At 41.1% G+C, this 243793-nt stretch overlaps 7 protein-coding genes and 1 long non-coding RNA gene across 15 annotated transcripts; 5 read left to right on the forward strand and 3 right to left on the reverse strand.

The window, feature by feature from the left end:
• Positions 1 to 38680: 38680 nt before the first annotated feature.
• LOC105275890 lies at positions 38681 to 46178 on the forward strand. Its single transcript, XM_026969264.1, has 11 exons — positions 38681 to 38789; positions 38904 to 39461; positions 39556 to 39924; positions 40222 to 40406; positions 40576 to 40864; positions 41137 to 41304; positions 43648 to 44208; positions 44310 to 44678; positions 44754 to 44938; positions 45079 to 45367; positions 45873 to 46178. The coding sequence occupies exons 2-11, from the start codon at positions 38948 to 38950 to the stop codon at positions 46052 to 46054; spliced, it is 3111 nt and encodes a 1036-aa protein (XP_026825065.1). The 5' UTR covers positions 38681 to 38789; positions 38904 to 38947; the 3' UTR covers positions 46055 to 46178.
• Positions 46179 to 46282: 104 nt separating this feature from the next.
• LOC109610755 (cytochrome P450 6k1-like) lies at positions 46283 to 49910 on the forward strand. Its single transcript, XM_020030485.2, is given in 4 exon segments — positions 46283 to 47849; positions 48019 to 48121; positions 48124 to 48284; positions 48520 to 49910. Coding segments are annotated over 4 exon segments (369 nt in total). The 5' UTR covers positions 46283 to 47765; the 3' UTR covers positions 48541 to 49910.
• On the reverse strand, positions 49237 to 177162 carry LOC105275903. The gene is made up of 11 exons (XM_011333108.3): positions 175842 to 177162; positions 144734 to 144932; positions 92342 to 92599; positions 89709 to 89942; positions 74468 to 74592; positions 73398 to 73605; positions 71035 to 71149; positions 58336 to 58573; positions 57323 to 57709; positions 56515 to 56766; positions 49237 to 56356 (listed from the first exon to the last, which is right to left on the reverse strand). Exons 4-11 carry the CDS (start codon positions 89839 to 89841, stop codon positions 54542 to 54544), a joined length of 3273 nt encoding a protein of 1090 aa, XP_011331410.2. The 5' UTR covers positions 89842 to 89942; positions 92342 to 92599; positions 144734 to 144932; positions 175842 to 177162; the 3' UTR covers positions 49237 to 54541.
• Positions 177163 to 177304: 142 nt separating this feature from the next.
• On the forward strand, positions 177305 to 181782 carry LOC105287486. The gene is made up of 2 exons (XR_895464.3): positions 177305 to 178905; positions 179007 to 181782. It is a non-coding gene; the product is annotated as an uncharacterized LOC105287486 (long non-coding RNA).
• On the reverse strand, positions 181712 to 185171 carry LOC105287470 (DNA-directed RNA polymerase II subunit Rpb4). 6 transcript variants are annotated; one of them, XM_026968991.1, is made up of 4 exons: positions 184989 to 185157; positions 184801 to 184879; positions 182177 to 182357; positions 181712 to 182002 (listed from the first exon to the last, which is right to left on the reverse strand). In XM_026968991.1, the coding sequence occupies exons 2-4, from the start codon at positions 184856 to 184858 to the stop codon at positions 181828 to 181830; spliced, it is 414 nt and encodes a 137-aa protein (XP_026824792.1). In that variant the 5' UTR covers positions 184859 to 184879; positions 184989 to 185157; the 3' UTR covers positions 181712 to 181827. The 6 variants fall into 6 exon arrangements, with proteins under 6 accessions (XP_026824792.1, XP_026824791.1, XP_026824788.1 ...); XM_026968990.1 differs by having other exon boundaries at positions 184986 to 185157; XM_026968987.1 differs by lacking the exons at positions 181712 to 182002; positions 182177 to 182357 and adding an exon at positions 182404 to 184223 and having other exon boundaries at positions 184989 to 185171.
• Positions 185172 to 188293: 3122 nt separating this feature from the next.
• On the forward strand, positions 188294 to 218378 carry LOC105284357 (neprilysin-2). Of its 3 annotated transcripts, none has more exons than XM_011347766.3 (10): positions 188294 to 188579; positions 208061 to 208206; positions 211561 to 211695; positions 212162 to 212407; positions 212758 to 212969; positions 213155 to 213331; positions 213600 to 214094; positions 214375 to 214666; positions 214980 to 215230; positions 216165 to 218376. In XM_011347766.3, exons 1-10 carry the CDS (start codon positions 188434 to 188436, stop codon positions 216501 to 216503), a joined length of 2439 nt encoding a protein of 812 aa, XP_011346068.1. In that variant the 5' UTR covers positions 188294 to 188433; the 3' UTR covers positions 216504 to 218376. The 3 variants fall into 3 exon arrangements, with proteins under 3 accessions (XP_011346068.1, XP_011346069.1, XP_011346070.1); XM_011347767.3 differs by having other exon boundaries at positions 211594 to 211695; XM_011347768.3 differs by lacking the exon at positions 188294 to 188579 and adding an exon at positions 198319 to 198686 and having other exon boundaries at positions 216165 to 218378.
• Positions 218379 to 220645: 2267 nt separating this feature from the next.
• On the forward strand, positions 220646 to 224549 carry LOC105284355 (phospholipase A-2-activating protein). The gene is made up of 6 exons (XM_011347764.3): positions 220646 to 220779; positions 221231 to 222100; positions 222266 to 222596; positions 222765 to 223011; positions 223096 to 223514; positions 223736 to 224549. Exons 1-6 carry the CDS (start codon positions 220646 to 220648, stop codon positions 224060 to 224062), a joined length of 2328 nt encoding a protein of 775 aa, XP_011346066.2. The 3' UTR covers positions 224063 to 224549.
• Positions 224550 to 225162: 613 nt separating this feature from the next.
• LOC105284356 (dual specificity protein phosphatase Mpk3) lies at positions 225163 to 233566 on the reverse strand. The gene is made up of 4 exons (XM_011347765.3): positions 231619 to 233566; positions 230529 to 230714; positions 230131 to 230373; positions 225163 to 228835 (listed from the first exon to the last, which is right to left on the reverse strand). The coding sequence occupies exons 1-4, from the start codon at positions 232010 to 232012 to the stop codon at positions 228450 to 228452; spliced, it is 1209 nt and encodes a 402-aa protein (XP_011346067.1). The 5' UTR covers positions 232013 to 233566; the 3' UTR covers positions 225163 to 228449.
• Positions 233567 to 243793: the final 10227 nt, after the last annotated feature.

Here is a 243793-nt window from a genome sequence, read left to right on the forward strand (position 1 = left end):
CATTACCACCTTAAACTATCGATCAATGCCAGGTGTAAGCGTGAATGCACGTTTATGCTCGTTCGTGAATGTGTGCATGTAAGTGTAGTTTGTTTGCACGTAGTAGAGCATAGCTCGCTCACATATTGTATACACGCACACACACGCGTGTAACGTTCTAGTAAGTGTGCACGCGGTTACACGCGAGCTTTAATCTTCGCGTCACGGAATATCCGCCCTGGTGTCCGTCCCAGGGTCGGATTTCGACGGTCTCTCTTTATCTCTCCCTCTCGCAGCTCTCTCTTTTTCTTTCTCACTCGCTCTCTTTCTTACAAGTCTTTCTCTCTCTCTCTCTTTCTCTCTCGTTCTCATCTCTCTCGCTCTTTGTTTCTCCTGCATCGATCGGCGATTCGTCGAAATTTCTCGGTGACGCCATATACCAGGTTCCCCCTTCTTTCGTTGCCCTCCTCCACCATCGTAAGCTCGCTCGTCCAATTTTGTGTAGTTTGCAGAATCGCGCGATTTCCCGGATTAACGAATTTTCGCAAGGCACCACTGCCCCATCGTTTTAACTCGAGCGGGTCCGTTGTGTTTATGCGGCACTAGGATTCTGCACGGCGCGATAGAGATACCTGGCTGGGTACTATCGTACACGTCAACAGAATTTAGCAAATGGACGGACATTGGTTGCGCACTATGGAATATAATATAAGAAATTTTATATTTTTTTATATAATATTTTGTTTCCCCTTAAAATACAATAAAATAATTTGGTGTATCTAAAAATGAGAATAACATTTTTAAAGTTATTTTTATATTTGAAAGAGATTCTTATGTTGCGAAGAGATAGATAGATAGATAGATAGAGAGAGAGAGAGAGAGAGAGAGAGAGAGAGAGAGAGAAAGAGGTTTTAAGTATTATCTATCACTAATTTCAAGCCCACCTGGGTTCAGAATGAGGTTCGAAATGCTTTCAAACTAACTTGGATTATGTACAGACTAACGGATGTACTGATATGCGTTACTGTGCAATTATTTTAAAAATATATATTTATTCATCAAACAATAATAGACCGCAGATATACTTTGATTCCCATCGCACGAAACGAGATGAGACGAAATGAAATCGCGCTCTTCCGGAATTTATTGCCCGTTTGATTGTTACCCCTCGCGAGCGCAATGGTCGAATAAGAAGGTCGGATACGTGAAGCGACACATAGAGTCCCGCTCGATTGGGGAGGCAACGATGGGATGGGGGGATGGGGTTGGTTCGCGCGCGTTTATCTTGAGATTGAGCATTAGGATTCAGTATATAGCGCCGGCCTTGCCGCGGGAAGATAAGGGGGTAATTTCTGCCCGCCGAGGGGGTCAGAACTGCCCGTAGCTCATCTCCACAACGTATATACGTGCCACCCCCGTGGCCACTTGGCCGACGAGCCCCCGTGGCCGAAAGTCGTTTCCACGATCTTAGGGCGAGGGCTCGGCTTAAGCCCCATGCAAATTAGATACGGGATCTTATGGGTGTAGATATGCCCTGGCGTGGCATGACAAGGGGGTACAGACGGGAGGAGTGGCGGTCAAAGCGCCGTTAATAATTACTGTCGCAAGTAGAGCGCGGTTTAGCTAAATGATTCATCGTGGCCGAGGTTCATAGAATTTTGTTAATGCTAATAGCATCCATTATTACCGAAGCCGCAATATCACAGTTGACCTGAAGATGATTTTCTGTAGCTCTGTGTAGTCTACGTCTAAAACGCGTATTTATATTCTAAACTATTAGACGCTAAATAAATACCATAATAAATAATAAATATCATAATTGACGTCCAATTGACCAAAGAGTGACTGCAAAATCAGTGGTTTTTTCGCCTATTTTTGGTCCCGCGATATTGGAATTGAATTGTGTGCCAAATGGTACCTTATGATAAGACATCAATCACCAAAAAGTTTTAAGTTGAGGTGAGAATTAGTTTCAGAGATATGGAGGGTCAAAGTAGTCAAAATTCATTAACGCGTCAGCTCATAACGCTTTAAAACACGAATTTTTATGTCAATCTAATCATTTAAAACTTCGTATCCAGAGGTTTTGCTGATTATTGACAACGAATTGCAAGTCAGATTTTAAAAATTCAAAATGGCTGATTAAATATGGCGAACCATATATTTAAAAAAATGTTTTAATTTTTTTTTAATTTTTTAATTTTTGTAAAAGATATCTAGGGGTTTCTTGGATTGCTGATTACAAATCTGAAATTATATTTTCAGAAACAAAATTATGGTAACAACAATACCATAATGAAACAAGAGTAATTATAAAATTAATATAATAAATTAATATAATTGAAAATAATTATAATTAATTAATATAATAATAAATTAATATAATTAATATAAAATAATAATTTATAAAAATTCGTTAGGATTCGAAAATCGATTTTGTAACTTTGAGTGATGAATTTTTTAAATATATTATTCGCCATATTTTTAATCAGCCGTTTTGAATTTTTAAAATCTGACTTGAAATTCGTTGTCAACAATCAGCAAAACTTCTGGATACGAAGTTTTAAATTATTAGATTGACATAAAAATTCGTATTGTAAAGCGTTATGAGCTGACGCGTTAATGAATTTTGACTACTTTGACCCTCCATATCTCTGAAACTAATTCTCACCTCAACTTAAAACTTTTTGGTGATTGATGTCTTATCATAAAGTACCATTTGGCACATAATTCAATTCCAATATCGCGGGACCAAAAATAGGCGATTTTTGCGGTCACTCTTTCGAGGAGCCGCGCTTATGTACGCAGTAAATTACGCTTATATTCATTTTCTAAATTTTACATGTTACCACACTGTGTCATCTTCCTCTTAAATTACCTATTCGATAAAAGAGAAAGAGGAATGCAACAAAATCTATAAAATAATATAAAAGTAAGTCTCACTAAATATTTGAATCTTGCGCTAATTTCTTCGAAATGATTGACGGGCCAAATATGTGATACGTATGTGTATGCGTGTATGTGTATACATGTGTGGTTTCTTTGGCAATACCGACCCCGACGACACGCAGGGTTCCGCGAACTCGATGCGTGCACCGAGAAAACGGATCGTAGTGTTGCGTGACATTCCGAATATCTGGGCGAAAGAGCGGTATTTTTGCCATAATGATGAGACGCAGCGAGATCAGAACGGTCCCGACTGCCAAGCATTGTCTGTCACGCCCGTTTTCTACACGCCGCGCCGTACAAATTACTCCGCGACGCATAACGTAACATCGTCACGATTCTAATTGAAGTTGCGTGCCATTCGAGAGACCTTGCGACGCATCATCGAGAAAACGAGAATCGAGGAATGAGTTTTAACGCTCGCCACATTCAACTGTTGATTTCCTTCTGTCCTTGTGCGTCTGTTCTCTGTGCCACAGAGAAACCGGTAGAAACCGGTAATGAATAATATATAATAATAATTGAAATAAACAGTGAAATAAACATTTAAGAAGCGATAATTGCACCTTGTAAAAAGTGTGTTTGTACCATTTTTATATCGATTCTGTATTATGTGAGAGAGTCGTTCAAAATGCGAGTAACTTGCACGATTACTGATATAACAAACGACAAAGAGGTGTATATAAAAAATATATATATCAGTTTTTAGATTATTCAGTATTAAATTTTATATTATTTTACATTGACGCACGCTAAAATCATACGAGAAGAAATGGAATTTCGTATTCGAAAAGTAATGCTGTTTATCCTTTCTATTTCTCTATTTTTTATATTTTTTACCGTACATACACGTATCTTCCCCTAAGTAAACTGTCCATTTAAGAGTTTGACGTCCCAGAATCTACCCTTTAAATTCTCTCGAGATCGAATTATTTTCATCGCGCCTCGCCATTGCGAAAATCGATTTTTCAGGACAGTGAAGAGTTTCTTAGGGTGGCTGAGGTCGCCTTCCTGATTATTTACGAAGTCCTTCCGATGCGGGTGTCCGTTCGACGTTTTTCCGGAGCTACTGTGCTGTAGAATTTTTGCCCCTGAGCCCAGCCTCGCCAACCCCTTCCTATTCCACGTACACCCTCGAGGCTGTTTCTCGGACCAATGGTGCGAGACAAAGACAGGCCATATCCATGTGCTGTATATGTACAATGTAAGATTAATCTCCATTATAACATTAATGTTATCACACGTGATATGAGATACGCGCGATTAAAACATTCATCTTCTTCAACAGAATAAATGCATTTTATTCAGCGAAAGACTAGGTCAAAGAACATCGTTAGACAATTCTGCTTTTACGCGAAATAAAGATTATTTTCGACATTTGTTTCAGAAATAATGCAAATAAGTCATTTTTAACATTTTTATTGAATTTATCACTTTAATATAATTTCTTTTAAAGAATGTTTTTTGTGAATATTGTTTGCAACGTTTGTGCTAATCGTGACAGCAATTCTTTTTGGAGAAATCTATCAAAAAACTTCATAGATATGTATATTTACATTCATAATTCTGCATGTGTTTGTTAAATGGAACTTATGCTTCTACATTTAAACGCCCGTCGTTCTCGTCAGTGTGATAAAAAGCATACAGCATATATATCCGAGACGTTTTACACGGCGTACACATCAGCGCGTGTCCACGCAACGAGTTTGCGTTTTCGCCTACGTAGGAGCCAGTGGTAGCCTTCCCAGCATGTCCAGGGGTGGTTCAAGAGAAATGGGGAACGAGAAGGATCGAGGAAGCAAGACGAAGAGAGAGAGGCAACGGACGACTAGTAGATCTGAACAGAGAGGCATGTAAGGACGGTGCCAAGGAGAGGGTTGCCGGCGGGGGTTGGAGGGGGAAGGAGCGTAGCACCCTATCTCTCGTGCACTCCTAACTAACATGTATTTTGCATAAAGCTTACATTACTTGAATTACAATGCTCCAGTGCCGTCTCGGGCCACCCCATCGCCCCACCCCCGTCGCCGTTCACCACGACTCGACCAACCCCCGTCCACGAGCCGCTCAGAAGAGAGAGGGAGAGAGAGAGAGGGATGCTGGGATGTAAATTGCTTCCAGAGCCGTGCCAAGTTGGCGCGCGAGTGCTCGACGTGCGCGACATTCGCGCGCACAAGCGCACGCGTGTATATGCGCGTGCCGTAGGGGGTGGTCCGGGCAAACAGGGGGAAGGGAAGGTAGATGAGCGTGCGAGGATGTTCCTGGACAGCGCAGAGAGCTCGACGCTATTACGTGAGCGAACCAGAGGACCAGAGGACGAGCGGTGAGGGGGGAAAATTCATTATCTCAGTCATTCCGGAGCGAGAGCGTTATCGGGCGCGATATAATTGATCGTTAAGCGGCCGCTCCGAGAGCGTCGACGTTTTAGATCGCGCGAACCGATAACGGCGCGAGTTATCGCGGCGATTATGGAATTTAGCGTCGCTCACCGAAAATCGCACGCTTTTCGAGAAAAGTTAACGCGCGGCTATCGTTCAGCACTCCCGCTCGTGGACTGACTTTGCGTTCGTTTCGACGCAAAATAAATCAGCGTTCAGATGATAACGCGAAAATTAGAGAGACTACGTGCGACATTAAAATTATTTGACAATAAATGAGACAATTAATAGATAACAATTTTTTTATCTCAATGATTTATTTAACCGTTTCTCATCATAGATGAGGATTTAAGAATCACGCTCTCGTATTCCACCTTTAAGTGGTCCGCGTCGTTCTTTCGGTAAAGATTTACCAACTCAACAGACAGTGCTCGACGCGCTTGTCATACTTTTCTTCCTTATTCAGAGAAACTCACCGGGCGCCGCGACATGTACGAGGGAGAGGCGCGAGAGCAGACCTTGCGTAAGGAGAGTAACTCCGACACCCGGGGGAGTATCTGCGCGTAGGGTTTTTCCGCGCCGGACACAGCCCTTATTGGCTTTTTCCACGCGTCCCTTTTTTTCTGCTCCCCAGTCTCCGTTCCTTACATTATTCACGCTTACGTGCCGGCATGAGCGTAACGAGGAGCATCGGTGCCCCGGGATAATGGAACAACGATGGAGGCGAGAGGTACGCGAGTACACGCGCGAGCGTTAGGGGATAATTACGGTTCCGCGTCCTTGATGCGTACCCCGCCGTCCTCTCATCCTGTCAGGTTCTCGCGCGATCGCACGTACACGCGTGCACTCCAGGAGCAGATCGTGGGTGGTTCTCCGTTATACAATGGCAGGGGATACCGGGTAACCCGATGACAAGGTGTAAATCATCGGGACCGGATTCCGTATCGCTTTCGAACGCGCGACGCAACGATAAGTCGGACATTACCGGCGTGTATACCGCCGTGACAAACGGACCTCGCTTGAGTAACGGATGATGCATCGGCTTCTGCGATTTCGAAAATGATGCATTGGACTCGCCGCGTGATTTGGGGGAGAGAAAGGGCTTGATTTATCGCAAACGCGCTTTGAAATTGCCCTAAGAGACGTACCCCTTCGAAATTTCTGACGGTCTTTAGTAAAATCGCAAGTGTCGCATCTTTGACAGGTACCGAGGAAACATAATTCCTACCTGTAAAAATCAATTGTACGCGTAAAATAATTAGCAAAGAAAAAGATTGTATTTCTCTCTAAGAATGATATTTATATTACATATCCATCTTGCAAGTAGTGCTTTCAGTCTCATTTGAATAACCAGGATACTGAACTTGAAGATAATTGACAATGCTAACTTGCCGAGTTGTCGAGCAGTTTTGCGGGAATTTCACCCGACTCAGCCGGCCGCAATAAATTACAGCGATGCAACTCGCCGGGAAATTTAACCTGCCCTAAGGAAAGCGGCCAGAGCGGGACGCATTACGCATTTATCAGGCTTTCCAGAAAAAAGATGAGCCGAACTCAATCAATAGCACGCACAGCGAGCGTCCTAATCCACGTAAAGTCCCGCTAGTGAGACCCGCGGGCCTCGTATCATCCAAAAACTATGACGCAGGTACATTTGGGGGTGGCGCTCCCCGCAGGATAACTTATTTAAGGCGGACAATGTACAAGACTCTTTCTCTCTCTCTTTCTCTTCTCCCGCATATACGGCTGGCAGGCTGACGAGAGAGAGAGAAAGAGAGAGAGAGAGAGAACGGTGGGCTACTTTGTATGTACGCACGCTGACATCTTACCCACCCTACCCGCCCTCCTTTTACCGTGGTCGAGGGGAGATTCCTGGGGGGAGAGGTGGACCAGATCAATACCAGCGCCCCATGGACCAGAGCCGCCACCAGTCGCCCTTCCTTCCGCCTTCTCCGTCCCTCACCCCCTAGAGCGGACTCACGTGTGTGAGCGCTGGACCTCTTAGAATCACCAACCCCCAAAACCCACCCGCACCCGGCCTCACGGCCACTACCGCCGTGGCAACCACCCTCGGGGCCATCCACTCTCACCCTTCGCAGCTTTAAAGCGATGTATTAGGGCGTGGAGCGAAAGGACCACCGCGAGCTTGCGAGCTCTCGAACAACCCCCGAGAATGTTAATGCAAGGCAGCCCGGTTAACGCGAGATACGTCGGGAATAATTCCTTAGAAATTAATTCATGAATATTTCGCTGCGCTAAAGCAACGATTTCGCTTGAGTCCTTCCATTTCCCGGAGACCTGTTTTATTTAATACGTGATGCTGTGGCTGATGTCTCGCGTCGGCAGTATTCTTCTCTCGGGGCAACTCTCCGGAGATGAATAAATATGCGCGTCCACCTTCCCCTATTGGAAATCCTTCCTCAAATCCGTTACTTGCAACGGTCGGATTGACCATTGCTTCGCGAGCTTGAAAACGCGCGTCGGGACGGTCCCTTGTTTAATCACGCTGATAACTTATGCCGCGCGTTCTCTCCGCTCTCCACGCGCGTCGCCGACCGAACAAAAAGACTGGGACGAAGACCCCGGAACGCGGCCCGTTGAAGACGGACACTCCTATCACTCCGTTAGCCACCGTGAGTTTTTGCATCACAATTAATCCACGAACGTAATGGCCCCCGATCCCGGCCACCTGGTGCCCGGCGTATTGCAGGACAACGGCTCCTCTTCTTGATCTCCTCTCGCGCGCGCGCGCGCGCTCACGTCCTTCGGCCTCTTTCGGCTTTCATTAGGGGGAACGGCGTGAGAGATGATGACCTGCATCTCGCACGCCGCAGCAGCATCTCCCGCCGTCGGCGGCGACCATAATCCCTCGTGTGTCTTGCCGGTGTGCTTTTTCTGCGCCGCGAGTAATGCCCGCGACGCGTTCTTGCACGCCTCGTATACGTTACAGTCGTGTCCGACTGCATCGCGTCGCTATAATGGATATTAGTAATATGTTACGTCTCTCTAAGACTGGCTAAGACGTACCGCCGGTCAAACCGCTCGGAAGAACACTTGGACAAGTTGTAGCTTCGGAGCTTATAGCTTCGCTGGACGTTGCATCTCGTTTCTTACCTTTTTTCACGTTTTCATGAAATTTTTAAAGGAGATATTGTAAATTAGTAAAGTATATAATTACTGTGATGTTATACGGCAAAATGAAACATTTTATATAACGCATCACACGTTTATTTTTAAGGTTTTCAAGTTCTTTTGTATAATTTCTGTATAACTTTTAACAATGTAGATTTTATTGATCTCTATTGGGGTTCTTGACGTGGATTAAATTACAGTTTTATCGCATTGAGCGCTATCCTCGGAGTCGAATATGTACCGCTTACGTTGGAAAATCTTCTATGGTTGATTGCAGCCAATACTTCCTGCAGGAGGTCTTTCCTCAATGCAGTTATAGCGCGGCTAGCTCAGAATTCAATTCCACCTTGGTCGTCGTCGGCGGATATGGATTCACATTTTTCCGCTCGCTGGTCTCCGATGAAAAATCTTCGATACTTTCATATTAAATTGTTGATCTTCTCGAAATTACACAGGTAACGTACGGAACATAAATTTTTACTTCACAATCTGTTCCTTGAACTCTGATGCGATAGTTTGCGAAATACTTTTCGAGTGCTCGAGATGGAGGAGTTGTTTTAAGATTAAAAATTTTATATCCTCCTGACTTGAAGCCTATATCAAGTTTCAAAGTGCAACAGAAGATAGGACACGTTTTCGATACCAAGTAAAATATTCCAAGTCCAGATAAACATCATGTTAATTATTTTGTATCACGATTGGAAAAATTGCAAGACTGTTAGCCGTGTGTTGGTGATGTTTAACGCGACGGTTAATCGACCGATACCTTCAAAATTCACGATATTCCGTCGTTTGTTGTTTATTCTCCTAGTGGCATGACATGCATAATCTCATAATCGACTTTTTACTTCAGCGAAGTAGCGTGTCGCAGCAGTGTTACCCCACTTACACGGTACACGGTTCACGATAGAGAGCACTCGGTCGGTCATTCCCGTTTCATCGCGCTATCCGTCTTTATCCGGGGGAACGATACCCCACGATATGTCCAGCGTGTTCCCAAACGTCCAAATCGAGACATGACGCAGGACGACCACGAGCCGAGCAACCGCCGCCAACATTTCTCAAGTGCAACCGTTCCCCCTGTGTCTCTCCCTATCCGCAACCCGCTCGGTTTCGTACTTGAAGGAAAGAAGATACACACGAGGATCCGCGATTAATCAGGATTAGCCGAAGATCTGACCCTTAACCCGGCACTGTCCACTGGTCGTGCGATGACCATCAGTCATCGTGGATCCATGGCGACCCTCCTCCTCCCCCTCTTCAGGCTGTCCCTTTCGGGGGAACGGTCGCGAGCACCTATAAACCGGACGATCATTACGGTGTCATTAACTTTGACGAGCGTGTAATTCGTGGTGGGCAAGAGGTCAAGGGGGCGAGGGACGTTACCTCCACCGCTAAGTCGAAGGTCACGTTGCTAAGGTCGCGGCAAAACTTGGATTGGGCGATCGGAGTCCTATGAAATTAATCGACCTCGCCGAAGAAGAGATTGAACTGCGAAGAACAGCCTGTCACAGTCCAGCAGAGAGGATTAGCCAACTGATGATGACGCGACGCGATCATTGCGCGAAATTATTTGCGATTAGTGGAGCCCTTCTCGATCGTTCACGCAAACTGTCAGAGATTTCTCCAAACGCAAGTAGCTGCGATTTGGACCAACTATCAATCCAGTCCAGTTGAATTTGACTTATGCAAAATGACCATTTCTCTTGTGTCAAGCATCGGAAAAAAGAACTTGAAATAAATTGTAGCAAATGTAATTTTCGCTTTTAGTACCTTATAAATAATTCTTGTGAATTCTTATAAAACAATTGGAGACTAATTTGTTATCTCTCGCGTTTAGGAAAATGTGCTTATCTGCTACGAGATCGTGGAGGATTTTAAAGCGACGTTTCTGCGGTCGGTGGTAATTCTTAGGACGATGCTGGGTATCTGCAAGGAGAATTCGCGTCCGGCGTCGACGTCGTCTAGGGTGGAATTGAATTCCTGACTACCCCTTCCACGAACACCGGTCAGGAAGGTGTTGCCGGCAGGACCAGCGCAGGTCACGATCAAGGGGCGTTGGCCAATCCTATCCGATTTCAGTCGACGGCAAGTCGACGGCGACCGTCCGGGATTTCCTCTATTGTTTGCCGGACAGACCGTAACGCGCACGTTGCGTGTACAGCCCGATCACGGGCGTGCGTGCATGCGTGCGTGAGTTTCAGAGGCTGTCGTGGTCAAACGGGCGCTCCGTTGGCAACCTTTTGACGAGCATGTAGCGAATCGCGGCTGGTCAATGTACCGAGCCTGATGTCTGATGACCGTAAAAAGAAAGTGGAGAACGGCTGCGGATCCTCCGGAAGGACCGTGCCGCGAAGATAAAGGCGGGCAACTGCCGTAACGGATAATATGCTAATTTGCGGCTGTCTCAGCCGCGGTCGATGACCAACGAACTCTTTCCCGTCGTCGTTGAAACGCTCAAGCTTCAATGGTCCTTTCCCGAAAGGATACCTTAGCGGTTGCAGCTCGTAGGTAGATTTCTCGTTCAATGGAAATTGATCGAGTAAATAATACCTTAATAACAATGAATTATTTTTACGAGCGGCAATTACTTTCATCAGTCAGGGCGATCTCATGTCGCGTTAAAGATGACTCTCTGTTTCTTTCTTTCTCGAATCCCTCCGCTCCTGATTTCTCTAAATCAACCACCGCTTATAAAAGCGCGTTATTCACGATCCTCCCTTTTGGAACGATCGCTCTGGACCGCGTTGTGTTAGCGCGTGCTGCCGCACGTCCTGGCAGGTGGCAACCGGTTCTCTTTCCTTTTTGCGTTCCCTCCTGCGACAATGACCAATGGTCACTCGAGTTGCCGCAGCAGCAGCATTGAGAAGATCTAGCACGTGCCACGTCAGCTCGTCTTAATCCAAAGATCCACGACGGAGAAACGGCGATCCTGCGGACCGACATCCTCTTTTTACTCGTGTTCCTTACGCTCGGCCAGTGCAACGCTCCCGATCATATATCCTGGTGCGGGACAATATTTGGCGAGGGATAATTTCTGCTTCATCTTGCTGCTGGTGGCTATTCCTGAAGTGCTGAGAGAGCAGACATATTTGCAAGGGAAACACCGGTGATTCGCTTACGTAGTAGTTGCTTGTTTAATGACGAATAATAATCATCCGGATGGACGTTGCAGTTACATCAGCCTGTCAGTAACAATATCCCATGATATGCGGTAATAAAATTCCGGAAGTCTTGTCCATTGATGAGAGTATCAAAAGAATATTGTTCCTTAATAAATTAATGCTATATTATCTTGAAATCTTACTACTGCTAATAATTTCACATATAAAACAATTAAGTATATAATATGGATCAAGTATACAAAATTATATACATGTCTGTTTTAACGTAAAATTTATTATGAAAAAAATTTTGAAATAGCTAGTTACCACGTGTATGGTATGCGAGCAACAATATCAGGGATAATAGAGTGACAGTCTATCATCGGTCGCATCGGGACGCACAATTGCGTCGTAAATGCAAATCACTCGTCGACGAGCCCTCGGCGCAAGTATGCTGACCGATGTGTTGTTTCTCTTCTTGTCAGTATTCCATCAAGCTTCCACGAGAGCGCTCCCCGACTACTCGTTACTTTGATGGGCGGTCAAGAGTTGCACTTCCACACCTTGTAAAATAAATCGCGCGTCCGCACCGCAACGTCGTACGTCATGTCTATTCTGCGTTTGTTGCCCCCGACCAACGTGCTCGGCTGATGCCGGCTGGTCCGTCATGTAAATCATTAATCACGGAGCTGCATTCGAACGACATCCCAACCCTTTCAGGCCGCGTCTTTTGGGGTACACAGAAAAATGAGTCTGTTGCTGTTTATTAGGACGATTCAAGTGGCAAGAGGTCTTGCGCGAATTGCTAACTGCTCGTTGAATTCCGTTGGATATCTTGTGCATTCGCGTATATTTAATTAAAATGCAAAGTGGAAAACTTGGAAAAATAACTTCATAATTTTATTTATAAATAAAATATAAAATATGTATAAAATATTATCTAATTGTGATAATATTTTGCATGGACTTAATGAAGTAGATAACATATTTCAATTTATTTTAAACAAATTTTACTTTAATAGAAGTATACATCAATATCTGAATTATCAAGAGATTTATTTAAAGCCTCATAAAAATTCTGGCGGCGATAGAGAACTCGGATTAAGTCTTCGTTAATGAAAAGTATACTTCATATAAGCTCGAAGCGTATAATTACTAACGGATAAGCATAAAAGTGATCTCCAAATTTTCGCTTCGCATTTTCGCATATTCAGGTACGCGCGTATTCAGGTAGAAGGAGGAAAAGCTTGATATTTACATGGCGTGTTGTAATCGGATAATACTTTCAACCGTCGGAATCGCGACATTCCATCGATACGAATCGATACGATCCTTTCTTCGGTGGAGCAGAAGGACTTCCGTTGCGCGTTGCATCCAAATAGGAGTGCATTGTGTCGCGGGACAATTGCGAGACGTTCCGCCGCGAGGATACATGTATGCAAAGTCCCTGCGAATAATTCCGACACTTTAATCCAATTTCCGTCGTGGCTGTTAATGTATGCCGGCCGATCTTGCACGCACACTCGGATCTTTCTCATTCTTTCTCTCTGTCCCTCCCATTTCTCGTATGATCGATAGATTTTCGGGTACTCGATAATCCCAACGAGCGCGTCGAGCGATCGTTTTCAACGGTTTCGTTATTGATTCCGCGCTGAGGGGATGCATATGCTTAGAAATTGTCGCGGCGGATTCCAACAAGGCAATCGGCGTGAGAGCGAAACGTTGTACGCACGACGGGTTTAGGATCAATAAAATTTTCATGTCTGGGAATACTTTCGTATTGGACGAAAAAGTTTCAAACGTGCATAAATGAGGCGACAGTATCCTAAAATTTTTTGAGATCTATGGAAATTTGAAGATTGATAGTCAGTTTGTCAGGTTTAAAAGTGTTCTAAGATTGATCTATTTCCTATGATTCCTTGTATATTTTATGATTTTATTACATATAAAAGTTATGTAGTGTCAGAAATTAAAGAATTTATTAAAGAAAGTCGACTAATATTTCAGATGAATTTAGACTTTTTCTTCATCTTCATACGTACATCTTCTTCATACATATATCTTTCCAGGACGATGGAGGAGTGATTTGTGAATTATAACATTATGTAATCAAGACACTTTTCCTTCTTAGCCATAATTTTGAGGACAGAAACAGTCTGTTTGTGTCCAAAAACTCGACAAACTGATGCAAAACTGCACTTTCGAGCCGCGCTCGATCGCCTCCAACGGTTTTCGCATTGATTCCAGGTCGGTGGCATAACATTTTCTTAGAATTCGCCCGCTAACCCATAAATCGGTACGTTACACCGCCACCGAAGGGGTAGAGAAAAAAATCAGCAGAGAAGCAGAGGCGGCATAGAGAAGGGAAAGAAAGAGAGCAAGACGACAGGGCACCGCCGTGTGCACACAGAAAGGGAACATTATAATGTTAAAGGGATGCTACCTAACTGTGGCAGAGAGAGAACGAGACAGAAGACGCTTCGGAAAGCCGGCGCAAAAGGGGAGAAATTAAAATGTAAAAGGGATGATGTGCGTGGAAAACCGTAGCCCGCTCCTCTCTTCGCTCCTCGCCTCTCCATCTTCCTGCCCTCCCCCCGTCCATCTCTCGATATTTTTCTCTTTCCGTCACTTTCGTTCTCTCTTTGGCGATCCTTTCCTCCTTGTTTCACCCGCGTCGGCCCCGTTTCCCGCCCGTAATCGACTAGCCCGCTCGCTCCACTTACAAAAGCAGGGGATTTCGCTAGGAAATTAAAATTAAAAGGGGTGGTCCCCGTCGTTGGCCGAAGGGTTGCGCGTGTTCCTTGGTGCGCGAGAAAAGATACGGGCCAGATTCCAGGTTCGCCAGATACACGCTCTCGCTTCGCGTCACGAAGCTAACCGTGCAAAATCCACGCGAACTCGCGTCACGCCGGCCGATTAATTCAGCTCTCGCGAGCGAACGTCAAATATTTGGAGAACAGATTGCAAGTATTATCCACCGTCTCTCTTCGACAGCGAAAGAGGCTTCAGAGTCCGTTTGCGCAAACGCTAGAAATTTAGGAAACGAACGCATGGCGCGAAAGGCCGGTGCAAGGATTCGCCGCTTTAATCTTCTCTTTGCGACAAGTCTGTATTCTTATCGCAGATTTGGTACCAAACATGGAGCTATAGGTATTATAATTCTAGTTTTTGATTGTACCAACAGTAATATTTAGTTAATTTTAAACAAATGTGTTTCCATTTCTTAAATATACATGGATACAATTCCGTGAGCAATCTTCAATGATCAGAATCAGCTCTGATGAAAGATGGAAATCATAAGATAAACATCTCCACGTCTCTATCATCTCCGTTGTGACGTGCAAAAAATTTCCTCTGGTTCTCCTCAATTTTCCTGCAGCTCGTCGAGAGTAACATCGCCGAGAATCGAGCGTTCCGGAGGAAGTGCTCCGCTCGAAAAACACGTCCCAGTCGCGCTCGCCCTCGAGCGAGTTCTCGACCATCCTCGATGCCCGATTATCTCGAACTGTAGATGACACCGATCGCTGGGGGTAAGTATATTCCTCCGCCGAGAGAGGGGTGCCGTGCACAATGGACGTTACAGGTGATCTTCTCTCCGTCTGTGAGAACATTCCCACAGCATCACTGCGACTACTCGTCACCCTTTCCTCTCTTCGGCTCTCCGGCTGTCCCGGGATAGTAAACCTCGTTCTTTTTGTCGATGACTCTTCTGCCCCCCGCTTCCTCCCTGTCTTTTTAAGCTGTAGTCGTGAAGCATCACCGAACGGAAGGTGCTATAGTGCCTGGTCGCACCCCTTTCCGGGATCGACGCCGCGCGGCTCAAATAAGTTTGCCCCTCGGATCAGCGTGCGGGGATCGCATAATGGGAGACGGTTAGGGGCATATATTCTCTTCCGGGTTACTCCGCGAGTAACATCGCTCGAGTGCGTGCACATGCTCGCATATGAGCGAGTTGGAAAGCGGGGAGATATTGGGCGGTATAATACGCGCTCGCGGCAGGACGCCATTGTACCGCAGACAGGACGAGCGGCAACAGGAGCCCGGTGCTTGTCTTCGTCCTCATCCTGGAGAATCGGAAGTGAGGACGTTGCCAGTTCGCGCCGTCCTAATGAGAGAATTAACGATTTTTTGCGCCCGCGCGAATCCAATCCGGAATAAATTATTGGTCGCCCAATCAAGGCAAAGAAAAGAATTACTAAAGTCAGCTGAGTTGTCTGTTGTGTCCAGTTTAATTGAATAAATATCGATATTGAATAGATATTGATATTGTTTGATATTGTTAGAGCAACAAGGTTTTTTTAATGCTATTATTCATAGATATTCAAAGCATGTATCTGTCATTAATATAAATATTCTTTTTATTGCAAAAATATTAATAAATTGAAGATATAAAATATTCAATATTTGCTTTTGTCTATTACAACAAACAGGATAATCTAACGTCTTTTTGTCTTTTTTGGGTTTCGTACGCAATGTGTTTGTCAAAGACAGTGTTAGATATACAACGAAATAAATGCAAATTTTTACAAGCACGATGCCAAGACTTTTGATCTCTCCTCTGAATTTATTCGAGGACCTGTTTTCGTATAAATAAATGCAGGAACATTTATAAAAGACACACAGGTGGTGCCAGATTTTCCCTTTCATTGGTCAGGGAGAATTGATCCCTTCAGCGGGGTACAAAGGTCGATCACCGCGAAGAATTGACTCGTTTCGAAACCAGAACTCGAACTGACGACCATTGACTCATACTCTGACCCTTGGCGTCCGACTTCCGGTTTCTCATCTGGACCTCTGACCATCGAACAGGTCCCTGTCAAAGTCCCATTAGGGTATCGTTTCATAGACGACAACCCTACGAAGAAGCAAAGAAAACTGACGTGAACGTACCCCGTTCTTAGAAAGCATAGCGTCACGTTTCCAGTTTGGATGGTTTTTAATTATTATGATAACGTGCATCGGTCTCTGCATATTATTTTCCAATAATTTCCACATTCGCAAAACTTGATCGGATATTATAAAAGTAAAAGTACACTATAAAAAATATGTCGCTAGTATGGGGCTGATCACAATGAAGGAGGTTGGAACTTCGCATATGAACGGATGCAGAATGCGAGGGGATTCTATCAGAGGATTTCGTCCATATGTCACGGTTTTAAAGATATATCTTAATTCAAACTGGTATTCGACCAGTCGATCGAATATGTCACATTAAAACTTTTCCGCCTCAAGTTTCTCAGCATTCATTACTTCTAAAAAAGATGGTATCAAAAGAAACCAGAATGCCCATGCAAATAGTGATATACATCTATAGGACATGCAAATAGTGATATACATCTATAGGAAGATTTAAATAATGTCAGATATGAAAATGGTAAACACAGAGACTCAACATTGATTGACACTAGCTATATCGACTGACATAACTTGAAAGGCTAAAGTAGAAATATAAAAACTTTGGGAAAGACTAAAGTAAATCTAACTTAAAAAATAAAATTTCCAGAAAATATCTAAGATAAACGATCGAAGTAGGCAACTTACTCCGCTGCAGTTTTTTTATCTGTACGGATTAATACGAAACGGACAAATTTCAGACGAGGGTACGAGTGTCGGCAAATATAGTCGCTTGCTTGTCTTTGCAAGCAGCGTCTGTTTCTCGTGATCCAATCTTATCGTCGCAGCCTATCGCCGAACGCTCGCCGTCCCACAAAGCTGCACTCGTTCACGTCGCGGACAAACCCGCGCATCGCCGCGCCATCGGAGAAGCCGCGTCGTTCGTGCTCGCAATCCCCATAAATACCAAAGGGGGCAACCTAGCAATAACCGGACTAATTACTCGCCGAATCCGATCTCTCGATCGTGAGCGGCGATCCGCGTCCCGGAGAGATGCGCCTTTCGATAGGGGCGGTTACTATGAGTTAAAAGCGCAGCCGGTGATAATCGGAGAGGTCACCCCGTGGGACCTACGAGGGTCATCGCAGCCGAGGGATGGGGCTGATCGGCCGGGCCCGTGAAAGGGAAAGAGAGAGGTCCCGTCCGCGGGCACGTCCCCGGACCGGAAACGAGTTAGCGCGCTCCATTTCGCGAGCGGGCAATCGGTGTCCAGCACGCGTGCCGCAGGTTGAATCCTCGCGACGGGCAAATTCCGCATCTGGGTCGTGCGAGTCGTTCGTCAACTAGACTCCGACTGGATGTCGCCGTCAAGGTGGAGACCTCGTCGTCAACGGTCGTTCCAGGATCGGCATCGGCGATCAGGTCAACGGTGAGCGCGTGGACGGTTCGTGGACGTGAAAGGTTTCTTTCGAAATCTGGTCAGGGTGGATAAACAGGATCGACACGTACCAGTGACCTCCTCATTGCGAGCTAGTTACGCGCTGGACAGCTCTTTCGTCGCGTCGGGTCATGTGTCAGCGCACCGGCGGATGAAAAGTGTTGCCGATAATCGAGGGAGCGGCAGCCGGATCGTACAGAGAAATGGTAAATTTGACGAATCGCGGATCATGTAAATTATTCTCATCGTTCATATCTGCTTATTATTTGCTATTCTTGCAATATTGCTCCTTTTGTGAGAGAATTTTGCTAAGGTGATAGACATAGACATCTTTCATAAATTGAGGTGTTCCCAATTAATATAATTAGACTTCAATATAAAAGATATAATAATAATTATTGTCGTATGATGTAAAATACTGGATTAATTAGGTTTTCTTAGCACTTATATAAATTCTTTCATCTCCATAAAAGCAGTTTCTGTATCATATGTGATAATACTTTATCATGTACATGTCTCATTTATAACTTCATAACAAGCTATCTATTTGTAAGCACTATCCGATGCATTGAAAAAAAACGACGGGTAAAAACGATGATTACATCAAGATCGCGCGATTCGTCAATGACACAAGATATCAGAGTTCAACGTGACTGAAAACGGTTTCATTTATAGGGTGAGATCGTTGACCAGACAGGATTGGCACGTTCCTCGCTTGGTGTCCGGCGATCTGGTCTTCCGGGTGGAGACGGGTGGTCCTTCCGGGTGTCTTTCCGGTCAGTCAGGGTCATGTGTCGACGGATTATGAGGTGGCGAGCGTTGCTAATGGCCGTACGATGATCTTGACCCGTGAGACACGAGCGTGTAATCCGCCACGCCGGCCAGGGTTGTAGGTCACCGCGATAGGGTCTCTCGTTCTCCAAACAAGTAATAAAAGCGGATATGCGACTGCAAATTAACGACATAAATATGCGACATAAATTAACTGCAGTACGTTGGCGAGCAAACTCAAAATTTACGCGCCTAATAGCAGCCACAACATATTTCTGTTGAAAAATCAAACATTAATTGCAAGTATTTTCATTACACGGAAGATACAATTTCCGTTCAATAAAACCAAATAAAAACTCTTTTAAATAAAAATGAAATTAATGTAATGTTAACATTGGAACATTGATAAGAAAAGCTCGAATTTTCGTGATGCAGCAGACGGAAGATCTCAACGAGGTAACAGAGTCATCGTTTCTTCGGCGATACGCTCGATTACAGGTAAAGCAGCTGTCTCATACGACGAACAAGGTGGTGCCGTCAGCTGACGAAGGGTGGGAAAATGGATACGCGCGGCGGAATCGCCCTTAGTCGTTTACTCCGAATAGGATGCTGCAAGGGAGTGATCTTTCGCGTTCAGTGACGTCATCCGACGTGGCAGCTGTTGCCTTCTGACCGTGCCTACCCCAAGATTGATTGCAAGATTAGTCTAAGTATCTTCACTAACGAAGGGTGTTCTCGTTCTTGGTGTCTGCACCGGCGAACTGGAATTCATCTCGCGATCAAAGAGCCACTTCCGCAGGCGTGAGGAATAATCCCGTTATTCATTTTGTGCATATTATTTTTTATCCTGCTGCTTCAAATCGTGCCGAAAAATTTTAGCACTGATCAAAGAAATCGTAGAATCAGAGATGTATAATAAAAGGAAAAATAATTGGATTGAGCGGTAAGTTTGTCATTACGACGTGATAAATTGAGAGATACAAAAGTAATCTCCAACCTGGTCTCGTGATTGTAACATCAACGCGAGAAAATATTGACAATAGCGCGCTCTTGATTTAAACGCAAATTAATGCTACATTTGCAGATGATAAATGACAACGCAGATTTGCCATGAAGATTAAAATCGGACTCGGAAACTTTTAGCTGCATTCCCGGCAAGCGCTTCGTCTAAAACCGCCGGCATCGGAGAGACGGCGTTGTCGCTCGTTAACAAAACGGGGCCCGAAGCCCGCGCACGGCGCACGATTTCGTAAGATTTTTCAGGTGTCCGGCTGACAAACGGCCATCGTACGTGCGGACGCATCTCCCCGTGGATTTTCGCGAGCGCCGGGCCTTTTGGAGAAATGAACCTGTTGCGGAACTTTATGAGCGGCATTAACATAACTCTGTTGTGTTGCCACGTTTCGCGCGCGGACTGCGGCCGCCGCGAGCCTAGGTGTATCACGGATGGCGAAAATATTTCATTAGCACAAAGAACGAAAAAGGAGAAGAGGTGGAAAAGAACGTCCATTGCTGCTTCACGGAATTGCTCCTCCGAAGACGCAAAAGCGATATGCATCAACATGGAAAATTGGCGGAAAATAATATTTATAATAATAATAATAAAATGAAAGAATTTATTTAAACACGATTATATTTCCAATTGTCAATCAAGTCATCTAGGTGGTAGCAATGAAGAATATTGCAACCATCTTTTTGACCGAAAGTATTTCACGTCAAGTAGATCCATCAGACTGTCACAAAGATATATTGTTTAAAGAAATAAAACTTTACAACTACATATTTCTCGTATCTATGTATATTCTCTCTGTATATATTTTATAAATTTATAATATATATTTATAATTTTCCAGATTCTCTCATTGAAGAAATGGCAATAAAATCTCGGCAACATTTTTTCAAATTCTTCGAGAGCATAAAAGTAAATACCGGCGCAACCTTCCTCATTATCTCGGCATTTTTCCAGTGTCCAACGCGACAGTATTTCAAACTTAATTAGTACCCCGAGTTTCAGAAGCAGGATCTGTCATCTGTCGCACAAAATTTTCTGTGGACCTTCGCGTTAAGCCTCACGATAACACCATCGTCACGTATTCAGCTGCAGATGGCGAAGGTTACGCCGAGCACTGGCTTTCGGCGCATCGTTCACGCGCGCGATCGGTCGAGCGAGCGAGCGAGCATTGTTTGCACGAGAATTTCAAGCTGTGAAAATAATTGCACCTAGCGCAAAAGACAGAGAAACGGGACAGAGAACGGAGCACAGCAGACAAGAAGATGCTAAAGGAGGAGGAAGGGGGAAGAAAACGGTTCCCAGGATTCGAATGGCTTCGTATATCTCCTATAAAGGGAAGATTGTTCTGGCTCCATTCTGCTCGTGGAGGGATAGATGAGGCGAAGGGTCTTCTCGTCGCGGCTTCGCGAGGGGTGACTGAGAGGGATGCCGCCGCTGCTGCTACTGCTGCTGCATCTGCCCCTTTAGTGTAATGATATCTGAAAAAAGAACTACCGCATTCAGCGAGACTCTGGGCCATCAATTTGCCTCGTAAATGGAATTCGATGGAACGTGTCTGCCTCTCCCTCTCTCTCTCCTTCGATTAATATTGGCCTTTGGCTTTCGTGATTTTTGCGGTAAAATATTAAAGTCCTGCAAATTTTTCTTCTCTCTTTTGCTTCTCTTTTGAGAATCACGGCACCATCTTGTCGCGTTCCATCAGCGTTTATTTCGAGGCCGAAGATTGCTTCTGGAAATATCAAAATCAATGTTAGGAGAGATGCATGGTTTTTCTTATACATATATATGCTTCATGTATTTTCGTGTATCATAATTTATCAATAATGTTGTCGTAAAGAATATTTTCTTAGTCTGCATTTAGTTTGGAAGACAATCTGTGAATGCTGATAATCGTACTCCAGCTTGATTATTTAAGCGGTCTTTTAAAAGCATGCATGTACATACAGAACATACAGTAAAATTTCTATTATCTGAAGAATTTTTTTCTTTAAGATAATGACAGCTTTTCTTTTTTAAAACTGCTAAGCTATAGAGACATATTTCGTCGGAGCGGATGACAAATCCCTAAGACGAAGGATTACCGATTTCCGTGCTTTTGGTCTAAAGGATAGTTTCGTTCATAAAACAGTCGAAGAGCTATGAATCAGCCAAAAAAATTTAAAGAACAAACACAAACAATTCATTCCGAGATTCATTCAAGGAAGAAATGTTTCGCAGAAAAAGATTTTTCAAGTTCTCAGTCACAACCAGAAACGGCCGTGCAGAGAAAAAATGTCCCTTTGTTGCATTATTAATTATTTACAAATAACAATAAAAAGTAAATTGCTAAATAAACTTGTGTGCAATATTTATTTTCTGTTTTTGCTTCCTTTCAAATGCGTTTCTCTTTTTGAAAATTTTCCATACAATGCTTGTTATTCTAAGTTTCGAGGAACTATGTAAAGTAATTCAAGCTTTGATGTATTAAAAAGGCAGAATATATAGACGTTGCTCTTTTCGCGAGAAAATAGAGCTCGCAGCTTACTGTATCAATAAAATTCGATCAGAATTCTATAAAGGCAGGCACAATCCTCGATACTGCGATCTCGATCGGAGATCATGTCCCGAAAAAGCGCAGCAGAACGAATGGTCATTTCATTCCGCGTTACGCGTGAAAAGAGCAAAAATGTGCGTCCACTATAGTGAAACGCAGGGGGTAAGAGAGCGCGTACGCTCGCGAGAAAGAGAAGAAAAAGGGGGGTTGCGCGCTGCAGCCCGACACCCTATATTTTGATCTCATTTTACTAAAAGCCGATCGTATTTCACGATTCCACTCGTCGCGAGGACAATGCGTCTGCGTGCCGTTTTCCATTCCTCTCTCCCCCCGCCTTTTCCTTTTTCCTCTCTTTCGCCCTCTCGCTCCTCTGATTCGTTTTCACGAGATGCGCGTAATCTGACTTGGGGAACGACAATCTTTTTCTCCGCGCTCCCGTTTTTTTCCTTTTTTTCTTTTTCTCCTTCTTTCGATCCCCGAAAAACCGCGTATTGAGATACAGTCATTTGTCCGCAATTTGACCATAAATGGAGCCTCAACAGGGGGATGTTTACTCGTCACATCGAATTTCTCCCTCGGACTTCTCTCTCCCTTTCGTCTGATTCTTATATATTTTTCCCTATTCTTTTTTTAGCGTTTTGCTGCTCTTTTCGGTGCACCTTTTCAGTACTCTCTTCGTTTCGCAAGAACACGATATATCGCGGCGGGATCAAACGACACGCACCGTGGAAATGTCGGAAAGCCGGGAGATTCGCAACGGGCCACGACCCCGCGAAAAAATGTCGCTCATCGCATCCTACGAAGTTTGAGAAGTGCAAATACGTTGGATTTTGTGCTATAGTTCTCTCGGACATAGAGGGAAAAACTGTAATAGAAAATAGAAAACACAATTTGCAACACAATTTTTCTTAATGTGTCATTGTAGGTATACGAGTTGATGAAAAAAAGATTGTCTCTCTGAAAATTGTACATTTATACGACCAAAACTTTTGTTGTTTTGTTTTGTTTTATAAAATGTGGCTGCATTTTATTCAAAATCTTGATCTCGAATTTTATTTCAGAAATGTCTCTCTTTGGACATTATAAATTTGTAATCATGATTACCGAATTAACTTATTCCAAGACTCAGAACTTCCGCGTGTTCAATATTCCATTAAGCCATTCTACAACTTTTTGCTTAACTTTTCGTCTTCCCCTAAATTCTGTTTATTATTTAAACAAACTTTTAAAAATTCGTTCAGATAAAAATCCATGGCTCGGCAGGCCGGCATGCTAGTTTTACGTCATTACGCCACCAATCGACGCACGTCTCTTCGAGGCGGGCCGTGAAACTTTCTCATGGGATCTAGAATTACATCGATCGCAGCAACGAGATAATCGCATGGCCACGAACGCAATAATTGGATCGCTCGCCGTCATCGCTAGTGCACGTCGACCAATGAGGGGCGGTGCTACGTTAAAAAAAAAGAAACGAAAGAATGAAAGACAGAAAGAGAAATGGAACTCTACAATGATCCTGCGAAAGGACCTCGTCCAGTGGATCGCAAGGGGGAAGTCGCGGACGGGAAGAAGGACGAAGGGGAGGGCATCAAATCAGACGAATCGTAGGACGAGCCGGACGATGGACGAGGACACTTGAGGATGCACGAGGACACTGACAATGGTGTCCGTCCGTTAGGAGGATCCTCGGCCGAGGCGAGCGCGCGCGCGGGACCGTTCGTACAGATTTGAATATTAATTTAGGGTCGCCGACGGGGCGACGTAGGATATTGCCCCGGGGGTCAGCGGCAGGTCCGATGGAAGAAGGATCCCCGGTATCCTCGTTATCCGTTGCTGTAGCCTGTTAATAAAGCGCGAGCCACCCCTGTCTCCCTCGCGCCGGCCGGAATAGTGATACCATGTAACGGACAGAGCCGCGCGTACGGGGCCGTATTGTCGTTATTTGTACGTGCCCCCGTACGTGGAAGAAATTGCGTAACGGACGGCACGCTTCCTCGTGGCCGGGATCGGACCGCCAGGTAAAATTATGTAACGGACGGTAAACGTGGTCGTTACTTTGTCAGAAGCGTCTTGGCGTCTCGGCTGAAGACGACGGGTGATGGCCGACGAGCTGCTGAAAGGGCTGCCCGGGAATTTAAGGCCCACTCATTTTAAGAGTCCCGTATTTTAAAGCATAGCGCGCTGCACCGGCATTTTCGCGAGTAATAACGAACGGCGCACCGCGTTTACGTCCCGGCATTAGACAGTAACTGAAATATTCCGATGAGATGTACGGTTGAACGCTGCAGAGTTACGTTCGCGAGTATAGTTGCATCGTATTATGAAAATGTATCTTCAATTTTACAGAGCTCCAAAGAACAAGACACGTATGTCGTTTTTAACAAAATAAAATAACAAACAAAATTTTTGCCTGAAATATCTGTCGAAGAAAGATGTAATTCCTTTCGGATATTCTTCGCATCATCTCTTTAAGGTGCCTTTCGGACATTTTATTGTCCGGATATCTCATCGCGACGTGAAATTAATAGTTTTTAATGTCACACGTGTGATGAGAGGTAATATACGACGAGAGGTAATATATAACTATTGAGAATTTTCAGAAGAATTACCTTCTTTTAATATTATTCTATTTCGATTACGATATATTTCTTATCTGGACGTTAATGACCAGTCTTAGAACACATAAATTTACGTGGTAGGGATCTAATTCCATCAGAAATGTTTTATACGCAATATACGGCGTTTCATGAACAAACATGACCGATGGAGAAGGAAGAAAGATAGTGTAATATACTCGACGTGAGGGGGAAGTTGGGTTCTAAAGGTTGCGATGTAACGGACTATTTTATGACCTGGATATTATCTGGTCATCGTTCCTGCGAGATTTATACGAGTGAAATCGACTAGAAACCACGGTTCCTTCGGGATAGATAGAATAATACGTATGATTAGTATCTACTTTCTAGTAGAAGCTCCCTCCAACCTGTTATAACGTTCTGGCGAGAATATACATTATAGCCCTTTTGTGATATTAATAATTCACACGGCGTTCCGCATACATTCTCCCAAAATTCGAAAGACGAGGCCGGACATCAAGATCCGGCAATCGCGTAACAACCGCACGATAATCGACCAGTCGAAAATTGCCAGTCGGTCAATTATTTACAATGAGCCATTTAGGCAACTCGAATTCCAAATGAAACGATCTGCAACGTTCGCCTTCATCCCATCGTTCGAACATCGTTGTTTCGCCAAGCACGCGACAGAATTCGCGAATTAAGGAGTGCGTAATGATCCCACCGAGTTTACAGAATCTGGCGAGAGTCGCGCACATTACGTTCGTACAGCCATTAATTACTCCCGAACTTTTTGACCACCATGGTAGCTACCATGGTCGCGCCGGTGAATCTGATATACTGATGATCAATGATCCGTCGTGCGCGCGCCTATAAATAGTAACGTGGTATTAACGTGGTCGGCGGGCCTTTCGTCGATCTCAAGGCGACTGGGAGACGGCAGATCTGATTGCCCGGTTCTCGGAAAGGCGAATTAAGGATTCCGCTTTCGAGCATACCACCGCGGTATCGGATCGGCGATCGGCGATTGGCGGCGATCGGCGCGCGGTTGTATCGTACAGTGTCGTAATAACAATGTCTGCGACTACTAGGCGACAGCGGGAAATTAACGTTTCCGAAATTGATTGAGTCTATGCTCTCGCCCGTCTTCTTCGCCCCCGGTACTCTGCCTTTTCTTCTTGTCGCGGCTTTTACAAAAGGACCGACACGGCAGCGGCGCGGCTAAATCGAATAAAATCGAATTATCATATTAATACCGACGCGTCATCGTCTCATTACTCATTTATGTTGTGCTAATATCTCATAAATGTCCGGCGCGTGGCCGTAAATCTGTGATTTCGCGGAGCGATCGTTCGCGCGATTTCTCGATACTGAGAGGCCACACCGAGTTCTCGAGCATGGGCGATACGCCGTTTATGGAAATCGATGACATTTAAACTTTATGTTCACGATTCTGTCGAGAGCACTCGTGGAATAATATTGCGGAAGCATTTAATTTTCAAAATTATTTACCGCTTGAAGAATAAGAAGAAACATTTTTCTCAGTACCATCTCGCTCAGCTACGCCTCTTTCAAAGGCAAATCGTTCAGATAGTCGCAAAGTATTTATGTCTAGAAATAGATTGAGCCTTTAATTTTTATTTTTATAAATAAATTATTATAAATATTTTTTGCACAAACTGCAAATACTTTTCCGAAAATATTTAAGTTGCACTTCGCTGGCATAATACTTTGGGAAATGGAAAAATTGGTAAAGTAAGTTTACATAAGCGCACGCTCGAAATGCTTGAACACTCAAAGGAGAGCAATTGAGGGATCCACGAAGGATCACCTCAATTTAGGCGAGTTCGATCTTCGGATTTGAGCTCACCTCCGGCGCGAGATCGAGCCGAGTCTCACGCACTCGAAATTATTTCCCGGAAATTCACGCCGGCGAGAGATCATTCCCGCGAGCGAGGGCCGGACAAAGGAGAACATGAGCGGGGGAGGGAGGGGGGAGCAAGAGGAGGCGCAAAGAGGAGGGACCTTACTCTTTTTCCCCTTTTTTTTTCCTTTTTCGTATAAGGCTAACACCGCGCGCCGTGATTCGAGCAATAATTCAATTAGCCCGGAGGATTTAGTGGCGTTGCCGCCATAATTCAAGGCGCAGCGCGCGAAGAGAAGTAGAAATAGAAAGAGGAAGGGCGCGAAAGGTCGGAGGGTGAGAAGGGAGCAGTGTGGCGCTGCTAGAGCGCCGGCTAGAGGACCCACCTTGGCATAAATTAGAAGAACAATGCACAGGACCAAGGTGGACGAGCGTAATGGCGTCGGACAGGGGTACCGCGGAGGACACTAATAATATAAGCCGCCGGTGGCGCTGGCCGGAAGAAACGGACATGCCCGAAATTCATGTGCGCGTTACATATCACGTGTGTCCACCGTGTGCACGTGGTAATTGGTGTCGGCGTTGCTTTCTTCCTGCCGAGCGCATTCTGCGATTCTGCACAGTCTACGTGTGTGCGCGCCGTATCCTTTCAAGTTTACTTTGATGAGCATAGAATCGAGACAATTAAATAATTCAAATATCAAAGAAAAAGATCGGTACCATAGACAAAATCATAATTCACTGTTTACTAGCGTTTCCTTAAGTAAGTTTGATATTTCGCACGTGAAAAATAAAACTTGAAGAGAGCTTAAAAAAGAGACAATTATATAAATTAAATTTATAATTATATGTTTTGTATTATATTATCAAAGATGAAAAATTCGCGAGTCATCAGTACGACAGAAGCGCAATTGTGCAATAGGATGTAAGGGGATGCAGCGAAAGATGCTAACCATATAAATCGGCGGACCACGGGCCCACGAGAATGGACGTCGAGATTTATGTGTAATGCATGCGACACGCGTATATGCAATGTGCTGGTACCGTCGCCGTCATTGCCCTCCCGAACAATTAGAAAGGGTCCGTCGTCGCCGTGAGCGAGAAGGAGCTGGCGAACGCTCGGGACGTCCAGGAGGACAACAGGGACTACGATTCCATTTCACCGGGAACCGTTATATTGCAACGTCTTCCGAAATTAAAACGCTTGGGCTCTTTCCAACGCGCGCGTTGGACGGACGGTCGGCCTCGGTCGTCCCTTTTCTCATGAGGCGCCGGGACCGATGGTCGACGATCGTCCCATATGCTCGCGCTTCATGAACAGTGGGACGAATGCCATTCTCAGCGCGAAAAATATGGTTCTGTACTTTATCGAGGGTGAAATTGTCAAATTGCTAATATTCTCAGTAATATAAAGGTGTAGAAGGTAGTCGAAGCAATGTTAAAAGACAACAATTAAATAATTGTTTATTAAATATCATTCTGCAATGCTTAGATATCATTCTAATATCTTTGGAATTACTTATTTTTATGTTATTTCGAGTATTACGCTAAATCTCGATTGAGTTTTATAATACAAGCATCAGGCGTAAGAATTTCTAGAGCTTAGAAAGTAAATTTTCATTAAATTCGCTACATTAAATCGAAAAACGTGAAGAAAGTTCGGAAGCTCAAAAGCTACACGAGGAAATCGGACACGTTGATTCCGGGTCCCACCCCGCGGGCGATCGAGGAAGCGGAGCCCTTCCGTGACCGGCCACAGGGATACGTGGGCCGAAAGGGCCGCGCGGTAAAACCGGTAGGGCCCGTGCCCTAGATTCCGCTCGATCGACTCGGTAGTTTCCGAGTGAAGTGTCCGAGAGCCCCCGTAAGAAAAAAATAAAAAAGATTACAAGCCCGAGGTGGACGATGACCCGATGGCGGGCCCGGGGTCAGCCGGAAGGGTCAGTGATGTCCGACCGATGACCCGGGGCCCGCCCTTACACTCCCGTGTACAATTATAAATGCATTAAATCCATCCCTCTTACAAGATAATATTTAAATCGCGCCGGGTTAAAGGACGTCCCGTGCGCGCACGTACGCACGCACGCTCTTTTTCATGAAGGGGTGGCCTTCATATGCTGCGAATGCGCTGTCCGGCCGACTTTTATTGCGTGCGTATTGGTGTCACGATGCCGCGGGGTACATGCGATTTTATTGCGTGTATTTTCTGTTATAAATTCACCGACCGCTTGGCGGGCAGCCCTCGTCCCGAAAAGGGCGCCCGGGAAAACGGACGCAGTGGGTATATACGGTCAGAGTATTTATTTATGCACTCCGTCAATTATTTATTGCAAACTGCAAAGTATGAGAATGCGTGAGATCATTCTGGCGGGGATGCGAAATTAGTTGTGTGAATCTAAATCAGGCATTAAACTATCAAACCACTAAAATGTCGTGGCAACTTGAACAAGATCTTAAACTTAATTGAGTCAAATTTGATCTTAGTTTATGGAGACTAAAAAGTATCTTTTATGTAATATGCGTATTTTAATAACTTTCATGTTTTATGAACTGTTAATTATTTTCTGCATTGTTATCTCTCATTTTCTTGATCAACTCAGCTTTTTCGGATGTTCTCGATAACTTATTACTCTTTTTTATCTACTTATATTTCTTATATATTTCTTATATTCTTATTTCTTTTTACTTCCACTACTACCTATTTTACATTTTGGATATTAGGATTATCGCGCAATCATTTACTTTATGTCTAATTATAATTTTGTTACTTAATATTACTCAACAGGTATGTGTTATTGTATTGTATCCCTTGAAAGGGCTAAAGTCCCAGGATACACAAGTTCTGCATCAATATATGCGTATGTCTACCTGCTGGCGAACGGTCAGTCGCAGCAGTAACAATAAGAACTTGTCAGGAGCGAAACTAAAGAATCGTTAACGGCGTTTACTATTTTATTGCATGTGTTTTCCCTTATAAATCCTGCGCGCGCAAACCCTTCCGCGTGAAAGGGCCACCCGAAGGGCTGGGTAGATCTCGTATTACAATAAGACCGAGAAAATAGATATACTGCATCGGACGAAACTTCTTTGCACGCACCGTTACGCGAAGGAACGAGAAAGAAGATCAGGTCGAAATCAGACAATGAGATATCGCGTCCACGTTGCATTTCGGTCAAGCTTTCGAGTGCTTAACGTGGCTCGTTGCAAACACGTTGTGGCACGTCATTTGCATTCGCCGGAGAATTAATTTTCCCCCGGAGAAATTTTATAGCCATGACAACTCTCTCATAAGGAGAGCACCAGCAATAAAATTAACGAATTCCGAATCCTTAATTTTTCTTTGCATCCGCTTCTTAAATTCTCGTCGATCGCATCATTCTGCAGAGACCTTCTTGCGACAGTCGCTCCGAGGGAAGAATGCCTTCCCGTTTCCTTAAGCCCGTATCAGACTACGCATTGAAGACTGAGATTGCGATTTGGAGATTGGAATTTGATCGAAATGTAACAGCTGACGTTTTGAATGGTCAAATCCAATTTCCAGTTCGCAGACTGAATCCCTAACATAGTCTGATGACACAGTATACCGCTACAATATTTTTACAGTCAATTACAGTCTATCTTTGCACCTCTAAATATTGACTGAGTTTACACCGTGTTTTGTTCGCCACCTGACCTGTACTCTGACCTAAAGTAAGCTTCCAAGTAAACGTTTACATCGTTTAGACCTATAATATTTTATAAGTGAAAAAGAAACCTCACCCAGCCCAGATTAAGTCGCTTCCCAATTTTAGGTCAAATGTAGGGTATAGGTAGCGGCCTAAAATGCACGGTGTAAATGAGGCCATTAGCAAATTAAGCAAAGAACTAAATAAAACAAGTTAAAAGTAAGTCTCTCGATAATTAAGCCAAGAAGATCCGTTATCGAGACAAGTGCTTTCGCTGAGCGTTCAGTTTGGTATTCTGTTCATCTAACGCCGAAATGAGGCAATATCAGATGGTGATGAATTCGGCGTTAAGTAGGTACGCGACGAGGGAGGGTACAGCTTTTCCCTTCCCGCATACTTTGCGCGGTGCCTCGAAGACGCCGTTGAGCGCGGCCGATTAAACGAATCGGTCGTTTCTATTCGAGGCAACGGCGCACTCCTTTCGGGTCCAGGTAGCAGATAAGCGAACATCTTCGAGGGGCACCGTCGCGTATCGATCCGAATCCCGATTCAATTTTCCGGCGTCTCCCTCCTCGGCGTAGCGCAACGGCGAAACGGCATGCATTAAACATCGTGCATCACGCATGCCGGCGCACTGATCCATCGACGCGACGTCGGGCATAAATGCGTCAGTCAAGACGCGACATTAGGGATATCTGTGATACTTTGAATATCATCGGAGCAGCCGTTGATACCTTCCCTCTTCCCTTCGTTCTTATCATGGAGCTGCGCCGCCGCTACTACTCACTTGATATTAACGACGAGCGATCAATACTTAAGGAATTAATGAAAATGAAACAGGAAGCACAAACAAAATATAGAAGCAGAGAAAAGGAACCCTATGCATCCCCTCGTGCATCGGACTACAATGAGAATCAATTTCTCGAGAATTTTAAATAAAAGATTATTACTTCGGTCCCTCAGTGATCGTGTTGTCCTTGCAGATTATGCGGATTAAATTTACCAGCCTCTTGATCGTTCCTGTAATCAGTTGGCGTCATATATGCCGGACGCACGTTTGCGGTCGCGCGTACACGCACACACGCACGCGCGCACGATCGTTCTCTGTCCGAGAGGCGCGGCGATCTGCTCTATTATTACACGAAATTGCCTGGGAAAACTTTCATTAACTTGTCCGATGCCTAATTCATGAGAGAGACGGACCGACGCGATACCGTATAATCCGCGCCTCGGGCTCCGCGCGCGGCGTCGATGAAGGAGTATGAGAAGAAGAGGTGGGGGCTTGTAAGGGTGGCGGGCGCGGAGGAGAATCGGCGAAATGATTTCGGCGGTACGAAATGAAATAAAGATGATCTCGGCGCCCGGCCGCCGCCGCCGCGATGCGATGCGAAAGCACGAGCGGAATTGAAAACCGATTGACGCGTAAAAACGCACGCTTTCATCCCGATATCCCGCGTATCATCGCGTCGATGATGTATCCCCCGGTTTCACATTTATTATGCGAATTATCATTGCCCGGAGGTTCCTCCAAGCAGCGCGTTCTTTGCGTGTTCGCTGCGTGTGAGGTCGAATGTCCGTTCGAATCAAAGCCAGCCATTAGTCACATTTCGAGAGTCCGTTTCAAATAACCCGTCGGTGTCTTCGGGCGCACGCCAGGGAGATACCACAGTCGTTGGATTTATGAGTTTTAGATTAGAAGAATCCTTCACGCTGCTGAAGAACCGCGATTAATGTCCCTGCATATTTACATCTTCAACAATTGGACTCGCTCCAACTCCCCCCTGGCATTTCGGCAAGCTTCTTAAATAAAAAACAATTTCTTCGCGTGCTCATCAAGCATGTACGCTAGCGTCTGAACGCTTTAGGCAGTTTTCGGCGAGCGACTTTAATTTTATGTATCCTCTCGCAGGTGTCGAGCGGTTTATGGCGCGAGAATGATAAGAGGATCCCGAAGAGGCTCATCATTTTCCAAGTTTCTTTTATTACAGTCTTTACTTCTGTTTATCGTTTTCAGTTTCAAGTTGTTTGATTCTATTGATTATAAAGCAGTCCGCTCCAACACACCGATTTAAATTAAATAATTTATTTAAATGGTAGTTTCGGTTCTAACAGCGACTTAAATCACCTCTTTCCCGCCACCTAACCAGGATGGCTCCAACTACGAGCTTTGGCGTGGCCGACGAAATAGGGGACCGAGGTGCACGTACCTGCTGCGAATCTTTACCGACGTCGGATACCGGCCACCTCGGGCAGGACGCCGAATAAAATCCGTCGGATTTCGACGAGCGGCGTCGAAAAATCACGCTCGAGATCACGCGCGGGAGCAGAGCGTGATCTTATCGGCTCCCTCGTTACATCTGGATGCACCTCGGCCGCGGGCCAACGGTTTAAGCATCGATTCGCGGTCATTATCGCGAAATAATGGTCGTTAGCGAATTACTTAAGCCGCCATCACGCGCCGCTCCACCCCATTCCTCGTTCCTTTCCTTCGTGGCCACCCTTGCAATTGTCTTTTTCTGTGTCTCTCGCTTTCACGGGGAAGGCAATTGGCCTGCAATTCTCGTTCTCCCTCATCCGCGAAATACCTGCGTGCACCATCGGGTACACAATGTATGGGCCTCATTGGCTTACGCGAAGGGGTGGGAGAGGGCCCGCCGGGCATGCATGATTGTTCGCGTGCGCACGAGTTTGCACGAGAGATTCCTCCGTTCGCGCTCTCCCCCTTCCATCCCCTTTCCTCCGTCGCGACTCTCATCCCTCTTCTCTGGTGTTTCGAGATGTCCGTAAAATGTGGGGCCCGGCGGAGGGTACTGAGAGGGGGAGAGCGTACATTTAGCACGCTACTTTGTCGATCGCGATGTATCGCCGGGAACACGTATGGGCCCGCAGGATCGCGGCTGCGGAGGGGGCTGCAGGGACCGCACGGGGAATTAGGGCCCTGCGTGCCGCATAACGCGATCGCGTGCGCAGAAACAGTAGCCGGACTCCCCCCGTGACCTCACGTGACTCGCCGTGGATACAAAGTGGCTTCACGGTGGCGGATTGTAATTGCCCTCTCCCCCTCTCTTCGGACATAAAACTATATTGCTGTACGTGATATTTCGGATCGGGATGACGATTGCACCTCGATTGGAGAGCGGGAAAATGATTCTTTGTGGCGCTGCCTCTATTGATTCCAGCGCCATTTTGAAGATGATGAACGCGGTATGGAAACTTTTCTTAACAGTTTTCTGAATTGGGTTTTGAGGTCCAGCTGAGGAAAAATCGAGGAAAACTTATTAGAGGAAAAGATATGCTTGTTACATCAATCGATGCATTTGTGTAAATTAGAAGAAAATGGCGGCGTACGTCATCGGCGGTGGGTCCCATTTTCGACGTGGTGCGTTTAACGTAAAGTACAACCCTCGAGGATAGCGGTCACGTGACGACGTACGATTACGTTTGACGAGAATCACACAGGGAATTACCTCCCGAGCCTGTGGCTTGCGTGGATAAGTAACGAGTGGTAAAAAGGCGCGAAACTTGTTACATTCTCGGAAGATGATCTTGAAGAACATCGACAAATTGATATTTGCGCACCAAAAAATTGTAGGTTTTCAGCAAAATACTTATTCTCTTTAGTTGAAGAGAACAAGAGAGCAACGGAAGATCAATAAAGTTACCGTTCGCATGCACATTTCCGAAGTATATAATATAAGTAATGCTGAACTTAGCAGAAATAAAAAACCGGTACAAATTTATGTATTATAATAATAAACTTAAAGAAATGTAGTATCACAAGTACATAAATAAAATAATTAGATAATAAAATTATAATATAAAATTATAAAATGTTTAAGAATTATTTTTATTTTAATTTTACCGTAATTTCTTTGATACACTCTGTGTACAAAAGAAAAACGTTATGAAAGGATTAAAAAAGCTGTGTAAGTGCATTTTTATAAATTTGTAGGATTCCACGAAAAAAAGGAACCAGATAGGCTTACTCATCATTCAGACTGCAGCGAGTAGATAAGTCTCTGATTTTTCTGCGGATTTTATATTCTCCAATCGCGTTCTATCAAAATTTTTCGTAAGTGTCGTGTAAGACTATCGTGCTTTCGGAACTACATTGAATGTTAACTGCTCGACGTGAATTTCTTGCTGGTTTGCTATCAGATTCCTGCGCGCATCGCAACGTATTATCAATCAGCTCGTAAATCCGCAAAATATAGTACTGTTCACGAACGGTGGCACTTTCCGTCAATCTTCGTGCATCGTCTATCGATGTATCGATTATCGTTTTACTATGTTGCAGTCGGCATCACTTCCCACGTCATTAATTCACCTTCTGCCCTGAAATTAACGAGATGCGTGTCTAACTTTTTTCAAGCATCAGCACGGCACGTTACGTGCTGTATAATGGGTATACTTCGCCTGGTAACAGAAATTACAAATGCCCGGCTAGTTACATCCCTAATATGTGTATCCGAGTTTGTCCTCCCGCGGCTACGCGTACGTTTGCATGTACAGGGTGTCTCGAAAGTATCCTTCACGAGAGTTCCTTCGGTTGATCCTTGCGCTGATAATTCGCGACTTTCGAATCGCAAGTTTCAGGCCTTCTGTAGCCCTCCGATTCATTCCTTATATCTCTTAAAAAATTATGGATAACTGTGAAATTCTCGATGACGCACTAAATCGAATAATTTGCTCATCACTTGAAAGCATTATTTCAGTAATAGCAAAGATAATCGATATATTTTACGAATAACTATAATTTGTCGTAAGATTTAAATATTCGGTATCAATTAAAAATCAAAAACTAAATCAAACGTTTCATCGAAGTGGAATTAGGCAAATTCCACTTCGGTGAAACGAGAGAAGAAAGAGAGCTTCATGTACGTACATTTTATGAGATTGTCATTGCTTCTAATATAGATTCTGATATCCGATTGAAACATACTTCGAAACACCCAGTATGTACTGATTCTTACTTGCAGGTAGGCCTGGAAAATGCGAACTCTCACGAATGGCAATTTAGTCAGTCACGTCAACATCTAAGCCGATGTGCTTTAGAGCTGTCGTGAATTGAAACTTACCTTATTGCTGGAAAGACGCAGGAAGAGCAACATACGGCAACCGAAACACGTTGCTCTACGGCACGAAACAGTTCTCTGAACGCGTTACAGTAGCTCATCATCTTCTTGATATTCTTGATGAAGCGAGAATATTGATTTATGACATTTATCGTATTAATTTTTTGTATGTGTAGGATTTCCAAATAATTAAGGTTTTGGTGCAGCAACACACACACACACACACACACACACACACACACAACTGTGCATTTATTGTTTTAATAAAAATATAACAAAAGCAAGAGTAATTAAAAAATAGACCTAAGGTAAATGTCCCAATGATTAAACTAATAAGAAAGCACGATCAAATTTACATTTTATTAATAAATAATTAATGGAAGTACCAAGAAGACTAACGTTTATATGAAACTTTAGTTTTCCAGATATCGGAAAATAATAAGAAATAAAATAATTAATAAATGTAGATTATAATTTTAATGAAATATTAAATAATGTCATTTGTACTAATAATTGAACTGAGAAACAAGTTATGCCCTAATTACCGAATAAGACAGACCCAATAATTGAATGCATAATAATATTAAAAATTGCATGTATATGTGTAATTTTCAAAAATACCTCATAACTGTAGACACTATATCGTATTCAAGATGGTAAGAAATTAAATAAAAATATGACTGTCCTTCTAATATTCAAAATGAATAATTTTTTTCGGAGATTTATAGTCAAATTATATCTTTTTATAATTTACTTTCATCAAAAGAAATGTCAGATATTCTTTTAAATATACAGGGTGTCCCATAACTCTTCATTAATATTTCAGAGAGTGAAAGAGGATTGAATATTGAACAAGAGTTATGGGACACCCTGTATAATTTTGTCTCATTTATTAATAAGCATCTTAATAAACACAAATATATTATTAATTATTTAATCATTGGTACATGTTCAATTACTAGGACGTTTATCTTATACGGATTATCATTTGCGGAATCGTTCACAGCACGTTTCGTCGCGTCGCGCGTCGTTCAAATTGGCGTCGCCAATGTTCGCTTATCTTGTTCGGTCTGCTTCATGCAACGGTCAGTTCGTGAAGTTCTTTTCATATATTTGTTATAAAATGTCTAGCTGTCATTTCTCTTATTGCATCGGAATCAACATACAGACAACAAGGCATACATATATACATACGTAAACACATTCGCAAGATTCAGAACATCCTACATATGTAAATTATACTAATGTAATCAGTGAAAAGGAAATAATGCGTTAATGACAAACACGAGACACATACATTTACATTAATCATGTCATGATACTTTGCCATGACGTCAATTATTATTAAGTAAGTAGATAAGTATAGACGCGTAGAGTAAAGGTAATAAATCAACGTCATTTTATGCGATACTACTCATTCCTTAGTTTATACTACTCATTCTGTTCCGTGCAATTATGCAGTGCCCGTGACCGTGGAATCGACTGCATCGTTGTTTGTCGACATTTCTGACAAATAGATTATATTATAGCTAGCGATTGTATAGGCGTGTCAATAAATGATAAATAAGCGATAATTAACGGAGATAATATAGTTAGAATATATTGACGTCGCGTTCCAAGCGACATTTCCGTGTAACAATTTGTAAGTTTTGCATGCAACGAAGAACATTGTACTATTAGCACAGATATGAAAACTAGATGCACTTATTCGTACACGATTATATAACAAGCTACAGAAATTGCGACAGCAGTAAATTATACGTATGTGATAGATTACGCTACTTTATGAGCGAAGAATTAAAGAATCCTGATTGTGTTGCGTAATTTTGTAATATTGTAGTAAAATATGTTAACGTGGCATGACTAAGAACAAAATTTGCGATTAGCAAAATCCGGATATTCATAAGAAAAAGTTGATTAAACATACGTACAAAAACTTTATATTGGAATATGAAATTCTATAAGTTATAAGTTTTTTTTCGTTGCATTACTAAGAAAGATAGACTTATATGTATATACAGGGTGTCTGACATAAGGCAAAAAACTTCTCGCCCACAGGTAGATCTCGTCAAACTGAATTAAAAAGTCCTGTACCATTTTGCAAACAACCACGTAAAATTTCGAGTAATTAAGTAAAGAACGTTCGCTAATTCAGCGAATATATATATATATACACTCACTCCCAAAAAAAGCGGTACACTAAAATTTAGGGAAAAATTTACCAACCTTCAAATGATCATAACTTGGTAAATAATGAAGATAAAAATATGTTCAAAAATGCAAAATGAAGCTTCAAGTATCCACTTTAAGAATATTTTAATGGCAATTATGGTCGGCCATTTGATTCAAAATGGCGGATGACAAAATGAGAGGATGCGAAATTGATAAATGAAGATTCGAGTTTGCGATGACACATGGTGTAAAGTAGGTATTGCAGCCCAATGGGACTAAATGCATATAAAAGTATAGAGTTTTATCTTTAAAACGCTTTTTTACAAAGCTCGATGCGATCATTTTTTGTTGAGATACTCCAAATTTACTTAACAGAGTGTTTTCTTTTTTAAAGTTGCACAACTCAGCGAAAAATGATCGCATCGAGCTCGGTAAAGAGCATTTTAAAGATAACACTCTATATTTTCATTTGCATTTGGTCCCATTAGGTTGCGATATCTAATTCACGCCATGCACCGTCACAAACTCGGACTTTCGGTTATCACTTTTGCATCCTCTCATTTTGTCATCCGCCATTTTGAATCAAATGGCCGACCATAATTGCCATTAAAATATTCTTAAAGTGGATACTTGAAGCTTCATTTTGCATTTTTGAACATATTTTTATCTTCATTATTTACCAAGTTATGATCATTTGAAGGTTGGTAAATTTTTCCCTAAATTTTAGTGTACCGCTTTTTTTGGGAGTGAGTGTATATATATATATATATACACATTTAGTTATTATTAACGATGATTGTAATAACCGCGAGAAAATAATCAATCACGTAATACTAGACATTGTATTCTATAATTCTTAGTAACATTGCATAATCATCTGCATAAATACCAATTGTACGATAAATGGCATAGCTTGTAAAGAATAATAAAAGATAAAATTTTTTAAGTGCATTAACAGTAATAACTGCGAAAGTTGTTTATTCTTCTTGTTAGATGAGTTGATTGAGCGAGAGAATGCTCTGACCTACTTACAAAATATCGTTACAGTTACAATAATGATAAAGATTTATGATACATTGACGAAAAACGTGATATTAGACGTACAAGTAACGATACAGACTGCACATTAAATATTGCGTGCGTTTAATTTCAGCATTGCATTTGCTTCCGGTGGGGGAAAAAGGAGTGGAGGTCGAAAGATGACAGAAAGCATAAAAGCAATCATATATCTCTTCAGCAGTTCATTTTATCTTTGGCTCGTTGCATTGCCTCTCGTATAATTTCCTGCTTTATCATTCCGTGCGTTATCTGACGGTGAGTGATCATTAATTGTTCGATGAATCAATTGACTAAGAAGAAATGCGCAATTAATCGTTTCGCACATTTTTTTATACACGTATTTTTTTTTAAAGAAACATTCTTTTCCAGGTAAATGCGAACTAAGAGAGACACTTCTGCCAATCAGTTACAAAATGGCACTCATCACGGCGTACTGGGGCCTAGACGGCCTGATAGTTCTAACGACCCTCATGGTAGCCGCGTACCTTTATATGACACGCAAGTTCAACTACTGGAAGAAGAAGGGCGTAATGGAAGTAAAGCCAATTCCGTTTCTGGGAAATTTCGCGGATTTCCTTAAAAAAGCACCCGGATACTTTATAAAGGACCTCTATGATCAAGCGAAAGGGGCGCCTTACATAGGCTTCTATATTCTGGACAAGCCGTTTCTGCTGATACGCGACCGAGAGCTCGTTAAGAATATTCTGGTAAAGGATTTCAATTACTTCTCCGATCGATACGCTTCGCCAGGTACGCAAGACCGTCTCGGTTACTCCAGTCTGTTCTTCATCAAAAATCCAGCTTGGAAGGCCTTGAGAACGAAGCTGACGCCAATCTTCACTTCCGGCAAGCTGAAGAAAATGTACGAATTGATGGAAATATGCGGCGAAAATTTGGATACGTATCTCGATTCGCTGAAGCTAGAAGGTAGGCTGGTGATCCGTTTATATGAAACAATTTTTGAACCATTATGTAGAAAAATAGCGTGTAAGTATATTAAATCTGCATATATTGCGAGCAGGTAAAGGAAAGGAGATAGAAGTGAAAGACCTGGCTGCAAAATTCACCACCGATATAATCGGCTGCACCGCTTACGGACTCAACGTGAACTCGCTGAACAATCCGGACGCTGAGTTCCGCAAGTACGGCAAGATGATCTTTGATTACGATAACGTTCGCGGCTACGAGTTGTTCGCGGTATTCTTCCTTCCGGATTTAGCTCGTATGATCGGTATAAAAACTTTCGGCAAGGATTCCTCCGCCTTCTTGCGTAAGGTATTCTGGGAGACGATCAACCATCGCATGGAAAGCGGCGAGAAGAGAAACGACCTCATTGATATCCTGATCGACCTTAAAAAGACTTATGGCAGTCAAGACATTGACGGATTCAGTAAGCAAGATTATATAATAATAATAATAATAATTCTTGAAAGATATTCTTTTGTGATGTTTAATTAGTATTATAATAATTAGTAATATTTATATAATTTAAATATTTATATAATTAGTAATATTTGAATATTAAAAATTAAATGGAAAATAATGTAGTGATTATCGGTGATTAAACTGGAATACTTGATGCGTTTAAAAAACGGCTCCAAGGGCTTAATTAATTATTGCAATTAATTGTAACAAGCAAAGTGAGAACTTTGAATCAAGAATTCAGAATGCGTGAATTGAACTTTAGAATTCGACGGGGATGATCTAGTAGCGCAAGCAGCCGTTTTCTTCACGGGAGGCTTCGAGACCGCTTCAACGACAATAGCTTTCACGTTGTACGAACTGACAGTGCACGCAGATATTCAGAGCAAACTTAGGAAAGAAATCTATGACGCGCTCGAAAAGACCAATGGCAAAATCACATATGACATGGTAAATAAATGCTATTACTATCGAAGAATATTTAGAACAAAAAAAAACGCAAATGCAGCGAACATTATAATAAAAAAAATATTTTTGAAAATATATGTAAATATATGTAAATTCACTAATGTGTAATTCGTTTATATATATATATATATATATATATATGTTTATCTAGATTGTATCGCTATCATATCTCGACATGGTGATCTCTGAAACCTTGAGGATGTACCCGACACTACCATTTTTGGATCGCATAGCCGTTGACACCTATAAAATACCAAACTCCGATCTAGTACTCGAGAAGGGTATGCCGGTCTACATCTCGATGCTAGGCATGCACTTTGATCCGGAATACTTCCCCGATCCGGAAAAATTCGATCCGGAGCGATTCAGCGAGGAGAACAAGCGAAACAGACCGCCATGCGTCTACTTCCCATTCGGAGAGGGCCCGCGCATCTGCATAGGTGAGGAAACCGATTTTAATTAAAAATAAAAAAACATCATTACACTTTTATTGCGTCGATCGTATTCCAAGTGGTTTTCTTGTAATTATAGAACTTGCTATATTTTGATTTATGATATCTCAATTATTATAATATAAAACATTATTATAAAAATATTATAATAATAAAAAGTCTTAAACAAGGAAAGCAGCTTGAGACTGATACGCAAATGAAGTTTTATTGAGAAACAATGATGTATTTTGAGATATTTTATACTATTGTGCATCTTGCAGGCGCCCGCTTGGGACTTTTGCAAACGAAATTGGGACTCATTAAAATCTTGAGCAAATACGAGCTCTCACCGAGCGAGAGGACTCTAATACCGATGGTACTCAATCCAAAAGCCCCGCTGACGTCGCCGTTAGGTGGCGGCATATACCTCAATATTCGAAAAATTCATTAATATTAATTAAAATTTGATAGAATAAGAATAATTTGTATTACAAATAACGCGCGTCAGTCATACTCATCGTATATATTTTCTAGATAATAATTTTCTTCTTTAGATTTAGTGACTGTGCTCTCTATTTTTCTAAGTCCTACAATTAGTTTATACATAATTATCTGAAGATACGAAAGATCATTAATGTTAAGAAAGAATTAATCTCTTAAATAGTAGTAGTTTTGTAAATAGTATTCTTCAATAATTAATTAATATATAACTACAAAAGAAATGTAAATGCAAATAAGACACGTGAAGTAATAAAATGAAGTATAAGAACATCTTTGTAGTTTTTATCACGAGAATCCAGACAACATGTTGTGCATAACAATTACATTGCCAGAGTAAGAGAAAGATGAAGCAAAACAACATATTTTCCTGCCATAACTTTTCATACAACATGCAGTTATTTGCTTATAATGCATATATTACAAACGACACGACACACGTTTCGAAGCGTACGTTGTACCAGTTCAATTTAATTATTGCAATTGTGAAACTAATCTATGCTCTGTCTCTGCATGCATGAAATTACACCAGTAGTTTCAAACGGAAAATTATTATATTACGCAATATCTGTGCAAACGATGCGTGCAATTTGCAATTCAGATAAGAAGGAATGACCATGGATATACGTAGATTATCTCTACAAGGCGTGCCTGTGAAGCTATAACGAAGCACAACAGCTTGATTGACGTCCTGTTTTGCTTAAAACATGACGACATGACTAGAAAAAAATAGTTAAAGAGAAGTCGAAAGACTGCGTTCGATTTGCACGCTTTCCCGCTGTTAATCTATTTTTATACTACATTTAATGAACAATAAAGATAGAATGACGCTGATGACGTAAGTTTGCAAACCGAACGCGGTTAAAGTAACGATAAATAAGATAATTACTAATCTGAAAATGAATAAATTTTATTCGTACACAAGATAAAGTTCAGTATCGTCCTCCTAATTAGTATGTCAAATCATAAGATATATTGCGTTTCTAATAAAAGTACGTCAAATCTCATGATTATGACTTTCATCAAATACTTTTTATCTTCTTAAATTGTAGTCGAAACTTAACAACGTAAACTATGCCAAGAACTCTCACATAACAGATAAGATAAAACTTGATCCACTTTGCCGGACATCTATTATATAATCAAAGTACATGTTTTGAAGAGAGATAGAAAAATCAACAAGTTGAAGCTCAAGAGAAAATCTGTCGCATTAATAATAATTGCAAATCAAGTTTTTCAGTCTTAAGAAAAACTCTGTCACGTTTATAATAACAGATAATCAAGTTTTTGCCGTTTATTCTAATTATACTAGCACAACTGATATTGAGATCCTACACGTTACTTGTTACTTTTGAATAAATTGCCACCGGATATGCAGATCTAACATCGACACACTAACGTCATCCGTGCCGAGTGATTAGTGTATTATAGACACCGAAACAAATTATTTCTCCCTCCACAATGAAAAAAGCAAGAGACTCGTTAAATAATCACTATGTATCTGCGATCTCAACAGTCTGATGGTATCTGCCATCAAATAATGTCTTCTCTTACATAAAAAATCGAGAATCGAAATATTGAAGCGTGCAAGTAAAATTGCATACGTGTATGTGTTTCTGTTCGTCGCAGCAACTCATAACAGCCTTCGGTTTTGCCTTCGCATGCTTATTTCACCATCCTATGTGCTATTATATTTGATACAATAGGAACTAATTATCAAATAATCTTTTAACCACTATTTGTGCATTCGTGACATTGTTCATCAATCACGTGTGTTGGTGAGTGCCTTGAGTTGAAAGCAGATAGAAATTAATGCTCAAGACAAGAATTTCATTGACTCCGGCAACCAAGTTTTATTGTTTATTGTTGTTTGTTTATCGTTTTATTGTTTATTGTCCACTTCCATCAAATGGGATTGCTCGAAAATGTATTTATGCCTGCTTTCATATCCAAAGTACTTATTGTTTTATTAAATCGGTGCATAAATTCTTGCCGATGAAACTCTTGCCTTGAGTTGATGAATGGATCAAAAGACGACTCCTTCTTACGTAGTATTCACGTGTCGGAAAGATCGGGAAAAAGTCGTAGGAAACGATGGAAAATACTTTGATTGATTTATGCTGTATCGATTGTTTCATTTCAAAAAATTGCAAAATTGGCAAGAACTTGTGCACCCACCTATAATCATACTTATATACTAATGCATACTTTTTTCACATGCTCTTACATAACTTTACGCCGTGAGTCATCGCCAATATTTTCCCCGTTTCACGCTAGTTTTATTTGCTTTTTAGGTAGACGCGTAGATGAAGATAGGCATTTCTTCATAAACAGAATGGCGCTTATAACCGATTGTTGGGGCCAGGATGTAGTGATAGTTGTCGCGATTCTGATAATAATAGCATACCTTTACATGACTCGCAATTTCAAGTACTGGCAGAAACGAGGCATTCTGGAACTATCACCGACACCTTTCTTCGGCAATTTCGCACAGTGTTTATTCCTAAGAAGAGCCCCGGCGGATTTCTTAAAGGATCTGTACGATCGAGCCAAGGGCCTACCATACGTCGGCTTCTACGTACTTGACAAACCATTCTTGCTGTTGTGTGATCGGGAACTCGTCAAGAACATCATGATAAAAGACTTTAATCAGTTCTCTGACCGATACAGCGGGGCGAGTCCAACCGATCGTATTGGTTACGCCACTCTTTTCTTCCTCCAGAACCCAGCTTGGAAGATAGTGAGGAACAAGTTGTCGCCGTTCTTCACGTCCGGGAAGCTGAAGAACATGTTTAACTTGATGCTGGAATGCGGAGACAATCTGGAAAAGTATCTCGAATCGTTAGGATTGGAAGGTAAATGCTAAATGGTTCATCAATCATAAATTTATCAAAAAAGCAAAAATTTGTTAGTAGTCACTTTAACGAATATTATTAAAATTATGTTCTCTTGGCAGGTGACGGAAAGACGATCGAAGTAATCGAGCTAATTGGCAAATTTACCACGGACATAGTCGGCAGTACCGCTTATGGACTCAATTGTAACTCGTTTAAGTATCCCAATACTGAGTTTCGCAAATATGCCAGAATGATATTTACATACACCTTAAAACGCGCCTACGAGTTACTTTCGGTGTTTTTCTTGCCGCATATAGTCCGCATGTTGAATATGCAGGTTTTCGGTAAGGAGACGACGAACTTTATGCGCAAAGTTTTCTGGGAGACGTTTACTGCGCGCATGGAGTCCAACATGAAGAGAAATGATCTGATCGATATCTTGGTCGAGCTCAAGAAGACTCAGGGTAATAAGGATATTGAAGGATTCAGTAAGCAAAATAACTCTAATGATAACCTGCCTCTGAAATGAAAAAAGGCAAGTTTGCATGTAAACTAAATTTTAGAATTCGATGGGGACGATCTTCTGGCGCAACCAGCCAGCTTCTTCTCAGCTGGTTCCGAAACCACCGCAGTTTCAGTGGCTTTTCTACTGCACCAACTCGCGGTGTACCCTGACATCCAAACCAAGCTGAGAAGCAAAATCCTTGATGCGCTCAGCAAGACCAACGGAGAAATCACGTATGATATGGTATGCAAATATTGTATACTATTCTGTTGCGAGAAGATTCCTACATACATCGATACTACTAGAGCGACTCAACCAATTTTGAAAAATTAGCTTAACTTTTGAGCAAACATAGCTTAAACATTGTATATTTTGATTGCCAGACTATGTCGCTGCCATACCTCGAGATGGTAGTCAGCGAAAGTTTGAGAATGTATCCACCATTAGGATATCTGAACCGCATAGCAAACAATACTTACAAAATGCCGAATTCAGACCTGGTGGTTGAGAAGGGTACGCCGATTTTCATTTCGATGCTCGGCATGCACTTTGATCCGGAATACTTTCCAAATCCCAATAAATTCGATCCGGAGAGGTTCACGGAGGAGAACAAGCAGAATCGGCCGTCATGTGTTTATTTTCCATTCGGAGACGGTCCACATATGTGCATAGGTAAGGAAATTAAATTTAAATTAATCTTAATATAAGAAATTAATAATTCTATATATTAAAGAATTATTATTAATACTATTAATCACACACTTAAAGAAGAGTGAGTCAAGTGAAGTTGGAAATTATGTAATTGTGTGAATCTACATTTTCTACCATCTTCTTAAGTTGTAGACTTACTAATTTAAAAAAATGACGTATAAAATATAATATCAGTTTTATTCCATGCTACAAGATGAAACTAGAACGTGAAGAATTTGCGCAACAAATAAATCTGAAACGACTAGATCAGCACAAAAAAGCATGATAACAAAAATTGTTTAATCATTAAAGTCTTATGGAATGAATATTACATTGCACACTTTATGATATAAATGCGCAGCTGTAAACTTTACGACTTCAAAAAGATATGCCGGATAATGAAACAATATTGAAAATAAATTTTATTAAGTCAATATTCTTTTCTCGCACTTTAAGCATTAATATAATATTCATGTATTCTTTGCAGGAACTCGCTTTGCGTATTTGCAAATGAAACTGTCTATTATCAAAATCCTAGCCAAATTTGAGATAGTCCCATGTGAAAAAACTTTGATACCGATGGTAATTGATCAGAGGGCAGCCATGACATCGCCCTTGAATGGTGTAATACACCTCAATATTCGAAGAGTTAATACTAATAGAAAATAATGGGACTTCACACAGCCTGTGTAACTTTTATTAATCCTTTCGCTCCTAATACCGATTATATTCCTCATCTATGCAATGGCTTGTAGACTAAATATATAAGGTTAAATAAATATTGTTCTTATATCAATTCCATTTTTTATTTTTATGCTTCGATGGGTATATTTTTAATATAATATAATGAATTAAAACAATGAAATAAGTGTTTCTAGTACTTAAATAACAGTAGTTATCTACATTGTCATAGTCCATAAATACTATTTAAGAGATGATGCTGCAGGATTAAGAATAATTAATAAAATATAATAATAATTATATAACGTTATATATAATATAACGTTTTAATGATCATGTTTTATCATTTGTAGAATAATATTTTTACAACTATTATATTACCTTTTACAACCTATCTAACTTGTTTTGGAAAACAAAAAAAATTGTTAAACTTTCTTATAATTTATATTTTATTCTCTTAATAGACGATTTTTGTACATTAATTTGTGTGTTGCAAGCTGCAAGTAATGTAGAAATAAGAAAAATTTATACAATTTATATTTTCTTTTTCCAAGAAGTATGTCGCCAACTGTGACAATATAATATATGATAGTACAGTAAAAAAGAAAAAAAAACAAGTCACAATAAATGAACGGAATGCGTTATGCAAGATGGGCAGTCGACAAGAGATGAAATTATCACCTTCAATACAGAGGAAATAAAGTGTAATTTTAAGAGAGAGAGGGAGAGAAAGATAGAGAGAGAAAGAGAATTATAAAAACTTTTAATAGGCTAAGACGACACAGATTACACTTGATTGCACTTCAGATTGTAGAAGATCAAGTATAATCGAGAAAACATGTCAGTATGAGTATAATCGCATCATTTATTCGATTCTCATCTTGCTTTTCTTTTTATTTTTCTATATAAAATTAAGGAACATAACAAAGCTTTTTAAGGAGTGGCTAAAAGCGCAATGAAAAACTTATATAAATTTATAATTTAAAGTTAAACGTGTGTGTGTGTGTGTGTGTGTGTGTGTGTGTGTGTGTGTGTGTGTGTGTGTGTGTGTGTGTGTGTGTGTGTGTGTTGCAATCATATTGCATCACATGTTTCGAGATTGTCTTTCTTAAATTAATTGTTTACGATCTTTTTGATCTTCTTTCTTATTCCTGATTTCCAATAACTGGTCTGCGTCTGAAAGAATAGTTTGACTATACTTGTTTGGAATGTTTGAATTAATCGACCATGATAACAGCTGATCCGGTAATCTGGCATTATCGTCACGACTTTTGTAGAACATCTATTATATAAGAAAATTTCGCGACCTCGGGGTCAGTTGCTATCAGTTGCTCTCAGTCGTTCTTGATCACCTTCAAATTATGTAACATCAAGTTGCTCTGTTTAGAGTTGCTTGCTCTAAGATCTAAGTATTCGCGTTCGTGCTTTGGAATTTAAGTGCACTTCAGTGAAACTGTTACTTGTAGTCCGCAGTATATATTTACTGATCGCGAACAAACCTAATAACAGTTTCAACACAAAAGCTGGATCAGCTTGTGTATATAACAGCACTAAAGGCAGATCAGAAAATTACATGTAAAATGAAGTAAATTCCTCTAGAATTCGACGGAGATGACCTTACAGCTTGCACAGGCAAGCTTTTCCTCAGCTGGTTTCGATACTTCCGCGATTCCGATAGCTTTCACGCTGCAAACTCGCAATGCATCCTGAAATTCAAACCAGACTAAAGAATGAGATTCTTGAAGCGCTGAATGAATCCAACGGAAATATCACATACGACATGGTAAGTTGTACATGGTCGCTAATGCATAATTGCCGTCAAATAATATGCATAGCAAACATTATTCAAATATCGTTAATCAAGTTCTTTCTTGTAGACTATTGCTTTTAATCGTTGAGAAAATTTTAAAATTAAAATACACCAACTTAAGGATTTTATTTATTCGTGTTAGGTTGTATCAAATATGTCGTACCTTGAGATGATGCTATTTGAAGTTCTGAGGCTGTATCCACCATTGGGATTCTTGAATCGTTCCACAATGAACAATTACAAAATACTGGCGTAGTAATCGAGAAAGGTACGTCGATTTACATCCCAATCCATTACGATCCGCAATACTTCCCTGATCCCTATAAATTTGATTCGGAGCGATTCAGCGAGGAGAACAAGCGCAACATACCTTCATGTGTTTACTACCCGTTTGAAGAAGGTCCGCATGTATGTATAAGTGAGCAAATTTATTCTGGCTTTCGTATTTAAATAATTCGCAAATATAAAGCGGACCGATTGAAACTGTACATTCATCTGTGCAGTGCCAATTGTAATATAATTGTAATATAATTCCAAAATAATTAATTAGAATAACGAAGAATTTGTACTGTGACGATATGCACTCTGTTTTTTCTTCTTTGTTAAAACGACATGATAAATTGTGTTTTTGTATATTTTGCAGGTACGCGTTTTGCATTCTTGATGATGAAACTGATGCTTGTAACATTTTTGAGTAAGTATGAAGTGACATCGTGTACAAAAACCAATGATAATCGATCCGAAAATATCGATAATCTTGCTGTTAAACGGCATAATACACCTCAATGTTCGTAAAGTTGTATGACTGTAAAATTGTAAGAAATCCGTAGTAACTAAATTTTAACGGAATAATTATTATTTATCAATCCGTAAAATGTTTATAAATTATTTAACGTTACAAATGCACTTGCAATTTAATAATGAACCTGTAGGAATAAAACGTACAAATTATTACGAATTATTATAAAATATGCACCTTTCAATAACGAATCTTTGTCAAAATGATATACCTGCTGTGTAGATCTATTATAAAAATAAAAATATGTTTCCTCTGTATTATTTATAATACGGAGAAAGTTTCCGGTTAGTTTTCACGTGCTCGAGAGAAGTAATGGAGATACAAGAGTTCAACTTTTTGAACTCACTCATCCTTAATCCTTAATGCTGTTATTTACGTTAAATTTACGTGTATCTTGATCGACTATCGCTAATCATGAAAGATAATAAAGGAAGGATTTTCTCACATACATTTTCTTGTCGCCACCGGGAATGGAATCGTTTTTCCTTTATTTGTCGTTATTGTAAATAATATGTACGTGTAGGAGGCACAGATTAGCAGCCAGTGATGCACACGTTGATGCAATGTATATACATATACACATATACACAGGTATATGTATATATATTTATTTTCATTCGCTTACTCTCTCATTTACAAAAAGACTCACGGTCGATTGACGAGCGGGCGATTCGCTCGCCGGACGATCGATCACGTGAATCACTTAAAATTATGCTTCTATAATGTATAACTACAACACACCTTGGAATCAAATGGAATGATAAATACCATATATCGATAGTATATCCCATATATACTGTTTCACGCGTACTTCGTGTTCAGTGACGGCGGGCTTTGCATTATGATCGCGATTATTTTAATTCGTAGAGTCGCAAAAACAAACTTTGCGCTTGTACATCGTTGATGATTGTATACGAACAATTTTAATGACTTATTCTTGAAATTTAGATACTTTAATATTTTATTTCCCATACAGCACAGCAACTTTACAACAACGTTCCGGCAAGCTTTTATGTTATATGAGTTCCTAGGAGAGAATTTTATTATATATATGGTCCACATTTTGTCGTTTTCAAGAATATATGTATGTTTGCAATCAGAATGATATGCATCGAATTAATATTGAGTTAGCCAAAAAGTTCGGTTCGATTTTTAATATCAAAACGCCGTAATACACATAATATAAGCAATAATGTTGGTAATGTCTATATCATAGACAATAATATCTAATCATAGACAACGATGATGAATATTGATATTGATTGATGAATATTTATGAATTTATTTCTACCAAATGCAATAAAGTAAAATTTGACGCAAAAATCGAATCGAATTTTTTGACCGACTCACTATATTGCAATAATACAGATATCAATTATCAAAGTTTTAATATCTCCTTCGCCGCTTTTTCCAAATATTCGAACAATATCGGTTATCTTTTATAAAATAATATAGCGTGAAAATAAAATCAAATCGCGTTACTCTGACCGCAATGTAAATATTTTTTTCAGTCTGATTAGATTCGAAATGTTTTTCTCTCGGAATATTTCACGCAGTAATTACGAAAGAAATATAATCAGTGCTAAATGCGATCACTAGAAGGATAAATATGCCGCCATCACTGAACAGCAACAAATCAATACATCTCCCGCAATGCGTGTAGGATTTCCATGGATACTTTACACACATAACTATACACACTTCGTCCACACAATGTCGTAATATTGTTATAATAATATTATAATATCGCGTTAGTATAACTCGCCCGCGAGCATTAACTGTACCTTTTGTTCTTGTTCTTATAGCATCTTGAATATCAGGTATATATATATATTTATTTATTTATTTATATAATTACTTTTTTCTGTGTTCATTTATATGTATATGTATGTATGTATGTATATACAAGAGGTTCTCGCGTGAACAGTCAAATTACGCGTACGCAGAAATTTCAATTAATTAATATTCACCTAACGATGATCAGTGCAACGATCTGATATCCTTTTCTTTCCTCTTAGCGATCAGCGACTCTTACTTTAACGATTTTGTGAGAAAGGGACGGCGAGAGACGGAGAGCGAAATTTTTATAAACACGGAATTTGTTCATATGGTTTGATTTGTGTGAGCTCACGGAGAACGCACATTGAAAGATTATTACGCATTATAATTCAAAACTGTCTGCTACAATATAGAGATAATCCATTTAAAAAATGGCATTAATCGTATTAATGTTATATTTCAGTAATTTGTAACTCGTACTGAAAAGTATACATTAAAATTTACCTTAATTGCCACATTCATGAACAATTCATATGCCATTATCGCAATAGCATTTTGCGAGAATATCTGTTTAATAATTAACTAACGCTCAGCGTTGTTCAACCAAAAAGATTACGGAAAAACTCAAGACGCTATTAGTATGGATTATTCTTGAATTATATTCTAGCACCATTATATTATATATACGTCCACATCTAGCATATGTTTAATCAAGATTTATCAAATGAAATCATTTATTTTTTTGTTCAATAATCTAACGTGAAAGTATATTTAATAATAAAGTAACAAACCAGATTTAATTCAATCAAATATTTCTTTGGAAGCAAAGCAGGTTTACTTTTCTCGCAAATACTGATTCCGAAAATAAATTTTAATTATCTGGTAACTTCAGTTGAGTATAATTCTCGTATACGTAGTAATTGTTTCGGTAAAAGAGACAATAAATAAAACCAAGCAAACGATACACAATTTTTTTTCCCCGATGCTGACTTGATAATAGAGGCAATGAATTACGTGAACGGGTCTGAATGTGTTTTATCAATTTTATAATTGACGCGGACAGTAATTAGAGTATGAGAAAAATCCTAGCAGGATTAAAGATTCAATTGACGAATAAACGACGCCGTACGCTACGGCTCGATTGGCCCATTGTGTTCCTTTTCGTTTGAACATCAGTGACAATCAGGCACAAAGAGTGAGCGATACCAAGGGAAAAAGTGCATTTGATTTTCTCTAGAGAGTAAAATAAAAACGTGAGAATATCTTTGGTCGTATCGCGCGAGAGTCCTTTGATAAACGCTCAATTTTGATTTCGTTTGCATTTAGCCCGTGCAATTAAGCTTGACCTCTCAGTTTTTCGTTAAAACAATATTATCGGACGCGGCTCGCAGTGCATATCTGGTATTCCTTATAAGACGTGTGTCGAGAAAGTGTGGAAAACCCCAATAATGATATGAAACGGATAGTGTGTTATCCATTTCGTGATTCCCGCGAATCTACATGCGGAGATACATTGTACAAAGTCTTATTAAGATTAGAATCCCCAGATATCAGAGCGAAACCCAGCTCGCTCTCGTGATTATTCGGTACTCCCGATTCGATGATCAAAATCAAATGCCCTCTTTCATCTCACATCGCGGAGGATTTGATAATATATCATTAATGTATGCCGCTACATAGACCGGCACTACGCCTTCCCGAACACACACTTTCCTGCTCGTTTCTTATTCGTTTTATTCTTTTTTTTTCTTTCGTTCTCCTTAATAATCCTTAATATATATTCCTTTTGTCTCCTGACAACACCCTATTCCCCATCTAGGAAAACTCTTGGCTTTTTTTAAAAGGAAAAATTGCAAAAGGGTTTTAGCGTTTGACGTAATTGTCCACCTTCCGGTTTTCTCGCGTTCTAGTAGCAAGACTTGGTACCGAATAAAAAGCTGAGCTTTAAATTAAATTCGCAATCTTTATTCTTTATATATATATATATTTGTTAAAATTATCTGTTTTGTGATTTCACGCACGTAAACTTGACTTTTCATTCGAATCATTATACATTTAGTTTCATTTGGTTTAATCGACGAATCTTGATTCTATAAGGGAAAAGATAAAGAGAGAAGAAAGAGAGAGAGAGAGAGTGTGAGAAAGAGAGAGAGAAAAGATAGATAAAAATAATCGTTGGTCAAATAATCAGTCAAATAATTGACACAGAATCGTTCGTTCGTTCGCTCGTTCGCTCGCTCACTCGCGCGCACATCGAGGTTTCTTTTCCTTATGAATACGCGCCACAAAGAAAGGAATTCGCCCGAAACCTACTTTTGGGTCCGAAGACGATAACATAAGACTAGAGTTCAACAATACATGCGGTTTTTAATCGCCATACAAACGCATCTAATGGAGTATAAAAATATAAACACCTAAAAGTGAAAAGCGGGACGTCGCGTCGTAAGGAAGTGATCGCGTTTGCGCGTGTGTTGTGCAAGTATACCGAGAATTTGGAATGACACATCTGAATTTTTCCTGTGATATATATTCGCAGATAAGATAGTTATAATCCAGTTGAGAAGCGAATTATCAGGTTACATTTCGTTATTGTTTTTCCACATTATTATTCCTTCTCGCGACATTCGGAGGAACGCTGGGAACGTTTAGAAAACATTTCGCTGATTGCTTTAAAAAATTCCGAAAAAATTTTGCTTTACTCTTTTGTATTTTCTAAGTAATTCAAAAAGTATTATACAATGTGACTCCTCAAGCAAAATTGCATTAAATTGCCTTTAGCAGCGGGACTAGGTAACGGATCCCAGCGTTGTCCGAGCCATCGATGGACCAATGAAACTTTCTACCGCGTATTTGCCTCGACGAACGGTGCAGCAATGAAGCACAACTATTCCGACAGATCTCCCGTTTCTGCTTTCGTCGCGGCGGATTCTAGTTCTATATAACGAGAAATAGTATCCGGAAACGAAAATAATCTGAGACTATTCCGCGATTCTCAGGATTATTTCAGAATTATCGCGTATTTTCCGGGAGTTGTGGTACTTCTAGAAAATTCTGAGAAAATATTATCTCCAAAAACAGGATTATTCTCAGAAGATTCTAAAAATAGTCTGAGATAATGTTTTCTTACCTCGTCCTCGCATCCTTAACGGTTACACGGTTCTTGAAACTGAATCGTACATCGATACGACAGAGTCACGCTTATAAATCTATTCGTTTGTCTTCTGCTTCATCCTCCTCTTCTATCTTTAACTATCCACTCGCTCGTGTATACACTATAGATTTTCTCTCTATATATATATCGATGGAGATGCATGTACATCCTTACATTTTTTGTGTACATCTGCACTTGCGTGTATATATATATATAATATGTATAATAACGAACAACATTAATGATTTTATATATATATATATATATATGCTCATTAGGCTACTCTTTAATTGGACAATAAATAAAATAGTCTATGTATATAGCGTACATTCTCGTTTTCCACAGGCCGTAGGTGTCCCTCACAGATAATCGTATCCCGATTCTTACGATTTCGGTCGTCATAATGTAAAACACTTAAAAGTAGACGAATAGGAAATCATGGTCGTATGAGGATCCTCCCGCAAGAAAATTCAATCAAGAAGAACTCAGTTCAATTGGAAATCGTATCTAATACCTCCTGAATAATTGGCTTGTTCGAGCTGGCGTGCTCGTTCGAATTGACTACTTTTAATTACACGCAGGAACAGATCTCGTTTACGAAAATGTCGTGCGATCTACGATCATCCTCACGTCTTGCTTCGCGAAACGTACTTTTTAGATCGGATGCATCCTCGACTCACGTTATTAAACGACGCCGATTAATTAATGCTTCTGCGTTAGAAAATTGGAGACCTCTTCTCGGAAAAATCGTGTTATTAGTTTCCCGCGTTGCGATACGATAGCGATTTCACGGATACTTCTGAGTTAATCGGTTCTTTAGTAGAAATTGTAAATTCTTTCGCTCGAGTCTTAGCTGTTGCAGCAGAACAAGTTCTCGGGCCACCAGCCACGGAGGCCAAGCTTCTTTTCGGAGGGATCCTCGACCACCAGAACGTATCACTTGATTTCCTCCCTGCTGGGCGACCTTGGCGGATGCGGCGACAACGGCGTCTCGTTCGGGTGCCTCTTCGGTCGGAAGCTGGCCGTCAACGAAGATATCCAACCGCTTTGTGAGCCCTGGTCGTGCAGGGAGTCGCTGTTACTGTTGCTGCGAGTGCTGTCGATACTCATACCGGACTTGAAACGCGAAAACAGACCGGGCGACGATTTTTTCGACGTAGCGGGTGAAGAGTACACGGTCGGGTGCTTCTTTCGTGACTTGCACACCTCCTTGCACAGCATTGAGTCCAGACTACCGGTGTGCGGGCGCTCCTCCCCCTTGCTGGCATCCAGCGAGCCTAGTACAGCGGCAGCCTCCGCCTGCTTCGCCATCTTGGAAATATCTTCCATGCTGGCCGAGCTTCTCCTAATCTCCACCTTGCCGAGGTCCTCCTCATCGTCGCAGACGCTGTCGTCGGGATTAACGATGATCTCGGGCTGCTGTTGCTTCTTCGGGCGCACGTTGAGCTCCCGGAATTCGATATCCAGCGCGTGTCGGCTCTTCCCCTCCTTCATACTTTGCGATTTGCCTTCGGGATTCGACAGGTTTCTGCGGTGTTTGGACGTAGAGCCGTCAGCAGCCGCCGGCAGTGCTTCCAGAGAAGTAGATGATCTCTTCTCCTTGGCGAAAACCGTCCTCCAGCTCTTGTTCTTACAGTGGTCGGTGGATTTGCGAACCTTCGGCAGGGTCATTGCTCGTTTGTCCACTGATGACAGCTCCACTACAGTCGCAATCGCTTTACCGCCGTCCTTAAGGGGCTTGACGAGATTGCAACGCTTGCAGATGAACAAAGAGTTGTTGTGCCTCGACGTGGTAGTCGTGGCCGAACCGCTGCTCACCGAGTTACTCTTGCTGAGCATCTTCGATGCGTGCTTCGGTTTCGGGCTATGCGAGTCCTTCGAATCGAAGCTGATGCTCAGGCGGTCGGTGATATTCCTCAACCGCGAGAACAGGGACTTGTGATTGTTCGGCCCGGTCTTGTCTTCGCAGCAGCATCGCACACCGATCGACTCTCGACTGCTGTGCGTGTCCCTGCGGCTCGGTCTGCTCTCCTGATCGTTCTCGATCACGCAACTGGTCTTCCTGAGGTTGTTCTTCGGCTGCTGCGGACGGGTCTCCACCGCGACAACGTTGCCATTTCCTTCGGGTAGCCTGGTCTCGATCTTGATGTCTAAAAAAGGCGCCTCGTCCCTCTTCATCTCCTCAAGGATCCGCATGCCCTCGGCGGACCTCGCGCTCACCGGCGAACTCAGGTCGCTGCCAAGGTTCTCGCCTTTGCTGCGTCTCCTCTCGCGCTCGTGATCCCGCACGGCCTTGGCCAGGTCATGATTGTGATAATCCAACGAGGACTTTTCTCGGCTGCCCTTCCGGCTGCCGGGGTAACTCTTCCGGCCAGAGGTCGGCCCGGCCAGCGTGCCTTCCGTAGAGATCTTAAACTTGAGTGTCTTCTCGCTGATTTCCACCTCCGTAGCGGTTTCCGGATCGGAACTCTCAATGTTGTCCGCCTCCTCCATCGTCAGGTTTTCCGTGATGTCGTCATCAGTGGAGCGCGAGCGTGAGTGGATCGTCCCGGCAGATCTCTTCGAACGCATGCTATGTGACGACGTGGACTTAATGAACACGGACGTGCCGGTGCCGCCGATCGGCGCGTTAGCCGGAGCCGACTCTCCAACATCCACTACACTCTTCCGATGGTGACGCTCGTCCTTGGCTGCCTCGTTCAGCCGACGATAGTACTCCAGAGCTTCCTTGACCGGTTGAACTATTAGATCCTGAAAAGTCGAATTTTCGCATGTTTGATTAGTCTCGCAAGACTTATACGAAAGGAAAAGATTGACAGTTTTCTCTACAAGGAAACTTTTAGCTATTGCTGTTCAATTCAAATGCACGGATAGATTAGTCCATGTTGAAATGAAAAGAGCTGAAGTACCTGCAGTTCGGGTAAAAGTTCGCCGAGAGCCTCGAAAAGGGGAAGGAGAACTAGGCCGATAAAGCTAACTTGGGACGACGGTTTGGTTACTTTGTCGCGATCCATGAAGGGCGTGACCGGAAGACCCTCGAGTTTTTCCGCGTCGCTTTGCTTGAAGAACTCCTGCAGCAACCTGTCCAGCCACGGTTCCGCGACTTCCATCGGGCGTGCCTCGTTGCTTATGTCAGCCACTTTGATCAGGATCATGGACAGCTGCAAAAACACAATCGGATAATTTTGCTATCGCAGTATCTGCTTAAGAATATATGCAACGGAACGAAACTGTGAGACCTGCGCGCCAACCAGTTGCTTCTCTGGCGAATTAATCTTTCGGTGGTCGCATATGGTTAGAGAGAGAGAGAGAGAGAGAGAGAGAGAGAGAGAGATTGGGTGACTAACTTCATTTATAATGCACCATCGCTTAATGGAAGCGTTGCACCGTGCTATGTTGCAAATTATCCTTCACTTATCCGGTTAGCAGAATGCAACATTTTTATTTAAGATTAAATATTGAACATTAAAAATATTATACAATTAAAAATAAATGCTAAAGTTCCGCAAGCATGTGACAAAAGAGATGAAGATTATTTTATCTGCTTCTAATCTTAAAAAAAATTCATATTTATAAATTGCGTGATATATTTATAAATTAAACGTTTATTTGAATCCCTGATCTCTCAGTATAGCACGTTCAGCATCATGTACCCGATATATTGATGCGATCAAGGCTAAGCCTGCCATTAAGATGTTATCCATTAGTCGGCATTACCAAATTTATGTGCGCCTTGCTGGTGTAATCGAATTCGGGAGTGATGTCGGTGAACTGGCCGAGGATCTCGTTGTGCCGGGCCATGTCGGTGGCCAGGATGCATCTTATGATACCCTCGCGCACTATTCTATACGTGGGATTGTCCAGGGACGCGAGGATGTTGCACTCGGGCGCTTCCAGGACCCGGAACGCCACGGAACAGTGGTGGTTCTCCAAGGGCGAGATGTCATTGTAGCGCAGCGCCAGTTCAGTTCGCGCGTTTATCTGATAGATATTGTTGTAGCCCGGATGATCGAGATCGTGGCAGATGCAGGAGACGATCAGTACGAGGACCTCGAGGTCGCCGATCTTCGACGGCAAGTCCACTGCCCAGGCTATCGCGTACATCTAAATGCAAAAGTACCGAAATCGATTAATGAAACGAAACTGAACGAAACTCTGACTCGGCTTGATTTGTATATGTTATATAAAGTACCTCACTACGCACGCGTTTCTGGCAGAGATTTGATTACAGTTGGCATATACATAGATATACGGTAAGGATGATAATGAAACTGCATTAATAATGCTCATTGTAATTGTAATTACATATTATTAATATTCATTGTATTTAATGTATTTGAGCATTCATTGCATAGATGAATGAGAATTTCTAGAATATAGAAATTCATTGAGACATTATTATGCATAAATGCATTTAATTTTGCCAGATTGTAATATAATTATTATGAAAGTAGAATCTATGTTGCCGTACGTTCTACTAAAAACGATTCTGGAATCTATCTTTACTAGATAGATACTATACTACTTTAAAATCCATACTTTATTAGAAAATACTAGTAAATATTCGTACTTCCTCCTGCGATGTTATCTAGCCACTTTGATCGTCATTCAAACCGATCGTCATTAATATCCAGCCAACTGTCGATTTGTCTTTTACCGAGACTTTTTCCGTTTGTCTTTTAGTGAGGAATCATTCGAATTAGAATAATACAAAGAGACGAGATATTCACCATCTGCGCCACGCAGAAGCAATGCCTGAAATTGTGAAATGGCACCTCGTTGTAGTTGTTGTAGACCTCGTAGAGGAAGTTCCTCAGGATCGGCAAGGGAATGTTGAACTTTTGAGGTAGATCGAGCTCGACGAACATTGTCTGCAGCATCAGCAGCAGCTCCTCGTCTTCCCACTGTCGTGCGTCGAAGGCCGGCGAGCGCAGCCACTCGCGGACGCTCGACGAGACCGTCACGTCACTGAGGATGGTACAAAGTGATGTTTACAACCCTTGACCAGAGCGGCAGATATCGAGAGAAATTTTTCAGAAATGCATTATTTTAATAACAAATTAATTCTACGACATAGAATCGATTGTGGCACAGCAGTCAGTTAATTTTTCTGATATCCGACGAATCACAAAGGGGTAATTATTTTTTAAATAACTCCGTGAAATGACATTATTTGGAAAAGCGACAAACGCAACCAAAACTTAGTCGATATATAACTGTTAATTATTAAATAATATACTCTCGAGGTACTGTTTCTTACATAGCGTTTTGTATTTTTATTTAAAATTTTTCTTTGTGTAAATTTAACAAATTGTCGTTGCGTTAATAGCTTTATAAGTTAAATTTATTATCAACTAATCCAAATGTTACAATGAAATATTTTATATGTAAGAATTTCACTCTACAATAATCACTGTATGTTACATCAATCTTTTTCAAATATTAACGTGACGATGACACGCAGTGCGACATTATGCGAACAACATTTTCTTTAAGTAAAATTTAATATTATAAATTTAATATTATAATATTATTCAGTTTACATGAGACTTGCTTCTAAGCATTATAATTTTCCTACCAATTTTTTGTTAAATTATCTACATATTGATGTCATTGTCTAATACATTAAATACGTTAAATTAGCAATTTGAAATTTGAGTAGACCATTTGGAATACGTAAAATATGTTACATTTAACGCAAATTTGTATGATTTTGCCGCGGTCCTCTATTTTATCGATGGAAAATCCGTCGCATCGTTAACGGGACGATTTAACGTGCCACTTGATCGCGTACTCGAAGAGTACGTTTAAAAGTAAATTTAATCAAATTGGTATCGTTAAACATGCAAGTGTGCAACTGCACCAAAATTGATCGATTTGACGCGAACGCAACTGCTTGAGTGTTAATTATTGCGAGCAAAAGTTCACCGGTGATTGGTCATCTCGGGGTTAATCGGATTATCGCGTCACTTTGATGGAGTGCTTTGGTCAGCTACTCTTCGCTACTTTGATAATGAGTTATCTACTTGTTCGGCTAAATCAACACGAACCTGGCCTATGTCAAGGCAATTGGTATTATATCAGACACGGCATCGATTCATTGGGTATCGCGCAGTATCATTCTTGGTATCGCGAAGTAGCGTATATGGTAATTTTATTCTAGCTGTACACACGTACACACATATCTTTATTAAGTCATTATAAACTCATTAAATTTACACGATTAAATCGTTCGTAATTTAAATATCGCAATGTCGATATGAGCGTATAATTATTCGCGTGTTTTCGAGGATAACATATAATGATATTTAAATGATTACATATTTATGCTTTTCACCACAGGTAAGAGGGAGAGAGAAAGAGACAGGAAGATAGAGTGGCATTGAGTTATCATATCAATACCTGTGAATTGAAATTATCGGTGAAATAATTTTAACGAACGTAATGTAGAACAATTTCAAACAATACAAAATTTCGATGTAAATAGGATATAATAACGAAACAACAATGCACGTTAAATAAATTATTAAACATTCTCTTTATAAACCTAATTAATCAAATATACCTTTATATTTTATTTATTGATTTTTATCAAGTTGGTGAAAATCATAAAAGTGTTTTTGTAATTTTCCGAGCCCTTCCCAATCATCAGTTTCCCTAATTAATTCGGAGTTTCGATGGTTTTCCCGATGGATTTCCGTCGGATCATCGCATCGCGGACATGAGATCGCGCGATTAGTAGAACTCCTATAGAACATAAACGATCGCACGACACGTAACAGTGTAATTAGAGCCCGAATGATTCTTTTATCGCATTTCATTTCGGAAAACAAGTAGCTACATGAGTAATGATCAGACCGATGACAATACATGTTTTTTTCAATCTTGTCAGTCTTTTCTTCAATCACGGGGAACGAGGGGAGGCAACCAGGATCACGAAAAGTTCGCTCCTACGAGCAATACCTTCACGGACGCTTATTTACTGACGACCGCTAACCGGCAATTCGCATTTAGCCGGTACGTAATGTGAATTGCAGTAATGCGCGCTTTGTGACGCGTTCACCATTATGCGTCCTCATGGTGGGCCTTATTATCTAGATAACGGTAGCTTAATAGCATTTCGCGGTAACGCGACGGAGGTCAGGCAGTCGCTTTCGCAGGCTACGTTGCGGTGAACGGAAGCGTGCGGGATTCGTGAGGGAACGAAAGTGTATATGCACATTGTCTCTCTCTCTCTCTCTCTCTCTCTCTCTCTCTCTCTCTCTCTCTCTTTCTCTGTTTGTCTGTCTGTTTCTCGCTTTCTTTTCCTCTCGGATGTTTTCTTAACCCGACAGAGTAAATCGGTCATCCGGCTGCGCTTCCTCTTATTTGCACCTTTCTCATTTGCGCCTTTCAATTTCTCGGCGTTTTCCCGCGTTCCGCCCCCTGCCGCGAATGTACTCAATTCTCATTTAACGCAATAGAAGATTATGTATGCACGTGTTTATTCCTGCTTGTGTGAAATATCGTGTTTGTAACTCACAGCGTACGATTTGCAACTTGTCCAAGTCGAGACGCACGTTTTCGTCGAGATGTATTAAACATTCTCTCTAAATATCTAATTAATCAAATATATCTTTACATTTCATTTATTGACTTTCATCAAGCTAGTGAAAATCTATTTTTGCTTCGAGAGAAAGATACTCTTGGTTAATCAAGAACCTGTAAAAGCAATTTTTCCCCATGCAAGACCGCGTTCTCTAAAGAGCAGGACAATAAAACTCGAAAGAAGACAACTTCACTCTTGCTGTGGCTCGCGCGATCGATTCTCTCCGAGAATTTTGCTCAAGAACAAAAGGAAACCCGTGACGTAAGAGGGTCAAACGGGGACAAGTCGGAAGAGAAGAAGCGATTACGTAGGGTACATAGAGCTCACAGTCTCGCCTCGACACGGAAGTCTCCCCCGGAAGCGCACCGACTTCTCCGACGGTCGTGGCCGTAATCGTTCGCGGAGAATCGCCGGTGAATTACGGTAAACGGGAGCTGGTGGTTAATGCACCGTACCGAATCACCGCGAGTATAACGCTTCGCGGGCGCGGAAACGCGTCTTCACCGCGAATGCCGCTTAAACGGCGCGATTTGCATGCCGATGCGACGACCGTCTCCGCGCGCGTGACTGCCACCGGCAGTGGAAACAATCAAACGGAAAATGTTTCTAACGCCACTCGCGTTGACGATCTCTCTTTTCCCTAAGATCTTGTTTTCTTGATCTGCTCGGCTCGGTGGCTCAGTCACGGGAATTTAGGGCCACTTCGACCAAACTCCGGTTAATTTAATCGTTGATTAAATTACAAGGCGACCAACATAAAACTTATATTATTTATATATATATAATTCTCGTATATAAATAATACGTTTTAATAATATTATTAGAGAGTTTTATTTTAATCGCCTTGCAAGTTAATCGATGATTAAATTAATCGGAGTTTGGTCAAAGTGGTCCTTAATCACCGAGATTTCCAACGCATTCGCGCTCGCGTTCAGCCGCACGTTGCGCCGATTTTCAAATAAAAATTGCTGACACGTGAAATATATACCGTAATGGGACATTCGGGGATTGCTGCCGCGTTATTGTCATGCATTTCGATATTGGTTCCGTTGGACCACCGATGAACGGATCACACGCTACGTATGCAAATTAATCTCGCAATCGTGTAACTGCTCTTCGGCGGGATGTTTTAAAGCCCCGAGCCAAATGAACCGCAAGTTTATCGCTTCACTTGCATCATGTTATCTACGTTCTATGAATATAAAGGGGAAAATTATGTTGCGAACACGACAAAAGACATATACGTATGCGATGCATATGCAGAAGGCGTTCTGGCCGCTCACGCCGCATAATTGTTCTGCTTGACAATTTCTTTCCCTTCTTTTTCGTTTTTTTCCGATCGCTTCCGCTCGGGACTAACAAACCGATAGCTCGCGCACAATCGATAATCATCGATTTACGAACGAACGACGCATAGAAAATGCTCGGACGAACAAATAGCGAAAGAAAAGAAAAACTTCTCCAGCGTTGCGCTCGAGATGTGTAAATAAAAAAAATCAATGAATCATATTTTCATCATTTGCGTAATATTTATCTTACCGTAAAGACACGGCAGAAATCCCTCTCGAAAGCGCCCAGGCTTTAGATTCGTCACGAACAAACACACGAACGGGCAAATGAAAAAGGTGCTTCACGCCACAAGTTTTATTTATCTTTTCCTTTTTTTCTCGTGTGGGAGTCTTTGATCGAGGAACACGCGACGATGCGCCGAGGGTGTTTCAAAGATCAGTAGGACTCTCGCCGAGCTGCGCTGGATACACGCCTCGGCGTACCGTTCCACAAAGCTATACGCAAACCGCCCTAGCACGGAGATCGTTCTCGGGGATGGAAGGTTAAAGTTCTTCGGGGTCTCTCTATTTCTCTTTACAGCAGCCAACTTGCCTCGTATTAATGCGCACGTGGAACCACGTGCGCACGTTAATACGCTTTAAAAACACAGACACAGTCGCATCCACCGCGTTGGCTTGCAACAGAATATTCTTGGGTTACCCCATAGAGGATCCGGATTTCACGTAATTGAATAACTGATTTCACCGGTTCTGTGTACGTGCCCGTATGTATCTTGTGTATGTGTGTGTGTGTGTGTGTGTGTGTGTGTGTGTGGTGTGTGTGTGTGTGTGTGTGCGCGCGCGCTTTCGCAAGAGTAGTTTTTCTTTTTCTTTTATCAAGAGACTAAGGTGTCAGCTATTTCGTTAGAATAAATTATTTAGCTGTAAAAATGTGGGAACTCAAAACCGCACGCGTTAAAACTTTATCACGGCTGAATGTTGACCGTGATCTGGCGGAAGACTCATTTCCTCTCGCAATCTCGTTCTCCCTTCTTTTCCCGTCTTCTCTTTAAGTACACCTATCGAAGCGAATCCGACAAATTTAAGAAACCTTCCAGTTACATATTTATTTCCTGAGCAATCATGCAAAAATCGTCGACGTGAAAAAGATGTTCAAACTCGATGAACCTGATGTTCATGCTACAAGATCAAGAACTACACGTTCTCAAGGTTGCAATGCATTCTTGAAAGTGGAAGAACAAGAAAGAGAACTGCCGCCAGATTCGCAAAACAACACCGGATATTTTCCAAGGGATCGTACGATCTACGATCCTGCACGATCTCGGAGCGGCGCGGCGCGCAAACACCAAGTCTAAGTCGCGGCGGTTACTCGCCACGCAAACACGCTCGCGTTTAATTGCGCGTTTGCATCTGCAAACGCACCCTCGGGCGAGCCGGCTTGGCGAGACATTTTGATGGACGGACGAGCGATGCAAAGGACAGCTCGCCCATGTACGGTGTTGCTTCTTACCTCGCGTATGTAAGAAGGAAGCCTGACGCCGCGACGATAAAGGTCGTAATACCATCTTTGATCTTTGCTTCGGCTGGCGAACGGACCTCTCTGCTTCTCAGATGGAATTCTGGATGGAAGGTTTCGATTTACGAACCACCGACGAGTTCTTTTCGCGGCCACCTATCGCGAAAAGTCGGATTGGCAAATATTTGCGCTCGGTAACGCATAATTCGCGCGGGTTTGTTAATTGCACCGGCATTCCTTCGGTTCCGCACGAATGCGAGTCATTAATGTGCACAATGTGGATCAATTCCGCGCGATTGTTATTACAGCAAATTGTTGCTATAATGTCGCGGTCACGATTACAACAGCCCGATTATTCACGTGACACGGTCACAATATCTGCAATTCAATACGTCGCTGCAGCAAGCTTCATTTGGCGTAACTGCCAAATTTCAAGATACCTGACGAGAAACGGTTAAGTGATACGACAATTACGAATTTTGTATTAAAATTTAGCTGCAGTAACATTCGATCGAGCTTCATAAAAAGTTGAGAAAAAATTCGTTGATAGGTCAATAGAGACACGCAAAATTGTCCTCTCAGCTACATCTCTCTGATAACTATATCTATATCTATATCTGATAACATGGGTATTAAATCGAATTTAATATACTGTAATATATAAGAGATAAGCGGTTTATAGAAACGTGTAATGAACCTTCGTTATTCGACGATTCACTCGCGTGTCAGCGATTGTGTTGCAATCAAATGAAATTGGTAATTAATTGTCTGCGCGCTTGTATAGATTTAGCCCCTTCCAGTGGATTGACGTTCGTTTAATTAAAACGCCGCAGAGACCTGCAGGAAAGCACTTAAAGCCGAGTTCGTAAGTCAGCGCGAAAAGTCCGCTCACCGGAGCTGATTTTTGCACGTCGCCGTCATCAAGATGAAAAAAACCATGTTTGCGAAATACCATTCATCGTTTGCACAATTTCAAATTGCGGGATTTAGCCGGAATATCAGTCGGAATACCGAGATACCAGTCGTCGAAAAGGAAAAGGATACGAGTGCGACGCGAGTCACGTCGAAATCGACGAATCCTCGCGTTTGTCTTGGCAAATACTTGATTGCAAGCCGCACGACGAACGCGGAAAATCAAATGTCAAATGGCGAACCGGAGGGTAAAACTCTTGGTACGGAAAACCCAACGAAAGGAATTATATGGCCGAGCCAATAACGATAGCTCTGCTAACAGCGAGATGCGAGTAAACGGATGAAATCGCTCGCTTGCTGACTGTCGTCGGATTAAAATTGCTGCGACCCGGATCCTCGCGCGTGTCGTTGTCGTCGTTTCGAATTCGACATGTTATTTCTGCTGCGCGACGAGCAGCAAGCGTGCTTGCGGAGACCGGGAGTCTCGATCGAACGCGAAAGCGTGAATTACATCGAAATTTCGACACGCGCGCGAAACCGCTGCATTAATATTCCCGCTCGCGTGTGGAGGTTTATCGAGATTTTCCCGCGCGTTACCTCATAACGCAGCATTAGTATCATAAATTATTAGTCGGCGCAAATTAATAATCTATTATCCGGAATGACGCCAAACGCGAACGTATGTGGGGACTAACTCCGATGAGAAGTACCGAAAGGAAGAATAGAAGAATCATATTCCGAAAGAAGATCGTTGCTGCAAAAATCAAGAAACGAAGTATCTCCCCAGTCATTATTCGCACATGACGCAGGTTTCACAGTGACGACGAGAATCATCGAGCGATCCGCGTGAATCGCCGTCATTTATCTCGCGCGGTCGTTTTATTCGTTCCCTTCACGAGGAATCACGCCGCACCGCTGCACGCACGCACGCACGCAGGCAGGCAGGCAGGCAGGCAGGCAGGCAGGCAGGCAGGCAGGCGATGCGTTTTGATATTCGATACGCGGCGCAGCCGGGATTGCATATTTCGCTGCACGCGGAATAAATCGGCGCGCGCGAACCAGACGAAGAGGATGCAAAAGGCGTGGTTGCGAGCTACGCGCGCGGCTACGTGTTACAACCGCATTCCGAGGCATCCCGGCGACGATACGCGCGGGATATACGCGTGTACGTTTCCTATTTTAAGACACTCGAAGCTGTCCCTCGCTATCTCGTTCTCTCTCTTTCCCGCCCTGCACCTCGTCGCTTTTCCACGATCGCGAATTCCGCTCGATGATCCGCGGAAATTATGACAGGGAGCTTCCTGCTTGCATAATCACGCCGCGATCTCTTGCGGCTCTCTTTGTTTTCGTTCGCGTGAAATATCAGACGCAGACGAGGAGCATGTCCACGTAATTCCGATCAAGATCAGTTACTTGGGGTAAGTTCCATTTCGCATCGATGCGAGTATCATTCTATCTCCGTTCAATATTCAAGCAACAACAACAGAATGACGCTTACATCGACGCGATCGCCAAATGGAAATTACTCTTGGTATCATAACTGATGCAAGATCACACGTGACGCAGTGATCGATAATTGAAACGGCTTTCATCAAATTTACAGAACGGCGTGGAGGTAATCGGTGCGGTGTTTGCAAATGTTTGCTTCTTGTTATAACTATTTGTTGGAGTAAATAAATGAAGATTCTTGTAGACAAATGTGAATAAATAGTGGACAAACGAATATGAATTTTATAAAAATTTGCGGGGTATCATTTTTCACGGATCTTGAGATTGTACTGTCGTATGAGTATGCGATAATTTAGATCTTGTCTCCTTCGCGAGCGCGCAATTCATTTTGAGGACAAGAAAGTGAATTGCGACACGACCGTTAATCCCATTTATTTTCCACTTGGGAAATTTAATAATGAAATGTCAAACCTTACCGCATTATGCGCATCCAATTATGCATTCGCTGAATTGTGAAAGCAATTTATCGCGGTAAGCACATTGTGCACTCACTCTAATTCTTCTTGTTCCGATAAGACTTTCAAAGCAATGTGTTGCATATATACTTCTCTCTCTTTTCACATTAATTTCTATGTTATACAGTATCGGATTTTTCCGTATTTTATTTTCTACAAGAAGAAAATTCCGACTATCGGAAAATATAATATTTTTACGTTTGGTAGAAAAATTATGTTATTTAGTTAAAGTATATCTTTACACAAAAATAAAATCCGTATTTCTCAATTAAATTGTGAATTAAACTTTGATACAAATCGCGACAAATGAACAAGCCGAGTGTATTGAAATAAAATGTAAAGCTAAATGGAAAAATTCAGCTTCATAAAAAAGGTATAATAATAACTATAATTAAATCAACTATAATTAAATCAATAACACTCGCGTAAACATACATCGAGGAATGCATTATCTCGCAATTAATTCGTAATTAGAGATGTAAAATTCTCTCATAGGGATTATTTATGAATCCATACGCCCGCCGCGCCGTGGTGATTCGATTGTTTCTGGTACGGTTCTCGCGAAATATGATATCGGCTTTCTCTCCGGGATTTATGAACGCATTGCAAATTTTATTTTATTTGTGTTTATCAAACAGCTTTCGAAATGATAAAATGTCACGATTCACACGTCCATGGCTTTTGCTTCGTTAATCCGCGTCCACTGTCCACTGTCGGAGAGTCACGTGTAACGCTGTAAAATTCAGCATTAACGTAATACGTGACTTTGCTTTATGGTCAACCCAGTTCGGGAAGATGCAACGTGACGACAGAAACTCCGCATCGTGTACTGAGTGTTACCTGCACACAAGACAGATTCCCGCCACGACGTTTACACCGAAACGCTTTCTTCGTGTTAGTTAAATAAAATTTGGTACTCACCAGACAGCCACGTGCGACGGTAATGCATACGTCAACGTCAACGTGCAACATAAGCGCGATTTAATGTCCAAGCAATCTCAATAATCGATAAAACGGCTTTAATAATAGAAGTGACCCCGCATCGACGTCTGCTCGGTAACCGATTTTACTACTGAACTAAAATGTCTCCTGTATTATCATTGTTCGATATAGTTGGATATGTTACTATAATGACTATCATTCATAGTCAATCAATCACGGATTTAGCCCTATCTTAGATCCTATCATCTAATTTACGATTTTTGCTTTAAAATAATATCGTTTTTGTATGATATATCTTTTTCTACAAAACGAGGATATATAATACATTTCCTTAACATAATATAATCTTTCAAAAATTTTGGTTTTTGGCAATATTCTTCCATTTCACGATAGTCAAAGGTTACAACAAAAACGCAGAAAAATTATAGCGAGAGTTATGCAATAATAATTTTAAGTAGAATAAATTTTATCAAATTTTCAACAAAACATGTCAATATTATTTCTTCAGTTTTTCCACATGTGTCATATTTTTTCCGCAGCAACTCCATGTACCGTTAATTGCTCGTTGATGATCGGATATAACTTAACGGATCGTTTCGAACGACAAAAAATCGATATATCAGTCTTATCTAGAATTTATTGGTCGCAGCATCGTTGATGACCCACTGATAGTGGTCTTGCAAGAGCTGACTGCGCCCTTCTTCGGAGTGGTTCATCAGTCCGCCCTCGAATCTCCACAGATCAATCAACTTTTACAATCCATCCGTCTTTCAGCCCTTACTTACGAAATACGCGCGGGTTCTCGATCATTCCCGATCGTCTCGCAGAATCGAGCATCAACGTTCGCGAGTGCACTTTGCGCTCGAAAGACATCAAGGAAATTTGAGATGCGGAAACTTCGATCCTTAATCCAGATTCAATCCGCTGGTTTTTATTTAAGCTCGCGAGATTAAAAGCGCTTACACCGCCTCCGCTACATCTCGAAATAAAATATCCGATGCTGCTACCTAATGTATCGTTCCGACATTTTTTATTATTTCGTCGAATGTACTTCATAAAATCGTAACGCATAATTCTAATTTTTTAATTAAAAAAAGACTGTTTAAAAAAAGATACTTTGTTGAACGAGCAAATATTCACGTCGCCGGGAGAACAGAAACGAACGCGCCGTATATGTTTGCGCGATGAGACTTTGCATGGTGTCAGCCGAGCTGATTGTTTACTCTTATGTCACTATAAAGGGCAGATAATCGATACTTTATTCCTCCAAGCAATCTGCCGGCAATATTTCGGTCGACACGGCCGCTAATCGATATTATATTTCCGTCGAATTGCTCATCCCTAATTCTCCGATATGTTATCCCGTGTGTAAACCTTCCGCGTTACTTTCTACATCGTCACATAATTAATTTCCGCGCCACATCCTTTGATCTTCAACGTTTAACATGGCGGATTACGCCGCTAGTGGACGCTTTATTGACCGCGAACTTCAACACGGGACATTTCAATAGTGATTGCGATACGGCTTTGTCGTTATCACGGCCCATTTGACCCCTCTATTCCTCGTTCGTTTGCCGATAAATGAATTACAACGATTATATTACTTAAAGTAAATAAGAGTTATTGTTACCGGTTTATTTAGAAACAAACGCTCCGAGCGAGCGATCGCGTTTACAGAGCGCAGTACACACTATTAATTTAATTGTCACAATATCTCTGTGCTTTGAAGCTCGTCGGCCAATTAAAAAAATGAATAATAATCGACAACAAACGGTCTGTGTTAATCAAATTGGTAATAACATTTCAAACGTTTTGCATTTCTTTTTTCGGAATCAATCAACAGAGAGAGCTTCCATCCAACGCATCACGGATCTCTCTTAAAATGTTTTTAAGATATCAAGATTTTCATAATACTATAGAGTATCTTTGACATTATGCCATAATAACATAAAATATTTCATCCACTCGATTGATCGAAAAGAAGATCGATTGCAGATCGATCAAAGGATCCGTGTGTAAAGAGAACGGCAGGACATCCTGTGTGCATACAACAGTGCATACACAACGGCGCAGAACCCCCAACACGCCGCGCTCGTACTCGTTGAATAACTTCACCCTCACCCCCGGCTAATCAATCTTCGAAGTCGGATCGCGTTTTTGCTATCTGCGCGCGCGATCGACGATCAATACGAGCGGTGCATCGACGCTTAATCACAATGACGTGGAACGGGGAGGGAGGAGGGCTCGCATTACCCTCCCCCAGCAGTACGTACGTAGTAGCGCCGTTCGATCGACCGCCATTCAACGACAATGTAGCTGGAAACAGCGGCATATTGCTGCTTAATAGATAGGATTATCGCTGCCGCTTAATCGTCAGCCGCGGTTCGCAACCGCTGATGGCCTGTCCGGTACAACGGCCTATTGGCATTTCGATCGGACAGAAAACCCCTACCTCGCGGAAACGCCCCTCATTGATGATCATGCTCGCGTAATATCGATATTAGGGCGCGATGGATCTGTGTCGGTCGAATCGAACGCTCGTGGTTTCTCGACGGCGTCGGTTCACGAAAGAAGCGCAATAAAAATTCAACTTGAATAAAAATTCTGCACAAGATATGTACCCTTGCACGAGGAGAAATTAACGCGAGGTTTGTATAAATATGAAATATAATAATGACTGAAAATGACTTATTTTTAGTCTTTGACTATTCACTGAAAATGATGCGAAACAGGATTTCAGAAATAGATGTTCGACCAATATATATGTATATTTGATTACTTTAAATTGAATGATTGAGATATACGTACCAAACCATCAATTTTAATTAAGCATTAGATCAAGTAAAAAGTTCTCTGGATTGGCTTCTTTGCGTTCAAAGAGCGAGCTTTTTATTGTCGTAGCATTCAACTTCTACCAAGAAGATGGCAGAAAGTTATAGATAATGATGGCAATTATCTGGATTAATTTTTTTCATTATAACTATTTGATTTGATATATATTTTTGATAAAAAATCCAGGAAACTTCCTACTTAATCTTATAGAATAGAATAGAACCTTTAATTAGTAATAAAAATGACGTGTTATATTATATTATATTTCGTTTACTTCATTCATGAAAGAACGTCTTGCTGTTTGAATAAGGGAGTAAAAACTGATAATGCATACGAATCGGCTTGCTTATAATTTTAATCACACAAAGCGATATTCATTGACTTACCAGATATTGAGGAACTTCTCCCGAACTTTCCGCTTCATGCTGTCGCTCTTTCGACGGTACTGCAATCTGCGGCAGGAGTCCATATAGATCGGCTCCGCAAGCTGCTTATAGAAACCTGCAGAAGACAGCGATTTCCGGATTAAGCTCCCGGGAATTCTCGCGGTAAGAGAGTTGCGCGACGATGCAATGGTCGTAAAGGAATATCGGAGGCGTAATGGCGCGAGAAGCCAGAGGAATGTTAACCGCTTTTCCGCGTCGCTTTACGTCGCAATTTTACAAGATAGTTTTTCACCTTGATGTATCAAGAGTCGTTGGCAACGTCAGATTCTTTAGAAAATTCGATTTCCTCTTGGTCCGAAAAAACAATTGTGCGAATAATCGAATAATCACGTGAATGCGCACCAGCACGGATTGCGGGACTTTCCGTGTGGATTAAACAATCGCCAATATAAATAAGTCCCGATTGGTCTCGCAAGACAGTCGTAAGAGATAATTAACGTAATAGCCGACCTTCTCTGCGGCTTTCTTCGCCTACGTGGACCGTCCTCTATATTAGTTCGACTAGAAGCTGAAGATAGGAATAGCTGGAGCGGTTCCTTGCATGGACAAATATTTATTCAGCGGCCGCGATCCGAGCATGCCGCTGTTTATCTGCTCGTATATCCGTCATTCGCCTCAGCTTGGCCGGCCTCGTAAAATTTTTTGCGAAACTTTTATATTTGGCCGAGATGACCAATTTGTCCCATCGCGGATCGGTTGAAGTTCGGCTCGGAATCACAATCAGCGTGAAGAATAAAGTCTCGGAAAAAAAAGATTTTTATAATTCGCTAAAATAGATAAGGGATGAAACGTCGATATTTTTAATTTCGAAATTAATCCTCAGCTAAATATATAATAGACCAAAATCAATGGACTGATGTGTTAAAATATATTAAAAAGTATGGATTCACTTTAGCTTGATGCTGCTTCTTGATTTTTTCGCGTTACATTACGTGTTATTCGCTATCCGTATTTATTTATTTTTGCCTTCTTCTTTATTTAATTTATTTCGATATGTTATTCGCGCATTGTCGATAAATCATGAAAGCTATCGAAATCACTTTTGTATTTATTAATATGCAATAAAGTAGTCCCCATATTAATTTAAACGTATTTAATTATAATGAATCCGGGATGAATTCGGCAGACTGCTTGTGTACTTAATTGAATCACGATAACTTTTTTGATCCACTGATAGGATTGCCGCTTTGTGTGAGACAATTCAATTTTCAAGCGAATTTTCGAACGCTGTCGGAAACGAAGGAGAGAGAGATTTGTAGGTTTCAGATTTGATTGATTTGATTGATTTAGATCTCAGCGGGTGTGTTAAATGAAGATGCCAGAATACCTATGATTCCACATTGAGAAATATAAAGTATGATTAATTATTATGGGGAATTTAATATCCGGGACATCACTCTATTTTTTGAGTATTAAAAATTTGTATGCTGCATAGAAGCAGTTTAAGATTAATGCAAACGGGTCAACAATACATTTTTGGAATTACTCCAAGAGTTCGCTCCACAAGCTTTACTTCTAGTACTCTCAGGAGCCACTTGATATTTCATGTTAAATATACGAAATGAATTTAAATATGCATCCGATAGATTAAACGTGACAAGAAAATAGCGAGAAAGAAGTAGATTGATAGGAAACGCCCGTGGCATTTCGCGCTGCTCATATTCATGTTTATCTTCGATTTCATTTCGACTTGATGCGCGTATGTAGTATGTGTGCGCTCGTGCGCGTGTTGTTTCACGGTGCAATATCACCAAAATTTCTTGTGTGTCGCGCAGGACGGAAATAATCGTGCTATTTTCCATATCAGTACGCCAACCCCAAGCCACTGATCGATCTCCATCGTCGAATTTAACGCAAAAGAGCACCGCGACAATAAATTAATTTTAACAGTCGCGTGCACTCCACTGCATTACGATAATGAACCCGAGAGCCCATTATCATATGTATAATCATCGACGGATAATAACGGCCAACCACATGAGACCGGAATCCATTTCACTAATGTTCGCTATTCATGTCCAAGTAAAATTGATATGATCCCGAAATTCCGTTCCGCTTAATTATACCATTTGCGTCGCTGCTGCCATGCTCGCCGTTGGCAAAGCTCCGAATTTGGAACGCGGCGCAGTCTGAAGCGCAAAATTTCTCCGACAAGCAGAAGTTAACGTAAATTCGCGAGCAGGATACGTACGATCACTGATTACGCGACTTTTCTTTCATTTTTAGAACCGACAGAATGCGCTCCGGGCCCACTAATTAATCTACGGCCCAGTAATACGGAAATGACGCATGCGATTACTCACTAAGCCAGCTCAGCTGATCGTTGTTTTCCAATTTATTCTTGAAACTGTCTACTTGGCGTTTCAGTTCCCGCAGGGCGAGGGAGGGTGTGGCGTATAAAGCCTCCTGATGCTCCCGCAGTTGCCGCTCTAAAGCTGCCACGCGTCTCTCCAGAGCCCAGAGCACCTCCGCCTCGATCACCCCTGAGGAAGCGGGGTGCGCGCCGACGATCTTAAACAAGCACGACCAGATACCGTGAATTCGCGAAATGCATGGCCGCGATATATTATATATCGCATATGCGCGTACGTGTGTATGCATTCGTGTGTGTGGTGATACATGTACCACATGCATGTACTGCACGCGAATTGGTGATCAGCTTGTAACTGTATCATATACCTTGTTAATTTATTATCAAAGAGAAGACGGTACAGAAAGAATTGATAGAAAGTATTGAGATAAAAATGGATAATTAATTAATCTTTAATTAATAAATTTCATAAATTAGATGCGACGCATTAGGTTCAATTTTATTTGTATTGCAGTAACCTAAAATTTTAGAATTTTCGTCACACGATTTTTATGTTATTTAGAAAAAGATTGAGAAACTATTTCATGTTTCTTGGTTTCTTTATTGACTATATTAAATATACAAAATTGTGAAGCATTTGTTTGTAACTGCTCATGCGTTTTATCAATCCGATGAGCACAGAGATCGACGTTCTTGTAAATATGTAAAGGACCATTAGACAAATGAGGCAATTACTTACAAGAAAGATAATCGAAGCATTTAACTTTACCCAAGTTCCGGTAACTTATAATGAACTTTATCGCGAATATCGATTCATTACACACGATGAGGCTGATTATGATAATGGTACAAGATTATTCAATACGCAGATTGAACTCATTATTTTGGGGTAGAATACATTATGCATTTGAACTACGTAATTCTTATCATAATTGCTCAGTGAAAACTTTCACTGAGTTACAAGAATCAGCATTCACGTTTAACGATAATTAATAAGAGGAGATATTAAGTCCCGTCAGTGTAATTAATCGTGCAAACTACTGGAGAACTTAGTTAATGTACCTGCAGAACATAGGGCGTGTCGGGCGTGTTCGCCGGCAGATGCGTCGAAATGTTAAGGAGCTTGTCTCCCTTACGAAGCTTCACGATGTCCAGGGGGCCAGCTTCCGCCGCGGTTCTGAAGAGCTCTGCAACAGAAAATGCAAAATCCTCTTTCATTTACGACTGTCAACTCGATTTACTCGCAAAGATCCCTGAACTCTCGGGTGGAGAACTGTCTCCTCTTTCCATCATCAGCTTCATAAAGAAACTTATCATCATCCTCAGGAATCACCGCACGGAAACCAAATATACGGCACGCGCGGCAACGGTAACGACTTCCAGTATTTTTTACTGCGATATTTATCGATACAGGTTCTAATCCCCGCCATTAACCGTTTACTACCGTGAGGTGGTATTAACTTTATTAAACGCGCTCCACGCCTGACGCACGGATCGGCGACGTCGAGTCGAGCTATTTCCCAATTACACCGGCTTCCCGACAATGCAGGCGGTAAACAGCACGGCGCGTAAAAGTCGCTCCTCGCACACTCGCTCGTGAGCACGACAGGTATTCGCTCGCTCGAGTAACTCGCGAGCGTGTACAATGTACTCTTTCCGGTATATCGAGCGGAACGCGCGAGGAGAGACAGGAACGATAACGATAGGCGTTTCCTAACTTTTGCATGTTTTATTCATAATCAAATCAGTAGCCACCCCACGACCGTAACCCGCGGGGTGTTACGGCCGGTTATATTGGCGTGTCGCGGCAATTACGATCGCGGCGACGCGATTCCGCCGGAATGACAGCCGTAAATGCGCCGTCCTCTCTTTATAGGCTTGAACGGGCCGCTTCGTGACTGGATTGTCGGGGATTTTCCGGATAATCCTCAAATGGACTCGGTTACGGACATCCGCGAGCGTGACGTCCTCGCGCGGTCCATTTATTGGCGAACCGTCAACGGGGAATTATATAACGAGCCGCACGCGTGTGCCATCGGCTTAGCTTTCTTCGCTCCTGTGAACTATTCCTATGAGTCTCGTTGTGAAATCGTTGTGAAACGATGTCGGTCTGTGGATCTCCGTTTGCCGGAATAACCAGCACGTACACCGTACGCGTAATACGTAGCACAAGTTCGTAGCACCGAGGAACAATACGCGAAAGCTGCGAAAAAGTTCGCTGAATAAGTGATACAATCCGCCGTTTCTGCTCGTCTTATTTTAACGAGGCTGCACGCGCGGCGATGCCTGAAATATTAAAGAGCGCAACGTACAAAAAGTATAAAATAAAAAACGTGCGCGAGTTTCTCGGCAACTCAAATGCAACAGCAGTGTACGGCAAACAGCTTTCGCTGTTGGTGGAGGAACTTCACATTCTCCATTCAACCGCAAAAGTTAGACGCATAACCGGCTGATCTCGCGGATACTACGCGATGCATTACGTTCCTACAAATAAAAGAGGAAAAATCTAGAAATATCTACGAAAGGGGGAAACAGTATCCGTAACATCATTCAAATCGAAAACATAGATCGATTCTGAATAGTTGCATCGGCGTAAAACCGGAGCGAGTCGAGTGACGGTCTCGAAGCGGAACGCGCACTTCCCGTCTCGCGTGAAAAACCGAATTGCAGCGAAACTCTGCTGCGACCATTTATAAAGGATCCGGATCGTCCTTTTCAGCTCACCTGTGACTGACATGTATCGCGGAATGAACTAAAAATATCCGAACGGGGAAAAATATTCGTCGTCACTCGAGCAAGAAAACGGAAGCGCGATGGGAAACGCGGGACGTAACGCAAACTGTAATGAAACACGAGGAATCATCGTGTTACGCGATTCATTTGGGTGCGGGGTTGAAATAAAACACCTGGTAGAACGACTGTCACGATTCCGTTTCGCTGCGTTTTAAACGCGAGCTTTACGAGGGCGCGCGCGCTCGTTTCATCAGCCCGAATTATACTGCTGCAGCTGAGAGCAGAGAAACCGATTATTCGCGATGAAAAACAAATGGTATTATGATCGATTATGATCGTTGAGCGATCCGTCGAGCATTTCCGCTTTTAGCGGCGCAAAGTAGCTCTTACCGTACAATCAGGCTTTTCATAAAACTGCCTATGTTATATCCGTCGATCTCAAAATTTAAATAAATACTTTTCCGTGAATTATCAAGGTACAAAATTAAGTGAGAGATGTTTTTTAAAATTGTTCTTCAATCTCCGATTCAGGCAATACGGATTATTTCATCGTTTCATAATCATAGTTCATTTGTATTACTAACACTCAGACTGCTACATCACTCGTAGGTAATTGTTTTAATAACTTGAGTAAGAATTAATTTATTAACTTATAGATATATTGAACGAAAATAAAATTAATTGCCACTTGTGTATAATACCTACATATATTAATATAAAACACAAAATTAACATTATTACAGAATCAAGCTCGAAGTTGGACAGTCCAAGTGCATTAATGAATGCATCATACCCGCTTTAAACAATCTGCCTTCGTCTATTATAAATTTCTTTAATATATTTACCAATACTCTCGTTACCTCGTGACATCATTAATTTTGATTGATACCCTGATTATTGATAATTGTGTAGTTGTCCGGCACTGTTGGCCGCGACATGCGTACGATTCACCATGGATTTATAGCTGCAGAGCACGAGGAATGTCGACGCACATAGTGCAAATGCAATGCGTGTTCACTTACACATCCACGCATGAATTTGAGACGCTAATTGTACCTGGAATCGTTTACACGAGCGGTTGCGTAGGGGCGACGGTGCGAGCAATATTCACAGTCTCAATAGAATAACAAGATTGTAAATGTTCTGCATGCACCATTGCCCGCAAGGAAAATTCGTTTTTTTAAATTGCGCATGGCGTGTGTCGATGGAATTTTGCAAGTGCGCTTTAATTAAAAAAGCCGGAAATAAAACAATAAACCGGAAAATTCCAGCATCGCAAACTCTGCAAGACTCCTTTCAACTCACTACAGCCATTCGGCATGGCTGTACTTCCGGAAGCTGTATTTTCCGTATTGCATCGTGAATGCTTGACGCTGCGTTTCCGGTGGATGCAAACTGCGAATCGTCACGCGGGTATTTTCAGAGCAGAAAAGCATGTAAAACGTCAGGGGTCGTGAAAAATGTAACAAAATAGATAAATCTTTCCTTTGAAATTTGCAATCAGTATTTTCGTAAATACGCCGCTTGTAAATGAGATTTGCAAACTATTCCGTTTAACTAGCAAAACAATTTCGCGAAAAAAATGATCACTGCTTTTTAGTCATGCGTCTCATAATACGCAGCGATATCGCAATAAATAATAATGAAACTCCAATCAACGTCATGTCGTATATCTCAATAATCAGCGTAATGATATTTATACGATCCATGTATTTTCACGACACAAGCATTTATTTAGTCGCCATTGGACATAATTACGCAGCAATAAATATATATAATCAGACTTTTACCGTCCGACAAAGCATAATGCGAACTCAAACGCATTCCGCATCAATTTTGCACATTATTCGCAAATGGGAAAAATCGATTTGTTCCGTTGCGTAGGTAGGTCAGCGTAATATTTCCGATTAACGCAAAATGCGGTTCCACCCTTTCAGCATTTGGCTTTTCCATTTCCAGCGTCGATATTAATCGCGACAAATGACATACGCGACAAAAAGAAGAGTCGATTAAATTTAACCGATGCAGCCGATTCGTGATGTCGCGTTGTCCGCTCGACTGCCTCCCCCACCCGTAATGTCGACGTCAGCCCTTACACTCCCGTCTCTTCGCTCTCGATGACGATGTCCCGACATAAATAACCCGCACGCGCGATTACAACAATCGCGTGCACACGCGTCCGCTTTTTTTATGGTACTTAAACCTTTACTATCATTGAATTTTCGTCCGCCTCGAGTGCCTCGTGGCGCCGACCCGGCCGCTTCAACCCCTTTCTCCCTCCGACTTTATCCCTGACGCTTACGATTTACATGATAATGTACTTTGCATCCGGAGCGGAGTCTCTCCCACGCGCGAGGTGGATGGAGAGCCCGCTAGATATTTCAAGTTATAATACTCTAACATGTCAAATACATTCGACGAGTACGAAGCTACCGACACGAAAAACATCTCGAGTTTTTCAATGTCTGATTTGATGTTGCGTTATTACGATTCATGATGTATAAAATTCTGCGACACGCGTTTCCTTATCGATGATAGCAATTTAGTTAACATGGGTTTCCATTGAAAATTTTACTCGCTTCGTACAGACTCAAAATTGTTATACGTAAATCATTTTGTTTGTTATGCACACAGCAAGCTAGAAAATAATTCAGAATTTAGAATTCAAACAGTGATATTCGCGAGTCATTCCAATACACGTCAACTATCTGTCTGATTTAAATTCAAATTCAAATGTTCGAATGGTCGAATTTGAAATCGAATTGCAGTGACGAGACAAATCTATTGCTATTCAAATTTATTAAAAATACTTGCTTCGTGCGACTAAAAATTCGCGTAAAACTGAACTGATCAATTGTATCATTGATTCATATTCAATTGGTTCGGAATGATTGCAAATGGACGGAATTCTGATCATTACTCTGGCTGAATCGATCAAGTAAACATCGAGGACAAAAAAAATGTTCGCTGGAAAAGTCAAAATTCTGCCTTTCCTTTTTTTCGTCCCATTTGGCGGGAATATATCGTATATGCGATGTGTCACGAGATCTCTCGTGTATAATGTCAAAAATCGTGCGTGAAGGGACACGGAGAGTGACGTTCGGCAATAAATGCCCAACGAGATAGAGAGGGTGAAAATAACGATAAACCTTGTCGTGGATATACTTCTGCGGCGAAAGGAAAAAAGATGGGCGGTCGAAATCGGGCAAACACGGGATGAAACTGAATATTTTGCGCCGACATGTTTCTAGTACTCTTTTTTTCGAACAAGGCTAATATTTCGGAACGAAACGGAATATTGATCCGCGTGTACAAGTGTTTATTGGCTACTACTGGTTTATTGCTTGTATCGTTTTAATCTTGTTATCGCACGATATTTTTTCGCTGGCACCGCAGGTATTCTTCTATTAAAGAAAAATCAATATGGGGTGCTCTCGTAAAAGTAAAAAAGCGTGTCCTTGTTTTGATGGCACGGAAAAATATCCCGGTTGAAAGAGGACTATTTCGGTACAAAGCCATTAAAACCAATTTCATGATTCAGACGAATCGAAATTTTCAATAATTGTCAAGAAGGAAATTATTAATTTTTAATTACAATCTCGAAAAGCATTCGTAAGAAGATTAGAGATTGCACTACTTTGACAGCTTTTAGTAACTAGCAAACATGTGCGCATTCTGTTTGAAGGGATGCAAACGTCCAGTTACCACGTCACGAAATAATTTTCATGTACGTCGCAGAATATTATAAAATAATAACCGCCGGTAAAATCGTCCACGGTGGAACGAGCGAGGAGTTCAAGTAAGCATCGCATGACGCAACTCACATAATACAAAGAGCCGGGATTAGCAGCAACCCCTTCATCACGGATTCCGGAATTCGTTGAGTACTTTACCTTCGTGACGGGTCAGGGGAAGGAGGGGAGAGGGAGAGGGCTGAGCCGAGATATCCCTAGTAAGTCCTTTACGCCCGCGAAATATCCACCCCGATGAGAGCCCGTAAACGTGTCCAGATTACGTGAATAAGTGAAACGGTGAGAGTTCCGTCGCGGGAACTTATCGCGGGAGTGTCCGCTCGTTTTTGCTGGCACCGTAAAATCCGCCGGCACTGAATTCGTGCTTCATGACCGTGGCGACCAAAATGGATCCAGTCCGCTGTTTAAATACGAGGAATGATAACAACGGCATTATGTTATTTGCATTAAAAAATTCAAGTACGTACATGCGTGCGTCGGTTGGTCATTTTTAGTTTTTTTCGGTCACAAACGCACTGCATAAAGCACTTTCTTCTCGAGAAGGCGCCGCATACGCGAGGATTCTGCGCGTACACGCGCATAAATATACCTGGATCCTTTCACGAAAACGAAATGCGGAGAATGCGAATATTTTCGTAAAAGATCAGAAATGAAATCCCAGAAAGTGAATTTCGCTTTAAACTTTACCGAGAGAAACCAATAGGTAAAAGGTTAATCCTTTCGGCGCGCGGGCGACAAGTATCGATATTTCTTAAGCGATAATAGGCGTCTCTCACGAGCCCTCGCAGTATCTATCTGTGGCGTGTATCACTCTCCGTCCGTTAGAGAGTTGGAGAAATTCAAGGCACTTAAGCGCGCGAGCACCTCGAGCACCTCGAAAGGTTGAGCGGATGAGTCTTAAATTAGAATCGCCGAGCGCGGTGTAAAGGTCGCGGGAGAGATCGCCGGGGGTTGGTTGGTTGACGAGCCAGAAGAATTTGCGAGCGGATACTTTCATCGAGTGCGCGGCATAGGCAACCGTTTACCGAGCGAATCCAACGCTTGGCAAATGCGACTGTAAGGAGTGGTCCGCGTGGCCGACGCAAACGGTAGAAGAGGTGCTTTAAGCACCCTTTGTAATTCAGGGCGATGACGATTTGCCGCCCCCGAATCACAAACAGCGCCACAATTAGACCTAATCGTACGTGTGCAGTGTTAGTAGGTCAGAACTGAAGAGGGCTTTTCTGTAAAAGAAGTTGAGAGCATCCGCATATGTATATATGTGCGTATATGTGTGCAGAATAAAAATATAAAAGTCAGAGTTATATGTGTAATATATGTATAATAGAAAACGAGATATAAAATAAAGTGGGACAATCTGGAAAATTTGTGAAATTTTCATGAAATACTTTCGTCGGTTGTACAATTTATTATTGTATCTTTTAATAATTTATCACGTGTATTTCAGATCCAACTTAAAAGGGAGCCCGTATTTTTGTAAATCCGTGCATTTTGGATGAAAATGTCCTGACGCTTAAAATTTTCCTCATTTTCCACATCAGATGGATTTTCATAAAACTTTTGTGAGACGCACGAGGAATTCCGGCAGCGCTGTAATTCATCTAATTAACGTACATGTCATAAACATTAAGCAAACGTAGCGCGTGGATACTTGAGTAAGATTAATACAATTCAAAGCGCATCAATAATTCTGACATCCGGGAGAATTCACGTATTATTTCAATATCTCGGTATCTTTTTCTACGGTAGACGAAACGTGGTTTTTAATTAACATACAAATTAAATATACGTTCGTCAAAGGTTCTGCTGCAATCAAGTTTCATCTGTGTAATGAAACATTAGTCTCAAATAAAAGCATCAGCATCATTTTTGCTTGCGTACGTCGAAAATTTCATGTTATAAATAATACCTCATAGAATCCCTATCATAGGGATGGAAAAGTGCATCACGAAAATTTCGAGGAATAAATACGGGCTACGCTTGCTTAATGAGACTTTTGTTGCTGCTTTGTGTGCGCCCGTTAAATTAATGAGAGAGTTTCCTCTCGTGAATAATAATTAAAAACCTCGTCTTCCATCGTCGATGTCGCGCCCGGATTTATGGAATTCGGTCTATAGCAGAGCACGGGCGAGCGCACGAATCTCGTTACAGGGCACAAAGGGTTCAATCGTCGGGCTTTATAGCCGGTTTACACGCAACGAAATGCTAGCAGATTCGCACGGTACGGAGCGAAATCAAGTGTACGCGGCGGCGCGGATATATACGCGAAGGAAGAAGGGTGACGGCGGGATCAGCGGCGGGAGAGCTATCTTCTGGACGTCTATTGGCAGTAATAGAATAATGAATCGTGAATCATGGACGTACGGCGGACGATTATATTTTTTATTGTGACCCACGCTCAATTTATTCATTATTTTGTTGAGGCCAATATTATTGGGGCGAGGTGTAGGACGCGTTATCGCCGTCGGAAGGCGTTCGTTCGAGACGTCAGTGGCATCGCACGGATAACGCTGTTGTGTGTAAAGAAATAACAACGGCTTCCGTGGAAAGAGAGAGAGAGAGAGATCGTCTGAAATTTTATACCTCATCAATTTCTTTAGAAACTGTAATATCGACTTTTTCTTTGATTTTTTTATTTCATTAAACGCGACGGTGAAAAGGATACGTGTTTGTCAATTACAATTGCTTAACGTTGGCAGTAAAATGGCGCATTTATATAAATTTCACATTAAACTTCAAGTCTTAATTGAGATCGAGAAAAATAAACTCTCGGAAAAATAAAATCTGCGATTGCGAAGAAAGAGTTACAAGAAATTGCGGTTTTTAGTAATAAATTAAACAAATATGTTGCATGCATGCTGTTTCATTAGAATCAACGATTCAGTTACGCGTGTATCGGGAAATTATGAAAACTCGACGATTTACATCGACATGAACGCGCGTTCCGTTGTCAGCTGTGATAAAATCCAATCTTTGTGAATAACGCAAATAAATGAGGCGATAAATAAATAAATAAATTAATTCCTCGACAAACGACGCAACACAGTTTCTGGTCACAATCGACGCGCGACTTTTATTCGCGAAATAAACTCCCAACAGCGAGAAATTGTGTTTCTGACGTGCGCGAATTCGGAGGCGATTCCTGCAAATGTGTCGTGCCGCGCGACGAATCCGCGTCCCATCTCGTGCATTCCGGAAGCGAATCCCGGAAGCGGTTCCGCCGCCGATAATTCCACAGCACTTGATTTCCGGGACCTCGTTCGAACTTCGTTCCGGCAGTCGAGTCCCCAACAGCGGAAAATCCTCCGGCGATTCCCACGAATAAAACACGACGGCGACTTTCCGCATGTTTCAGAGCAAAAAGTCGTCGAATTCACGAATAGCGAACGACGCATAGTGAAAAATAAAGTTTTCCTCGCGGACAAATATGCGATTTTTCATTCGCATATCACAAATGGACATTGTATTTGAATAAAAGCTGGATTTAAATAAAATTGCTTTTTTCATTATTTTTATGATTTTCATTGTTTCAGTTTGCTCGAATATGAATTCCTCATAATACCCATAACTTTTCATTCTACTTTTCGTCATAATTAAACGCGTAATTTCATTTAAGCGCCGCGGCCAGCCGTCCACGATAACAAGTTGAGACAAGTTACGACGGCGTTGCGACATTTCTTTCACTTGCAAAGAGAGAGAAGGAAAGGAAAAAGGAAGAAGAACATCCGCTTCCAAAAACAGAACGTCGAGAAGAAAATTTTCAAGATCTCGACAATACCACGACAAAGAGTCCGAGTGCATTTACTCATGAAACAATCTTTGCAGCACGATGGTATTGTTACATTTCAGCGGACAACTAAAATTTTAGTACCGTTCTGACATCATGTAAATTAGCTGGAAACGGAGGAAAATCTCGAAAACCTAAATATCTTTTGCGCGGTCTGTCCGGGGATATCAGCAGAGCGTGTAAGGGATGTTCGAGGCATGGCTTGATTGGATGGCAGGTGGAGTCGCAGGCACGTTAGTGCCACAGCGCACCAATCGATATTTATGTCTATATGAAGGCCACGTACTGCATTAGGTAAATGCGTAAATGCACCTCGCTACACGTCGTTCTGCTTTAAACCTTTACGAGGTACGCGAGGCGAGCGAGACACGAGAATTGAACATTTTTCGAAAAAGCTTTCGAATGAACGGGTGTTTCGCGATTCCACGCTTGAGAAGCGTAATTCTCAAATGAAACGGACAGAGATTCACGTCTCTGCGTCTCATCAGAAACCGTTTTCCTGGTTCATCTCGACTCATCCGTTCGTGTTACGAGGGAAAATGAAAGTAAATTGAACTTTCGACTGGCGAGAGTCAGCATGCGGCGCGCAATTTTGGGATTGTTCATGATCACGTCACCATATGACGCGATGCTGACTTCGTGCACGTGGCGCAGCAGCAATCACACTGCAATGAGAGAGAATAATAACGACATCCGATATTAATTTCTCGTCTGGGGTAATGAGACATCGCGATAACAAACGCCCACTCGTGTCGCAGCAAAGCGAGATTTGCAGTCGTTGGCGAAAGCATCAAAAGGAGTGACGTAAGGCAAATTGGGAAATAACGAGAAGACGAGTGCGTCGCGAAGTTTTAAGGGCCAATAAAGCCTGCAATTCTCACGTAAAAATGCCGTTTCTCGATGTAACTGAGGTCGACGCGGCGGTTACAGGGAATCTTTATAGAAGTACTAAAAACGAGAAAATGAGATCGACACGGGAAAAAATCCACCGCGCTGGTTTGTGTAATAAAGGTACCGACGGTTAAATAAATGAATAGGTGTGTTGCCCTCATTAAACTCCTGACAAAAACGTAAACCATTCTTTACGCGTCACACAGTAGCGTGCTCTTTACACATATTATTTTCAGTTTCTTGCTGTACGCGCGTAAGTAATTAAGAGAGCCCTGTTCGTTTCTCTGTATAATAGAAGGAAAATATTGTGCAAGATACAACTTCCACCGGGATGAAAAATAAAGAGATTACTTTCGTTCAAACCGCAATTTAACCGTACTGATTGATTAAAGCTGAAGGAAAACATAAAGAGTAGAATGAAATATCGCTTAATGGTAAAAAAATACGAAGCGATTCTCTCCTTTCAATTATTTGGACGTTTCCAATTCACCGCTTTGCACAGCACTCTTGCCTCCGCACCCACTTACGTTTCTTCCCCTCGAGCAGCACCCCAGAAATAGGCCCGAGGGGGCGTGCAATTCTCGCATATGATCAATAAAACGGCCGAATGCGGTCGTTCACGTGTCAGGCAACGTGGCCGGCCGCCGCCTAAAACGTCTGCGAGACGTTCGGGGCTGCACCCAGCCCCAGCAGTTCGATTTTCTCCGTGCGGTCCGTTTCGCTCCAACAATCCTTTGGGAAATTGCAAGAACTCCTATAAAAACCTCGACATATTTTCGCGTTCCCGAGGACAAAAAGCCCAACTGAAGAGAAAACTTTTCCTCGCTTGCGCGTATTTTCGCAACGTCGCGTGCCTTCTTTTTCTTGTCCCGCGGAACCATCTATACATCTGCCGACATAGCTCGATGAATAATTATCGGAAAAACCTCGTTTTTTCTCTCCCCTGTCACAAGGAAAGCTCCTCGTGTTTTTCTATACTTCGCGACGCGTCGGGAAACAGTCGCGAAGGAGAACGGTCGCCTGCTTCGATTCAACCCTCGCGACGAGATATCGACCGGTTGCGTGGCATCCTCCGTGCTTTGCGCGGCGCATTTTTCGCGGAGTCGACCTCGTTAAAAGGCTTTTTAGTTAAATGGATGCGCGACGGGGGAAACGAGGACGGCCAGTGGTGCATTCCATGAACATCAAATCGGGCTGGAAGGACAGGCCATAGGGAGGCCTCGTACTGTCCTGGGAGGATACGACCGTCATTATAACACGGTCGTAACATCAATGGCTTGTAATAGTCACGGAAGTATAATAGTACAGCAGATAACTAAGGCGGTGCTATCTACATCCCTCGGCGTCAGGATGTCCATCGATAAGAATCGGTAAGAATCTCTGCGTCTAGGGCATTACCATAGAAATTCGATGCAAGTGATGTAAGAGATCATAAAGTGGAATATCACCTCGCCGAGGCTATTATATTAACGCGCCGAAATTGATGGCAATCATAATAATCGGTTCACTTCCCGGGTACGATTTCTTTTAGTAATCCGCGTAATTCGTAGTTCGGAGAAAGTTCACCGTTTCTGGAGACACACGACCTGCATTTATATTACGTCATTCCGAAGTTATGAGTCCAAGTTTTAAGTGAAAAGTCGCGGGGATTGAGTCCGACGTGCAATCTTCTGGAGCGTGAAACACGGAAGTTAAAGGACGACCTCGGGAGCTTTAGAAAGGGTGACACGAACGGATCGGAGATCACACCGCAGGATTAGGGCTCCGCCGATCACGAGACTTGTCCACGTTGTAGTGTGACTTTGTCAGCTTCTCGTGTAACCTGCTGGTAACATCACTCCTGACAAAGCTGCTTCCCTTAACTGGGCATACAAGGTTGCACACACGTTGTAATTGCACGAGAATTTTAATTACGTAATACGGTCCAACACACAAGTAATACGTCGTTAAATTCATGTAATCCCGCTATTGACGGTAATCACATGATTTTGCACTGTGGCAATTACTAGCCAACATTAGGATTAGACACGCGCGTATAATTACTGATCAGTATTTCGTAAATTGGACTATGCCACACTCGACAGTTAATTTTCAACGGAAACGGTAATTGGTTCGTTTACGTTTAGAGGAATTATCAAATAATCCCTCTCTCACTCTCTCTGTTCTAATTATCAATTATCGAGCACAAAATTTTCCGCGTATAAGCAGACAGAAGGATAAATTTCCTTGAATCAAGGATATTAAGCGATTAAATTAGATTGTTATCTATTTATTTTTCGCGATTGAGAAAATTTCGATAATGTGAAAAACAAACGTTGGGGAACAGTTAAAATTAATTTCTCAATAATGAGTTAATTAATGTTTAACGAAATGGATCATGAAAAATATTGTAGAAATTTTTAATTCAGAATCTGTATTATCGCGTATTGCGATACGCGAACGAATATTAAACTGAAAAAGGACATTGAAATATAAAATATTACTCCAAATTGTTAAACCGCCAGAAAAATTTTTCTTAAAAAGGCAATAACTATATCTCGACCAATACTGGCTATACTTATTTATTAGCACAACGTTTCGGTTTAGATTCAAGCCCTCTTCAAGTGCAATTCAATAAATACAGGTCATTTTCTACAAAAAACAATTTACATTTAAGAAAATAACATCATAAATTGAAATAATATAAACTATGAAATATATAACTTACTGACAGAAAATAAAATATTACGCATAAAGCAAATTGTACAAAAGTTAATCAAATAGTGCTTGAAGTTACACGAAAGGTATACGCGAAATCCATTACGATGCTATATAAATAAGGCTTCAATATGCACTGCAGTAATAATAACAGAATATATAACGAAACTCTGGGATCGATGGCAATGTATAACGAAAGAGGAAACTTACGAGCGGGGCTAAACTAAAACAGGAAAAGCAGAGAGGAGAAGTGTGGAAAGGGAAACGTGAAAATCAGAGCAGATATCGCAATACCAACGAGAGAGAATAAAACTTTCCAATCTGGTTGTTCCTACGAGCTCTCGAGATCGTCGTGAGCCCCATCGAATTCGAGATGGCTGTTTCGATCGCGAAGGGATTGAAAGAATCAGCGAGCCGGGCGGAGGCGCATACGCCGCCCTCCAGATGGGGGTTGCAAGGGATTGCGTCGGCCGGTCAAGGCACTCGTGCCCGTCGAGAGGTCCGGTCGATAGGTCACGGTACGAAGGTGAAGTGTGTGCAAACATAATTTCGGTAGTGCTCTCTCCGAAGAGAAGCTTTTATATCGATGGGCGATGGGTGAAGGCGTAAAAGCGAATGTCTCGGCCACAGGATTGGCTGGCTCACAGCATGTCGCGTCACGATCGATAATTGGTTAAATCCCGCGAACGTCAAATGTTCGTTCGCCCGCCTCCCCTTCGTCAATGCCATTGAGGGTAGGAAGCTGCTTTCGTGGCCATTTTCATCCCGTCGAGTGAGCAACACCCTAGTGCGAACGGTAAAGCTCAAGTGACGAGACCTAGGGAAGAAGGGGGATCGAGAGAGGCGATACATAACGCCGCGAAGATGGCGAACATTTGGCCTGAATAAAGTATCCCTCCCCCTCGCAGAAAGATTAATGATCGACTTTGTGGAAACGCTTGCTTCCTTGCAAGCCAGTCGGGATTGCTGATAAATTTCTCCTCTGGATTGTCAATCTTACTTGATTTGCTCGTCGAGATTTGATTCAAAAGTGATGTGATTCTCATGTGTACGAAACGTCTCAAAATATGTAAATCTAGACATAAGGATCGAAAGCCCGCATGTCTTCAACATATACTTCCATGCTTCAACTAGAAGCGGAAAGGATTGAAACGATGTGTCTGGTTTTATGGGATCTTCTTTGCCTTATTCTTGTTCTTCAACATCAGTTTTTCCATCGATTTGTTACTTTTCTTAGGAGATTGATGTCAAATCTCTCTTCCTATCGTTTAGGTGGTCTCTCTGGTGGTCTAATCGTTCGTTTTTACGTTTTGAGCCATCCTTACATCGCTCATGCTTTCATGGTCTCTCTGTCGCCTTCTTTCTCGAATCCATCGCACATCCTGGACTCTGCATTATTTTCTTATGAACGAGTCTGTTATGCGATTTCATAATCTAATGCGTAATATTGAACGCAACGACGTCCTCATGACGTTGAACTGAGCATTGATTTTGTTCTTGTTATCCCCACTCTCGTTGCAACCGCATATGTTGCTGTGGATCGAACGCACGCTTTATAAGCACGTATCTTACTCTTAGTTTTCTATTCTTAGTTCCATGTATCTATTCTTCTATATCACGCCCCGCAGGCAACCAGCTACCGCTACTGTCTTATATGTTTCTTCTCGGATTTCTTGCATTATATTTCTATTGCTGCTTATCATGACTCCCAAGTAGCAGAATGCACTTGTTCGATTTTTTCTTTTTCTTTTTTTTTGTTAAAATGACTCCTTAGAACTTAGCTAAGCCTGGCACTGTCCATAAGTCCAAACTCATTCGATTGATTTGTCATATATTGCTCGTTCGAATTTGACGCCTTTCTGCATTGTGGCAGCGTTGAGGCCAGACGAAAGACAATTGAAAATAGAGCGTTTAGATATAGAAAAGAATGAGAGTTAAAAAAATCAACGAGTTTGTAACGACACACGCTAATAAAGAAGAACATTTTACTGAAACACAAAATCTGCACCTTGTAGGTACTCGGGCTAAAGCCATGACTTTTGTTTTTCAATGGAGATTGTCAGGATTGTACTTGATGGCATTTAATTGAAATGCATAGAGCATCTGTTGCAAGTCGTTCTGCCATGGTTTCACGGGATCATTTTATTTAAAACAGAAATTTCACTTTACACTCATTAACATCATTTACTGTTCGCGGAAACTGCAACGATTTTACGGAAGCAACATGTAATCTACTTACAAATACGATTTAATTACTTGATGAAAACAGTATTTAATCATTTTCGCAGAATGCATATTCCCTTAGCATGCAGCCCGAGGGAAAAATGTACTTGGAGAATACGCGCGGCGTTAAATAGATAAAAGAGTTCGCGATGAATACGGGGAGGCAGCCGATGAAAGTTTCCGCCAGTTACGCGCCGGTATAATAAAAGTTCCCGCTCACCCTTGAGTTCCATGTCCGTGACCTGGTTCGCCTTGTAAGTGGCTGTCTCCCTGCGGTCGCCGACGATGAAGTAAATATTGGTGTACTCCTCGTTGTTGTCGCTGCCGGTTCCGTTCCTCGCCTCGTGGTCCATGGCCACGCGGATAGTTTCGGCCTTAAACCGCCTGCCGCTCCTCGTCGCTCGACCTCGCTGCTGCACTTTCTGGGACTACCCGGCCGTGCTACTGCGCGGGGCTGTTGAAACACAAAGTCAAAGACTTAGACAGACATTCGAAAGCTACCACTGTTACAATGGTCCTTTATCCTTGATATTGTTCTCCGGAAACCCATCAACAAGATACATAAATAGGGCATGTATCGTCAATGTAGACAAAAGGAGACTCGAGATTAGGGTTAGAAAGAAGAAGCTCATTCTCATTCATACAAATAAGTAATTAAACTTTCGAAAATTATATTAATCTTCAATTTTCATCTGACTAAAAATTATTTAGTTAAGAGTATGTCCATCAGTTTTTCTTCAAAATATAGGGTGAGGCACCTAAAACAGGCCACCTGAATATCTCGGCTGTTATTGGTGATAGAACAAAATGTGTCAGACCAAACTTGCATGGTTTCGAGGGACACATAATTTGTTCTAAATAGTTTTTTATTAGGTGGACGCGTAGAGGTCATATGAAGGTCAACTTGGTTTTTTTAAATGGTATGATATGTGTTTTTACGTACCATCTAGTAGAGTGTTTGAAGATGCGCACATTGATCTACGGATCAAAATCATTCAAGGTCACTGAAGGCCAACTGCAAGGGAAAATAATTTATTTTATATTGCCTAGAGTTCTCTGCTATTAAAAATACTGTAAACTCAGAAATGAAAAAGTTCTAGCCCTTAGAAATTGTTTCTTTTTCCGCGAAGTTCTGAGTTGTTGTTATCATTATTTTTTATATTGCCTAGAGTTCTCTGCTATTGAAAATACCGTAAATTCAGAAATGAAAAAGTTCTAGCCGTTAGAAATTTTTTCTTGTCCGAGAAGTTCTGAGTTGATGATATCATTATTTTTTATATTGCCTAGAGTTCTCTGCTATTGAAAATATCGTAAATTCAGAAATGAAAAAGTTCTAGCCGTTAGAAATGTTTTTTTTTCCGAGAAGTTCTGAGTTGATAATATCATTATTTTTTATATTGCCTAGAGTTCTCTGCTATTGAAAATACCGTAAATTCAGAAATGAAAAAGTTCTAGCCGTTAGAAATTTGTTCTTTTCCGAGAAGTTCTGAGTTGTTGATATCTATATTTTTTATATTGCCTAGAGTTCTCTACTATTGAAAATACCGTAAACTCAGAAATGAAAAAGTTCTAGCACTTAGAAATTTTAGCCTTCAGTGACCTTGAATGATTTTGATCCGTAGATCAATGTGCGCATCTTCAAACGCTCTACTAGATGGTACGTAAAAAACATATTATACCATTTAAAAAAACGAAGTTGACCTTCATATGATCTCTACGCGTCCACCTAATAAAAAACTATTTAGAACAAATTATGTGTCCCTCGAAACCATGCAAGTTTGGTCTGACACATTTTGTTCTATCACCAATAACAGCCGAGATATTCAGGTGGCCTGTTTTAGGTGCCTCACCCTGTATAAACAAAATAATGCAAATGGATAGAAATTATTTAATGTAATCATCATCAACATATTTATGAACCATCAATTGAACATTACTAGCTAATCTATACGATCCTTAACAAAGCTGAATATATCCGAAGAACGCAAAAATTAGTTGTAGTGCCTATATTTCACTTTAGCGGAAATATCAGTTATTTGTAAAAAATTCCGTTCACTATTTTTACGTCCATGCAAAAATTTTGCTGCGCAATGCTTGCTTGCTCGCACACCGCCATACTCCAGGATATAAAGTACTGAGGAACTGTGGTAGAACAAGATGATGAAATACTTGAATTAATTGTTTCACGGATCAAAGAGTTAGTTCAGATACATTTAAATGCCGTGTTAAAAGTACCGGCAACTTGAAATTAATTAGAGAACTTATCCAGAAGTAAATTACAGATAGAGGGTGTCTTATAATTTTCTTCACAACTCAAATTCCTTTCATTTTCGTTTAATGAAAGAGTAATTGCACCATCAATATAAATTACTAAAATATTACTTAAAAATCTATGTATTTGTTTCTTAACATTTTCAGCATTGTATAACAGTTTCATAACAGCAGTTTTATATATATAACAGTAAATTTGCGCTAGCAATTTCGCGATGCCCAGCAGTGTACATTTTGCTGTTTCTCCTGCGTAAAAATCAAAGAGGTAACTGAATCGAACGAGATATAACACATCAAACAGTATCTCCAGTTCTATCCAGTTCTAAAGCTTGAGCAGCGCAATTTGTTCCATCTTGTATAAAAATCTATCCATCATAAATCATCACTTTTTAAAACAAAGAAACTTTATCGAAATCCACTAATGGAAAGAAGAAAAGAAACACGCAATAATTCAGCGATCAATGGCAACAGCCTCAAATAGATCAATCAGTATCAACAATTGCAGAATTTTATTTCTATAGAGAGAAATGCGCGAGAGAGAAAGCGAATATTCGGCATAGAAATTTCCGAGGACTGTCTCACCTTTGGTCGGGTGTGGAGGGGTAGCAGCACCCTCGGCGAGCTCATCGTCGCATCGCCGGCCCGGCGGCGGCAACGACCGGGCCACCCCCGATTATCGCACCTGTCGAGCTCGTATCTGCTGCCACGCGCGACACCTGCCGCTGGCTTCGGGGTTGGACGTACCGGGAACGCGTCGACAACGACGAGCGACGATGGGGTGTAAGCGCGACCGACCGCTCGTCTGCTACCAGCCGGCACCGCGTTTCCTCATGGTCCATTCTGCAACAGAAGAATCGGCCGTTACAAGATGTTCCAAAGTCATGAAAATATCACCGCGCTGCGTGTAATCTTTCACATTTTGAATCGTTCATTCTCGAAATCAAAGACGATTCTCTTTGAGCGATTAGCACGCGAGGCATTTTAAAGTCTCTACATAATAACAGAAATATTATTTCGTAATTCCACATTAAAATCCTGCTAATACGTGATAAATCTTAGTTATAAATAAAAAAAGACGCGCTCTTGCGAATCAGGAATTGAAGTGCGCGAAGATTTTCTCAATAATTTCGTCGACGGAGTAAAAAGTCCATCGGGGATAAAAGTAATGATATCTTGATAAAATCGGCAGATAAATATATGCATATATAATATATTATCAAAGCGAAACGCACAGCTGCGCCGAGGTGCGAGAGTATTTATCGCTCCTGACTCGACGCGTGGAGCGAAAGTGATTTGATTATAGGGTATGACGCGGACTTTCCCCAGCGACGGAGCGCAAAATATGGGTTGCGTGGAAATTGAATCTCGGAAATTCGTGAAGCAAGTCACCCGTTTCATCGTGGGAAATAACGATGGAGCTTATCCGGAGACGAAAAGGATCCGCTGGAGAACGATGCAACGCAGAAAAATGGGAGAGCTCTCCACGTTTTTCGAGAAGAAATCCATCCGTTTCTTCTGGTCGAGCTTGCCACACCCAGGTAAGGTGCGTGGGCATGAGAAATTTACGATTTCTTTGCCCAAAGTCGCCGGCAGAAATTAGAAGCAGCCAGTACAACCCACCCTCGCGCTTGCCACCCTGCGAGGAACGACGTCAGGCATCGAAAGTGAAGACGTACGGCGCACGTGAATTTATAACATCTTCGTGAATTTGCCCGGCGTGCATCGTTCTTCATTGCAACCGTATTGTGCGCAAGACAAGATATTAAAGCTGAGTAACGTCAGGAGCAGGTATATCGACTTTTCCATTAAGTATGCAAGCCAACTCGCCTAGAAGATTAGTGATCGTTCCGAGAACGCGTTTTCTAATGTGAATTTAGAACTCGTACTTTTTCACGACGACTATCTAATGCCAATTTTAATCCTGGAAATAATTAAGACGCTTTATATATACGATGGACGTAATTCAACTTGAGCTTGAAATAAGTAACGAGACTCTAATTGAGAGACAAATTTGAGATCATTGCATTTCATTCTTCAAATTTTCAAATAAGATTGTAGCTACGAATAAAAATTCGCGTAAATAATAAGTGAAGTTTTATACCTCAATGAAAGTGAAGGAAGCATCAAATAGAATATTGACATAGTTATTGTAAATTTCTAATATAATAATTTATAACTTATTTCTCAGTCACCGACGCTTAACGTTCGCGCAATACGCAATAAAATATCTAATTAGATACTAGAAGTAGAAACAGCAAGTGCTCATCTTCTCGACGAAGAATTCAGTGGTCGCGTAAAAACACATTTCCACGAGCTTAACGGCGAATTACCGGTTGAGTAAGTTTACAACCAGCTTTTCCACCCTCGAATGCTCGAAGACACACGACAGCAAAAAGACGAGAGATGGTCAAAAGAGGGTAATCATTCCTCCGCGAAGTAGTTAACTATGAGGCGTAATATCCGCGCGACTTTCGACCTCGGCTTTCAGAGAATTTTTGCTCCTCAAGCTGAGTCAGCTCGAGAAGATCGCAATGTCTAGTTGCATCGACATCGAGCGTTTTTTTTTTCTTTCAGGAAAACGGAAAAAACCAGACTTTTAATAGCGGCGACTATGACGCTGTCACTAATTTTCATACTGCGTCTTACTCGTCATAGTCGTGATAATAACATACCTGATAATAATGTGTCGCTCATTAGAATCAGACATTGTTAATTAAACAAGCAACACAGTAAACAAGCAAGAAAAATGACGTAAGAGAGGTACGGATTATTCCATAAACAAGTCGCTTCGCACACAGCGCGTGTACTTTTAACTTCCAAGTGCTTCTCCCTCCTTCCTGGGAATACAGAAAAATATGACGCAAATAAATGTAGGATGTGTGAATCTCGGAATATATAATTTACATTTTTACAGATTCATCAGTTGAGGGATTTAGCCTGTAATCGTACATAATTTTTTCCCGCCTAAGCAAAGCCGCAAGAATGAAGCGGATTTACAGCGATTTGCTTGAATACAAGATTACATTACAGCGAATACAGCGATTACCCCGAACACCGACTCGCATCTGAACTCTCCGTCATAGAATATCACCTCTCCTCCTTTATACAGTAATCCTTTTTAGCCGGTTGAATCCAGTTCGAATAAAAGCTCTCGGCGCGACGGCGACGCTCGTAGAAAAGCTGAATAAAATCCGTCCCGTGCGGGTGGGTGTGGGATCGCGATCGTGACGCCATGGCCATCACGACGATAATTGGATTGCGATATAGTCAGTTTCATACCTGATAACGCGGCAAGACGTGCACGGGGACCATAATCGAATGAGGCGCACCGGATGTGCATTGATGGTGAGGTCGAGGTCGGTCAGGAACGACGCGGATGTGGAGAAAAGCCGTAAACCAATCAGTGTCCGCGGTACGAGTTCGCTTCTCGGCCGACCAGAACTGCGGACGACAAGCCCGAAATCGCGAGGAGGGATTCGTTCTCGACTCGCAAGAATGCACAGGGACAGCAAAGGGACTTCCTTCTTTCCAGTGATTTACCGTCTCGGGAGAATCTTAAAAATGTGCCCTCGCTGCGACTCCAATTGACTCGACTCGGCAGGAAGATAGAGAGGAAAAGAGAGAGAGAGAGAGAGAGGAAGAAGGAAGAATTTCATTACAAGCGCCGCTCGTCCTCGCTCCTGAGGTCCACACCTAACGAGGGATTGTCGCGCGATGAATGCTTCGTAGATTTGCATTCGAAAAGTGCGCTCGTGACCACCTATTCGTTTATTCTACGCAGAATTATGAAGCGCGATAATTAAAACGCCACGTATTCGCTTGTTTATTCAGCGCGAAATGCTGTAGACTACCGCCGCGTATCGTCGCGCGCCTTGGCATCGGTGCTTTAATTGCTGCTATTGAATTATTTCTATTGAATTTATATTTTTTGTCGTATTCTATTGAATTTATACTTCTTTTTTGCCATTTTCGTGTTCACGTCATTTCATGTTTTTTCATTTGTTTTTTTGGACATATACATATGAATCGATATGTTATCTTTTTGCTTTTTTTTTGGAATACGCGACAGATACAGCTATCCATCGATTTACGTTGCAAATTTTTGGTAGAATAGATTACCAAATTTTGCGAGGCACAAAGCCAGATTTGAAAAGTAACAAGGTTCCCCTTCCCCTTAAAAAAACGGAATCCGTCGCGTGAGCTCTCACATTTACGGATATTTAGTTAAATGATTTCTGAGGGACTTTTTCAGTACGTCAGCGTGAAACCTATCATTATAGAAGTACCGCGTAACTCGAGAGAAAAGTGGATACTTGCAAAATACACACGTTCTAGTTATGAAAAGAAAAACGCGTTATCCCCGGACTAATTCTCTGCCCTTTTTTATTCTTGCAGCGTGCAAATTTTTCGACAATTAAAAAATTTTTTTAAATAGAGATTTATAGACATTTTTTTATTGAATGATCGATCAAACGATATCACAAAATGTTCGAGATTACGAATGTAGCACGGGTTAAAAATCAGTGGACACGCGTTTCTCTTGCTTTGATCCCATGTTCAACTTTAACAGCATCGAAATGACAAAACAGAGAGTGTCATGTTTCGCAAAAGGGCAGGATGAGCTACAAATCGGTTACCAGGTGACATCAGGTGGCCGGATTTGCGTAATGTTGCACGACCAATCGGCTTCGAGGGTGGTACGCAAGCACGGCGATTAATCCCGCAAATGGGAGATTTACTGATGCAACGGGATTAAATCGCTATTCATTCGCCCGTTAATTACTATTTTCTCGGCGGCAAAGGATTACTTGGGATAATCCCATCGTTAAAACATATATATCAAAGAAAAAGTCATCGAAGCTATACCTTAACGTGCGTAATAACACGAAGTACAACTTTGCAAAAATTTTATTTTACATTGTCGCATTCCGGTAATAGCAGAATTTTTATGTGGGAGTACGATGCACAACGTGTTCGTCGATTGAAGGTACAATAGATCGTTAGGTGAAACACGATCGATCATTCTCCTTGCCAAGTTCCAAATTTGCAGTTCTGTTGTTCAATAATTCATTTTGAGCACATGTTTATCGCACACCCACGGTACAGACCTTCAATCTCTCTTTCATTTACTAATTTCCACGAACGCGGCGCCGGTGTTTTACATGGCACGATTGTTGCCAGTCTGTCACGCCTGCGCCGTATTTGCGGCAAGTTAGAATCGATAGCCGTATGTCGCGGCCGAGTTTATCGAGGGATCAACGCGGTGTACGTCGTTAAAGGTGATCGACTTTTCACCTGCAAGTGTACGCAAGAGTTTCGCCCTTGCCAGCGAATCGCCGACGTTTCGCTACAACGAATTCATTAACTGAACTGCATACAGATCGGAGAAAGATGATCTCTTTTTGTTCGAAAAAAGCTGGCTCTGTTTTATTAATCTTCTCCTTTAGGAAAATTGAATCGACATGATAAATGATTAAACTATTCTCTCCGCTGGATAAATCATAGTTTTGTAGAAAAAGCCGGAATAGCCGAAGAATTTCTTTTATTTCGTCGAAAGTTTCGTCGACTTTCTCCGTGCGACAGATAGAACGTGTAAAACGCATTTTGGCGAGTCTTGGCATACCAGAGGCTACGGGAGAATAACTAATTGCGCACAGAATGCAATGTATATCTGGCGCAATTCCAAGCGGCAATAGTCCTGCGACAGTTTCGTGCGAGAAAATGTTGCCAGCTGAATAGAGACCGCGTGACAAAAATAGCGAGAAAGACCCGGCAATTTCGCTGTGCAACGCAGCGCGATACAAGCTATTTGCACAATGTTTAACAAAGAACAGAGGAACTTCGTTTTATCGCGCAAATTATAGTATAATACTTTCGGCTCGTATCAAGAAAACGATCGAATTACCCCTCGTGAACAAACAGAAGAAAGCCAGATACGGGAGATTAAAATGATTTAAAAAAGCGTAAGCACGTTCACTGGAGAACGCGTGCATTTCTCGAGCGGCGATAACACCAGGCTTTATTGAATTCATTTCTTCCTTTTCTTTCGTTTTTGCGCGATAGAAAAATATTGTATTGGACTAACTGGAGCGTTTTTGCGCGACTTAATCTGCCTATCGGTAGAATATATTCTAAAATGTCGGCTAATTGTTGCCAATTGCGCTCTCGTGCATTCGCAACAACGTTAATGATATATATTCGCGGAACTGTATCTAATTTAAAAGAAGAAAAAAGATAACATTGGAGAATAATGAAGGATCGCGCAGTGGGATTTATTGTATCGCCCATCGCAGAACGGAGCGAACGGAAAAATCGAGTAACGAGAACTCTGATATTTTTCTCGATATACGATTCCCCTGGCGCGCGCAACAGGATTCGTGATGCATTTGGATCTCGCAGGTGAAAGCCCACGATTTGCAATTACGAAGGGCTTTCGCAATCAAAATCACATTACATATCCCATAGATTGTAGATACGTGATTTGCGTAGAAATGATTTTCGTTCAACCATAATCACCACGATGTTCAATGACGAGAACATCCAGGAGCCTAGATGTTCGTAACGGCTCCGTAGTTCAGAGGCTGTAACCGACGTCAGATAGAAGCGCGGACGCTAATTAGCACGACTAACCAATCATTGGAAGGTATGGGTCGGACGATATACTCCCATCCCTCTATCAAGCGCGTCGTCAAATTAGCGAGCCTCACCCTTCGGAGAAATTCTCGTGGGGCAAACGCGTTCCATTATAAAAGCCGCAAATGTCGGCGAGCACGTGTCGGCTCGTACGCTTTGCGACACAGCCCGCCACGATCGCCGGTGACAGTTCTGTAACGAAGGAAAGTCTCGTTCCATATTATTAGATTTTTTAACAGCACTTTACCGTAACTCGTCGCGCCTCAAAAGACCGAGAAAAAATTCACTGAAAAATCTCGCAGACGTGCAGTCGCAGAACCCTATCTCGTCCCTCATGCGCGTTTCTCGACGTGGGTTGCAACGGCGCGACCCAGTTTTCGAGATCTAATTAGCGGTGAAGCGAGCTGGCAGTCTCGTTTGTTCTGTTCCGACCGAGTTGCGCGAGTCAATTCGCTCGTCGAGCCTTCCCCGCGTGTTGCTCGCGTTGTTTAAGGTCCGCGTTTGTGTGGCATGCACAAATATAACGTACGGCTGGCAAGCGTCACGTACAAGCTTGGCCCGGGCATATCGCTTTGCGGTGCTCGTATAAGCCGATTGTAAGCACATTACGCGTTAAACTCGCATGCTTATGCAAATTTGTGTGCCGGGAAATTAACCGGCGCTGTCCATAATACGAGACTGGACACTCGGACAACATCGTCGCCGCTTATAACAATATTGAGGATCTGCCTTGCCAAAACATACCCTGTCCGAAACGAGCGCAGAGTTCGTTAATACGCAATATTAATTAACGCGACTATTTTGTCGTTGTATTTCTGACACTTGGAAATTCGCATATGCGGACACGTGTTATTACGAGAGTATAATAAAACATTAAGAATGAAATGCAAAATATATCTGGGAAAAATTTTAAATATTAAAATAAATAATTTAAAATAAATTGCATACGGACTAAATTTGAGATTGTGTGATACCAAGTTAACACGAAATTCTGCGCGAAAAAGGCACTTTGTGAATGCATCGTTATTGTAAATATGTAATATCTCGATTCGTGCCTCCTTTTTATTTCTTGGCATCGTAGAAATAAAATCGTTAACAATGTTGCCCGATCATTACTCACGCCCGTCGAAAACCACTTATCTCTCGGTCGTGTTTCCTCGACAGACGTGATATCGCATTAACGTGACGTAAAGACGGGGCCAATATTATGGGAAGTGTCGACTTAACTCGCGTTTCCGGTACGAGACCCGGCGCAAGAGAGAGAGAGGCTCCTCTCTCGCACGAGGCTTTATCTCGTTGTGATTTATGGCGCCGGTTGGGACGCGACGATGTTAAATAGTGCCGAGAATCGAGCCACTTACACCCACGCGCACGTACATACCGCAAGAAGTGACATTGTCTGTTCGGAGAAAATCGACGGACCACGGAATTCCGATCGACGGTAAGCCGATTAATCAGTTAGTTAATTAATACCACGCGCCGGTCACTGGCGCTATTCGGTCCGATCGGATCAGCGGTGAAGGACCCGGAAATTCCAACACTTTGATGAAGTAATTAAAACCGAAATCCGATTTCGATGAGTTCAGTCTCCGATACTCCGATCCGAGCAGATCCTCCGTTAATGACGTGCGCCTGATGGCAGGAAGTGAAAAGAACTCGGTGATGATAAGCCAACCGTATAATGAATCTGCAGGAAACGCTTTTTTTCGTTGATACCCGCGCGTCTCTGGAAACGTTTCAACTGATCCGTTACGGCGATCCGCGCGCGCGGATGGTCCTCCGGTTCCTCGGCGCGCGCGGTGGCCAGCATCGGCGATATGAGTCAGGGAAAAAGGAAACGTGCTAACGAGCCCCGGTCAGCATTAATTGTGACATCCTCCCGACGGCGGTCGAGCCACTTCCGTCGACTCTGGAGCGGAGGAAGCTGCCAAGACGACCTCCACGCCTACGCGAGCCGACAAAAGGGCCCTTCCTCCGGCCTGAAGAAGCTGTCGTCGCTGATATAACGCGACGGGCGTTAGCCGAGTTAGGTAGATGACTGAAATCTCTTCTTGCTTCATCCGGAAGACAACTTCAATGTTATAAAAGTGGAACGTTATATGGCAAATATAATTGCCTGTATTGCATCAAAGATTCTCTGCTTCTTCAGATATCCTTGTTGTTCTTTTCTATGAATCAATAGCTTTTTTAAAATCAAGATAGGATGCATAGAATTACAATTAATTGTCAGAAATCTACTCAGTGATCTTTTATTCGCAATTTAAACCTGTTTTATTCGCAATTTATAATAGTTACTGTAGAGGTAACAATGATATCGTTCTGGAAACTAATTTATAACGGACTATCCATTATAGAACCGATCTATATTAAGTCGCGACACAGGACCCGCAATAGAATTCGCAGACTGTCGCATCAGCGACACTGCAATCGCGATTGTCGCACCTGGGGTGTTGATGACGCGAATCGCATCATCTTCGCGATACATCGGCTGGGACCAACGTGTAATACCGCGTTAACATAATCGCAGCTGATGCCCGGAACGTGGTTTCACATGAGATCCGATGAATTCAGGGATTTCCCGACGGGAATCGCTTTATGCCGATACGCGCGGCTCTCTAAACGCGTTACATCGCATTTTGCCAACTCGGTGCTCGTTCTCGATATCTACGGATATCGCTGTACGCGCTCTACAATCATTAAATGCGAGACGAGTCGGGCTCATACCGCATGCGGGTACCGAAACGGTTGTGAACCACATTGTGCATCAGCTTAAGTGGTGCGTACGAGAGAGATGCCTCTTGCTCGTCTCTCTCTTTTTCTCTAGCTCTCTCTCGTGTCGTTGCACGATTTACCAGCCTGATGCACTCGAAGAACCTGCAATTGAACCAAATCGCGCCAAGAACATGCAATTGCTTCATGTATTGAAATTCAAAGAAAGCAGATCAACCTCGTATAATAATTTCGTACGACGTTATAGAATGCGTAACGATGATACTCGTTGAAATAGTATTTTCCGCGATACTGCAAGCAGAAAAACAAACTGCAATGTCATAATCGATCTAATCTAATTATCTGTATTCCTATTTTTATTTATTCGATTTATTCGATTCGTAATTAACACTGCTTGTGAGATGAAAAGGATTTTCGACATGAAGTTAAAGAAGAAATAATTATCGGCAGGGGAACTGATAGCTCGCAGGCAAGGATGTGGCGAATATTGAATTTCCCAGGACGATAAGATTCGATTTATTATCGCTATCGATTTAATTTAGGCAACCGAATCCCACGATCCTCGCACGGCAGGCCCATTAGGGACGTGTATGAAGTTCTTACCGGGGAGGAGAGGGTCACGATCATACAGAGGGGAGTGCGGTATCTCAGAACGAAATCTCGTAACGAGATTTCCTCCGAGGAGATGGCCCTCCTGAGATTTCTCTCGGTGGCGGTTCGCGTCCGCTCGGGAATAAGACGGGGAGAAATTGTGGCAATTACCATTCTCCGCGCCTCGGGAAACACTCGCGTACCATGAAGTCGAAACGGATCAAACGGACACGGGAGGCGACCTACGTGAAGTTTAAACCTCGTTCCGTAACGAGACCGCCGTCTCGTAACGAGTTTATCGATCCTAAACTTAGCGGCGAAGAAAGAGCTCTGACGGACGTCGACCAAATTTTTATTCCATTATATTGCTTCATTCATTTTATTAGTATGCGATTCCAGGTTTCATCGTCAAAGCAGTCGCGGATCCCTGCAATAGAGCTTCCGTTTCGCCGCACCTGTGATAACAACTTCTATAATAACTACGTCAATGCGAGAGATAAAAAAGCGGGGAATTCTAGCATGAAAATATAAAACGGTATACGTGATAGAGAAAAAAGTAATAAAGGGCATGGAAACCGAAAAATCCCGCGCAGTTACAAAACCGCACGCTGAAATATGGATAAATATAGGAATAAAAAGGAGATGGTTAATAATACTGAAATGAAAATAACCACGATATTCTCAGCGTCGAGCTGCATTTCGCTCTACAATTTTCTTAATGCACCTTTCTTTTCTTAAATGCACCCTCTCGCCGGTTTTATCGCAAAAGCGTGGGATCTAAGCCGCTGCGATGCTAAGAAACCGAGAAATCGATTCAGAACCGAGCTTCTCCCCGAGATAATCAATTCGCGCTTAATACACACGATATATTTGGACTTCAGCGAGTTACTATCTAATCGAGGCGCATTCTCCGATTGATTCTGTTCCAACCGGCATACCGCAGGACATAATTCTTCTGAAAAAACGCGGCGGCGTCACCCGCCAATAACACACTTGATCAAAGGGCAACAAATTTTCGTTTGATCCTCGGTAACGACGCCTCTTTTTTGCGCTCGCTGATAAGAAGCGACGAGTGCTCAAAGAATAAGCAATTGGCGCGAGAAATCGCGGCAAACGGATAGAAAGAAGGAGAGAAAAGGACAGAAAGATCGAGAGAGAAAAAGAGAGTAAACCTCAATTCTTGCCGTGGTTTTTCATCCCCATCACGTGGCGCAGACCGCATTAAAGAGATTTCAGAGGGATAAAACGAGAGCAAAAAGGTAAGAAGACAGGGTGAAAGATGTGAGGAAAAAGCAGGAGATCCGTAAACAACATGTATCGATGCCTTGATTGGCGCGAGAGACCGAGAGATTATCGTCACAGTTCTTGGTTCGTTTCCGTCTTCCTTTCTTTTCTCTCTCTGCCTTCTCTTTCTTTCTCTCTCTCTCTTCTTTCCCTTTCTTGTTAGCCTGAAACTCGAGATAAGTAAACTAGAAACGCGTGGGCGAGCGGGAGTTCTCTTCTTGCTCTCTGTCAAAAGGAACGGAAGTCGAAGTTGCAACGCGTTAAAAGGGCCTGGATGTCGGGCACGACGATGATGGACGAGGCGCACCGTCCGCTGCTCCTAATTCTCGCGCTGATTGTTTTTCCCCCGAATAACCAAGTCGGGAGGGAGGAGGGAGAACGGGTTAACAGAATCGGAGCATCGTGCAGCATAATCTGCGCGGGAAGCATTATGAGAGCGAATATTCTTAGACGGATATGAAGAAAAATCGTTTACGGCGGATTGCTGGGTACGTGCATTAGAAAATGAAAAGAAAAAATACGAGCTACAGATTAAAGTGCATTAATTTCTTTTTCTTTTCTTTTTTCTTTGTTAAAATAGCCCCTTAGACACTCAGCCTGGTACTGCCCACATACATAAACCCAATCTCCAGAATTTATAAGCATATCTAAATTCGAGATCCTATAAATTTAGTAAAATTGTACAACAAACAATTTCAAATTGTTTGAAAAGATGTGTTAATCTCTCGAGATGAGATCCAGTGGAGGCTTTACAATGTCGAAGAGACAAACACAATATCGTGTACTCGAGATCGTGTGCTATTACAAAGAAACGTGAAGAACGTCAACATGGAAGAAAGTTGTTTGCGATCGAGAGAGAAGATCTTGGCGCTTCAGAATGAACTCGACGAGAGGCAGCAGCGCAAAATAATATTCCCAATAGCGGAACGGAGAGAGATTAAAGAAAAAATTTTCTTGCCGACAGTTGCGTCATTCCTACACAGAAACTTCGCGTTTGTTCGCCTCTGCAAAGAAACGAGCGCTTTGGCGTCACGTTAATAGCACGACGTGCGTCAGCGAGCAAGGAAGAAAAAGTCGAAAGTTTTTCGAGCGATGCACGAGTCGACGATGACGATCGGCGATCATCATAAGTGCAGCACTTGTGCTCGGCACTTTATGCTTTCGATTAATATCGAAGTTTTATAGGTTCCCCTTCGGCGTCTCGTCGGCTAGACGCCATGGGAAGAATCGATATCGGTCCCGCACGAGCGTCACCATGGAAAAGAACACGGCGTGCTCGACCTGTCTCGATAAATCACACGTCGCCGCAACGGATGGCGTATAAATACGCTATAATTGAGGCGTCATAACCGGCGATTCAGACTCACCCCTTTGACCCCCTTTGTCGCGCTGTTGCAATAATGCCCTCGCGGGCGGAGTGTGGAGGAGGTTCCCGTGCAACGTCCGCGTATCGCTCGACAATCAGAAATTTGCGTTACACATCCGTTTCTGCGTTACAAGATCTTTAATCAGCCACGAAAAAGAATGATAAACGCCAAACTTTCGCGAAAGAAATTACACACGACGCACTGCGTCAATTTATTACCGAGTCTATTATTACTGCATTATTACCGAGTCGAAGAGGCTCGAAATGATATCGAACAACTTTCTCCATTACGCTTTACACGCTCGATAATACGTAGAGACGCGAGCAGCGCAGCCGGAAACGTAACTCGCGCTTCGACATTTTTATCGAGGAAGAAAAACGACCGCGAACAAGTTGAGGGGTCTCAATACGAATCACCGTCGCCAATAACCGTTTATGTCGCCGTGCAATGGAAGACATTGATAGAGCCGTATCGCAAGAGCTTTCGCGCTGTAACTCGTGCCGGACTCCACGCGAACATTATATTACGCATTTCGCGAGCGGCGGCGAGGAAGAGGAGGCCACTTGTCAGGAACTTAATGGAATTCATATTTCCACATCTGTTGCGAAGTTACGCGACGCGCGGGCAAACTTTCGCGAACTGTTCGCGCGAGTGTTTGCTTTGCAAACTCTTCAGAGCGCCGGCCGCCTGTCGCGGCCGATCGTAAAGCTGTCGGGACGACGTTTCCATCCAGTAGGAGCCGCAGGTGCAACCCTCCCGTCGCACACGGCCGGGGTGGTGGTGCCCGGAACGTTTCACCCCCGGATTTATGCCGCCGCTCGTTACGGCATCGCATTGTTTTGGGAGGTCGCTGGGCGCTGGCGCGGCGCCATGGCGCCATTTTTCTCTCTCCCCGGTTTACCCGCAATTAAACGCGCGGGGATTCCAGAGGGGCATCCGGTCCCCCGCATTCGATATTTCACGGCGGCCCCAGCGCGACGTCAATATTTATTATGCCATCTCGTTTCTCGTGGTAATGCACTTTCGCCAACTGCTACGGAACGGTATTTATGCTGATGGTAGTAACGGTAGTTTACGTACACACCGAGATTCCCATAAGTGCATCTCTCTCCTTAATAACGTTGCGTCATCATTCAATGTAACGCTTCATGATGAATATTTCATCATGAATAAGACCACTGCTACGATCTGTACGGTTGTTCGTTTCGCAAAGAGTTTTTGTAAATTTCTTGCACGGCTTTATACATTTATTCTTTACTGTTGTTTTTAAATCGCTCTGTACATGATACTTCAAGATGTAATCAAATTATATAATATAGTATAAGTGTAATAAATAATACATGCGGAAAAGTAATAATATTATTTCTCGCTGCAATTCTAATTAATTTTATAATTAATATAATAATTATAGAATTAATATTAATAATAATTTTATAAATAATATAATATATATATATTAAACATATGTAAAAATATTTTAAATATTTTTTTATAAATTGATTACTTCCAACGATTATTCATGTGCAATTAAGAAAAGAAAGATTGCCGTTTTGCAGACAGCCGATGCAAGTCGGCAGCTCCGACAACAGCACCTTTCGTTTTTATCTATTAACTGATATAAAGCCGAAGAAAATGTCACTCATCAATTTAATACGCCGTCAAAGTGATGGGCATCGCGTTTAATTAAGACGTTTGTTTAACCTCCTCCTTACCGTCAACGCGTCACGTCGCTCGACATGGTTGTTCGGCGAACATCGAGGGCAACTCTTGACAGTATGACTCCCATGTACGCGGACTCGACTTGACTGGAGAACGCGAATCGAGGATGTCCTCTTGACGGAATGGATGGATATCCTCTCCACGAGAGAACGTTATTCGCCGGCGACAAAACTATCGTCGAGCGTCAGCGGAGAATGGGGGAAAGAGGAGGAGGGACAGATGTGCCGTATCCAGGAACAAATTTATTTTTCTGCTCGCATGAACTAACGCGAACGGAATCGAGGCCGGCCAGGTGTACGGTGAATTTATATCGTCATCTATTTACCGTGTCAACCGTGGCGGCTGGACAATTGTTTACAGTCGCTATATGAACAAATGGATTTCTCCCTCCCTCCTCGTACCCCGGTACCATCTCGCGTTCTCTTTGCTGGCGAACAACAAAAATCACGTAGCGTTGCAACCTGTGGCGAACACGTTTACATCGGGCGTGAATTGATTGGGGTCGCAATCTCGCGTTCGCAATCGGCGCGTGCCGACGCGGAATGTTCCATTTCGGAATTCCGGAATTTCGGCGATAAAATTGAGTGGCGCGACGGAGCGGCAGGTGATAGGCAAATCCGTGGCTCCGATGACCGTCGCTCGCCCGTAAATCAAATCGGCCGAATCAGATGGAGGGAGAGGGCGACCAGAGAGGAACGAGAAAAAGGGGCAAAAGTCACGCGTGGAACCCGATGCTACCATCTGGCTAGTCGGGCGTGAAAATGGACGACTGTCAGCTCGATGACGATTCGCACTAGTCGCGCGGCGGTATCTCGCTAATCGCGCTGACGGAAAGGATTATTAACACGTGTCTGTATCGCGCTGATCTAATGAACATGGTTACGCGAAATTGATGAATTTGCGAGCATGCACAATCGCAAGCTCGTAGTATTATATGTAACTGTCCGGCCGCGATCGGAGTATCTAATTTTCGCGACGCGGCCGAATCGAATCGAATTAGACTCCTCTTTTCATTCGCCTCGTTCATCGTTTCTGCACGATGATCGGCGTGGCATCGATTCGCCGACCTCCGACGCCACTTCGTTACATTATTTGGATCATCATCGCACGCTGTAATGACGCACAAAGTCCCAATAACGCAGCGTGGAACACTGGAACGGAATCGTCCGCGCGCGAGATAATTATTCGCGGTTTACGTATGAAATTTTTGTGATGCATATTGGATAAAATTACGCGTGCATGCGTGCAAACGAATGACATCTCGCCGAGTTTCCAGCGGCGGGCTGTAACGCGCGCGCACGCTCCGCATAATTCACATTGACAAACTTATACCTCGCAAATTCACGGTAAACGTCAGTCAACGTCGCCGCGATTAATTTAAAACCCCGTGACACAACTCAATTACGATCTGACCATATATTGCGTTTAATGAAATGAAGAAATGACTGGGTAAAATGAGAAAGGCGAACGATCAGCGGATAATGAGCGTTCACGTGCACACGCGTGAGCGGAAAGCGCAGCACGCGCGCTTATTATTCGAGCGCTTTACGACGCTGTACGATACAGCATACGTATGTACATCTGAAACTTCTCCTCGTGTCAGCGTGCGAAAACTCGCTCCATTGTGAGCTTTTACGTCCCGAGCTCGGAGATAATCGCGAAAGTCGGTGCTCTTGAGAGCGAGCGGCTTTTACGCTCCTCGCCGACGCGGACGCGGACGCCCGGAGCCGCTTGTCTACCGCTTTATTACGCGAAACTTATGCATTATTCAAGTGCACCGCCGTCGTACGTATGACGACCGCCCCGCGTGTGTTCGTATCGTATCTAGCGTGCGTGCGTGCGTGCATATCACACCTCGTCTTTCCCTTTTATCGGTGAGACGGGATCGGTTACGGTTACGAGGTCTCATCGTCGAGGTCTCGTTGTCGTCGTCGTCGTCGTCGTCATCGTCGCGCGCACGATCGTCGACCGATACAACGCGCGGGATTACATGCGCGGCGTATATTGTGCGCCCACGCTCGCGACTCGCATGACAAATTCTGCAAATAATAACGCTCACAAGTAAGAAAGAGAAAGACAGAGAGAAATGCGATTAGCATTGTCAGCATGAGATACGAGCGCAGACGACGAATGGAACGTCGAAACCGCCGTCCGTTCGTGCTGTTCTCGCGGGATTCCGACCTTTATCGCGCGAACGAAATATGATTATACGTTATACATTATAATAATAACAAAGATATCGTTAATTTAGCAGAGCGGCGTAAGGGAACACAGCAGCAGGGGAACGGTAGATAATAGTGAGATAAGGGGTAGCCTCTTGATGTAACGTGACATCAAATATCGCGAGAGATCACGTGCGCATAATACAAAGATCCTTTTAATGAAGCTCCCCGAACTATTAAATTTCAATATCAGTTCTGCATGCTTCCCCCTCTGTCATGTTTTATTAAATATTATAAATTATAATAATAATTGTATTGAATTAATAATTTGATTTGAATAAACTTCAGCTTGTGCTTCTTACGTCGATTAAACCTCTATTTCTTTTCACATTTCTTTATAAATAGCAAAAATTATACAGTCTACGTGCGTCAATAGTTAATTAAACCTCCATTTCTTTTCACATTTCTTTATAAATAATAAAACTTGTACTGTCTACGTGCGTCAACGGTTCAGAAGTAAGGTAATTGCAGTTCGCAAAAATTGTAAGCAAATCTTAACGCCTTTTAACACGTATGCACTTAACATAAAGATAACTCTTGTTTTGTACGGTATTCCTTATCTCCCGATAAGAGAGCAGGAGAAGGTCAGAAATTGCAAACTTTTCTCTCGCGAGTCTCATTCTGAAAAAGCAACGAACGCAAAGTACATCTGAGAGGATCATCGACTATAATCTCATCTATGCGCTATACCCGAGAGAACGCAAAATCCTTCTCTCTGTTAGCCGTATCAAAGGTGCTCTAAAACGTACAAGGATACTGACTGGAACAGAAATTTATTTTCGAACCCTTCCTCGTGTTACACGTGAAGGCTACAGAGAGATCTGGGTCGCCTTTCGCGACGCCGCGAAATATCTCTAGTGTATCTCAATAAGCATTCGCTTTGATAAATCCCGAGATTTATTCCAAACGAGATAACAATCGGCAATTACATCACGAGCTCGTAAAAAGTGAATCGGTCGTGCAAACAAAAACCTTGCCAAATAAAAGAGAAATAACTCCACTCTGATAGAGTTCGTTGTCACCACATACAGAGTCACCAAAGTGATAGCCAAATTGAAAAGATTTCACTTAAAAAAAGAGATATAGCAGTTATTGGTTTTTACGTTTGCGATGAGATTCGGTTGACGAAGCATTATTTCAAGGCTGCAAAAAGAAATGACAGTGACGAAAAGAGCTTTCCACACTCTTTCATATAATACCGAGTTTTACGAAAAAAGGATATTGACTTTCGAAAAAAAGAATTTTTTACCGAGATATCTAGCTGGCGAATTGGCAATTGAATCAAATAAAAAATGTAATAGATGTTGGTGGGTGTCGTTGTCAATATAAAGTAAAGCCTTAAAATGCAAGTTACTCAAACTTGCTGGAATAAATGATGTATAAACAAAAAACCAAAACCTGGGACACAGGGGAAAGCCAGCGGTCGCAATAGCGTAAGACATAAAACACAAAAACGTTCTTTCCAAGTCGATACAAGACTCTGCACTCGCGATCATTTTTATGACTCTCTACCAAAAGCTTTCTACAAAAAAGACTTCCAAAAGGCTCTCTTCGAAAAGGTTTCTACAAAACGACTATTTGTATTTCTACAAAACTTTTTGGAAACGATCGTTCCCAAAAAAACTCTAAATTCTTCTAACAACTCTCTTAAAAGATTCTACATAAAAGCCCTCTATCTTTTTCGCGACTCGCGCATACCGCGGTATCTTCTCGCGGTTTTCCTTCAAGAAATGCCGTTGTCAGCGTTTAACTATTTAACTAGTTTAGGTGTGCGTTCGCTTTGGACGCTCACATACTTTCAGCGTTAGCCTATCTTCATTGTACATTAAATATAGAATAAAGATAGACTGTTACTAAAGACGCATTCAAAATGAACGCACTTCTAGGAATATCGCTTCATTGTTTGTCTCGTATAAAACATCTCGCACATATCACGAACTTCAAACTTTCTGACTTGATTTGTTATAATGTATATATCATTACATTTTGCCTATAGAAGGCAATAACGTCAATCAGCGATTTCAGCGATTTCAGCGATTCTCCGCAGATCAAGAATGTGTCTGATTCAAGTATGTGTTCCGTGGAAAGTTAACAAGTGGTGAAAAAGAACGCGAATACAGTGCTTTTGATTTATTATCGGCCTCCGAAGACCGCGAACCTTGAGAAAGTTAGCCCGTAAACTCCCCACGCGGACTGCAAATACGATAATAATATTCATAATCCCACTGGAGACATTTTCAACTTACGCATGTCATAAATTTCTCATTAGGAAAAAATTTGTAAATTGTATTAAAGTAGCGAGATAAATCTTGATAAATTTTCAAGCAGTAAAATATATCAAAAAAAGACAAAAATTCTATAAAACATCAAGACTATTTATTAAGACTGGAGCAAAAATTTTATTTTCGTTTAATAAATAATTTATTAATCTATCTATCAATTATTATTTTACTAAATAGCCCCAATAATGAGATCCACCTCCTCTAATAATAAATTAATAGTTGATAAATAATAATTTATCAAATCTAACAAATCTTTGCACATATATACGATACGTCCAATGGATTCGTGCAGATCTGGAAGTCTTGTAAATTGCTGTCTTTCAATCCATTAAACGAGCCAAAGGTGGTCCATTGTCCACTCGAACGCAATGAGGAGGGCAATCGGCTCAAGTCGGAAACACGTACAAAACTCTCCGAATTACGGCTCTATTTGCTCGATCACGGATAGCTGAGCGGGTCCATTTTGCAGGTGATTTGGTCGCGTAGCGCGATACGTAAGAGTGCTCCTACCGGCGATCGAATCGATACAGGCCGGCCACAGGCGGCGAGACCGCCATTGAATGGCCGGCACATAAACGTCTTTTTCTCCTTTTGCGCTCGCATCATATTCCTACTGGGATCTTGGAGACTGTTACGGTTCATTTCGTGCCTTCGAGAAAATCAAGGACCCTCGTATGCCCGGCGGAAGCAATCGATGGCGTTCGTTCGGATAACCGGATAAGTCACCCGTGTTTGCGGCCGCGTTTGCGGGAGTAACGGAACTGCCGCAGAATGTCGTACCTTCCATTCGGAGCCCCGGATTCTGCCGAATCGATTCCCGCTGGCGAACTATTATGTCGCGCAATCTGTTGTCAAAATTGCATTTGGACATCCCGTTACATAGACATTGAGATCCTTAGAAATCCTCCTCGGGAATGTCGCTTTCTTTTTAATCTCGCCGCACTGATCAATCTTGGGTTTTCTATAAATCGCGAGGTGAACTCATTTCTCTGATTTTCTTTCGATATTGTCACGCGACTATTGCTTTAATCGCGATCGTGATCGCACGTAGAAATTTCAGAATCAGATAGAATCGGAAATTATTTTCTCCGCGCTCTTAGCAACGACATTAATCGAAAATCGACAAATATCATACGAGCCTTCAACATTACTGAAACCCTCCGACTTTCGCAGTAAAAGAAAATTTCCCACGTCCATTCGACTTTGCAGTAGAGTGAGACTGTCGTTTTCAATTTCGAATTTCAAATCCTCAGGATTAGTTCTCGTTGGACTTATCTCTATGAATTCCGTATTTAGACAGATACGAACATTTTGATCTCGATAATGATGATAGACTGATTTCGAATAATATTATTGAGCTCGCAATAATTAGGACGCAGCGCATGCGAGTTCGCTACTAGTCATTCGCAACGGTCGAGCGATAGAACAGCCAGCCAATTCACCGCAAACGCATAAAATCCGACGGATTACTCTCGTGTTGTAAGTACTGCAGCCTGAGTCGCGATACGGGTGATAGGCGCTTCATAAACTTGTCGCATTGAATTAATTTAAACCTCGGCGTTCCATCGCCGAGTGGCTACACGAGCGCGTAGTTCGCTATATGGAAAATGCCATTTGATGGCGGTTCATTTGCATGTTACACGCGCGACATAGTTACGTCGGCGACCTACAAGGTGCGAAGGTAAAAACGATAGGCCGCAAGTTCGTTAAACGTACATGAGCAGCTTCCGCGGATAAAAAACGAAAGAAACAGCGACAATCAGCGAGTGCGTCTCGCGTACAAGTCGCCAACGACGGGATAATTCATTCGTGGTTAAACGTATGCAGTTCTCTCGTCTCGTCTCGCACTAAAAAAGGAAAAAGGAGAGTGCCATTAGACTTTTACGCGATGAATGAAAATTGAGCAACCAACGAACAACAAGGTACTTGTCGTCAGTAAAACAATTCGCGTAATATGCACCGCGGAGAGATATTGAAATTTCCTTCGAAAAGACAAACAGTCGCGTCGACTTTTAAAAAATCATCATCATGTAGAAAAAATTATAATAATTAATTACGTTCTGTTTAATATTGTACAGTATTAATTACGTTCTGTTTAATATCGAAATGTACGATACGTTCTCCTTATTTATTCGCGACGGCAGCGTGGTACAATTCCAAAAAGATTAATGCTACGCGAAGGATACGCGTGTAATCCATGCAATGGATTCATGTAATGCATTAGAAATCACAAAGGCAACAAGGAGATTCTCATTTCGCATTGACATAGCGCGGAGTCGGAATCCGCCACGTTATTTCCGCGCGTGCAAAGTTTCCCTCTGCGACTCGACGCAAAAGGAAATCTCCTAATAAGCATGCTTAAAGGGTTCCATTAGTGCATCCATAGTGGATCAAATAGTTCGGCAAATTTCATCACGCTGTTCTCAACAACGTCGTTAAGTTGGGATTCGGGCCAACCGTAAAAACCGCGAGGCATCGCTGCGAGACATCATTTTGCAAGCGATTCGCAGAGCGGTTTTCATGCACAATGTAGATTTGTAATCGTAATGTTGCCGCATTACTAAAATTCACTTGCAGCGCTTATTTCAGCGCTCCGTCGTGCTCGATTTTCTGCAGCAATAAATCCTGAGAGTTTTCTCTTATCGCGTGCATTAACTTTTAACCCGTTAGGCGTTTCTGATATTTTTCACGTTGCGGAAATATCGCTGAAAAATCTAATCTCATGCTGTTCACGTAAGTTGCACTTGTAAACTTTCCTAAGATAGCTGCATCACATCAGTTTTCGCTTATCTGAATTGCATTCGCCGCGTCCCAAAAATCGTTTTCAAATCAGAGGAAGAGAGAGAGAGAGAGAAAGAGAGAGAGAAACAGCGAGAAGAAAGCTATCTTTTAAGAACTCCCTGGCGAAGAAAAGATTTCTTGCTATCTTTTAAGAGTTCATCTTTCCGATAAGTGACAAAAACGCAAATAACAAAAAACTAGTTGCGAAATCTAAAAGATAATTGAACATTGCTTTCTTAACACTGTTCAATTACCGTTCTTGACCCACCGTTGACAGACTGGCCGCGATCAGTCGGGCACACCCGGTGTGTACGCGCGCTTATCTCGCAACAAGCGTACGCTGTCGGCTTCATGCATCGACGCCCTCGATCATTTCAACGTGGCGACTCACAGCCACATTGTATAGTAATGTTACACGGGCGAATGCGCCGCGGTCGCACTCTCCGCTTCGCGGAAGAAAGTAACCCGAGAAGGGCCGCGCGCGAGATGCATCGCGGCGGGATCTCCGATCTCGTAGGCGCGAGATCGAGGTAACGCACGCACAATATGCGGTGACTTGTAATTCCTGTAATCCCGCGGCGGAGACCTTTGGCACGGCTGAGAGATGGTGGACCGCTATACATCAAAGCCGCATAGGTAGTCACCGTCGGTATCGATTTGAGGAGGAAGTATCGCGACGCCACGCTCACTATGGGGAGGAAAGTGCCGATACCGTTACGTAAGATGCTCCGTTATTGATAATACCACCGGGAAAGGATGATTTTACATGAAAAGGAAGAGATAAATCTGAAACGTACAATAACAGTTTTCTTTCGTGCCTCGTTCCACAGAATATTGATTCTGAAGATGGAAGAAATGATCGTATATCCCGCTTAAGCTTTCGGATTTCTTTTCCAGTTTTTAATTTTTATTTTATTTCTTAAGCGTGTTAAGACTCAAGATTTTATTTTCTCGGGCGAGATTTATCTCTTTTCTAATTAGCTACTGCCGATAATTACTCCGTGTATCGATAACCACCCTCGGCCTCAAACAAGTCTTCGCGGAATCTGTCAGAAGTTTTAACCCCAATTAATTATTGTAATTATCCCTCTGGCAGCTCGTTTTTTTTGCTACGTTGCTCAAGTTCCTGTAACCTTCCCCGCAAATTCACGCCAAAGTCCATACCGCAGACCGCGATGAATATCTGATCGTACCTCATTTCCCCTATCGATGATTAAGTATTTGATTAACTATCTGGTGCTCCGCTCTGACAATAACATGATATTATTTAATTCGATTTCCTCAATCGTCGCAGCAGTTCTTTCAGTAGCACGACAGCAGCGACCGGTCAGAACGATCCGAGATTTCATCTCTGATTAAGACAAATTACTTTGTCCCTCGAGGATGGATGATCGCTACATGGAATACCCCGGAGATCATGGCATTTCTTACGGATCGGTGGATACAAACAAGTAGATACGGATGAGTAGACACAGACAGGCTAGGAGCAATATCGATCGCCCGACGTGTCGTACGAATAAAAATAAAGCGAGTACATTATTACTTCGCAGAGCAAGCGAGGATATTTATTTAAAAAGTGTTTAAACGTACGAGCACGTAGCAAACGCGCGTCAATTACATTGAAACTCTCTTTAAAATTTGTACTTAAACTTTTGAACTACCATGCGCCAGATCGAAATCATTTCCGCAGTTACCCGTTATTTTCGTAGGGAACTCGTAAAGGAACTCGAATATCACGAGCAGCGGTGGAATAATTAAATTCAAGCGACTTGACGAAAGATATACATCATTTGCCACGTTAATTGCCGAGGTGTTTAACGACGGAGATAAGGAAGGGAAATTAATCGACCCGACGAATTTTCGCCAGGAACAATGAACTTCGGAAGTCCGCCGAAAAATCCGCCCTCTAAATAAAGCACGCGGCTTCTGCTACATCTTATGCGACATCGTGGATTATCGAAGTTGCTCTGCGCGCGAGCGATGCAACAGGCGGCTCATCCATAGAGCCATTCTACTGCGTTACCTGTGGCGTGGCTCTATAATCACTTAACCGTTTCTTTTGATGTCAAGTATTAAATTAGGAAGGAACTCAACGATTCATTATGCACGCGTATGTACGCATATGTGATTATCGTTTCGTATCGTACAACTTCAGAAACTAACGATTGAACGCGTAGGTATACGCATTGTGCTCGGTTAAGGCGGGGTTTGGATCGTTCCGTTTGAATCGAGATTAATTAAAACTAATTCTATTTTTCGTAAATTCGTGTTCAGTAAAGTTTTATTAGAACGCAAGTTGCAACGAAATAGAATTTTTATATTATTATTTGATTTGTATTTCTATGTATTTGATTTTTGGATTATGATACAAACTCGTCTCAGATTATTACTCGAATCCGCATTTATCGTAAAATTATCGGCAATTTAATGGTTGTCGCAAAATTACGATAGCAAGAAAATATTAACTTTTAGCCGTTGATGGTTAATTAATTTTACATTTTGTATGTACAAGTTACACATAACAATATGAATTATATTTTTAAAAATATGTATGAAAAATCGCTTGCTGCACTACATTTATGTAAGAAATAGAATAGAATCACTAGGGAACGCGAGTGAATTTGCGTATCTACATTGAAAATGTCCTGTTCTATTATTATAATCGATTGCGATTTTTTTTATGAGCCGGGGTATAGTCTTAGACGCGCGGTAACTGCAACGGGCGCCATCGTGTCGATGATTATTGATTGAGCACTCGAAGACCGACCAGCATACGAGAGTCTTCTCGGTGTTCCGAGTGTAGAAAAGCTCCGGGCGAGAAAAGGGAACGGAACAGCTCGCTGATGAAGCAGTGGCAGCACTCTGCGAGATGAAACCGCGTTCTGAGAACTATACCGCGTCCTTTCAAGCCATCAGTTCCACCACATTCCTAAGAGAACTCTTGAATCGCGCGAGAGAGACCTGATAAAGAAACAAACAACCCAGCTGCAAGGGATGATGAAAAGGTATATGGAAAAAAGAGCAAAGTCTAGAAGGACTATCATCGTTAAAGTGATTTTCTGAGTGAAGAATAAATCCGAAAGACGTGCTTAAGAAGACTCTCATGCTCAATTGCGCACTTCATCATCAAAGTCGAGTGAAATATTATACATCTTAATAATCACGAAGTCATTAAACGTTAGATTCTTTTTTTTAAACTGCAACTCCCTCGAAAATACATTGAGAAAAATATCATGGCCTATTTAATCGGATAATCCAATTAAATAGTAACAAACGGATATATCCAATTAAATTTAAAGACAAAGAAAATGATCGGACATATCTGATGAAGGTAATCGAACATATCCATCATTTAATCGGAAAACAAGAGTAACAATCGAATATACTATTTAATCAGTTTATCCGATGGAAATTTTTCTCAGTGTACATTTCGCTTATTAATTTTATCACGATTTTATGAAATATTATTTGTGCCATTTTAAGCGACACGTACATATATGTACAATAACATATAGTTTTCAAGCTAGTCTTAACACTATTTTTCATAGTATTTTTATATATATTACCCGAAAAACTTTGTTGAAGAAATATGCAGCCATTTTTCGCAACATATAGCATATCGTCTTTACGAGATGCTCGAATTGTCGCGGAACCCAATAACGAGAGTATAAAACGTTGAAATTTATTATGGAAATAAATCTGCAGGGTGGCAGGAAGGAGGAGGATTAACGTAAAAACGCGAAAATCGGTGGTGGCGCAGCAGCGGGCAGCCATCAGCTGCAAAGAAAGCACTGGTCCGACTCGGACTGGATTGGACTGGACTGGACTGGACTGGACGGAAGAAAACAAACGCTTGTTAACGAGGTGCATCAGGGCAGATTGAAGAGATTTCCTGCCGCGGTTTAGCCGAGCGACTCTCTTCTCCGGCCTATATAGAGACCCCGACGTCGACCGGGACCAGAGGTTAATTTATCGAATTAAACGTCGCACAATTACGTTATAAGTCCGAGTCGCCGGGTGTTTTGCCGCGGCCGTGAGCGCGTGCGTGTGCGTGGCTCTGTGTATATGTGCGTGTATGTGTGCGATACGCCTGGATACAGTAGGATTCCTCTCGAAACGAGAAGAAAAACGATGTCACCGTGAATGGTCGTGAAACTGCCCTGAGATCGGCCGTTGATCTGTTTTCAGAGAAGAAAACAGATTCCGGTAGACACGATAGATCTTCGAACTTGATGAGATCGATCCCAGGGGCGATAAGCTGACGACGTGGTCGTTTAATCCCGAGAAAACATGATTTAATCGAATATCTTTCTGAGTACGCAGCCGGTCGTGAGATCGTGCGATGCCTGCGAAATACAAACCCGACGCAGGATTGTGTACTTTCGTCGGCAAACAACGGATACCTTCTTAGGCAACAATAATAGACGTGAATATTCATGTCGTACGCCTCTGTGTGTCGATGTCGCGCGGATAACAACACTTGAAATAGCTCGCATTTTACATACGTGCCCCGAAAAAGAAAAAATTGTATGTTTGCACGCCGTCGAACACAAGACTCATGCTCAAGAGTAAAGAACAATGCTAGTTTAGGGCCAAAATTTGCCTGTAAGGGAAACGTACGAAATTGGTCAATCTGTATGTTTATGGATCTGCTGAACTCAAATATGAAAGTTAAAATTCTCCAAACCCCGGGGAAAGTTGTAAAAAAATAGGTTTTTGACAGAAAAACTTCGTCTTGCACCAAATAATTTCTAATGAATATATAATAATTATGAACAATATAATTGATTTTATATTGTTTTTTAATAGTATTTTGAAGAGAGAGAAAGAGAGAAAGGGAGAAAGGAAAGGAAAGGCATTGCGACCGCTCATTTTCACCGGAATTCCACATTTTTATGGTTCTATGGTTTGCAAGTTTCTTACTCTTTTCATTATTCTCTAACATTTCGTATACACATTTTCTTTTCTTATTGTAAAGATATAATAGGGCGGTAAAATATATATATATATATATATACAATATATATGAATATGAATATAAGTATATTTAACAAAATCTAATATTACATGCGGAATAAGGATACAATGACATATGCAGTCTTAGGGTACGTTTATGTTGGAGCAGAGATAAACAATAAGAGCGGTGATACTAGCATAGTACCGCGTTGCATATCGCAACGTGTCTACTCAGTCACTAGTTACAAAAAATAGAGCTAAGAACGACATTCTCGTCAGTCCGCGAAGCTATCGCACGACGTCTGTTACTCAGTATTGCGTTCATCGCTCCTTACGTATCTTCGTATACTTTCCTTAAATCATATTAGTTCTATTTTTTATTTGCATATTACTTTTAAGGTTTATTTCATTTTCCCTGTTATTCTTGAACTAAGTTCGAATTAACTGTCATTATGGTTAATAAATGTGTCAATATATTCATTAGAAATTATTTGGTGCAAGACGAAGTTTTTCTGTCAAAAACCTATTTTTTTACAACTTTCCCCGGGGTTTGGAGAATTTTAACTTTCATATTTGAGTTCAGCAGATCCATAAACATACAGATTGACCAATTTCGTACGTTTCCCTTACAGGCAAATTTTGGCCCTAAACTAGCATTGTTCTTTCGTCGCCTTATTTGTCCACCCTTATCCTATAAGCATGGCAAAATAAGGATGCGTCTTGTGACAAGACTCTTGTCCTGTATCAATCTTTTGGAAATCTCGTTAAAAAGAGAGTATTATGTACATACATACATAGTACATACATAGTATGTTCCGAAGCGAGATAACAGATAACTCGATATAATATTGTACATCTTCGATTTTTTTCTATATAAAAAAAATTCTCCAGTTTCCTTCGAAATGCCATTCTGAAAGTTTGCAAAATCTCGCAGATTTAATTAAATTTGTATATTAAAGTGTCTTACATTACATTTTAAAATTACAGCAAATGACAGTGATTATACCCTTCTAAAAAAATTAATCAATATTTATGGGCGGAAACTATAACATGAAATGATATAAAATTAATAATAGTAGTACATACACGGGAGACATTCGCGTTTACTTCATTAGTCTAAAATTGATTAAAGAGTATGTTCTTTGGATTCTACTATTCTATCATTTTGCATCTCCACACACGTAACAGCACACTCTATACTACATTACAAAACGTCTGTAATTGGAAGTGAGATTTCCATGCTGACTTCGCCTCGTTCAACCGCATCTAATTTCCCTTTGAAATCGGTCAACAAAGGATCAACGTCTCTAATTACAAGGTTTCGAGAGATTGTCGATTAATTTAAAAGTCTCGAGATTATATCGACGCGACGCATTTCTCGTATCTGACGCGTTAAGGGTTTTTAAAACCTCGCTAAGAAGCTATCAATTCGAAGCGTGTTATTGAAAGCTCCGATTTTTAAAAATTCGTGACGATAACAGCGGCCGCATTAATTCTCCGCTGACAAAGAATCGATTCCAAATTCGTCCGACGATATGTCCGTACCATTGATTGCCTGTCCTGTATATTGTAACACAAAGCATCCCGCGCATGAATGCAAAATGTCCATGATTGGAAACGGGGAAGCAATCGATTCCCTCTCGCACATTCGTCCTATTCTCTTCGGAGCTGAATAACAAACACTCGGCACACGTTAAATACGGGTTCTTCTTTATTAATCAAGCTAATTTAAACTTTCATCACATTAAATCTAACATTAAATCGAGCATCGAATCGCATTAAGCGAATTCATCAATATTTCGTTAATAAGGATCCAGCTTTATTTATGTACATACATGTGCGACTGCATTATGGATTATCTCAAAATGTATATCTTCTCTTTTACGTTTCGTTGCGAAAGCTGTATAATCGGAGGCGGATTTGCGGAACTGATTCCTGAAGCTATTCGCTTGGAGACTCGATGACGGAGAATTGGCGCCAGATCTCAGAAACAACCTGTTGGTTGAACCTTCCGTTCAAGTTGTCGGTCGATTTATCGACTTAACGCCGCATGACTGATATCAGGATCCGCTCGCGGGATAATTATCGGACTGATACAATTAGCGGAGCGTCGCCAAGTCGTCGCGAATGCACCATGGACGGCTCGGAGGGATCCAGTTGACGGAATTATACGTGTCCTGGCGTATAATTTCGTAAACGGCCCTCGTCCGGCCGGAGCCATGCGAGAAATTAGCAGGAGAGTCGAGGGTTTAATTAGCGAAATTACGTCGGAGCGGATCAAGTACTAATTTGTTTCCCTCGGCTGGGCCAAGCGAATTGCGGCTCCGTAAACGCTCGCGTGGACGCATCGACGATGATCGCGCGCGTACGCGCGTATATGTATGTACATGATACATCAACAGGATAAAGGATTCATCATTGATTATCCGATCGACGATAACGCGATTGCCGCATAATTGTCAAGTGGTCATTGACAGTTTTTGCCGACATTTTTATTGCTCTGTGACCGCACGTTTTTATTATTTGCAGGATGAATAAGCGAAAAGCATTCTTATTAACAATATTGAATTACTTGCTTTTTTTACCGAGATGATATCAGTTTCGCCAAACTATCTCGCGTCAAATATGTAAATAACTGGTAGTTAATCTTTCTTTCTTTAAGTAATGCTAATTAGCGGTATTACGTCGTGTTGCAAAAAGCGATATCTACGATCCGATTTATGTAAGAAGCAATTTACGTGTACAATTGATATTGAAGCAATTTACGTGTGTATGTGTGCGCGGAGTGGATTACGTGGATCTAACGAGCCGTTCGTGACGGCGATAAGAAAAGTTGCAAGGACAAGTCGCCGAATTTATGATCGTGCAGTAATATGAATTTAATTTCGACTTTTCATTCTTCCCAGCTCCCCGATACTTATCAGGAATCAGAACAAACCCTGTCAGCTCGCGTCGCATCCATCACGTGTGACATTTGCATTTAGGCGGAAAATGGAGTCGAGCTTCGGAAGAGGATACTCGCCGAGAGTAAATATGCGCCTATCGCGACTACCGAAGGAGGCAAAGCTTCTTCACGAATCATGGCAATAACCGCGCGACCATCCGCGCCGTATCGGAAAAGCAAAAAGGGAGAAGCAGAAAGGAAGCGCGGAAGAAAACGTAAAAATAAAAGACGACAGATAATTAGTTTATCGTGGAAAGTCAGCGCACCAGCAAGTGGCGGGGCAATTTGCCCTCTCTCGTGTCTAGTAAGCGAATATTCTTCACTTGGCTTGCTCTCCGCTCTCCGAAGGTCGTTAGACGCATGATATAAAACCGATAGAATGCGGCGCCAGTGCGGATCGCCGTCCCGCTCGCAAAATGCATTATCAGGAGAGTGCGAGAGAGCGAGTACGCGGATTGTTCTCTCGCGCGGTAACAGTATTTGCGGAACACTTAAATGGAATCCCATCCCCAAGAGAACTTCACCGGGTGTGTGTCCGGTATGTCCACGCTATACCGTGCACACGCACACACAATTGTAAAGTACGAGCCATTATCATGTCCGCGATAGCGGGTGTATAGACACTTTACACGAGAGAACGTAAGAACAAGGGAAACGGAGGAGTGACAAGAGCGAGAGACGGCGAGAGAGAAGATAAAAAGAGGAAGGGAGCGGAGTCCACACATCCGGTGGAAAAAAAGGGTGCGGTAGAATCATTTTAGTTTAGCCCTCAGTAAAAATATTTGTTCCTCGACGGGAGCAACCCCACGGGAAATTTGCTTTGGGAGACAGGTGGAAGGGAGAGCGATTCCTTGGTTGCGACAAGATGCAAATAATTAGATTGGAAATTGTACAGCAGTCTCAATATTTGGTCATAAAATAACGACGCTTCCGGGCAAAGGGCTACAATAATACACAGTGAAGTTAATAGGGTAGTAAGTAAAGCTCGTAGCGATTTTCCAGCGCAGCTCGCGGGATTGCGTGAGATAAACTTTCCCTGAAAGATCGGCGACTGCGAAGGATCGCTCAGCGCGCGAATGGAACGAGTCGACCGAGAGATTACCGGTTATCACTCGAATTGGACTTAATGCACTAATTAAATAATAGGTCATTTAAGTAATATCCGCTATATCCAGCTAATATAGCTCGTACACACCGAGATTTCCCAGTGGCTTACTCTCCTTCGAGTCGCACATTACTGCACGATAATCTTATCACGAACGTCGTGAAGGAAAGAGCGAGAAACTACACTCGCATTCTCGTCCGGAGAATCTTTGAAAGAACGAAGAGATATTGCAATCGAGAGCACTCCTCTATTAACTAATACTCTCGCCTTTCGTTCTCTCCCGCTTTTATTATCTAATACGTTCCTCGGGAGAAGTAAAATGATTGCACAGAGTCGTACGCTGCTGAGTATAGCGTGCACCCCACGATAATTACGCGGGGCGCAGTCGCTGCATAAAACCGAGCGCATTGTAACAGCCTCGTGGCCGATGCATTACCGGCGTATCGCTCGTCTGACAGTTTATTACTGCGGGCAATAATCTTCCCGTTTCCGCTCGCCTCGGCGTCTTCCTCTCGTTAAACATTTCTTCTGCCATGTCCACGGCCCCGTGAGCAGCCACTCCTATATGCGTGCCACGGACGCGCATTACGCCGTCCAACGTGAAATTGGAACATCGACGAGAAAACTCGAATTCGCACATCGACGCCACCCGAGGACTAAGTTCCCCTGAGAAATTTCCTCGTTGGAAATTCTGATATCTATCAAAATTCCCCAAGTTCGGGATTTCTTCGGGAAATTTCCCCGGAAATAAAACAAATACTTACGCGTTAGTAACCGATAAACTCATTGAAGAATCTCTCTCACATTTACTAAAGTAATTTTTTAAAGAAAATTTTTAACAACGCGTAAAATATTTCATGGAATGTATAGGATCATAAAGAAAAGCAGAACGCACCACTTGATCTATAGGTAAATACTATATTTCTAAAGATATAGAAGATTCTAAAGATGTGTGAAAAGGGTTACATTTTCTGTATCCCTTCAGCCTGCAATTTCAGTTGTTCCACATTGAATGCTATCACACAATAACACGTCTCGATGCAATCGCGCATTGTCTCCAGCATATGCTCGTCCAGCTTATGCTCGGTGCTGACCCGAGACGAATCATCCCTTAGGTTTGCCAGTACTATCATATTCAAATAGCTGAACGTTCAGATTCAGCAAATATCGGAAGCCGCGCGGTACCGTTCGCCTCAAATTTACCCCGTCAAATTTATTCAACCCGAGGAGCCCTTCTAAATATAATCGCTGCTATGAATTTCAAAAGAGTTCAATATTTACGATACAACCGATCCGCGTGCTCGTTGCGGAAGACTGTACGATTACAGGGTTCACATTGTGCGAGCGTATCAATGTAACGCCACGCGGCGCTGGCGCGTGTCAGCTTCCCGACAACATATTATTTATTATCTCTCCCACGTGAGAGCGGTGCAACGGCGACCGCCTCCGCACGCTTTCACATGCTCGCGATTGTCATCAGCGACGCCGTTTTGACACGTTCCGAAGGCAACGTGAAAATCGTGGGAAATACCGAAGAAAATAGGAATCCGACGAGTCGCCAATTGACGTAAATCACTATCTAATGTTTTCATCTAACGCCAAGTTCGCCGGCGCTGACTGATCAGCGAATCGTCCTCATAAAGCGCTGACCTAGCGTCGCCGAGCTTCTAAGTTATCAAAATTTGATCGAGAGATTGCTCATCACTGGCGTTTTCCGAGATGCGCGCGTTTTTTGCGCGGAGACATACCACGCATGGTGATTACGTTTAATAAATATTTATTAAGATGAGATTCATATGTATGTCCTTGAAGACTTAAATCACGATGCGATGCGGACAACGTGGCACAGACTCGTTCTAGTTATCGTATTACGCCGAGGAAAGGATCCACTGGTATTTCCATCGCAGCTTACGCCCGCGCATTTCATATTCATTCACGGGACGATGTTTTACACGAAAGAGAAAAAGTTTCAATATTCATATTTATGGCGACAGACATTTGTAAATCATGTAAACGATTGATACCGCGGACGCGGGCGACTGATATATGATATAATTATCTAGGTCAAGGTAAAAAGTGACCAAGTGGCTGAACACGACGGTTAATTAATAAAAAGCGGTAGCTAGATTAATGCACAGTTTGATCGCTATTTATAACGTTGCGCTATGTGAGAAAATTAATTTCGCCGTGCGCGCTGACATTCTCGGAAGACGGAACAGGTATCTTGTTTAGCCAGCAGGTAATTATAAAGCGCACCTTGGCCATAGAACCGATACTAAAAAACACGACGTATCAGACTCTCGTGACAACATATTATTCGTGTACCATTTGCCCCGAACGCAGCGCCATGATTATCATTTAAATTGCAATAAAGTGGCAATGCGCTATGCGCACGTACGTATAGCGTGTACTCGCTCCTCTGATACGTTAGTCCGGGAGTCCGCAATTATTTCGCCATTCCAGTTCCGTCTCGATAAATATCTCGCGTTTTTGCGATAGGTCGTAAATCGACGCGGCATCACGGCGGATTCTCTTGCACGATTAAGAAAACTCTTTCCTTACGTGTAAACCGCGTAACGTAACTGCGGCTTCCCACCGCGTGGTATCTCGTAGGATTTCATTTGGTAAATTCCACTCTTCCAAGAGGTACGATAAAAGGTGGAATCGAATCTTCTTAATTTATTGTTCTTAGATCGACCGTTCGTGGAACAGCGCCGCTTAATCGCTTTTCCAATCGAAAATAAATTTTATTCAGCGTGATGGGAAATCTCGGAAGTGCGCGAAGATGAACTTCGAACGAAACGCTCTTCGCACGTGATAATAATTTCTTCGTAATCTCAATGATGCGATATCGGAAGCGTTGTCGGTATATTCTTGGAATTCGAGGCATCTGAAAAATTTATCAATAGTTTAGCGTCGATAAAGCATGCGAAAACAACATGTTTCCAGTGCACCAGATGAATCCGGAATCCCTTGAAAGGTACGCTTCGTTCGAATATTCGATTGGATTCCTCCTTTCTTACGGCATCAGTTTCATCCCTCGAAGTCTTTCACGACGGAGTTATTACAGAAATGCCTCCGTCAGAGATATCTCAGCCTCCCTTTTTCCTTTTCTCTCTTACGTCATATTTTTCTGCTCAATATCCTCCTAAGTACATTTCAATGCTCTAACTTTTTAGCGAGGCATCTGGAGAACTCTCACCGCAGAGTCTTGAAAGAAGATGCAAAGTCTTACAATATTAATAATCTTATGTTTTACTTGATCCCTCATTTCACCAGCAATCTTCATTCTTTGATTGCTCAAATACAGCTTTTCTATATTCGATAGAAATATTTTTAACAATTTTATTTTATGTAGTATTATGTCTGTCTCTCTGCTCTTATCTCTCCGGCATAATTTTTCTGTAACGAAATACGCAAGCTTTGACTTGTAAATATGGAATTAGATAACATGTAAGAAAAGTGAAAGATACATTAGTTACGTCGAGATACGAGTTCGTTGTTGCACCGAGTTCGTTAATGGATCGACTTTCGATAAACACTAACGAATACCAGTGATAAACTGTCCACATATTTTTATCTCATTTTATGTTTGCATTAAACAAGTGCATTTTCTCGGCGGTAATCTGATTCGCAAAACATAAAGTTTCCGTTGAATTGAAATTCTCTCGTAACTTTCTGATCTCGTTGAGCTATAGCAGCTTTTGCCTTCCTTATTTTGCGTCATTCTGTCCGCTCATATTTTCCTTCGCAATTTTATCATTCACGGTATAATAACGCGCGGGCGATCGTGTCCAGCTCCATGACGGATTGTCCGGTAATCTACATAATGGCGGACAATGTTGCCAAGTAGGTGGGACATCCAAGAATTAACGTGGCCGTCGTACGTCCGGCTGAAATTTATAGTTGCCATTTTGCCGGCTGTTAATGCCTGGGATAAGTATGCGCGCACTCGCCATAAACCATCAAAAGCTGCAGGGAAACGGGACACCATCGCCCAAGAACGGACACAATATAACGCGCAGCGTATAAGTCTCTCGTTTACGTCACGCGACAATGATTATATCATGAGAAAGACGTTTTGCGGCGACGCCAATTATCGCGTGTTACAAGTCATCTCAACTAATGAAATATAAATGACGGAGGATCTAAATAATAGATTCTGAACCTAGATTGTTCGGTTTAGAAGAGTCAATGTGCGTATGAAAAATTCAAACCACTCGCATGTACACACTTTCGTGGCATCTCAGAAAGAAGTCAAGTTCTCCGAAATGTGTGTGCAATAAATAACAAATGAATCTTCCTGTCGAATTCATTTCTTTGTTGCATTTTTAAAACCTCGAATTAGATTCGGAATTTCCTTTAAGTTACACATAGCAGTATCTCTCAATCTGCATTAAATTTCATTGATTACTTCGTCAGTTATCGGTACTCGTGCATAGTTTCATCAATTTTCCAGACAACTACGAAACATCGTTATTAAAGATAAATTCCCCGCGTTTCCAATATTTGACGTTATACGGGCTACATTAAATAACATCCAATTGTTACAACGGGGCGCCGTCCGCCTCAATTCCGAAATCCTCGTTGGAGCGCTAGCAGATGCCCGAAAATTAAAGCAAATCCCAAATGAGCGAGTGTGCCTGGGGCTTCGCTCCGAGAGAGGAATCGAGTCGATAAATTTGCCGGTCATCAGGTGCCCGGTTGCCGGCTGGCGTTCGCATTACTTTGCAGGTCACGATCGACCGAGCGAGCAAGCGAGCAAGTGCTGACCTGCCTGGTCTCTCGGTGACGACCCGTCGAGCGTCTTCGCGCGTCCTTTCGGCCTCGTCGCGTGAGTTTCGTGCCAAGCACGTCGGCGCGGTCGGCCGAGGGCACGTCTAGCTAGACAATTTGTTACTTCCTTATCACTCGACCGACTCTTGCTCCCTCTCTTTCTCCGCACCACACACGTGCTACCAATCGTACGTATGTATGAACGTACGTACGTACGTACACGCGAGCGTGCCGCGCTGCGACGGACGGACCCCTCCGGTCGTTCGTTCCCCCTCGAGATGAAAGGTACCGAGCGAGGAAGAGAGAGAGAGAGACGGGGAGATTTATTAGATGCGCGCCGACAAGGGAAACAACGCGTTGCAAACGTCGAGGTCGAGATGCAAGACGAGATCAAATGCGTCCGACACGATGTGTGAGAAAATCTCGACGCGCGGTAGCACAAGCGACAGATATCGTCTCATGCAATGTTCTCCAACGTTCGCGATAACTTGAGGAATGATGATCGTAATTGTTGAGCTGCCTATTAACTCTTTTGCCACGGCAGCGTCGGTGAACAGCGATTATAAACTACAGCAATACATAATAAATAATAGATAATTATCATAGCATTTAAGTAGAACTATGTTCTCTACTTACTCCACTATTTTAATTCATTAAAGACATAATGTTCCAAGCATAAAGCGAAATGGAATTTGCATAAAAATAATATTCATTTAAACTTACATTTTAATTTATACGGTCTACGGACCATTTCGTAAATGTCGATTATAGTCGGCGTTAGTACCCAGAGATCGTTTCACGGATGACGGCTATAGTCGACGCTGCTGGGAGCGAAAGAGCTGATCGCGTAACGACAATCCGTACGTCAAACGCGAGACTGAACAGAAGAGCTTTCAGTGTAACTTTTAACGATTAGCGTGATTTATTATCGCCCGCTTATCGGAACGGCTATCGTAACGTCTGTTTTAAATGCTTCACGTATTCGTTGTTTACAGCGTGATTCCGATCCTAACTCGCGCTGCCGCTGAATCTTCTGCAGCATTATCGGGAGCACGACGACGTCAATGCTCGGCAGCATCCCACGATCATGTGCTATCAGCGGCGGGACAGTAAGAGCACGGTGTTTCTCTCTCTCCTTCCGGTTACAAGGCGCGTTATCGGCGAAATACATTCGAGGCCACCTTCGTTAGACTTCTACGATTTACTGGCGTTCACTTGCGCGGCACGCTCGTTCGCGTTATCGAACCACGAATGGAGATTGCTGTTGTGATGGGCCGTAGTCGATTCGTTGAAAATGTGCGAAGAAGTGTTTCACAAAGTCTAAGTACATCTTCGGAGAAAGTGATCGGTTCTTTTTTTATCTATACATCGATCTCAAGTCTGTAAGTTATCATGCAATAAGATGATTTCTGTGCACCAGTGTGTGACACGAAACATTGAAAATATTTATTGATGAGCGTGAATTTATTTCCTGTCGATTTACGTAACAATTGCTTTCGCAGTCTGAGAATACGAAATAAAGCTGACTTTATTCCGCCCCATATTCCTTCCCTCTGTCATCCGGAGTATCGTTCCTGCGATTTAACGTAAGAATCGTTTTCCGGAGTGCCGGGAGTATGTCCGTTCAGGCGTGCCACGAGTTACGTAATCGGCTCGCCCGGCTGGCGAATGCACTGCGAGAGAGATTACGGCTGATAAACGGCGTTGCATTCGCGAGGTCGGTTGACCGCTCTCATGAATGGATATTTATATTGCCGATCGGCCATTCGCCGCCGAGCAAAACGCCCAGCGACACGCTAGGCGTAACGAAGTAGACGTCCGCGATGCGATCATTGATCGTCGCGGAACGGAAGCGCGATCGGGCCGAGAGTGTCGCCGTAAAAGTGTGCCAAAGAACGGAAATGCTTGGAATGTCGATCACCCGCCAAATAACTTCTACTACTTCGAAAACCTGACCTGTGTGCAATGTATTTTACGTGTACAAATTTGAAAATATTATAACACGTTTATCTGCATATGTAAATCGAGCATTAGTGCAGAAACACACCTTGAGTGTGTAGAAATAACACTTTTAGCTTTGTATAGGGATATTACAAAATATATTTTATTACTAAGAGGCATGTGGTTTCCACGAAAACTGTGCGAGTCATTTTATCAGAAATGCAGGCGTACGTACGTTTGCATACAAGAGATTCACCCGCCAACATCGCCAGAGGGAAAGACAGAGGCAAGAAGTACCTTGAGCCGAGTACATATTAATGCTGGCGCACTTACGTGTGTGTCGGTGTGTGAAATTTTAACATAGCCCGAATAATAAATTTTGACCCGGCCAAGTTCCTCGCGGCCGTAATCCTAGATATTCAAGTTATTTAAACTACATTCTACCGTGGCTCACCGCCGGCCGGAGTTAATATTAGCAATAGACATATTACAAGTAGGAATGATAGGTATATGTCTTCTTCCTCACCTGCGCAAAGTTAAAGTTAATGCCGAAAACCTTCGACGTGTTCTACCTCGTTCTCCTTCGAAGATCGACACACACGTGCGTGCGCGTGCGCACATTCATTCCGTAGATCTCTACACACGTACACGTGCGTACACATAATTTCACTGTCGAGTGCCAGATTGAAGTGTGCCGCCGGATGGCAAGTTTCAAACGCAGACTTAATTAGCGAAATTGTTGAAGAAACGAGGTTGCAGCCAGTCAGCCTCGGCAGCGCAATTAATTAGCGTGTGCGATACAATCCTCTAATGAGGTTTAACCTGGTCGATTGTTCCATCATCGGCGTGTGCCGACGATAGCAGTTGATAACGCTGAATCTATTTATGTCTTTCCTATAAGAAAATCAAGTCTCTCTACAAGGGATGCTGATATGCGCTGCGAGATTAATCAGTGTGCCTCGTGCGCGAACTTACCGAGAGTATTATCTATTATTAAATTTCATCAGGGAGAATACAAACGCTTTTAAAAACTCTGGTAGATATGTATGTATTAACAGATGCGTGTTAGCAGTATCGATTCTCTTTCAATCTTGCAGACGATATCAATGATATTGAATTCTTTGAACGCGCTTGAAGAAGATTAACGGAGAGATTAGCCCGTCATCTATCACTAAATTATAAGGATCATGTAAGATTAATATAAAATATCAGAAAAATGTAAAATATCTGAAGAAGGATGTAAAAGATTTCGAAATAAAAGATACGAACGAAAAATACAAGTGTAAGAATAATCTTGAATCAAAACCGACGGAATCAAGATATATATCTTGAGAAATACGTGCAGAGCAAGCGACAGAGAATGACGAGAGGATAAACAAGTTTGTATTCGACATCTCAATTAGGTAATTCGATATTTGTCATAATTTATGGCATTTGCAATGGGTAAGTAGATATACCACTTATACACCGTCACAAGAATCGATATGTGCTGCGAGGTTATTGCCCCGTACGATAATAACTTGTTTAACACTTCAACTTGCTTATAGGCCCGGTTGTAATTTCGTATGTTTGCTTCAATAATAAATTCCGTAAATAAATATGTAAAATGCTCGTTTGTATAAATCGCGTATTCTTTTTTGGTATTTTCAACTCGAACAGAGACAGATAAACATCTCTTTAATTTAAATCCTCTGTGGTGACTCGACTTGTATATGAAAAATTAATCAATTTAAATCCGCACACAATTTCATATAAAAATTCAATAAAATGCATAATACACGTGCAGCTGACTAAATTATTATATAAATAAAAATGTAATTTTGCGCACACAAACGTGAATCCTATTAAGCTGTGCTTATCTGCGGTGCATGATCGAATAAAGCGAGGAGTATTAAATTATGTAAGCGCCGTGACGCACGTGAGAGCCGAGCTGAAAGCCGAGCGAAGGGAAACGTCATCAAATGCAACGCCGCGCCGCCCAGCACCAGTAGGGTGTGAACTCGAGTAACTCGGAAAAATACACGTCCGAATAATACGTAGACTTCGTGGCGCCCACGGATATCGAGAAAAATTCCCGAGGAGAAACTTGTCGCCGTCGTCGCTGACGCGGATTCAATTTCTGCGTAATTTCCATTTACGATCGCCAGGTTGTCGTTCAAGGTCGGCAGAAATCGCGCGCGCTACGGCCGGAAACGGCTGCAGGGCATTTTCAATGGAGAAATCTGGATTTCACACGTGAACGAAACGAGAAATTCGGCGAGTCGGCGATAATACTTTCAGAGTCACCGCGCTCGATGATTCGATTACGGCTACAAAAGAACGAAGGAATTTCAGATTCGGTTCACAGTCGATTTTCAAAGAGGACTGACACGAAACGAACAAACGAAACGAAAAATGAAGCATCTTCGATAAAATAGAACGGCTTCGAATGACAGAGGGCAGGAGGAAGAGGGAGAGAAAAAAGGGTGACCTTGCACCACTTGCATCCCGTTTTGTTTGGTGAAACTAATTTCGTGCCCCGGGAGGCGAACAATTGGTCGGGAAGCGGCTCGTCGATTTATCGAATGTCATGCACTTCAACGTCGACCGACGTCGACCAACGTCGATACTGCGGCTCGTGGTGCTGATGGCTACTTCGCGATGCGACGTGAATATTGACTAGGCATTTTCTGGCGATCCTATGTGACAGTCCGTGTGCGGCGCAACGTAGAATTCGTGTCGCGCGGCAAAGGCTGTCATCAGCCGGTCTGTGCAATGAATTATTTCCAGCACGCTCGAGTCTGCAGAGAAACGTAGGTGTCCCTACTTATCTGAGCGTCCGTAAACTGCGATGTTTCGTATCAAAGTTGAATCTTATTACTGCTTGCTCTCGTGACACCACGCACATTTTGTGTCGATCAAAATTGGTGTTTCTGATATACTAGATCTAAAATACATGTACTTTATTATAGTTCTCAAATGTAGATATTGAGTAAAAATGATTGACTGATGCAATTTCCATTAATGTATAAAGAGAATTCTTTATAGATCTGCGTCCACATTTTCAGCTTCTTTTGTTACAAAAAATATTTTTCCGATATTTTACTTACATATCCTTTCTAATAAAAATAAATTATCGAAATGCTACACATTACGGATCCAACACATAAGCGCGATAATACTATCGTAATTTAATCATTTAATAATTCAAGAAACCGTTCACGTGTGCGTAGTACGGTGTATCTAATTTGTATTTTATTTTCCAAACAGCGAGAAACAGTGTTGATTGATAAAATCCAAATGGAAACGGACAATCGCGATCCGACCAGTCAGATCGACCAGAAAAAAAAAACATTTACGTCAAAATCGAGATCGACCTAGTTCGCTATAACTTGGAGGGAAACTTTCTTGGCACAATATCGCGACATGCACATCCATCAAAATCCTGACTTTCCCTCGTTTGATGAATCACTTAATCGATATTGATTAAGCATCGGCCTGCGCCTTTTACAAACGATAAGACGACACCGAAAAATCAGGATAATTTGAAGATTATATAGTTATACTTTGTAATTACGGTTTAAAATATCCGTTAAAAAAATATCATGATGTTTATGATCCGAAGCGAGTGATTATAATAAACAGTAGCCACCATAATTGCTTTTCAAAACAAGATTACTATGATAATCAATTTTCCACGGGAGATAAATTCATGAATTACAATTTTGTAACGTGACATAATTTCCAATTTCGTCGCATGATATTCATTATGTACCATGTTTGGATAGCAAACAGCTTTCCCCGTAAACCCTAATTTACATAAAATATCAAACATAACAGATGTTAAATAATTACCCAAAATTTGTAAAGTGTCATTTTTGCAGTTACAAAACATTGCAATGTGTTAAGCCAACTAATAAATAAACAAGATTGCAATTTTCTTAAATAAAAGACTTCATAGATAACTCTTGTTCGTTTCTCGCAATTGAATACAAATTCGTATCTTTATGCAAGAGACCACCATCATTTCTCAAATCTTTCTCTTGAAATCCTTCACTTTTTAACATCTTTCAATATGATCATTTCGGAGCTACGTGACAGGAAAGGGTTAATAAAACCGCCCCCGAACGTGTAGCGGCCGTGGCACTTGGACACGTCCTTCGAAGATGGTGGAGAGCGAATTTCCGGCCGAGCGGCCGCGCAGACCGCAAAATGTCGATTGGCTGCGTCGCGCGTCCGTAGAGTCCCATCAGAATTTCATTACGTGCATAAACCCCTCGGTCAATTTCAAGCCATGCCTCTGGTACACCTCAAACAGCAACGCGAACACATTACAGACCGAACATTTGCGTCCGATGTAACCGAACACCGATGCCTATCGGAATGAATCGATATTAATCCTCAGGTGTGCGTGATAGCCAATTTTCATCTTATCTCTTGAGGCGACAATAATATATTGCAGTATCGCGAATTATTGCAACAATATTACTGCAAACGCAATATTAATAAATAGCAATAGAAAATATACAAACATGACGTACATGCAGATAATATATTTTTATTCAGAGTAGATTTCCTTCACATTTCCGGTTTGAAATTTCAATGTCTTACCGACTTGAAAAATCCTGCATGAGAATTTATTCGAGATGAACAATGGACAATTTGAATGTGATATTATGATTGCAAAAATACCAGACGAGTCCCGAGTTCTTGTCGTCATTAAAGTAATGCACGTGTCTCGATACTATTAAGTCTTGACATTATTTTATGAGTCTCGCGTAGTTAGTTGTTACATGGTTCGTGAAGTCTATCTACTGCGTGATATGTGTGATAAAATAAAATAGAAATCGTGGTAAGCCAATATTTGTAAAGCCACATGCGCGATACAGAAATTATGCCCAGCCAACAGGATCGTTTTAATAGCCCCGAGTGCATCAGGGAGTCAAAGCATTTCAGTAATACATGTTACAGGACAGAATCGATGCCCCATCATTTGACGTTTTCTGCAAACATCAAACGACACGCGAATGCGTTAGCACGTACAGTTACAAATAGATAAATACGTCACGTTTTACCGCTCAAACACTGTTCAAATGCCGCGCGATGATTGAATAGTTTCATATAACCAATCTTCTGTTTGATTTCAACCAACTAAATTAATACAATAATGTACACGCGTAGCACATATTTCGAGATAATAAAAGGAAATGGAAAGCAAATTTCAGGCAACGTTCTTTTTTCGCAATATGTAGTTTGCATACTGCTTTAATTACATATCATGGGAAATCCAGAATTTTATATCGGAATTAAAACGCACGTTACATAAATCATGTGCAATACTTGAATCATACTGAAAATTTTACAAGTTTTTTAATTTAACATTCAATCTCTTTTCCTCTGTTAAAACAAAAACGAAATAATAGACTATGCAAGAGGAAGATCGCGTTTAGTTTATATTCAATTATGATTTCAATTGTAGCAACAAAAATATTACATTTTGAGAACGTTTCATTCTTTTCTTATGCAAATTACTTAAAAGCGAGTGCTTACTCCTCACGTCGAAAACAATATCGAAGACGATATTCATTGATGATGTACGATCCTCAATTATCCGTATGAAATTTATTTCCCGCAATTTAGAGTTCTCATTGTCCTGTGCGCTCTCAAATCTCTCTTCGAGGCGTAAGAGTAACACCGGATTAAAGAGGTAGAAAGGATCCGCGCGCGATCTTTTAACGTCGGAGCAGTTTCCACGTTGAATAATGCCATAAGTTAGATCGATTGCAAACTAAAAGCTTCCGCTCAGCGGGGTTCTCCGTACAACCGAGTGGCCACTGTTTATGCAATCAGATTGCTCCAGTCGGGGGGATGCAGCGACTATTACCACAAACAAAACTAACTAACACACCGTCCCGCTCCGACTCCGCCTCGGTTTGCTCTTATTTGATCCGAGGACACGGAATGCGGTCATAATTAACCATTAAAAAGTTTTGCGACCGCTGAACGAACGAACTGAAGTGAAAACTGGTATCCAGTTTTCGACAGGAAACAAGCGAAATCAAATATTCCTGCTAATTAAGCCGATTATATGTCTGAAATGTAAAGTCTGATGCCTTGCGAAAATCATGACATCGCAGTAGAAGTGGCTACTTATCGAAAGGGCAAGATGCGGAAATGTAATGTGACATACAAAAGAAAATACGAATTTTGTTTCCAACGAAAAATAAATTCAGAACCACACACGTTTGCTGTATAAAACTGATATGAAAAATACTTGACTTTCTCTATCTTTACTTTCATGTATTAAGAGTCACTTCTTCATGACTGATAACAAAGATAAGTAACTCTATGCTTCATAAAAAGATAAAACGAGAAAGATAAAACTTCTAAGTATCCCGAATCATTTAACGCATGGTACCACAAAGTTGACGAAGATAAAGCAATCACATTACAGGGTTACTGCACTATCAGCACGAAATTGGCAAGTTTACCAGAACCAAACACACAGAATATGTATCTCTTGCTCGCACATTGCTCCGGGACACATTGAATTACCGGAATTGGTTTACCGGCGCCGAGGGCGGTTTAGATTTCGCTCCCGGGTTTCTAATTTCTAAGCAGGAGACACAAATATTTCGCAGGGCGAGGCATCGATTGCGTGGTCCATGTCCGTTTGAATCGTAGGGCAACACAACGGCAAACGATATGCCAATTATCTCAAGTGACCAATAAATTCGGCCACCCACGTCTCACCGCGTACAAGCCGGTTCGTGGTCGGTCGATCGGTCGGCTGGCTGCGTCGCCTACGATAGCGCTGCTCCAGGATAACATTGTTTACGGCGCGAAGTTAGATTAGTTCGGTATTAATGATACACCGGGAACGTGCGCGGTCAGCCACGGGGGAATTGCGTTCTCTGTGCGACGATTCCCCGGATAACGATTCAATGTATCCCTGGCTCCGTCGTGTACGGGCGACTGCATTAACGGCGCAACCGAATGGATGATCCCCGTCGCGCACTCAGTTTTTCCCTGCGGAACATTATTCACTTTATTCACCGCGGTTCACCCTCCGCAGTTCGATCGGAGTAATGGACGAAGATGGCCGGAAATCGGATGCGGTAAGTAAATTGAATTTATGGTATCTCGGATTAATTCGTTACCTCGCGCGTGCAACTTTAAACCCTTTCCAAAGCCGGAATCCTGTCAGAGCACTTTTGTCAAAAGTTTGCTGCCACCAGTAGGATGAATACACGTATAAGATGTAATTTCCGCATTCATTGTTCTCTGAGAGAGAACATGAAAGTCTTATTAGATTTTTGGTGCGATACAAATATGTGTATTATATATTTTGAACTGAGAAAACTTCTTTCGGGACATACATATCTCAATAAGCCCGAAAAAATTAAGAAAAGTAGTATATTTTTCATCTTTGATCAAGATACAAGTAAATATATATCATAGGATAAATAAAAAAAACACAGGAATATAAGGACTAATAATATATGTATAAGTCATTATAAATAAGATTATCAAGATATAAATCACGTTATTTCTCCGATTCTCAGAGACGAGCGAAAGAGATTTTAAAAGTGATCTACAGCAAATGCAATTTCTGTGTACGATAGCGGTTTCGCGTGTTTGCGGTAGCGTTTGCGTAATGCTAGCAGTCTCTGATATCAGTCTGATATTACAGGTCCGTACGGGCCAAGTTCAATCGCTGAACGCAATCGTATCCACTGCAATACGTTGGTAGCACAAACATGGTACACACATATGGGAAACAATAATTTACCCGCATCGCGGTGGGCGTGGTGCGCGTCTCCTGCCGATTCGATTCGATCATTGGTACTCGATAATTAAACGGCGGCTTTCGGGCGACACCCGGAACAGCAACGAGCGTGATTGTCGAGAGTTACCATGTGTCACGCGATCAATCTGGCACTGGTGAACAACTCCCGGTATACAATTTCATTCGGCCGATGCGTTTTACACCTATTATCGTCCACAGCTTCTGCGACCATTGCTTGCGCGATTGCTGCTTATTGTTGGTCGCTGTTACGACTAGCGTGTCTGATTTTTCCTGTCATCGATCCTTCGATTTGTTTAAACAGTTGGGAATTTCCAAAAAGAAAGAATAGAATAGCATCGTGCACACAAGGATGCAAAGAGTACGACTAAAACTTGAAATTTCGATTACAATTATTTTTTAATCACGATGATAAATAAGAGAATAAGTGACAAATTGGGAAAAGACAGCAGGAAATCTAGATCATCATCGTGACATGCATTGGCAAGTTTCGCGATTGGCAGATGGATTGTCGTGCTAACAAATACTTGCTGTTGGGAAGGAGAGATGTAAGATTAATCAATGTTTCGCGAATGTCTTCAACAAGGGAAACGCTTGACAGATCAAAATTTCTCGATGAAAGTTTTGAGAGGACGCCAAGGCTAAAACACGTTAGTAAATCTACGGACAGACTGTTATCATCTAAGTACCCGAGCAGAACATCGAGAGAGGCCTCTAATTACCCTGAGGATTAAGCGAGACGCTACAATCGTCTCTACGCCAAGTAAGAAATTTACAACGTTGGTTCTCGCGAATTTCCGCAAATCTCGTAATTAAAGCCACTTGGCAGATTGCTGCGCTTCGAGCATTCATAAGTCTCGCAAATTGCGAGATCAACTTGGAGCAAACAATCTCCTATCGCACTCCCGAGATCTAAATTACATTTGGTTTAGAAACATAATGTTGAGAAACAGCGGATGATCATATTACGTCTCGAAAATAAATATTTGGACGATAAAAAGCGGCGAACGATGATTCCTTATTAATATTGACTTTTCATTTATTATACTACCTACTTGCTGAGTCCGCAAACACATTCATTAATATTTTGATGTATTAATTAACACCGCATCGAAAATATCGATAAGCTTCGATTTATCTAAATTGCTAAATTATTTCTATCTTTTTCATCGTTCGTAATTTTCCTTATTAGCAAATTGCTGATATTACACTATCAAGATCAAGTTACTAATCGTGTGGTCAGGTGTACTTAAAGTCTCAAACACGTTTCTAGAGTCTGGCGTACTTTCCGCCGTGATATGCTCTGCGTATCAAATTCGCGCGTGGAACACTAATAAATTCCGAACTCGAGGAAACTTTGCGTCGGCGGAGTTTTACAAGGCGCGATGCTCTCGACGCATCTGGTATGAAAACCGTCCCTCCGAGGACGTGAGAGAACTGCCAAGAAGAAGAATCTTTGCCAGAGAACGAAACTCGTGTAAAATCGCGCCGCGCGATGGTCTGCGTTTACGGTGCGCAATTGCGAGGCTCACGGGAGGCACGGTGAGCTCCTAATAGCTCGTTTCGGTGCGTCCAGGCCATTTTCTGAACCAGCGCGAGGATACCATGGTTCCCATGGGGTTAAGGGAGCTTCCTAGTGTTCTCGTTATACGGTTCCGTTTACCCACGTGGTCATGGCTTACCCGGTTTCTTCTGGATTTCGCTGCGATGTATTTAATCCGCCCGGTTCGGTATTCGGTCAACAAATAAAATGTAATTTCACGGGACGCTGAAATCGTATATTTCAGCTCGAATGCCGCGGAAAGGATAAAACGCCTTTAGAGACATTTGATGTCAACGCGCTCAAGTGAGTTTATTGAGTTTCCGAGCCGTTCATGGTTGTCCCTCCTGGAATAAGAATTTCTTATTTATGTATGAACGTCGGTATATGCACACGTACGCATAAATAAGAAATTCTTATTCCGCGGGGAGCGACTACACAGACGATCGCCAACAGATAACTTTACCGAATGTTAAGAGTTTTACTTTTTGACAGCACCACGCGAGACTGAGCAATCTCCTCTAGGAAAAATGATTCTTCCCTGTCGTGGATAAATGCGCGATAAAGAAAATAAATTTGTGCGACTGTGGGAGTGGTCGCTCCTCTCGAGCAATATCGCACCAAATATGTGACGTTAATATGAACCCGTCGAATATCGCATTCAGGACACGAAGGTGCGTTCGGGCGGATCTGCAGGAAGGCGCAAGATCGATTCCAGAGGCGTTCTGTAATATGATCCGCCGATCCTAAATTTGTCCGCGATGTCGTTCCGATCGGGCTGCATTTGGCTCGCGATCGCGAGCCTTCCTCGAATAAATCGACGGCGATAAATCGATCATATTAGGCCGCGCCATCATCGGTGAACAATGAGCGATCGGCCGTTAATGCCGCGATTTGCAGTCGCGCGAAGAGACCGACGCCGCGCTCGCTCGCGTCCGATAGAATATCAAGTAGGCTACTGTCTGCATACGGCTTACGTCTGTCGCTTTAAAACTCTCTCTCTCTCTCTTTCTCTTTCGCGATTCTCGACGTCGCTGTCCGCGTGCCTGCTCTTTGCCAGGATCTCCCGCCGCATATCTAAACGGCTTTTATATAAAAGCCATCAGGCGCCCATCTCAAGATACCGCGAAAAAATCACAGAATGTTTAATTTGATAGTTCCCTTTTGAAAATATCGTGGCATAATTCATAAAAATTCCGTCATGAGGCTTTTTAAATCTCGATCGATGCTGTTGTAATAAGGGCTCATAAAGACTGATCGTTTAAATTAACGAAGCTCACGTGACGCATTAATTGGCAATTTATTTTCGGCACAAATTGCAGAGGTTCGCGGAAATTGAGAACAATTAGCGGCACGAATGCTAACAAGAGAAAAATAATCGTCGTGTTTGAATGCAAAATGAGAAATCACAAGCTATCACATGAATCAGAGCGCGGACTGGAATCCAAAAAAATATGAATAATCGTCCGAGTTGCTAAGATAAATTAATTTAAAAAGAAAAGAAAGACCATTTTAATATAAAATCACAATAGTAGAAATTCACGCTGGCGTGCACATCTTATCCGCGTATCAATGCAATTTACCTTTTTCTTTTTCTATTTCAGAAGATCCGAGATGAATTAAAACTCATTTGATTTTCAAACTTTTGGCGGGCTAATTACGCATCTCAGCGATAAAGCTCGCATACATAACGTGGACACGAAATCGTAGCCATTAAGCGTCTTAATGAATTCCTACGGACGATAATCGCGGTAGTTAGATAAACGCGTGCGCGATCGAGCTCCCAGTTAAAAGAACGTCGCTGGTGGTCTCGGTGAACTCGCGCTTACAAATCCTCGTTACATTTTTGCCGGAAAGCTCCAGTGCATTACCCATTGACGTCGACGACGACGAATGCCGCCAAAAGACACGCCACCACCATCAAGCCCCCTGATGAACCGTAAGCCGACGCTGTCACATTCTGCTTCGAGAAAATAAAGAAAAATCGCCCGACGACCGTGATTGTAATCCCGGGACATAAATTGCACGAATGTGTTAACTCTTAATTTGACACAAAGTTCGACTTCATTTTTAAAACAGTACTTTTGGATATTTCTGAACGTCGCATTTATGTTTAGAAACTCGTTTAGAGTTGTGGCTGCTGAAAAATAATTTTCCGATAGTTGCGCTTAAAGTAGAACAACAAATTATTTTTAAATGAAATTGATCGTAGTCAGTAATTACAAGTCGCTTCGTGTGCGGAGAGCGTGTACTATTTCAGTTATTAAACTGAAAATTTTCTCCGAGCATTAGTGACATAATTGTATTGTTTACTTCTTTCTGCGATATTTATTCAACGGCGTTCATTGCCGTACGCTTGTTTGAATGTGAAGTTCTAATATTATCTAGGCGCTTAATATAGCGTTAAGGTTCATGAATAAAGAAGAGAAGTCATTTTCGTTAAACGAGACGGTATTGTTGGCGGTAGGATGAAGAAATAACGCTCTGCTTTATATTCACTCCCACCTGCCGGTCGAAATTATTAGCAGAGAGATAATTGAGTTTGTGCAAGGGGAAACTCGGCGAGAAAAATCAGCACAATATTCTCGATATGATACGAAAAAGTTTCTTCTACCCGTGACCCGCGCGTAATGAATGCAGTGAGTACGATGGACAATAAACGGATCAGATTTAATATCCGAATACTCTCATCGAAACTTTGTACCGCTTTAATTTCGCAATTAGTATTTCATTACCTGAAGAACCCCACGAATCGCATGTCGCACCGACGGATAAACACACAGTGCTATTTAATTAAATAAGCTTTTTTTCATGTTATTAAAACTATGTGTACCTTTTCAAAGCTGCACTGCTGAGATTCGGGCCGGCGATAAAACTGCACTTACGAATCAAATTCATTTGAAAGAAACTCTCGACTGAAAAGAACTCGACTATGTGAAATTTTAATTTAATTGCGGTCTTTTTCTAAAAAAGACCATCGAGCTCCGAGATTCGCGAGTGCCGCGCGACGCGAACACGAGTGAATAATCGGCGAAATTATGTCAGATCGACTCGAGTCCAATGATGATATCAATTTGATATTCAAGACGCGAACGGAACAAGCGGAGTTTCACGATGCGACGCCGTCCGAACATTTCCCTCGCGCTGGCTACCTTAATCGCATACTTATTTGCCCATGAACAGCACAGTATGCGCTTCTCATTTGCATGTACGTATCGCACGAATTGCCTTGACGATTGTTTAACGTCGCTCTTAACGTAAACGCGCTACTGCATTGCTGTGCGGGACAATTCGCGGCTGCGAGATTACACGATGCAAACTCATGAAGATTCAAACACAGTCGGATAATCCAAAGGGACGATGTGCAATAATTGGAATGGTTAACAAGAATCGCAATCTGGACTCGGAACAGTATACAGAGAACAGTACAAACGTTCTAAACAATTTTAGATTGCGCTCGCAAATCGGATTAAAGCAATGTGTTATATTAGATAAAGCTGATTAAATAAATTTACGTCTGATTGCGAAATCGAAATTTTACGAGCGTTTCCATATCGTGGGGAGCACATTTCTACGATCTCGAAAATAAAACCTTTGTAGTAATACGATTATTGCTGCTACGTTATTGTGAGTTTTTTACGATCCTTCAAAGAATAAAATTCAGGAATTTATTCTCTCTCAGTAATATCCTTTTTTCCAGAAATTATTTGATATACGTTAGATGATGTGTGAAAATAGTTTAGAGAAATATTATATATATTTTCTTCTAAACTAGAGAAAGAAAGAAAGTTAACATAGAATGTCTAAAGAGAGCATTAGCAACTTTCAGCGATATTGCATTCATATTTATATAAAAATAGTTATAATTGTTTTTCTGTTTACTTACATAACACCGATGAGCAATCGATTTCATCATTCACTGCTCACCATCTCAGTCATCTCAGGAATCAATTTCACGACAGATAACGTATAAATCTCGTGAGTTCTCAGGAAATTGCGATTGTCCAATTTACTTGCATCAATCGGATCAAGCGGATACCTACTACGGTAAAGCAACCGATATACCGTATATAATGCACGGAGCTTTACGTATTATAACTCAGAACGAAACCGCGGATCCAAATGGATAAAGCCACAGAGGAGAAGAAACCATCATGGTGAACTCTCAAAAGAAGACCTGCGTTGCCATGTATCACGTATACATGTATACGTGTACTGCAACTGTATGTTCTATGTATGTACAATATATAGGTACAAGACGGAGCAAGTACGCGAGCAATTGCGAGCAAAGCCGTAAGTTCAGAATAGACGAAGTTTGCCCAAAAGAACGTTCGAAGAAATACAAAATACAACACGTAACCTGTATTGGCACTCCGCGCGTTGGCGGAAATAAATTTATTATAATTAATTTCAAACATTTGATTAAATCTAGGTATATAAACAGCACACACGACTGCAGTGGAAGTAAGAGGATAAAGATGAAACTTCAATTTTCGCCAGGAAAAATGATCCACTGAAAGGCAACAGTTTCCGTAACGTGAAAGGAATATTATCTTTCCTCGCGCGCTTCGTTGCCTCTGATAAGAGAGAAAAAGAAGGAAATGCAAAAGTGCCTTGAATTTGCGAGCGAGAATTCTACATACACTCTTGCACATAGCAGGCAATGAAGAGAAAGAATGAGTAACGCAGCCGAAAGATCACGAACATAACAAAAGAACGCCAGTAATGAATCGACAGATTGTCAGCAAAGAGTCATCTCGCAGTCTTCCCTTCCGAACGCGTTAATGAGAAATTGGATCCATTACCTGACGGCAGCCAGGTATCAATTAACGCAGGGAAAGCCCTGCAGGACATTTTTACATCGCCGGCTGTCAAGTAGGACGAATCCGTTCCATTTTAGCGAACGACAGCATAATTGATGGCAGAAAATTTCGCGGGCGCTAAATGTCAAAGGGCTATTTTTCTTTAACATTGAAAGGCGTTCTCAACCGAGACTCTTAATTGTTTCGTCATGAGCACTATTTATACGTATCTCGATCTCGATTTTCAACTTGAGCTACTTGCAGCTGAAGGAAAAATGTCGGTAGTTTGAGATGGCTTTTGTATGTGTACGCGACATACATTTTATAAATGTCAGAAATAAATAATATAGATATAGATATAGATCGCGAGATAACTTGTGTATTAAATAACATGACACGTAACGTTACTATCGGTATCACGAAGTATCAGAAAAGCAAAAAGAACAAGGAACCCGAATGTGCAATTTTGTAGGAGCCAATAAATAAAATATTCTGCAATTAAGCAGAAGATATTATCATTTTGTTAGTTCAAATTCCCATATAATAAATATAATTATCTAGTAAAATTAATTACCCCTTAAGCAGAGATTATTAATATTATCCAGGAATAATCAAACACATTTCGTGTTATATTTTAACACAGTGATAAATCCGTGGAGAGATTAATCATCCGATTTCGGTCGCATCAAGATCCATCCTAATTTATCAATTCACCTTATGTTCACCAACGAATCCTTTCTTTCCGCAACTCTTCATCGATCACGACGATGCAAGCATGTCGGCACATTTTTCGCGCGTCTTTCCAGCGCGATTGCTGCGACGAGCCGACGAAGGATCTCGCCGTGTCCTTTGTAGAAGGTGCATGAAGCACATTTTCCGCCGGATGGAAACTATTTTTAGATCACCGGAGAGCTCTCCATTTAGCTCGACAGCACTTCCACGAGGATCTAAGGAAAGTGGTAAGTACCAGAATGTACCGGAATGTGCTGCGCGCGCGCCACCCCGTATAAATCCCGCGGGTGCAATCCTGCAGAAGCGGTCCATTATGGTGGAACGAACCGTGGATACCCGGGATAACCGAGAGACCTAAGAGGCCACTTCAAGCGCGAACGGACTCATCCCGCGGACTGGCTGGGGATAACGAGCGATAAAAAAATCTCCCCGTTACGGATTATTATTTAACCGGATTGAATTCTCTTTAAAATTAAATGCTCGTATTTGTCCGAATTATTCTTTATTCCTCCTATAAAGTGGCTACTTTTTTCTTTTCATGCTAAAATTATCCCGAGAAAGTCGCGCGAGGATATTTTCTGTCCTCAGTTGTAAATTACTCGCTTATTACTCAAAGTTGAAGAAATGAGGAAGGTAAGGAAGGTGAGTTTTATCGTTGGGAAATACCACGATGTCACACTTGCCCTAGTTGCCCTAGCACTTTTAATTATCCTGCACGCGACGCCTACGTTTACGTGTCGCACTCGGATCTATAGAGCGTTATTAATAACGTAGGAAGCTTACCTTACGTTTGTTTCCGCCGTTAATTTCGTCGAGTTTGTACGTGACTCTCCTTCGAATGCTTCTCGCTTGGTTTTTTCTCCCCGAAAAAAGTTCCGAGATTGGTAATCCTCGCGCGAATCCAAAGACGTTCAGTTCAAGCGCCACGGAAACTGTCTTTTCTCACGAAAACAAAGGCCATGGCTGCTTACGACACGTCGATCTGAAACAAGACAATAGCAATCGAAGATTAGATTAGATTAGATTATGGAACACTTCAGGAATCGAGTTACTTATTTCCGTATTTGTGTAGTGACAAAGAAAAATGCATGTCTTGAGTACAATGCCAGTCTTGATAAGGCGGTTACGTCAGATGGATTTTATTTGTCCACTAGGTCAGCGACAATCCGCAACCACGGTCGTGGAAGCTTCCATTCGCGGTCGATGCGAGCGAAATGACGGAAATTAAGCTGCAAACACATCGACTTGACGCGACATCTAAGAGGACGGATGCACACAGATTTGTTGAACGTCGTCACGTAGTCTTCCGCGCGTATCCAAGTGCGCGACGAAACACGTTAATTAAGAGGACCACCCGCGGTACAGTCTCCGTTCTTCAACGAGATGGGAAGCGTGCCAAGTCGGCACTCGAGAGTCGATCTTCCGCTTTCGTATCACTCTCAAGTGACTCAACATCGGCGCCTTCTGCTCGGATCAAGCAGATTTCGCGAGGACGATTCTGGACGAGGGGGAATTGTTTCATCAATGACTTTCCATTTATAACGAGAAAGTAACAAATTGTACCCTTGTTTAATTTCAGTTGATTAATTCGACAGATAAGTGAAGGCAAATAACTGTTATCTAGTATCTTGGAATGAGAATAGAGAGAAGGGACGTTTTGTGAAATTTATTCGTGTATGTGTGCGTAGAACTTTATAGAGGTTTATGTGGAGACGATATTTATCTTTTTGCTTTCAATCATAGAGTACAAATTATTTTGCTCGATGCAGAATTGATAATGTTTTAGTCGAAGCAAAGCTGATAGTGCTTCATTATTATTAGATTGAAAGCTAGATAGGAATATAAAATGTTTGTGCTTTTAACGATAAGCCTCGAAATAGACGCAATCTATAAAATTAATGATCTCCGTAAATAAAAAATATTGTATGTACGTATTACACAATTACACAGATAAATCATACAGATAATATATTCATACATTTTTCTAAAAGAGAAAAAACAGATAAAAATTGCTTCTTGATTTTATATTTTTTCATTGTATTTTATTTTCTCATCTTTGTTTCTGTTATACACCGCTATGCACCCATATAAGCGCACAGTGCAATTTCAATTTCTCGGGCTGAACTCTGTGCGGGATGCTTCTGCACTAACTTTGTCAAGCTGCCCAGTTACATAACCGGCGGCAGGAGAACACCAACACGACCGGCGAGAAGCCAACAGCGGCTTCTCGGCGTTATTTAGCGTCGAGAATAGAAGTTAATGTCATATTTTATGAGCTCGTAAAGCAAACGATTAAAATCGCCGCGTCATCGATACTGTCATCCGCCCTGCGGCTGCGCGTCGTTGTAAAATTGACACCAAATTAAACGTCGTATCTCCACAACGCAGAGCTCGTCGTCATTTTACGTCGCCTTTATCGTGCGCTTATTTAATGCCAACGAAATTACCGGACATCCGTTTTACCGTACAGGTACCGGCATAAACTTGAAGTAAATTTTCACGTGGCGAACTGCTTGCGAAATTGTTCTTTAACGCGGGTTCGCGAGCCTCAAAATTAAACTCGAGGAAAGACCAAACCTAGTCTAGATATAGACTAAACCGTCGCCACGATGAAGTCCAATTGAAGTCAACTTGACTTCAGAACACACACGTAGCAATAACGATACTACTCACCAAAGTGGCTCCACGACATCACCAAATTACAACAATTTATTTATCTCTCTTGTTCTCTCGCTCGCATAGTATAACCGCAATGACGCTCCTGCACCATCCTCGAGTAACAACGACGTTAATTCGCCGCACTAATAAGTTTCATGGCAGAACAATGACTGCGAAACGGGTTTTCATTATGCCGGGACTAGATTAGCACGGCAGTTCATTAAGTTTGCAAACTATGTAGGATCCGGGACGATAAATATTTACGTACCGCCGAATGTGGGCTACGTTTGCATATCGCAACCGTAGAGGATATTAGGAAGCGTCGTGCATACTGCGGATTGAGAGCGGCGAGGACATTACGCAGTAGCCTCCTGATAAGGGCTTCCTTCGACTTACACATTTAATTGTACGCTTTTATCGTTTCCCTCTCGGTCATCAGCTACCATTAACTCGTGCTATACCTTCACGTCCGCCGCGTGTAATGTTCATTGCTTGCCCAAATATTCGTCATTTTCCTGTGCGTGTGTGCGACCGCGATCTCACGTACCAAGTATCTCTTCATCAGAAAGCCACCTCTCTTGAAATTATCCGCCCACCGTACAACTCGCGACGTTTCTAATATACATGTACGAAATAACTCTCCCTCGGAAATCTATTTCTCTTAAAATTATTCTCGTGGTTTTGCTGTATGAAATTCTTTTTATCTTATTTTTCAAGCCATCAGGATTAATATATGCCACACCGTATTATGAGAAATATTACGAGGCACGTGAAAGAAACGTATAAAAGAAAATCAATAAACATGTGGAAGGAATTTAGGAGCGAGAAGGCCAACAGGATAAATGAAGTGTTGAAAAATTACGCGGAATTCGAAATTCAATATACTTAGATCGGTATGAGATACGATCTCGCGGGCATGATCGATGACGACATAATTATTAATCATTCCTTGCTTATCGCGAGCAATATCTCTTGGGAATCGTGCTGGAGAATGAATGGTCTGAATGCAATCGCTCGAACGAGATCGATCGATCAGATATGAAGAAAACTCGAAAGAGAAGGCGAGAAAGAGAGAGGAAAAGAAGGAGAAAGTGAGGAGATATACGAGCGATAGAGAACTATTTCTATGACAAAAATTTTTATGACTCTGCTCGACACTTATATTCAAATGTTCATTCAGATTCAATTCCGATCAGGCAACGAGTGTGCCCGGTCTAGTTTTCACGAGCACCCCGTGTACCCCGGAGAACGCACTCATAAGGCTTCATGGCACGTACAAGCGGAATTCTCGCATGAGAGTAAAGCCTAGCGCCGGAAGATGCCGAGGATTCCCAGCGAAACCTACCTCCGAATTCCTTTGTCATTGTACGCGTAACATCTGTATTTTCGCGTCCTCAAATCTCTTCTCGGAATAGCCCAATTTTTCACGCAGCTGTATCAACGAGTTAAACATCGGCAATCGAAAAATAGGAAAAAGCAAACAAAAAATAGGATTAAGCGAATCACATTTTCCCGCGCCTAACTGTAACGCGCCATATTTATAATATAATACATATTACAATGTATCACGTTACAATGTATTACGTATCATACCTGCTCGCATCTCCACACTCGGAAGAATTTAACCCTTTCGACGATCGATTCGATATCGGAGCTCTCTGATTTCAGGTCAGGTAGCAAACGTTCTTTTTGCAGATAACACAGAGAATTTACGCAAATCTTATATGATATCATCTCTGATATATTATTCCATACATATGGAGTATCGAGTTTCATGCTGCATCCGCATCAAGCATTTCACGTCGTGTTTGAAGGGCTTCGGCGGACTCTATGGACTCTGGTAATACGCAATACCGTGACCGTTCTCTGCTACCCTATCAACGAAACCTATAGGTTTCATTACACCAACCTCGAGATAGCGCAAACGCAACTTTTCTCTCGCGTATCGTCATTGTAAACTCGTTCAGCAAATGAATGACTTACCTCACACATCGATCGTTTATTCATGCGCCTCTCATAAATGAATCATCGTGCGCATTCGCTCGCGCACCTTGCACGGCCGACTCTCACTTCAATGACAATTACGTTCGCTTTCCGCTCGCCTTGACGACCGGGAGACGATCAAGGACATCTTATACGTCTTTCTCGTGATATGTTCGTGAACTTCCTTGCTGTACTTTGCACTCGTTCTTGCTCGCTTTCATTCCAATTCTCATAGAGATCGCGGGCATCAAGCGAGGAAAAAGATAGAATTTGATGAATCTGAACTCTGCCTGAATCCTAAAACCGCATTTCTTGCCGATATGCTACTGCGTCATGAACTCTTCGGGAATATTGCGAATGTTTTTGGATAAACCAATTCGAAGATCTTGGAAATGCATAGGATGCGCATACTGACTTTTGCGTACCATGGAGCGCGTGTTAAACTGTTTATTAATCCTGCATTTGCGAAGTTGATATCGTAAATAAGTCATATTTAAGTTCTGAGCAGAGTTTGCTTTATTAAAATTTAAAGTTTTACAATATATTCACGCGAGCGCGCTTGTTAAGAGAAAACTTGTTGGGAGAAAACAGTTGAAACTCACAAGCTTGGGGTATGAGCTTCTAAACTTTCAATAACATTTTTGCGGAATAATACTAACGAGCGTTTTCAGAGAATTGTCCCTGATCAAAATTCAATAAACTTTTAATAGGTTATTGGTGCAACGAGCGAATTAAATGGAGTTGCATGGATGTTCCTTGGTCCAGCTCGAAACTATCGGAAATCGACACTTGACCCAAGATGCCGGAGCGAAATATAGGGAACCGTTAGTAGGGCTTTCAGTTGGGGGCAAAAGATCCTGACAGTTCTGTAAGTGCGCGATCGAGTCTCCTAGCCGGGAGCTCCGGTGTCTCCGGTGAGATCGAACGATGGGATGACTAAGATCAACGGTACGGAGGATAACAGAAATGGGAAATCACGGAGTCGAAGGGAAAACGGTACGCGCAAGAGGGTGGAGCATCAAATATTTACGCTTTACGTGGACGGTACTTCGTTGACATTGTCGTAAAAGAAGAAGCTCCAGAATTGATCGAAGACAAAATCTTCATTCGATCCTGAGTCGCGCTGAATGTTGCGCGTAACGTTTCGCAAAACTTTAATGAAGTATTCAACTTGAGCAGTAAAGTGGAGAACAAATTCACCATAGTGGATTATTTATGTTTGTTGCCACGCGGAGCGATCAAAAAGTAATGGAATACGAAATGCGCCGTTTTTCAAAGAATTCTTAAACCGAGTCTTTAAACGCGAATTATTTTAACGTGCCGGGACCTTGATAATGTAATTTAAGATAAGTAATGATGCAACGAGATCGTCATTTAGTAGCTAAAAATAGCTTTTTTATATGAAATTCAATACTATATTTTTCTCAAGGATATCGGTGTTATATGATTCAAGATAAGCATAGTCCCACTCAATTTGTATTCTTAGGATGAGTCTTCTTCCTTCCGGCAGACTCGGCTTACAATTCTCCGATAATACGTCCAGCTCGGGGAGAAAATCTGCGCCTTCCTCCAAGTAGCCGAAACCAGCATTTCCTCGATGACGGAAGAAAAACACGCGAAAATATTTTCACGAGATATTCGCAAACTGCGAAAGCAACAAAAGAAGCGGAGATATGAATCGACTGTCTGCCGTCGCGCACGACGACGGAGAAGCGATTTGTACGTTTCTCCTGGCGCGGCGAACAGCTGCAACTTTTCGCACGCGAATATCGGTCGCGTTTCCGACGCCGATGACACTAACGATGACACTCGACGACAGTGACGCCCGAGATGATGGTGATAAATTGGCGGCGCTTTCCCGATGGAAGACGCCGTAAAGATCGAGAGAAAATCACGCGAGGGCGATTTACATTCAGCTGGGCCTGCTCATCCGAAAAGGTGTAACGACAGCACGATGAAGCCACGCGAAAATGTACGCAAGGGACACAGTGCCGAGGATCGGCAGCTCTATTTTAGATTGATGAACTTTATTCATGTCTGTATTCTTTACCCATATACACACGTTGAGAAATTTCCAAAGAGACTTTATCACAAAGACCCGAACGATGGAAAGTAGAAGCGGCATGCGACGTATTTTTCTCGATTACGCGACCTTTTTCCTTGAGAATTATTCATATAGAATTTCGTCCATGAAAGTACATCCTCTTAAAGATCTCGTACGAAAAACGGCTGAATTTTGCGTTATCGCGATGAATTTATATAGTTTGAAGAAAATACGGTGACTGCACCCTGTAACGCTCCGTAAAAATATCTTAGCAATGTGAAAGTGATCTAACGAGGGTGAAAAGTAACTTGGACCCGCGATAAATTCTCACAAAGGCGATTATCATCGACGCACGACGAGCGATGCTAAAGCCAATCGATCGCGGCGGTCGAGAAGAGGCGGTTGCGTCGCTGGACTTGAATTGCGTCGCACGTACATGTGTGTTATAACGTATCGATCACGATCTGCATCGGGCAGAGGTAATTATCGTCCGGGAGTCCGACCTTCGTGCCGAATAAAACGTCCGATCTACGTATCGGCCGGTAGTAATCGCGGAACGAGCAACGAGACAATTAAGCCCGCAGGAAGTCGTAAGAGGCGGCCACTCGAAATTTAATTGACTCACTGCGATAGGACCTGCGGCGACCGTTTCCGCGTTACATTCGCGAAACGATTAGATTGATCGCCGCGAACAAACAAATTGACGACTGCCAATGCTGACCATCATTAAAGCGCTTCGCGGAAGCCACGGACAGATCCACAGGAAATCACCTGGCACTATGCCTCGTACAAGAGGAGGATCCAACCAAACATAACAGCCAGCACGATTTAACATTATTGATCGAACAAATACTAATTAATCCGCTTGGAGAGATATTAATACATCCGCATCGATATCCGATATACGGCTTTTTCAAGCTAGAATCTCGAATATTCAAGAAATAAACAATTTGATTAAACCATTAAGTCTTACAATTTTAGAAAAGTTCCTGATATGGCTACGTATCCAAAACTCGGTTCAAATTTTCGTGTTTCCTTATTTGTCTCATAATTAGATAGATCCGGTGATAGAGCTTCGTCTCAATTACCTTTCCCAAGGCAACCTTAGCGATCCGGCCAATAAAAGACGATAGAATAAAACCGTAACAAAATCTTCGAAATTTTTGCCGGAGAAAAATGGACTCAATATCCTGGAAGAAAGTAATCCTATTATCGATTCCCGTTTCCTCAGCTTGCACGAAGAGCCTCGTAAATCGTTGCGAGCGAGTCACTGAAGCAAACGATATTGCGAGCGCCTCAAAGCGGCGGTGCCTAGAGTGCGGCATGTGTACGCGCGACGGAAAATTCCTTATCTTCGCGCGAGTTGTACGTTTCGTAAAAATCAAAGGCCGCCTTGGTCGCGCCGAAGATGGAGTGAGCTGGGTCGAGAATAATTGGCGGGGTCGAGAGCGGGCGAAGGAAAGCACGATCACTCTCTCGTTGTGCTATTGAGAAAAACCAGCGGAAAAGTTGCAACGCTCGTAGACGGGAAAATCAGATTCCTTTATACGCCGCGGAATCATTATACGAAAGGAAAAAACAGAAGAAGATGAAAAAACCATCCATTCTTATTTCCCAAATGCCGGAGGAACGAAGACGTAACGTCGATCTTTCCCGCGAGACACAGCGGGATGATCCCATAAAAACATTCACGACACAGAAAAACGTATAGCGATATGAACGGACAATGTCATCAACGTTATATGCATCAGAATTGCCTTACGGAATATTCAGTTATACGAAATAAAATACGAATAATTTTGTAGAATTCTGTAAAAATAAAATTCTATAGAAATCTTTGCATGGTGAATTTAATTTTTATATTTTAATGCCTAATAAGGTCTGCATGTGATGATTTTTGTCCTAAATTCTGGATTTCAGAAATTTGTTGAGTTGAGAAAGAGAAATATTTTCGCTATTTGTTTCATTTAGATTTGTATAAAGTAAAGTCACAGCAAAAGTGTCAGCTAAAGGCTATCGTGAAAGTATCATCGGATGCGCTTAAATTTCGCGCAACATCTCTCGTTAATATTGCACGTAGCGCTAAGGAATGAAGTTTACGTGGCGAAACAAGAGTGCTAAAGATAACTTGTTAGCATCCGAGGCAAGTAATTAGCTATCAAACGGAAACTTCGCGAAGCACCTTACGAGCGCCTTGCTTTGCTTACTGGAAGCAATGAGCTCCGTTTCCAATATCGCAATTCGATAATTACATCCGTCGCTTCGATCTCGAAGGTCACGTTGAACGTGTTGAGCTTAAAGAACGCTCGATATTCCTTCGCGCAAAAATATTCTGCCACATTCTTCATAGATTTATCAGCGTGCGATAGAAACTCGCTGCTCACGTTGCGAACGTAAATCGATCTTAACTGACTTGTTCGTTTCAAATCGTGTACACGAAAAGGAAGTACCTTATTGTTGAAAGAGAAGGAACGTGAATGAAGAATATACCATCTCTGTTCTCGACGCAAACGAATGCAGCACACTTTTCGTTTCGAGTTCCTGTTCAAGCAACACGATATATTTAGCTACCGTGACATTTTTCTCCCGGACTGTCGTTTGGTCGTCGTATCCTTATCTGCCTCTGCATCGATTTGCAGCCAAGGGAAACAAAAGGTATCTCAGAAAATGGGAAAGTTATTTCTCCCCAACGTAAGCACTTCGTTATTGCTCGTAAAGTGCAAAACTTCGATCGAGAAAAAAGAGAGAGAGAGGGGGGGAGGAGAAAGGGAGAGAGAAAGAAAGTATAATACTTGACTCTAATGTTCATTAACCATGAGGTTTTTGCATATAATTAAAAATTAAATCTGAACAGTGTTTGCAAAATAAAGTAACACGACGCTTGCTGATGATTATATTCTCATGACAATATGCATGAATTATTTTATAGCTCTATCAATTAAGAAACTAATTTTCCACCTGGTTTTCCCTGGTAAAAATAAAATTATGGATTGGCTTTCATAACAAAGTTACGCCGCATTTTATTATAGCGATATTAAAATGTAATTTCAAGTCCCATAGAAACTACAATATATCGAGATAACACAATCCGTTATTAACATGCATTGTTGTTGTCGATATCGATTATAGAATCGCGCTTCCACTAATTAATTCTAATAAACAACTCATCTAACGATATGAAATCTCCATTCGACTGCAAGCAGATTCGGGTCGACCCTATCAAAATTTAATGGATCATTACGTACGCGATTATCAGAGCGTCATTGCCAGCATCGACTATTTATTAGAGAAACATTTCAACGTTTACACGCTCGGGGGTCTAATTTACGCCGGTTTAATCTACCGTATTTGATAGAAGCAACTTATCAAATGTGTGCGTTCGTCTATGTATATAGATATATATATTATACGTATATTTGGTCACATATGCACCCAATTTGTGTTTCAATATTTACTATTCGCTTTCACAATTAATTCGACTGTGTTTAGGAAATATAATTAATTTGATTGTCTAGCGAACGCAATAATGGAATAAAGTAAATTTTATTTATGCAATTCTGATTGTGCGATTGCGCAATATCGGTTCTATCGTTTGTAAAAAAACGTAACTTTTAGTTCATTATTTATAAAGTGCACGTTACGTATTCTTATTTTGTTGTTTATTGGTTATTTTGGTACCTACTATACTGTTCCATCGTTAAAGGGAAATTTATTTCTCAGCGCAAGTTATTAAAAACGTATCAGTTTAACAAATATGTACTTATGAAATTTCCTGTTGCTTTTTCGCAAAAAATCTTTATACCTACACGTATATTCTAAAACTAAATATACATCTCTCTCTCTGCACTTACAACGATATAAGACTATATTTTTGCACTTTTTTAAAGCAGAAGTTGCAAGAAGCTTTACTCTAAACACATCATTCTAAGAGCCGGTATTTTCTTTATAATATTTTGTTTATTTCGTTAAATATGCATAAACGCAGAAAATACACAACCCAATAAAGCTCAAATCTATTTTGTTTTTCTTTAAATTCTCTTGGCGGATATACGTGACTTCTTTCTCCAAGATGCGCAACTCATAATTCCGACAAATTCCAGTTTATAGGATCACGATACGCTTCCCTCCCGGCTTGCGATAACTCGCGATCATAGCTACCGGCACCCGACCGAGATATACCGTAATAAGGTTCCGTTGGCGTAAATACGATCCGACGATCGACGAACGCGCTTGCGATATCGTGATATATCGCAGAAATTGTAAATAGGACGAACAGAGCAAGAGTTCGACACGGAAGGAACGCGCTCGCGCGGCGACGCGTCGCCGCGTCGTCGTCGTCATTTATTGTCCCGCGAGAAAACAAATTTTAATTATCATTCGTTCATTAAGCGCCTTAAGCCACGCCGGCACACGACGGGGAGCGAGAAAGCGAGAAGACAGAAGGCCGGGACTCGGCTAGAAAGACAACGGATCGATGAAGGGCCGCAACGGCGGAATGTACACGACGTGTCCATCGCATGCTGGATCAATACGCCCCGCATTTCACGAAACCAAAAACTGCACGTCAGCAGGCTGCTCTCTTTTGTGGTGTCCCATTGATAAGTTTCGTTTTCATGAAACATGGCATGCCACGTGCGCCGCGAAATATCTAGAGAGATCTCGCTGCCGACTTGTAATTGCGCAACTTACTCCGTGTTATGGGATTATTCCTGTCATCCGTGAAAAAATGTAATGACGTTGTACATCGTGATTTCGCGAATTACGAGTACGAGTTAATTGGATTAATTGTCATTTGCGAAAGCACGGAGGACAGTCGTTTTACAGTTCCAATTATTTTTATTAACCGTGACACGTAAACACAAGCATGCACATGCATCATGGCGTTCGCATTAATTTTAGAGAGAGGCCGATACTATACTGGTAAATATCAAAGTTTGAAGCGCAGCTTAGTACACACGTAACAGCGTTTGTCGTCGCGTCCCACACGGCTTTTGCATTTTTCATTTCGCACATTGCCTGCCGTACGTTGCGTCAAAAAGCAAGCAAGTCGACCGAGCTGACCAACTCACGCGGCGAGAACGGTCGAACGTTATAGCACCCTCTCACGTGACATCAAATGTCATCATATTCATGACTGTGGAAATGTGCAAGTGCTGGTCGCGTCTGCATAGACCAAGTGGAACCATTAACAATCAATTTTAATAATTAAACGATTCTATTTATAGATTGTGCACAATTTCTTAATATCTTTAATGTATTTGATATTAGAAAAATGATCACGTATCCTGCGCCCCACTACTTAAACAATTTACATTATAATATACTATCACGAATAAAAATATAATAAAAAATAAAAACTGTAGTACATTTCACCCTATACAGGTTACATATGCATTCCACATCCATCGCGCGATATCGTGCAGAAAGACTTCGCACCTCGATGCAACGCAATTCCTACGCGGAGCATGCCCGTCTTCTCATTTCCCGGACAGATAAAAACGGCCCCGGGGAGAAAAATAAAAATTGCCAGATGGATGGAGTAACGAGGCCAAGAGGAGTCATAAAGCGGCTCGTAAAGTGGTCCGCGTTTCCGTGTCTCGCTTCGACACGACGAAAAATCCGGGGCGAGGAAGCAGCGCGAAACGCGAGTAACGCCGTGAGCCCGGTTTACCTGCGGCAAGCCAGGGGTGCATCGGATGCAGGGATAATCAATAACTTGAACTACGACTTAGCCGTCCATATCGACTCGTCGGATCTTCCACCCTCCCTCAAGCTCGAAAAGCTCTCGAGAGAACGCGTACTCGAGACGCGCACGCGACCTGCTTAACTCTGGATTACCGTCTCGTATCTGCGTGAAATTTTCTGCAACAGATCCGTGCAATCGCGCCGATTAACTCTTTGACTGATACCGACGCCTATAGGCACCCTTGACGAAAATGATCGCCATGTACGATTGGCGTATGGATGCTCATGGATGCGTATGGATCAGTGGTAATCGCTCGCTTTTATTATTAGCGCGTCTTTAGGCGCTTGATTTTTTCTTAGCGCAATGACTTAGGAACAATCTTAATAATCTGCGTGTAACACGATGACTGTCAACTCACTCAGTTGGGCTCAGCGAGCGTGTTGCTTTCGGATGGCAGTCAAAGTCTAAGATTAAGTCTAAGTCGCGTAATGTGTCTCTGTGACTGATTTCCGCGACGATCTTGGTTGCGCAAATATGAAACGTTACGTGTGCATATTTGTATTCTCCTCGTACATTTAACGTGAAGTTTAATCCTTCGTTTTTCATATCTTTTTCGTAGCTTTCTTGGGGTTTTCACATTTGATAAATATAGAATAGAGCCGGACGGTTGCGCTGGGCACATTATCTCGCAGCTGATGCATTCCGTCGTGTCCAGCATCGCGGAACATTTTTCACAAATCTCAAAAATGGACCTGTCACGCGTGGAAAAATTAGCGAAGCGAAATCGCGCGATAGGAACGCTGCGTTGGCCCGTGCGACGACATTTCCCTGTCGGTTCGGTGATGTAATATTTTTTTACGAGAACACCGATGTTTCGTACATGCGGGCCATAAAAACGTCCGCCGTTATCGCGCGCGCTTCGTAAATTCAGGTCCGCCTCGAGCTGGCGCTCGACGTGTCGTTATCGAATGCAAAATGGTAAAATGGTAAGTACGAGGCGAGACCGTCGGGCGTGACGATAGTAGCTATCCGCAAACAGTGCCTGAATGACCACGATTAAACGCGGCGGTCGTGTTATGCATATGTGTGCGCGCGGGCGCATTATCTAAGCAATAACCCGACGTAATCGACTTAAACCAGCCAGCCTCGCATGCTGGTTCTCTACATTTCATGTGAACTCTCGAGAGTGCCGCCGCCACTGCGAGAGTTTGCTCGCTCGTTCACGTAATTCAGGTAGCAGATTGCATATCGGGGACCCACATCGGTATCAGGATCCCAGCGTATGTATATGTATCATCGGGTCCTCTCCCCCGTTCCGTCTCGCGGCATTCGATGCCATCCGATGCCGGCCAGGATGGTTTTCGCGATCTGGAGAACAGACGAGAAGAAAAAAAGAAAGGAACCATCGCCGATCGTTATTTCGCTTCGCGGCTTTGGCGAACGGAGCCTCGTCGTGCAAAAAAAAGAAGAGCCAGGTGGACACAATAAGCACTCGCTGAATTCGGGCACCACACGTTGGAGAGTTCCTCGAATGAAGAGAATTCCTCACGCGCGCGCTCGCGCTTAATCCCGCTTTATCGCATCGTCCGGCGTTTGTGCGGGGGCGGGCGAAACTGATTTCTCGCCGCAACAAGTGGTGGAAATTATTATTGATTGCGTCGGATTCTCCAACTTGCTAAACACGCGCTGCTAAACATCGAGTTTATCGGAATATCGGCAAGTTCTGATACTTGAAGTGAAAACCGTTATCAGTTATCACCAACTTGTTTGCCGGTGCGACGATTACAGGCGCTCCGTACTCGCAGTAACTAATGAATTCCACTTCATTATCGTCGCGATTTGAAAGATATACTCATTACGCGAGACGTGGAAGCAGATATTAGCGCGTGCTGCGGAATTGCCGGCCCGGTACACATATCCCGGCGTTGCGTGGTACGAGATGCATTTTTGGTTCCCGAACGTCGGAAATTTTCATCGCGACCGAGCAATACGTAAATGCGATCTCGATAAGATCTGCAATGCCACGAGGCATCGGGCCGGTTCCGACATAAATTGCTCGTGTAACGATGCTTAATGACCGCACATTATTTTCCATAAAAAGATGATCGCCGTAATACCCGTTAAATGCGCGGAGAAACTGTCATGCAGTGAGTAACATCAAAAGAGGTCGCGTGACTGCATGTCGCTACTATTACTACCCCTCGTACCTGCGAGCAATTTTCGCGAACGGCCAGAAAAAGACGGGGGCGGAAAGACGGGAGGAAGAGGAGGTGGAGACGAGCGGACGAGAGGAAGGATATGGAAAAAAGGAGCAGTACACTCGTAAATTCCGCGGTCACCAGCAACGGGCAGCGTTTTTACGAGCGTCGCGAAGTCGGATAAACGTCGGTCCCAATGCGGGCCTAAACCGAATTATGCGAATCGCAGACCAGTCCCGCGTGCCAGATAATGGGGCCCACCTCGGAAAACGGATCAGCCTCCTTTTTTCCGGGGAAGATTAAGCGTTATTAATAGCCGCGACTAAACGTGCACAAGGGGGACGATCCGTGTCCTTATTTCGGTCGCTATTTACTGGATTATGAATATTCCTTTCGCTATCCATGAGCAATTTAAGTTTGTCTCAAAGTACGAAACGCATTCCACAACGCGAGAGAAATGATGGTTCAGCGGTCTCTTTGCTTACTGAGTTATAAATTATCTTGAGACGTTATCAAGAGTATAATTATGTTTGTAGAACCGTATAGTTACTTCGTGGTATAATATATATCGTATAAAAGCTGTGCAAAATATATAGTCTAATGACTGGACTATTCGTGTAATAATGGATGTTTGAAATTTTAAACAGAAACGAGTAATGGAAGAACTTGTGAAACTTGAGACAAGTTGATTCTAAAAAATTCCATTTCTCTTGAAATTTCAGACGTTATTTTATATAAAACTGAGAGTTATAAAAATGCCTGCTGCATTCAAATCCCGCTGCAACATTCAGTTTTTTAAATAAAAGTATTAGGTTGACTTTTAATCTTTATAATTTCCAGTTTCAGAATTTTCATGTTCTTCAACAGTGGAGGGACATCCTTGGAAATTTTTAAGATCCGTCCTTGAGTCTAAGTAGAGAGAATACCTATCTCGTCCATCGTACCGACGTTCTACCGTCCGCTCCCTCGTCTTGTTATTTTCGAACTATCGCGTCTCCCCATCATCAGGCAATTTCCTTTTAATCCTTGATGGAAGTTGGAGGAAAACACGCGTGGATATTTCTCTAGCATCAATATTATATGTAAAATGGAATTGAATAAACCTGTTACCGGGCGTTTCGTAATCTATTTTGACGAAACAATCACGTTGTACAACGAAACGTAAAATATACGCGACGTCGAAAATTTTAATAAAATCAAAGTGCGGACTTTGAGATCCTTTTTCTGACGCAAGTTGTTTACACGTCCCGTGTCGCATCACGCAAAACCACCGTGTAACATCGTGCATTTAATGCATACCCTGTACAACACCGCCGTGTCGAGGGTAGGTGCTAGAATAGCCAAAGAAAATCGAAGGGCTCTATTCTTAGGAGCGGGAGCGACTCGATGCATATGCATCGCGCGTATCGCGAGCCTATTATCCGCGTATATTTACGCATACATTACGCTTATTATACGCGAATGTAATATATATACCTATACCGTGCACACTACTTATTTATCGCACGTATTACACACGCATATCGCGCCGTATACTGCGTGCGCTTATTGCGTGCATTACACGTGTAACTTACGTATATTATGCGCGTATGCCACGTTTATTACAGGTGAACGCACACGCATGTACACACGCATACATGTTTCTGTTGCTCCCTGCATGTGGGTGAGAGAGCACGTGGCGTTGAAACTTTCTGTCGTACAAGTACGTATCGTACTCAGTGTCACAGTGTCACAGTGTCGTGACACCGCGGTATAAATTTCTGCTCGCCAGTTTCGCATTTCGCAAGCAAATGAAGAAATGTCACAAATTGGGACATGTCAGAGAAGAAGGCGCCCGCGAACGATATTAAAATTAAAGTAGGGCAATCTGAAATATACATGTTACACATGGAGTAAAGCACAAGGCGAGGTGTGTAGTAGCTACACGGTTACGTGCAAAGATGCTTCTTGTTGCCATTACGAAGCAGCATGTACAATCCATGCACGATTCCATATAAATCATAAAATTCTTTATTCTTTGCCGAGACGATCAGAATAAAAATCAGAATTCTTTACACTAAGAAATTTTCTATTCCCTTAAATTATTAAGAATCATAAACTTAATTATTAGTAATAAAACAGTTAAAGCGACATCATTTTTCGAATCGATTCAATCAAGTGACTGCATACTTCTCGATAATCACGCTCTACGACGCATAGAATTCGCGCAGAAACGACATCCGTTCACAGATGAAATGCAAACGCTGCATGCAGTCACTGAAAAATCTAATTAAGTCGTGAAATACGCGAGTTTAATTAGCCAACGCGCGCGCGACTTATTGGCTTTCGACTTATTGGCTTGGCTGATGGTCACAGAGCGAAACGTACGTACACATTTCACGATTTGTATCCTTCCGGACGTTTTCGGAGATACGTTATGGAAATGCACGCCGCAAAAAGCGTGCATCGATCGCATCCTCACGCCGATTATACGTCGCACATGCATGCACGTACGCATGCACGCATGCACTTGTACAGACATTTGCGAACGAATGAGCGAGCGAGCAAGCGAGTTTGGTAAGTTCGCTCTTGTCTCGATACGTAGAACTGAAACTGCTTCCCAGTTTCTGAGAGCAATTACTCTCGTCGACTATAATTACGCGACGATGCACGGTGCGGCGTTTTCAGAGAGTGAGCACGATGCGCCGGTCGCTAGATAAGGCCAGGACGTGGCACGTTCCGAGAGCAAGCGAGCGAACGCGAGAAGAGGACCCTTTTCCTCCTTTTATAGACTAATTAGCCGGTTAGAAAAGGAAGCGAGATTGGATTTAGAATAATTAGAATTCGACGCCGGTCGAGACATGCGCGCGCGTATACACACATCTCCGCACACGATTGTGCCTTTCGATGTAAAGTCACATTCATGTCAAGAGATGTGACAATTTCTATCAATTTTATTGATAAAAAACATCCAAGATATATTGGACTCGTGATATTAAATGCTGCATGATAAGGGAGGGCAAATTTATTTTCATCGTAATATACGAGATATTCATTTTGATGTGCGGCTTTAATTACATGTGACGTCTCTTTCAGATCTGCAAGAGTGGAAAACGCAAAATGATCCTCTTGGAGCACGTCTACACGAATCCTTTTAGGAATATGATATTTCATACTAATTCCATTTAACGCAATTTCATACAATTTTTTATTTAATCCTGTAGAATTATAGACGTATGTAAAAAATTAAAACATCTCTTCATGTAATCTCCCATCATGTAATTTCGCAACAGGCAATTACTTATTCCCCCATTAATTATTTCAATGAAATAACAGTTTCGTAACGACCTCGTAGTAACCCACAAGCGAGTTACAATAGTCATGCTGTAAATGAAGTATTCCCCATGCGAGAAACGTCGGCGTCCCGCGCACGTTTTGTCTCAGTTCCAGCAACGATCCCAGCGGAGCGGTTCAGACACATTTACGTGGATGCCGCGAAAATCCGCGACCCGCTGGGGAAACGTCACATTCACTGTCGCTCGTAGCGAGAGAGCTCGTCTAAGCCATGTTTGGTCACTCCGCAAGTAGCCTCGGGCTGCTGCCTCGCGTTTGCTCCAGGAACACTCGGCGACGAGTCTGCGGACGATCCGACCGGCGGCGATCAAAGTGCAAATGCAGCACTCCGACAGAGAGAGAGGGCGGGGAGACCAATTCCTGTCTGTGAGTACACGCTTCTGTGTGTATATGGTAATATTCGTGGCCTCAGATATCCACCGAGATTCCGACACTCGACTGATTGTTACCCAAACGTGGGTGACTGACGTTTGAGTAACGTGGGACTGAATTACTTTTCCATATGTACCTGTCGCGAACAGGTGGAAAATAATAATTTTCCCATTGTGCGATCGCGCGCGGTGCAAATAGAGAAAGTTTCAAAGCGCTCTGGTAAAGCAAACGCCTTCCGGTGATCAAACGCTGTCGCAAAGCAAAGCGGGAATGCTTACAAATGTACGGAACGTCTCACAAACGTTACCGCTGTTGCTGCTGGCTGTGGTATTGACTGAAGTGTACGTCGAAAATTGACAAGTAGAAAGTACTTGTGTCGATCCGAGCGCACTTCATTGATTCGCGATGTAGTAGCGGAAGTAATTCATTGATTATCTCGCGGATCTCTCGCTTATCTCGGGGCTTGCGTCCATTGCCACATCGCTTCAAGCAGCGTGTTTGATGACGATATCTCGCAGATAACGTATCAATCTCAAATATCGGTTCGCGTATACAATCGCGATATCGGAATCGATAACTCCATAAATATGACGTACAATCTTCATCACTCGTTTATTCGCTCATCAGGAGATATCCGCGTGGAAAATGCACTATTATCTTATTAACAATGACCTTGAAAATTAATAACACGTCGCACACAAGCGCGCGCGCCTTATCGAAGCGCAAAAAGCGTGCAACGAGCGTACGTGCCAGAGAGACGCACTGTGGCTTCGAAGAACGTTCGGTTCCGCTCGCGATATTGCGACCATCAGTGGCATCAAAGAGAACGATTGCCGGCTCTCCGCCGGAAATTGTAGGTCTTCATGGAAAAAGCCCGGTTGCAACGTGCTCCGAAATAAGAGAAAGAGAAAGAGAAAGAGAGACCAAGAGAGAGGGGGGAGAAAGAGTGCGCGCGCGCGAAAGAGGGAGACTGTATCACGCGGGATGCACGGCGAGGCCGAGTAGAGAGAAGGAGAAAAAGAAGGAAGGACACGCGCGAGCGGAAGGTGAAGCAGGGGCCGACGTGTGATGCTGGATGCTGGATGAGAGCCCGCTGGAATGCACAGAATGCATCTGACGCACCTGCTTGCAGACTTGAGCGCTGACTGGAGACAGCTCGGATCGTGCCCGCGAGCGGGAATCTCTATCCCTCGTGTGGGTGAACACGAACACGAGGCGGGAGAAACCTCGAAGGAACCTGGGAAGTTGGATAAGAAAGATAGACGAAAGAACGGACGAACCGCTATGGGATCGAGCAGAACGGAGCCGAGAGGATGGGAGATACCGAGCGGAGGAGACGAGCTGAACCACCAAGAGGTCCAACCAAAGTTACAAACACGCTTTGTTCCGCGCCGGTAAAGTCTCTCTATTTCTCTCGCGGTGCGATATTTTTCCGAGATGGAAAAATGTTTGATCGTCGCTGCGCGGCAGCCGATTGAAACCGTTACGGCACTTATCGGCCCGGTTCGATAGGTTTTCCGTTATCACGCGGTCAGGATTTAATATCGTGCGCGTCGGCAGTGAATACTTGACAAAGGGCCGCCGCTGCCAGATTCCGAAAGCTCTTTTGGCGTGAGAGAAATTTTATTCGCGCGGATCGGGATTGCGGATAACGCTACGAAAGCCACACGATTCATCAATGTAACTCGGGAGTGAGAAGTGTAGAATATTTTTCAGATGCGAAGCTATCGAAGTGAAGAATACGAGTATCGTGCGGGAGAAAAGGAAAGAGAAAGAGAGACAATCTGGCATATTGCTTAGGGTTAAAGTCACACCGCGCCGTTTCACGTGCCCAAGAGCGCAGTTCGCGAGAGCGAGAGAAAGGGGCGTTTTATCTGGCGGAGAGTGAGGCTTATTGACCTGCTGCTAGCCGCCGGCCACGCCGACTTATGGTGGCGGCCTTAAAGCGCACTCGCGACCTCGAAGAAACCGGCCGCGAAAACGCGTTGCTCACAAATTGGATGGCTTCCAGGCGAGATGTTGAAAAACTGCGTCTACGAAGCGCGAGATCCTAATGAGAATTTAAGAGCAAGAGAAACGCTCCGATAAATGTTCATCTAAAGAGGCTTTCTTCTTGAATTATGGGCGATTCGATACAATATTGCAATGAATTAATTTCTTAGACATAGATGGCTAATACCTTAATTAATTACACTGAGAAAAATTTTCATCGGATAAACCGATTAAATAGTTTTCCGATTGTTAATTTTGTTTTCCGATTACCTTCATCGGATATGTCCGATCATTTTCCTTTGTCTTTTATGCACTTTAATCGGATATATCCGTTTGTTACTATGTAATTGGATTAGCCGATTAGATAAGCCATGATATTTTTCTCAGTGTAATTAAGGTATAATTAATTAAGATATATTATAAAGTTAAAAAGAGTGTTTTCCCTAAAAAGTTCGAGCTGAAAATAATTTTAAAAATCTGAAAAACAGCTAAATCTTCATAAACCTCAAAATTCTCTTTCAAACATGAAAGAATATATCAACTTTAATTGAATTAACTTCATAAATGAGTAGATAACACAGTAATGTTTAATAACTAAAAAAAATGTTCCCAATCGATAAAACTCAAGAACAGATAATATTTCGACGACGAGCCTGCTGAGAAACGTCGAACTTGCGAAACAGATCGCGGAAAAATCGAATACGATGTTGTCGTAGCATCGATGGCGGCGAGAACCATTCGTTCCCATTATCGCCTGTCCTATTAGACGCCTCGCGTACGGGAGACACCGTATATATATGATGCAACAGCTCTTTATCTTGCGGTAAACCCGGTTTTGACTTTCAAGCGGATACACTATCTTATAGCAAAGTGTACTGCGCTGGGAACGAGTCGCTCGTAGATGAAACGAGGCGAGGCGAGTCCATCGAAACGCGCTTTTCAGATATAACGCCGATTAAAATTCATGAGCCACGCGGCGCGATAACGCTCATAATGGGGATCGATCAAGATTGAAGTGAGTTTACACGTTTTTTGGTGGAATTCTCCATGAAAATTCATGAGAACGTATTTTTATCAATCAGAATTGAAAAGAGTATGACAAATACTTATAATAGCATTTTATTTTAATAGCTAATTTAACAGCATTTAGCGATTATGTAAAAATAGTTATGTATCTGTCGCGTGTGCGTATAAATGCGTAAATCTCGTGTCTGACGTGAAAGAGTGAGAGCCTAATCTTGTAATCGATATATTATCATATTTTCACGAGGCACTTCTCACCAAGTGCGGGCTTTAGTATTTCACAATGATAATCGCTCTCTTATCTCTCATCCTGAGTAGATGCACTTTCCAAAGCTATCTCGACACAAGAAACATACACGAAAATTGCAACAAGTATACGAAGACACTAAAAGTCTTTATCAATAATTATTGCTATAAAGCTAGTATAATTTATCAATATTCCGTTAAGAATTATAAAAAGATATACACCATACCAGATATAAAACATACTTGAAAATCAGAAATTTATATTACGTAAAAAAGAGAGAATAATTGCATACAAAATAACTTAATGCAATTTTTAACGTTAACGTAATTTCAACTAATTACTACTGTATAATTGATATCATTTTTACCCTCATCTTTAATCTCTCGCAACTTTAAGAAATAACGAATTCAATAATACTCAATCAAGCACTCAGTGGTCGATTACGTTCTCGATCAGACATTCGGAAAGATGCATGGTCATCTTTTCCCCTTTTGGTGAAACCGCGCGCGATTTTTAACAGTCCCTTAAATATGTCTCATGGTCGATAAAGATGGGTTGTAAATGCGGTGTATGGGGTATGTATATTGTATGTCGCGTGGATACCCGTTTAATGTGCGAACCTCCACGATTATGAGGCCCCCCTTTCGATCTTCCGTTCGATCGCCTCGATCAGTGTTCATCGCACGCTTTTCACTCGCGTGCTGCACGGGATGATGTCGCGTGCGACGGTCTGACTTGGCATCGTAAGTTAGTGCACTGACAATGGGAAAATAGTTGCTGGAACTGTTTCGTCTGTCGACACGAAGACAACGCGGACCTAAGCAGGTGCTGACGCACGCAATCGATGTCACTGTTACGCCCGTTTTCGGCATTCTTTCACGATAGATAGGTTTGTTTCTCTTTACTTAAACGAGAGATTTGTATGATTAGGATATAATTACCCAGTTTTGCTTCCCAGCAAGTCTAATTGATCTTTGTCAGCCTTAAAATTTGAAACGTTCGCTTTAAGCAACTATTGTTTCAAGAGCAATGACTGAATAAATGTATATCATGAACATCATTTACGAATCAAAATTATATATATGTTCGAAACGTTCGAATATTGCACTGCTATAAATTAAGTATTGAAATGTACGCACCTACAATTGCGTTTTAGATTCTGTTCGCGCATATAATTGTAATTAAATGGAGTAGAACTTTTAATTAGTGACATTTAAAGACACAATGAGCATGGTGCATTTAATAATCGTAGTTTCATGAGAATTCATATCTATAATAATATAATTGGAATTAGTGTATAAATGTCCATCAATGATTTAACTTCCACTTTATGTGTTTAATTATCGCAAAATGTACCAACGAAGAAAAATGCATGTGTTATAAATGCGCACGATCTCGCGACGACAGGCTGCAGAAATCGCGCTCTTAAAGAACCACGAGACGCCTAAAGGTTCGAGCGTGCATTTTGCGATCGTGCCTACCGATCGCACGCAATGATCGAGGTTCATTCGATAATAGTGGCGGGCACGCGCGTTTGCATTATATCTTTAAGCGACGTCAATTTCGTCCGCGCGTACCTGCCAGTTACCGGGCTCTAGAATCCCGTCGGGCCGTTCTTTTACGTTCGATCCAGCCGTTCGATAGCCGGGCTTCCGCTATAGTTTCGCACGCGTGCATAATTCGTAATTGGCCGCCGCTCCGGGACAGAAATTATCAAGCACTCGCTCACCTACGCGCGGAAGACGTTGGTTCGCTTAATGTCACGTGTAATTAGACGAGACGGTCGAAAGACGGCGTTGATATTTTATTGTTGTTTCATTCTAACATCACTGCATCATAGATACATCATAGATAAGTGATCTTCGGAACATTCTCTCCAAGTGATGCACACGCGTTAGATTCATGATTATGCGCGCGGATTCGAACGGAGAAGATTACAGCACGAAAGATCGCGAGCTGCGGGATACCTCGCGGTTCGGAGTGACAGATGCATCGCGAAATAACGAACGCGAGGGGATTAACCGAAGGGATCTTAATTAAACGTGCTAACTCTTAATCCCGAGTCGACGCATGAAGGTTCTCTGATTTATCTCTCTCTCTCTCTCTCTCTCTCTCTCTTTCTCTCTCCTCATCTCTCGCTTTTACGGGATAAAACTACGGAAAGCATCAAGTTAAGAGAGAATTTTTTAAATCTGTCGCAGGTCGTCTCTGTCGAGTCCGGTTACGAGCAACAACGTCGCGGCGGCCGAGACACGCCGATTAAGCGCCGCGCGGATCAAGCGTGGGCAAAGCCATCGGGAGACGATAAAACCAACGCCTCCGCCAGACGCTCCTGGAATCCGGCCAGATCGCCTTGCGCCGCGGCTAACGGTCATCGACGACGTCGATTAACCCGGGCTTACCATATTCGCCAGCGCAAAAGAGCAGAAGGAACGTCTCGCGCGATTCCGACACGGTTTACGCTAAGACACCCGATGTACGATTGCTTGCAGCGCCTCGGGATTCCGTACCATGTTATAGGATATTTGTGTAACGTACACGGTATCTCCCGACAGGCGAGAATATCACGAGGGACCAGAGATTTATCCTGTGAAAAACCAAGAAGAAAAAGAAATCATCTTACAACAGCTCTCAAGTTTCTTCCGCGATGGAACAGCAAACGCAACAGTTTCGGATACCTACATACTTGATTATGCAGTTTGCCCCGCGAGATCCCACGTTCTCGCTTAATTGAACGATACTCGCTAATGTGCGAACCGTAATCGCACGCGTGCGTTATTCGCGTCCGTGCGCCGTGCCCTCGGCGAAGGTAAAGATATTCGTGCTACGGATACAACGGACGCGCGCGCTATTAACGCGCGATAGCCTGTAAAGCGGAACGCGCGTCCCTGGCCCGTGGCGATTCGAAATGCAACACCGGCCGCTCATTATCGCTGGCTCGCGCGCGCCACTGCCGCCGTTCGCCGATTAGCATTTTCATACGGCTACTACCTACCGGCGAGAGTGCGACGAGAAAACGCGGCAGTGATTCATCGAACGAGTTCTCCGACCGGCGCGGCACGGAGACTAGCGCCAGGAGGTAGCGACTCGTCCCCGGGTCGATCGAATCGACGACGTCGGCGGCGGCGGCGGCTACGGCGACGGTGACGGTGGCGGTGGCCTTCTGTTCTTTCCGCTTCTCTCTCCGTCTTCCTTCCTCTCTTTCTCTCTTCTGTTTTGCGACTCTTCCTTTTTCTCCTTTCTACTCGGGCGTTCGGGGATTCGCGAGAGCTTCGTTCGCAAAGCCGGGCACGTGCTAATATTTCTGATATCGCGACTCGCACGACGGGCTGATAATTCTCCACCGACGTGTGTCGGACGCGTAGAGCCACATGCACGCGCGTTACGTAAGTTAATTGTTAGCTGTCACCAGATTCGCTCGCACGCGGCATCGATAAACATTTATTCGCGGCACTTTGCGCTACGCAGCTGGCTTTGTGCGAGATACAAATAGAAAAAAATCGATCGCATATTCATGATTCGCAACAGTGTAGTAAGCTGAGCTACGATTCTAACGTGCGATAATCAGAGCACTCCAATGGATCGTCGACTGTGCGTCGGTCAGAGGAAGAAAAAGAAGATTGACGCGTATTACGGAGAAAACGAACGTAACTTTGCCAAAGTCCGATCCGGTAAATACTCCGCGATGCGTCCCGTCTGATAAAATTAATTGCCGTGATAAAGCGATTAAAGAAATCGCTTCGTAATAGCCAGAATACTCGGAGATACGATAAGATCGCCCCGAGAGAATGACGAGACTACCAGTCTCGTCGTCGCAAAGCACGTCCCGAAAGATTTTTCTTATCAATTCTATCCTTCGTGTCTCCACTGTAATATCGACGAAAAACGCGAGTCGGTGAACAGCAACGTGCGGGAAATAAATTTCACACTCGATCCGTGACAAATCAGACCCCGTTGGTTATTGCGACGATCGTCGTTCCTCGCTTCGACGATCGGCAAATCGGCTTCGCGGAGCACCAACAAGGAAAGAGCAGAGAGCTGAATGCAGAAATCCAGTTTGAGATTCTGGTCCTGGCGCTCGCAATGCGACGCTCCTCGAGATCTTATCATTCAGCGGCTATCGCGCGGATGTACGAATTGTACATCCGTAGCGTTCCATGTATATTCATCGAGCGTTCTTCACCATCATCGGTACTAATTACATAATTGATATTTATGCAAATCGCCGGACGGATAAATGTTTAATCATCGTCTCGGTTAACGAGCCTCGAACGTCTCTGCAGCCGCGGAACGGCGCGGCATCGTCTCGCCAAGGTCGGCCACGCGTGCAAATACGGTTGTTATACCGTTATCGCTATTGTCGCTTATACAAATCAGCGTGAAACTGGCTGGAATTACCATTATGCGAGATGAACTGTGAATAAAAGCGCGACGCCGAGAGCGAGCGTCGTTATCTCGCGACTCAATTCGGAATTCGTGACGGGTTTATGAACCTGCAGAGTCACATTCCGCTGCATCCGCAAGTAGCTATGATCTGCGGATCTGTAGAAATCCACAGATACTTACTCTGAAATTATTGAATCGTACGCGGTACGCGGGATGTACCTGCGAAATTTATAGCTAAACGTTATTTAGCTGGTATCGATACTAGCTTCTTTGCACGCGCATGCACGTCTGTCTCTCTTATCGAATGTATTATATTTATGTCATATTATAACGACGTCGTTGTAGTCATTAATCATTCCAGTGGATATAAGTTTCTGTGTCTTACGCAAAACGCGTATCTTGTTACTTCCATTAGTACAATAGGCGCCACGCTATCCGGAATCGATGATGTGCCACTCGATCGGCGCCGTCCAAGCGCCAAAGTGCAAAACGATTCGAGTGAAAGTTAAACAGGAGAGTCACCATTGTTAGAATATATCGAGCCAATCGAGAAGGCATTCCAGACGAGTGCCAGCTCGCGTGACTGCAGCCTCTTTCTCTTATCGGTGGAATCAATTTAGAGTTCGTCGTAACTCTCCAGAAAAGTAACGCGATCGCTCGCGAGGACTCAAGTTTTTCAACCGGAAGTTCAATTGAAACCATTGAAATTGAAGACGATTTTATTATCCGCTTGTGTGGAAAAATCCGATTAAAATCGCGTATTATTGTTATTATTAAAAATTTAATTCGTTAATCGATAGCCAAAGAATTATCAATGCTTGAATATCGAGTAAAGACAACATTTATTTTCCGTTAGACTAAACCGACTGTAACAAATATTACGTATATTGCCGAGGAAAATAACCACGTTTACCACATTTGCTTTTTCTCGGGTCGTTGCGTATGAAATTGCGTATGAAATGAAATGTTGTATGTCAAAGCTTCCAGTTTCATATAAAACATTTCCATGAAATCTCTTCTAGCACACGAGTATCTCGACAGTTTTAAAATTTTAATATTGTCTTATGAATCAAACATTCTGTATGTATGGCTTATATCTTATATTATTTTTATTGCATACGTCAAAAACAGTTTATAACAGCATGTTTCAATTTCCGCAAAATATTTACGAGATTTTTCAAACTATGATAAATTTCCACTCGATATTAGTTTCAATTTGTTTGAAATAAAATCATGAGAGGCGTACAATTTCATCATTTGCATAAATCTCGTTTTTTGGAAACTATCTAAACAAATTGATGGTGAATGAAATTTCACATAGCAATCTAAGACCCACTTCTCCTCGTCGTTGGGTTAATTTATCTCAAGTTATCTCGCGAAGATTGCTACGTTCGAACAGTTCCGTGATAAGTTACTGCTCTTTTATGGTAAATAGTCGTGGCTTCGATCGCTATCGTGCGCGAACGAAACGCACGTCACGGCAATCACGGCCGTATAAGTTCCCGAAAAGCATTCCGGCGCGTCGCGAACTCCTCTTTCTCTTTCGTCTACTCGATCTTTCTCTCGACCGTCTACCCTTCCACTTTCAATGACTCTCTCTCTCTCTTTCTCCCTCTCTTCTTTCTCTTCTTTCTCTCTCGTTCCCGCCTGTCTCTCGCCATCGCGTCGTATCTACGGGTCGTTGATATCGCCTCATGTTTTCTCGGATAACGTGCATGCAGCGGCGGTCTGCAACGCACGAAACGCGGCACGCACTGCGCCCCCGCGATAATAATTATTGACAGATGCGGCCGACTAACACGGCTTTCGTCTAGCCGACTGCACTGACGAGTCCCAACGACTTGTTTTACTGACGACGACGCACCGCGCGCTCGCCAGTACGATGATAAATCGCCACGCGAGATACGTTGAAAATTCATATTTTAATTTCGCGATGAATTGCGAGCATTTCGTGGCAATTCCCAGTAGTAATACGCGACATTGCGAGTCACACATTTTTATTAAATTACTAGGAATACTCCTGATGATTCTAGGTGACTCCTGCGGGATATTCGTGCAAACTGCTCCCGCTCCGGGGGATTATTTCTATTTCAATCAACGTGTGCGTAGGCTGTTTACGAAAATAACTCTTTAATAAATTTCGCGGTTGGCTGCGTGAATATATAGAATGTTATTTAAATTGATATTTAATACGTTAATTGATATCCGCTAACTCTAACTAGATGTTTCAAGAGTGTATATTAAAATTTGCGGGTGGTTTAACGAAGATGGATATTATGTACCCTTCTGTAACATGTGCTAGATATTTACAACTATATGATTTGTACATCGACCGTTGCAAATCCCGTGTTGTGAATAATTGAAAAGCTTGAAGCAATATGTGCTAATTCTCACGAGAGAAAATCCTGTGCAATTCCTAGCTTACACATATAGATCAGATACAGATACGATTACAAATCTCAAGGTATTATCGCATTACTTTCAATTAATATCTGATAAGTAATTAATTATTTAATAAAAGTAATAATACGTCTAATATCACTTCTCTAATTAAAGACTCAGTAACGTGCTGAATTATCGTGAATGTTTAATGATTAATTTAATATTCTTTGCTGCAGCTTTTTAGATTTATCTTTTCACTCTTATTTTCTCTCTCTTCTAAATTGTTTTTAAAATTATCAATAATATCAAACATCAAATATCAAACACATGTGGAAAAATTGTTGGAGAAATATAAATACGAACAAGCAGAATAATAGTGAATTGATAAAAACTTAATTATAGTGAGAGCATAATGATCTTTCATAAATTAATAAGTAGATTAGTATATGTGAAACATATTTATGCCATCATGTTGCGTGCGTTAATCTAATTAAAGTCAGGAATTATTAAAACGATGTATTTGAATATAATGGTATACGATGATATTACAGGCGTACAATGATATTAGGTACACAACTAAATCAAAATCTTGTCATTTTGGACCAAATGCGATTGTTTGATTCTGAATCGTAATAACCTCATCTAAAATACTGGAATTTATGAGAATTTATATCAGAATCGCGATAAGTGCTAGCTGTTAATGTTCGTGTTAATGTTAAAGACATAAATAACATAAAAGTGTAACGCATATAACGCAGTTTTTATTTATTTTCGAGTATAAAAGTGGAAGACCATTGTCCATCACAATTGTTAAATTACTAACAGAAACGTTCGAATATTGCGAATATTTTGCAGAAAGAAAAGGAAAATATATTTTCCCTCGCGAATTCAACGATTTCGAAGGCGCAGTGCAAGAGAAAAAAATTGATCGATTAGATAACACAAAAGAATAAAGTATTTCCAATATTTCCTGACACGTTTCTCCAATGGTGACGGTATATCTTAAAGTTACTTTTCGTTCTTATGAAAACGGGCCACTGACTGGCGAATGACAAGATAAGACCGCCTACTCGCGTTTGTTTTTCCACGATAAAAAGCGAAAGCCTGACGGAATCGAACAACTTATAGAAACTAATAAACCGCGGCTTTCCATCTGGCAAACCCATCGGAATTGCCGTAATCATGATCACTCGCGCAAACCTGAACCTTTACGATCTTGTCTCACAACGTTTCACGAAAGTTGTGCAAGCATAGATCTGTGCAGAAACCGATGAGATTTATCCGTTAGATTCGCTATTGTTGACGAATCATGTAAAATAAAATAATTTTCGCTGGAAACTACGTAGGAACTTTCTGTGAAATTATATGTATCTCCGACACAATAAAAAAGACACGGTTACCTTAATACGTTCGCTTATGCTTCCTGAGGGAGTTGTTAATTTTATGCCTTCAGGACAGTCACTATATGTACAGTACACGTATAACAATAACCGTTAAACATTGACCTATTAATACTAATTTCATTACGTGATTCAAATGATTATTAATGTTAATTATTATAATGTTATATGTAATAATTATAAAAAACCAATCTTGACAATTTGATGAAGCTTTCTTAGCTTAATAATTTAAGCTTACTTCTGCTTGAATTATTTCAGCATATAATTTAATGAAGAGAATGACAAAAAAGATGCTATTTGCTGCATTGTAAATGTCTCCATCTCTACGTTTTGTAATAATAAAACTCGATCGGTAATGGACAATGCACTTATGTAGGAAACATATTGTAGGAACACACTTGTCTTTTCACGAGATATAATCCTCGTAATGCACCTTCGGAAAGTAGATTCGCTCGCGAGTAAATTAAAGTTCAGCGTGTGATATGTGCGCGCACTCATTCATAGAAAACCGTCTGCTGCAATTTGCATTATAGCCATCTCATTTATCATACGTCATTATGTCGAGTTCATCACTGAATAATGGTTTCTTATTAATATTTCCAGAGGATAAGGATTAGAAGATACTTTTTTGGAATTTGCAATTTTTCTATAAAAAAATTTAATGGACACCTTAGTTATAAAGATATTTAATTCAACGATTGACAAATAAAGATGAATGATGGATGAAATGATTTTGTAAAAGTATATAAATGTACCAAAAAGCTGTATCTATCGATTAATTTTCTACTTTCTCTTAATAAAGAGAAATCTTCTCTCTTAAATATCATAATTTTAAAGATTTTCTCTTGATAAATTAAATAAGATTATATTCGTTTCAGAACAATCGTGGGATGTGTTGTATGTATCTATAACTAATAATACCTTACAATGCACGCGATGCTTTGTGTGTCCCGCGTACTCGTCTTGTGCATTTATTATAATGCGTCTCCATTCATCATGCGTACTCCACAAAGCGAATCGCCCGTTTCGCGGAAACGCTGTGGCAAAACGCCAGTTATAAATTCTATCTAATGTACTCGTAATTAAATCCACCGGCAACGCAAAAGCCCATTCATAATGAAATGGCAACCATACAACGTCGTGCCTTTTGCAACCTGCTAAGTGCTATTATGTAACTATCATAAACGCACGTGCGTTTCTTTTAATGCATGTTAAGTCGCGACTGTATGAACGATGAAACGAATGCAGCGACTTTCATATAAGAAAAACTATGAGGCGCCAGTTTTAAGTAACTGGTGGTTACTGATATTTTGAGAGTTCTTTTCTGTGTGTGTGTGTGTGTGTGTGTGTGTGTGTGTGTGTGTGTGTGTGTGTGTGTGCTTGGTCAACATTTATACAGAAAATAATTGAGCTCATGTAACATATAATATCCAAAGTGCATACAGACGAGTAAATTATATAAAGATTTTTATAAATCAAAATTATATGTCATTAATTTTCCCCTCTTCTCTCAGCATTATGTCTAGAAATTAACTCAATATTGTCAAGTTTTATAAAGTTAAACTTGACTTTCGGAAAATGACTATAGCGACGCAAACCGGTATAATTTCTGAAATTAATGCGACAGAAATCGGTAGGGAAGATTAAAACACTCGCCTGCTGCTAGAATGAACGAACGTATGAGTATATAAATGTAGCACAGTGCACAAAGCGTTATTCTGATTGCAACACAGCACAATAGTAGTAAAATTATTTTGCGTTTTGAATATTTGCGTGACAAACGTATGCGACAATGTTTCATGTTGAAGTCGACAATACTGATCGTCACAATGAATCTACTCGCCCCGACAGGACGTTAGGACAATGTATTCACGAGTAACATAAGCAACGGTTTCGCGTATCTATTATTAAGAAATATGTAGACACAAATATGCACTCCAAGATATACTATTCGCACACTCGCGAAATGCATTCTATCCAACACTTGCACAACCGCGCCTAAGATGGCGTATCGTCGATTCGAATAATGGTAAAAGCGAATTGAACGAGACGAGTGGAAAGCGCGATTTAATGAACTTATTAATTCTTCATTCCTGTGTTCAATAAAATCTCATCTAACTGGATTTATTTACTTGTCTCGAACGCCTCTTCAGCGACAAACCGTGCCCTTCCGAGATGTTCACTTACATTTCCTCTCGAGCATCAACGCAGTGCGATGCAGTGTGCAGTTACCGGTGCAGTCCACTCCGGGATAAACAAAAACACAAACTTGCAACTAGTCCGATCTTTTTCTCGCCGGGGCGATGCGTCTTTCTCCCTTTCGCGGGATGCGGTATCACTCGCGCTAATTCTCCTTTTTCTCGTATTTGCGAAAAAACACGCGAGCGAACGAGATGGCGAACGGCGACCGCGGAGGAGCGAAGTGCAAGAGGGAAGAGAGAAAGAGAGTGAAAGAGGGAGAGAACGCGCACCACCGCGCGCGTGCGGGCGCGAGAGAGAAGGACCGGGGTCGCGGTGAATGACGCGACGAGAAGAAAGAGGAAGGGATACGACGGGAACAAGAAAAAAAGCGAGTGATACTATATGCGAGGAGCGAGCGTGATAAGGAGCGGCGAGCGTGAGTTTCCTGCACCGCGAACGCGAACGCGAATGCAAACGACGGACGACGGCGCGTCGCAATTTGCGCGATGATCAATCCTGCCGGTGTCGATTCCGCGACGATGCTCCGATATGTTGTCGCCGTCACATCGTGGTGTCACAGTCGCGTGGCGCGAAAAACGGACTGCTCCGAAAATGATCTCCGGAGGACGTTGCGCGTGCGCTGCAGCGATTGCGGCGGTCTCTCGTCGACGGAGAGAGAGATCGTCCTCCTCCTCCTTCTTCTCTTCCTCCTCCACCCCGGTATGTTCCTGCTCAGGATCCGATCGAGCAGACACTGACCCCACGAGACGACGTCGGAACGAAGGAGAGAGAAAGAGAGAACGAGAAAGGATAGGGAGAGGGAGAAGAAGTACGAAAAGGAATGAGTGGAGCGCAAGGGAGAAACGGGATAGAAGTTAAGAAGAAGAGAGAAACGGAGAAAGGGGAGGGGGAGACGATAAATAACACGGGAGAGAAAACGGAGAAGGAAAAAGGATGACGGAGGGAGCGTGAAATTAAGAATGAATTGCGAGACGGTGTACAGTGCGCAATTTTCTTGCGAGTCTTCACTTTACGTCGCGCGACGCCTTTTCCCTCGCAGCTTTTAAACACGCGCGAAACGGCGAGTCTTGTATCGAGAAAGGGGGAAAAAGGAAGGAGAGCGCTCTCTCTCCCGCCGCTTTGGTCGGTACACGCACTTGGCTCTTCGAAATTTACGTGTGTCCGGACGCAACGGAGAGTGCGCGACGTCGTCGTTCGAGATATGTCGAAAGAGACGTGCGATTGGGGAAGACGACGACAGCGATGCGCGGCGATGAAGCGCGCTCACGGATGCAGACGTGACAGCGCGCCGTACGCCTGTTTAGAATATACTGAATATATTTTAACCGAAGCACTCCGCCGCACTGGCGCTCCGCTCATACTCGGCGCCGCTCGTCCACGATCGGCCGCGCTCGGCTACCATGGTTGAACCAACCGCGACGCCCGGTCGACAGGGCCCGCACCCGCACTCGATCGCTAACCGTGCAGCATGCAGGTCGATGCACCGCGCTCGTCCACGCTCGCTTGTCTCCATTTCCCCTTGCCACCTGTCAAGAGGCAACTCTTCGTATCTCGTCGTACTTTCGGTCATTAATCTGACATGTGACATCTATGTTGAAGAACGATAATTTACATTGTATATTTATATAATTAAACAGTATTAAATTTTACGTAGATCAATAATAAATTTCATGAAATCCATGACTTTATGGAACTAAAAATTTTAACGATCACTTTGTAAAGATATAAAAATATACTTGGATTTTATATATTTATAATATTTCCTCATTGTCGGGACATTTGCTAATACATCTTTGTAAAATCGGCGTACTAATTAAAATATTACATTTTACATTTTATTTCAAATATTCTCTTTCAAATGATTCACGTAAATGGAATTTATTTTCACTATTCATTTTTCTGAAAAGTCAATACTTTCTTATGGGAATACCTATACAGAACACACGGTATATTATTTTACAATGCACATGTATTAAAATATATATTTTGCGCAATATAAAATAATACATTGTAACAATATGCACATAATACATAGCTGATGATAAAAGACAGCAATCATGCGTTATTAATCGTTACGGACGTAAAACACGATAGCATAAACCAGTTTCCGCTTCATTTGAAAGCATACTAAAACAACAGAGCCGTTTCACAGCGTCATTAGTTTGACAATACTTCAGGAAACTGTAAACTCGTTTAAAGCACGGGCTCGTTAAAGTTCGAAACACCGAACTGTTCTAAACGAATGGAGAGAATCGTAAATCGTTCCGGTACATAATGCGAGTTTAAGATTTTATTTAAAACGCTATTGATTTCTCGCGTGCACGCGCGATCTGGATTGCTTCGGTACAGAAATGATTTTATTACTTAATGAATAATCTTTAATCATCTGCATGCTAACTGCACATTTCGTGCATATAAAACTCCGATTGTTTAATTTTATCTCTAACAGGTTTCGATTTTATTGACGTTAGTGCGAACGCTAGCATCAACGTTATTTTCACCATATAGAGGCAACGCTCTACGATATCGAGGCATTGTCGGGCATACACGTTCGCGTGTATACATTATGCAAATTGATTCCATCGATTGGCCGCCGGGCTTCCCGTGCGAATATAGACTTGTTGCACGTTTCAGTAGCTCTATTCCGGTCTCTAGAACGTGCTCGTGTTGCAACTTGCAACTTTGCTACGCAATTCCAAGAAAATAATGTCGTATTAAGAAAACAACAACGAGTTTCTCAGCGATATCTAAACACTACGCTGTGTCTCGCAAACATTTATGTAATATGATTGAGTCGCGCATCTTCATTCGAGTTGCGAAAATAAAAGGATACCTATCACTTTGCCGGAACATAAAGACTAGCAACATTAATTTTTGCGATTGCGTTAAAATGTCAAGGTTTTTACAGAAATGATGCGAAACCCGTTTCGCAATAACGAATTTTTTATGTTAGTGCCGACACGAATTCCGATGAACAAGTCGACAACGTGTTTTTTTATTCTTACGGTTTGATACTAATCATGAAGAAAGTAATCGTCGCTACAAGATAGTAAGCTTGAAATTAATCGAATCTTTTCGATTGCGCTATCGAGTACTAGGCGCGCGCAATTCGTCGCGATAAAGTCAGTAACATTTTCTCCGAGTTTACAGACGATTAAGGGTCGTCGTAATTATCTTAAGAGGCCTCTTCGTGGGAGCGGTGCTGTTGCCGATTACTATGTGTCGCCAACGACGGCGCCGGCTCTTCTTGCCACTAATACGACTCTCATTATGTCAAGGTATGTAAGCGCCTATCGCGAGGTATCGCGCCTTGTGTGTGCGTACACTTTTACTTGACTTGGAAAAACGCATAAATGAGAACGAACGATTCATGAATGCCTTAATAATGGTCGTTCGATAGCCATTCGAAGTTAGGAGCCATAAAATGAACTGTCGGTAATCATGTTGTTATTTTATCTTTTCATACTGCTTGCGTCAACGTTGCGCAATTACACAAAATGTCTCGCGTAAGCTGACAACCAGCAACAAAGATATATGCTCCGTCCAGGCTCTGATAAGACTAATTTTTTAAAAATTTTTTCCTGCAGCATTATTTCCTGATGACTATTGACGATATATTATCGCGTTGTGAAGCTTGATATTTCAGCTATGATCATTCAAAATTTCAAGGTGCTAGCATGTCTGCATGATTAGTTTTAATGTTAAATGTGACTTCATTGACGCTTGTTGAAAAAGCATGCTTCGTAACACACGCTTACCGAGGATTAAAAAGACGTCAGAGTAAAGCATTGGAAAGACATGCTAGGAGATCGATCGATACCTATTGATCCGCATTTCATGAAAAACATCGGTACTGGTAATGAAATATAGTGTTTTCAATATGAGCCCCATTTAAGTGGCACAAGAAAGTACGCATGCAGAAGAGTTGAATCGAGACATTGCTCGTTTTCTTCGATTTGAAAGGAATCAAAGGTCAAAGGTGAACTCGTTATTTGAATGTTCTGAATCGTTTGGAGCAAGATTTTTCCTGTTCGGCCTGCATAAGCAAGGATCTTGATTGTTTATAGACAATAATGCATGAACGCATGAATTCAAAATTGTACGTGATTTTTGAAAACGCATCACAGTGCTCGTACACCTTTCGTATTGGCTTCGTGTGACTTCTAATTATTCCCAATTCAAGTTAGCGAAGTTACGATATCATTCATCCAAAGGAATTTGATTGCGATTTTAAAGGAGATCTTGAAAACGAAGCACAATGATTGCTTCGAAAAATATTTTAATTGCTTCCAGTATTGACTCAGAAAGAATATATTCTGAATAAAAAAGTAATAAAAACAAAAAATAATTGACATCTTGGCTTCGGTATCAGCCACATCAAAGTCTGGACAGTCTATATATGTTAACTCGTCCGAGTTAATGCTTATTATTTTAGAGTTAATTTTTCCCTATTAGAGTTTATTGAAAATAATTATTTATCGCAACATTTCTATATTCGCCATTAAATTAGTTTGCCTTTCAAGTCTTTGATTAAATTTGTTTTATTAAATTTCAACAGCAAATTTACCACCAAATAACGTCTCATTAATAAATATCAACATTTTCCGATCCAACAGGAAATTATGTAACAGTGTTGCATTACACTCCTACAAATCATGTAATAAATAATCGATAAAGAAGACATATATTTATGATAAAAATGTAAAAAATATTAAATTTTGATTTCTTTTATGTTTAATTTCCTAACAGCTAATCAAATTTTTTAAGTTAGAATCAAAAAAGTAATTGACTACGACTTTTTTATCGCGCTAGACTCGAATGTCGATAATGTGTGCTAACGCAATGGAAAAAAGAACGTCGATTGCGCAAATTCTTTATTATATTCTATTTTTAGAATTAAAAAGCTTTTTTTATAATGACGTTTAGTCGGAAATATGCGGCGCGAACACAGGAACGTATCCACCGCGAGAGCGACAAGACCAAAACGTTGACTGACGAACCAAAAAGACCGCATCGTGTTTTAATGCAAAGAGTATAGTGAAGAGTAGCTATTAGGATTCGCGGTAAATGATAGGTGGAACAACATCATCGATCCTTATCACGAGCCCGACTTTGCTAAAGAGAGCAGCAGGCCGAGTTACCTCGCTGCTAGTTACCCAAGAATCCTACGGGATGATAATGAGGACCTACTATCTCATGCTAAGCCAACCATAATTACCCTGTTGGTAATGTGCGGTTGTCGTCGGCACGATTAGCACCGTCTTCTTTCGCGAGTTGTCTCAGCTTGTCGCAAATTGCCGGAATTGGGTAACTGGATACGTGCGAGTTCTCTGACAGCGATCGTGTTTCTAATGGCGTTTTTAAATTTACGACAAAGTAGGTGACAAGAATTGTTTCTTTTTTCTTAAGTGTTGATAATCTAATAATTACTTACATCGCTTTATGATAATTATCAATAGAAATTTTCTGCGCAAGATTTTATTGAATGTTTCTATCTACGTTCATGTAACGAGTTTTTCTTTAAGGGATGATAAATAGTAGATCGACTATTTTGACTTATAACAACAATCTTCTTGAATTTTATCAATTTACAAAATACTGCTTTTAAATATATAGCACTAACACCTTGATGCGAATATCTATATGCATGCGTTCATCAAAGTGCTTACGCAACCGCGACTTAATTAGCGACCGTACTAAATGAATGTTCTAGGATTTTAATACGGCAAAATTGCGTTATAATGAATATTGGTATAACGAAATTTTCGTTGAATCAACAATAAACGTTGAAATGCAATCTCTACTGCAATGTACGGATAAATCAATATGATGTATTTTTATTTAAACAAGCTTCATGTGGAAACGAGGTTTGGTTGTGTATTTATAATAACTTAAACCGTATTCACATTTACATTCCTGGAAAAAATTACAGAGAAACGTGAAATTTATATTTATATAAAAAATTATTTTCTCAATATTGTAAAGATCTTTTCGTTTGTATATCATCCAATATTGTTCTGAGTTCTTCATCTTCCAGACGTCCCTCAAGGCTGGGAATGAGAGCTTTTGCCTCCTCCGGAGTTTCAGGACACAAGTTGGCTAATGAGGCAATTTCAAATTTGTGTAGCTTCTTCTGCATCAATAAGCTATAACAAGAAGACTTTTTCTAGAAGATTTTTCTTACAATTTTCGTTACATTTGTTATATTATGAGTTATATTTCCAAATATATAACATTTTACTAATTAACATGCATTTCTCTCAAAATAATTACTTATAATACTGAGAAAGTTAAATAACTGAGAAAAATTGATAATAAACCTTCTGACGGCTGCGATTGTCTCTTTATTTTTCAATTTTCCAAATCTATTGGTATATGTTAAACTCTTCATGAAAACTTCAGAGAATTCTTGCTCTTCCTCTGCGGATTCGTTCTGTGCTTTTCTGTGTTCCAATAGCATATAAACTTCCGATATTAACAACGTCTCTGCATTTTCAAATTCTGTGAAGAAATTTGTTGCCTGAATATTCAAATAATAGATGAAATATTCTGTATAATTGATATGAGTGTACATTCGTCATCTTCTTTATTTATCCAGATACAAAAACTTGATATAGTAGTTTTTTTTGATCGCATGTAAACGTATCTCTGATAAAATTTGTATTACTTCTCGCAAGATAACTTTATTTAACAATTAAAAATCTAAAAATATTTAAAAAACTGTAAAATATAATTAGTACATTTGTATATTATTAGTAGATTTATATTTTCTATATAATGACAGAATTTTCGTTAATTTGCAAGAAGTAAGAAAACATTTAAGGACAAGAAAATGTATAAAATTTGACAATACAGGAATGTTAAATTTCTTTTTTCTGAGAAACTTATAATCTACATAACAATTGCATGCTTCTGCACAACACTTCTGATGTGATATCACAGAGTATTAGTACAAAAGTATCAATCACACTTTGTATGACTTGTTTCGGCTGTTTAGGAAAACAAATCATTGAGGAGGCTTAGTGATGTAGCCCTTTTCCATCAAGAAGTCATATATCTTTCGCGTTTTATTCACATCGATTTTCAAGAGTACGCGTGCCTGTGCCAATCTCAGATAACCGCATTTCTTGTTTTCCGTTATGAGAAGATGCTTAAAGTCTAAGTAACTAGCAGGTATCACTCGTGCGACGGAGCAAAGTTCTATCTCTTCGGTGCTCAGTTTCTCGTATCCCGGTAGACCTTTCACGATGAGAGGAGGTGCGGTTTTGCGTTGCGTACTTCCGGGAATCGAGCTGCTGGCGCTGCCATCCGGCAGTAGACTTTTCCAGCTGTATTCCGGATTATTCATGTATTGCTTTCTCTCCCGTTCGCTCTCTTGTCTTAGCTTGCTCAGGTTCTGGAACATGGGCACGCTGTGAAAGTACTTGAGGCCGTTTTGCCTGAACTCCAGCAGCTTGTTGATACGATTCTTTAGCTCGCCGACGTAGTGCAGACCCTCCATGAGAGAATCAAACTCGATTCCGTCCATCAGTTGCATAAATATCAATAGCCTTTCCGCGATAGGTCTTGTTATCGTGCTCTCGTACCTCTGAATCCACGATATCACCCTGCGAAAGGCGATCAAGCCGTGTTTGCGGATGATTCCCCGTCTCCGCGCGCGTTCTTTCAGTCTGTTATTATACGCCTGGGCCAGAGCTGCTTGTAGAGCTCGTCCCAGCTCGTGCTCGTTGTCGTGCGGTTGGAACTCATCATACTCGAGGTCGCACACGAGCAATTCCGCGTCATTGTCGAAATTCACGTCGAAACTGGATCTAGCCGCGTTGTAGCCAGCCAATAACTTGGCATTTATTGTATTCGTGTCGAATCTGGGTGGCTCCTCCACATCGTGCAACTTATACATGTAAGGGATAATCTCGCAGCCGAATAAGCTGGCTCTGGTCTCCTTGATCTTCGGCAGATCCGGCAGTGCTTGACCGTCTATATAATTCTGCAGATAATGTGTCTTGCACTCCTCGGCGGACTTCCCTTGCATTCTACGTGCCACATCCGTCCAATTCCCGAAGCCACATTGCTCCACAATGTTGAGCAGCTCGAGCTCCTGCTTGGCGATCCAACTGCTATTATTGTTGGTCAAGGGAAAATCGTTCTTTATAATCACATAGTCGTGATCGTTCTTGTGCTCGTTGATTTCGCAACCGTTTGCAAAGCAAGATGGACACATCTCAACGTTGGGGCACACGGCGCAACGAACGTACGGCTCGACGAGAGTCAACCTGCACACGTGACACACTGAGCCCGAGGTAAGAATTTCTTCCTTTGAGACTGATACATCGCGTTCGAACCTGTCTGTTGGACTTAACAAGTAGTCTGAAAGAGGAAAATTGTTACCTTTAGCCCATGTCACTCGGATGTGCAGGCACTTTAATATCGAAACAGCGCGAAAAGCAGAGTTTGCCTATGCCGTAAGCTTTACAGTACTACAACGCTTAGATTTATCATTGAAGCAACATCAAACTTAAATTATGGAACAATTAAGTTGATTACTATTACATTAAGTAATGTAATAACTTCTTAGTGGACAGCTTATTATTATAGCTGCGTATAAGCACAAATTAAACGTTATCAAATTAAGGGATTTGGTTATTTATATCCACATCATTTGCCACAAAGAACTTTCTTTCAATAATAAATTTATAATTAATATCACACAAAAGAATGTCGTCAACAACACATGCTACAGTACATTTAATATGTTTTCTTATTTAAAATGCATAGAATATTAACATATAAAGTTGAATATGTTTCTCGTAACAAGTGAAAATCCAAAATGCATCCAGTTTAATAGCTTTCAAGATTAAGTTTTATCATTAAACTCTCACCAGTATCATAAAAGTTAGGTTAACTATGTACCTGTTAGCTTACATACGATAGGAGATATGTATACCTTTTGGAAATTGTAGATCCGCTGCATCTTCCTCTGTCATATCAGCAGGGTTGGGCATTTTGGCGCTGCGAGCACTTTTCTACATTTCCAACGTATAAAAACATACAATACGGTTAGAACATGTATAAAACGCAAGCCACATCAGCGGCCATTTATGGTTAGATTACACAAACAACAAAATATACCACCGATTTGAAATTGAACAACGCTGCGAAAATGTCGGAAGATTTGGAAAAGCCCCAGGTCCCGGAGAGGCCCGGCGTAAGACGAGAATTGAAAAAGGTAGATTTAATAAATTTGTCCGCAAATCACGGAGAAAAACCTGAGAGCGGCCACCAGCCTCCACGGGCACATTTCCTGACGTTTGACGCGCCGCCTGACAAAGTGGACGTGAACTAGGTCGTTACGCTCGGTAATGATACATGATTCGTGTCCAAACTATTCACAAGGAAGCTTTCCCATGTAAACTCTACTTTCGAACGAGTCATAGTGCGTTCGAAAGGGAAAGTAAAAATAGGGTTTGGGTGTATGAGCCTTGGTTTCGGAGAAATTTACATCTAAAGCCTATTACACAATGCAAAGGAACAGGCAACAGGAACAGGGAATAACCAATCGCGTTACACGATTTGAGTACGGATGACCAAATCGAGCAACGCGATTGGCTATTCCCTGTTCCTGTTGCCTGTTCCTTTGCATTGTGTAATAGGCTTTAAAGTGAGCATTTTCCAGCGGTACGGAAAGTACCATGAATAGCCATAATTCGGCGTGAAGCGTAGTAGTCTAGTGGCTAAGCGCGAGACTCGTATTTTGCCATCCGCGCAAGTTGGGTTCGAGACCGAGTTGTGATAATTTTTTTCTTCGGATTTTTGTTTCTTTGTGTTTGCATTATATTTTTTTATTATGTAAATAATAAATTATTATGTAAATAATGATTTATTATATTTTATTATATTTTGGAGGTATACGTATATAATGAGACATAAACATATACATTTAACATTTGTAAACTTTTTATTTATTTATATAGTTTGTATACTGTCGAGTGTTTATTTATTATTCTTTAGTGGCGTCATCATACGACAATATAAGCACTAATAAGTATACAATGCTAAGTCGATATGTAGATTTAAATATTTTTTTTCTCAATAATTTAGTAGATTAAAATATCCCGTGTTTTAATTTACTAAAAGTTTTATTGCACTTTCATCCAAAAGAGATAGCATGAGAGCATGCATATTTTGTAAAGCTGAGTTAAATTAAAAAAAGATGAGCATTTGCAAAAGCATCTATTCTGTTTTACGAACTAAATAATAATAATATATTAACAGTTTGATAATATAGATTTGAGCAGTACATTGCAGCGGATTTATATCAATTGTACTTGTAGCAGCAATAGCAGTATTGGGAGTAAAAGAATTACGCAAATTTACCGGAAACAATTTGATTGGTGGATTAATAATAAAAATTAAACGGATACGTTATTGCGTAAGTTTAAATATATTTAAATAATATATTTTAATTATTCTATAACATGTAGACAGACTACAGACTATCTACTATATGCATCCTGAGCAACGAGCTAGAGATCGCTTGAAAATGAATAATTAAGGTCAAACGTAGAGCGATAGCATCGGAATATCTAATCGAGAGAATCCGCGTTAACGCCATTAGAATGCACATCGTCGCCCTTCAATGAGAAACACAATGGACGTGGGACCATGAAAAAAAAAACTCGAAATGCACAGTTGTCAGCGGAGAGAAATTATATGAGATTATATGAGATAGCCACGGCATTTTCTAACTTTCCCCTAAAGACGAGTATCGCCCATAAATATCGTTAGATCGCGAGAGCAAAAACATTGTCGCGAGAAAGGCGTGGGAAGAAAATTTCAGACAATGAGAATACAATGAATAGGTTTGCTTGCAATATTGCCGCGGTATTGCGACGAGCAAATTGCACGCATGAGTGAATAACAGACGTGTATATAAATAGATAATAAGTGAAAGAGTATTCACACAATGGGAACGATTTACAATCATAAAATTCTGATACTTCGTTCGGACATTTGAATCCCTCATTTTATATATGATTCCTCATTTATCACTCACCGAAAGAGCCGCAATCTAGAATCGACTGCCACACTGTACTACCAAGATCTGAAACATAAATCGCAAATTCTAATTATGGAATAACATACTGTAATGTAATACTATTGATTTCACGTGTTCTATATTTATCCACAACATTGTCTCTCTACAATCAATAAATTAAATATATAATTCTTTATATATATATACAATTGCTTACCTTACAGTTGCATCGTCGTCGCCCGACGTCCCTCGGACCTGCTCCTCCTCTCAGTGGTCCATCGGCGGTCGCTCTTTTATGAAATACACTCGCGAAAATACGGCACTCCCGACGCGGCACTTGTTTACGAAAATACATTAATTCGCACGATAAAATACGGCAATCTTGACACGGCGCTCACTCGCGAAGACGATATATGGTTATTTTGCGCGGAAAGATGTAGCACTCCCGACACGATACCCGCTTGCAAAGACGCCGTTAAACGTCCGACGAAATATGGCACTCTCGAGAGGACACTCATTAGCGAAGACACGGTTAATTACGATCGCGCGACACTTGAGACATACACCACACTCTTTCCTCTCCATCGAGATGATCGAAGACCGTCGGTTAATGCGTCACTGCCACTGGAAACATAAATATAAAATAAAATAGTATTAGTTCTCTCTCCATTATTGCTATAATTCAAAGAGACACGTATAAATAATACTTATAAATAAATAAATATTTTACATATAGTTCTTACGAGTCGTTATTTCATCCTGAATTAATTAACAGCGCGCACTCTAATAATCGCTAAATATGATCTTTAAAAGCTTGACTACTTTCGCCTTTATATACTATTATTACTTTTAAAAGCGAATGCTTCTTTATTCAACACGTCGGTGAAACCGTTCGGATCAACTCCTTAACAAAAGAAATGTACGGATAACAATGTATCGTTATGCGCATATATTAGCCGACATTTTGTGAAAGTGTCGTGTAAAACATATTTTAAACACGCTAACGGCTTTCTATGTCAACGGTGTGTCGCCAATAATAAGAGAGGCGATTAATCCCGGATAACGGATCCTCTGCTATTTCCCGGGAAATTTTCGTTATTTGCAAAAATGAATCGTATCGGGGAAAACAAGATTTCTCTCTCAATTGATTTCTCACAGATTTATGAAGGAACTCTGATTACATTTACGTGATAAATTGAATAAGGTTCAATCGATCGGAAATATGTATATATCCCGCACGTTGAAACACGGGGAGCGCTATTAGGTATTTCTTGCTTTTCCATGTATCTCACATGCGCCCTACGAACGTCCTTCCGCGCCATCGTTCATGCGACGCGTGTCCTGGAAACAATAGAAACTCACATCGTGCACGATCATACACGTTGGAAGTTTGTTCCGTGTAGTTCTCGGCCGAGCGTGCATTAATACGCGAAAAGCCGGCTGCTGGGTCGCCGCGTTGCGACGAGGAAGTGACGACCGAGTATCGTGCGTGAAAAGAAGAATTTCCGTGTTTTCCACGAGACGTACGCGGCCTGTTTAAAAATGGAGATAACGCGCGACACGGAGCCGGACTTCTCGAATGCGAGGACGCTGCACTTCCGCGAGCTGATAGACAGGAAGGACGAGGACATCGAATCGATGCGCGATAGTATCTTCTACCCCGTTTACAGAGTAACCACCGTTAAAGAGTGAGATATCATTTGGTTGATCGGAAAGATCGGAAAAGTGTCCTTTGCAGAACTGCTCCGAAAAGTCATTCGCGAAACTCGACAAGCTTTTGTCAGATTGATCATTAAACCTTCAATAAAATCGTGACATATTTGTGAGATGGAGTGTAGGAAGCGTAAAACAGTCTGTTCTCGGCATGCATTTACTTTTTTTTATTTGAAGAAAAAGTTAATTTAAAGTAGGATAGTATACAGAATCTTATTTTTCGAAAGATGTTGAACAATCAAGATCTTTAAGATTGACAGACTGATATTCTTGATTTTAATTTTTGATAGTTGCTTTTTTGCGTTTGATTAGGTTACGTAAAAATGCAAAAATAATTGAAAGATTAATGACGATTCAACCATAAAAACATTTCTCAATTACAATTAAGTTGTAAGAAGCATTTCGCAGAAATCTACTATTAATCATATTAAATCCGCGGAAAATCGGCACAATGAAATTGCTCAAAGATTAATAACTGCAAATGAGGACTACATTTTTCATTGTGTCAGTCGTCATTTAACATTCTTCGCGAAAGGAATTAATAAAGTTTATGCTTCGCGTCACCAATACTTAAAACATTACGTCGGCGACTAATTAACGTAATATTGTAAATTACATCTACATTCGGTGCTTACCGATGAAAAAAGAATGCAATAATAATTTAACCAAGTTTTAACAAACTATTATACTTCCAAACATCGAGTGTCGACGTCAATCATTCAGTTTGACAACTCGATTACCAAGGATGATTCGTTACTGGTAAAGGTTACACGAAAATGCCTTTCATTAACTGGATCCCAGTGAAATATCGATTATTAATTAATAACAGTATCGCTGTGTGTAAACTGTATGTGAATTCTATTAACAGATCTATATTTAAGTGACTCTCAACTAATACTTATCGAAGCATCGAAATTAACTATTTAGAACAAATTATGTGTCCCTCGAAACCATGCAAGTTTGGTCTGACACATTTTTTTCTATCGCCAATAACAGCCGAGATATTCAGGTGGCCTGTTTTAGGTGCCTCACTCTGTATATCAGACTTACCTATTAATTAACATTTATTATTAGTGAACGTCTTAGGGGGGGAAGAAGATTCATGGCTCTTTGAACACACATAAAAATACAACAATAACTTTCATTATGAGGAATAAATTGTCGAGTGCATCCTAAAGTCAATCGACGAGACGTCTAGATTTTAAGAAAGGGCTTTTATGGACCCGATGGACCTGATAAGCCTGACGCAGCGAGTCTGGATGGTACCATCGTGTATTTGCCTGTGGTCAAGCGTAAAATGCCTCTCTTTCTCTCTTTTTAGACGTAGTTATCGAACCTTTTACGGAGTCCTGACTCCAATTTATCTCATTAACATCGCCGCGAGCATTTTCACATAACGGTGCACGAACTAGCGCCGGACAACCCCAGCAGAGAGGACTTCATCACGCAGACTATTTACAGTAGAAGCTATATATCGTTGATTGGATTTACCAACTGTATTCAGAAATTCTAGGCATTCTTGCTCGTCTCTAAAATTTAAAACTGAAATTTTTAATGTATTTTTTCATTTTTGAAAAGCATGAGTCTGAATATTTGTCAGGAATAAATGCATATAAATAACTATAAAGTAGATTTAAAAATTTACATTTGTATGCGGCATATTGATTATATCTCTCGTGCTTCATTTATATGCCACACAAGTTTTTCACGTCTCGATTTGTAATTCAGGAGGAATGTGATTCTATCATATTAGTGTAGAATTCTGAGAAGTTCTACACGGAGAACCATTCAATCACAGACCCTAGAACTATCTTCATCTAAATTCAGACAGGCAGATACCACTTAAGATCGATGGATCAATCGATCCTGTCTCACAAACAAATGATTTCTTTGCGATCTTATCGTATCTTCGTTTTAAACATAATATTACGCTTGGCTATCAACAATCACTAATTCCAAATTCTTCTACTTCAAGTACTGATTTATTGTAAAGATCCATTTTTATAATCTACTACAAAAATATAAACAAAGTAAAAATAATAAAAGAAGAAATAAAGTTAGTAAAATAAAATATCTATGAAAATAAAAATAAATTTGCGACAACATGAAAGTATGGCATCGAATTCACCTTTGTGAAATAGAATAAAATAGTTGTTAACAAGTTCTTGTGACATGACACGTTAAAAATTTTAACTTAAAATGGGCTCTGTAAGTCCGATTTTGGTAGAGTGCCGATGAATATTCATGAAGTGACTTTGCCAGTTAAATCCTGCCGATGTTCACGGACGCTATGATTATATGGCTCCAGCGCAAATTACGATTTACGTAAGCAGCCATGGATCGATGATAATGAAGTTCTCTTTGCCAAAATGTGACTTTATGCGGAACAAAAAAAAGAATCAGATGGTCAAGATTGCAGATATTTTAAAAAGTATTACCTAGCTTTGCTATTTAAGATTCATACTTAGACCGATATTCAAGTAAACATCGACGATACCATCAAGAAGCACATTTTATATTCTGTTTTAGCTGATGGAAAATCATTCTCTCATGAATTTGCTCAATATAAAAGAAAAAAATAAGATAATTAATATAATTAATAATTAATGTAATTCTCATTGTGGACAAAGAATGTGTATATTAACGCGTATTACGGATACATTACACAGTTAATAATTTTATTATAATGATAACGAACGGCGGTACTATATTATTATAATAATTTGAAGGGAACGAGATGACGTTGCGGGTTACACATGACGCGAAACTACTTTCACCAACCGTTAATCGGCGGCTTTTTGCTACCGTTCAACCGATTAAATAAAGCAGTCTAGAAAGTTAACAGAATCAACTGTGCACGCGAAATTGCCGTAATTTTAGAGAAATAATTGATTTTCATGCTTTTACCCATCATTTTTCTTTTCGAATCTTTCTTTGTCTAACAAATCAATGTTAATACATGTAATACATCTTTTATTGAATTGTGACATTGTTAAATTGTGTGACAGTGCATATTCTTACTTTTATTTATCGCATGATTTGATATTTGCTCCATTTAAAATTACTGCAGTATTAATTCTAAAGCGAGATAAAAGCACGAGTCAGGACTCTCTTCTGCCATAATAAAGTATTTCCTTGATGTAGTCAGCAAGCCTTACGCTGAAAAACGAGGTTTGGATAGTCGAAAACTGTCACATCCCGGAAGCAAGGATAGCTCTAACTTTGTTGCGCAACGGTGTTCGTGATTATCATGCGTTATGTGATTTATCTTTGTGGAGATGTGAAGAAAGATTCATCCAGCATTCCCTGTAATTCTCAAGTCCGAGATGAACGGGCAGCAATGGAATTTTAAGAGAAATAAGTATAAAAGTGAAGCCTGATTATAAAACATACGTTTGATAACACAATCGAAGAATAATAAATAGGAAAAATAGTTTATGCACGTCTTTACGAGTGAACTTCGATCGATGTCAAATGTTTCCATACGGATTCCTGTACTTAATCGTGCGAGAATTGTGCGTTACTAATTATTGCGGATTCTATTAATCTTTCATCTACCGTGGGACACCAATAAATCGTAGCGGATCGATACGCTGTTATCGTAATAGTTAACGGTCATAAGATGTGGTTTCAATCACAGAGAGGAATACTTATGGGCGGTCTTCGATAGAACGGCTGTTGCACGTTAGCTGAGCCTAACGGGATAATGCCGATAAACGTTTGTCGATCACCATGCTGTGGTGGCGTGCCACTCCTACTCCACTGCAGCTCAGTATGAGATCGTGCATCTTTCTTGTATGTATCCTTTCTACTTTGCATCCTGCCTATGTAAATGACCTGATCCCATTTAATGTATATTAGGTCAAATCTTTCGGACTAGATGCGTATCGTGTGAATGTATTAAAGAGAGAGCTTCGAGAAATATAGAGATGTCAATCTTTATTTGGAATTCATGATATATTACTAGCCTTTATTCTTTTTTTTAAGTTCTAAAAACTGGTATTACTATTTTTGATATAAAACTGAAAAAAAGAACCTATTGGAAATTTTAAGCAAAGCATTTATGGTTTTTACGATTATACGTGATAAGAAAATACTTCATTTACGTAAAATATTTATCTTAAAATCAACTATCATAATTCGTATAACAGGCTGTTATTAAAATTTACAAATTACCGTAACCATAAAAAACTTTATTATCGCACATTTCGCGTATGAATCGATGAATATCTAAGTTTCCGTTCGTAATCATCGACATCTCTGCGTTCGTATTAGTAACTATTTCTAATCCGTTATTACGTGACATGCCCAATCGCATTATGGCGAAGATAAAGTGCGTGATTTAAGCATCCAATTTTACAACTGTTAGTTATTTATGACTTTGTGTACCGGTTTATGATCAGGGAATAAGCATAGGTTGTATAAGAGTTCACGAATGTCGATAAAACTCATCCATTACATCCCGTATAATCGCGATACTCACATTCCAGTAACTCACGATTGACAGTAATTTCCCGCAATTACCGTATCTATCAGCTGGCATGCACCGATCATCGTGATATGAGCCATGATGACATTATCACCGAGTTTCTTTAATGCAGTATGCAGCCGGCACACGATCGTGATGTCAGAAATTGATCCAAATCACGCCATATGTGTGATAAATCGGTGAAATTGATCTCTGGCAATATTTAATCACACTAAATAAAAATTTTCAGATAATTACTGTCTTTAATCGACAAATTATCTTATAAATGATCTTCACATGCAATAAAAAGATAGATCTCAATAAACCATAACACGATGCTGTTAGATAAACATTTTAGAAAACATGTTACAGACGACACAATAACCAGTATTTTCTTATCAAATTATGCATCGTGATCTGTAATAAATCGATTATGTTCTTAATCGATCTTAATCCGAAAGGCTTATGACATTATTATTAAAATTACAAAAGGTATTTATTGTTCGACAATTCTGGCAAGTGTAATTAAATCGTTAGTCGATTTAAGACCGTTGTGAGATTAGTTGCGTATTGACGTGCTCTGGGAGGTTTATTCCGGTTATTCTCAACCAAGAATAACTGGTTATGTACGGATTTATTTATATTTGCACTTGAGAAGGGCCCGAATTGGGGTCGAAACGTCGTGCTTTTGTATTACACTTGCCAGAATTGTCGAACAATAAATACCTTTTGTAATTAAAGTTATCTGGCGGAATTATTATTATTGATATTATTATTAAAATTCGATTCGATTGTAGAACAGCTCTCGCATGAATCGGCACGCAAAATGTAAATATGTTATTTCAGTTCTAGGTTTCTCCGAGAGTTCACACCGACACGGGCGGAGTCAAGTGCACTTTTTCTTTTTTCTTTCTTTTCTACAATCGTTTTAATCGGTTATCGTTAACGAACTAGTTCGTGCCGTCGCCGTTGGCACGAAATAACGTGGAACATTGACCGGCTGACTCTGTTTCAGTAGCCGAGATCACTACTCGCGATGCGCGATCGGCGAATGTCGATTATATTAGCAGAAGCGGTCATTAACGGCTTCCTGATATCGTTTGATAACGACGACGACGAGATCCCGCCGCAATATTTGCATATTAGTTACGGTGGCACCGGGTACACCGGCACCGGATTGCCTTGGGAGCCACAAAACAAATCGAGAATCGTGAATCTACTCGTCGGCAACCGCCCGGAGAGTGTCCATCTTATAATCGAAATGGCTATAACTGTATTCCAAGTGTCACCCGGTATTTTCATGTTTGATTGCGTGACGGTGTGTCCACTAAGTAATTGCCAGTTGATTATGCACGACCGGCAATGTGAGAAACCGTGTACACCATGGGCATAAAGGCCTCACGATTATCCTCGTGCATGGTGTATCGTATCGCTGTATCGAGTCCGCCATGGAAATGGATAGACTCGTTATTGGATTTGTATACCGTTTCCCTATCTCTACACCCCGTAATCGCAATCGAGATTATAGGTTCCGAATGTGCAATCACGCTTAGCACGTTGATGGCATTCATTCGGTTCAATCGATGAGAAATGTTTGAAAATAATGTGTAATAATTGTACTTTACATTCGCTTTTTTCTTCTTTTTATAATAGCTTTTTTATGTGCAAAAGTCATGGTGGTTAACTAATAGTGACATTTTTTCTAAACTTTTTAATAACGACTCATCTGATTTCAGGAGTATGTTACGCATGCATACCCAGTTTTTCATGTATTATCACAATCATGTTTAATTTAATTAATGTTTATTTAATTAATGCGTGCGTAATAATGTTCTTTGAACGATCGGTGTTCTATATCGAAACATATCGATCTTTTTAGTGTCACACTAACGGTATCTCGTATCTTCTTTTTATCTGGACCGCTACCATATTCGCGAATAAAAAACTGTATTTTTATTCAAAAACATTATACACACAGGATGTGAAATTAAGAAATTTACATTCAAATTAAATGTAAGGCAAAAGATTTATAATCTTAGCAATCACTGCAAATTATACAATTGCAAATTAATGTTAACAGTGGAGATCAATATTAACAGAAGTCCTCAAGAATTAATTAACTATTAATTAATTTTTTTACCAAGGTCGGATTCTTTCTGATTATGTTAATATAAAAGAATATCTAATTTTCACAATAACTCTAATTTTATCGTAATATATTATATATGTTCGACGTAAAAGCAGAAAAAAAGTATAAACCCATCTTGAATGAATCGTGTCTATAGTATACAATAAAACTTGCAGCAACATGTAGGACGGATGTCCCGTGTCTACGGGCATTGATGCAGCGTGATCTACTAACTTTTTCCTTTGAATCCCCCGCCATTGTACGAGACGTCAACTGATAATCAATAAGTTTCTTTAATTAATATCGACACACTTCCACAGTGCAGTTCACTGACTTGATTCCAGTTCGACTTTCGCCTCGCGGGCGTTTCTTTGCGAGAGGTTTGTCGAAGCAAGCAATCTCATTCAGCTCGACAGTGACGACGACGATGTCCAAACAGGGATGACTGTCGTAACAGCTCTCGGTTGGTTCAATTTATTATTATCTGCAGCAGCTGTACGTTCCGAGCGCCTTATATAAAACTAATCGATCAGCTGATCTGCCAATTGATGGAAACAATCGCGGGATGGAAACGTCGTGTTGGGGCGATTCAAACTGTGCCAAATGCACGAGATATTTTTGATATTTTCATACAACTGATTTTAACATCGATGCAATTAAGTAAAGTCCAATAACCAGTTTGTTTGAAGAACAATGCAAGTTAAGCCGAGTTTTAATTAACCCGGAGAAGAAATGTCTGTTTTATGACCAGCTAGTGTCGGGCCGAGTCACCTGTTTTGTTCAAGCAAAGTACACGTATTGGTCGTAATCAAAAGAGACAGAGAAAAATCTAGCAACTGTGACAAACTGTGACAAATTACAGAGGTATTTACTGCCGGCCGTAAAAGTGCTCACGAGGTTTCTGCGATACCCGTAACCTGATTAGCATTCGTCCTTGGTCATTGCCCTTAATAAAACTTACACATAGCTCTATCCGTACGGAAACTTTTGCGGAGGAATGAAAGAAGGTGAAGGATGAACAGATCATCCACCGCGATCGTGCGTATCGATTGTTTCACTTTCATAGCACGGTATTGACGCTTATATAAAAGCGTATTTTAAATGTTCAATCGAATATGCAATATGAAGCTAAAGACGCATAAATTGCATTATTGTATAATTCTATGACAGTTATTTACCATATATCCATTTTCGCATAATAGGAAATGAGATATTCAAACCTGCGAAATGAGTTATCCGATGATTTAATGTTAAAAATATAGCGATCTTACGCTTTGTATCTTGCAATCAATTAACAGAATTCTCACGATAATTACAATAACCAGATTACAACATAATCAAGGTAATCAAGTAGTCAAGTTAGATGAATATAAGAAAATATGATATCCGGAATCCTCCTGACGAATCGAAGTAATAAAAATCGATCATAAAAATCATGTATCTTTTTTCATTCTCTCTTTACTTTTTATGTTTTCTTTTTAAATATATCATAAATAATTATCCGATAGAATTAATCACTATATCGATAAAACTCGTTATCGTAATTAAAATGTTAATTACTTCCTATTAATTAATTCCTATCTTCAATTGTGCAAGATGAGAGATTGTGCTAATTCACTAAAGTTATCCTTCGATTTATAAAGCCGTAAGTCGATCATTGCATCAGCAATTGTACATGCGTCTTACGTAAGTTCGAGCTTTGCTAACTGAATTTTAGTCATAAAACAGGATTCCGTCCTTGTTCAAAACGCACCATTGAAGAGTTCCGAGGTTGCTTCTGTAACGGCGAAGCTTACTATTCGCACATAATACCTTTAAGGGATGCAGCGAGTCAAGTTTTCGAAACTCATGCACTGCTATTATTCGCAAACTCATTCACTGATCATAAATCTCTAATAACAAACAAGATCGTTTTTCTTTTAAATCTGCGGTATAATAAAGACTCATATTTAATTTTATTGTATATATCAATCTTAAATTATAAAATTAAAATCTTTTAAAAAACTAAATATATATAAATCTTAAATTATCGAATTAAAATCTTTTAAAAAACTATATTAACGAAAATATTTTAAATTGTTTTGATACCTAATTCCAAAATTTTGATTATTGGAAAGAATGAAAAAACAGATCAAATATTATAGTTAATCTCTGATACTTTTACGAATTTTATTTTAAAGCAAATATAATACAATTGAGGAAATGGTACAGGACTCGTGGAATACTTGAAATAGACGGCATCATTAACAATTTCTGCAATAACGTGTTGCAAGAAATATACAATCGACTATGATTATGCGTTTACCGTAACAGAATTCTCAAAATTATCTCTTTATGAACCGGACATGCGTCAGCTTCGCCGTAATGTTTCTTTGACTAAATCGGCAAATCAAAATCATCAAGCACAGTAATGAGGAAGTATCTCCTTGCTATTCAAATCGGCGCACTAATTCAGTAATACTACATACTTAGAAGTTAAGCTCAGAATTTAAGATTGGAGCTTTACAGATAGCTCCGCGACTTCTCGCCCAATCGATTTTATTTTTTTATTAATACCTATATTAAAATTGTGACACGCAAATAACTGAATGAATTGAATAAATTGATAATTCAAAATAAGGTAAGACAGTCATTAAAAAATAATTATCCGCAAAATACAAAAACAAAATGAAAAGAAAAAGAGAAGAAGAACTTAAATAAATTTCCTTCCAAGAAAAGTTTTTAATCTACATAAGCTGATTTCCCTCAAGATATTTCATAGTGTTCACCAGGAAAGTTTCTTCAAAGCCATCCCACGGTACTAAAATCTCAAGAATACAAATTCGAAGAATGTTACGTTTCTCTCGTCCAAGATCATATTCTACTCTTCGTGTATTTATATTTCCACAGTTTTCTTTATCTTTTAACGATACGAAACAATAGAGACGTTTTGCCACCGAATCTTCAGATTTTCGCGGCAGTTTGCTCGGGCGCTCGGGGGAAATGTGCCCGCGACGCCAACTCGTGAGGGACAGAAAGAGAGAGAGTGAGAAAGAGAGAGGGAGGGTAAGAGAGAGGGCGTGGGAGGGAGGGAGAGGACGTTTAAATACGAGCAGAAGCGCGCGCGCTACTCCAGTCTGGCGTTAACAGTCCAAACCGATTCGTATGCGGATCTCGTGGAGGAAGGTTGCAACTTCCCTCCACGATTCTTCCTTTTTCTCACAGATCTCCTTCGAAAAATCGAACAAAAAACCGCGAAAGGAAAAGAAAATCGCGAAATCGAAGAGATCATCTCGAGCCACGGAAAGCTTCCGGTTGACGTGCCGGAAACCGCACAGGTCTTCCGATTGAATTTTCCAGAGCAGAAGTGGCGGCAACGACGCGAACGGGACGAAAGTGTTGAAAGTGGTAATGTGCTAGTGAGAGCAGTCGGGGAAGACAACCAGCAAGACACAGAAACTCTAATCTAGTCGCTATGACCAACAGCATGAAGCAAACGGTTATCAAGTGAGTTGCCGTATACGGTATATTATTTGCCGGAAACGATAATACTACTTCTTGTGTCGGCGGAACCTCACGGAGTGCGGAAGGATTTCTCTCAAACCATTTCTTTCATCCCGAATGCAACTGTCCGTGTTTTACTGATAAATGCAATGACGTTTTTACGATACGATTACCGCACTCAGATGCAATGATATCGTGATAATGACGTTATTAAACAAATCGAATCAACAACACTGTTTTCGTTCAGAATTATCCATGCAAGAAGATGGTAAAACGAGCGGGGAAGGAAGATATTGCTGCGCGGTTGTGCGATCGTTTAATTGCAAACCGTGCAATTTATGTTGGCGACTTGTAACGCAACTCCAACTTTGTTTCTCCATTTAGTTTCGAAAGAGATAAGAAAATAAAGAGATTACCGGTGTTAATTATGCATTGAGTTAGTAAGGACACCGATTGAAAAAAACTTTCTATAAAACATATTCGATGAATAGAACTATATATGTTTATGATTGAAATGCAAATTATATACGTGAAGATCTTTGAAACTAATTTCTAGTCGACTTTTATTTATCAAAGAGCAGTAAATTAAAGCGCCAATATATTTCATTATACGCAATTTTTTAATTTAGTGACGTTAAACTTTGAGATGCAAGTAGCAAAATCTTGTTTTTTGCATTATTTCAGATGAATGTTATTGAATTCGAGACCGGCTTTCTACGGATGTCTTTTCAACTTTTACCTATAAATGGGAAACTTTTACATTTACATGGGAAGGACACGTGTCTGGCAATTGCAAACTGCTGACGCGCCATCCATACCGGAAGACCTTTAGCGTTCTCTTTCCCTTTTGCCACCGTGTATTAGCAAAGTTCTACTTTTACCATGGGCTACGTGCTCGCTGACTTATGCAACGTTATTAAAACCTGGTCGTTCGGTGAAACCCGAGATTGAGATGAGATCAATCGCGAGCATCTCATAAGAGATGAAAGCGTTCTCGAATCCAATAACGATTCATGATTATTATGCGCGTTATCAATCACAAATTGATGTGTCAAAGATTATAAAAATTTCGGCGTTTCATAATGCGCTACGCATGCTAAACAAGAAATAATCAAATATCCAGTACCAATTATCGAAATTACTTGAACGCGTACTTGCTACAGACATTAATGTAAGATCGTTTCACGGAAAATATGGACCAGTCGATACTTGTATAAGTAAAGAATAGAATGTCTTAAATTGATTTAATATTATTACAATTTAATGCATCACTATCAAGCTTTCTTTTCTGTTTATCGAACTCACATAAATCGTGACTTGTTGTGAATCGTGGTCGTCGAATCTAGGACTGTTAGAACGTTTATCGTCTACCGCGGCGAATCGCGATATCGACATGTATGAGCGAGTCTATTTAATCTACTACGGTCCAGCCGTGCAAAAGAAAAAGCAGGACGCTTTAGCGTAACGAGAAATCTCGCGATTTCAATGCACGCAGGGGCAGTCGGTGATAAACGTGCCAGGCGTTGATGTTATATCGAGGGCCGGTCGGCCATTGCAACGTGCAACCACAAAAAGAGCGGCAGGGCCGCTTTAAAAAAGGCCTCATTCCCCAAAGGAACATTCGTGCTTTAACGGGTTCTTCTAATAAATATTCATGTAATTATGCGTTACGTCATCTCGCAATGTCCTTGAACTTTTCTTTGCTTAAGGAATGTATCGCGTGTGTTTGTGAAATATTTTTCCATCTTAGCAACCTGCCTCGTTCTCGAATGAGAGACTTGACAAAATTAAAACCGTCGCTATATTCCGGCTTGCATCTCTATGTAATAACTTACGATGATAATTTATAATGTGCGCTCATGAGCGCTCTTTAACGGTCTTTAGTATTCTATGTAATCAGCTGGTTACGAGAGTGACGAGTACATTGTCATTGTCACATAATCTCAATGTCAATCCAAGGTACAGCATTACTGATAAGAAGTAAAAGATATATAGATATTTATAATATATACTTATAATATAGATACTTAGAATCATAAAATCATAGTAATTATGTATAAAAAAAAAGCAGAAAAATATAGGAACATTAGAGGAATAGCTTTATCAAGACTAATGCAAGAGAATTTTTAAACATAAGATGTTTAATAAATTAAGAAGTATAGCAATGATATAAATAAAGGAAGATTTATATGGATTTTCCATAAAGAGTAGAATTCTTTCTATACGGAAATTATTTAGTATGCTGGCGGATATGAGGGAGCCATGAGTCGTCTAGTACAAAACGTGCAGAGCAAACTTATCTCGAACTCGTGCGCTTGTTCGAGGTGAAAGTATCTTGCAAGGTAGGCCGAACGTTTGTTGGAATCGTTATGGTGCAAGTTTCATGGTGCAAGTTTACAAATGCTTGTCTCGGTGTTACAACAATCGCGAAGCAACATGCACGGTGCAAAATTCGCGTGACGTATGGTATTAGGCGATATGCAAGATAAATTAACTTTGCAAATGCGGCGGATCTTCCTATTCGCACGTGCCATGCGGCGATAAACAGCAAAACCGATTTCTAAACAATTCTCGCAAATACTCATGCAACCTTGTATCACTTCGGTTTAATTGCATAATTACGATCTCGTTTATTCTCCAGCGATCTGCTCTGCACGATCGAACAATAATAACCCTGGAATTTATTATGCAAATATCACTCGACGAAAAACGTAAGATGATAGCAAGCAATTATCAAAGTGAATAAATACGTAGCATTGACTAGTACCACGATATCTCGTTACTGTGATCGGGAGGACACTTGCTAATTAGAATGCGTTAAGATACACTTCTCTCTGTTGTATTCACAAACATTTGTTATTATGCCTGCGCTAACTATCCCTTGGTGGAAAAAGAAACGGTATGCTTGCTACGTATTCGTTATACAACGCGTTGCTGACGGAAGAGAAAGGGAAAATCTGATATGCCTATCATTTTGTTGCAGGTAGTTATCATGAAATACTAAACAATTGTAACTTTTCTACGTTATTGTACGTATCATCATGTACACAGATAGATTTATCATGAAATGTTGACAAATCCATTTAGCGATCCATCAGTTTCCATGAATAGCTTTTGACTAAAATACATAAATTTTTATTGAACTTGTACAAATATAAGTTAGGATTTTATATTACTATTTGACCAATTATGATAAAATCGTGATTTTATGAAAGTACTATAGTACTAATTGTTTTAATCTCTCTACATCTTCTAATAATAAATATAATACATTGTTCTATTTTACGATGTTAAAATCTTAAGATCCTTTTATTAGGAAGATTGTATTAGGAAGATTATATTTAAATGACTATATATTCATTGATAAAATATATAATGAACTTTTATATATTGCCAATATACTTCATCGTACGTTAAAAAATTAAATACTAAAAAAATACGATTCAAATAAATACCTGATCTTGAATGAATTTCAAGTGACAGAGAAAGACATAAACAAGGGGTTAAAGAGATATGGGTACCGCGAGAAGCAATGATCCCGAAATTGGTGTTCTATCAAGCCGTTATTTTTACTTATCGCTCGTTACGTATTATCTATGTGATAAAGTAAGGAGTGCGTAGATTAGAAAAAGAATCGTCGCCATAGGTTTGAGATAAATTCTTCAGGTTTTTATCTGCTTTTCTCTCAGCAACCTCCGTAATGATAAGTGAATATATTTACATTTCTTTGGCCTCTCTATATATCCACGAAATGAAAGTTTTAATAAAAAAATTGGAATCTCGCTTCACATGTGTGTGTATGTGTGTGTATTGTGCGGATATTATAAAATTTCGAACAACTGTTCTTTGATTGAATGTATACTGTTCTTACAAAAAATCGATTATTGCAAAAAAGTAATTATGCATTATTATATAATAGATTCTTTCTTTATGTAACCATTTTAACTAATTCATTTTAAGTGATAACGTTGACATTTCTCTTGCAAAAGTCGCGAAATGATTTGCATAAGGCTCGCTGATTCAGCGACATTTTCACATAACCCAGAATCATAAATATCATATACATGAAAGAATTACATAACACATAATTTATAAAATAATTGATAAGTACTTGCATACTGTATCTCTTTCGAAATAATTTTGCACGAAGCAGAAGAACATTGTTGCAAAATGGTTCTTGAACCAAAATATGTTTTCATTTAATATTAGTATATTGAATAATGTTGCATTGTAGCAACGTTTTTATTTTCTCTGTAAAATTATCTGAAAAGAAATTAAGCGAATATTTTCTTTATCCATGCACTGTATGCAATCATTAAAACATGAATATATGTACATATTATAAAATTTTGATAATGGTTTAATCTAACAAACAGTTCCGTCACAATTTTATAAGAGGATGTTACAGTCTGCACATATGTATTACGTTATCAACGTAAACAGCAAATTCAACAGAGCGAATGCTAATTTTCACAAATTGCACATTGACGATGAATACCATAACGGTTGCCGAGTTTCGTGCAACATATACCGTGTTCGAAGATGCTTTTCGAGTGATCTTTAGTAGGATTCGTCCGGATGACGAGAAATATGCCAAATGCGATCGAATTGATATTCCAGGCATGCCCGTAGGATCGTTCATCACATACGCGTGTCGCCAACAATCGGAATTAATTTCGCGGACTTAAAGGAGGTCTTCCTCTTGCGATTTTTACGCAAGTAGTGAATCGCGGAGGTCGGCTGAAAGGCGAAGAAGTCACGCTAATCTACGCGGTAACTGCCGTAATTCGATAATTGGATACGAAATTGCGAGCGAAAAACACACGTTCGCGGCTTGACTGAAATACCCGCGCGACCTTCTCCGAGACGAAAATTTGCCGTTACGTTGTCGTCGTCATCATCCTTATCCTCATCATCGTTGTCTCGCGTCCACCTGAAGTGGCCCATGGTCGACCTCGTTGTCGTACAACGGGAATATCGAAAATACGCGAAAGCTTATAAAAGACGTACACTTGCCGCCCATCAAAAGAGCATGGCTCTTATCTGCTATGCCGTTAAAAAGATTTGCACAGATGATGTGACCTCGAACGTAAAATTTTAAAAGCAACCAAGCCTGAAATCATCCCATTTTCTTGATATCTTATACCGACGTAAGAAAATAATGTACCGTGCGATGCATTAAACATCAAAACTTTTATTTGATATTTATATAATAAATTAAATTCGTTTGATTTAAAAAAGAATTACATAGATTTATGCAAAGATCTCTCTTAAAATGTATACAGAATTTTATTCTTATAAAACAATCTTTACGAAGAAAACCGGACATGGCATAATCACGTAACTTCAAGCATTAAATAAACTAAAAATAATTTTCTGTGTTTTGTCAAGCATTATCAGGTAACGTATTGCTGTGTTTCCCGATGCGCATAAGGAATCGTGTTACGTGTGGTATATCTAATGAGTAGCGTCGGTGGGGATTGATTATCGCATATATTACAATACCCGTCAAGTCTCTAGTAACAATGTGCCATCGCGCAATTTACGGGAATTGGAAAATTTACCGTCATCAGAACTATCTACGAGAGGAATCGTGCGATGTCGCGGGTGAGAATCGAGCATAGGAACAAGATAAACGTGCAAAAAAATAGATCAACGAACTGCAGCATAGTGCTACCAGTAATTTATAATGAGTTGTAAAGATAATAAGGCCACAATATTAAAAGCACAATACATTTGTCGAGATAACAAAATCAGATAACGAACAATCAACGGTTCGAACAATTATAGTCCTATAAATAATTACAGTCCCATAAATCTATTGCAGACTGTGAGTAATACACGTAATATAAAGAATGATTAATTTTCTTTTATCTAAATTTTTCGTACGATCAAATAGTTACGATGGCAAGATTAATCTAACATCACAGTATATCTTTCAAAGAGGAGATTCAAAGTATTATAATAAAAAATTGATACAGCGACACTAATCCAATAATTACTAAAAACTATCAATGATTAATTCCAGTCGATCGAGCATAATCTCGGAAGGAAGGTAATCACGTTGTTCCATACAATTACAGAAGAAAACGCGGATAGAGAGGTCAATAATCGATTGCTCGTTTCCATGCCGCATGCCTTTAACGTTGTATCTTCGACAAGCGGCAACGATTAACGCAACGTGAGAGTACAGTGTCCTACAGAGGGAAGAGGGTCAGGAAGACGATTAAGAGGCGCCAGGTCGCGGCACGTGGAGGCGATGTCACGCGCGCCTTGCTCGCTCATGCATCTCTTCATTACGATGCAGCTCGTGTGTTGCCTCTCTGTTGACCCTGTGCGACATAGTTTCGCGGTCGCATTGCTCTGTCGAAACACATCGATGCCATCACGTGCACCATGGTGAACGTAACCGCGAGGAGAGTGAGGATGGTCGATGGTGAGCAACGGGTCGCACCGATAACACCCACATCACGTGAATCGATTGTTCCGACGACAAGTGATAATACTTATTATCAAACGATGCGCTCGAGTATGGAGTCAATTTTAGAAAGATCAATCATGTTCGGAAATTTATTATTTTATATCAGATTTATCGGAAAAAATACAGGCAACATTTGATGATGAAAATGATCGTATGATTAAAATGATATTCGTCAATTCTAGGAAAATTGTTTTTAAAAGTATCGGAAAACAGATTTTCTAAAGTGTTCTTTTGTTTTTACGTAAGATTGAAGAAAACCTGACATAATTTGATGAATCAACGATATTTCTTGTTTTATGCACATAACAAATGGACAAATTAACATAAATGCAGCGTCAAAATTTACCACGACATTGTTAAGAGCATGCCCATTCGCACGTTCGATGGTCTTATCACGTCATTTACAAAAATGTGCACGTCCGTCTCAGGAAATAGTTATACCTCGCATCATAAACGCTTGCCACTGTTTAGCTGGACAATTATCGCTTTTATCTTGCGAACTTGTCGAAACCGGAATTAAGCGATTCGTTTGTCAATTCAAGAAAAGATGCAGAATGAAGTATGCAAAATAAGGTGTCGTTGAATGATCAATTCAACATGTGCTAATTGAAAAAGGCATACTATATATCGAAATTTGTATATTGCTCTCCTATCAACACACACAATTAATCGATATTAAATAAATTACGTTAATTCATCAAGTTGTAGATATTTGAACTCGTCGTGAGATAAACTACAAGCAAATTTTGCTGTCAGCTCGATTATCGAGGCCGAAATATGATTTTAAACGTTAATTTCGCACATTAGTCACTTCGCCGATCAATCTATCAATCGCGATCCGACGATGAGGCTTGATTGTTTGGTTAGTGGTGCGACAAATGTGGAATATAGACCGCAATCTCTCACCGATAACCGGGGGTAAATACCGCAAAAGGGGGGGTAATTGTACCCCATCCATTTTCCATACCTTTCCGCTACGTCGTTTGGTACTTTGCTACGCAGGTATTTGCCAGGTCATGAAGTTGGCAAATTATTTCGATGGTAACCATGATTCGTTAGTATGAATGTGTAATAAGTTTATATATAATCGAATGAAATAATGATAAAAAATTTACCTACAATTATTGCATGTTTTTTGTTTTTACGATATTGTTCTAATTAAATTGTTAAATCTTTGAATTATTTTAATATGATAATTTGTATACTTAATATAATCATAATTATTATCATTATATGTATAAAACATGGAATAGATAAAAGTTTCTTAAGAAGTCTTACTTTTATAGTAACTCAAAGTAATTTGTACACATGTACCAATATAGTATCAAATTTTTTTCATATTTTCTCACTAATGTCGTTATCTTTCTTATTCCATGTATCAAGGAAATCCATACAAGATCAAGGACACACGTCTGAAACACAGACGAATCGTGGCATTGACTTCAATATTATGAGATAGAGGATGTCTCAGCGCGTCGTGCGTCTCGATGAGGTCAATAAACCCGTGGTTGCATTACGCGCGTTATAAGTTCTATTATGCGCTCTTCATCTGTCTAAGTACCTGCATTCGATGCATTTACATGGGGTCATCGCACATTTGCCGGACAAACACATGCAATAGAATCCGACAACTGTTGCTGCATATTAGTTATTGTCGCTTTTGCCATCTGGAAATATTCAAAAATATCTGCATAACAACATGATAATGCTCCAGCACAAAAATCGCTTATCTTCCGAGAAAGCTAGAAATATTATCTTTTAGATGAATGGAACAGAAAATAACTCACAAAAGATTGTGCGAGAAACTCGGTACGTCGCGATCTCGCGAGACGAAATAAAACATAAAAATAAAATCAAACGCAGAAATAGTGTACCCGCGCGCGGCTGGGACGAAGATAAAAATCCGAGTGAAGTTTGCCTTTCGCTGGCCGCGCCTCGTATGGCAGTTCTCTGCTGATAGGAAAAGCGATCCATAAATTCCGGCGCCGCTAATGGCACCGATGCAATGTACTTTCGGTAAAAGTGGTATTTTATTGCGAACGATAACTTCTTACGGCCAGCAGTATTCGCGATCTAATGGAGACGTGGAAAATCGATCTGCAGATCAATGAAGAATAAATGGTTAGTGGATGTGAAAATATTCTGCATATACAATATTTGTAATTATTAAATAGTAACAATTAATTAATTATTGAATTCTACGAGTTTTATACACCGTACAAAACTGAGAATTTGTGTATTTTGTACATAGAAATATGTATTTCTTTACGATGTGCGTAAAATACAAAACGCACGTAGTATATCCGGTAGAAAGAAATTATTTATGCATAGAAAATGCATAACCGAGAAATATTATTTCATAGAAGATTGGACTCGGAAACGTGTAGACGCTATTTGCATAATTGCTGTAAGACTGTGAGGACTGTGCAGCTAGAGAAAAACAAAAGGAGCTCGTATTGTATAAGCATGCTATTTAACAAGTAATCAAGATACAATATCTTGTATACGACCGCGAACAATATGCGAGCAAATGAAATATTTTTCAAATTACGTAATGGCAATTGCATAATTACTGCTGTAGTTAATCATTTTGAATTTAGAAACCTGTTAGTTGAGTCTGTGGAACGCGAGAAGCAAACAGATGCTCTCTCTCTCACCTCTCTTTTTCTTTGACGTTACGCGCGCGGAACAATGATTTGCATAATGCTAATATTATAAATAAAAAAAACTTGCAAGTTGACGTGGAAAAATATTGCAGAGAATATTACAGAGGACACGAGATTGTTATAGTATGATTTACATGTTTTACGTGGAAAATAAATGCTCCTTGTAGTTTACAAATGATTCTTTAATTTTTGTTATTTGTCATTTTTCTCATCCTGTGAATCTTTTACAGAAATCCGACATGGTGGAAGAGGCGATCCGGTTTGGAGCGCGGGTTAACGGTGATAGCGGTTTCCGGGTTTCTCTTGTGCGTCGCTTTGGCGGTGGCACTCGGAATTTTGGCGGCCAACACGACATGCAACGCAACGTCCAAAAACGGTAAGAGCACTCACTTTTATGACGGCCTGCAGTGCAACACGAACCACACGTGCACGTGTGATGCGTGTCACGAGTTACTTAAAATACAGCACAGCCCGAGGAACAAAACTCTCTCTCTCTCTTCTCTCTCACCTTGATTTATGTTAAATCGAAAAGAATTTTGATTTAAATGGTTATTACGCAGCTCAAAAGTTCGAACACTTAATTAAGATAATTTTGTATAATAGACTGCAATTTTAAGACAACGTCAAAAAGGATTTGAAACGTCAATGAGCGTTGCGTTTGTGATTTACGAAAGCCTCTCAGTGTAAGGCATTCCTGCACGTTTGCAGGATCGGATCTGTATCCTGGGACGAACAAAATTCAGTTTTTAGTTTTAAAATGAGTTATTTCTCTTTCCTATATAATTAAGAACGAAAAATAAGGAATGGTAACTCGTATGTTTTCTTTTTTAATAACATTTAACATAACATCAAAATTTGCGGACAGAGAAAAAAGAGAAAGAGAAAGAAAAGATTATATTTTATTGCTTCAAATCTAAGTGGCAAAACCGACCCTGCACATGCAACAGCAAAGCATCACGCACCGACATCACGAGACATGCGTTAGTCTCGCATTGCGACAAAGACATTACTTAACATCGTCCAATTACATTAATCATTAATGCCTGGAACGAAATTGCTAGTGACAGACAAGTCATAATTTCCCGCAGCATGGCAGCAGGGAAATCTCCGTAATGGCTTATACGATACATCTTCCAACAAAAAATCAGATTCATGCCGTTTGGCATGCCTACTTCTATAATAAATCATCATACAATTTATACATTCATAGTACGAGAGTCTTATGAAAGTAAAAGCAATGTAGTAGAAATGAAACATTTTTAACGGTTTAAAATGCAAATGTTCTGAGAGAAAGTTTATGCATTCAGACAACTGGAATTTTAACTTTGTATTGTATATTTTCTGTTTTTGGAAAATCACGGATTTTGCATATTTACAATCTATAAAAATTCTCATTAGAATGTGTTAAATTTGCAATAAAAAATATTTAAAACTGAAACTGAATTTGTATTTGTGGAAAGATGTTGACAGAGATTTAAATGATATTTGAAGCATTACTGCTTGCTTTAAATAGCGTTGCACTGTATATCATTCAAATCATTTTGTCGGAATACATCGTGTATGTATGTTCACTGTGTTTTCTTTCAATATCTCGATGAGAGGTAGAATTCGTGCTTTTTAATGGCTCAGCAGACTCAACCAACAGCAATTGCGTTTACGATCAAAGGCACTCTGTAACGGTACGTGTTTGAGTCGTAAAAATTTTAACTGTACGAAAAAGAGTAAGACGCGATATTGTAGCGCCGTCATCGTAAATTTTATCCCTGTGAGAGTAGTTTATACACGTCTTATATCCAAGTACTCCACTAGATCGTTAAATAAAAAAGAGCATAATGTTGGAGCAATAATCCTGTCGTGTTACAAGAAGCGTTATTATTATATTTTTAATCAATATGCTTTTTCTTTATTACCAGCAATTACAAAATTAGAGACGCAAAGTAAAAAGAATATTTATTAAGAGAGAAAATTAATAACTAAGATATTCTTGCATATATACAGGGTGAGGCACCTAAAACAGGCCACCTGAATATCTCGGCTGTTATTGGTGATAGAAAAAAATGTGTCAGACCAAACTTGCATGGTTTCGAGGGACACATAATTTGTTCTAAATAGTTTTTATTAGGTGGACGCGTAGAGGTAATATGAAGGTCAACTTCGTTTTTTTTAATGGTATGATATGTATTTTTACGTACCATCTAGTAGAGCGTTTGAAGATGCGCACATTGATCTACGGGTCAAAATCATTCAAGGTCATTGAAGGCCAACTGCAAGGGAAAATAATTTACTTTATATTGCCTAGAGTTCTCTGCTATTAAAAATACTGTAAACTCAGAAATGAAAAAGTTCTAGCCCTTAGAAATTTTTTCTTTTTCCGCGAAGTTCTGAGTTGTTGTTATCATTATTTTTTTATATTGCCTAGAGTTCTCTGCTATTGAAAATACCGTAAACTCAGAAATGAAAAAGTTCTAGCACTTAGAAATTTTAGCCTTCAGTGACCTTGAATGATTTTGACCCGTAGATCAATGTGCGCATCTTCAAACGCTCTACTAGATGGTACGTAAAAAAACATATCACACCATTTAAAAAAACGAAGTTAACCTTCATATGACCTCTACGCGTCCACCTAATAAAAAATTATTTAGAACAAATTATGTGTCCCTCGAAATCATGCAAGTTTGGTCTGACACATTTTTTTTCTATCACCAAAACAGCCGAGATATTCAGGTGGCCTGTTTTAGGTGCCTCACCCTGTATATATAAAAGAATTATACACAAAAATATGTTAATAAGATGTCTTTATGAACAGAAATTGGGTTCATTGGACGACTTTCAGTGATGATCGGCTATGAATATGATCGCGAGATTATCGTTGAGAAAATTTATGAAGCGTCTTGAAAAAATTCGAAAAGTAGTCGTAGCTCTCTAAAAAAGTAGCGGCAAAGCTCGTGACGTGTAATTCGAAATGACGTCAATGTAAGGGCGATTCTGACGCATTATGATATTTCCAGTTGGCAAACAGTTGCTGTGAGAGAATTACTCACGCGTAATTTTCATAGCGTTTACATTACGGTGATAAGCGGTTGCACGCATAATATCGTGTCGATTTGCACCCACCCCCCGCAGCTATTATTGTGATTCCGCATGTGTGGTTTACCACACCGTTGGCGAACGTATCCTTACTGACGCATCTGGGATATTTTCGGAGAGTATTTTAAAAACCGACGGGAGATACGTTAGTCAGCGCTCGGTGGTTTTTGATGACGTTGCCTTTCCTACGCGAATTGAATGCGACTGCTCGTACAAATCAACGAGGAGAAATAATAGGAAAGAGCATCCAACAACACGTGTTGTTTACGCGAACTCGTTCAGGAGAGAAGGCTAAGAAAACTTTGTGAAATAAATGCAATTTGTTCTACGAATGCAGTTGATATTAAGAGGAAAATGACATTTTATTAATAATTTTTTCCTGTAATAGATATTTTGAAGAAAACCACAAGAAAACAAATAATTTTCCTTTGCTCGTGTGATATGCAATCGTTGTAACAAAAGTGCACAGTATAATATATAAAAGTAGTCTGAAAGAAAAGTATTGTAATATTAAATATTTGCTACGTATGCATTTTAAGTTTTGTCACAGCTTCTGTAACCTGATGCTTTGCGTTCATTGATTTGTTGCTATTACGCATTTTTTTTCGCACCCGCAACTGCACCTGCATCCGCACGAGAACAGATCCTGTTAATGTAGAGGTGCTACCATCCACAGCCGAAGCGTTAAGCGGTTCGAAAACGTCGAAAGGCATCTACACGGTGCACAAGGGTTCGGAATGCGGCGATATCTGTCTGACGCCTGGATGTGTTTCCACAGGTTAGTGAAGTATATTAAAAATTTTCATCTATAATCTATCTTCTATCGCCAGATTGCACGCGAATAATATGATGTAATATAGATTCCAATATATTTTGTTTTTAAAGAAGACTTTCGCATACAAAATGCTTATTTGATATTAACAATCTTCAAAATCGCACGAAAATTAAAATATATATTTGTATTCAGTATTTTTATATTTATTTTCAAGAAATAATTAAATTTATTTTCTATATATTTTCTTCTAATTAGGTACTTTTCTGGATAAAATTTAAGGGAAACACAAACAAATTATCATCATTTAGTAATAACGGTGCTAATATCTAGCATACAGTGACATTTAAAGATATTTTTTTTAATATTACTTTCCTCAAACATATATTACGTAGATTTATGTACTCGAAATTTTTTGTTTGTTTGTTGATCTGTATTGTACTAATATATGCAACAACAAACACGCCCGCAGCCTCACAGATACTGAAAAACATGGATCGTGATGTGGAGCCCTGTGATGACTTTTACAAATTCGCCTGCGGTGGCTTCCTCGAGTCTACCATCATTCCCGACGACAAAGTCAGCGTGAATACGTTCTCTATCATTGTGGATGCACTCGAGGAACAACTACGAACCAGTATCGAGCAGGACAGTTTGCCAAACGAGCCAAGGCCATTTAAACTCGCTAAAGAATTCTACAAAACCTGCATGAATAAAAGTAGGCAGCACGAGATAACTCTTTCGTATAAATCGTCAGACCCGAAAAACAGCAGAACAAACTTGTTTGAACATAAATTATACTACTAATTTAGCGATATCACATATAAATAAACATATTTTAACACACGGTAAATTTAGGTAAAGTGTAAGTTTAAATTAATCCGATGCAATTTTAAACTTTTAATTCTTTAAAATTTTTATAAACTTGATACTATTCAACACGTGATACCATTTTCAAAACTTTAAATTATAAATTTGTAATATTCACAATATCATAATTATTCTTCAATTATATTAATTAAATATTGAAAAGACATTTATGTAATCGATAGTATTTTATTTTTTTAGCTGTCATTGAAGAACGAGGTTTGCAACCGTTGTTGGACATTCTTAGGAAACTTGGTGGCTGGCCGGTTTTAGATGGCGAACGATGGAACGAGGGCGACTTTACTTGGAAAGATTCTGTCTATAAATTCCGCAGATTAGGCTATTCCGTCGACTACTTCATCGATTTCGGAGTCAGCGTTGATTTGAAGAACAATTCGAGGCGCTTGATTGATGTAAGTATAAATGTATAAACTAATTCTAACTGTGAAATCCAGAGCAAACGTAGGCAAAAACCATAATTTATTTAAGTATAAAATATGCAAATTGAACCGTATAAATTATTACGTTTTTTACTTTAAGCCAAATATGATATTTACAATCATAAATTTTCTGTAATGTAAATTGATAACTGTTACAGCTTGATCAAGCAGCCCTGGGTCTCTCGCGCGAGTATCTATCAAAAGGCTTCGACGAGAAAATTGTTCAAGCATATTACAGATATATGGTAGACATTGCTAAAATTCTCGGTGCTAATCCAGAACGAGCTCGCACGGAGTTGAAGGAGTCGCTCGAATTTGAAATAAAGCTCGCGAACGTAAGTCGTCTTTCGTCCATTAATCCAAATATATAACTTGATCCGTAATTGAAACAGTTTAGGGAAAAAAATTTTTTGTCTATTAAATTACAACTAAATACTTAAATGAACACTTCTATATCTATAAAATCTATATAAATTCTGTGATTGAGAGAAAAGAAAGAAAGATATTTGAATGATGCACGATCCATATAAAATTAAAGATTCGCTTGAGATTAACGTTTCGTTTTTCATTGATTAAACCAATAAACGGATAATGTGCATGCAGATCTCCTTGCCAAACGAGAAACGACGCAACGTAACCCTCCTCTACAATCCCATGACCGTAAGTGAATTGTCTGCGGCTTATCCGAGCATACCATGGTGGGAATACTTCAATACTATCCTCGCGCCGCAAGCGCAGCTTGGTCGAGACGAGATAGTTATCGTGAATGTGCCCAGCTACTTGAAGGATTTCGAACGACTCATCAGCCAGACACCCAAGAGGGTGCAGGCGAATTATGCGCTCTGGAGAGCGGCCGCTGCATCGGTCAGCTATCTCACGGATGACATACGGAAGAGGCAGCTAAAATACACGATGGAGTTGAATGGCAAAACGGAGAGAGAACCAAGGTGGAAGGAATGCGTGGACATTGTTTCTGGTAGCTTAGCAATTAGCGTGGGCTCAATGTATGTGAGGAAGTACTTCAAGGAAGACGCGAAGAAGACTGCGCTCGAAATGGTGGATGATATCAGAGAGGAGTTTACGAAGATCCTGAAGAAGGTAAGAAAGAGAAAGAGAGAAACGCTTAGACCTCAAATTCGAAGTCGCAAAGAGATTTCTCCCGGGATTAAAATCTAAGAAAATTTATCTATTTTAGAAATTAAAATAATTGAAAAATAGACATTCTAATTTTATAATCTATAAGTTGAAAGTTTTTGGACAAGAAAACATTTCTTTATCAGGACATTGAAAGCACACGTCAAAAATATTAATTATAAAAGTTCCTGGTATATACTTCGATTTTTTGGTAAATTTTTAATAAACTTATGCATATTTTTAGGTGGATTGGATGGATGAAAAAACCAGAGCAAGTGCTTTGGAAAAAGCGGCAGATATGACGTCACATATTGCCTATCCAGATGAGCTGTTGGACGACAGGAAACTCGAAGAGTTTTACAAGGGACTCGAATTGACTTCCGGTGATTACTTAGGAAGTGTCTTAAACATGACTACCTTTGGAACGAATTTCTCGTTCGGTAGACTAAGGAAGCCAGTGAACAAAACTGAATGGATAGCTCATGGAAGGCCGGCTGTCGTTAACGCGTTCTATTCGTCAATTGAAAACAGTATTCGTAAGTATCTATGTATCTATAATTAAGTAGTCTTTAATTACATTGGATATTATTTTAAAAAGTGAATCTCTTTTACTACATTTTAAAGAAGCAATATCTCTTTAATAAGAAATTATATAAATTTAGAAATGTGTATTTCTCTACACATAAAATTTATATTTCTATATTTATATTTCTATACCGGTTGAATAAAATATAGGTTGAGTAATACATATTTTATTCTCGAGGAAAGAAACATTAGAATTGTGCATTAATTTTAGCTAAGTTGTTTATTGAATATTAATTAATTTGCGTTCTGTAATTTTCCTCATAGAATTCCCCGCTGGTATTTTGCAAGGCACGTTCTTTAGCAACGATCGGCCACGTTACATGAACTACGGTGCTATCGGCTTTGTCATTGGCCATGAGATTACCCACGGCTTCGACGATCAAGGCAGACAGTTCAATAAGGAGGGTAATCTCGTGGACTGGTGGGCACCGCAGACAAAGGAGTATTATCTCAAAAGGGCCGAGTGTATAATTCACCAATATGGAAATTACACCGTAAAAGACGTTGGAATGAATGTAAGGCGAATCTTATATACTTTCCACATTTATATACCTTATCGTCATGTGAAATTCTTTTATATTTTTGGCGCGGAAATCTCAATTATGAAGAGACATTGGAAAAATACGAAAGAGATCATTCGAATCTAAATCGAGCTATATTTTACAATTTATTATTATATTATTTTTTTAATGAGATATTTTTTTAATAGGTTGCAAACACAATTAACATAATATCTCTTATTAGTCTATTTACTGCTATTTTTGCCGTATTTGCAACATAAAAGCGTATTATCGTTATACGTATAATTGCCATTTGTATCAATTTTCATTCATTACGCGTTGCAATTTTCATTCATTACACGTTGTCTATACGACATAATATTTACGCGCGATAAAGTGACGGCAATAAGTAAAGTTTCTCAACGAGGTCATACTCGTGTAAAAATATCTTTTTCTGAAGCAACAGTTAATTACTTAGAGAAATATGCGGCGAGTCATAAAACTCTGTAATCTCTCCAGAAGATTTCGTATCTTTACCATAATACTACGTAGAAAAGGGAAACATATCTTCTATTTAGAAAAATTGACATATATAAAGCAATTTATCAGCGAAATGTTCACAAGTTGTGTCCCTTGCGTAACTAAATCAATATATTATAAATGAGACGCGACAAATATATTACCCATAAACGCTTTTAATTTTTAACATGCATATAGCTGTAAATTAATATTTCATGATACATCCTAAAATCAAATCAAATTAATTTTTGTCAAACAATTAATTATAAAGTATTCTATCCATATAATATAAAACCGAACAATTATAGATATATCATATTTTGCCGATATATAACAATAATATAGATGAAAATTTTATTATGATTATATTAATAAATTTAGGAAGTGAGCACAAAATTCTATCATAATTAATATATTTCGCGTTTTATAGTTGAATGGCATAAACACCCAAGGTGAGAACATCGCCGACAACGGCGGCATAAAAGAGGCCTATTACGCGTACACGGAATGGGTCAAGCGGAACAAGCCAGAACAAAAATTGCCGGGTCTGTCCTACAGTCCGGAACAAATGTTCTGGATAAGTGCTGCCAATACTTGGTGCAGCAACTACCGACCGGAAGCAATGAAGGTGCGCATCACGACAGGATTCCACAGCCCCGGCGAGTTTCGTGTACGAGGACCGTTCTCGAACATGGAGGAGTTTTCACGCGACTTCAACTGCCCGATCGGCTCGAACATGAATCCCGAGAAAAAGTGTACCGTATGGTAGATCTCGAAAGCCAATGATGGAGTCCACTGTACGCGTTTCGCGATCGCTTTTAATCCTAGAAGTCGCCAACGTCAATTCCTCGTTATTTCTTCAAAACAATACTACCGTTTTGTAGCTTAATAATAAAGGGATCTGAATGCGTAACGTTTTCATTGATCGGTTATTGTTTACTTTTAAAAATTAGATTATTATATTATATTAAGTTTTATAAGACTAAATAATTAAGCAATCATTATGAGATTTGCGTACACGTGACTTGAGCGTGCGCTGTCGCTTCTAGGATTAATGAACGCAAAGGAATTGTTTGACCTCATATTTGCAAAATATGGAGATAACTTATTCCCTTTTTACGGTATTCTGTCGAATGACGGGCAGAAGATGCTTTATCAACGATGCCGTTTGAAAGAAAGAACTGAAGTTTTACAATAAGGCAAAGTGTACGAAGATCTAAGAAAATATTCCCTGCAGGGAACCTATAGATCCGATTTTCGATTTTAGAAGCGCGATATATATATATATATATATATATATATATATATATATATTATATTACGCGTATTATGCATCATTTTTCGTAAAGAATTTTTATAAGAGAAACCACATGCCAGGACACGCGCAAGTATAAATAGAAAGGAAATGAACTAACGACAGATTCGAAAGGATTAATTAGTTCCACTTGTATGAAGTTTATGGTTTAACTATCTTTAATGTACGGGGCATAGTGAGGAATTTCTGTGCCAATATGTCAAAAATTTTAGATAATTCCATGACGGAGTTGACTCGCAACATTAAGCTAAATTATCTAACTGTTTCTAGTTAAGAATACATTTGCGTGATTAATGCAAGAGAAAAATGTTGATAGCTTCGTTAAAAACCCGCTTTTCATTCTTTCTTATTGTTGACAGCTTTGTTAAGTCTCGCTTTTTAGAATAAATCTTTAAGTATTCTGTTGGATATGGAATAGTAAATAGTATACGCTATACATATTATACATAAGATAATTCGTAAGGCTGGAAGTTTCAACAGCGAAAGAATTACAAATATTTTTCGAGAAATTTGATGCTTTTTATAAAAAAAAGATTTTAACGAGAATCGTTGCTTGTCGCAACTATTTTACGTTAGGTATTATTTAGTAGTATTATGAGAAATATTCCGAAGCACAAATTAAATTCTTGTTAAAACGTTTGTAATTAAATAAACCTAAAAAGATCACATCTTCTTCGTCAAAAGTTAATTGCAACATTGCAGCATTAATTAATATTAAATGAATTAAAACTTGCGTTTCTGTTTAAATTCTCCAACATGAGCATGCTTGTTACCGATCTCCGATTTTCTACGAATCGCGTTTCGTACGTACGTATATACGTCTAGTTGTACGTTGTCAGCGTGTCGTATACCGATGTTTTAATGCGATTTCGCTATTTATCAATTGTGCCGGGCTACTCTCGGACAAAGTAGTCGTAGAGTTACCGTTTCGAAGTACTTAGGGCAACTTGTTACAAGTATTACTGCGATTGAATTACGATGTTCGCGCTCGATTACCCGCATATTAACTCCATATTCTTTGCATCCGTATGTATGCATAGAGCATTTTTATTTTTACGCCACGTCCCTTCCTCCCCTAGATATATATTGCATTTTGCAGTTCTCGTATTTATTATTACACGACAACAGTTAGATCATGTGTACCATAAGTTTAAATGAAAAAGAAGATAAGGAACGTATGTATCTCATAAGGTATTTGTTGAATGTAAAAGTTTAATACAGAAAAATCTCATATAAATATACATATCGAACTGTATTTTATGCATATCCTAGAAAGGTACCGATATGTACAATGTGATGAAATAAATCGTTGGTAATGTCGGCTTATTAGTACTGATATATGTCAATTACCGACCAACATATTTTAATAATTACTTTAATAATTATTTTAAACATATTTTAAATAATTTTTGTATTATATATGTTCGTGTTTAAACATTGAATAGTATTTTAAATAAAACCGTGTTGAAAACGTTGATCGGTATAATTGTGTGCGATATATCGAATAACATATCGTTAATAAATTGATATTACCTAACGATTCATTTCACTTCGCTGTACATATGCATGACCCTTTGTTACAATATATCGACAATTTTCCCAATAAATTTAACACACAAAGTTCACTTGACCAACAATAATTTGCTAAATTTATAAATGGACGGATGTTGTGCGTCAATTTGTGCGTACAGAAAATGGCACTCGCAAATGCTACAAAATCGAATATTTAATAATGCTATCACTCACCTGAATTGTAGATTGATCGTGAGACGTTCGCCGATTTTTGTCTCGTAGTCTCATTCGCACTTGCACTTTGCACGACGTTTTGATCGTCACCAGGAACTCTCGCGGTCTGCATGCTCCAATGATTCTTCCGATGTCGTATCGCACTATAACATCCGCTTGAAATAACGCGAATCACACCGTAATCGCGATCGTTCTTATTTCCGCGCGCTCATAATTGCACTGATCGAGCAACGTTGAATTCGATACTACCGCCATTAGTTCTACGCGCGGTACATTTTCAAACGAGCTGAGAATTTAAGCAATGCATGGCGGCAACTTCACGCCAGAGCCCGAACTTTACGTCGCGAATCGATCGTCAATTGTCGAGTATTTTTCGAAGATACTTTATACAAAGGCACACTTATCGTCGCACTCACCATTTAGCACCACGTTTGACCACTGCCAATATTTATATCTCGCGCGGCGCATACTTTGAAACGAGCAAAACCCGCGAAATCAGACGTGACGACGCGCGACGACGCGGCAGGATGACCGAGTACGTGATGGAACGACGCAACGCGATGTCGCGGAATGACACGCGGCAACTTCAGGCCAATGCGCGAACTTTAATGACGCGAAATTATCAGTTGCTAATTGCTTTGAAAAACTAATTTGCATCAATGCGCACTTATTATTGTTACACTTACCGGCCGGCTCTACATTCAATACTCCTTATGTTTCCTTCACGTGCCGTACGCTTTCCGACAAGTAGAAAACGCGGAACGCGATGCGCCAACATGACTGACTGCCGTCGAACGACGCGACAGCGCTGAACATGCGCGGCAACTTCGCGCCAATATCAGAACTCGATGAATTACACATCGTATTGTCATTTGTCTCTAAACAAATAAATAAAAAACAATAACGTGAGATATGAAGATATAAAAAAAAACTAATACTCTTAAAGGTGATAGTTTCCATGTCACACGCGATGTCTCGCTTTCCCGTAACTCGGCGGCAGCCTCTCTCTTTCTAACTAATGGAGGAGATAAGATAATGCGCGGTCCAGTAGTATATTATGGTCTATGATGCGCTTATTGTTCGATTTACATTTGATATTCCTGACGTTCGCTTCACGCGGCACGTATACTTTCAAACGAACAAAAACCGCGGGACGCGACGCGGCACTGCGGAACGTGCGATGCGTGAAAATAGCTGAAACCGCGAATCTAAATGATGCGCGGCAACTTCACGTCGATAACTGTATTTCTACACGAATTACACTATAAAATTGCGGTAACAATTTTGCATCAATATTCGAATCGGCGAATAGCATATTATTTGTAATATAAATGCGATTTACTTGCACTGACTTAAAAACATTTAATAAAAAGTTTAATCTTAGTTTTTAATAAAAATTAAAAAATATGCCGCGCATATTTGTCGTTGCACTGTCTGATATTATCTATAATTTCCACTGTTATGAAAAATCGTTTGCTTTCACTCGTGAATTCACGATTTAACGATCACTTTTTGCAATTGTCATTTAAATAAAACATAAATTCCATTTAACAAATTAATGTAGCAATCATTTGACAATTATTACACGCATTCTGTATGCAACATAATTATGTTATTACATTTTAATTTTATTATATTATCATAATTTTAAAAAAGCGCAAAAATAACCTATACACGAGATGCATCAGACAAATATGGCGCATGCGCGACCAGGATTGCGTTTGTCATCGCGGCGCAGCGCAGTGCAGCGCGACACGCGAGGAGGATACTTGCGTGGTCGTGGGGTGTGAATCGCGTAATCGCCGCGCGAGATTGACGTGTGTCATTATCCGAGGTAGTCGTGCAGCAGCATGGACAAAACGTACAAATTGAGCAGCGTGCTGCTCGGCCACACCGCGGACGTGAGGGCGGTGGCGACTTTCGCCGACGGCACCGTCGTGTCGGTCTCCCGGGACAAGACCGCGCGTGTATGGAAGCCGACCGGGTTGGTACTCGAAGCAGAAGCGATCCTCCCACACGAGAGAGTTCGCAGTATCCGACCTTGCTCTTGTACCGTCTCCTAATCGCTTTTAGCTTTATCGATAATTATCGATAATTAACTCTCGTTTGGAGAGAGAGAGAGAGAGATTTCTTTTTCCGTGCATGAGGTTATGCGTGCATCTGAATGTTGCTATTTGGGCTTATCCTTCTTCTTCTCCAGCTAAAGAATTTTTAGTTCGTGATGAAATCTTTCTGAAAAATAATTCTGTAAATTTGTAATTTGTAAAATTGTAAATTATTGTTGTAAGATATGATGTACAAATCGTTCTGAGAGAGAGCAAAATTTTTAGTTATATTGATACTCGGAGTCATTCTCAATCAAGCTTCTTCTTCGGTTTTTTTCTGTCAAATGATACAGCCACTCATGTATTTTATTAAAACCTAGAATTTTGCAGGACAGGTAACGAGTACGAGCAAAGTGCGATATTGAAGGGTCACTCCAACTTTGTCAGCTCAGTGTGCGTGATCAATCCATCGGAGAGAATTCCCAAGGGTTATATCATCACCGGCAGCAATGACAACACCATATGCGTCTACGTGGCGGATGAAACGGAGCCCGCGCATGTCATAACGACACACCAGAACACCATATGCAATTTGAGAACTGGCAAGGAGGAAGGTACATTCCTTTCAAGCTCGTGGGATCTCACTGCTAGGTTGTGGGACGTGAACGACCTCGGTAAACCACAGTCGACTCTCACGGGTCACACCGCTGCGGTATGGTGCGTGGCGGATTTATTGAGTGGTAGCATAGTGACCGGATCGGCTGACAAGCTGGTAATAGTGTGGGCGAGAGACGGTTCCATGCAACACAAGTTAACCGGGCACACCGACTGCGTCCGTGACATAGTTGACATCAAGGAGGACGAGTTTTTAACCTGCGCGAACGATGCCACGATAAGGCACTGGAACGCCAGGCTCGGCACCTGCTTAGGCACTTACTGCGGCCATGAGAATTACATCTACAGCATAGCAGCTGTGCCGAATGGCACTTACGTCTACTCGTCCGGCGAGGACAGGACTATCAGAGTATGGTATAACACGGAACTGAGTCAGACTATTGTCCTGCCGACGCAGTCGATATGGTGTATCAAACTGTTTCCGAACGGTGACATAGTTGCCGGAAGCTCCGACGGTGCGGTGAGGATATTCTCGCCCGACCCTGAGCGATACGCGAACGCGGAGATGCTGCAAGCATTTGAGAAAGAAGTGGCGAGCACCACTTTGAATGCGCAGCAAGTAATTGGGGACATCAACGTAAAAGAGTGAGTGTACTTTTTTTTTCTAGAGGGATTTTTACTTGTAAAAGGAACTAGAGAACTTTGTGCCAATGTATCGTGCACTTAACTTCCTGTTTCACAATCAACTATAATCATTTTATTACATACATTTAAATTGTATTTCAAATGAATTTTAAATTTCGTGCACAGTTTGCCAGATTCGAGAATTCTTCTACAGCCGGGCCAGCGAGACGGACAAACGAAGATTGTGAATGAGGGAGACGCAGTTAGAGCGTACAGTTGGTCGCAGAACGAGCAACGGTGGATAAAAATCGGCGACGTGATGGGTGCGACCGGTGGCACGACGGCTACTTCCGGCAAGCAATTGTACAACGGCATAGAATACGATTACGTTTTTTCGGTCGATATACAGGACGGCGTGCCGCCGTTGAAACTTCCATACAATAAGGGCGAAGATCCCTGGCACGTTGCGCAGAAATTTCTTCATGATAATAATCTCAGTCAATTATTTTTGGACCAGGTATGAATCCTCGCAACACATTTCGGTTTCTGCACACGACATTTGTGTATTTAATGATAAAAATATAATCCTTCGCATTCGTGTGTTTATCGCTTGTTGAAACGACTATTTCGGAATTCGCTAGTTTGTGAAAGGAGAAAGATAAAGTTATTGTGTACTTCGCTTCAGGTTGCAAATTTCATAGTAAAGAATTCTGAGCCAGCTCCAGTTCTGACTACTGGGTCTCAATATGTAGATCCTTTTACAGGAGGAAGCAGATACGTTCCTGGATCAGGAACGTCGTCCAGTACGCCCGACGTTACTGTTGTACAATCACCGTCGTTTAATCTTTCTTCCAACGTATCCGCATCTCCCTCTTATATACCTCACTTGAAATACTTGAAGTTAGAGCAGGCAAACCTGTCAGCTATTTTCGGTAAATAATGAGCATCGTGTCGCGGATGATCAAGAGCGGCGAGACGTAACGTAGGTTTCACATTATCCTCTTTTGACGTTGCAGAGAAGCTACGTGAGTTAAACGCCAAACAAGAAAGTATGTATAAGATACCAGACGAAAAGCTGGACGCGATAGGAAAACTCACGGACGAGCGAGTATCCGAGGAAGTCAAAGCTAGCGCTATCAGCGCGTTGAAGAGCCTGTTAGATTGGCCGAACGACACGGTCTTTCCGGCTCTTGACGTAGCGAGGCTCGCTGTGCTTCACAGGGAAATAAACGATCAATTGTGTACGGAAGAATTGCTGCCGGTCATAGGGAGGCATATCAAATCTGACGCAGCTCCATCGAATCAGATGCTCACTTTCCGACTGATAGCCAATATGTTTCAACACGAGAAAGGAGAGAAGCTTTGTCTCGACTGCAGAGACGAGATACTCAGGTCCGTGCTGAATCTGCAATCTCTCGGAAATAAAAACAATCAGGTGTGTAATCAAACGATTATCAAAATAATTGAAATAATTAAAATAAAAAGAAAGATTAAATCGCATAAAAGTGATTAATAAATTATTAAACTCATCCTTTTGATGATTCGTCGTATAATTGCATCTCAAAATAAAATGTCTTTTTTTATAAGATCATATAAAATACAAAATTAAATATAATCAAGATGGAGACAGTCTGCAAAATAAAATATTTCTTTCAGGTCGCTATATCGACGTACATGTTGAATCTGATCGTAGCGCTAAATAAATGTAACGATATGCCTGGTAAAACGAGAACTCTGAACGTGCTGTTCACTGTATTACCTCGCCTGAGTGAACCCGAAGCGATGTTCAGAGCTCTAGTTGGACTGGGAACGCTATTGGCCGCTACACCTGGTCCTGATGATCGTAACGAATTAATTAGCGCCGTACGACAGTCCGAAACTGCTTTAAATGTTCTTAGAACTCTGTCGGACAGCGCGACCGATCTCGACACGTCGAACAAGGTAGTAAACTGTTCCAAGCAGATTATGAATTTGATTATTTAATGTGTTTTAAGAGTGGTGCAATGCGATATCCAAAAATAAATTTCATTAAATCAGGGAAAAAATTGGGAAGAGAATTTTCATAATTCACACGTATGCAAACACACGTGCGCGCGCGTATATAAAAGTGATATTACTAAATAATTTAAAAAATGCACTCATACGATTGGTAATACGCGGGAAGAAAAATGGATTAATCTTGCACATGTATGCATGTTTTAGAGTTCGGTTGCTCAATCGTAAATAATAAGAAAATAAAAATACATTTTTTAATACAAGTAACATTAATCATTTAAATATATCATGTCCTTCCATTGTAATTATACTGCATATAAGTGCAGAGTAAAAGAGATTAGATTTATATAGCAATTTTTATGTAATAGGTATTGTTTTACATTTACGAATAACGTAAAGGTGTATTCAAGTGTATTATATGATTCTCAAAGCTGCTCTTTATATTCCTACGGAATAAACGTTCGTTTAGAATTGACAGCAATTTATTGATTGATTAAACTCGTGCAATCGAAATATGAAGGAGTCGATCTTAACAATTTAACTGTGCTTAATTCAAGATTAATCATTACAATTGTACAGTATTACAACCGAATAAAATAAAACAACATTTCGCGGGTGTTATTGAATATATATAATATATATCGTTTGTTTTGAAATTAGAGTAAAATATGTATTTAATGCTTCTTACGTACCTTTTAATTACATTCCATCATAATATCTTAAATGAACATGTCGGAATACAGATTTTATAATAATAGTAATAACTGAAATTATGAAGTTTCGTACATTTTTGAATTTGTAATCGATTTTTACATTGAAAGTACAAAACTGAGTTAACGTGTGATTGTACAACAGAAATGTAAGCAGAAACATCCGTTATACCTCGAGGTAATAACAATGAAAATGAATTACTATCATCACGAAGTGCAGAGATAGTATGCGCGAGCGTGCACGCATATATGCATTTTGTTTTATGAAATATTTATTAAATAGATTCATTATTAAATTTTGAACTCGGCAAATAAGAGACAATGTTACTATGCATGGAATGTAAATGATATGCTCAAATGACAATCGATTATTTATAGTTCAGGTAAGATAAGTTGTATTTCTAATGAAAATTAGTTAAAATATATGTACAACACACGATGAATATAAAATAATAATTTATATAATATACATAATATTTGATTAAATTTCTCGGGCGTCGCGGCCCAGTAAACATACAACAGACAACAGTGTAATAGTAGAATATTGTTATTACATTAACGTCAAATATATATTTCCTTAGTTGTATATCAATTTACTCCCGCAATAGCCAAGAGCTAGTAATTACCGTAACTCTTGCAGTTAATTATTACACGAAAAATAACATTCACTTGTATACACTCATATTAACTTCAATTATGCTCAATGAACAATACATGTAGTAGTATATGAAAGGTAGTTACAGTGTCAGGCCATTCTGGCTCGTTATGGGAATGTGAATGCATTTCTTCTTTTCTTCTTTTTCGTTTTTCTTTACAAAAATAACTTTCAATATATATCTGAGATATCTGTAAGATAATAGAAACAGTGCTGATTCGTACAATTCAGAATCCAATTTAGCGCTCGAGTTGTTACGCAGTATACAGCTAGATGTGTTTTCATATACGAATGCACAGGCCCAATGGTTCTCGTGTAGAAAAGTGTCTATATAAAAAATCCAAAGGGCTAACATGTTGCTGTGATGCCAGCAGAAATGTAACGTACAGGAACCATTATCTTTCAGATTTCTGTATGTAGCGATGCGTGTGATAACAGATCTGATTTTTACAACAAAATCGATTTGACGATATTTGAAAGCGTTATTTCGATACTGATGCAATTCCGTTCTTTTCGTGTCGGATTATTATCTTAATACAGTAAAAACTGTATTTAGAACATCCTGCATTACTTTCCACAATATTCTTGGATGAGAGAAAGATTTTCCTCTCATGATGTTTTCATTTGCGAGCGTTCCGTCAAAATTAATTTCGAACGGGAGATATTATTCATTAAAAGTTTTTCTCATAGAAGTTATCAAACAAATAATCCTATGATAACAGACTGGAGGTCGAAAATTATTTCCAGAATGCATGTGTCTCTACCGATAGGTAATACTAATTACTGAATTTTGCAGAATTTTTAAAGTTTCGCGTATCTCGAATTGACGAAGAATGAAATTGCGAAATAACGCCGTTCATCTATCATTCCGAATGGCTCGGACGCAAGTTCCCCTAACTCCGCCGTACCGGTGACGAGCCTGGCTTTCCTCGTGAGCAGGAGAGATTCGGAAAATGCCCTACAGAAATGCACTGATTCCTAAGATGTGTCCTTTCTTAAACTTAAGTTACTGGCATATGTACCTGAGGCGACGTGCATATACCTTTCGCGCATCCCGAAAGTCAGAGAATATTGAGTCAGTCAAAAAGTTCGGTTCGATTGTAATACGCCACATACAGACAACAATGTTAATAATGTCTATATCATATAGACAATAATGATGATTACTTGATGGTTGATGAATAATTTGTTTTTTCTACTGAATGCAACGAAGTTTTACTTTAAATTTTTTTAATGCAAAACTCGAACCGAACTTTTTGACTGACTCAATACATTTGAGGCGATTATCCTTGACGAGATAAGTCACTTCAGTGTATCGAGAAACTACGTCGAAAATTACGTTAAAGTGTCTCGAGAATTTTATCTTTTTATAAACTATCAGTTGAGAAGAAGATCAGGGGCAGATTTAAGGAACGACCGAACAGTGCAGTACGGCTTTCTTCACTCGGATTTCGGAGATTTGAAAAACACTGGTTTCAAAAAGGAAAAATCTACGTTGTGTTTAGCAACGTTGACGAAAATTTACTGGGACCATTACAAGCAAACGAACGGTCCTTTAGCAAAGAATTTCTGGAACCGTTCCAATCCGGCCTAATCGCCCACGTAGTACCTTAAATTCACCCCTGTGTATATAGAACCTCCCTCAATTTTGTACCTCGGAACTTAACATACTAAGCGGTGATGTTTACCTTCGACTAACTTGTAATTGCCTGGTGGGAACTCGTCGTTTAGAGATTACTTCGCGCATGAAATATCGCTTGCGGTAAAATAAACACAGCCTTATTAATTGAAGGATTCGGGGAAAGAAGTATTAAAATATATGTTCTAGAGAGAGAGAGAGGGCTCTCTTAAGAGAGAGAGAGCGAGAGAGACAGAAAGAGAGAGAGTGAGAGAGAGAGAGAGAGAAGTATGGCGGTACGTCATACTTCATGAGTATACAATGCCTGAATTCGATATAACTTTCGCGCACCGTTCACATCGTACATGCTAAAGGTTTCTTGGAAGCATAATGTCAAAATGTACAATTGCGATTACGCGACTGTTGCGCGATGAGAAATAACGGATCTCGTTTATAAAATACTTTCAGTGTTCACTGCTACCACAACTGAATTAATGGAGGATCGTAAATTCTGCTTCTCTTTCTATTATGGAATTGCATCAACAGTCATATCATCTAACTCTCTCCCTAAGTCACAACACGACTGCGTCATATTATCGCGATTCGACGGCGTAACGTAACGTGCCAAATCTTCATTCAAATTGAAAGTTTCAACGAGATAGACCAAGCTTCACCACTGCAGGAATACTTCGCGGCGCATGATCACTCAACGCGTACACTGAAAAGCTAAAATCGTCTAACGAAGAGATAAGACCTTTCTCTAATTGGCGATACATAATTCCCTTTTCTAAGCGTTAATCCTCTCATTCCCGCGTTATTTCTAAATTTTGACGACGCATATATCCGCATTTTACAATCCTACGCTAAGCAACACTGATCACGTAATGCTACAAGTTCGCGCAATCCCCTTAGAAATTATCTGAAAAGTTCTCGACTCGTTACAGCACGGTTAAGCTGAGTATTGAACGAGTGCTGTACGTACGTACGCGCGTTCTTAAGAGCTAATCTTAGAATTCAACTTAATCAGAGAATTTAAGTGAAATTGACGTATTTTTAGTGCGCGGCCGCATCACGGCCGCGTTTAGGAATGAGAGGCTCGACAAGAAGAAACGAGAAATTACGGAAGAGAAGTATAGGCGCACAGTAACTAACTTTGGATGCCCCTAAAAGCTACATCTTGGCATTCGCCGAACGCATCTAACGTCCTACTCTATCTGAGGATGTACCGGGAGGTGGAAGCGAGCGCTGCTTCGATGCTCGTCTCTCTTTACGTGTCAGGATGTTTTGTAAGCACGCCTAGAAAATCCCATGGCCATCCCTCAGGGTCTTCCTAAGATGACGCGTGTGATGCGGAGGGACCTAAAATTTATATTGGGTCCCCCCAGGCCCGTCTCATTCCGCCGGTGTACTCGCTGCCCACCTGTCAAACTCGATGCCCGAATCAGGACTGAGGCCCAGATCGATGGGGCTCAGGAAGCTAGGCGCCGGGCAGTTGCAAGGCCCATCGGGCCGGCACGCACCAATGCATCTCTGGTCGTTCCCCTTGCTGTTGTGTCGGTCGCCCCCTCGATCCCTCAGCTCCCGCTCGAAGCTGTGCAACTGTTCCATGAAGTGGAAATTTGGCGCGACGTTGGATTTCCTACTACGTACTAAGTTGAAAGCGTCGTTCAGGCTGAGGCTGCACTTGTGCATGAGGTAAGCCACGGTAATCGTGACGGAGCGTGACACTCCGGCCAAACAGTGAACCAGTACTCCCTTGTCTGAGCTTCGTGCTTCCTCTGAAAGATACGCAACAGATCATGGTCATCAGACATCTATCGATTACTGCGCTCTCGAAGAGATTATTTTGCAAAGTTTCTCAAAGGTTGCATCAACGCGAGGCGATTTCGCAAATCAACTGTTACCAAGAACGATAAAATATAGTATAAAATACACACCGCCGTTATCAATAATGAAAATATATATGTCGCATTGTTATATATACTCGAGATAGCTGTTGTCTAATTAATTACAAATGAAAAAGTAATTAATTAATAACTGCGTCAGCTATATTATTCCACATTTTAATATTAATAATATTAATACATTTAATGTAATTAATTAATTCGAGAATATTACGATAAAAGTGTCATGGGAAATAATGCACGTCATGACAAATTCATCTAAATGGCGTCAACAAAAAGAAGTCGAGTTGCTAACGCTGAAATATGCCGGGACAGTCAAAAGTTCCAGACCGGCTCAATAGCAATGCCAAGCCTCGCCATTCAGACTTAAGTATAGCTCTCGACCTAACCGGACATCCGTTGTTTAATTGTCTAGCGCGGCTTGCCCGCCACGTGGGAAAGTTTCTATTTAGGCGAACCTATTTATAAGAATGCCCCTTTCAGAAGCTGCGCGGGGACTTTCTTAAACAGGAAATCCTGTTTAAGAAGCGGTCCGCGAACCGAGAATCCGACGCGGAAAAAGCTCACGGCGCGATAAATAAAGCTCACGTCATTCGTATCCCATTCTCATGCCGCGCACGTTAATATAATAACGCGAGGCGTAATTCAAAAATTGTATAACAAGTATCATCTTTCGTTAATGTATGATGTAGAAGGTAGATATTAATTTTACATATTAAATATCACACGATAATGATGCAATATTCACACACGTGTTACACTTTTGCATACACATGCAAATTCTTTTCTACATTTAAATTCATGAAATTTGTATACGGATGTGTTTCTTTCAACGTATATAAAAATATTCATCTCACCCTCGACTACCATTGAATTCGCACGTATGAAAGTACTGATTTACGTTATAAGATGTGTGACGTTAAGACCGTATAGAGTACATTAAACTCTAGAAAACGAAGATGCGCGATGACGAAACGTTCATTCAAGATAGAGTAAAAGTGCAATGAGATGCCAATTAATAGCCGAGTATCACTTTTCACGTTCGCGGTTAACAGTTGACTTTATACGCGCGTTCCGCGCACCACGTTTCATGGGAAAAACAAATTGTTAATTTCTACGTTATAAATCTGCGCCGTTTTAAAAAAAAACTCAATCGTGCCATCACTCACCTATAAACTGAATAGCCTGTGGGAAGAAACTAGCTAAGTTCTGGCTCCAGTGATCGCTTATCGGTATCTGCATGTATTTTATCGAACCAGCGCTTTCAAATACATTTGGCAAATCCGGTGTTACGTTGAGTATGTATTGTATCCTATACCGCGCTAAAGCCTCGCGATCTTCACTATTAGCCGCGTTACCGAGATACAAATGAGGTAAAATTTCCACCGGAAAGTCTTTGTCTTCCTCAGGACCTGGAAATACACAAACACAAATTTATTACGATCACATTTTTACTGTTACTTGCCACTGTTGAGCTTTTATCGTATTACATTATTCATATTCTATGTCGTTTCACTGCTTCACATGATTTTCTTCAAGTAAGTATAGAATGAGAATATTTGCTCACCAACTGAATCACACGTGCTGTCACTATCAGAATCCGAATAGGACCTGGTTGGTGGAGTGGATATCCGAAGGGATCTAAGGCCCATTAGCTCGCCATCGTTATTGTCCTGACCTGGGGCACATTCACTATTAGCTTGACTACCTTCGCACCATTCTGGGTACCTATCTCTGAACGCTCCAAAACCACCTACAAGTAAACGTAACACAATAATTAGTCGAAATTATTATTCAAATTTATTTAAACTCTATCCAAAAACTTTATAACTTACGTCGAAAAATTTCAATTTAATATGTAATTTTATTTTACATTATATCAGAAAATAATTTCATTTCCAAATCTGGTAATTTGAGGAAATTTGTAAAAATAATACGTGCATTATAATGGTTGAGAAACTAGAAACTGCACATAACAACACTGAGAAAATTCAATCTAATATATCCATGTCTCTCAATTATAGACATTTTCCTAAAATACATTAATCTTGTGTTCATATATATTGACATATTTGTAATCAGTAAACTGGTTGTATTAGATAAAATATTGAATGGTTGGACAGCCTTATCTAAAGCCTGATGCAGGCAGGGTATAGAGTTAAGTGTCTGGTTTAACTGGAATGCCTCCCACATAAATCAATATTTCATTCACAACCAGTCTCTATGCTTCAGCTGTTACTTCTGGAAGCCTTTTTACACCACTGTTACTATTGTTGCATGTGTGCATACCGATGGTAATAAAATAATATAGACACAGGATTATAATTAGCAGCTATTATATGATGTTTCACATAAGATAAATTTAGAAACATTTTTTTTCAGAAACAACATATTAATTCTATATAAAAATGGTCTCTCACATACTGAGATTAACAGTTAACTTGCAAATGATTGTGATGGTAATAATTTAGCTGCAATTTTGCAGCTCCTAAATTTATATTTATCTGTAGAATTAATCATCTGGAAATAAAATAATGAGAATATTCTAGTTTTAGATTACAACAATAATAATATTAGTTTGGTCATCAAATTAGATGTTTCTGACAAGTATTAAAATTGCAGTGAATGTGTCCATGTAACAAAAATGTTTCTCTCACCGACTAAAGTGACAACTTTGCCTCCGCTGTTTCTAAGCCTCCGATTCAGCACTTGTATCGTTTCACCCTGGTGGCCTGCAGGATCCGTAGAGTCACCGATTAGTACAAATGTTCCTCTACTGTTCTCATCGCCATATAGAAACACCTCCACTCTGTTTCTCAGATCTAAGCACTTGATCGTGGACGAGAGGTCCACCTTACCAGCTGCCAGTCTCCGCAGCATGATACTGGGTATGGCCAGGGGTACCGAGCCCCTTATGTGAGCATCGGAGAAGTCAGAGTGTGCTCTGCAGTCCAGAATGAGAAGCTTGTTGGGACCATCCGGCGATCTGAGCTGTTTGAACAGCCACTCTGGACCCAGGAGGTCCTCCTCCATCGTATCACTACCTGGCATATTGCGTCTATCACTTGAACTCTTGCTCGCGCTCTTGTAACCTTCTGCCCGCCGTTAACGGACGGTGCTATCGTGCTCCGTAAACAGCTTCCAGGTGCGACGCTCCTCTCAATCACTGAGTTTCTCTCACAAAGACACTCGTGAGCCTCTGCAGCGTCGAAGTTCTGTCATCTCTAGGTACAGCACCTGCGACAAGCAACACTCACCGCGGAGATGTCAGGGCATCGTCATTGTTCCACTAGGACGACCGTACGCCAACGGGTCCTCACTCGTCGTCACTCGTGGAGCCTCTAGACGCATCGATTCCTCCGTTGCAACACCGACGCCCGACGCCGATGCCGAGGAAGTCGTGAGCCTCGTCGCGCGTTCTCCACGACGGAGCCGTGCGAGTACAGAGTGTATGTACATAAACGCGCGCGCCACGGTCCAGCAAATGCGTGCACGCGTTCCTCCACGTTCTCGTCTTCACCGAGCGTCTACTTACAATTAATATTTTACTGGATATGACGAAATGGCACTTTGAATTGAGTGGCAGAACGCGTTCCCCGGTGGCCTCATCCGGAGAACGATCGCAGCCGACGTTCACCCGTCGACGGCGCGGTCCGACGAGTTCTCACGCGTTGCCATCATTTCCTGCGACACTACGCCGTGCTGTGCGTGTGTACGTGTTGTGTATATATGTATATGTGTGCTACTCCGCCCCCTCTTCTTCCTCCCCCTCCGCTGGTCCGACCGCTGCCGCCGTCACTGTTACCGTCGTCCTCGTCGTCGTCGTCGCCGCCGCCAGTTCTCGGTTATCGATCCCTTCGTGAATCAAGACAACGCGTCCAATTAACGGCACGGCTCTGGAATGTTTACGCTCGCCGCTTGAGAAATGCATGTCCGACCGTGCACGAACGGCGCGCTCGTTCTATCTCGCGTCGGCCGGTCCTCGGCGCTCGTGCGAGCTCGGTCCGTCGTCTCGTCGGCGCGCCAGCAACGGTGGTTCCATCCTTGTCGCTCGCTCACTCGCGCGCGCACAACCGCCGCGCGCTCACTCACGCCCTCGTGCGCGTAGAACCGTCGGCGCGGCGCGTCGTTCGCGCTCGCTCGCTCCTACCTTCAGAGTGCGGGCCTCGCTAGCGCGTACGCGTCGTTGGTTTTGCGCGCGTTCCGCAATCGCCGGTTCGCCTTCCCGTGTCCGTTCATCCGATCGGACGTGCGAGCGCGTACATCCCGGCGGCCGACGTCCGTTTCCTTTCCCGCCTCACGAGTCCCACCAGCATCGCTCCGACAAGCCCGGATTCCTCGTCCCGTCACCGCGGACTTCCTTCACGAAGAGGACGACCGCCTTCTGCCTTCGACACGAAGTACGTCACAAACACCGTTCCTTCTTCCTTCTTTTTCCCGCGCTTTCCGTCTTTCCTCTTCCGTTCTCTCCTTCTGTCTCTGTCACTCTCTCGTCTCCCGTTCGTTTTCACAAATTCTCCTCTCGCCTCTTGTTCACTCGCTCGCCGCAGGCCACACCTTACCTCGAGCGTCCCTTCGTCGAGAATGGAGCAGCGGCGCTCGGTGCGCCGCGCGCAGGGAGGGAGACGCTCGTTGTGCGCCGCGATTCGCCGACGGTCACGTGAGCCCCCGTGACTGGCCAATCGCCACGCGGGCTGACGTCAGTTCATTGACAAAAGATGTTTTCATTAACGAGGCGTGGGTAGTGGATGGGTCGGGGGTCGGTGCCGACTGAGCCGTCGTTGAAGCGGCCAGAGTGGCTTCATATCGCGGCGGAGGAGGGGAATGGCAGCGGTGGCACCGCGCGCTACACGCGCACTCTCTCACGCGTGCGTTGGCGTGTATTATCACGAGCCGTGCACAAAAGAGAGAGAGAGAGTGAATCGCGTATATCGTCCCGTACCGACATGCACGCACACTCGCCTGCACGTGCTGCTCGTCAACAGGGCCGACATCAGGAACCCCGTCACCCTGGATTGGACGGTTAGCTCCTTCTCAATCCGACTCTGTCTTCCGTCTTTCTTGATCGAATCAATATCGTCGCTTTTCTCCCGTTATCTGTTCAGCCCCGTATAGGTATCAATGCAATTAGCTCTTCCCAGCCACGCGGAATATCTTGACCTGGTCTTGCGACTGTGCAGCGTTACGTCCAGTCGGTCTACGATGTTATCCGACATCCGTCATCGAGATAGTCTAGCGGAATAGTAATTATTTGTAAACAATGTAATTCTTATCGCAACGCCTGTGTCTCCGATCGATAAATCGCGATATCGCGGTACCACGACGGTTGTGTAATGGTATTGACGTAGCCTCGTAGTACTAAACTGGTGTAGCGCGCACGTAGTACTATACTCGGTAACGACTTGCCAGATATATGACAAACAATGACCTCACAGGATCAATTTCGGCTTTGTGAAAGCACACGCCTGTAACGTAAGCTCGTGCATCCGCATATTGGGTGTGAGCGATGCTGAAGAAGCGAAATTACATGATTACATAACGTAATGATGATTGATGATATCAATAATATTAATCTCCGTGAACTTTTCAATTCTAATTGGATGACATGCACGATATATTCTGCATGCATGATGTATTCTGCGATACAGAATTTAAATATATTCGACACGCGTGTAGCAGTTGTTATTAAAAGCTGGAGCAATTTATTTTGAAGAGAATTATCCGGACACGAATAGCTGCGCCCGATTAAAATGGAACATATTCCGACACTTCCATGGCGCAAATATAAATAAAATCTTATCTTAGTTACACGTCAACAGATTCTTCAGTCGAGACATGATCAGCAAGCTACTGAAGGCTTTAAAAATTCCGACAACTGCGGGGATGAAATGAAATATTCAACGAATCAAACAATCAAAAATTTTTATTCCAATCATTTGCAAGTAGCACCATTCCGTCTATGAAATTGTGTCCAGTATTCAATATTAAAACAATGTACACGGCCATACGCGCGGCAATTGCAGTTGAAGGGCTTGAAGTAAAGCACACGGGAGGACGTGCCATCGGGTGATACGGCCTTGGCCCTTGCCGTATACACGAAGCCTGTCCTCGGTTCACCCGTTCACCGCGCTCGGCTCAGCTCGGCTCACTCGCACCCTCTCTTTCTCTCTTTCTCTTTCCCTCTATTTCCCTCTCTTTTACTTGTTCATTCTCTCTCCCACCCTTTCACTCTCTCTCTCTCTCTCTCTCTCTCTTTCTCTCTCCCAAGGGGACACGACAGCCTATCAGACGGCTGTGCCAGGCGTGGGTCGGCATTCCATTCATTTGGGCGGCTGTCGTTGAAGATTTTCGCGTTCGATCACGAGGCGGTCGGCGCGGGGTTGCTTTATCCCGCTTAAGCGCTCGTTACCTCCTCGGTGAGTGACTACGAGGGGTGCAAGGGGTGATGCCAGGAGAGGGATGGAACGGTGCGGGGGGACGAGAGGTGGAGAGAAACGGGAGAGAATGGGGGCTGATACGGGGCGAGAAGGGAGGTCGGAAAAGGGCCGCGGGCGTCTGTGACCTTCCGTGGGTATCCGACGCGTGTCGACGAATTGAATTCAATCCGCGTGGGTGCCGGATAAGGTGAGCACCCGGTACCACCCGCCCTCCACCGCGCGCGCGCACACATCCCTTTCACTCCCGTCCCTAACGTCAATAACGCTTGGAGTTGCGGAGGCTTTAACATTAAAATGGAAAAGGCTAGCCATAGTCGAAATATCCTTTCCGTAGGAACCCTACGATTTGTTTGATATCGATTTCCGGTGTGATCGGCATAACTTGACTCACCCGAGTATTCCTGTGTAAAGGAGGAGAGTCAGGGTGTTTGAAATCTTGACTGTTTTTAAAGAGATGTAGGAATCTTTGCTGTGCGTGATTATTTATGGAATTTGTGCCTTTATTCCAAATATTTGAAACTTAAATATATATTTAATAATTTACAAAATCCAGAATATTTAATTTGATAGATCAAAGGCACTATTTATCTCTCTCACGTTATTATTTTCTTCTTTATGCATTCGTTGTAACTGAAACTTTACAGTTTTTATTTTAAAATAGTTATATAAAGGACACGATATTAATTATATAATTTGATTTTTATGAAGTTGACTTAAATATTGCCCAAAATTTTTATTCAGAAGTAGCGTCACGGTAAGAATGCATACATGTGCTATACGATTTGCACCTACATTTCTCTCAACAATGTGCAGAGAAATGTTTGATGCGTCACAATGAAATACGTGGGAGCAGCACAGGAATTCTAAATAGAAATAACAGAGAAACATGGCTAATTGTGAGACACGGAGACGATTATTTTCCCCTGATTACTATACTCTCTCCTTGTCCATTCTCTCCTCTTTCTACAGCCTACGCCAGCTATTACGGAACTGCAATTAAAAATTAACAGAAGAGCCCGGACGTGGGCGAGTCGCGGCGCTATTAGTACGCGGCGAAAGGTCTTGCACGATGAATTCGTAACAAAATCCCATGGGAGAGTAATTGGAAAATTCATAAGCGCTCATGGATACCTCTAAAACTGATTCCAGGAAATTATGCTATCTGATCGTAAAATGTAATTATAATTTGCGTCACGGATGTAGGCTTTTGTGTGGTTGCCGATAATTATTATCACAAATTCTATTTTAAAGACATTAAAAACAATCAACGATAAGTGGAAATTTATTATAATATTGCGACGGACAGCTATTCTATTAAACATTGTTACTCCAATCAGAATTTTATTAAACGTTTACCGTTTACCAGAAATATCCACGTATGTTATCCTGTCAATATAAATTATTAGACGAGAGATGCGCTTCGGGATACTGATACTTTTAACGCATTTACGAACTTTTTTTGAATTATTTATGAAGAGGCAAATAAAAACTGTTTGAAAAGCCAGAAAGTGAGATGATGAAATAATAAAAATGTCGAATAACATAATAATTGTATAGAACACACATACATGCACATAATTGCTCATTCTTACTTGCTCGTTTTCCGTGAACTCAAAATACATAATTGTAGTGCATCAAAAATTTGAAACTTTCGTACTGATTACTAGTATCAGTTTTATTTTCCGGGTTGAAGCTGCTTTTTTCACTTTGGTTTCGTGAATATTTCAGTTCATTTTATCAGAGCGCAAGAAGTAATCTGATACTGAGTTGCTTCTCGGTAAGTATCCCTATATGTAGGTGAAATATTAATGAGGGTTAGCAAAAGAAAGGAGGGAAATTTGGTTTGCCAATCCAATTTTTTAAGAATCCGAGAGGATGGCTTGTCATATTGGATTGGTATTTAGTTCATTATTTCTATTGAAATTGCTGGAATGTTCGTAAATTTCGTAAGATATCCTGTATTTTCTAGGAAAATAGGTGTTAGTCTTGGCTAACAGTGAAGATTGATCGAATAAGATTTTGTATTTGGTTTTCAAATTATGTTCTACCAGTGTTGACAGTTGTGTATTTTAGTCTGCAGTTTAATATTCTTTTATGCGTGCTCACCATTCTTCGTGTTTCTATGTAGACTTTACCACAAAAGCAGGGGATTTTGTAAGCTCTATTGAGAGCGTTTTGCCTTTCAGATTATTAAGGAGTTGTCCTATTTTTGTCGATGGTTTGTAAAGCGAATTGAGATGTTCAAAGTGACAGAAAACGCGGCTGCAACCCGGAAATTAAAACTAATAATTTCTACATATTATTTTATTTTATCGAGCGGAGATATTTATACTCTCGGCGGAAATTTGGCTCAGCAAGAACGGGTATTTTCTTCTACTTTGGTACTATGTTCTCGTATACTTATGACGTACATGGCCGTTTTAGCGATACGGCACACTGACACGATATCATGCCTCAATCGCGACCTTTCTGAAAATAAAGCATTCTCACTTGCTATCTGATGTCAAGCTTGGGAGTAGTATTCTACTTGTCCGCTGATGCAAATCCATGCTATGACGCTCCACGTGGGCGTCATAAGCACGAATGCAGAGAGATCGCCTATTGCGCAATTGCAATCGATAGATCAAACGTTATACAATACTTTTGTGCGAACCAACACTGCGCGGTACCACAATTTGTCCGCGATCTGTTCGCGCAAACGTCACTCCTCTCGAAAGGAATTGTAACAATCGCGTGGTGGTCGCAAAAATCGAAATTCTGAGATAACTTAAACAGGCAAGCTGAAATAATCATTGTTATTACTTCCGTTTAAATGACATTATAAAGTTGTAATATAGGCCAGCGTGCATATTTATAACGTACGTTTTTACAGCAGTGAGTGGCATATCGGGATCTAAAAACAGAGTTTTATTGAATCGCCAGTTGAAAGGTGGATAATCAGCACGGAAATTTAGACAACGAATAAAACATTCTATTTTTTCTATCTCTTTTCCAAAAAGAAAAAACACAAGAATTGATTTGTCGATGTGGAATGCATTTTTTTATTGCGCTAATTAAAGTTTCTTTAAATAATATCTGCGCATTTCAAAGTAATGTCCAATATGTCTGTCAAACAACAGCATCGTCAGTTAATAAAAATCGCTTAAGAACTTTAGCGTTAAATTGAGAATGGACGATTTAAAATGGAATCACACGCTTGCAGCTTGATGTATACGCGATGCTGTAACTGAATATTCGCATTGAATCGAGTCGATTCTCACTCATTTCCACGAGAAAAAAAAACAGCCAGTGCTTTCTCTCATTATCATCGTAGAATGGCAAACGCAGACAGTAAACATTAAACTAATTAGTCGGTAACGTTACTTCACTAACACAGGAAAGAAAATCTATTACGTAAAGCAAACGAGTTTCCGAGTAGAAAGATGAAAGTGCAGTAGAACGTCTCTCTAATACTGAAATAACGAATGTTTTTAATATCTTGATGCTATTTTTACAGCAACCGTGATAATTACAAATTTATAGAAAAAAAATATTAATTATATCATTAGAATTTATAACTAGCTCATTTTATAAAAATTCATATTAAACCTCGTTTCTTTAGACAACCTGCGATATCAAAATGTTAGCGATACATGCTTCTGTCGGAAAGATCAAAAAGAAAAAAAGTTTTCCGTGACAGAATGAGCAATAATGATTTATGAAGAGGGGTAAAGTACAATCCGTGCTATCGCTCTCGCTATGAAAAATCGCGCATTAATCCCAGTCGAATTGATCCGTGCGATAAACCTACAGGATGAGAAGAAAGTCGCGAAAAGTGGCGGCATGACTTACGGAGGTGCACGTTACGGCAGACCGCCGGTTACGACAGATAATACGTACGGCGACTTGACGTAAGCGGTACCTGCTGATGACCTTAACAGATGTGTGTATATATATACATAACAGGCATGTCCATTATTTCGCGATGCGGTCGGAAGCCTCGGGGTCGCGCGAGCGTTGCTCAATCACGATTCTGCGAGCATACGCGGCCTCCCGTCGACGGGCACGTCGTATTTTTCTCACAATCCTACGCTCCGAGATTACTATGGAGGGACGGCTACGTGGGCAGCCGCGATATACGGCGCGACAGAATGCAAAAATAAAAACGAGAACCACGGACGAGCAAGAAATGAGATATAATATTGATGATACACGCACGATAAGATAACAACTGCAGGAAGTGGCCGATTAGTTACACGTGACCGAAAGATAAAACGGATGCGTGGTCATGTGATTGTTGCATAATGCAGTAAAAGCGCTCCGCTGTGTGTTCGTGCGTTCTTCCTCCTTTGCGCGTCTCGTGCAGCTGTGAAATCCATTTTCGCGCGAGCCACTGTCGGGATTAATTTCGCTGAAGTCGAAAAAAATCTGAAAAATGTACTGTTACAACGGCGGGCTCGTCGTTCGGACTAGCCACGGAGTGCATCTACGGCGCCAAAGAGTTTCTCGGTGGTCCCGCGAGCGAGTCTCGGGGCCTTATCGACGTTACTTACCGTAACGAGCGGATAACGTGCAACAAGGTCGATGGAAGCTACGACCGGTTTCATAATTCATTTTACGCTTATGTCTCACTCGCGGACGTGTTTCATTCATCGCCATAAGGAAACGTGGTGTGTAACGAGGAATTATATTGGCCTGCGACAGTCTCAGCCAGTCAGTCGCGAACGCGCGCGCGCGCTGCGCGAGCTCTATGCAAGATAGTAGTATTTCTACTCGTAGTCCATTCAGACGTTTCCGTCGACCCAACCTACCGTTACGTTCTATGAATCGGGATCGTCGTCGTCCTCGTCGTCGTCGTCCTCGTCGTCGTCGTTGTCCGGGGGGGTGGCGGCGGCGGTGGCGACGCTGGTAGTAGCGGCGGTGTGCTTTTCTTTTATTGACCTACCCGCTCTCTTGCCTCGCGAGGAAGAGCCTCACGCGCCTCATTGAGTATCGACGAGACGCTCGCGCGTAAAAGCATTTAATAAAAGGATCCTCACTCGCGGATCGTATAGGAATCCGCTCGACGATGTCCGAAGCGACGAGGTCTCGCTTCACGGGCGATTTGCCCGATACCGGGATTTGCACAAACGATCTGCTCGGATCTGGATCCGCTCACGTACGCGAGAGCGTATCTGGTGGCGTATTTTTAAACGGTGATCTCAGTACGCGCTGCCATTTAATCGCGCGGTAACTGACCAGCCGCAATATGCGCGCGTAGTGAAGGAAGGAGCAGGCAGCCGTTGTAGATAAACTCGTTGGGTTGGTTGAGGCCGTTCAAGTACGAGACGAGGAATCGAGAGATTGAAATCTGTTCTCTCTCTCTTTCTCTCTTTCTCTCTTTCTCTCCGTGTAACGATTCAATCAATTTTCAGTCAGGTTTTGTCGAAAAAGTGTTGTCACCGTTATTTATATTGGTGTAAATTCTATATTTGAATTATACAAATGCTGCAATAATGTTCCCTGCTTTTCAAAAAAAATATATTTTATATAACGAATACAGTAATAAACGTTGATTTTCGAGGGACAAATTTTTATAATTGTGTTGCACGATGTTTAAATCGTTTGTGTGTGCATTCATGTTAAGAGACATCAATTTTTATTATACTTTTACTTTAATATCTTTCTGAACATTTATTTTTTATGATTATAAATCGTTAATTGCAATCTATTTATCGCGGTGTAAAAAGAGATGACATGTATAATTTATGAAACTGCTGTGAACAACAGCACGAGCTATATTTATTATCTATAAAAAGCGGAAACATGAACGATTCCTAGCTGCATGTAAAAGTCCGGCGTAGTTCTTGCGGGCCATGAGGTTCGCATTTGCAGTTCGAGACGACTTGTTCGAGGAAGTGAAACATCCGCAGGAAACGTTTCAGTTGCTTCTGCCTGAGGCAAAGCCGTCCTGAAGTTTCAACGTTTCCACGAGCCCGAAACTGCGAGCGTGCATAATTTCGTTCGCTCGGATCTGCTTGATGTCAGAGAACGCCACATTCAAACAAATCCTCTTTCATCATAAAACCTACAAAAGATTCACAAAACCTACCGAAACATGATCTTTTAAGTTACACAACTTTTTCATTGTCCTTTCCAGACAATTGATTCATTAATTAAGCAGTGCACGCTCACTCGCATGTAAAAGTGATTTTAGCAAAACCTCTGTCATTTTTTTGAGCATTATTTTTTACCGGAATAGACTTCATTAGTGCAAATTTCAAAATGCAGATGCAATTACGCTTTCCTCGAGTTTCGTAATCGTTCTGTCGTAAAAACGAGCGAGCAACGAGCTTTTCCAGAGAGCGCTCGGTCTTTATGACTCAAAATTACACGGCTGGGCTAGAAATAAATTTTTTTTTAACGTGCGTAGCCTGGAAAAAGACGAGGCACATCGATGGCGAATCGCGATATCTATTTTTGCCCGTGAGTTTGCCGTAGTGGAAAACAAGGTCGTTCACCCGGGCTACGAGTGCCGGTGGATCGATATAATCCGTGCAAGAAAATGAATTCATCATGCACGAGAGAGATCGTCCCGTGGCTTTCGTCCTTTGAGGGAATTTTGAGGGACGACTGCAACTGTTGCATCGATTCGATCTTTTTTTAATCCACTCGTAAATTTCGATCGTAAACTTGCCCCTCTTCCTCATTTATTTATCTCTCCCGTGTTAAGAGTCACCCGACGAAATTTCGCGTCGCGCGTTTTCCGAACGTATCCCGAATTACAAATCACGTTATCTGGCATCGTTCATGATTCTTAAACGACGTGACACACGTATACGCACGAGTGCGCGAGTGCACGCACCGGAAGCGACACCCGCCGACTCGCACCATCGTACGCGCGTGCACGTGCGTGAGTGCATTCGCGCTGCAGCGCTGCGTGTGCGAGAGTGTGCACGCGCGTGTGCGTGACCACCACTACGAAAGGCGGCCCCAGGTTGACAGGAAATGGTTCGAGATAAGATAATGAGGCCCCCCTCGCCTCCTCACCGCATCCGGCAGCTTTCTTTGCAGCTCCGGGCTCTCGTATGCGTTATAAAAGGCTTCTTTATGCACCACTTACAGAGACAGGTACGAACGTACCGGAATTCGTGGCGCGAAGGACTGCCGACGCATCTTGCGACTGTCCGCGCCATAAAATCCGGGAGGAATACATCAATAAATAAGAACAGGTTGATAAACAAAAAGGAAATATATAACGTGACGTACCTATAAATATCGAATATAGTGATAATAAATAATCTGTAGTATGAAAACAATATTTCATCGGCGCTTCCAAGAAAAAGTATCCACGTGGAAAATGATCGTGCAATGCCGTCGAACCGATGATACAGGTCGCACACATTTCTCTCCGTTTAAAAACCAAAGGCGAGTTTTTGTTGTCCGTCCGGCACATTTATTTATAAGATCCTTCTCCCATCTTTTTATCCGAGTTCGTTTTTACGGCGCCTTAAATAAAAGTTTATTACGTGTCGGGATAATCACCGCGCACGGCAAAGTAACACACACTCACTCACACATGTGCTATATATCTTATATATATGTATATATAGATTTATTTTGACGCATTTTTATTTTACCTCGCACACCACGTCATTCTCTGCCGAACGCGATAGCAATAAGTGCGCAAAGTGCGATGACACAGAATGCGCGCGGCGAGTTTCGCGCGTCGAGAGTACGCTGAAAATGCTAAGCCTTCATTTTTAATGACGACAGATAGCCGCCGCGCGCGTTTGTCGAGATTCGTCAGAGCTGCCGTGACTAATCGCATCCTGTTGTCACTGATAACGAGAAAGGAATGGATAAAACTGTGGCAGACGCGCTCGGCTCTCATGAACAAATAGGTATGAGCATCGACCACGGCCGTCACGTTGGCCAGCAATCACGCGTTACTCCGATTTATGCTGGCGTTTGCGGAAATCCCAACTTAACTGACATTTTACACAAAGTACACGTGCGATTAATTATCGCGGAACCTCTGACTCATTTTTATCGCTCTTACGAAATATCGCTTTGTTCTCGATATTACTGCGCGAAATAGCTCTCATGATACGCCTGCAGCGAAATAAATATGCGATATTCAGTTACATGTAATATTTACACGAGAAGCAGAGAATGTACGTGTATGTATGTGTATATACCTATAATATATTTGTGCACACGTTATTGCAATTACTAGTAAAATATTGAACGTGAAATTGACACAGCAGACTGCAGATTGCAATTTCAAAGAGCAACTGATTTCTCCGCAAATACTCCATATTTCCAAAAACATGTGATGCATTTTTGTGAAGTCGTTCATTACCTTTCAACCTACGTGATCACTGAGGAATACGAGTTTACAATTTTCCAGAGATCAGTTAAATGTGGAGCTAAT

This window comes from Ooceraea biroi, chromosome 4, assembly GCF_003672135.1.
Source record: "Ooceraea biroi isolate clonal line C1 chromosome 4, Obir_v5.4, whole genome shotgun sequence".
NCBI classification, from domain to species: domain Eukaryota; kingdom Metazoa; phylum Arthropoda; class Insecta; order Hymenoptera; family Formicidae; genus Ooceraea; species Ooceraea biroi.

Coding starts and splice junctions, on each gene's coding strand:
- LOC105275890 (XM_026969264.1), top strand. CDS start 38,948: ATGGCACTCATCACGGCGTACTGGGGCCTAGACGGCCTGATAGTTCTA. Junction 39,925..40,221: donor TCAAGACATTGACGGATTCA/GTAAGCAAGATT, acceptor ATTGAACTTTAG/AATTCGACGGGGATGATCTA. Junction 44,209..44,309: donor CGAATCGTTAGGATTGGAAG/GTAAATGCTAAA, acceptor TTCTCTTGGCAG/GTGACGGAAAGACGATCGAA.
- LOC105275903 (XM_011333108.3), bottom strand. CDS start 89,841: ATGGACCACGAGGCGAGGAACGGAACCGGCAGCGACAACAACGAGGAG. Junction 74,593..89,708: donor CACGGACATGGAACTCAAGG/GTGAGCGGGAAC, acceptor TTTCTGTTGCAG/AGCTCTTCAGAACCGCGGCG. Junction 73,606..74,467: donor ACACGCCCTATGTTCTGCAG/GTACATTAACTA, acceptor TGCTTGTTTAAG/ATCGTCGGCGCGCACCCCGC.
- LOC105287470 (XM_026968987.1), bottom strand. CDS start 184,858: ATGCCCAACCCTGCTGATATGACAGAGGAAGATGCAGCGGATCTACAA. Junction 184,224..184,800: donor GGATCTACAATTTCCAAAAG/GTATACATATCT, acceptor TTCCTCTTTCAG/ACTACTTGTTAAGTCCAACA.
- LOC105284357 (XM_011347766.3), top strand. CDS start 188,434: ATGGAGATAACGCGCGACACGGAGCCGGACTTCTCGAATGCGAGGACG. Junction 211,696..212,161: donor GCCTGGATGTGTTTCCACAG/GTTAGTGAAGTA, acceptor ACACGCCCGCAG/CCTCACAGATACTGAAAAAC. Junction 212,970..213,154: donor ATTCGAGGCGCTTGATTGAT/GTAAGTATAAAT, acceptor TAACTGTTACAG/CTTGATCAAGCAGCCCTGGG.
- LOC105284355 (XM_011347764.3), top strand. CDS start 220,646: ATGGACAAAACGTACAAATTGAGCAGCGTGCTGCTCGGCCACACCGCG. Junction 220,780..221,230: donor CGTGTATGGAAGCCGACCGG/GTTGGTACTCGA, acceptor AGAATTTTGCAG/GACAGGTAACGAGTACGAGC. Junction 222,597..222,764: donor GTCAATTATTTTTGGACCAG/GTATGAATCCTC, acceptor ACTTCGCTTCAG/GTTGCAAATTTCATAGTAAA.
- LOC105284356 (XM_011347765.3), bottom strand. CDS start 232,012: ATGCCAGGTAGTGATACGATGGAGGAGGACCTCCTGGGTCCAGAGTGG. Junction 230,715..231,618: donor CAAAGTTGTCACTTTAGTCG/GTGAGAGAAACA, acceptor GTTTACTTGTAG/GTGGTTTTGGAGCGTTCAGA. Junction 230,374..230,528: donor CAGCACGTGTGATTCAGTTG/GTGAGCAAATAT, acceptor GTGTATTTCCAG/GTCCTGAGGAAGACAAAGAC.